Source organism: Ovis canadensis, chromosome 15 (genome assembly GCF_042477335.2).
Source record: "Ovis canadensis isolate MfBH-ARS-UI-01 breed Bighorn chromosome 15, ARS-UI_OviCan_v2, whole genome shotgun sequence".
In the NCBI taxonomy this organism is placed as follows: Eukaryota; Metazoa; Chordata; class Mammalia; order Artiodactyla; family Bovidae; genus Ovis; species Ovis canadensis.
In genome coordinates this window covers 65,034,964-65,323,321 of record NC_091259.1, presented here as the reverse complement: position 1 = coordinate 65,323,321, position 288,358 = coordinate 65,034,964, and the positions used below count along the sequence as shown (strand labels likewise).

At 40.2% G+C, this 288,358-nt stretch overlaps 4 protein-coding genes, 1 long non-coding RNA gene and 1 pseudogene across 5 annotated transcripts; 4 read left to right on the top strand and 2 right to left on the bottom strand.

The window, feature by feature from the left end:
* The first annotated feature begins 74,502 nt into the window (after window positions 1–74,502).
* On the top strand, window positions 74,503–75,403 carry LOC138420551 (ferritin light chain pseudogene; annotated as a pseudogene).
* A 3,125-nt stretch (window positions 75,404–78,528) lies between these two features.
* LIN7C (lin-7 homolog C, crumbs cell polarity complex component) lies at window positions 78,529–89,001 on the top strand. The gene is made up of 5 exons (XM_069553841.1): window positions 78,529–78,603; window positions 81,719–81,837; window positions 82,094–82,165; window positions 84,621–84,830; window positions 85,605–89,001. The coding sequence occupies exons 1-5, from the start codon at window positions 78,567–78,569 to the stop codon at window positions 85,758–85,760; spliced, it is 594 nt and encodes a 197-aa protein (XP_069409942.1). The 5' UTR covers window positions 78,529–78,566; the 3' UTR covers window positions 85,761–89,001.
* An 18,906-nt stretch (window positions 89,002–107,907) lies between these two features.
* LGR4 (leucine rich repeat containing G protein-coupled receptor 4) lies at window positions 107,908–213,277 on the top strand. Its single transcript, XM_069555606.1, has 18 exons — window positions 107,908–108,681; window positions 165,185–165,256; window positions 184,960–185,031; window positions 186,562–186,633; window positions 194,255–194,470; window positions 195,325–195,396; window positions 197,211–197,279; window positions 198,180–198,251; window positions 198,433–198,504; window positions 198,824–198,892; window positions 201,624–201,695; window positions 202,790–202,855; window positions 204,042–204,113; window positions 205,766–205,837; window positions 206,089–206,214; window positions 207,007–207,122; window positions 207,389–207,472; window positions 209,795–213,277. The coding sequence occupies exons 1-18, from the start codon at window positions 108,497–108,499 to the stop codon at window positions 211,069–211,071; spliced, it is 2,856 nt and encodes a 951-aa protein (XP_069411707.1). The 5' UTR covers window positions 107,908–108,496; the 3' UTR covers window positions 211,072–213,277.
* LOC138421364 (uncharacterized) lies at window positions 176,113–179,592 on the bottom strand. The gene is made up of 3 exons (XR_011249472.1): window positions 179,414–179,592; window positions 178,097–178,227; window positions 176,113–176,739 (listed from the first exon to the last, which is right to left on the bottom strand). It is a non-coding gene; the product is annotated as an uncharacterized lncRNA (long non-coding RNA).
* A 1,318-nt stretch (window positions 213,278–214,595) lies between the features above and the next one.
* Window positions 214,596–263,485, top strand: CCDC34 (coiled-coil domain containing 34). The gene is made up of 6 exons (XM_069555607.1): window positions 214,596–217,911; window positions 223,249–223,384; window positions 243,881–243,988; window positions 260,474–260,632; window positions 261,138–261,279; window positions 262,711–263,485. The coding sequence occupies exons 1-6, from the start codon at window positions 217,463–217,465 to the stop codon at window positions 262,923–262,925; spliced, it is 1,209 nt and encodes a 402-aa protein (XP_069411708.1). The 5' UTR covers window positions 214,596–217,462; the 3' UTR covers window positions 262,926–263,485.
* A 6,762-nt stretch (window positions 263,486–270,247) lies between these two features.
* Window positions 270,248–271,127, bottom strand: LOC138421341 (small ribosomal subunit protein eS1-like). Its single transcript, XM_069555501.1, has one exon. It carries the CDS (start codon window positions 271,106–271,108, stop codon window positions 270,314–270,316), a length of 795 nt encoding a protein of 264 aa, XP_069411602.1. The 5' UTR covers window positions 271,109–271,127; the 3' UTR covers window positions 270,248–270,313.
* Window positions 271,128–288,358: the final 17,231 nt, after the last annotated feature.

The window sequence follows — 288,358 nt, the reverse complement described above, 5'->3', positions numbered from 1 at the left end:
AAAGAAAGAAAAAATGGCAAATGAAGATCATTTAGCAAAAAAGTTGCTATCAAGCAGATAAACTTATGATCAAGCATATTGCCATATACCCCAAGAATTTAATGACTTTTAACTATCTTCAAGCAGAATGCAGCAGTCAAAGAAGGAAGGAATAGATAGATATATGTGAATACCGCAAGGTATACTGAGGATGGGGGTAAAAAGTGAGCAAAATAAAATAAATTTGAAAAAAGACAGCACCATAAAAGCCAAAGTTAGATTAAAATGTGTATAATTGGTCTTTTTGGATTACAGATGTTCAGTTCTATATAGAAACAAGATAGCATTAAAAAAATAAGCAAAAAAGAGTCAAATATAATATTCCCAGAAAATAAATCTTAAAAACTGACACCTAGAAGTTATTGGATTTCAAAGAAAAGTATCCTTTGGGCATCCAGACAAAAAGGCCTAATCTTGTAGGTAAAGGAAGGGTGGATGGGAATGAAGTTGACCTCTGACATCCGCACAGCATCATTTAACATTAGAAGATAAGGGAGCAATGCCTACAAACACCTTGTTGATCAAGGAGTTAAAACCAGCTAAAGCAGGGATGAGAAAACATTTTCAGTAAAGGACTAGTAGTAAATACCTTCAGCTTTGTGGTTCATGCAGTCTCTGTCACAACTCTACTCTTAGCCTGAGAGCAGTTGTAGAAAATATATAAATTAATGGGTTTTGTTGTATGCCAATAAAACTTTATTTACAAAAAGCCAACTGGATGTGGCCCATGGGTCATAGTTTGCCAACCCCTGAGCTAGACTATCACTCAAGCATAAAGGTAAGAAAAAATTATGTTTGAAGTTGTGAGATCTTCAGGGATACAATCCACATAGTCTAAAGTGTTAGATGACAAACTTCAGTGGACAAAAAAGATACATGAAGAAACTGAAACAAAAGCTCTGGCAAGAAATAAAAAGCCAAAATATGCTCTACTACCTGGAAAATGAAAAAAAGAGACATACCTTCCGGCTCTTTGGCAGCAAGTGCCTTAGAAGCTCCGTGACGTGAAAGGATAATTCCAGAAACCAAGACATCTGTTGAAAGCCATAAAAATTGTGATCAGTTCTAAATAAAGAAGGTGATGTCACATTCACAGAGCCCTTTTGAAAACCTCTCACAATTCACAGGGATATTTGGATTGTTAACCCACAGTGACAGATGAAGGTGGAAAATGAAAGAGTTGAGTGAAATCAGAGGTCCTTGTTCCCAATCGCTCATTTAAATCCCCCCGGGCATTTTTTTTTCTTTTTAATGTCTGTTCCTGGGACCCGTCTCAGACTGCTTAAATCAGAATTTCTGGAAATAGGAGAGACAGAAATAATTTTTTAGCTCCCCAAATATTCAGCTACGGGTTTTCCCCATGACTCAGCTGGTAAAGAATCTGCCTGCAATGCAGGAGACACAGGTTCGATCGCTGGGTCAGGAAGATCCCCTGGAGGAGGGCATGGAAACCCACTCCAGTATTCTTGCCTGAGAAATTCCATGGACAGAGGAGCCTAACAAGCTATAGCTTATGCGGTTGCAAAGAATTGGACATGACTGAGCAGCTAAGCACACAAATATTCAGCTATGCTGCTGTGTTGGAGATTAAGATGGTTTTGGAGGTACATATCAATTTAGACATTCTATGATTATATATGTGAATGTAAAGAATTCTCCTAAACTCAGAAGTCTGGAAATTGCTACACAAAAGAGGCTAAACTACTTAGTTAATTTTTAATGTATGTTTCTATAAAAGAACTTTAAATTATAGTCCTTGCTGGACCAAGTTATAGAGGCTTTTCAAAAGAAGCGAAAGGCTTCATGTAAAGAAGCTAATAATTACTGGTGAATGAAGAAAGAAGTATTTAACTCCTTCTGACATTATAGTCAATTCTTTATTTTAAAAAGAAAAGTGTCCCTGTTCAGTAACTTATGAAATGTCAAATGTTCCTCATTTTTGAAAGTCTAAGGCCATTGAGATGGTTCTTTGTTTGCTTTGGGCTTCCCTGGTAGCTCAGAGGTTAAAGCATCTGCCTGCAATGTGGGAGACCTGGGTTCCATCCCTGGGTCGGGAAGATCCCCTGGAGAAGGAAATGGCAACCCACTCCAGGATTCTTGCCTGGAGAATCCCATGGGCAGAGGAGTCTGGTGGGCTATAGTCCACGGGGTCGCAAAGAGTCAGACATGACTGAGTGACTTCACTTCACTTAAAAAGTCTGGTCCTTAACCTATTTCTTGAATCACTCATTTCCAAAAATTAGCAAAGTCCAAGAGAGATGTAAACACATCAAGAAAAGTAAATGAATCTCAATGGAAGCTTTTTCCTTAGAGAAACCAGATGATCACTAGTGATTAGAGTAACAAATAGTACCAGTTTACCCAGCAACCTTGATGGGTACCTGTTACTCCTGAGCAATTTTTACTAGTGCTTCCTTTCAGTCTCAGATATTTCCTAGTGGAGGCAATACATTATATGGTAACTCTGCCATTGATGTTAATAGTAATAAATGAGCTGTATTTCTTCATTAGAGCAGATACAAGAACCCAGGCTTGGGAATATGCTAATGATTAATACTGTACCCTCACAAGAGGGGATTGAATCTGTCACAAGAATGTGTGATTAGAAATCAGTCTTCATCTGTAATGTGGGAGGAGGAGCTAACTCTTGTAGTTTGGTCACAATTAGTATTTTTACAGAAGGATGTCAAGAGATATTTAAAGATAAGTTCTAGAGAAAGAAACTGGAGTTGAGAATAGAACTGCAAGAGTTTGGGAATCAGAAAGGACTTGATAAAGATGCTGAGAATAGCAGGTCCCTGAATCAGGGTCCCAGGGACCAAACCTGATCAGGAACGATAGGTGGAGGAAGAAATCTGAGACAAGGAGGATTTGATATGACAGTTTTGCCAAGGAACTGCTTACTATTTCCTCCAGCTTTTATTGACCTTGTCTCACCATCAGGGTGTCTTAAAGCATTAAGTTTTTGGCACTCAAGTAGAGTTGGAATTTGCACCATCTAGCTTTTTAAATGAAGTTTACCCTTACAAAGATTTCCTTAATTCAGATCTTTAATTCAAACTGTTAAATTATTTAAAAAAAATTTTTTTTCAAATTGGGAAGCCTGGCTTTCAAAGAAAAATGATTTTCTAAGATAATTATCCTGAACTAGTATTATTGGATCTTCTAAGACTTTCATGCACTATATGGAAAATTAAGATCTGCAGGAAACACAAAGATTAAGTACCAGATCAGTCAAATAAATCCTGTCAGTCAGTGGAGTGACGAATGTCTCTGTCACATCTTTTTGACATCCAAGAAGGAATATGTGACAGCACTGTAATAGGTACAACATTTATTTATTCAACACATATTTATTCAGGATATATTAGGTAGATGACATTATGCGTGTTATTGTTCAGTTGCCCAGTCGTGTGCGACTCTTTGTGACTGCATAGACAGCAGCACGCCAGGCCTCCCTGGCCCTCACCATCTCCTGAAGTTTGCCCAAGTTCATGTTCATTGCATCAGTGATGCCATCCAGCCATCTTACCCTCTGACACCCTCTTCTCCTTCTGTCCTCAATCTTTCCCAGCATCAGGGACTTTTCCAATGAGTCGTCTGTTTGCATCAGATGACCAAAATACTGTAGCTTCAGCTCCAGCATCAGTCCTTCCAGTGAATATTCAGGCTTGTTCTCCCTTAAGGTTGATTGGTTTGGTCTCTTTTCTGTCCAAGGGACTTTCAGGAGTCTTCTCCAGCACCACAGTTTGAAGGCATTAATTCTTTGGCATTCTGCCTTCTTTATGGTCCAGCTCTCACAACCACACGTGACCACTGGGAAGCCATAGCCTTGACTAATAGGGACCTTTGTCGGCAGAGTAATGTCTCTGCTTTTCAACACACTTTCTAGGTTTTTCATCACTTTCCTGCCAAGAAGCAATCATCTTCTGATTTCATGGCTGCAGTCACCATCCACAGTGATTTGGAGCTCAAACAGAGGAAATCTGTCACTACTTCCACATTTCCCCTTCTATTTGCCATGCAGTAATGGGGCCAGATAATGGCACCCCACTCCAGTACTCTTGCCTGGAAAATCCCATGGACAGAGGAGCCTGGTAGGCTGAAGTCCATGGGGTCGCGAAGAGTCGGACACGACTGAGCGACTTCACCTTGACTTTTCACTTTCATGCATTGGAGAAGGAAATGTCAACCCACTCGAGTATTCTTGCCTAGAGAATCCCAGGGATGGGGGAGCCTGGTGGGCTGCCAGGTCGCACAGAGTTGGACACGACTGAAGCGACTTAGCAGCAGTAGCAGCAATGGGGCCAGATGCCATGAGCTTAGTTTTTCGATATTTAGTCTTAAACCAGCTCTTTCACTTTCCTCCTTTACCCTCATCAAGAGGCTCTTTAGTTTCTCTTCACTTTCTGCCATTGGAGTGGTATCATCTGCATATCTGAGGTTGTTGATGTTTCTTCTGCCTATTTTGATTCCAGCTTGTAACTCATCCAAGAAACACCTGGAGTAACAGGCAAATTTGGCCTTGAAGTACAGAATGAAGCAGGACAAAGGCTAATAAACTTCTGCAAACACCCTCTTCCAACAATACAAGAGAAGACTCTACACATGGACATCACCAGATAGTCAACACCGAAATCAGATTGATTATATTCTTTGCAGCCAAAGATGGAGAAGCTCTATACAGTCAGCAAAAACAAGATCGGGAGCTGACTGTGGCTTGGATCATGAACTCCTTATTGCCAAATTCAGACTTAAAGAAAGTGGAGCAAACCATGAGACCATTCAGGTATGACCTAAATCAAATCCCTTATGATTATACAGTGGAAGTGAGAAATAGATTTAAAGGACTAGATCTGATAAATAGACTGCCTGATGAACTATGGACCGAGGTTCGTGACATTGTACAGGAGACAGGGATCAAGACCATCCCCAAGAAAAAGAAAAGCGAAAAAGCAAAATGGCTGTCTGAGGAGGCCTTAAAAATAGCTGTGAAAAGAAGGGAAGCAAAAAAGCAAAGGAGAAAAGGAAAGATATACCCATTTAAATGCAGAGTTCCAAAGAATAGCAAGGAGAGATAAGAAAGCCTTCCTCAGCGACCAGTGCAAAGAAATAGAGGAAAACAATAGAATGGGAAAGACTAGAGATTTCTTCAAGAAAACTAGAGATACCAAGGGAACATTTCATATAAAGATGGGCTCAATAAAGGACAGAAATGGTAGGGATCTAACAGAAGCAGAAGATATTAAGAGGTGGCAAGAATACACAGAAGAACTGTACAAAAAAGGGCTTCTCGACCAAGATAATCATGATGGTGTGATCACTGCAATGTGAAGTCAAGTGGGCCTTAGAAAGCATCACTACGAACAAAACTAGTGGAGGTGATGGAATTCCAGTTGAGCTGTTTCAAATCCTGAAAGATGATGCTGTGAAAGTGCTGCACTCAATATGCCAGCAAATTTGGAAAACTCAGCAGTGGCCACAGGACTGGAAAAGGTCAGTTCTCATTCCAATCCCAAAGAAAGGCAATGCCAAAGAATGCTCAGACTACCACACAATTGCACTCATATCACACACTAGTAAAGTAATGCTCAAAATTCTCCAAGCCAGGCTTCAGCAATACATGAACCATGAAATTCCAGATGTTCAAGCTGGTTTTAGAAAAGGCAGAGGAACCAGAGATCAAATTGCCAACATCTGTTGGATCATGGAAAAAGCAAGAGAGTTTCAGAAAAACATCTATTTCTGCTTTATTGACTATGCCAAAGCCTTTGACTGTGTGGATCACAATAAACTGTGGACAGTTCTGAAAGAGATGGGCATACCAGACCACCTGACCTGCCTCTTGAGAAACCTGTATGCAGGTCAAGAAGCAACTGTTAGAAAAGGACATGGAACAACAGACTGGTTCCAAATAGGAAAAGGAGTACATCAAGGCTGTATATTGTTTCCGTGCTTATTTAACTTCTATGCAGAGTACATCATGAGGAATGCTGGGCTGGATGAAGAACAAGCTGGAATCGAGATTGCTGGGAGAAATATCAATAACCTCAGATATGCAGATGACACCACTCTTATGCCAGAAAGTGAAGAGGAACTAAAGAGCCTGTTGATGAAAGTGAAAGTGGAGAGTGAAAACGTTAGATTAAAGCTCAACATTCAGAAAACTAAGATCATGGCATCTGGTCCCATCACTTCACGGCTAATAGATAGGGAAACAGTGGCTTTATTTTGGGGGTTCCAAAATCACTGCAGATGGTGATTGCAGCCATGAAATTAAAAGATGCTCACTCCTTGGAAAGAAATTTATGACCAACCTAGACAGCATATTCAAAAGCAGAGACATTACTTTGCCAACAAAGGTCTGTCTAGTCAAGGCTATGGTTTTTCCTGTGGTCATGTATGGATGTGAGAGTTGGACTATAAAGAAAGCTGAGTGCCAAAGAATTGATGCATTTGAACTGTGGTGTTGGAGCAGACCCTTGAGAGTCCCTTGGACTGCAAGAATATCCAACCAGTAATCCTAAATGAGATCAGTCCTGGGTGTTCATTGGAAGGACTGATGCTGAAGCTAAAACTCCAATACTTCTTTGGCCACCTGATGCGAAGAGCTGACTTATTGGAAAAGACCCTGATGCTGCAAAAGATTGAGGGCAGGAGAAGGGGACAACAGAGGATGAGATGGTGGGATGGCATCACCGGCTCAATGGACATGGGTTTGGGCGGACTCTGGAAGTTGGTGATGGACAGGGAGGCCTGGTGTGCTGCAGTTCATGGGGTTGCAAAGAGTGGACACAACTGAGTGACTGAACTGGACTGAACGGTAACTCATCCAGCCCAGCATTCCTCACGATATGCTCAGTGTATAGGTTAAACAAACAGGGTGACAGCAGACAGCCCTATCATGCTTCTTTCTCGATCTTTATCAATCAGTCATTCTACACAGGGTTCAAACTGTTGTTTCTTGACTTGCATACAGGTATCTCAGGAAACAGGTAAGATGATCTGGTATTTCCATCTCTCTAAGGGCTTTCCACAGTTTGTCATGATCCACACAGCCCAAGGCTTTAGCATAGTCAGTGAAACAGAGATAGATGTTTTTCTGAAATTCCCTTGCTTTCTCTATAATCCAGCAAATGTTGGTAATTTGATCTCTAGTTCCTTTTCCTTTTCTAAACCCAGCTCGCACACCTAGAAGTTCTTGGTTTGCATAATAGTGAAGCCTAGCATATAAGATTTTAAGCATGACCTTACTAGCATGGGAGGTGGGTGCAGACAGTGGTTAGCACATTCTTCGGTACTACCCTTCTTGGGGACTGGGATGATGATCGACCTTTTCCAGTCCTGTGGCCACTTCTGGATCTTCCAGATTTGCTGACATAATGAATGCACAACCTTGATGGCATCATCCATTAGGGATTTGAATAACTGTTGGAATTTCATCGCATTCACTAGCTTTATTAACAGCAGTGCTTCTTGAAGCCCACTTGACCTCGCACTCCAGAATGTCTAGCTCTGGGTCACTAACCACATCATCATAGTAATCCGGTTCATTAAGATCTTTTATACAGTTCTTCCATGTATTCTTTCCATCTCTTCTTGATCTCTTCAGCATCTGCCATTCAGGTCTCTGCCATTTTTATCCTTTATTGTGCCCATCTTTGGGCGGATTTCTCCCTTGATGTTTCCAATTTTCCTGATGAGATTTCTAGTCTTTCCCCTTTTGTTTCTTTCTTTTATTATTAAGCACTGTTGATTGAAAAAGCCCTTCTTGTCTCTTGTAGCTATTCTTTGAAGCTCTATGTTTAATTGGAGGCATCTTTCCCCCTCTTCCTTGCTTTTCACTTCTCTTCATGTTTCCACTATTTGTAAAGCCTCCTCAGATAACCACTTTGCCTTCTTGCTTTTCTCTTTCTTTGGGATGGTTTTGTCTGCCACCTCCTAAACAACATTAAGGACCTCTGTCCATAGTTTTTCAGGCACACTGTTAATTGGATCTAGTCCCTTGAATCTATTTGTTTCCCCTACTGCAAAATCATATGGAGATTTGATTTAAGTCATACCTGTCTGGCCTAGTGTTTTTCCTGGTTTTCTTTAGTTTAAGCCTAAATTTTGCTATGAGAAGCTAATGATCTGAGCCACAGTGAGCTCCAGGTCTTGTTTTTGCTGATTGTACACAGCTTCTTCATCTTCAGCTACAAAGAATGCAATCAATTTGATTTTGGTGTTGACCATTTGATGACGTCGCTGTGTAAAGTGGCCTCTGGTGTTGCTGAAAAGGGATGTTTTCTATGACTAGTGCATTCTCTTGGCAGAATTCAGTTAGTCTTTGCCCTGCTTCATTTTGTTCTCCAAGGCTGAACTTGCCTTTCTCTAGGTATATCTTGACTTCCTACTTTCACATTGCAATCCCTGATGATGAATAGAACATCTTTTTGAGGTGATAGTTCTGGGAGGTCTTCTAGGTCTTCTGAGAACTGATCAACTTCAGCTTCTTCAGCATCGGTTGTAGGGGCATAGACTTGGATTACTTGATGTTGAATGGCTTGCCTTGAAATGAACCAAAATCATTCTGTCATTTTTGAGGTTGCACCCAAGTACTGTATTTCAGACTTTCGTTGCTTATGAGGGCTACTCCATTTCTTCTATGAGATTCTTGCCCATAGTAATAGATATAATGGTCATCTGAATTAAATTCACCCATTCCCATCCATTTTAGTTCGCTGATTCCTAGGATGTTGATGTTTATTCTTACCATCTCCTGCTTGACCACATCCAATTTTCCTTGATTCGTGGACCTAACATTCCAGGTTCCTATACAATACTGTTCTTTGCAGCATCGAATTTTACTTGTGTCCCCAGACACATCCACAACTGATTCATTCATTCTGGGGATAAAGATAATTCTCGTCTGCTCTTCCCCAGTAGCATATTGGACATCTTCAGGCCTGGGTGACTCATCTTTTGGTGTCATACCTTTTGACCCTTTATACAGTTCATGAGGTTCTCATAGGAGTGTACTGTGGTGGTTTGCCATTCCCTCCTCCAGTGCATCACATGTTGTCAGAACTCTCTGATATGAGCCATCCATCCCGGGTGGCCCTGCATGACATGGCTCATAGCTTCACTGAGTTACACAAGCCCCTTCACCACGGCAAGACAGTGATACTTGAAGGGGGACGTTATACATACCCAGTAAATTATTGGAGATTGTGAAAATGTGAAAAATTAACAATGATAAAAATATTTATTTACAAGAATAATGGAAAAGCATCCCATGAGATCTTTGAACCATTCTGAGAATGGTTCATTGGTTTTGGCTCCTATGAAACCAAAGGATCTAACCACCAAGTTAGTAGCCTGTAATCCCACAGAGATAAAGAGCAACTCCTTGTCTCTTGGTTTTGCAAGTGCTGGTTTTGGACCCTCAAAAAGTGCAGCTTTACTTCTTATACTAAGTTTTAGTGAGTCATTCCTGTTCCCTTCCAATGAGCTTTTTCTTAAGCAATGTGTTGCTGCTGCTGCTGCTGCTGCTGCATCGCTTCAGTCGTGTCCGACTCTGTGCAACCCCATAGATGGCAGCCCACCAGTCTTCGCCATCCCTGGGAGTTTCCAGGCAAGAACACTGGAGTGGGTTGCCATTTCCTTCTCCAATGCGTGAAAGTGAAGTCACTCAGTCATGTCCAACTTTTCACGATCCCATGGACTGCAGCCTATCAGCCTCCTCCATCCATGGGATTTTCCAGGCATGTGTTAGTTGCAAATAAATAATATTGACTAAAACAGATAACAAAAATGTGATTTTTAAGAAACTAATTATAACTTATAGGCATTCCTGATATTTGGTGAAACTCATGTCAAGAATATGAGAGCCAAAGGAAATATCTTCTTGGAAAGAAGTGGATAAAATATAAAAGAAAGGGAGAAAGTCCCAGGATAAATGAGGTATAAGATTAGTGGGGATTCTTAAATTTGAAAGTGAAAGAGGGAAAATCATTTCAGTGAGGATAAAATAAAAAATGATAGTTATGGAATCATGCTGCTGCTGCTAAGTTGCTTCAGTCGTGCCCGACTCTGTGTGACCCCATAGACAGCAGCCCACCAGGCTACCCCGTCCCTGGGATTCTCCAGGCAAGAACACTAGAGTGGGTTGCCATTTCCTTCTCCAATTTTGCGACCCCATGGACTGCAGCCTACCAGGCTCCTCCGTCTATGGGATTTTCCAGGCAAGAGTACTGGAGTGGGGTGCCATTGCCTTCTCTGGAATCATGCTGCTGCTGCTAAGTCACTTCAGTCGTGTCCAACTCTGTGCGACCCCATAGATGGCAGCCTACCAGGCTCCCCCATCCCTGGGTTCTCCAGGCAAGAACACTGGAGTGGGTTGCCATTTCTTTCTCCAATGCATGAAAGTGAAAAGTGAAAGTGAAGTCGCTCAGTCGTGTCTGACTCAGCAACCCCATGGACTGCAGCCTACCAGGCTCTCCCGTCCATGGGATTTTCCAGACAAGAGTACTGGAATGGGGTGCCATTGCCTTCTCCGCTGGAATCATGCTACTACTCGCTTAATAGAATGGAAATTATGAGTGATTATGCCTTCTTAAAATAAACTAGGAACCCTGGGTTTTCATAATTACAGTTTGAGACTCTTCACCTTACCTTTATATGTTGAACTTGGACAGTTATCCATGAGCTTTACAACAAATGTTTCAAGCTATCACAATGCCTCCTGGTTGGCCAAAACGGCTTAGTTTCAGCTATGTAGCCACCTTTGCCCTTACTAGAGTGTTTGTGCAATTGTCTGAGTATTCTATTACATCTTTCTGGTTGTTCTCTAAAATGTGAGTGGGAAATAGAAAGATTAGTATCAATGCTACGAATAAGTATATTTCTCATAAGCTTAGCACAACTAAAACCAAGATAGAAGCCATAAGTTGTTTCAAAAAAACAGCAATTCTTGGGCTTCCCTGGTGGCTTAGTGGTAAAAAATCCGGCTGCCAATTCAGGAGACATGGGTTTGGTCCCTAATCTAGGAAGATCCCACATGCCACAGAGCAACTAAGCCCATGGGCCGTAACTGTTGCGCCCTGTGCTCTAGAGCCCAGGGGTGCAACTTCTGAGCTCGTGCCCTGGAACCCATGCTCTGTAACATAGCTGCAATGAGAATCCTTTTCCTGCCGCTAGAGGGTCGCCCTGGCTCACTGCAACTAGAAAAAGCATGTGCAATGAAGACTCAGTGCAGCCAAAAAAGAAAGAAAGAAAACATTTATTTTTAAAAGTAGCAGTTCTTTGCATTCACTTGAGAGCATGGGGATTAAGCTTTCCAGTTGATGCTTAGTTGTACAGGAAAAAGAATATTAAAATATGTAAAAAAGCAGAAACACTCAACTTTTTAAATTAAAAACTGTGGCATAATTAAGAATTTTTAATTATTCTGGAAACAGTCCTCCATTATAATGTCCAAGTCTGCTATTTAATATCTGTACATCTGATTTCCTGCACAATCTTAGGGAACTATCGTATACTAAAATGATGGACTGCCTCCATGACAAAACTCACACAGTTAATGCAAGTTAACTGATGAGCAATCTCAACTCTCTTGACATCTACTAGGATTCTTTTACAGCTCAAAGTAAGGTGGTTAAAAATTGTTTTACTTACTGAAATTATCTCCAAAATAACAGAAACTACACCAAAGAAACTAATATTTTGGACCACCTTTTCTCTAACAAGGAAGAACTAAATGGTTACCACATCATCTTGGAATTTGTAATAAGGGAAGGAAATATAGGGCAGAGGCTGATGCGTGCTGAAGATTTTAAGAAGCAGATGTTAAAGCTTCAAAGGAAAAGGAGTTATAGCACAGAATGTAAGAGCTCTGACTACAGATTCAAGAAAAATATAGGTTTGGATGCCAGGTATGCCATTCACTAGTTGTGTGACATTGAGCAAAATGTTTAACCTCTCTAAATCTCGGCTGTCCTTTGCAAAATGAGAATAGTGTGAAAAGCACAAAGTGCCTGGGGAAATCGTTTAACTTCTAAACTTGTATTTAAAAAAAAAAAAAGAAGTAATTATATATGCCACATAGTTTTCTTGGGAGAATTAACTAAGAAAATTCATGTAAATTACCTAGTACTATGTTTGATAAATAGTAAGCATTTTTTTAAATGCACACACACACACACACACTCTCTCTCTCAAATTCTAAGGAAGAAGTAAGTTCATGAAAGAAACTAGATAGCTCAGATTTAAAATGAATAGAATGTGGAATAAAGGAGGCTATGACTAAGCATGAACACAAAAGGCTATCAGCTACATTTTTGGGGGAAGAAGATGTGGAACAGAATACATGTACTCTTTGGGGACTATTATACAGAGTTACTGGGCTTTCCTGGTGGCTCAGACCTTAAAGAACTTGCCTGCAATGCAAGATGCCGGGGTTTGATCCTTGGGTTGGGAAGATCCCCTGGAGAAGGGCATGGCAACCCATTCCAGTATTCTTGCCTGGAGAATTCTGTGGACAGAGGAGCCTGGCGAGCCACAGTCCCTGCTGTTGCAAAGAGTCGGACATGACTGAGAGGCTAACACACACACACACACACACACACACACACACACACACACACACACATTACCAGATGAAAAAGAGAAGACAGAGCTACATGTTTTCTCTTTGAAACCTACATTTCCCTGCAAGAATGGTGTTTAACTGAAAAGAGAAAAGGAAGCCAGGCCATGAGAGTATGTACCAAAAGATGGGTTAGAAGGGAGAGAAGACATAGTTCCTACTTTACATGGACTCACATCTCCAGTTCCATAGACACAGTGCTGTGTCAGATTTTTTCGAAGATCATAAATGCAATTGCTTGACGTAAAAGATATGTTGCAGAAATCAATTGCTGAAGCTATTCTGACAAACACTGATATGAATGTAGAGATATGCTCATTTAAATAAATCGGCAATCCACATCTTTATAGATTTTATTGTGCTTTGTAAATCATACGTAGTTTACCTTGATGCTTTCTTGTGTAGAATATTTAAGCCAAATAAGGTGCTGCTGAAGCCAGTCAACCATTAGTAGACATCATCCATTACAAAAACTTGCTTTATCCCTCTGAAGACAGACAAGTAGGCCAATGAAACTACTTCTTAATCATCCAATAAGGATTTGAGCATTTATTATGTGCCTAGTGAACTGAGACTCTAAAGATGACCCCTTCTTTTTATACAGTGAGGAAGACAATCATGTGAGCAGGTCGAAGTTCAAAATAAAGTTTGAAATACTAAACACAGGTTCAAGAAAATTACTGCAGGAACACAAAGAGAGGAAATAATAATTTTAAGTTAAGAGATCAAAGAAAGGGAAGGACTGTAGGTAGGGTTACTACTAAAACCACACCCACCTATACTACCAATCAGAACAGACCTCTGATAAATCAGAATATCCATAGTCATTGAATATGTAGCATGATGATAGCAGTGGGTGCCCGCTGAAGATTTCCACTGGTCAGAGGGAAGGTCTCATAAAGGCTGAGCCTCAAATAATCTGTGGAATTTGGATAGCTGTAGAATGGCAGGATGGAGAAGGCAATAGCACCCCACTCCAGTACTCTTGCCTGGAGAATCCCAGGGACAGCGGAACCTGGTGGGCTGCCATCTATGGGGTCCCACAGAGTCAGACACGACAGAAGCGACTTAGCAGCAGCAGCAGCAGAACGGCAGGAAGAAAACACTGGGAAAAAATGGATTGCCTAATGTGAAAACAAGAATTTGAAGTACATTGATTAGACTGGTGTGGGTGACAAGTGTAATTTGTGGAAAGATATAGAAGGAAATGTGACTGAGAAAGTTCTTGAAGATCATCAGTGACTCTAAATACCAGAATAAGGAGTTTGAATTTAATTCAATAATAACCACAATGATAGTTATGAACTGAGCAAATATAGCTAACTTTATATGCTTTATCTCACTTAGTTCTTACAATAGCCCTAGAAGAATGATATAATTAGGATTTCCACTTTGCAAACTGAGACTTCAGTTTGAGATTTTTTAACATACCCAAGTTCGCACAGCTAGTTAAGTGTGAGAATTTAGATTCAAATCCGGAGCTGTCTAAATCCAAAACCTATGGCAAAAGTGACTAAACTGTACATCCTTGATTGTGGAGAAAGTGGAAGCAAGGAACACTTTTTGAGAGGGAGACATAATCAAAACTTTCTGGAAGATAAAATATAGGGGCAATAAATTTCCTGGAAAAGTGAGAAACTGATAGCCGGAAGGCTAGTTAGGAAGGCATTAGTTCAGATGATGGGCACGAGGTCAATGACAGTACAGAAAACAGGATTGATAAAGACACTGGAAAGGGGGATTAGAGGAACTTGGGGATCATTTTCTCTGCTGTATAACAAATTAAGGCAAACTTAGTCACTTGGAGCAATATACCTGTGTTATCTCAGCTTCTATGGGTCATGCGTCTGGGCATGAGACCCAGCTTAGCTAGGTCTCTGCTCAGGGTCTCACAGGCTACAGTTGAAGTGTCAGTTGGTCTGTGTTCTTATCTGGAGGCTGGATAAATTCTTATCTGGGAATGACTCTACCTCTAAGGTCACCTGGATTGTTGGCAGAATTCATTTCTTTGTGGTTATACGATTGAGTTCCCCATTTACTTAGCAGCTATCATTGGGGAATACCTCTCAACTGTGAGAGGGCGCTCTCAGACCCTTGCCACAGAACCCCTCCCCTCACAACACTGCAGCTCATTTCTTCAAGGGCAACAGAAGAATCTCTGCTGCTTCCTCTGGGCTCAAGGTCAGGGCTACTCAGAGTACTCCCCTTTTGATTGACTCAGAATTAACTGACTAAGGACTTTAATGACATCTGCAGAATCCCTTTGTGTGCTGTCACTTCAGTCTGTCTGACTCTGCAGCCCCATGGACTCTAGCCCTCCAGGCTCCTCTGTCCATGGGATTCTCCAGGCAAGAATAGTGGAGTGGGTTTCCATGCCCTGCTTTAGGGGATCTTCCCAACCAGGGATCAAAACTGCATTTCCTATGTCTCCTGCATTGACAGGAGACCACTAGTGCCCCCTGGGAAGCCCTGTGCCAATATAATGTAACCTAATCATTGGAGTGACATCTATCTATTCATAGGTCCTCCCTACACTCAAGGGATTATTGTGACTTCCCTGGTGGTCCAGTGGTTAAGATTCCACACTTCCACTGCAGGGGCATGGGTTCAATCCCTGGTCAGGGAACTAAGATCCTACATTCCACATGCCACGTGATGCAGCCACAAAAGTTAAAAAAAAAAAAAAAAGGGTGGAGGGGAAGGGATTATAGAGAATGTGTTACACCATAGGATAAGAATCGGGCCTGCCAAGTTGCCTACCATGTTTAACAGCTGATTTAACCCAGGAGACTGAAATCACTCAACGTTTTTAGCCTGAGCAGTGAAGAGAATAGTGATGTCACTAGCTGATTTCACACACAAGAGAAAAAAGTTTTAATGATAAATATGAATCTTGCTAGGAACTGTCCATCTTGAAGTATCTGCAGTATATCCATTTGTCCTAAACTAATTGCATCAGTTTCAACAGCATCTAATGTTTTATTAAATGGTGTGGAGGAGTTTCTGACATCTGGAAGTGATTCTATCATAAAGTATACATTTTTTAAAAATGTTGCAAATGGCCAAGAACTTGAGAATCAGTTAGCAAGTTGATTATGTTTTAGATTCGTGTCTTCTTTTATCTCAGCAACCAATCACAGAGATTTTTTTTAAACTGTTTTGGTAAATGTTTCTTTTAGACTCTGTTATTTCTGAGAAATAGCCAAACATTTTTTTTCCTCCATGAATGTTTATCTTAAAATATATCCAGTGATAGCCAAATGAGTTGTTAAGCAAGCAGATAAATGAAACACTCCCAAATAACCAAGGAAATAGTAGGGTTAGTGCTAATAAAAAGTAAAATATGTATTCTACACTCTTATTTTAAACTATCTGAATTATTCCATGGCCTTGGGTTTAATGCAGATCACATGTTCCCTGGCACATAGTGAAATGCAAAATATTATTTCTTGGCATAGTGTAGAAAAGAAACAGTTACCAAGTATCTTCCTAATGCCAAGCCCTATGCTAGAACTTTCACGTATGCTGTCTCATTTCATTTTAACAATTCTCAAGTGAGGATAATATCAGCCTCGTTAGATAAGGCAGTTAAGGCTGAGAAGTCAAAACTTCACCCAAACTAGGCAGTAGAGATAGGCAGGTTTCAGACCTAAATTTACCTTATTTTTCAGGTCTTATTCTTTCCACTATCAATCTTTCTTCAGTTCTCAGATTAGCTGTAACTTCGTCTAAGAAGCCTTCCCTGACCACCCACTGCATCTTCCAAGACTGTGTTAGCTGCACATTCCCATCATGGTGTTTTCCCGCACAACTGATTAGCGTCAAAGTTCTCAAATTCTATGACTTCTCAGACAGAATCCAAATTCCACGGGCCAAGATCCAAATTCCAGCTTGGCACTTGCTAAGTGCATGAACTTGCAAAATTGACTAAACCTCAAGCTTTTCACTAGTCAAATAGGAATAGTACTAGACCCTGGCTCAAGGCATAGTTGTGGGGATATGTAATGAATTTAAATCCTTATTATTGTTATCACTATCCTCATAAGATGCTGCTCCACTTATTATACTGGGTTGCAGTTGCTTATTTATTTTTCTATATTTCATTCTAGATAATAAAAATTACCCCTTGTACAGAGCCTGAATCTTGTTAGCTGTGATTTCCCCAGAGCCTAGCACGGTACCGATCCACCACATAGCTGGCACTCACAAAGTTCTGCTGGGGAGGGAGAGAGGAAGGAAGGAAGGAAGGAAGACTGCTCATTATATAGGTGTCCTTCCCTTTTCAAGCACAGCCTTAATAAAGTCAAGAACTGCCATGTTCCTTGCAGCATTATTCGCAATAGGGAAACAAATTAAGTTTCTATCAACAGATTACATACAATGGAAAACTACTCAGCCATGAGAAGGAAGGAAATCCTGCCGTTAGCCACAATATGGATGCAACTTGAGGGCATTATGCTAAAACTTAAAATAGAGCTACCATATGCTCCAGCAATTCCACACCTAGGTAAGTATCTGAAAAAAAAAAAAACTTATTTGAAAAAATATATGCACCCCAATGTTCCTAGCAGAATTATAAACAGTTGCCACCATATGGAAGCCACCTCAGTGTCCATGGATGAACATGGAGTGCATTATGCTAATTGAAATAAGTCAGACAGAGAAAGACAAATCCTAAATACTGTATGGTATCACTGATATATGGACTCTAAAAGAGCCAAAGTCATAAAAACACAGAGCAGAGTGGTGGTTTCCAGGGACTGGGGGAGATGAGGAGATTTTAGTCAAAAGCACACACTTTTGACTAAAGTTTAAGTCAAAGTTATAAGATGAGTGAGTCTTGTGGATCTAACGTACAGCATGGTGATTATACTTAATAATACACTATTATGGGTTTGAAAGTTGCTAAGAGAGTAGATCTTAAATGTTTTCACCACAGAAAAAAAAAAGAAATGGTAATTATGTGTAATGATAAAGGTGTGAGCTAAACCACAGTGATAATCATCTTACAATATATGTTATCAAATCAACACCTTAAACTTACACAATGTTACAGGTCAACTATATCTAAAGAAAACTGAAAAAAAGATAAATGAAGGCATGAGAATATATGCAGATGAAAATAAGCCACTACTGTCCTTGAATTATATTTAAGGATCAGAAGTCTTCGAAAGCAGAGTTCATTACAACATCCTTAATGACAGAAAATTAATATCCTTAACATCTGGAAATCCTAGCACTTTCATTGTGCCTGGAAAAAGCCAAAGCCAAGGCAGTCCCTTCACAAGTGAGCATTGTCCTTCTGCAGGAAAAAAGCTCCTCACCCTAACCCCTACAGCCTGAGAGTAATGTACTCCATGGAATGACCTCCGTATAGCATCAAAACCACTCACAGGACGGTAGGCAGTTCCCAGCCACCACTTGCTCCAGTACTGTTTTGAGAAATGCCCCAGGCTCCCACTATGTATTTTTTCCACTGTTTCTTTTAATGTCAAACAATCAATTATTTTAACTTAGATGTAATTGACATATAACATTGTATAAGTTTAAGCTGTACAATGAGTTTATTGGATATATTTCTATACTGCAATATGACTACAGTTTTACCACTGTAGCATTAGGTGTTGAGAGCATTTAAGGTCTAGTCTCTTAGCAACTCTAACGTATATAATACAATATTGCTGACTATAATTACTATGCTGCGTATTAGATCTCCAGTGTTTATCTTCTAAATACAAATTTGCACCCTTTGACCAACATCTCCCCAAGTCCTGCCCCACCAGCCCCTGGTAACCACCATTCTACTCTCTGTTTCTATATGCTTGGATTCCCACTTTTTATTTGCTTCATCTCGGCTACACTTGTTTCCACTTTGTCACCTTTGGCTCCGAGCAGGCCAGTGCCAGTTTTTATTTTTCGAAGCAAAAGAGCACATTTGAACTTGACTGGATATGACTTATATATTTGAAGCCCTGCATTCAAGTGAGAACAAAATACCCAAACAAGCATTTTAATTAATATAGGATCAACCAGTTTGGGCACTAGTACACCACGGTCATAAGAGAGGATTCTTCATATTTTCACATTTCTTATAATAAAGCCAAAGTCACGGGTGAAAATGCAAATTAGGCAGACGTAACCGCAGGAAAGAGAGATGACAATAAAGCCCTATTCATCTGTGATGCAAAAATCCATTATTAAGAGCAAATCTCCTTGGACAGCCTGTGGATACTGCATAATTCACTGAGCCCAATGGTACTTCGGAGGTGATGGTTAAATATTGAAAATCTGATTGGAAGACAGAGGTGGCTTCCTGCTCTTCTCTGTAATTGCCTTGTCTGATTTTTCTCATGAACAATGTATCACTGGAATTTTTGACTATGATGGAGTGTACCCCCTCCCCTCCCTCAGAGAGTTCTTTGCCCTGAAGGCTAGGGCTCCAACCCCACGGGACTCATCTGATGGAGGACTTCATCTGTCTCCACTGCACCTGTCACCCCCTCTTTCCTTGTCAAGCCCCAGGGTGTCGTGTGGAACTTACAAGCCTCCCCCTTGCCTGTCCACACCCCCACCCCTGCTGCCACCCCCCTGCCTCTCGCGCATTACAGCAGCCTACTGAGTTGAAGAGACAGAGCCGGCCCTGGCTTCTCATTAAAATCACATTCCATTTCCTTCAAATAAGCCCAACTCAGAACAAAAGCGGGGCCTTCTGGGCACAGCCTTTGTTGTGGCTGTTTAATCATAACATTTTGGTGGGACCCAGAAAATTATGATGATTGCTTTCAAGCAATTTGTGATATACATGCTTAGCAGATGATGTAACTGCACGCTACTTTTTGCTATGACACTCTACAAATGCAAACAGATGTATTTCCCATGACCTTAACCCTGACAAATAGAATTGTTTTATGTATTTCCCAGTTAACATTTTTTGAGAGCTTCACAAAGCAGTCTCCTAAGGTCTCTCAATACTGTGCTTTTTACACTTCTAACTATTTTAGGTATCTCAGGAATGTGATAACACTAATGAGGTATTTAGGGTAAGGAAAATAGTGAAAAGCGTGTCGGCTCCAACTTTTACAAAAGCTTGTTTTAAACATGTAGGCTTCCCTTCAGTTTAGCTCTCACTTAACTGACCAAAATGATAGGAAAGAGTTTTTTGAAGCATGATATTTTAACAAAAATAATATTCAAGTGAAGACTGCCTAGAATAAGATGTTGTATGAGTATAGACGTGAAAACCTAGCAAGAAAAATTCATAATACAATATGAGGTCATTCTACAACGAGCAAATGGGATTTATTCTCAGAGAGTTGGTATATAAAAACCATCCCACCTCGACTGCCATAATTGTCTCAAGTAACCATTTCCTCTTTTGTGCTTTATTCTCCTAAGCCCTAAGCAGACAAAAAGAATGTTGAGGAGCTAGACAGGCCTTTATTTTTGCCTATAGGTACTTTCCCAGTAGATATTTTCTAGTGTTAGATAGCAGATAAGAGCAGTGGTTTTCCAGGCTTGAGACTAGAATATTTTCAAAAATCTGTTACAATTGATTTTTTTTTATTACAGCTTCTTATTTTGGAACAGGTTTACAATTACAAGAGATTCTAGAAACACTGCATAGAACTCTCATATATCCTTACCCAGTTTTCCCTAAGGATAGTATCTTACATAACCATAGTGCGTTACCAAAACCAAGAAATTAACCTGGGTACAACACTAGGCTCAGGAAAAGAACTTATTTGGATTTCACCAGTTTTTGCATGGACTTGTGTGTGTGTGTGGAGGGGTGGGAGGTGGGTACAAGTGTGTGATTCTATCAGTGATGTAACCATCACCACGTTAAGGAGACAGAACAGTTCTCTCAATACAAAGAAACTCCCTTGGTTTATGCCTTAGGTTAGTCGTATCCAATCCCCAAAGCTAACATCTAGTAATCACTACCTGCTTCACCATTATGATTTCATTGCTTCAGGAATATTATATAAATGGGAATACAACATATATTGATTGCCCTTTGAGATAAGCTTCTTTCACTCAGCGTAGTTTCTTTAAAATTCACCTAGATTGTTAAATGTATCAGTAATTAATTCCACTTAATTGCTCAGTATTATTCTATAGTATAAGCTGTGCCACAATGTGTTCATCCATTTACTTGCTGTAGGACATTTGGAGTTGTTTTCCGTTTCTGACCATTACAAAGAAAGTTGTAGTAAATGTTCATGTACAGCTTTTTGTGTGAATCTAACTTTTCTTTTGCTGAGTCATATGGTTTGTGTATGTTTAACTTGGTAGGAAGCTGTCAAACTTTTCCTGAAATGACTATACCATTTTACACTTCTCATCAGCACATGGCACTATTGGTATGATTTATTTTTTGTTATTCTTATATGTGTGTAGTAGTGCATAAAGCTTTAATTTGCATTTTCAAAGAGGCTTATGATGTTGTTTCAGTATGTCCTCTTCAGATAAGTATCCATGCAAGTCTTTTACCGATATTCTAACTGGATTATTTGTTTTCTTACTGTTAAAAGAATTATTTTTGTATTCTGAATACAAATTCATTAACAGAAATGTGATGGGAAAATATCTTCTCTCAGTCCGTGGCTTGCTTTTTCATCCTTTTTAGCAGGCGTTTTACAGAAAACAAAAAAAATTTATTTCTGATGAAATGAAACAACAATTTTGTTTCCTCACTAGTGCAAGACAGGGATGGAGGTCAGGTTTCCACAGACAGGTTCCACTAGAGAGGGTCACCTCTTCGTTACCGAAGAACAGTGTTTGTTATGGACTGAACTGTGCTCACCCGCAACCAATATGTTGAACCCCTAACCCTCAGTAGAATTGTCTTTGGAGATAGGGCCTTGACGGGGTAACTAAGGGTAAGTGGCATTGTAAAGGTGGAGCCCTAATCCAGTGGGACTGTGCGTGTCTCTCAGTCAGTCGTGGCCAACTCTTTGTGACTCCATAAACTGTATCCCATCAGGCTCCTCTGTCGATGGAATTCTCCAGGCAAGAATACTGGAGTTGGTTGCCATTCCCTTCTGCAGGAGATCTTCCTGACCCAGGGATCAAACCTGGATCTCTTGCATAGCAGGCAGACTCTTTACTGACTGAGCCACTAGGGAATCCGATACGACTAGTGTCTTTTTAAAAAGGGGAAGAGACTCCCTTTCTCTCTGCACATGCATGGGGAAAAAGTCACATGGAGACACAGTGAGGAAGGCAGCTTTCTGCAAGGCAGGAATAGAGACCTCCCAGAAACCAACCCTGCTGGCATGAATTTGCACTTCTAGCCTCCAGAAGTATGAGAGAATAAATTTCAGTTGCTTAAATCACCCAGTCTGCAGTATTCTGTTATGGCAGCTCAAGCAGACTAATAGAGGGATGAAAGTCCGAATTCTACCCACAGGTTTGCAAGGGAAGACCACTGCCTCCTTGCTGCAAGGTGTCTGGACAACAGGGTCCTGCCCATGGACTCTCCCCTGCAGTGCCCATCAGGGTGGAGGAGGGGCATGGTTTGCTCAAGGTGTGCATCTTGAGAGCAGACAAGTATGAGTGAAGGTTTCTGACTCTCAGGCCTTGGTTTTCATGAAGAACATTTCACAGCTCTGTGGCTGAAAAGTCCCACCTGCATTTGCGGCTCTTTTTTTTCTGTCTGCACCTGTTTCCAGGTTGTAGGCTTTCCTAGTTCCAAGGACAGGACAAATAGGAGGCAAGAAAAAGCCACAGGGGATGCACTTCCAGGAAATTCCCCAAGTCCTGAGGTCCCTAGGCAATCTACCACCCCTTCCTCCATTTGTCAGGCTTATATTTTTTTTTCTATTTTTCGAAGTCTTTGCTCAATTTGTTACAATATTGTTTCTGGGATTTTTTTTTTTTTTTAGGTTTTGGTTTTTTGGCCACAAAGCATGTGGGATCTTAGCTCCCAGACCAGAGATCAAACCCATGCTTCCTGCAAGCACAAAGTCTTAACCAGTGGACGGTCAGGGAAGTCCCAAGCTTATGTATTTTGTCAGGGTTTATTTTTTTGTGATTAGTGGGAGAAGTAAAATGGAATGTGTTTACCATCTTTCTAAATTTTGGACTCTGTGGGAGAGGGAGAGCGTAGGATGATTTGGGAGAATGGCATTGAAACATGTATAATATCATATATGAAACGAATCGCCAGTCCAGGTTCAATGCATGATACTGGATACTTGGGGCTGGTGCACTGAGACGACCCAGAGGGATGGTATGGGGAGGGAGGAGGGAGGGGGATTCTGGATGGGGAACACGTGTATACCTGTGGCAGATTCATGTTGATGTATGGCAAAACCAATACAATATAGTAAAGTAATTAACCTCCAATTGAAATAAATAAATTTATATTTTTAAAAAATGGAATGTGTTTGCCCTATCATATCCAGAATTGAAGACTACAACTGATTTTTTTTTAAAGAGTTAAAAATAAGATTTCAAGAGAGTAATCACAAAATTCTTAGGGTTTCTAGAAATGTCTTTGACTGGAGGACGTCTCCAGGATTTACTGACTCAGTCTGATATAGAAGAGCAAACACTGGACTTGGTAGGCTCAGTTCTCCTCTCAGTTTTTATGTGACCTTGGGTAAGTTGCCTCACTTTTCTCTGTTTCAGCTTCTTCCTCTGTCAGACATAATTGGACTCTATCTGGATTGGTAAATAGGTTTCATCTCTCAAGCCAACAAAATGAAATAGGAAGACACTTTGAGAAGTCCTCTAAGACCATGATTAGTGAGAAGAAACACTATATTTAATTAGTAATGTCAGCCTTAAGCACAAGATAAGATCACAATACCATATCTGCTTTGTTTTTTAATCCCTGGACAAGAATATGCCTAAGAATTTTCCCAGGTCCAAAATTCTATGATTTTAATACAAAAAGAAAATTAACTTGAATATGTAGATATTTTAAATGAAGATTAAAAAGATGAAAATTTATTTTGTAAAAGGAAAGACAAAGCATATTAGGAACACAGGATGAAATAGTTGAGAAAAAAATTTTATCTTGGCTTCCTGACAGCTCTGGAAAAAAGGGAAACACACCGGTTATCTAGCTCTACCCTTTCATTTTGCTTCTAGTTACTCTGATTACCTTTCCTACTTTCTGATGAACTACTAAAATTTTGTTCTCTCTTTTTTTCCTCAATGAATTTGAAAGCTGTCGAGAGGATTCCATCCCTTTAATGGTGGTTCTTAAATTTTAAAAATAGTTTATAAGTGTTTCAAGAACAGTATAAAATCATTCAGCATCAGTATCTTTATCCTCATTTCAAACAGGATAAAAATGTTATTATAAAACACTAAGTATCCAGTGAAGATTCCTTTTTCTATTACTGTTGTTTACAGATTTAGTTTCACTTTTTTGGATTCTGCTTCATTGACCCTTTTCAGTTTCTCTGCTGGCATCACAGTCTTCCTCTCTGAGTTCAATTTTCTTCTTGCTAAATCATATCTTTCCTAGTTCTTTCAGGATGGCTTGTAAGTGAAAATTGTCCTTTATCTTGGTACGTAGGAAAATATTTTTATTCCTTTTTAATGAGTGTATATTAGCAGTGATCACAATTAAGCAATCAAACTCACATAACACACATAACACAGGAAGATTGAATGTATTGTTACATTTATTTAGATTTATAGAACAATTCAGGAAAAATAGCATTCTTCTCACTGAGGAGGCCCTGAGCTATATATGTACATAACTTCTTATTTCTCCTCTTACCTGAACAGGATGTGTGCAACAAATAGGGGTACCTTCAACATGCATGTGGTTTAACTTGGCTCAGAGAGGCTGGTGCCTTGGTTTCCCATCAGTCTTTTATTTTGTACCTGTCACACAGACCCAAGGCTTGTACACTCACTTACAGAAACCTCTGTCCAGATGGACTCCCACCAATCAAAAATTTCACAGTAAATAATGCAGATAATTGTCTCTTAATATGTAACATTCCACATTTATCTTAACTCAGCTTGTGTCCAAGAGAAGGATGCTGTGAGAAGACATTACTGAGAAGGAAATTTTTTCTTTCCAGGAAAGTCTTTTTTTAAGCAATTATTTTTATTAGAATTGACTTACAATGTGTATTAATTTCTACTGTATAGCAAAATGATTCAGCTATACATAAACATATGTTTTTTTCATATTTCCATTATGGTTTATCAGAGGATACGGAATCTAGTTCCCTGTGCTCTACAGTAGGACCCTATTGTTTATCCATTCTCTAGATAATAGTTTGCATCTCAAGAATTGCATTGGCCGTATGTATTATCTCAGTATTTGCATCTCAAACTCCCAGTTTGTCCCTCCTTCACCCCTCACCTTGGCAACCGCAGGTCTGTTCTCTATGTCTATGTGTCTATTTCTGCCTCATAGATGGGCTCATTTGTGTTATAGTTTAGATTCTACATATAAGTGATATCATATGGTATTTGTCTTTCTGAATTACGTCATTTAGTATGATAATTGCTAGGTCCATTCATGTTGCTACAAATGGTATTTTTTATTCTTTTTATGGCTGAGTAGTACTCCATCTGTACCATATTGTCATCGATTGCTCTGTCAATGGACATTTAGGTAGTTTCTATATCTTGGCTATTTGTAGATAGTGCTGCTATAAGAATAGCAGTTTTCTATAAACATAGAAAATTATAGTTTTCTCCAAATATATGCCTAGTGATTGCTACATCATATAGCAACTCTATGTTTAGTTTTTTTGAGGAACCTCCAGAATGTTTTCCATAGTAGCTATATCAATTTACATTCTCACCAACTATGTAGGAGGGTTCTCTTTTCTCTGTATCTTCTCCAGCATTTGTTATTTGTATACTTTTTAATGAAGGCCATTCTGACTGGCCTTCGATGGTGATACCTCATTGTAGTTTTGATTTACATTTCTCTAATAATTAATGAAAGTGAAGTCACTCAGTCCTGTCCGACTCTGCGACCCCATGGACTGTAGCCCAGCAGGCTCCTCCATCCCTGGGATTCTCCAGGCAAGAATACTGGAGTGGGTTGCTATTTCCTTCTCCAGGGGATCTTCCCAACCCAGGGATCGAACCCAGGTCTCCCACGTTGCAGGCAGATGCTTTACCCTCTCAGCCACCAGGGAAGCCCAATAATTAGTTATGTTGAGCATCTTTTCATGTACCCATTGGCCATCTGTGTGTCTTCTTTGGAGAAATGTCTATTTAGATCTTCTTCTCATTGTTTGGTTGGATTGCTCGTTTTTTTTTTTTTGTCATTGGGTTGCATGAGTTCTTTGTATATTTTGGAAATTAGGCCCTTGTCAGTTGCATCACTTGCAAATATTTTCTCCTAGTCTGTAAGCTGTCTTTTGGTTTTGTTTATGGTTTCCTTTGGTGTATAAAAGCTTATACGTTTCAAGAGGTCCCAATTGTTTATTTTTGCTTTTATTTCTATTGCCTTGGGGTACTGTTTATGTTAGAGAATGTTTTACCTATGTTCTCTTCTAGGAGTTTTATGGCGTCATGTCTTATATTTAAGTCTTTGAGCTAATTTGAGTTTATTTTTCTTTATAGTGTGAGGGAGTGTTCTAATTTCATTGATTTACATGCAGCTGTCCAGCTTTCCTAACACCATTTGTTGAAGAGACTGTCTTTTCTGTATTGTGTATTCTTGCCTCCTTTGTCAAAGATTAATTGGCCTAGGTGTGTGCAGGAAAGTTTTATTGTGTTTGGGTCTCAGAACTGATGTTGATATTTTACTCTCAGTTTTTTTAGCCAGGCATGAGATTCTAGATTGACAGTGATTTTTTTTTTTCTCAGCAATTTGTAAATATAGCTCCACTGTTCCCTGATACCTGTAGTTGCCAGTGGGAAGTCAGCTGCCTGTCTAATGGTCATTCCTGCAAGAATCTGATTTTTCACCAATAAATTTTATTATTTTCTATGTATTTTTAATTTCATCATAATACATCTAAGCACACATTTATTTTAACATATCCTTCTTAGAACATGGATTACATTTTTAATCTGAGGATTTTCAGCACTGAAAAAATGCTTACTAGAATCTCTTCATCTATTGCTTCTCCGCTCTTTCCTCTGTTCTAATTTTTTTGGAGCTTCTTCTAGACCTCCTCAGTCTACCCTCCATTTATTCAAACTGCTTTTTTCCACAAATTTCTCAGTTCTACTTTTTTGCTTCACTACTTAATTGCTTTGATTGTGCCTTCTCTAAAGATTATGCAATTTTATTTCCAGAATTTCTAATAGGCTGTATTTAGATATGACTGTTATTGTTTATATCTTACCATAAAAACTTTTTCAGTTGTTGTATTATTTTCACTTCATCTGGAAAAGAATGAATGATTTAGTCATTATAAATTATCAATATTTTGATGGCTATCTTTTCTTAGCATTTTTTTCTTCATGAATAATGAAAGTTAGATTTTCAGGCTTATCTTGAGGAGGAGGAAGTTTTGTCAGTTATTAATGAGTTTCTTCCTCCTTCTATCCTTTCTTCTTTTCCCCTTGGTGGTTTTTCAATTGCTCCCACCCAACCCTGGTAAGCTTCCAAGCTAGAGCTAGATCTTTATCTAGATCAAGATACATCAGGTACTGTGCCCCATAGGGACACGCTAATGGGATAGGGGTAAGATAATGTGGCAGGAATGTGACATTAGAGCACTGGTCACTGAGGCAAAAGTCTTTTTTGGCTAACATCCTGGCTTCAAAACTGTGTCTGCATCTTACTTTTCTGGATACTCAGGTGGTGGTAGGCAAAAGGGGTGATTTTTGTAAGCTTCCTTTCATGGAATGGTACCCTATACCCTAACTTTAAAGAATGATCCCAGGTCTGATCCCCACTTGCTTGACATCTTAATAGCTTTTGACTCCATGGGAGTTACTCTAGTTGCCTCTGCCTTTTTACAGAGCTAGAGTTCAGCAGAACCTCAGGAGTGGCCCCACTTGTTGGTTTGTATTTCTGTTCTCTTTCTGATCCAAAGAAACATTTCTTTGATTCTTTAGAGTGTTATTGTCATTTAAAGTTTCTCTTTTACTATTATTTTTTTTTTATAACTGTTACTCCCAGAAGAAGGGAGTGGATCAAAGATCAAAACTTTGTCTTGAACAGAACCAGTATAGCTGTCATTACATAAAATTAAAAAAATCCCACTTCTTTAGAAACATTTTTTTCTTAATGATACATTTAGTAAAATAATCAAAAAATACTTTAGAGGTGGGTCTTCAAAAGTAGACATGTCTTTCCATCCCTGCCTAAAACCAGATAGCATATTACTTATATGTTATCCAGTGATGACATTTCTAATGGAATTAGAGCTATAGTCCAAACAAAATTTTAACTTGGTTTAAGGCTAAAATGTAGGGGCTAACCAGCTCCAAATATCCCTCAAATATCACTCTTCTCAGCTAAGCTTTTTGACAGGGCTGAGTATCAGTCAGGCCAAGACTGAGCTCTTTAGAGGAAGTGAAGACACTGTGTTGATTGAAAAGAGATCCATATGCTTTAGGCATATGTTTTAGGCTGTCAGGTGGCAAGACTGACATTCTGTTATTAAAATTCAGGAGCCTGACTTGTATTCTCACCCCAGCAGAAGGCCTTCCCACCTCCCAAAGTGAGCCATAGCAGTGCTTGTGGAAAAGCTACAACTTTTTATTTTAAAAGGCTTCTAGTTTTTTCAGAGCCTTAATAGAAACCTCATTTGAGGGTCTTCCATAGCAGAGGGCCCCAACCCCCAGGCCATAAATCGGTATGCCAGTCTACAGCCTGTTGGGAACTGGGCCACACAGCAGGAGATGAGTGGCAGGCAAATGAGTGAGCTTCATCTATCACTCCCCATCTCTAACATTACTGCCTGAATTGTCTCCCCCACCCACCCTGGATTTGTGGAAAAATCGTCTTCCGTGAAACCAGTCGCTGGTGCCAAAAAGATCAGGGACCACTGTTCCATAGCACTGGAGGAATTTTCTAAAACCCAGAAGGAAAATATTGATAAGAGAAAACCTTAATTCAGAAGGAGTGTCAGAAGGAAGAGACACATGCAGCCCTGCCTGTCCTCTTTATTTAGAAGTGAATGTATATTCAACAAGGAATCTCCATACGCCCACCTCACATCAGCTCCTAACAGAGGATAGGAAGATGATGGTCAGTTGGTTCTTTCCTTGAAGGATTAAGTCATAACAAGACTAAAGCAAAGGAAGAAGCCAGGAAATGACTAGTCATTATGAAAACTAAGAGTGAACTAAGGAAGTAAGAATGTAGAAGAGATAAGGAATTTTAAAAATGTATTTAAGAGACAGACTCCTGATAGACTGTAGCGTAAAAATATAGGAAGATTTTATGACTTCAGGATGACTCTCACAATTTTGCTTATTTGAAGAGGTGATTGATGGGGCCATTCATCAGAACAAAGAATATGGGAGGAAGAAAAGGAAAAGGGGCAATAAAGCAAATGGTTCCGTTTTTAAATAGATTGGACTTAAAGTGTTTGGGGGAATATCCAACTGGAGAAACTCAGTGGGCAGTGAATACTATGTGGATTACAGGATGGAAACTGTAAATTTTGGAGTCATCAGCACACAAGCGTATAGGATGAACAGAGAAAGAACTCTAGAGGGGAGAGCAGGAGAGAGTTATCACCTCTCATTCCATGAAAATATCCTCAAACAGTTTAGGTAAGTGAATAAAAAGCACAGAATTGGCATTTTTAAGATCATGAAGTCACCGGACAGCTATCTACCTTTCTTTATGTTTGTTATATCTTGGAATTGGCTCAGCACATGTTAAGTACTGACAAAATAACCATGTGAACTGAAAGGAAGGATTTGGAACTAGATTCATTCCTTGAAATATGGACTGATGCTGAAGCTGAAGCTCCATTGCTTTGACCATCTGATGCAAAGAGCTGATTGTTTGGAAAAGACCCTGATGCTGGGAAACATTGATGACAAAAGGAGAAGGGAACAGCAGAGAATGGGATGGTTAGATAGTATCATCAACTCAATGGACATGAATTTGAGCAAACTCTGGGAGATAGTGAAGGAAAGGAGAGTATGGTGTGTTGCAGTCCATGGGGTCACAAAGAGTAGACACGACTTAGTGACTTAACAACAGAGGACTTATCTTATGTAAAAGTCCTTTCTTTTTCAGTTCATATTGTGTGGGGCTGACTCCAAATTCAAATTTCAGTGTTGGCCTTTGACCCCCGACATGGTCAATTAGAAAATGCTATTCCCTGTACACAGTAACACAACTGAGAAACGGAACAACATCATTCCCTATACATAGTATTTCTCCACTGATGGTCACAAGATCATAGACGGGCCAATGGGAGCCTTCCAAGGGACTCTTGCTAAAGTGAAAATGAAGTCTTTATGGAGAAAATATAAGTTAAAATGGAGAAGTTTAAATTTGTGATCTATCTAAATATACAATAATAGAAGAGTTGTTAAATAAATGATAACATTTAAAACAATAATATCTCTGATTCAGTGCTTAGTCAATAAAGTTAGTCACATTTTTGTATGAAAATATTGTGTTACACAAATGTGTATGTGTATATGTAATTCAAATTATGTTTATGTAGATATGATATATAAATGGATAGATAATAAGATAGATTGGTAACAAAACTATTAACATGATTGTGTTAAATTTATTGCTGATTCATACAAAAAGTACAAGTAACAAGGTTGCCATCGATAAGACAGAAAAGCACAGCTTTTAGAAAAATCATCCATCTATTTTCAGAATGAGATTGTTAAGTGGCATCCATGAGACAAGGACATAGCTTAGCAAGGAGGAATATAATTTTCCACTGAAGGGAATGATGCTTCTACTGGGCTGAAGTAACTCTCCAGGCAGAAAATATGGCAGACCTAATGACTCGATAAAGAGCTGGCAAACTTTTTCCTGTAAAGATTCAGATAGCAAATATGTTTGGCTTTGCAGGCCTTACTGCCTCTGTCACAACCTTTCCATTTTGCCAGTCTAGTGCGAAAGCAGTTATAAACAATATGTAAATAAAGGAACGTAGCTGTACTCCAGGGAAATTTTATTTACAAAAAACAGACAGACAATGGATTTGGCCCCCTGAGTCATAGTTTGCTGACGCCTGGACTACAGCAATAAAAAGCTTCCTCTCTCTGCAGAGCCAGTTGGACTGGAATCCTTTGGATTCACAAGGATTTGTGAAGTCAGAGAAGTTCCATTGCTGAGAGTAAGTTGTCCTGGCACAAGGTAGGAGGCACAAGTCTTTGCTTTCAATGGGCATCTGTGCTGGTACTAGTTACATTGGTTGCAACTGCAGATGCAGAGGGCAGATGATGGTAGCTGGAAGGGAGGTCCACCCCAAGACCACCCTCTAATCTCAGGAGGTAGTGCCAGTCTTCCAGAACAAGCAGGAGGCAAATTATTTGAGCCTTTGCACCCAATAGGAGTGATGCTGACATGACCAGTAGGGATGAGCAAAGATAGCAGAGGAGACATGAATGATGGGAAGACATCAAGGTGGTGGTGGGGTCGTGGAAGGTGCAAATGAACAGAGGTGGGTTAGAGGTGAAGTGAACCAGAGAAGGAGCATAGCAGAAAAAACTGTAGATACAAGAGGAGAAACCCAAGAGACCTATCCTGTTCCAATGCAAACACTCAGGATGTATTTTGAGTAGGCGATTTTCAAGCCGCAATTTGTAGAGCAAAAGGAGTTGCAACTGTATTTGTTGTCACAGGCCAATGGGGCCAAAGACATAGAATTCATACACATACTAGCTCAAAGCTCCTAAAAATTCAGGAGTCCTTTGAAATTAATTTTAGTTTTATTCATTACAGTATCTTTATTTGTTTGAAAAAATAGTACATAAAAGTGCAGAATGTTATTCATTCAGACTGATTGGTGTCCAAAAGAGTTATGTACTTACAATAATCCCATGTCCTCCCCCAGCCTGCCACCAGTGACTCAAAGGTTGGTACCATTTTCTGTAACAAAAGATCCAAGAAGAGAGCTTGCTGATGCTATTTAGGAGGGAATCTGCTGATGGAGATAGGCAGGTCTAGCTGAAGAAGTGGAAACTAACCCTCAGGGACCCTCCCAATCTGTCCCCTGCTACATATTTTAGCCTTAACTCACACCAATGGTCATATTGCTTCTCTTCCTCTAATCTTGTTGCCTTGCTTTTGGATCTTGGAAAACATTAGCTTCCTCCTTCCTCGGGGCTTTGCAAGGGCTGTTTCTTCTACTTAGAACACTCTTCCTTACTCACACTCACACTCCTAGACAGTCTCCAGACCAGGAAGTGCTGTTTTAGGTCCCTAATGGCATTAAGACATAGAGAGATAGCCGTGAGCTGTAAGGTGGACTTGTTTCTGGTCTTGGACCAAATTCTATCAAGCTGTGTACTTTGGGTGACTTTACATTCTCTGAAAATTAATTTTACTTATTAGGAAAACAGAGCTAAAAATGTCAACTGCACCTCACCCACAGAGACGTCAGAGAATTGCATGATATTGCAGTGAGAACATGCATCATATAGTACAAGGCACTGTCTTTGGAAACCTCCATGAGAGCCTTTCTATTACTCAGCTCAAAGCTCCCTCTCAGCCTTTCCTCACACTCTCTTTCCTCTTTATGGTAGGGGCCAGAGATTCAACCTGCTTTCCTCTCCTGTGATAACTGTCACCACCCACTCCATCCTTTGAATCACGTTGCTTCAAGTATAGTTGCTCTCCCTACCCACAATCATATTTGCTGACCTCAAATACAGAAGTTGTTTGACTGCTAATTAGCTCCAGGAAACAAACAGAGTCAACTTGGCATGGTGAGTCATAGAGCTCTGGAGACTTTTTACGGTTCTTCATCCATGTTTCATTTCATAGTAACTGAAACACCCTTGAACCTCTGTCTTCTAGCTTCCTTCTCAAGATGAAGCTCAACAAAACTTCTTTACCCTTTGACCCTGATAAGAGCAAGACACTAAGATTTTTTCCTCCAAGATGCTCTTCTTCCTTGACTGAGAATGTCATCCAAGAAGAAAGATAATCTCCTTGTCCTAGGTATAATTTGCCACTGGAAGCATCCAGCTCAGGTAATTCCATGAAATTTTGACCCACATGGGAATGGCCTGAAAGAAGAGATAAAACACACAGCCTGTGTGCTCCCACTACCCATACCAATACCCACACTCACGTGGCTAAATGAACACAGTGCTCTTTCTAGCTGATCCTGGTCAGGTCCCAGAGTTCTACCCAGGCTAGTCTTTTAGACAGACATCATCAAGCAAGAGCTCAGTTGGTAAAGAATCTGCCTGCAGTGCAGGAGACCTGGGTTCGATCCCTGGGTTGGGAAGATCCCCTGGAGATGGAAATGGCAACCCACTCCAGTATCCTTGCCTGGAAAATCTCTTGGACAGAGGAGCTTGGTGGGCTGCGGTCCATGGGGTCACAAAGAGTCAGGCATGACTGAGCGACTAACACTTACTTTACATCAAGCAAGAGCTGGCAAATGAGATAAAGTCAATTAATTGTAAACACCTCTGAGGCAAAACCTTTCTTCCAAAGTTCATTCTTAAAGGCTTGGAGCAACCTTGTCCATAAAACCTTCTGTAATGCCAGAATTGGAAAGTGCCTCAACTCTGTAATTTGTACTTACTTATTCTAGCCCTCTGGTGTCCAGTTCAGGTTGGTAGATTGCTCTAAGAAAAAATTATTAAATGGAGCAATTCTCTTTGAGTTGACAACTTATAGGCTGGGATGACCCTTATGAGGTGACTTGGTCTTTCCAGGTGGCTCAGTGGTGAGGAGCAAATGCAGGAGACACAAGAGAAATGGGTTCAATCTCTGGGTCAGGAAGATCCCTTGGAGTAGGAAACAGTAACCCACTCCACTATTCTTGCCTGGAAAATCCCACGGACAGAGGAACCTGGCGGGCTACCAGCCATGGGATCACAAAAAGTCAGACAGAACTGAGCACAGCACACACACACCAAAGCAGTTTTGTGCTTTCTTTCCTGTGATTGCTGTTTAGGTGCCAGGAACAGAGGATTTTGCAGCCATCCTTGAGGACCTGCACAAATCTGCTTTCATTTCCTTCCTTGTTGGCTGAATCAGATTCCACCTGGGTATTCATAGGGTTTCATTTGCTCTGATCAGGCGTCTCCATCCCATGGACAGGGGAGTCTCGTAGGCTGCAGTCCATGGGGTCGCTAGAGTTGGGCACGACTGAGTGACTTTACTTTTACTTTTCACTTTCATGCATTAGAGAAGGAAATGGCAACCCACTCCAGTGTTCTTGCCTGGAGAATCCCAGAGATGGGGGAGCCTGGTGGGCTGCCGTCTATGGGGTCGCACAGAGTTGGACACGACTAAAGCGACTTAGCAGCAGTAGCAGCAGGCTATATCTGATGCTGAGTGTTATGAATAGCACTCTTGTTTTTCACACTCCATAGAAGAGGATAAGAGAAGGGACTCCTCCTTACCCCCAAGGAATGAACTACAGTTTGTATAATCCAAGTGACATCATTCCCCTTGTCAGTGACTGGTTTAGGTTTTACCAGGTAGCCCCATTCTAACCAATGAAAGAATAAGTCTAATGGGGAAACTTTCGGAAAATGTCTTCATTCTTAAAAAAAGATGTCTTATAGGATTCACAATACAGTTGGTGGATTGGATACATGTATTCACCACTGGTTCCTTCCAAAGCCCCACTAAAAGGACAATAATGAGGTACTTCCCTGGCTGTGCAGTGATTAAGACTCTGTGCTTCGTAGTCAGGGGGTTCTAGTTGAATCCTTTGTAGGGAATTAAGATCCCACATGCCATGTGGCTTGGTCAAAAGTGTCAGTAAAGAAATTTTCTTTAAAGAATAAATCTGTAAGAACAAGGAAAGTAGGGTAGAAGACCAACAAAATTTTAAATGCTAAACATTTAAAAGTAGGAACCCACAGCAGATCTAAGAATCCTAAGAATCCTAAGCCATCAGTGGAGAAAGTTGAGAAAAAAAAAAAATTAGTTTCACAAGAATTCTCAAAAACATCAGAAAAAGGAAGAAATTCTGGTCACAGAGGTAAAGACCAGGCTGAAAACAAAGGAAGTTTGAAAAGTCTGTTAAAGGGGGGGAAAAGACATCTAAAATCCCCTCTGTATATCTAATTACCTCTTCCAATACTAACAGGCTACTTTCCAGGAGGGGACAGAGAACCTTTCATTTAGGGAACAGCAAGAAAAGTTGAAGATGGAGGTGAAGTGGGGCATACCAAGGAAATAAGTGAAATTCTACATACTCATTATTGAGATCCTCAGACCTCTTCCACAAGTAGCATTCCCAACATGCTGGTAGCCCCAGAATTATATCCTCCAAGCAGGATTCTTCTCTGGGTAATTGATCTTGCCAAGAAAAGGGGAAAAAAAACCCAAACGCTAAAGATCGTATTATCGAGGATTCCTCTAGTAAATCTTCCCTGCCAGATCACACAGCATTGAAGCTCTCAGTTAATAAGATCCAGTTATGTGTAAAGAATTTCAACTAGCTTTTAAGCAGCCCACTCTTAACTAAGCTTAGACTGTAAAGGGTCATAAGAGGAAGTCTCTAACATAAAGAACAGAGTCTAAGGCAAATATGGAAAAACAGTTTGGAAGAGACAGCTATGATACAGGAGAAAAAAAACTTCAAGGAACTATAATTGATGTCCTCAGAGAGGTAAGAGTGTATTTTGCATCTAGATACAAAGAACAAAATGCCATTTTTTACAAAAGAGATGAGGGAGAGATTCAAAGAATAAAAAATACCTCTTGAAAATTAAAAATGAGAGAGTGTTTTCAATAAAAGGATTAGATTTTAAAACTGAGGAAATCTTCCTAAAAATAGATCAAGAAGTGAAGCAAAGGTGGACAGAGGAAGAGCAATAGTAGAGCAAAAAATGTATAGTAGCCAAATAATAGAATTCTAGAAAAGAGAAAGCAAGCCTAGCGGGATAGAAAATGAAAGAATAACTTTTTAAAAATCCCATTATCAGAGGTTATAAGTTTCCAGGGTCCTGTGCTGTGCTGTGCTCAGTCACTCAGTCACGTCCAACTCTTTGTGACCCCGTGGACTATCACCCGCCAGGCTCCTCTTGTCCATGGGGATTCTCCAGGCAAGAATACTAGAGTGGGTTGCCATGCTCTCCTGCAGGGGATCTTCCCAACCCAGGGATCAAAGCCAGGTCTCCCACAATGCAGGCAGATTTTTTACCATCTGAGCCACCAGGGAATCCCAAGAATACTGGAGGCGGTAGCCTATCCCTTCTTTAGAGGATCTTCCTGACCCAGGAACTGAACCAGTATCTCCTGCATTGCAGATAGATTCTTTACCAGCTGAGCTACCAGGGAGGTTCAGTGTCCTACTAAGTGCCAGGTAATAAAAATAGGTCCATACTAAGACATTGACACATCATCATGAAATTTCAAAGCACTGAGGATAAGGAGAGTCTATTTATAAAGGTGGAGGAAATCATATTACATATTAAGGAACAAGAAACAAAATGACATTGGATTTCCCTACAGTGACATAAGAAGCTCAGAGGTTGTAGAGTCTTCAGACCTCTCAGTGAAAATTACAAACTGTATATCCAGCCAAGCTATTAAATATTAGAATACAACAAGATATTTGCAACTATTCAAGGTCTCAAAAAATGTATTTCCCGTGTACACTGTCTCTGAAAGCTACTAGAGGATTTACTCTACCAAGGGAATAATCCAAGAGAATTGAAGACAAGAAATCTGGGAAGCAGGGTATTCAACACAAAAATTAGACCCAGGAGACTCCAGGATGATGGTGGAGACAGACTTCAGGATGGGAACTGGGTGGGGGAGACTAGAGAGAAATTAGTCTATATTGGTGGCATTTAGGAGGTTCTGGAGGATATATCTCTGAGAAAATAAGGTGATAAATGGTGCTGTGAAAGGAATCTGACATCAATGATGGAACAAGCCTTTGCCAAAATCCAAGATGTTGACTATAGCAAACAGCTATACTATATATTCTGTCTTTATAAAATGAAACTCTGTCTCTGATGACATCACAGAACCATCCCTAAAAACATTCTGGTCTCCAGACATTGTATTATGGGAGATAATAAATAGTCCCTAGCTTAAATCGACTTCAATTGGCTTTTCTATTCCTTGTGGCCAAAATCATCCAACTGATATAGAGACTCAAGTTCCTTCAGGAAAAAGGGGGTAGGGTGCTTGACAATAGTCTGGAAAAAGCCTCATGAATTAGGAAGCTCTCTCAGTCACGTGAACACTCTTACTAATTTTCTGTCTTCAGTCTCCTTTCTCTAGCCATCATTTCCTCTGCTTACTCATTGCCTGCTTTTTTTCTTTTTTTAAAGTAAATGGTTGGTCACAACCCTCATCTATTTAACGGCTTCTTTTCAATTTCTGCTGCCATTGTTAAAATGCATGTTTTCTATTGTTTTCTTTTTTGCCATTTGTAGTTGTTTTATTCTTTTCTTTTAAAATTTGATTGGAGTATAGTTGCTTTACAATGTTGTGTTAGTTTCTGCTAGACAGCAAAGTAAATCAGTCACACATATACATATATTCACTCATTTCTAGATTTCCTTCCCATTTAGGTCACCACAGAACAATGAGTAGAGTTCCCTGTGCTAAACAGTTCAGTTCAGGTCAGTCGCTCAGTCGTGGCCTACTCTTTGCGACCCCACGAATCTTAGCACACCAGGCCTCCCTGTCCATCACCAACTCCTGAAGTTCACTGAGACTCGCGTCCATAGAGTCAGTGATGCCATCCAGCCATCTCCTCTGTCATCCCCTTCTCCTCCTGCCCCAAATCCCTCCCAGCATCAGAGTCTTTTCCAATGAGTCAACTCTTTGCATGAGGTGGCCAAAGTACTGGAGGTTCAGCTTCAGCATCATTCCTTCCAAAGGAATTCCACGGCTGATCTCTTTCAGAATGGACTGGTTGGATCTCCTTGCAGTCCAAGGGACTCTCAAGAGTCTTCTCCAACACCACAGTTCAAAAGCATCAATTCTTCGGTGCTCAGCCTTCTTCACAGTCCAACTCTCACATCCATACATGACCACTGGAAAAACCATAGCCTTGACCAGATGGACCTTAGTCGGCAAAGTAATGTCTCTGCTTTTGAATATGCTATCTAGGTTGGTCATAACTTTTCTTCCAAGGAATAAGCCTCTTTTAATTTCATGGCTGCAGTCACCATCTGCAGTGATTTTGGAGACCAAAAAAATAAAGTCTCACACTGTTTCCCCTGTTTTCCCATCTACTTCCCATGAAGTGATGGGACCGGACGCCATGATCTTCGTTTTCTGAATGTTGAGCTTTAAGCCAACCTTTTCACTCTCCTCTTTCACTTTCATCAAGAGGCTTTTTAGTTCCTCTTCACTTTCTGCCATAAGAGTGGTGTAATCTGCATATCTGAGGTTATTGATATTTCTCCTGGCAATCTTGATTCCAGCTTGTGTTTCTTCCAGTCCAGCATTTCTCATGATGTACTCTGCATAGAAGTTAAATAAGCAGGGTGACAATATACAGCCTTGACGTACTCCTTTTCCTATTTGGAACCAGTCTGTTGTTCCATGTCCAGTTCTAACTGTTGCTTCCTGACCTGCATACAGATTTCTCAAGAGGCAGGTCAGGTGGTCTGGTATTCCCATCTCTTTCAGAATTTTCCACAGTTTATTGCGATCCACACAGTCAAAGGCTTTGGCATAGTCAATAAAGCAGAAATAGATGTTTTTCTGGAATTCTCTAGGTTTTTCCATGATCCAGTGGATGTTGGCAATTTGATCTCTGGTTCCTCTGCCTTTTCTAAAACCAGCTTGAACATCTGGAAGTTCACAGTTCACATATTGCTGAAGCCTGGCTTGGAGAATTTTGAGCGTTACTTTACTAGCGTGTGAGATAAGTGCAATTGTGCGGTAGTTTGAGCATTCTTTAGCATTGCCTTTCTGAGGGATTGGAATGAAAACTGACCTTTTCCAGTCCTGTGGCCACTGCTGAGTTTTCCAAATTAGCTGGCATATTGAGTGCAGCACTTACACAGCATCGTCTTTCAGGATTTGAAATAGCTCAACTGGAATTCCATCACCTCCACTAGCTTTGTTCGTAGTGATGCTTTCTAAGGCCCACTTGACTTCACATTCCAGGATGTTTGGCTCTAGATGAGTGATCACACCAATGTGATTATCTGGGTCGTGAAGATCTTTTTTGTACAGTTCTGTGTATTCTTGCCACCTCTTCTTAATATCTTCTGCTTCTGTTAGGTCCAGACCATTTCTGTTCTTTATCGAGCCCATCTTTGCATGAAATGTTCCCTTGGTATCTCTAATTTTCTTGAAGAGATCTCTAGTCTTTCCCATTCTGTTCTTTTCCTCTATTTCTTTGCATTGATTGCTGAAGAAGGCTTTCTCATCTCTTCTTGCTATTCTTTGGAACTCTGCATTCAGATGCTTATATCTTTCCTTATCTCCTTTGCTTTTCGCTTCTCTTCTTTTCACAGCTATTTGTAAGGTTCTCATTATTTATCTACTTTATACGTAGTAGTGTATATATGTCAATCCCAGTCTCCCAATTCACCCCCCTCCTCTTTCCCTCCTTGATAACTGTGAGTTTGTTCTCTACACCTTTGTACTTATTTCTGCTTTGCCAATAAGTTCACACTGTACCAATTTTCTGGATTCCACCTATAAGCAATATTATACGATATTTGTTTTTCTCTTTCTGACTTCCTTCACTCCGTATGACTGTCTCCCAGTCCATCCACATCTCTGCAAACGGACCTATTTCATTCCTTTTTATGAGTACTATTCCATCGTATATGTACACCACGTCTCCTTCATCCATGTGTCTGTCGATGGACATTTAGGTACTTCTATGTCCTGGCTATTGTAGAGTGCTGCAATGAACATTGAGGTACATGCATCTTTTCAAATTATGGTTTCTCTGGATATATGCCTAGGAGTGGGATTGCTGTGTCATATGATAGCTCTATTTTTAGCTTTTTAAGGAACCTCCGTAGGCTGTTTGTTCTCCATAGTGACTGCACCAAATTACATTCCCCAGCAGCAGTGTAGGCGGGTTCCCTTTTCTCCACACCCACTCCTGAATATTTTGTTTATAGACTTTTTGAGGATGACCCTTCTGACTGGTATGAGGTGATAACTCACTGTAGTTTAGATTTGCATTTCTCTAATAATTAGCGACGTTGAGCATCTTTTCATGTGCTTTTTGGCCATCAGTGTATCTTGTTTGGAGAAATGTCTATTTAGAACTTATGCCCATTTTTTGATTGGGTCATTTGTTTTTTTGATATTGAGTTGGTTGAGCTGTTTTCGTATTTTGGAGATTAATCCCTTAATTGCTTCATTTGCAAACATTCTAGCAATTTCTTGAGAAAGTAAATAGGATAGGTCCAGCTCATATTTTAATGCCAGCTCACATGATGTCTCAGACTTTTCTGATTGGTTCCCCTTGGTTACTATTCCCACCTCTGATCCCATCAGCTGGTGTTTCTGGGGAAAAAGAAAATAGTACCAGGGTCATGGTGACATAAAACTTGCCTCCTCCACCCACCCACCATCTCAACAGAGATTATTGAGAGAAGGATGGAGACATTTCTTCTTAGAACAGGGCTGCAGAATAGGTTGACTTAATAAATCTCAGATAACTGATTGCCTTTTTGAGATAGAAAAAAAAAAGAGAGAGAGAGAGAGAATACATAAATTCCTTCTATGCTACCTCACAAGAAAGTCATTTTAAAGCCCAAACCACAACTTCCTGCTACAATCATGTTCTTGTGGCTTCATTGGAAATGAAATACAGCAGCTTCCCACCACTTCTATAATATCCATTCTGGAAATATTATACCCCTTGGGTAGTTTCATCTTCAGGCAAAAGAAATCCCATTTCCTTACACTGTCACTTTGCAGACTGAGGGGAAAAACTCATTTATCACATTTATAAAACTTACTTCCCCAAAATGAATGTATAGATCAGTTTTTATTCAAAAATCATGAAGGCATTATGTAAATGTCAAAGGCTATATTTTAAGTTATATCATTTTTATTCATAGACTATGTACTGATGCAATTTAAATATTTAAAATCTTTTGTACTTGTATTGGTCATAAATACACAGACCATTTCCTGTGGTAGCCAGAAATTCATGATTGGTGATAGAATAATGTATAGATTTACATATAGTCACATAGTACATTGTAGAGAGATATACCTAGATAAAACTCATGTGGCCTTAAGTACACATAAACTTGATGATAGCTTAGAATATGTGTATCTACTTCTAGATAACGCAAACATGCCTTGTGCATGTATGAGAGATTTGAGTGTGTATGTGTATATGTAGATATGTTGACAGAGGGTCATAAAGCAACATTTTTAAGGGCAAGTATTAATATGTTCTAAAAACATGTTATCATTATAATATATTGTTTTGATATGCCTTTAGCTCTGTGTCAGCCCCACAAAAATATAGGATCAGCCTAACAGTAGGACCATGGCAGATTCATTAAGGCTTATTCAAGTGTTGGGACTCTCTCACTTGTAGCTTGTGTTAAGTCCAGTCTGTGATTAGTAAAAGCTCCTGTGTACCAAGGCTCTACCAAATGTTAGGGACGGTGCCAAGGGCTTTATATTTCATTTAATTTAGCAAAGAACAGAGGAACCTGGCCTATATCCAAGCATGGTAAAATCTTCCCTTACATTCTCATAGTTGGTCCTCTCTCCCATCCGAGCTCCCATCACCCCAGACTCACCTGTCACCGCACACCTGAGCTTGGCAACTGTGCTGTTCTGCTCCCCTCCATCCCTCTCCCCTGCCATTTTCCCCCTCCTTTTTTCCCCACAGTGACTACTCTATGAGATCTCACATCAGCCCTTGAGTTTGGGGGGACAGACACTGTCTTCTTCCCTACAGTTCTTCCTGTTTTCTGTATGGGGGAAAGAAATCACTTGAAGAACACGGGCTTAGCAAAATCTGATTTCCACCATTCCTACTCTGGGTGTTCTTGGCTAACCTGGTGCGAGCTTCATCATCTGGGAAATTACACGAGTAGGCAGATGATTTCCGAGATTCATCTTCCAACAGTCCAATTCTGCCCTCTCCAAAGCTCACCCAGTCTCCACTCGTGGGGTGGTAGTGACTGTGGGGAGGTGAGATTGGGGAGGTTATCAGCAACTCCTCAAGGTATCAGCAGAGGCCCACCCCTTTGAGATACACCATTCCCTTTGAGAGAGGGGTCGTGGGGGCTTTCCGGTTCCATCAGTTTGGGAATAGGCTGATCTCAACATACATAACCAAGGACTTCCCTGGTGCTCTGGTGGCTAAGACTCCCTGCTTGCAATGCAGGGGGCCTGAGATTTGATCCTTAGTAAGGGAACTAGATCCCACATGCCACAGGGAAGGCCTGGCTCAGCCAAATAAAATATTTTTTAAAAATGTTTTTTTAAACATATACAACTAAGAAGCATATATCAATACAAAGGAGTGAGACTATGTTCTCATTTTAGCCTTAAAGCTACTAAGGTCAAACACTTCTTATTTGTTCATCTCACACAGGACAGGGATATGTCCTCAGACAATGCAGCCTTGAATGCATCCTTGGCTTCTTGGCTGATCTGAACACCAGTTGGTTTGGGAGAAGGGAGTGTGCTCATTTTTATTAATGTGATTGTTTACATCAATTGCCCAGTCAATTAATATTACTGTGTTTTCTCAATCTAATGTTGAAAAACATTTTACAGGAAGATGTTAATGCTCTACATCCAGTTCTCCCACAGGACACTTCACTTTCGTGTTTCAGAGTTTATTTTATTTATTTATTTGGCTGCACCTGGTCCTTGTTGCCATGTCCAGGATATCTGCGGTGGCCTGTGGGCTCTTAATTGTAGCATGTGAGCTCTAGTTCCCTGACCAGGGATCAAACCTGTACCCCCTACGTTGGGAGTGCAGAGTCTTAACCACTGGACCACCAGGGAAATCTCCACTTTTGTGTTTTAAAGCAGAATACTATTTAAAAAAAATAAAACAAAGTAGACATATATAAATTTACCAGCCCTCCTTATCTTTTCTACCCATTTCTTCACTACAAAGTCAGATGTAACTTCCAAGAGTGGGGCGTTACCAGGAGGAAGAAACCCTGTGAATAGGGCAGCTGTTCCTAATTATAAATCATTAAGGAAGAAAGCAGCCTATTAATTCAGAACAACTGCAGAAACTAATCATGGAGCATAAAATCCCATCTTTCTCTGTCTTTGCCAAATTAAGTCATTGTTCTAGACTCTCCATCCTAAATCAGGGTAATATTATGGACCTGCCCATGGTTACCTTCAGAGAAAATTCTAAGTAGTTCAGTTCAGTTCAGTCACTCAGTCATGTCCGACTCTTTGTAACCTCATGGACTGCAGCACACCAGGCTTCCCTGTCCATCACCAACTCCCGGAGTTTACTCAAACTCATGTTCCTTGAGTCAGTGATGCCATCCAACCACCTCATCCTCTGTCATCCCCTTCTCCTTCCACCTTCAATCTTTCCCAGCATCAGGGACTTTTCAAATGAATCAGTTCTTCGCATCAGGTGGCCAAAGTATTGGAGTTTCAGCTTCAACATCAGTCCTTCCAGTGAATATTCAGGACTGATTTCCTTTGGGATGGACTGGTTGGATCTCCCTAAGCTGTTACTGTAAGGTAATTTTACCTGTGGAATCCATCCACACAGGTAACATATACAAAATTAGAAATGTGAGTCACTTTAAACACAAAATCAGTGACTCCACAGAGCAATGTTTTCATATAAATCTCCTTTAGATTTCTACAACTGTGTTTGACTTAACAACATTTTTCTCAAAATAAAAATAATATTACTTTTTTTTCTCATTATAAAAAACAATCTATGCTTGAAGTAGAAAATGTTAGGCCTAGAAGACTACAAAAATCATCTTATTTTCCATCCTATCATCTTATAAATGTTACTATTTTAGAATATATTCCTCCACCTTTTTTCTATTTATATAATGTCCTTTTTTACAAAGTACTCCTAACTGTACATATAACATCTTTCTTTCTCTTAAAGGAATTGTATACATGTTGTATGTATTAAGGATTTCTCATAACCTTATTTTAATGGCTGCAAAGTAGCCAGTTAAATGGTTGTATCATAACTTAAAAAAAAACCTATTGTTACACATTTAGGTAGTTTCCAATTTTTATAATTAACATTAAAAACATGGCTTCAGTGACTCATGGTTGATAAATTTTTGCATGCATCCAGGACCATTTCCTCCTGCCCCATTCTTCAAGATTGATATGCTAGGTCAAAGTTCGCAAAATTTTAATATTCTAAAAGTTATTCAGGGAAGATACATTATACCAAGAATTTTGTTGTAAGAAACAGAAATGTTGTGCCAATTCTATTTTTTAGAATCTTAGATTCTTTGAGTAAATTAAAGGGAATTACTTCTGGAGAGTCTAATTTAAATGTTGTGGAGTGGAGCTCAGGCCAGACACATATTTTTTTTAAGTTGTAGAGCTGAGTTTACAGTCCAGTTAGGGCTGAGGACCACTGGAGCTTCTTAATGAGCTCCTGATCTACCCAGGAATTTTACTTTCCGGGGAGAAGTAATTGTGCTGACACACAATTTTTTACAAATCCCATAAAAAATTAAAAAAAAAAAAAACATGACTAGGCCAGACATTTTTTTTGAGCAATGCAACTATGAGCCCTCATAAATGAATTTTATAGAACATCTTTTGTCTGGGTACATGCATATGTAAGCACACATACATTAAACATCCAAGTGACAGCAGTGATTGATGAAAATAATATAAATTGCACTCCCCACCCCATCATCTTCCTACTTCGGAGTCCAAGAACAAATCTACAGCAAACACATGAAGTGACCATATTCACCTCTAATCTTGTCATCTTCGTTTTCAAGGAATTTTTTGAAAAGGAATGGGTGAATAAAAAGAATTGGAAAGAGACTTCCCTGGTGGTCCAGTGGTTAAAACTCCATGCTTCCAATGCAGGGGGTGTGGGTTCCATCCCTGGTTGGGGAGCTGAGATCCCACATGTCTCTTAGCTAAAAAACCAAAACATAAAATGGAAACAATATTGCAACAAATTCAATACAGACTTTTAAAAAGAATGGTCCACATAAAAAAAATCTTAAAAAAAAAAAGCACTGGAAAGGTGGCATCCTATGCCATAAATTCTCAGGGACAGGAAGATGAGATCTGGCTACTTTCTCTTTAGAAGCTGGAGTGATCTCTTAGAACATTATAGTCCTCATCATCCTAAAGAAATTAGATCAGCATCACCCTGCTTTCGGCTTCCAGGCCCCTTTGACAGTAAAACTGCCACCCCATCTCCTGTCCTCCCAGTGGTCCAGTCTACTGGGGACATTGATGTCATGTGACAAGTAATGCCTCTGCCCCACCCCCAGCCCCCTAGTAGAGTGTCTGTCCATTTATATCTTTAGTATCCTCTCATCATTTATCCCATTTGAGCTCAGGCTTTTGTATTCAACTCTAAATGCGTCTCCAGTTCCCAGTGAGAAGACTAGCCATGCCAGCTTAAGGCACATAAAGATCCATTTACAAAAAACAGGAACTATTTGAGTCCAAAAATGTTGGCTTATATCATCTTCAACCATTTCCTACAGAAGAGAGCTGTACTCCTGATTAATAATAAAAATAAAACCTAACATTCATTAAGTCGGTCATTTAATAAGCCTGGTCCTATATGAAGGACATCCTATGTATTCTTTTCAGTATTTACACATTATCTATGCTATAGTGGAGGAAACTGAGGCTTAGAGAGGTCAGGACATTTATTCAAGCTTATGCATCTTGTAGGCAACAATGAACTCAAGCAAGAGATCCACCATTTAACTTGAACACCAACACATGTATTCACTACGCTTGTCAATATAGTCTGTCATTGAGGGTTATCCATTCTCCTTCTCCAAGATATCTTTTAGCAAAATTCTTCCAACAATGTTCCCCCCAAATACTATTTGGAATTACATTAAAGGAACAATCTCTCTTATGAGAGTAAACCACAGAAACTTTCAGTGTTTTACCAAAGATGGATAGAAGGATAGTGTCCAGTGAGAGGGAGAATCAAATATCTGTTCATGTGTACATATCAATCACAATATTTTCCTGCCAAAGGTCTTGTTTTGCCTTAAAAAGGCAGTCTGGGGACTTCCCTGAAGATCCAGTGGTTAAGAATCTGCCTCTTGATGCAGGGGACACAGGTCCAATCCCTGGTTGGTGAACTAAGATCCCACATGCCACAGAGCAATGAAGCCCAGGCCACAGCTACTGAGCCCACACGCCACGACTAGAGAGAAGCCCGCACACTGCAGGGAAAGGCTTGCATGCTGCGATCAGGCATGCCCCAGAAAAGATCCTGTGTGCTGCAACTAAGACCTGGCACGGCTGGATAAATCCATCAATAAATGTTTTTTAAATATTATTTTTTATGCTTGTCTATATCCTTGCACAAGCTTACCCCATCTTACTGCACTTTGCTTTTTGCACTTCACAGATATTGCATTTGGTTTTTTTTTTAATACAAATGGAAGGTTCGTGTCAACCTTGGATTTTCAGAAGATGGTTAGCATTTTTTACCATTAAAGTGTTTTTTTAATTAAAGTATGTAAATTTCTTAGCATGCTTAATACACTATAATATAGTGTAAACATAGCTTGTATATGCATCAGGAAACCAAAAAATCATGTACTCACGTTATTGTGATATTCATTTTATTGTAGTGATCTGCAACAGAACCTCCAACACCTCTGAGTGTACCTGGACCTCTTCTTTCTGTTGATACCAAGTCTATGAATCTATCAGGGGCTTCTCAGGTGGCTCAGTGGTAAAGAATCTGCCTGGCAGTGCAAGGAGTTGAGGGTTCGATCCCTGGATCGGGAAGACCCCCTGGAGGAGGAAGTGGCAACCCATTCCAGTATTCTTTCCTGGAGATCCCATGGACATAGAAGCCTGGTGGGCTATAGTCCACGGAGTTGCAAAGAGTTGGACACAGTTGAGCAACTGAGCACACACCTATGAATCCATCAATACTACACTCATGCCCTGTACACACTGAATCTGTTGCCCATTTACTGCCAGAGACAGTAATCCCATCTTCCCATAAATTTCTGGTTCACCCAGCTGTGCAAAATCCACTCAGAAAAGGACCAAAATAGGCTGTGAGTATCTACTGTATGTATATACTATACTTGTGGTGGGGAAGAGCATTATGTAAAGGAAAAAATATAAGAACTAGCAAAATACATAGTGGGAGAGGAGGAAAGCAGATTAAGCACAGTCTTGGCCAAACTGCTTCATTTCTGAGTCTCAGTTTCTTCTTCTTTCAAGTGAAGAGGATAGGTTAAACAAACTGGGTTCTCATTTCTTGTACATCTTTAACCTCTTTCATTGTCTGCAACACTGTCAGTGCCCAATTAGCAGTGCTGAATTGACTGCTAATTCACAAAAGAAAAAAAGAAAAGGATTGTGTCTAAACCCTAAACACACATAATTATTACTTGGCTTCATGTTTTGCCAGAAATGCAAAGCTTCACTGAAATTCTAATTTAGCTTGGCTTGGTGATTTGAGATGAGAGTAATCTTCACACCAAAACCTTATTCAAGAATCCAAATTGAAGTAAGCCAAGTCTTTCTGAAGATGCTCCCTTACTTTTCGTTCACTCCTAAAGCTATGTCCCTCTGGCTCTTATTCTGAAAGTCTTTTTACATTACAGTGATGTTCTAGTTGTCAAACACAATGTTGACTTTGTATCCTGCAATCTAATTAAATTCACTTACTAGTTCAGGAATTCATTTGTGGATTCCCCTTGGAATATTCTGCATGGGAATCTTAGCATCTGAAAATATGCTTGCCTTTATTTCTTACATTATACTGGCTAAGCTATCCAATACAATGTTGAGTGTTGAAAGTGGATATCTTTCCATAGTTCATACTTTTAGGGGGAAAGGCATTCAGTGTTTCACCATTAAGTATGATGTTAGCTAGGTGTTTCTCTAGGTGCATTTTATTAGGTTAAGAAAGTTTCCTTCTATTCCTAGCCTGCCCAGAGTCTTTCTTATGAATGGATGCTGAATTTTGTCAAATACTGATTCTGTATTTGATATGATCATATGATTGTTCTCCTTTATATTCAGTTTCTTAATATGGTATTTTATGGAGCTTTATTGGGCTTCCCTGGTGGCTCAGAGGTTAAAACATCTGCCTGCAAAGCAGGAGACCTGGGTTCGATCCCTGGGTTGGGAAGATCCCCTGGAGAAAGAAATGGCAACCCACTCCAGTATTCTTGCCTGGAGAATCCCATGGATGGAGGAGCCTGGTGGGCTACAGTCCATGGGGTTGCAAAGAGTCGGACACGACTGAGCGACTTCATTTTCTTTCTTTCTATTGCATTTATGGGCATGAGGTATATTTGGCCTGCAGTGGATTTTTGTTTGTTTTGTTGTAGTACTATCTTTGTCTAAGTTTGGTAACTTGGTAGTGCTGGCCTATAAACTGAGCTGAGAGTGTTCTCCTCTAATTTCTGGAAGAGATCGTATAGAATTGGCATTAATTCTTCTTTAAATATTTGGTAGAATGTGCCAGTACAACCATCTGTGCCTGAAGATTGCTTTTTTTGAAACTTTTAACTACAAATTCAATTTTTTTAACTTGTATAGAATTATTTGAGTTATCTGTTTCTTCCTGAGTGAGTTTTGGTGGTGTGTTGTTTTCAAGGAATTATTCTATTCCATTTATGTGTTTAAATTTATGTCAACAGAGTTGTGTGTAGTATCCCCTTAATACCTCTTTAATGTCTATGGGATCTGTAGTGATATCCCCCCTCTTCCTCCTAATATTGATAATTTATGTCTTATCTATTTTTTTTTCCTGTTAGTTTCACTAAAGGCTTGTCAATGTTACTAATCTCAGCAAATCAACCATTGTTTTTTTATTGTTTTCCTCTATTTTCTGTTTTCAATTTTATTGATCTCTGCTCTCACTTTTATTACTTCCTTCTTTCTGCTTTCTTTGGATTTATTTTATTCCTGTTTTTCTAGTTGGTTTGTTTTTCACATATGATAATATACATGTTTCAATGCCATTCCCCCAAATCATCCCACCCTCTCCCTCTCCCACAGAGTCCAAAAGACTGTTCTATATACATCTGTGTCTCTTTTGCTGTCTCACATACAGGGTTATCATTACCATCTTTCTAAATTCCATATATATGCGTTAGTATACTGTATTGGTATTTTTCTTCCTGGCTTACTTCACTCTGTATAATAGGCTCCAGTTTCATCCACCTCATTAGAACTGATTCAAATGTATTCTTTTTAATGGCTGAGTAATACTCCATTATGTGTATGTACCACAGCTTTCTTATCCATTCATCTGCTGATGGACATCTAGGTTGCTTCCATGTCCTGGTGATTGTAAGCAGTGCTGCAATGAACATTGGGGTACACGTGTCTCTTTCAATTCTGATTTCCTAGGTGTGTATGCCCAGCAGTGGGATTGCTGGGTCATAAGGCAGTTCTTTTTCCAGTTTTTTAAAGAATCTCCACACTGTTCTCCATAGTGGCTGTACTAGTTTGCATTCCCACCAACAGTGTAAGAGGGTTCCCTTTTCTCCACACCCTCTCCAGCATTTATTGCTTGTAGACTTTTGGATAGCAGTTATTCTGACCAGCGTGAAATGGTACCTCGTTGCGGTTTTGATTTGCATTTCTCTAATAATGAGTGATGTCGAACATCTTTTCATGTGTTTGTTAGCCATCTGTATGTCTTCTTTGGAGAAATGTCTGTTTAGTTCTTTGGCCCTTTTTTTGATTGGGTCATTTATTTTCTTGGAATTGAGCTGCAGGAGTTGTTTGTATATTTTTGAGATTAATTCTTTGTCAGTTGCATCATTTGTTATTATTTTCTCCCATTCTGAAGGCTGTCTTTTCACCTCTCTTATAGTATCCTTTGTTGTGCAAAAGCTTTTAATTTTCATTAGGTCCCATTTGTTTATTTTTTGCTTTTATTTCCAATATTCTGGGAGGTGGGTCATAGAGGATCCTGCTGTGATTTATGTCGGAGAGTGTTTTGCCTATGTTCGCCTCTAGGAGTTTTATAGTTTCTGGTCTTACATTTAGATCTTTAATCCATTTTGAGCTTATTTTTGTGTGCGGTGCTAGAAAGTGTTCTAGTTTCATTCTTTCACAAGTCGTTGACCAGTTTTCCTGGCACCACTTGTTAAAGAGAATGTCTTTTCTCCATTGTATATTCTTGCCTCCTTTTTTATTTAATGAAAGTCTAGGTTATTGATTTGAGAACTTTCTTCTTAGACAAGAATATAATGATATTTGTTTTTAAAGACTTTTGTGGAATATTTTGTGTGGTAGGAAAACACTCAGACCTGGTATTAGGGTGCATCAGATTTAATTTGAACACAGCCAAGATATTGGTAAACTAATGAACCCATCACCTCATTTGAAAGAGGGGAACAAATTGATTCCAAATGGGAAAACTCTAGATAGTCCAGTGCAAAATTAATTAGAGTTATAATAGATAAGAGTTGTTTGGGAGCAAAGGACAAAGCCTTCTCTGCAGCAGAGTGGTGGCCTCTTCTGCAAGGCTTTCTATCTTTTTTACTAAAAGGCACTCTGGTAACCCCATGTATTATCTGCAGCCCCACACGCTCCTACTTTTACATCTCTCCTACTAGGAAGCTCCCATATTCATTGTGAAGATGCCCATGGTATGTTGTTTGTAACTGTTTCAGTTGCACACTTTGTGATTCATTCAGTAACTATTAATAAATATTTCTGGTGTGTTTGAGGCTACAAAAGAATTACTTTAAACCTTATGTTTTAATAAACTTAAAACAGTTCCTTTTGGGGAAACACAATATGTATACAAATGAAATCTACATCAATCAGCAATAGTCATCATTTATTTAAAACATACAATGTGTCAGACATCCTATAAGATAGTATTCCCCAACCTTTTTGGTCCCAAGGACCAGTTTCGTGAAAGATAATTTTTCCACAGATCAGGGAGAGGAGGAAGTGTTTTTGAATGATTCAAGGACATTACATTTGTTGTGCACTTTTACTTCTATTATTATTACAACAGCTCCACCTCAGATTATCAGGCATTAGATCCTGGAGGTTGAGGACCCCTGCAATAAGTTATAGATAATAGGGAGGATAGTTTCCTAGAAAGAATATAGGCATGAGAATCAGAAACCAAATTTGAATCTCTGCTTTCTCTCTTAAACATGGCTAAAGCCAGTTACTTGAACTCTCTGAACTTCAGTTTTTTAAACTGAAAAATGAGGATAAAGTCATTGTGAGACTCAAAAGTGATAATACATATATGAGAAGGGCCTAGTTGGGTAGGGGGTTTGAAGTCTAAAATACTTTAAATGTCAAATCACTGCATATTAGCTATGAGACTATCAGCAAATTATTTATTCTGTATTTTGATCTCATATATAATATTGGTCTTATTAGATAGATAGATAGGCAGATAGAACAGACACATCCCCTTCACCACAAATCCTCTCTGTTGGATGTTTTCATCTCAATTACTGGCAACTCCATCTGTCCATCCCCTCAGCTGTTTAGATCAAACAACTTGGAGTAATTTTTAATTCTCCTCATGACCCAGTCAATCTGAGAGCAAATCCCATTACTTCTACCTTCAATATTTATCCAGACTTCTTCCTTTCCTACTGCCTCCACCTTCTCCATTGTCATGGTCTGGGCCACCTGTCCTGTTGACGTAACTTCCTAACTGGTTTTCTCACTTCCACCCCTACCCTCCCATCCACTGTTCTTATCACACAGCCAGAAGGATGCTTTTAAGCATCAATCAGATCCAGTTCCCCTGTGGCTTCCCACGTCAGTCAGAGGAAAAGGTATTAGGCATCAGGTACTACTTTACTTAAGAGAAATAAGATGTAATCTGTGTCCTCAGCTCATTGTGTAGTTTGCAAAAGAAGCCAGGAAATATATAAGAAATAAGAGCAAGGTATTCACACACACACAAATATTTTACTTAGTGAGGAGGGAATTGTAAGAGGTTTAAAAATATGTCTGATATGGTCAAGACAAAGCTGGCAATAACAATCAGAGAGAAGACTAATAGCGCAGCATGCATTTGGTGCAAAAGTTTCCCCATCCAATGAATCTAAGGGGTTGACCAAGATGATTCAAGAGTTCCTCTGACAGTGAGTCATCCATAATTTCATGATTGCTTTTGCCTGTGTTTGCCATTATGAAACGATCCTCACGCTACCATTCCTAATATTAGAAGATTCCACTGTAACCAGTACAAATTGTTAGGCCAAGGAGTGGGTGTTTATGGTATGGGTTTATTTGTTCTCCAGTGGGCCTGGGTAACAGTGAACTCAGCATTTACTGGATAATAAACACATACTAGAACCTGCCCTAATTTGCTGAATGGGACTAAACAAGAGGTGTTTGGGGGCACATTCAGGGGAACTCGAGCTAGATGGAGAAGTGGGGAAGGTGAATAGTGATAGAAGTGTTCCTGTATTATGAAAACAAAATTGCCCTTCTGGGTAAACATTTAGCAAACTGGCAGATTCATAACTCCAGTGTGCTGAACATGCCAATGGCAATAGTGAAAAGAAGCCTGGAGGACATCCTGCCAACCTCCAAACCTTCTTTTATGAGTGGAAACTAACAGAAGCAGCTCTGCTCCCTAGAGGTCTAACTCTCTGTAAGGTTGAGGATGGGACCTTCAGACACAAAGGGAACAGCTGGTGAAAAAAACACATCTTCTTTAAAGGAGCTCTTTGGAAAGTGATAGGAATGAATAGCTGATAACTGGTGGTACCTTGTGACTTTGTGTCCATTATCTCATCTACTTCTCCTTGTATCTCTGCAAGGAAAGTACTAGCATTTTCTGAGAAAACTGAGACTCGGAGATTAAGTGACTTTCCCAAAAGGCAGAAACAGAACTTGAATGCTGGTCTTTTCACTCCTAATTCTACACTCGTCTTTCCCTACCTGCTGTGATGAAATTCAGGGAAAAAAGAGTTTGTAAAATTCCCAGGCTTGGTGGCCCATTGAGATTACCTTGGAATATTTACAAAACCTGATGCTGGGTACCAACACTAGAAATTCTGTTTTGATTGGTCTTGGGTACAATCTGGACAAGAGTATTTATTTTTAAAGCCTCCAGGTGATGGTAAAGTTTAGTCAGAATTGAGAACACCTACAGGAAAATTATTTTAAACGACAGATTCCCCGAGCTGCTGTCCTTTTGAGTTAGAGCCCCCCAGGTGAGTTGAGGTAATTGTATTATTTTATGATCTTCCAAACCTGTTCTAGTGAATAGGCAGATCTGAGGACTCCTGGTTTATCATATGACCTTTAACGCTGTTCAAGGTGAGTAATACCTGAAGATCCAGGTATTAGTCCCACCTTGGTTCTTGTCCTTGTGCTCTTGGGAAACTGATTCATCAACAGCATCTCTGTTGTTTCTTCACCCTAAAATGAGGCTATCGATATTTGTTCCATCAATCTCTTTGAAAAGTTCAAAGGAAAAGTATGAATACCCAAGTGTTTTAAAAGTGATAACACATCCTACCCTTGTAAGGCATTATTACTGCTCCCCACTGGTACTCTTGGTTTTCATCTCTAAAATTGACCGCCTTCGGAACAGGCTACCTACATAGAAGAAGGATTATCGTCTTTACTACCTACTCTCTTTTGCCTTCTTACAACTCACAGAGAGGTTGCCTATTGCTGGAGAGAAGGGTCACTGCCAGTTCTCTTCCCCATCGGAGGAAATAATACATAAAGGTCACAGACTTAGAGAATGAACCTGTGGTGACCAGGGGTAAGGATAGAGGGAAGGCGTAGTTAGGGAGTTTGGGATGGACATGTACACATTGCTATATTTAAAAATGGGTTATCAACGAGCACCTGCCATATAGCACGTGGCACTCTGCTCAGTGTTATGTGGCAGCCTGTATGGGGGGGGGGTACAGTGAGGGGGAATTTGAGGTGGAATGGATACATGTATATGTATACTGAGTCCCTTTGCTGTTCACCTGAAACTATCACAACATTGTTAATCGTCTATACCCCAATATAAAATAAAAAGTTAAAAAAATACATAGAGGAAGCTTGTTCTGGTGAGGGGAAATGGAAAGAGATGAGAATTGCGTAGCCCCAAGAGCCAGCATTTGTTGTCAAATATATAGATTCAACCAAAGGATTGAAATGTTAGCCAATATGCTTTCCCAGCACTCAAATTCAATTCAGAAATGAGACTGCCCATTACCAGTAATGTCCCATCCAATCGGAAGCATTCAGCTTCTTCGCTGGGGCTATGCCAGGGCTTCCTGTGTCTAACTCTGTAATAGTGATATAAGGAGCTACTAGGGGTGCAGTGGAGATACTTAAAGAAACAGTACATTTTACAGATGCTTTCTCAGTTCAGACCCAACCCTTCCAATAGGTCACTACTCTTCATATTTTCAGAAGGATGACATAAGAGTTTTTAATCCTTTCAACCCTAAGGAAGACTTTGCAAATCACTAATGCCTGGTGTCCAATCCCAGAGATTCTGGACTAAATGTTTCTAGGCAGCATGAAGTTTTTAAATCTCCAGGGAGATTGCATTGGGTAGTCAGTGCTGAGACCCCAAGGAGAAAGGGTGGTAAAATCTGAGTTCACAAAAGCCATATTTTTGAATAAATATTTTTCTATGATATGTCACTATGAATACCTATGTCATCTAAATTTATAAATTAAATAAGTAGACACTATTTCACTCATCTCCAAATTTTACATATGTGAGCTTCCCTGATAGCTCAGTTGGTAAAAGAATCCGCCTGCAATGCAGGAGACCACAGTTCAATTCCTGGGTCGGGAAGATCCGCTGGAGAAAGGATAGGCTACCCACTCCAATATTCTTGAGCTTCCCTTGTGGCTCAGCTGGTAAAGAATCCACCTACTATGTGGGAGACCTGGATTATAAAGAGAGAGACACACAGGAATATATATGATATATATGTATTCTTTTTAGATTCTTTTCTATCATAGGTTATTACAAAAGACTGAATATAGTTTCCTATGCTACACAGTAGGTCCTTGCTGTTTCATATTATTTTTAAAAGTTATTTGTTCTATTGTATTTGATAACTCTTCTATGAAGAAAATCCTGGTAATTGTTCCCCCTAACGAGGAACTACTGATATACCTGTAACAGAAAACTACTACTGATCTTGGTTTAAATCTGGGCCTCCACATAACTTTTGAGTGAGATATTTAACCACTTCTTGTTGAAAAAATGGAGATAATTGTATCTTCTTTGCAGGATTGTTATGAGATATAAATCAGATAATGTCATTTGGAAAGCCAGGTACAGAGTATTTGTACAACAAATTATAGTTCTCTCTTCCCCTCCCCAGAAAACAATTGAAAAGGAGGTAGTCCATCTGCTTTCCTGCCCTTCAGTTTCTAGGTACAAATGTCATTTGCAAGTTTCCACTAGGGGGTGATGGCTCAGTGCTCAAAGTGGTTAAGTGGCTCAGATTTGACTGAAAAAGAACACTAATGGCTTACCTTGAGCAGAGATAATACAACCTTCTCATCTGTGAAGAGGCAGATAAAAACACTGATGGGACTTCAGAAATGAAAGCTTCAGACCACAGGACTGTCTGTACTTCCTTAGTATACTTTCATCAGTGTGCATTCTGGTAGTTTCCCAGCCACACGGAAATCTTTGTACCCAGAGAATCTTTTAATTCAAGGAATAATGATAAGTACTATTTGCATACTCTCTTAAAACCATAAAATGCAGTCTGAAATATCTGATGTAAATCATAATTAAAATGGCTAAGTCTTCACAAAATGATATATGCAGGACCACTAACATTCTTTGTATTTGATGGAAAACTATTAATAAATTATTTGTATTATAGCATTTTTGCAGATTTATATTTAACTTTTAGAATATAACTAAGTCTCTATTACTTGTTCCTTGGAAGAAAAGTTATGAGCAACCTAGACAGCATATTAAAAAGCAGAGGTATTACTTTGCCAACAAAGCTCTGTCTAGTCAAAGCTATGGTTTTTCCAGTAGTCATGTATGGATGTGAGAGCTGGACTATAAAGAAGGCTGAGCACCAAAGAATTGATGATTTTGAACTGTGATGTTGGAGAAGAATCTTGAGAGTCCCTTGGACTGCAAGGAGATCCAACCAGTCCATCCTAAAGGAAATCAGTCCTGAATATTCATTGGAAGGACTGATGCTGATGCTGAAACTCCAATACTTTGGCCACCTGATGCAAAGAACTGATTCATTTGAAAAGTCCCTGATGCTGGGAAGGATTGAAGGCAGGAAGAGAAGGGGACCACAGAGGTGAGACGGTTGAATGGACATGTGTTTGAGTAGACTCCCAGAGTTGGTGATGGACAGGGAAGCCTGGTGTGCTGCAGTCCATGGGGTTGCAAAGAGTTGGACATAACTGAGCAACTGAACTGAACTACTACTTTGTAGATGGAGGGTATACTTTTTTTTAAATCAAAGACAGTGGGTTCTGTCAAGTGGGGAGAGATGTGACTATAATTTTGAAAAGATTATAAATATTTCAAAAATGTAAATGCCATAGACCAGAACATCTAGAGAATTAAATATTTCATAGGTAGAGAAGTCCTAGAGATGTAACTTCCTAGCCTCAGTGCACTTGTCAATAAAATGAAAATAATTTTACATAATTTGTGGAGTTGATGTGAGGATTAAATAAAATGACCTGTTTAAAGAGCCTAGCATGAGACCCCACGTAGGGTAGACACTGATGAATACTATTTCCTTGTGCTTTTTCCTGTGTCAGAACGTGCTTCACCCAGAAGATCTGACTTGGTAGAAGTGGTTAAATATTCTTTTCGGAACAGAGAATGTAGGTTTTAGCAGGTAACTTTAAGTCCTCAGAAACCTACAGTGAACACTAACCAAAAATAAAGTAAAAGTCAGTGTGAAAATTGTAAACATAGAGTTAATTATATTTTATCAAGCTTGTAGAAAACATTTAAAATGTGTAAATGAAGAAGGAGGTGAGAAGCTGTCATAGCGCAGCCAATAATTCTACGGCTTTGGAGAGTTTACATTCATTTTCATGCCCTCAGTTTATCCATCTTCTGCAAGGGGATCAAATAGAGAAAACAAAGAATATGCTACAAAGGCTCAGAATGCTTCCCCTCAAAACTCATTAATATGACACAAAAGCAGCTATTTGTAAAGCAATGCTTAGAATTCCTGTTGCTATATAATTAGAACAAATCACATTCTGTTGTTCTCCATTTATTGAAAATCAAGGGGAAATCCAATTTTGAGTGGCGGCCATTTGGATGGAAAAGCTTGATCCCCAAAGGACTTATGATGCTGCCTTTTATTTCACAGTCCGGGCAGCCACATTCAACCCATGCCTGGGTGAAAAGAATATAAATAACATGCATAGTAAATGAATCAGCCATGCAACAAGAAGTTTTTCTTATACACTTTCATATCGGGTCGTTTTCTCAGGGCTTTGAAATGGTCCTCAACTTACCAGGACCAATTGAGCTTCCACCTTTGAAACACAAGGTAGGCTACGTCATGTAACTAGGGTAGGTGAGCAAAGTTTGCCTCCTCAAAGCATCTCTTTGGCATGTGGATTATTTTACATGAAAACCCAAAAGGCTCAAGAAGAAACTTTGACCTTTCCCCTAACTGCTGAAAGAATGTGGATAGAGGACCTTTTTCAGGAAGGAAGCTGTCACCATATAATACTACACAGCTGTGATCCCCAACCATTTTGCCATCAGGGACTGGTTTCATGAACAATTTTTCTACAGAGCCATGATGGGGCGGTGGGATGCGGCGTGTGATTCAGGTAGTCATGGGAGCGATGGGGAGCAGCAGATGAACCTTCATTCTCTTGCTTTCTGCTCACCTCCTGCTGTGTGCCCCTCATCCCAGTTTCTAACAGGCCAAGGACTGGTACCCATTTGTGGCCCAGAGGTTGGGACCCCTGCGCTAGAGCATACACTAAATATATAGACAGAAAGGAACCAAGCAAAGTCTGCTTGTTAAAATCCCTCGCTGTGTCCCATCTTCTCTGCATGCCCAGCAAACATGTGTTTACCAAACATTTGCTTTTCCATCTCCAAGTCAGTTGTCTTCTTCCCCTTTGAAGTCCTAAACCACTAACCCCAACACGGTCCTTTGTCTTCAGCTGAATATGTTATTTAAGGTGAGAGTTTCAGCCATTCGGCAAGTTACACAATTCTCTTGGGTCTCTCCCACGTATTTGTTGTTGTTGTTCAGTTGCCAAGTCATGTCTGATTCTTTGCAACTCCATGGGCTGTAGCTTGTTAGGTTTCTCAGTCCTCCACTGGCCCCCAGAGTTTGCTCAAATTCCTGTTCATTGAGTCAGTGATGCTATCCAGCCATCTCAACCTCTGCCACCCCCTTCGCCTGTTGCCTTGAATCTTTCCCAACATCAGGGTCTTTTCCAGTGAGTCAGCTCTTCACATTAGGTGGTTGAAGTATTGGAGCTTCAGCAACAGTCCTTCCCTTGAATATTCAGAGTCAATTTCCTTTAGGATTGACTGGTTTGATGTTAAACTTTTATCTGATTTTCTCCCGTTAACCTGTCCCATGTCAGTTTAATTCTTAGAATAGCCAGAAGAACCCCAGAAGAGTAGAAGAAAATTTCTTCCTCTCTAACACTGGCTAACAAAGGACAGTAAGCAAATAATAGTGACAGTGGTTTACATTTGTAGAAATAAAGCACTTTCATAGCCATGATCTCATTTGATCCTCAACAACTCTGTGGCATGTAGCATGCCAGTTATTTCTCATTGTCCCTGTTATTCTTATGAGGAAACTGAGGCTCAGGTTGTAAAGCAGGAAAGTATGAATGGGAGGGCATGGTAGGAAAGGGGAAATGTTGACTCCCTCTCAAAAGAGGGAGGTGATGGGCAAGAATGATATTAGAATCTCATCAGTTCTCTAGGACAGGGGTCCCCAACCCCTGGGCCATAGACCAGTACTGCTCTGTGGCCTGTTAGGAACAGGCGTACAACAGTGGGTGAGTGGCAAGCAAGTGAAGATCCATCGGTATTTACAGCCACTTCAATCACTCACTTTACTGCCTGAGCTCCACCTCCTGTCAGATAAGCCATGGCAATAGATTCTCATGGGAATGCAAACCCCACTGAGAACTGCATGTGCAAGGAAGCTAGTTGCACACTTAAGAGAATCACCCCCCAAACCACCCCCCTTCCACTCACCATTCCATGGAAAAAATTGCCTTCCAAGAAAGCGGTTCCTGGTGCCAAAAATATTGAGGACCTCTGCTCTGTAGGGATGGGACAGTATATAAGAAATGCAAGTGTTTAGCAAAGTAGGGAGTGGCTAATATGGCAGCAGTGACATCCCCATAAAAGCCATCTTCAGGGGATTTTTGGCTCTCAAACCTGGGATGTTTTGCAGTTCCTTACAAGAATGCAAGCACAAGAACGCAAGCGATATGATCCATTCTGGCACCATTTAAACTCGAAGTTCAGCTCAAATGTAACAACAAAGGAAAATATGCCACCAGCCTGGCTGATTTTGGCAAATATAAAAGCTGATCACCCAAAGCTTAAAAGAAAAAAACTGGACTGCCTTTCTTACCCACCCTTAGGGAGTGTTGGCTAAAAGAACTTACCTATTGTATTAGGGAGCAGCAGACAAGGGGAAAAACAAAGCAAGGCAACTTAAAGTCAAAATCAACAACCTTTGTGAATCTGAGCCATAGACTCTTTGCCTGAAGGGGATGAGGGAGGAACCGAGTTTCCACCCTCTTAATGCAGAAATGAGAGTAATTGTTGAGAGAAAAAGGAAAATCTTTTCTTTTCCTCCCTCCTCAGAAAGGGCATGATTAAATAACAGCATAATGGGGCTACTCCAAACCCCTGATCCTAATTAGAAAGCAAAAATGGCATTCTTTTAAAAAGCATTTTATACACATCTCAAATCCCAAACAATAACAAACTAGGGTGTCTCCATACTTGGATCTACTGTGATTACACACAGTAATTAACAATGAATTTGTAACCAGCTCTCTTGGCTCTTCTCCAAGGCCAAGGATCAGAGTCCAGTGGAGCAGCATTTGTGGGTGTAGATCCCTAATCTAAAGGCACTGAAACTTCTTGGTGATGAGAGATGAATTCCAAAGGGCTGCAGAGACTTAAAGGAAAAGAACAAGCTTTTTGAGACTGAAAACCAGCCAGACACCTGGGTTTCTATCTCAGTGCCAAAATGTCATCCTTCTGGTCTGCAAACATCTATGGGATAGAATCAAACTCAAACCCAGCACATGCAGCAAAGCCGAGAGTCAGCCCAGCTTCCAGCCCTCTGCCAGGCTGCTATTAGGCCTGAGGACATCTGTCCCAGCCAGGAAAGGAAGAGTGCCAGAAAGCTTGAATTCAGCCTGCCGTCCTGAGTTTGCTGGGACTTGCAACATCAGTATCAACAGAGAGAATTTTCATGCTGGATGGCAAATTCTTCTAGGCTTGGTTTTGAACAAGGCTGAACAGCAAGACCTTCTTAATGAAGGATTTGGATGATGGATTCTGGTCCTGTGATAATCACACTGTTTCAGTCATTCCCACACAGAGGGATCACATCACCACCCGTGGATGCAGGCCAACTCTGGGCCAAATTAAAGACCAGGCCAGATCTGTCTCTGATATGCTCAAGGTTGGGGTCTCTACCCGCTTCTCTCCTTTCCACACGTCCCACCATCCCTGACTTCCCCTACCCTCCACCTGTGCAAGGCCAACACTCTCCCTACTACCTCTGGCTCTTCAAGGTCCCTTTCAGTAAATCAGTTATCTGAAGAGAGGCCTTGCCCCACCCTGACAACTGTTACTGAGTTTCAATTAAGAGACAGACAAAATGTAAACATATAAGAAAGACAAATGTGTCCAGAAATTGCTTTTGAGCCTTGATGAGTAGAGCCTTATAATGCACCCAACAACACATACTGAGTCTTGACATCAGTTTGCTGACAAAGGTTTGCTAGTCAAGGCTATGGTTTTTCCAGTAGTCATGTATAGATGTGAGAGTTGGACCATAAAGAAGGCTGACTTCCGAAGAATTGATGCTTAAAACTGTGGTGTTGGAGAAGACTATTGAGAGTCCCTTGGACTGCAAGGAGATCAAACCAGTCAATCCTAAAGGAGATCAGTCCAGAATATTCATTGGAAGGACTGGTGCTGAAGCTGAAACTCCAATACTTTGGCCACCAAATGCAAAGAACTGACTCACTGGAAGAGACCCTGATGCTGGGAAAGATTGAAGGCAGGAGGAGAAGGGGGTGACAGAGGATGAGATGTTTGGATGGCATCACTGACTCAATGGACATGAGTTTGAGCAAGCTCTGGGAGTTGGTGATGGACAGGTAAGCCCGGCATGCTGCAGGCCATGGGCTCACAAAGAGTTGGACACGACTGAGTGACTGAACTGAACTGACTAGCAACTGAACATCAACAACAAATGTGAGCAGGACACAGTGCTGGGCATGGGGAGGACAGAGAGAGGGGGAGTGTTCGTTTTTGACACCAGACATTGCTTGTACTCAGGAAAAGACAGTACAAAACAGGTAGAGCTGTGCTGTGGGAAGAGCCATAACGTCTGAGCCAGTTACTGGAAAAGCTTCTGATTGCTCTCCTTGCTTTTACTTTCATCCCCTATAATAAGAATAATGATAATAATTAATGTAATATAATATAAATCCATTCACCACTTAGGAGCCAGAGTTTTCTTGGTGAGACATAAATCAGATCATGCCACGTCTAGCTTGAAACCTCCCAGAAGCTTCCCGGTGCATGTAAAACAGAACCCCAGCTCCTCCACCTCATCTGCCAAGGTGCTGGATGGCTGCCCCCGGCCCTCCATCTTTCCATTGTACTCACTTCAGCATTGGCTGTTTTTCTCTTCCTCAGATGTTCCTGCCTCAGGATTTTTGTTTTTTCAGTACCCTCTGATGGAAATGCTTTTGGTTCAGATTTTTGCTTCATCATTCCAGACTCAGCTCAACTGCTCCTGACTCAGAGATGCTCCCACTGATAAGCCCAACTTAGGAGCACCTCCTTAGTCATTCTACAGCTGTTCTCTTTTTTTCATGACATATATCACTATTTGAAACTATCTTCTTCTCTTTTCTATCTGTCTCATAGAAACCTCACACTTGACAAATCCAGAATTGAGCTACCAGTCTGCCTTCTCCAAACATGCACATCTTCAGTTTCCCTTCCCCTTGCTTAAAGACAGCTCTGTTCTTGCAATTCTCCCAGTGGCTCAGGTCAAAAACCCAGGAGGGACAGATAGATTGGGAGATGGGGATTGATATCTACAAACTACTATATATAAAGTCCCTGGAGAAGGAAATGACTACCCATGCCAATGTTCTTGCCTGGAGAATTCCATGGATAGAGGAGCCTGGTGGGCTACAGTCCATGAGTTCGCAAAGAATTGGACACATAAGTAATAAAGGACCTACTATACAGCACAAAGAACTCAGTACTCTGTAATGACCTATGTGGGAAAATAATCAAAAAAAAGAGTGCATATATGTATAACTGATTCACTTTGGCTGTACACCTGAAACTAACACAACCTTGTAAATCAACTATAACACAATTTAAAGAAACAAAAATACTCCAGGAGTCACTCTGGTCTCCTTACTTTCTGTAACATCCATCTGAAAATCCTTTTTGTTCTACCTTCAAAATATGACCACTTGTTATATTTCCTAAAGTATAATTTCCCCAGTGTCCTCCTCTTTTTCACACAGTTAGCCTCTTGCCTGATCTATCTGCTTCCTCCTGGCTCCCATCTAGTCTATTTTTAACTCAGCAGCCAGAATGATCTTCTAGAAAAAAATCAAGTTATTTCCCTCCTTGAAACTTTCCCATGACTCTTCATCTCACTCAATAAAAGCCAGTATTCAGCATCTATGGACAACCATTCTGTCCAATACAGCAGCCACCGTGGTTGCTGCTGCTGCTGCTGCTGCTGCTGCTGCTGCTGCTGCTGCTGCTGCTGCTGCTAAGTCGCTTCAGTCGTGTCCAACTCTGTGCCACCGTGGTTACTGAGCCCTTAAAATCTAGCTTGTCCAGGGGATAACAGTGGGGGAAAGGGATAAATTGGAAGCTTAGGATCAACATAAACACAATACTATATATAAGACAGGTAAACAACAAGGACCTACTGTATAACAAGGGGAGCTATATTCAATATCTTGTAGTAACCTTTAATGGGAAAGAATCTGAAAAGGAATATACGTGAATCAGCTTGCAGTACACTTGAAACTTGTAAATTAATCATACTTCAATTAAAAAAACAAGTCCTTAAAAAAATGCGGCTCATCCAAATTGAGATGTGCTCTAAGTATAGAATGCACACTGGATCTCAAAGTGTTAGTATGAAAATAGGAATGGAAAACATCTAATTAATAATTTAAGATTGATTAAATATTGATATGTTAAAATATTGGCTACAATTTAGCTAAATAATATGTCATTAAAATAATCTAACCTGTTTCTTTTCACTTTTTTAAGAGAGGCAGCTAGAAAATTCAAAATTATATCTAAAACTCATTTGTAGCTCACATTCTATTTCTATCAGATGATGCTAATATAGCCTAGAACGTAGTTATAAGCCTGGAGAAGCATCTAGACAGTAAGAGTAGACAAAGAACAGAAGAAGTTTAAGAGTAGAATTCTAGGGGACCTGCAGAATTAAGAGCCCAGGGAGATAAAAAGGAACCATTAGGACTTCCCTGATGGTGTGGTGCATGAGAGTTAGCCTGCTGCACACTGTAACAAAGAGTAGCCCCTACTTGCCACAACTAGAGAAAGACTAGCAAAGCAACAAAATCCAGTACAGCTGAAAATAAATTAAGGTTTTGTGTTTTTTTTTTAATTTACCTGCCAACACAGGGGATATGGGTTCAGTCCCTGCTCCAGGAAGATCCCACATGCTGAGGGGCGACTAAGCCCATGCACCACAATTACTGAGCCCATGACCTATAGCTTGAATGCCACGACTACAGAGCCTGAGCGCTGCACCTGCTGAAGCTCATGTGTCTGGAGCCTGTGCTCCACAATAGGAGGAGCCACCACAGTGAGAAGTCCACGCGCTGCAGCTACAGAGTAGACCTGGCTCTCAGCAACTGGAGAAAGCCTGGATGCAGCGACAAACACCCTTTGCAGTCATAATTAAATAAATCATTTTTTTTTCAAAAGGGGAACCATTAAAGGTGACTGAAAGGTGTCCAATGAGGTCAGAGAAGACTCCAGAGGTGATATCCCAGAAATCAAATGAAGAAAACATTTCAAAAAAGGGAATGGTCAATTGTTTCAAGTGAGACGAGGGCTGAGCATCGACAATTAGCTTTGACAACACGAAAACTGCCGAAGATGTTGACCTGGGCTGTTTTGATAGAATGCTGTAGGGGTGTGTGTGTGCGTGTGCGTGCGTGTGTGCGCGCCTGCCTGTATGCTTAGTTCTAGCCAACTCTTTGCAACACCATGAACTGTAGCCTACCAGGCTCTTCTGTCCATGGGAATGGGAATAAGAGAAATGGGCAGGTGGCTGGAGGGAAACGTTGAGTCATGGGAGAGCATATTAATATGAAATGTATAACATGTTTATATGCTGATGGAAATGCACTGATAAAGAAGAATAGAGAGCATTTCCAAAATTTCTGGAGAAAAATTACCAAAGTAATCTCCTTGAGTAGATATGGGGTTCTGAGACTGGTGGATAAGGGGAGGGGCGTGCTCAGAGTAACCGAACGGCAGATGGAACACGTGCAGAGATGCTAGTTGGTTGGTAGAAGTGGTGGAAGCAGCACGTGGAAAATCACTTCTGATTGCTCCCATTTTGTCAGTGAAAAAAGAATCAAGGTCGTTGGGTAAGAATGATGAAGAAAGAGAAAGTGTTGAGAATTTGAAGGGAGAGAAGGTTTGAAATCTTGTTTGTGAAGTGGAAGTGAATAGACGGGGGAAATGAGATAGAACTGCTGGGCCCACTTGAGTTTACTGACTCATGAATTTAAAGTAAGACCATGCAGCAACACTGGGTGTTTTCCTCCAGCCGAGTTCAGCAGCCAGGAAACAAGTGCAGAGTGGGAAGAGATAACCAGGATTGGAGTTTCGCCAAAGAAGGACAAAGAAGTAAGAGAAGTGCCCAGGAGTGGCTGTGTAATATAAGTGATTATTAGGATAAACTATAAAATCTAGCATGGATGAGGAGGTAAGTTAGGATATGCGGGGTGTGGACAGTGATTAGGACAATGAATTGTCTGGTCAAGGTATTTTCAAGTCAGAGTGGGAGGGACAGAAAACTGAAAGGATATGAGGTAGGAGTCCTAGAGTGGGATGCTTGGGAGTAAAATATGGGAGATAGCAAGGTCTAGGGGAGGGGATGAGTGGTCCATTCTGGGGGTCGGCGGTAGGAATGAGTGATTGAGGTTGAGAGAGAAGGAGGTCACGAGAGGAGAAGAGGTCATGGGAGTCAAAGTCCAGAGTATCAGAATGATCATTTACTTGGATCTAAGAATTATGATAGGTTTATTATTAGAATGAGTGAGTGAGCTCAGAGCTTAAATCTGTAAGGAATGTGGGGAGTGTCCTCAAGTCAGCAGATGACAGCAATAATAAGGGGTACCTAGTAATGATGTCACAAACTTCACACCAAAGTTATTTAAGAGAGAAGAAAACTTGATCTGATAGAAGCAATGACAACCCAAGAGACATCTCCTCGACCTCTAGGTCCAGAATTCCACTCCAAATTCACATTCCAAATATAGGTTGTTGATACCACAAAAGTTATACTCTAATCCAAAAGGAGGAAATATGACTAGAGGCTTCATGCTTTGACTCAGTGGAAATACTTATTATGTGTTGAGACCAGAGACCCTGCATGCCACCAGTGTGGGGAAAGATGTTTTGGGAAAGGGTCTTCAAGAACCATACCTGGGCACTGTCCCACATGTACAGCAGCTGTTCCTATATAGAACCTTCTTCACATCATCAACAACAAAAATACATAAAAATCAGCCCACAGATAAATGTTTACTGATGAGTAGAAAAATAAACTTTTACCCACTACTCTGAATGGGAGATATTCAGCCCAAGCTCATTGAGAACCAGCAAGATGACTCAGTGGCTTAAATTTGTAGAAATGCTCTTAATGATTTTTACAATCGTTTCCTTAATAATGGGATCTTAATAAGCAGGTCGATGTTAAATTAATAACACAAAAGCTTTCTAAAAAGCATATTGAAACATGATTTTAGTCCATTCACTCAGGCTTAACACTATACTATGGGTTTTTTTCCTCCTGATAGAATATCATCCATTGGAAGGAAATATTTAAGCTGGGAGATGAAGTTCAAAACAGAAAATTAATAAGAAGGGAAAGTATCATTTTAACAATAGCCATGTAAAAGCAAGCTAGGTCCAGAGCTACCATCTTTCTACCACTCACCAGCCTTACCCACATTTCATAAAATGAATGATCCCTGAGCTTGGGTAACATGCTAGATACTTTGCGACCTGCTGGAAAGTCAAAGAAGAATGAAATACCATCTCTATTCTTCTAGTGAACCTAAGCGTTCAGTATCTGATTGGAGAAAACAAATATGTTGGTAAACACAATACAATATTGGTAATGTAAAATTGAAGTACAGGGAATAGACCTTGAGAAGTGGGCTTCAAAGGGTGATCAGAGAAGAAAAGCAAGTCATGGAGAAAGAAGGGCAGGTAAACATTGGACTGTTAGGGAAGCATGAGAAGAGGTGAGCAGCAAGACTACATACAGAACATGAAAGGAAGGAGTGGGTGATGAAATTGCTTATTACAGAAGCATCCAAATCCCGTTTCTAGCCACTGGGATACCATTCTCACCATCATGCTCTTTCAACCTCCCAAAAGTCATCTTCCACAGGAAATCCAAAGGTAACAAGCATGTTGTGATTTTTGTAAATATTACGGTAGCTTCAGAGGCTGTGGGGAAGGATTTCAGAGTAAAAAGTTCAGCAGTGTCTTTCTCCCCTACCCTCTTGTCCCTTCTCATCTCACCGTCCATCCTATATCACCTCATACCATCTCACCCTGGTCCAATTATGTGGAATTTCTCCATTCTTCTTGCAGTGTTGGCACTTTCTAAAAATTGGAGCTTAATAGACAATGTTCAAAGGTGACTCTCTCAAAGGAATTGTCTTACTATCTGCTATGAGAATCTAGGTTTCTTCCTCTGTTTATATTTCTAAAATATAGTTTTAATTGTAGTTGTTCAGTTTTTAAGATCTTCTGATGGCTCACTCTAGCTCAAAGTATAAACCTAAGCATTCAGGAGCCCCCACAATCCACCTCAGCCTAAATCTGAGTGAGGAGCGGCCATGTGGCTTGCAAGGTCTTAGCTCCCTGACCAGGGATCAAACCTGTACCTCTTGGAGTGGAAGTGTGGAGTCTTATCCATTGGAGCATCAGGGAGGTCCCCACCTCAGCCTAAACGTTAGCCCTTATTTTCTTCTGCACCCACCTAACCCCAGGTGCGTATCCATACTCCCACTGAAGCCCTCCTCATTTCCTAAACAGGGAGTACGTTTTTTTCCCTGCCTGGCTCTGCTCACATAGCCCTCTTTCATTCCCATTCCCCACTTACCCATTTGTCAACATTCTGATCATTGCTCAACAAATGTTTCCTTCTTGCTAAAGCTCAGTTTCTCGGTCTCACACCATTCACATTTTGTGCTGGATAATTCTTCATTGAGGGGGCTGTCCTGCCAATTGTAAGATGCTAAAGCAGCATCTCCGGCCTCTACCCGCTAGATGCCAGTAGCAATCTTCACCCCCATCCCACCATCTGCAGTCGTGACAATTAAAAATATCTCCAGACGCTGTCAAATGTTCTCTGGGCTCCAAAATAGCCTCTGTTTGAGAACCCCTGCTCTTTGAATTTTTTTTTCTGGTTACCCTTGATGAGAAATCACTTTATCCCACTCTTTACTATACAACATTACTCTATTAAAACCTGTGCAACTAAAGCAGTAAGAACAGAAATGATAATGTTTAGGGAACTTCCCTGGTGGTCTTTTCATACTGTTCATGGGGTTTTCAAGGCAAGAAAGCTGAAGTTTTTGCCATTCCCTTCTCCAGGAATTGATGCCTTTGAGTAGGAGAAGACTCTTGAAAGTCCCTTGGACTGCCAGGAGATCAAACCAGTCAATCCTAAAGGAAATCAGTCCTGAATATTCATTGGAGAGGCTAATGCTAAAGCTGAAGCTCCAATACTTTGAGCACCTGATGCAAAGGGACAACTCATTGGAAAAGACCCTGATGCTGGGAAAGATTGAAGGCAGGAGGAGAAGGGGATGACAGAGGACGTGATGTTTGGATGGCATCACTGACTCAATGGACATGAGTTTGAGCAAGCTTCAGGAGTTGGTGAAGGACAGGGAAGCCTGGAGTGCTGCAGTCCATAGGGTCACAAACAGCTGGACACGACTGAGCGACTGAACAACAGCAACAACCTGGTAGTCTGGTGGCTAAGACCCTGCACTCCTAACGCAAGGGCCTTGGTTTGATCCCTGGTCAGGGAACTGGGGCGCATATATCACAACTAAAGATCCTGAGTGCCACAACTAAAACCTGACACAGCCAAATTAAATTAAGAAGGAAAAAAATGAACTGAGAGGAGGCATTATAAAAAAAATAAAAACATTTAGCACCATCTGTCTTTTGATTCTGGGGTTGATCTGATGTCTATGCCGATATCCCATTTCACTGGGTGTTGTGACCTCTGTGAAAGCAGGATGCATCTTCCTGGCATCTCTAGGACTCAGTGTAATGCTTTACTATAGTGCTAAGTGTATCAGTCACTAAGATGTGCCCAACTCTTTGCAACCACATGGACTGCAGCACGCCAGACTTTTCTGCCCTTCACTATCTCCCAGAGTTTGTTCAGACTCATATCCATTGAGTCAGTGATCCATCCAAATATCTCATCTTCTGTTGCCCTCTTCTCCTCCTGCCCTCAATCTTTCCCAGCATCAGGGTCTTTTCCAATGAGTCAGCTCTTTGCACCAGGGGGCCAAAGCATTAGAGCTTCAGCTTCAGCATCAGTCCTTCCAATGAATATTCAGGGCTGATTTCCTTTAGGATTGACTGGTTTGATCTCCTTGCTAACCAAAGGACACTCAAGAGTCTTCCCCAGCACTCCAATTTGAAAGCATTAATTCTTTGACTCTCAGCCTTCTTTATGGTCCAGCTGTCACATGCGTACATGACTACTGGAAAAACCATAGCTTTGACTATACAGACCTTTGTTGGCAAGGTAATATCTCTGCTTTTTAATGTGCTATCTAGGTTTGTCATAGCTTTTCTTCCAAGGATCAAGTATCTTTTAATCTCTTGACTGCAGTCACCATCTGCAGTGATTTTGGAGCCCAAGAAAATAGAATCTGTCACTGTTTCTACTTTTTCCCTATCTATTTGCCATGAAGTGATGGGACTGGATGCCATGATCTTAATTTTTTTTCAGTGTTGAGTTTTAAGCCAGCGTTCCCACCCTCCTCTTTCACCTTCATCAAGAGGCTGTTTAGTGGTAATCGGGACATATTTGCAGACTTGATGTGATAAAGGCTGTAGTCCCTAACTAGCCATTTGATAGACGCATCAGTTGAAAGATTGAGAAGCTAATTATTCTCATGCTGTTTTGCAAAGTTCTGTCCATACCTAACAAGTTACAAGAAGTTTTACAAACAATGAATTCTGGAGAGTTTGGGGTTTGTTTATTTTGTTTGTTTGTTTTTATGTCTTCACATTTTGGAATGGTTTGTGATTGAACAAATGTTAATTTTCAGACTCAATTTTCGCTAACAGTAATGTGGTTCATTTCAATGAAAATTTTAGTTTAAGTCAGTTTGCTGACTAAATGATTTTTTCAAAGCTTAAATGTAAATATAAAGTAGTGGGCCAAATCGTAAAACATAGTGCTTCAGTAAATGCTGGTAGAAAGCGTTTCTGGATTGTTTCGTTTGTGTAAATTTCATTGTCCAAATTGCTTGAGAGTTCCTTGAGGGTCGGAGCACATCTGGCCTTTTTTCTCATAGCATTTGCTGAGTAAATTCTTTTGAATTAATTAATTAATTGAATTAATTATACATTTTCTAATGGGGAAAAAATAATCTATCAACCTAGAATACTCCAGGAACTAAGTTTAAAGTTAAGTTTTGAAAGTTGTGGTATGGTTTGGCAAATTTTCCAGCCCAGGGGTCCCCAACCTCTGGATCTAATGCCTGATAATTAGAGGTGGAGCTGATGTAACAATAATATAGACTGCACAATAAATGTAATGCCCTTGAATCATCTCAAAACCACTCCCCACCCCTCAGTCTGTGGAAAAATCTTCTTCCACAAAACTTGTTCTGGTGCCAAAATGATTGGAGACCTTTGTTCTAGAGGCTTATCCCAGCATTCTTTTTCCTCTTTTTCCCAGGGGGACAAAGTTGAGATTTTTAACTGGGCCCTTTGTCATTCAAAATAAAATACTTGCCCCCAATTACATATTTCTGGATTTCTTTTACTTACTTTAAATGCACAGCTATTTTGAAGTTTTGTGTTTATATGCAGCTGCACCTATATTAACTAATACATATTCAATTGTAATTCAACAATACTTTTGAATAACTACTATGCATTAGTTCAGTTCTCAGAAAAGAGAACACATTACAAAAACCACCAAATACAAATGTTCCTTTTGTACTTGAGACTTTCTGAATCAAAATTTATGTGATAGGCCTCTGGCATTGAAAAAAATATATATATATACACATATACATATTCATCCACACTGTTATACATATCATAAATTAGCTAAATTAGATGACATGAATAAAGATATTATTTATATATAATATATAGTAAGTAAATATGTATATGAATAGTTGTTCATAGTATTCTCTTTACTCTTGTATAAGGTTGATGGTAATGTTCCCTCTTTTATTCTTGATTTTAATAATTTAAATCTTCTCATTTTCTCCTGATCAGTCTACCTAAAGGTCTGTCAACATTCTTGATCTTTGCAAGGAGCCAAATTTTCATTTCATTTATTTTTTGCATGTATATATGTATATATATATATATACATATATACACACAAATATATATACACACATATACATGAACACATATGTGTATATATGTATATTTTTAATTCTCTAATATTTATTTTTCTTTCCTTCTACTTATTTTGGATTTAGTTTGCTCTTCATTTTTGAACCTAAGAGAAAAGGTTAGGTTTTTTATTTCAGGTCTTGTTCATTTTTAACATAAGCTTTTATAGCTATAAATTTCCCTCTAAGTACTGCTTTAGCTACACAACAGATGTACTTCTTTCAAAGCCCTGCAGATAATTCTGATGTGCTAACTTGGTATTTCTTTGCCAACATAAGTTTTTGTTTTTCCATCTCCCAGTAGGGTTGCTGACTCTTTGTGTCCACAAAGCTTTTCTTATAAAGCAAAACGTCTTGGTTTTGGTTTGGTTTTGAGATTGCTTGCAGCTCAAAGATTTGTTTTCAGAGACTGATCAAAAAAGTAAGGGCCTGTTTGTCTGATCTTGTCTGTGAAGTAAAGATTTAGGTTATATAGGACCTTCTTACAAAGCCCTTTTAGTTGGAATTTTCCTTCCCAGCTTGTATTTCTAGAGTTTATTCTTGGCAGCCCTGACACAATGTTTATGTCATTTGAGCAGAGGTCAGCTAATAGTGAGAGCTTCCTGTGCTACCATAAATCCTCTCCCCTGGCCTCTGTACTTTGTTATTTGCCTTTCTTTGTCCATAATTTGGCAGCATTATCACCCAGTCCACGTGACAAGTGACATCATTGCTATAATGAGAATTCCAAGCAGCACCACTGGATCTAAGCCCATCTGTGTGCTTGCTCCCACACTTGAGAAAACAAATTCCAAATTCATTCAGCATGCCGGTGCCATTTAGTCACTGTGACATATCCCAAATTTTGGACTCTATGCAAAAACCGATCTGTGCCCACAAAATTAATCATGGAACACATTTTATGACGTTTGACAACAATTTAAAAGGTTCTTATCCTTGGCAGGTGGCTCTGCCAATCTGCAAGTATGTGCACGACAAATTCTGAACAATATATTGTGTGCCTGAAAATACATCGTGCAGGATGCATACCCTGGAGAGAGCCAGAGTGAGTCCAAACAATTCTGAAGTCTGTCTCAGTGACACATAAGCCAGACTGCTGTCTTGTGAAGGAAGGATGATGGCCTTAGGTACACATAGAACGCCAAAGAAAAGGCAACACCTCATGTGCCAGTAAATGCTGAGAACATTGGCACAATTGCCTGTGTTGGCAGGACCAAGAGTGAGATGGCTAATTTAAGCAACAAGATCCTGGCAAACAGATTTATTTAGGGCAAGGGTGCGTCAGGAAGATGCCAGAAAAATGCATCAATCTGTGCCTTTACATGTACTGTAGAGTGATGATGAAACAACTGACATTAAAAAAAGTAAACCCTTATACTTTAATATAATCTGCAACTCATTCTAATAACAAGTAGGGTTTACCTTAGATTTCTGGTACTCTGAGATGGGGTTTTTGTGTTCAGAGCTAAGATCTGTGACCAAGAAAAATTCCCTTCTAAAGGTATTCTTGAAGAGATTTCCCTATATTGTGGTGTTTAATTGATTACACCAAGTGTTTTCATATATTGTTTATTTAAAATGCAAGCTATTTCACATATGACACTTCACATTCACTTCAAATAAAGAAAGCCATTTGTCTAAAATTTTACTTTTCTGAAGTGTGTATTATAGAAACTCAGTTAGAAAAATAAACAAAACTGAGACTTTAATTGTATCTATATTGTTTCCATGTCCTGGCTATTATAAACAGTGCTGCGATGAACATTGAGGTACATGTGTCTCTTTCAATTCTGGTTTCCTCGGTGTGTATGCCCAGCAGTGGGATTGCTGGGTCATAAGGCAGTTCTATTTGCAATTTTTTAAGGAATCTCCACACTGTTCTCCATAGCGGCTGTACTAGTTTGCATTCCCACCAACAGTGTAGGAGGGTTCCCTTCTCTCCACACCCTCTCCAGCATTTATTGCTTGCAGATTTTTGGATCGCAGACATTCTGACTGGTGTGAAGTGGTACCTCATTGTGGTTTTGATTTGCATTTCTCTAATAATGAGTGATGTTGAGCATCATGTGTTTGTTAGCCATCTGTATGTCTTCTTTGGAGAAATGTCTATTTAGTTCTTTGGCCCACTTTTTGATTGGGTCGTTTATTTTTCTGGAATCGAGCTGCATAAGTTGCATGGAAACAACCTAGATGTCCATCAGCAGATGAATGGATAAGAAAGCTGTGGTACATATACACAATGGAGTATTACTCAGCCGTTAAAAAGAATACATTTGAATCAGATCTGATGCAATGGATGAAACTGGAGTAGATTATACAGAGTGAAGTAAGCCAGAAAGAAAAACACCAATACAGTATACTAACACATATATATGGAATTTAGAAAGATGGCAATGATGACCCTGTATGCAAGACAGCAAAAAAGACACAGATGTGTATAGCGGACTTTTGGACTCCAAGGGAGAGGGAGAGGGTGGGATGATTTGGGAGAATGGCATTGAAACATGTATACTATCATGTAAGAATCAAATCGCCAGTCTATGTCCAATGCAGGATACAGCATACTTGGGGCTGGTGCATGGGGATGACCCAGAGGGATGTTATGGGGAGGGAGGTGGGAGGCGGGTTCATGTTTGGGAACGCACGTACACCCGTGGTGGATTCATGTCAATGTATGGCAAAACCAATACAGTATTGTAAAGTAAAATAAAGTAAAAATTAAAATTTTTTAAAAAAATAAAAAATAAAACAAAAATAATAATAATTGTACCTATAGAAGCCTAAATAGGTCCTTTTATGTAAGAGTAATGTTTTACTCTGTAAGAAGATGTAACTCTTTTAAATACATATTCTATATGGTAGTGCCTATTTGTATACAATTCAACAGGCAATGAAATAGTAAAACCTTCCACTGGGAGTATCTGATTTCCTCACACTACTTTCTACTTTCCTAGGTTCCCTAGATAGCCTCCCATCCCCAATGTTCTCACCAACTCCAGTTTTCTCTTAATTGATGCTGTCTTAGTACACTGTTCTTGCAGCATCTTAAGAAAGTTCTTATATCTACAACCTACTTAGGACTTTCATTTTTTATACAAACGTGATATTTGCATAATTTAGCTTTCACTGGGATTTGTCTAGACTCAGACTTCCTATTCTAATTTGAGTGTTCCTCTTCATATGAGACAGGAAGTAATGTGAGCAAGCAACAGGTGATGAAGAGTGCTTCCACAGGAAGAGTAATTCTTGATTAGGAAGCTGGCTGATTTAATAATCTAGCAGAACCATAAGAACAAAAGCAGTTGTGCCGCCTTTGAGAGGCAGGACAGTGATCAGTCTTCTCTTCCGTAAAGTGAAGGAGTTGGAACTCTCTAGACCTCTCCTAACGCTAAATCTCAAAGATATATGAATTAGGGAAGGATATTTTAGGAGAACTGGCCTCAGGTATTAACTGATGCTTTCATTTACTTTGCGTGTTGAATATAAATCTGTTAATTAATTTGAATCATAGTTTCTCCACTCAGAAGTAGCTCCTAGGAAGTGCGCTCGGCGGCCCCGCGGATCTGTCTCTTGCTTCAACAGTGCTTGGACGGAACAGACCCAGGGACGCCCCTTGCTCCAGCCTCCGACCACCCTCCAACCTTTTTTCCAGTCGCAACCTCCGGAGTCAGCCACTCAGCTGTCCGCGATCACCGGGACCAGCCACCATTTTTTAACTCATTATTACCGACCAATCATGAGCTCCCAGATTCGTCAGAATTATTCTACCGAGGTGGAGGCCGCCGTCAACCGCCTGGTTAACATGCAACTGCGGGCCTCCTACACCTACCTCTCTCTGGGCTTCTATTTCCACCGCCACGATGTGGCCCTGGAAGGAGTGGGTCACTTTTTTCGCGAATTGGCCAAGGAGAAGCGCGAGGGCGCGGAGCGTCTCTTGAAACTGCAAAACCAGCGTGGCGGCCGCGCCCTCTTCCTGGACGTGCAGAAGCCATCTCAAGATGAGTGGGGTAAAACCCAGGACGCTATGGAAGCCGCCCTTCTCGTAGAGAAGAATCTGAATCAAGCCCTGCTGGATCTGCATGGCCTGGCTTCTGCCCGCGGAGACCCCCACATCTGTGACTTCCTGGAGAACCACTTCCTAGATGAGGAAGTGAAACTCATCAAGAAGATGGGTGACCACCTGACCAACCTCCGTAGGCTGGCTGGTCCCCAGGCTGGGTTGCGCGAGTATCTCTTCGAAAGGCTTACCCTCAAGCACGACTAGGAGCTTCTGGAGACCAGTGGCCATTGAAGAACCCACCTAACATCAGGGCTCTCTGAAGCCCCTCTCTGCAGCCACTAGGCAGCTTTTTAACACCCTGGAGCCCTCTCTCAAGCCTTGGACCAAATGGAAACAATAAAGCTTTTTGCAGCAAAAAAAAAAAAAAAAAAAGAAGAAGAAGAAGTAGCTCCTAATGCTTTTTCTTCCTTACCTATGCTTCAAATAATTAGCCATCTGTAGTGTTCTGAGTCCCAATTCTTTAGAACAGGACTTTTTATTCTTTTCATTCTCTCTGAAAACTTTGAGGATCTTCTACTTATCCCTGGAATTCAGAAATTTTATGATGATTATGTGTATTAAGAAATTACCAAGGGTAGGGAACCATTTGAAAGGAACAAAGCAAACAACCCACAATTCCAGTTCATGAGACTAGTTCCTATTCCTGTTAATCAGTGTGTGTGTATCTGTATGTGTGTATGTGTGTGTGTGCACATGCTGTCATGCCCCACTCTTTGTGACCCCGTGGACTGTAGCCTGCCAGGCTCCTCTGTCCATGAGATTTTCCAGGCAAGAATACTGGAACAGGTTGCCATTTCCTTCTGCAGAGGATCTTCCATACAGAGGGACTGAACCTGCATCTCTTGCATCTCCTGCATTGGCAGGCAGATTCTTTACCACTAATGCCACCTGAAAAACCCCTGCCAATCAGAGTAGAACCTCACAATTCATGTGGCATGAGGTAAAGAACTTAGAAGGGTATTTATTAGATTACCCTTCCCTTATACCTTAGAAGGGTATAAGGGAACACAATTAGCCCTTCACAAAAGACTGAACTGGTTCCATTCAACAAAGCTTAAAATTAAGCCTCAAAAAACAAAATTATTTTTAAGTGTCCCATCTACATTTCAAAACAAATCTCAAAGGATATTTATACAAATATAAAAATATCTAGCTCCCCCAAATGTAAATTTCACAATGTTTAGCCTTACTTATTTAGTGAGTTACCAATCATGCAAGAGGCAAGAAATTATGGGCTTCCTAGGTTTGGCTAGTGGAAAAAGAATCTGCCTGCCAATGCAGGAGATGCAACAGATGAGGGTTCAATCCCTGAGTCAGGAAGATCCCTGGAGGAGGGCATGGCAACCCACTCCAGTAATCTTGTCTGGAGAATCTCATGGACAGAAGGCTATGGTCAACAGGACCATGAAGAGCTGGACACAACTGAAGCAACTTAGTATGTATGCATAAGCCATAATTAAGAGAAAAATCAATAGAAATAGCACAGATGACAGACTTAGTAGATAAAGACATTAAAACTGTCATTATAATTTTACTCTATATGTTCAAGAAGCTAGAGGAAATATTGAACATGTTAAGTGAGTACATGGAAAATGCAAACACACACACACACACACACACCCCTAAATCAAACTGCTGAAGATAAAATAGACAAATATCTGAGAGGAAAAATGAACTAGATGGGATTAAGAGAATATTTTATGTTGAAAAAGGGAAACAGAAATCCTGAAAAGCTGAAATGAACAGAGTATTGGTGAGCTGCAAACAATGTCAGGCATGGGAATATACATGTAAATAGAGTTATCAAAGGAGAGGAGTTGGAGGATGGAAGAAAAGAAAATCTTTGAATGTCTGCACTTGTCTTTCTCCACATAGCATTCTTAGTGCCTAGCAAGGTGTCTGATAGACATTAAGCATTTAATAAACATTTGTTGAACATCTGTGACAAATAATAACAATAAATAAAAAATAAATACATGAATGCTTTTGCAGGCTATAAGGGCCATTAGGGACCAATAAGGAGAAGAGGATGGAAAAGGGAAGCTTAGTAGAAGTGATATGTCTTCACAGCCCTGGAGGATGGGTTCAGTCTGAGGATGTATATAGCCTAGAGAGCCAGAGGAGATGGGGAAGGGTGATCCATTTAAGAAAACACAAATGAAGACTTGGAAACAAGAAGAAACATGGTTTTGAATATTCCTCCTCTACTGGAGTGTCTACTCCATTTGAGGGATAAAGAGAAATTAGGTTAGACAGATGTGTTAGGCTCATAGTACACAAAGCTTTGGGCTTCCCAAGCAGTGCAGTAGTAAAGAATCTGCCTCCAATGCAAGAGACACAAGAGACATGGGTTTGATTACTGGGTCCCAAGGATCCCCTGGAGTAGGAAATGGCAACTTGTCCCAGTATTCTTGCCTGGAAAATTCCAGGGACAGAGAAGCCTGGCAGGCTACAGTCCATGGGCCCGAAAAGAGTTGGACATGAATGAGCACACACACAACTTTAGAAACAGGAAACAAAGGTAGAAGCCACTGAAAATTTTCAAGGGGAAAACAAAAAGTATGATGGTGGCATTCATGATGGACTAGAAGAAAATATGTTGAATGCAAACAGTGGATGGGGGCAACTAGGAAGTTGTTAAAACAATCCTGTCATGAACTGTTGAAAAGTTGTTTGTAAAAGCACCCAACTGATTATCAGCATAGACTAGCACTTGAATAAATGTTACTGGACTCTAAATACTGGGCAAATTAATATTTCACTTAAGGACTAAAGCTTTCTTGGTTTAAGAAAATTTCAAAAGTGGCCCTAAGAATCTGTAATGTATTAAAAATATTACTTGATTCCTAATACATCATTTTAGAGGCTTCCCTGGTGACTCAGTGATAAAGAATCCAACTGCCAATGCAGGAAGCTGCAGGTTCCATCCCTGGGTCGAGGAGATCCCCTGGAGAAAGAAATGGCAACCCACTTCAGTATTCTTGACTGGAATCCCATAGACAGAGGAGCCTGGTGGTCTACCGTCCATGGAATTGCAAACAGTTGAACAGGACTGAGCAACTAACCACCACCCAGTTTCATTGCTTAAGAATGTTAAGAACTCAGACACAACTTCTACGTAGGACAGATGGATAAACTGAGGCAAAAAAAAACGATGTGAGCACTCCAAGTTCACAGAGCCCCAAACAGTCAAGCTGGAACTAGAGTCTAAACTCTACCTTATGAAACGAAGGGCTCCAAGGAAAAAGAATATGGCTCGAATCCCCAGGAATGGGGCAAGAGTCGGGAAACAGACTCTTTTCAACTATACTTGGCCGAGGGATTTCTAAATCTTAAGACTGCTGAAGTGCAGCACAAGACTGGCCTCGGAAGCCCACTACCCACACACTCTCTACCTCAAGAAGACTCGACGAGGCCCAGACCCACCTCTCCCGCTCTCGCGATACCTGCTCCCGGCTCCGCTAGGCCCCGCCCCTCCACCGCAGCCCCTCTGTCGTCACTTCCTGTGGGTCTGCAGGCAGAGGGAGAAGATGGCGGCCCTGGGGGAACCCGTGCGACTGGAGAGGGGTGAGTGGGGCCGACCCTGGGACGGACGTGGGCGGAGGAGGTAGGGGAGTGCCTTGTCGTCCAAGGGGGCGAGTGGGCCAAGCTCCGAGACCCCGAACCAGGCTTTCCCTCGCGCTGGCGCCTGTGGCCACCGATGTCGATGCGCCGGGCCTGGGGAGGGGGCTTGACGCTCTTGACTGCTCCTGAGACCCCTTCTGTCTTCACATGGACTATTCCGGAGCACAGCATAGTTCACCACCACTTGTCTGCATTCGCAGATACACGCTGTACACGCTCTCCCTGGGTGGGCACGGCCTGCTTTGCGTTCAGAGACGTGTCAAGCTGAGCAGTTCGGACAGACTCACGCCCAGTTCGGACAGACTACACGCCTTGCCCGTATTGACGCTTCCATACACAGTGTTTGCGTCTTCACTCACCCAGCCGGGACACGCAGCGCTTTCCCACCAAACCCCCTCTCATTTATGCACAAATGCCACCGCAACCTCGCTTGTATACGTATTGGGGATATTTCCTGCCTGTGGTGTCTCTCCCAGGTACGGAGAAGGTGCTTTATAAAAATCCTGCTGTGGTTCTGGAAAGCAGGTTGCATGACTGGAAGGAATAGTGATTGTAAATTACGTTAAAGTGCAGCAGCGTTCTTCATTACAGATCCTACGATTGCTAACTGGTTGATTGCTTGCTTTTTAGAGCAAAAAGGAAAATAAAACCTGTTCTGCTAAGTAATTAAAAACCGAAAAGCCAGTGAAGTAAAAGACTATGAGCCTAAAAACGTACTGTTGCAGTTTTTTAGCATTCCACTATTCCCCAAATTCTTTATTTCATATAATTTCAAGTATACTTTTGACACACCTGTATTAGAAGTCATCAGTAAGAGTCAGAAAGTAAAACTAGACATTTCGAGTACTAGTAGTAAACAAAGTATAAGATGGAGATTGACAGTCTCTTTAAATATTAACATTTGCATTTACAGTCCGACTATTTAAGTAGCTTCTGCTCTAAAAAGGGATACATTTTTAGAGTTGAATTTTGGAGTCTTTCCTCATATCTTTACACAGACCCATTTAACATTATTTATTCCTTGTGGTATTCACTATTTGTAAGCCTCTTTACAAGTAATGTTTTCCTCCAGCCCACCAGACCATTAATTAAAGTATCATTTTGACAGAGTAGCAGCTTACTCTGGGAAGATTCGCTAAGTTAGGCCTAAGCCTGTGACATGTTCTTCCAAGCACAATGACACTGTGCTTTGTAGATGGGAACAGATTTGTTTGGTGTTAACTGGAGTAGGTGTTTTTCTTTGAAAACTAGTTGTAGAATTCTAACATGTTGGCAGTCTTTTGTATTGTTAAGTGCAGTACAAAATGTGAAGCTTCACCTCTGGCATTTACTTTTGGTAGTCCTGGCTTTTTGTTTTTTCCTGTTTCAGAGTTCATTTCAGTTCTGCAGTAAGAGTGCTCAGAACCTGAGGATAAGCTATTAGTGGATGCCATTTAGCAGGATAAGAAAGATTACATCCACTCTGATTCTTACTTAGCATTCTGTTTAACAGATTCTATTAAGAAACTCTCCCAGCAATCCTATAGTATAAAATTAGTTCATATGATCAAGATCCTGAATGCCTTCAAAGACATTGAAACAAGATTTAGTGGAACACATTTGAGAACATACTGGGTACAGTTTAGGTTCAGTAAACAATATTTATACTTTTTCAATTTTTTGTTAGTTGGAAATTTTCATATAGCTTGTTTATTATAATTTTGTAGGTCAGAATATTTGATGAACCAGCACTCCTGATTCACCAGCTATTCTGATGGTGGGAGATGAGAATAGGGAAAGTTTTTTCCCCCTGCATTGGATTAACATCAGTTTAAGCTTCTATTACCTGAAATTGAAAAATGTACTTCTTTCTTCACTACATTTATTTTCAATTTTCCAGTTGCAAACAAAGACAGCCATACTGATTCTATAAAGAGAAAAGTTCCAATCCTTTAGTATAATAGAAGATTTGGAATTTCTTCCACTTAAGACAAAAGGAGGGAAGGAACTTTAGAATAATAAGTACTCTAGCCCCCTGTGGTACAAAAACTGTTAAAAAAAAAAATGAGGGGAGAAATAGTATGAAACATGACTGAATCTTGTAAAAGTTTCTTAATTTGTAAAACACTTTTTCCTGACGCTTCACAATGAGAACTGCCTAACAGGCTTAATACATTTCTATAAAAGTATAGAACATCTTAATGTTTCTTATTAATTGGTGCTAATGTAACATAACATTTATGCTTGCCACATGCCAGGCCCTTACCATGTTTTTTTGTTTCATTGGTCATGTAATTCTTATAAAGGAGATATACTGTTATTTCTATTTTATAGTGGAAAACAGACACAGGGAGTTTAAGTTACTTGCCCAAGATCACCCAGCTGTTACTGATACCATACTTATAAACTAATTGCTTTGTGTTTTGTAAACATGTATTTGACTGAGCTTGTCCTAATTAAAACACTGTGTGATGATCCTAAGTCGAAAGCAGACCAGTTAATTTTACTCATTTGTATTGTTGTTTTAAATTGTGTTCCTGCCAGTAACTAACTGCACATGTTATTGAAGAGTTTTTGTGTGTACATATATATTAAGTTTTCTTTTGGGAAATAGTGACTTCATTAGCACACAGCATTTTATACTGCTCAGCACTTTGGTTACTACTGATGGTAGGTGAATTTTTATTGACTAAGTAGCTTCTGATAATGCTGTCATCTTTTCTGAAGTACTTCAGTGTTCATGTGTCTGTGACATTTGAGCTCCATTTCTTTCTTGTGACCTTTAGGACTTTATATTTGTTTTCCTATGTCTCTTAAAGATACGGTTTTTCAGATTTTATGCATGTTCAACCTCAGTTTTTCTTCCTAATCTGCTGTAAAATTTAACATTCTTCTCAGTCTTTACATTCCCACCCTCCATACATGAACCCCCCCACACACAAGTTCATACTCTTAGGCTTTTTTTTCCTCTGTGTTCTTATATTTCTAGTTAGCCATTGAGGAATAAATCCTAAATGCTGCACTGTTACAGAGGCATTTAGAGAAAATTATCTATCAGTGTGTGTTTGTTTAACTCTAGATATTTGTAGAGCAATTGAATTGTTGGAAAAACTGCAAAGAAGTGGAGAGGTACCACCACAGAAACTTCAGGCTCTACAAAGAGTCCTTCAGAGTGAATTCTGCAATGCTGTAAGAGAGGTAAGTAAATGTGATTAAAATTGACTATGAACTTGCGTTATTTAGGGTAAGATAACATTCTGAAATTTGGGTTTGTAGTTTCTTAAAGTTAACTTTAGAACCCACTCCTCTCATTTTTGGAATTTCTAACAGAAAAACATGGTACAAAGATGCATAACTTTTTCTGAAATTTTGACACATTTGTTAACTTTAAAAAGAACTCAAGCTTGTTATATTTTGAGATTTAAAATCACAGTGATAACTTTGGGTTTTGCAGGTATATGAACATGTCTACGAGACTGTGGACATCAGTAGCAGTCCTGAAGTGAGAGCTAATGCAACTGCAAAGGTACATTTTTTTCATTTACTGAAAGTGAGAGGATTCATCACAAATTAGAGGTTTAAAATGTGACGTTATTAGTTTCATAATAGACTTATTTTAAAAACTAACAAATAGTACCTTTCAAGTTACACTAAACTCGATTACTGAAAAGTAGGATTTTTTAATTGGCTTTACAAACACATTTTATGCAGTCTGCTGCTACTGCTAAGTCGCTTCAGTCGTGTCTGACTCAGTGCGACCCCATAGACGGCAGCCCACCAGGCTCCCCTGTCCCTGGGGTTCTCCAGGGAAGAACAGTGGAGTGGGTTGCCATTTCCTTCTCCAGTGCATGAAAGTGAAAAGTGAAAGTGAAGTCGCTCAGTCGTGTCTGACTCTTAGGGACTCCATGGACTGCAGCCCACCAGGCTCCTCTGTCCATGGGATTTTCCAGGCAAGAGCACTGGAGTGGGTTGCCATTGCCTTCTCTGTTATGCAATCTAGATGATACATTAAAATATATTTGCACACAAATAATACATATATATAATATGTGGTTGCTGTAGGTAATATATATATCATTATTTAAATATTCATCAAAATTCTGAGGTATGGATTATTAGTCTCATTTTATTGGTGAGGAAGCATCAAATTAGATTACTTGCTTTAGATCACACGAATAGTAAATGGTAGATCTGAGGTACTCCCCTATGTTGCCATTCACTTTCTCCTTAACCTTAACTCTTCAAATAGGAGGTTAACTCCTCAGAGCTACAGGTGGCAGCTTTTATGTGTTTTTCTGTACCAGTGTTTTCCTCAAATAATTCAAGCATTGATCTCTGTCCATCATATGTGGTGGTGGTGGTTCAGTCATTAAGTTGTGTCTGACTCTTTACAACCCCATGGACTACAGCATACCAGGCTTCTCTGTCCTCCTTTATCTCCTGGAGTTTACTCAGATTCATGTCCTTTGACTGGAGTTTACTCAGATTCATGTCCTTTGAAGCGATGATGCTTTCTAGCCATCTCATCATATGTGGGTTGGAATAAGTTTCTGTCAGTAGCAGGTGACTCATACTGAAACTAGTCATTAGCAGGTAACTGTTCATTGATGGTTAACTGGTTCACAAAAGGCAACATTGGATTCTCTGTTGAGTCTTGTGGGTATTGTTTGACAGAGTGGGAAAGAACAATTAAAAATCGCCAGTCTATGTCTGACGCAGGATGCAGCATGCTTGGGGCTGGTGCATGGGGATGACCCAGAGAGATGTTATGGGGAGGGAGGTGGGAGGGGGGGGTTCATGTTTGGGAACGCATGTAAGAATTAAAGATATTAAAATTTAAAAAATGAAAAAAAAAAAAAAAACCTTGGGTTTAATTCCTGACTTTAACAGCCTCCTGAACTTGTGAGCCTTTGTTCCATTATCTCTAAAATGAAGCCTGTTTAAGAGTTTAGAGTATTCAGCAAATCTTGATTTTCTCTCTTTCTTCCCATGTTTCTCATATACCCTGATTTAATACACAAAGAAATAGTACCAGATTACATTTAAAAGCAAAATGAAACCCGAGTTCTCAACTTTGTGTTAGAATTCCTCTGAATTAGTCTAAACTTGAAAGATGTGGCTCTGTATGGGTTAATATACAGAGCAAATAGTACAGCAGCCAGAATGACTGCATAAAAGGACACCTGCCTACGTTTAGGTTACGCACATGGGTTGTGCCGCCCCAAATGCCCCACAGTTGGTGGCATGTGAGGAGAGGGGCTTCTCCTTGTTAGTGTGCACAGCGTTCATCTTCCTGGCAAGGCCTGCTTGCCAAGCACTGCACAGAAGTTCTGGGCACAGGAAGGACCAGGAGTGACCTGAACTACCTCAGCACTTTCTGCATAATCCCAGAGTAAGCTTTCCAGTCATCCTCTTAAAAACACCATCTACTTAGCTTACCTTCACTGTCAGTGAATTTATGGACATTCAGACATCAAAAATACTTCAAAAATGGTTTTTAATTTGATACTGATTTCTAATTATCAGTATCACTGTGATTCCACAGTGATAAGAGAACACACTCTTATGATTTCAGTACCTTTAGACCATGAAATTATTCTATTTTGTTTTATGTCCCTGGATATGTTTCAGTTGTCTACTGGTTTATAGTCTATGGGAACTTGAGTAGAATTTGTATTATGCAATTGTGTGAAAATTGTATAAATCTTATGTTGAATCCATTCATAGTGCTTTTCAGGTCTACTATCTCCTTCTTTTCTATCATTGTATTAATTTTTGAGAGTTTGATATTGAAACTCCAACTGAAAATCTACTTAAAAATGCAATGGGACTGTATGTAACTTGGTTCTGTATTTTTCAAATCTGCTGTAAGTTATGAGGTTACCATACCCTCATAATTTAAAAAAAGAAGAAAAAGTGGTTTTTAAAAAGGGACAAAAGAGTGAAGTATTTTTTTAAATACGTGTAAAATTTTCTTTCAGGCTACCGTTGCTGCATTTGCTGCCAGCGAAGGGCATTCTCATCCTCGAGTTGTTGAGCTACCAAAAACAGAAGAAGGCCTTGGATTCAATATTATGGGAGGCAAAGAACAGAACTCTCCAATCTACATCTCTCGAATAATTCCAGGTGGAATTGCTGATAGACATGGGGGCCTCAAGCGAGGAGATCAGCTCCTTTCTGTTAATGGAGTGGTAGGGATGCATTTTATTTCTGCTTGACCACTTGGGGGTGTATTTGAGTTATAGAAACAGTCGTGCCTGACTCTGACTCCATGGCCTGTAGCCTGCCACACTCCTCTGTCCATGGGGATTCTCCAGGCAAGAATACTGGAGTGGGTGGCCATGCCCTCCTCCAGGGGATCTTCCCAACCCAGAGATTGAACTCAGGTCTCCTGCATTGCAGGCAGAGTCTTTACGGTATGAGCCACCAGGAAAGTCAGAAACAGAAGATGCAGGGAAAGACCAAGAAGCTTTGTAGTTTAGAAATCCCTTGGAAGACTCTTAGGCATTGCTCTTTAGTGGAGTGATACTTTTTGAAGCACTTTGTGTGTGTGTTGCTTCTTTCCAATGTAAATTAGCAGTGCTTAGTGTGATTTTTATGAAGTTATTAAGCTTTTTAATAGTTAAGGCAGTATATTGAATCGAAAGCCTCTCCTCGGTTTAACTTTATCAAACAGCAATTGCTTGATTTACTTCTGACCTAGTGAAATAATAGGGCATGTAGATTGATAATGCTAGGTATTTGGAACTTAAAAACCAATTCCTGGACTGCAGACAGAATATGATTTAGCAGACAATTTTACACTGATTAAAGTGACTAAGCAGGATTATTTCATAGGTTTATAGTTTGAAATGCTATAACATTAGCATTTTTTACTTGCATGGGTTTAAAACATTTTTCATTTTGAGTTATTTACAAAACCTAGGTATTAATTTTGTTTCTGTCTGTGGTTTGTTTCTTCGTAGAGTGTTGAAGGAGAGCATCACGAAAAAGCTGTAGAACTGCTGAAAGCAGCGCAAGGAAAGGTTAAATTAGTAGTGCGGTACACACCCAAGGTCCTGGAAGAAATGGAGTCACGCTTTGAGAAAATGCGATCAGCAAAACGCAGGCAACAGACCTAAAGCGGTTAAAACCTTAATATTCCATTTTGCTTTTAGCTAGAAAGTTTTACTTGTGACCTACTGATGGCCACAATGCCAATGATTGTAAAAACAACAACAAACTTCCCGTGAAATCCTCCTTGCCATTTTATAAATACCTATTTTAACATCATTTATGGTTCCAGAGATGCATACACTTTTTTCTGACAAGAAAAAGTAAAAAGGTAATGAGGGCAGTTCTGTCCTGCTGTTTTTACAGGCCTTTTTCAACAAATGCAGATTTTGTCATAAAGTTGTTATAGATTTTTAAAAATGCTTTTTTAATATTAAAATGTACTTTTACATTCTTAAATCTTTTTTTAGGAAAAAAGGTTTTCTTTATTTGCTTATTTAAAAAGAACAATTCTCCATTCTTTTTTTTTCTTTAACCTGCAACATTTCTTTATGCTTTTCCAAGAAATTACACATAATAGTCTCAGCAGTTCATTACACTATGAATTCATTGTTAATATCACTGCTGCGTTTTGTATTTGAAACACACACATAATATAATCAATGGTAAATTATAACTCAGCACAGTGGAAGTTTTTTACTTTTATTTAAACATAATATATAATGAATACTTGTTTGTACTGATTTATAAAAGTTTTTAAACACTGATACAATCATTGCTAAAATATGTATTCTTTCATAATATTTGAGCAGTGAGGCAAGAGAATGTAATTTGATTGTTTGCATTACTGATTACATCTTTCTGTTTATATTCAACTATATCATAAATTACAAATGCAAAAAAGTTTTAGGTTTCTTTTGCAAATTTTTTTAATGCTATTCATTGTTATTTAAATATATCTTATTTTTCATCCTTCCATTCCTAGAGATGAGCCAGTTAGTTTGTGATGGGATATAGCAAAGGAGAAAAAATAATACTTGTAACCTCACCAGCCTCAAGAGTTATAGCTCAATTTAAAGAATTGATACTAAGTAAGAAAAAGATATGTTTAAGATATATAGAAATTATAATGTGATGCATTTCATAAGAATCTGCATACACTTTGTCAAAATGAGTAAGAACTCATTCACATTAAAGTTGTTGGATTTAGAGTCGTGATTCTTATGATTCAAATATAATGACGAGAATTCTGAGATACTTTGATTTGTCCACTGGATGTCACTGTTTTACTGAAAGGCAGCTATTAGTGGATGACTGTGACTGAGGTCTTTTTAATGGCAGAAATTGAGTTAAGGTTCATATTTAGACATAACTTACAGGAACACTTGTCTGGCTTTTGCAAATTTTAAGTGACAAGTGCTAGAAAGAAAATAATGAATTGAAATATATAAGGACTTTAGAATAATTATCAACGCTGTGTAAAGAGTGGGCATTTTGTGACATTCCTTTAGGAAGAATAGAAATGTGTATCTTTTTCTGCATGTTTGTGAGCACTGTGAGTCTTAAAAAGATTATTCCAGTTTTCAGTGATTTCAGAATAAAAGTCAGTCAGCATTGTTATTTATCTTTTAGGTATTAAACACTGGATTGCATGGTTGAATGTGTTTTTAGTCCACTACAAAACGTGCTTGTTATTGATAAGATCATGTTGTTGAATTGTATATTTCCAAAATTAATTGATGTTTTTAAAATGTTGAGACCAAAGTAGGGTAGAAGAATTATGGACTTAATTTAAATGTAAAATTATTAGAGGTATTTGGTGTAGAGCTTTATATATTAAAGAGAGGTATTGGTGCATATAAAAACAGTAATATTATTGTTGTGCTTGTATTCTTGCATTACAGGGTAAATAAACCCTGAAGAAATCTTATTTTAGTATTGCTGCAGCTGCAGTAGCTTTTAAGGGTGTGTCAACATTTCATTATAAATTACAGCTTCCTGGTTCAGTATCTCAGCCGTTTCAGAACTTTCAGCCAAGTTAAATCTTTTTTGGTGTTGAAACTTAGTAAGTTGAGTAAGCTATTTTTTGTTTCTTCTACAGTAATCCACAATCTGTTCTTTGTGTGGGCTGGCACTTATTTATAATTTTTAAAATATGGATAGCTTAAAAGAGCCAAATACAGTAGTTTTGCTTGCTCCTGTTGAGCATGAGTAGCAGTAGTTTATTTTCTTTAATGCAGTTTTCATAGTATATCCAAGAATTTCAAATCATGACCATAGAAAAATGCAGTCATTCAGTGGCAAAGATGTATGATAGTGATTTAGTATAGTGAGGAAATGAGGGGAGTTTTCATCTTATAAATGTATGGTTTATGAACATAACTAAGACAGAGTAAATAATAGGTATTTGATTTGTAAATTATAAATATAAGTTATCTTCCCTCTCCAGTTTCCACTTGTTGTTTTGGTATTTCAAAATGAGTTGACTCATTGATTCTCAACCTTGGCTGCATATTAGAACACCCTGCAGGCCTTCAAAAAAAATAATGACACTTGAGTCCTACCCCATACCAACTAAATTGCCGTCTCTGAGGTGGGGCCAGATGCTTATTTTTTTGAAGCTTTCCAACTGGTTCTAAAGGACACCTAGGGTTGAGGACCACTTGTTTCCCCCTTTATGACATGCTCTAATTACACTGGACTCTGTTTGGAAACATCAGAATAATTCAGTTTACAGCTACTACTAAATAGCTACAAATGTAAGGGTCAGTTATATTTCTTAGTAATCTCTTTGGGAATAAAGGTACTTGGCATTGGGGAAGTAACTACCACTTAACTTTTTTTTTTTAATAAAATCTACCAGTAGCTTAAATGTAAGTTTTTAATGTCTGTCACCTTTCTGCCCTCTTTGCCTTTAAAACTTTCAAAAATGTCTATTATTTGAGAAAGCATGTTTAAAAATTGCAGATGATATTTAATAATATTTTCATTGATAATTATGAATTGTCTTAATATAGCCATTTTATCCATTAATATAATACTAGGTTGTAGTGGCCTCATTCTTTGGGGTTTGATAATTCAGATTTTTTTTTTTTTAATCGTTGTCTTCCTCTTCTAAATTTTTGAAAGTTACTTTGCTCAAATACTTAAATAGTTTGGCTCAAGTACTTTGTTTACAATATAAGTGGATATTATAGCATTTAATAGAAGAAATGGCTATGGCTTATCTGAAAAGAATGTCAGCATGACTTGGTGTAGACTTACAAGACTATGTGTTGTGAATATTTATGTGGAATGAGCATTGAAATATCAAGGACTCTAGTAATTGTATTTCCTGAATAAATGTATGTTTATGAATTTTCTAACTTACATTTTGTTGTTCCTTTGCTAACAGTCTGGTTTTATACTTTTTATTGTCCAAAATGTCACTAATAGTGTTTCTTCAAAGGTTGTTATAGTTCTATAATGATGAAGTAGTGGAAAAGTGCTTGTTCATTAATTTTCAAGAAGTTCCAGACTAATTTGTATATGGGTATAGTTTTTAAAAGCATCAGTAAACAATATGCTTTAAGTTTGAAGTAAAGGAATATAGTAGCCAAAATAGATTTAACACTTTTTCAGTGGGTGACTTCATTTATCATTCTGATTCTAAGGCTTATTAAAATAAATTTGTATCAGTTATATTTTTGTTCTTTGGATTAAAAAAAATTGAGGTAACTACACAATCATTGTGTTTCTGAAACATATATATACAATAACTTAAATGAGGTAAAAGCATACTCAGGTGGTAACTGGAATGAAACTTCAGATTCCTACATTTTGCTTTGCCTTTCCTAAAATATAACTGGAGAGAATAAAGATTCTGTTGTATTATTTTAAGAGAGGCTGTCTGGCATGTGATTGAGAGCACAGAATCTAGAGCCTGACAACCCTGATTTAAATTGTAGATTCACCACGACTGTGACCTTCTGCAAGTTAGCTGTCTGTGCCCTAGTTCCTTCATCTGTCGTGTGTAGTGAGGATGCCTGTAAGTGCCATATCGTGATCTGTAAAGCCCTTAGAAAACGGCCTGCATAGTAAATGCTGTTTATGTTTGCTGTTACTTTTGTGTGTGCTAGCTTTAGTGCCTTATTAGCTAAAGGGAGACATTGTGGCCAAATAATTAAAATTAGCAAGTTCTTATTTTTTATTTTCGGTTGCTGTAGGTGTTCATTGCCTGCGTGCAGGCTTTGTCTAGTTTCCAAGAGCAGGGACTGCTCCTGGTTGCAGTGGGCAGGCTTCCCATTTCAGTGGCTTCTCTTGTGGAATGTGGGCTCTAGAGCACTGGCTCAGTAGTTGTGGCGCACGGGCTTAGTTCCTCCTCGGCATGTAGGACCAGGGATCAAAGGATCAGGACCAGGACCTGATCAGACCAGGAATCAGGACCCTAGACTGGGGATCAAACCTGTATGCCCTGCATGAGCGTGTGGACCACCAGGGGAGTCCAGTGATGCCTGGAAGACAGATAACTAACCTTTAAATTATGCTTGAAAGTAAACAAGATTTATAGGAATTTCAGATTTCACTCTGATCCAAGAAACTCGTGGAATTCTAAAATAAAGCGGAGTTTGGGGGATGTAGGGTTAAAGTCACATTCAGAATGAAACTTGTAAGAATATAAGTCCCAGTAAGAGATTTGTTCAATCAGAAAAGCAATTTGTAGGGAGGATATGACCTGAAGATAATGGATTGCTGGATGGGCCTCAGACAACACAAGGCATAATTCACTGTAGTGAACTTTCTAAAGGCAGAAAAATACACAGGCAACCAAGGGTACAGTGAAACACATTGTTAGCCCTCAATTTCTTCAAAATTTCAGTAGACCAGAATACCGTTTTCTAGAAAACTTTAAATTCTGGTTTTGTTATGTTCATTGATTATTTTAATATGATGAAGTGGTGGCCCAGGTTTTTTTTACATTTATTTCTTTGTTGGCAAAAAAACCTGATAAAATTTTTCGGACTTACTTTATATACAGAGAAAAAATAAATTCATACAGATTCCATTTGTCAACTTTATTTTGATTTAAATATATTTTAAAAAGCACAAGCACTTCACACCAACAAGTTGTGTATAAGCTCTCCTGATTCTCATCAACTATTGAAAAGTGTGTTTTGGACACAGTCAAGATCTGATTTGGTCCTTTTAAAAGAAGGAAAGCTTGGAAGGATTCTAAGTCTCTCCAGAATTGTTCTAAACAATTGGATTATAAAATTTTGGCCTTTGGTGAAACATGAGATCCCTTTATTTGACAGTTACTGCATTTCATCAGGGAATATGAAAACTCAAAAACTCAAACCTTTGTTTTTATTTGGCAAGGAAGTGCAATCTGAAAGCATGAAATAGCCCTGGGAAAATTTTTATATCTGGTATCTCTTACTTGATGTACATTGAACCCAGAGTTTAGATGCTAACTTTTGACTTTGTGTTATATTACGGATTGAATCGTCTGTTTTCCCTACCCTCAAAAGATATGTTGGCACCTTAACCCCTTAGAATGATTTTATTTGGAGATAGGGTCTTTAGAAATTAAAATGTGATGATTGGGGTGGGCCCAATTCCAGAATGGCTGGTGTCCTTATCAGGAAAGGAGAATTTGGACACACACAGGGAGGACACATGGGAAGATGAAGGCAGAGATTGGGGTGATAGCTCTATTGATACAACTAACCACAGAAATAAGGAGAGGCGTGAGTAGATTCTCCCTGAGCCCTCAGAAGGAACCAAGTCTGTGGATACCTTGATCTGGGACTCCAGCCTCCAAAACTGAAACAGTAAATTTCTTTAAGCCACCCAGTATGTGGTACTTGATTATGGCAGCCCTAGAAAGCAGATACATAAGAACCCAGGTTCTGGTGGCGTTGCTATTGAAAATGGGTGCTGAAGCAAGATGTGGCTCCTGTGTACAGTCCGAGGGTCTCAGTGGAAATGGTTTTGGTGAAGAAAGGGTAAGACTCCTGGCCTCTGGGAGCAAGGGGAGGGGTTCTCTGCTGTGGTTGAAATGCTTTTTTAAAACAAGTATGCATCTGTAATTGACCTGTGCCTCAAGTGGCCTCCTGGGCTTATAAGCCCCTCAGAACTTGGGCTTTTCCCCATTTTAGGCTGCCAGTTATTGCATTGGCTGTATCTTTCTCATTTCAAGGAATTTCCATGAGTTTGCAGTGGCAAAATATTCAGCACTGAGGAGAGGCATTTCTGCATGGCCCTTGTTCTGATGGGAATGTGATGAGCATTTGTCTCTGGCCAGCGGTGTTTCACCCTGTAAAGGTTTATGTTGGCTGCTTATGCACGCCTGATGCAAAGCCTTATTTCAGTCATAATGGATTATGTTTTTTCCTTAAAACATTCTGTTGTGCTTAGGATAGAATCCAGATCCCTTGCCATGATTTAAAAGGTCCTGCATAATCCATTCCCTCCTTCCTCTCAAATCTCATCTCATCCCAGCATTCCAGTTGGCTCTACTCCATACCAGTTCCCTCATTGGAAGGCTCACTCTCTGGTTCTTCCGCTGGCTGGCTGCTCCTCATTCAGGTATAAGTTGGAGTCACCATCTGTTCCATCTAAAGGTAGGTTCCTCATCCTCTGCTAATAGGGCAATACTTTGTTTCCTTGTTTATTATTATTATTGTTAAGTTGCTAAGGCATGACCAACTCTTTGCAACCCCACAAACTGTAGCCCGCCAGGCTCCTTTGTCCATGGAGTTCTCCAGGCAAGAATACTGGAGTGGGTTGCCATTTCCTCCTCCAGGGGATCTTCCTGATCCAGGGATTGAACCCGCCTCTCTGCATTGGCAGGCGGATTTTTTAACCACTCAGCCCACCTGAGAAGCCCTTCTTTGTTTATATTATGTGCTTAATTGTGCTTTCGCATTACAGTTTAACTTCCAGTGACAGCAAGAAGGATCACTACTGTATTCACATTTATTCCCCCATCGCCTAGCACAGTATGGTGACTCGTATACCCTGCTGAATTGGCTTACTTTTCATAATTCTGCACGTAGATAAAGAACTTACCCTGGAACCATATAAAAATGATAACAGTGATGGCACACATCAAGATAGGTGCACATAACTTTCACAGAATCAGCTAAATCAAATAGTTTTTCCAAAATCATACAGTTAGTGATCAACATAGACAAGATTCAATCTCAAATTTGTTTTCAAAGCCCATACTTTTCCCCCAGTGCCACAAGTGCACTTTCTGGTTTTTTCCTCTCCCCTAGAGTGAAAAAGTTGGCTTAAAGCTCAACATTCAGAAAACGAAGATCATGGCATCCGGTCCCATCACTTCATGGAAAATAGATGGGGAAACAGTGGAAACAGTGTCAGACCTTATTTTTTTGAGCTCCAAAATCACTGCAGATGGTGACTGCAGCCATGAAATTAAAAGACGCTTTCTCCTTGGAAGAAAAGTTATGATCAACCTAGATAGCATATTCAAAAGCAGAGGCATTACTTTGCCACCTAAGGTCCATCTAGTCAAGGCTATGGTTTTTCCTGTGGTCATGTATGGATGTGAGAGTTGGACTGTGAAGACGGCTGAGCACCGAAGAATTGATGCTTTTGAACTGTGATGTTGGAGAAGACTCTTGAGAGTCCCTTGGACTGCAAAGAGATCTAACCAGTCCATTCTGAAGGAGATCAACCCTGGGATTTCTTCGGAGGGAATGATGCTGAAGCTGAAACTCCAGTACTTTGGCCACCTCATGCGAAGAGTTGACTCATTGGAAAAGACTCTGATGCTGGGAGGGATTGGGGGCAGTAGGAGAAGGGGACGACCAAGGATAGGATGGCTGGATGGCATCACTGACTTGATGGACATGAGTCTGAGTGAACTCCGGGAGATAGTGATGGACAGGGAGGCCTGGCGTGCTGTGATTCATGGGGTCACAAAGAGTCGGACACGACTGAGCGACTGAACTGAACTGATTCTATTTTGGCATACCACATGGCATGCGGTATCTTGGTTCCCCAACCAGGGGTTGAACTCTTGCCCCCAGCAGTAGAAACACAGAGTCTTAACCACAAGATCACCAGGGAAGTTCCCTCCTTACATTCATTTTTAGAAAAAATTATTGAAGTGTAGTTGACTTACAATTCTGCTGTACACCAAGTGATTCAGTCATACATATATGTAAAAAGTCTTCATATTCCTTTCCATCATATTTTATCACATATTGAATATAGTTCCTGTGCTATATGGTAGGATCTTGTTTACCCACTCTATATACTTTTTTTTTTTTTTTTCCGACTGAGCCATGCAGCTAGCAGGATCTTAGTTTCCTAACCAACCAGGGATTGAATCTGGGGCCATGGCAGTGAAAGTGCAGAGTCCTAACCACTGGGACTGCCAGAGAATTCCCAATAGCTTTGCTTTTCTTAATTGTATAGTAATATGGGCTTCCCTTGTGGCTCAGCTGGTAAATAATCTGCTTGCAATGCGGGAGACCTGGGTTTGATCCCTGGGTTGGGAAGATCCACTGGAGAAGGGAGAGGCTACCCACTCCAGTATTATGGCCTGGAGAACTCCATGGACTATATATAGTCCATGGGGTTGCAAAGAATTGGATACAACTGAGTGGCTTAAAAAAGTTAATGTACAATGTTGTGTTAGTTTCAGGTGTATAGCAAAGTGATTCAGTTATACATACATATATATCTTTTTTTCCTTTTATTTCTTAGGTTTCTTGGTGTTTTTGGTTTAGATGGTTTTTCTTGTTGTTGTTGTTTGTTTTTTTTTTTTTTTTGAGCCAGAGTCCTGTGTCATACACACACACATATACACAGGAACAAGAAAGCAACATACTTTTAGGCGGTAATGAGTGTTAAGAAGTCCAGGAGGGCAAGAAGGATGAAAGCCAAAGAGAAAAGACTCAGCAGGATTAAATCACTCGTCAAGGTTCAAAACCATCCCTTCTCTCTGGGCTGTCTGAGGTGGGCTCAGAGACATGGACCCACCATATCTAAGCAGCTAGTTTTTTAAAATTTTCCTTGGAACCTCTGTGCAGCACCAACCTCCATACAGTATTTCACATAATGCTTGCAATGACTGAGTACTAGTATTAATTTTTAAGCACCTACTCTGTGCTGATGATCCTTTTCTATAAATCACCCTTAATATACCCACTGACTCCCCACCATAGTTAGAATATAAATCTAAGCACCTCACCATAACATCCCCAGTCCATACTATGTGCCTCCCTCTGAAGCCCTCCACTCTTCCCCTCTCCACTTTGACTCTTCCCCTTTCTCCAACATGACAGGCCTTTACACTTGATGTTCCCTTTGTCTGAAATCTGATAATGTATTTGTCTATTTTGTCAGCCCACTATTTCCACAAAATCATAAACTTGAGAGCAAGGCAGGCCTCTGTTTTGTTTCTTGCTTGAGAACCCCATGAACAGTATGAAAAGGGAAAATGATAGGATACTGAAACAGGAACTCCCCAGGTCAGTAGGTGCCCAATATGCTACTAGAGATCAGTGGAGAAATAACTCCAGAAAGAATGAAGGGATGGAGCCAAAGCAAAAACAATACCCAGCTGTGGATGTGACTGGTGATAGAAGCAAGATCCGATGCTGTAAAGAGCAATATTGCATAGGAACCTGGAATGTCAGGTCCATGAATCAAGGCAAATTGGAAGTGGTCAAACGAGATGGTGAGAGTGAACGTCAACATTCTAGGAATCAGCGAACTAAAATGGACTGGAATGGGTGAATTTAACTCAGATGACCATTATATCTACTACTGTGGGCAGGAACCCCTTAGAAGAAATGGAATAGCCATTATGGTCAACAAGAGAGTCCGAAATGCAGTACTTGGATGCAGTCTCAACAACAACAGAATGATCTCTGTTCATTTCCAAAGCAAACCATTCAGTATCACAGTAATCCAAGTCTATGGCCCAACCAGTAACACTGAAGAAGCTGAAGTTGAACAGTTCTATGAAGACCTACAAGACCTTTTAGAACTAACATCCAAAAAACAAGTCCTTTTCATTATAGGGGACTGGAATGCAAAAGTAGGAAGTCAAGAAACACCTGGCGTAACAGGCAAATTTGGCCTTGGAATACAGAATGAAGCAGGGCAAAGGCTAATAAGAGTTTTGCCAAAAGAACGCACTGGTCATAGCAAACACCCTATTCCAACAACACAAGAGAAGACTCTACACATGGACATCACCAGATGGTCAACACCAAAATCAGATTGATTATTCTTTGCAGCCAAAGATGGAAAAGCTCTATACAGTCAGCGAAAATAAGACTGGGAGCTGACTATGGCTCAGATCATGAACTCCTTATTGCCAAATTCAGACTTAAATTGAAGAAAGTAGGGAAAACCACTAGACCATTCAGGTATGACCTAAATCAAATCCCTTATTATACAGTGGAAGTGAGAAATAGATTTAAGAGACTAGATCTGATAGAGTGCCTGATGAACTATGGATAGAGGTTCGTGACATTGTACAGGAGACAGGGATCAAGACCATCCCCATGGGAAACAAATGCAAAAAAGCAAAATGGCTGTCTGAGGAGGGCTTACAAATAGCTGTGAAAGGAAGAGAAGCGAAAAGCAAAGGAGAAAAGGAAAGATAAAAGCATCTGAATGCAGAGTTCCAAAGAATAGCAAGGAGAGATAAGAAAGCCTTCCTCAGCGATCAATGCAAAGAAATAGAGGAAAATGACAGCATGGGAAAGACTAGAGATCTCTTCAAGAAAATTAGGGATACCAAGGAACATTTCATGCAAAGATGGGCTTGATAAAGGACAGAAATGGTCTGGATCTAACAGAAGCAGAAAATATTAAGAAGAGGTGGCAAGAATACACAGAAGAACTGTACAAAAAAGATCTTCACGACCCAGATAATCATGATGGTATGATCACTCACCTAGAGCCAGACATCCTGCAATGTGAAGTCAAGTGGGCCTTAGAAAGCATCACTACGAACAAAGCTAGTGGAGGTGATGGAATTCCAGTTGAGCTATTTCAAACCCTGAAAGATGATGCTGTGAAAGTGCTGCACTCAATATGCCAGCAACTTTGGAAAACTCAGCAGTGGCCACAGGACTGGAAAAGGTCAGTTTTCGTTCCAATCCCAAAGAAAGGCAATGCCAAAGAATGCTCAAACTACCACACAATTGTACTCATCTCACATGCTAGTAAAGTAACACTCAAAATTCTCCAAGCCAGGCTTCAGCAGTAGGTGAACCGTGAAATTCCAGATGTTCAAGCTGGTTTTGGAAAAGGCAGAGGAACCACAGATCAAATTGCCAACATCCGCTGGATCGTGGAAAAAGCAAGAGAGTTCCAGAAAAACATCTATTTCTGCTTTATTGACTATGCCAAACCCTTTGACTGTGTGGATCACAATAAACTGTGGACAATTCTGAAAGAGATGGGCATACCAGACCACCTGACCTGCCTCTTGAGAAACCTATATGGAAGCAACAGTTGGAACTGAACATGGAACAACAGACTGGTTCCAAATAGGAAAAGGAGTACGTCAAGGCTGTATATTGTCACCCTGCTTATTTAACTTATATGCAGAGCACATCATGAGAAATGCTGGGCTGGAGGAAGCACAAGCTGGCATCAAGATTGCTGGCATCAATATTGCATCAAAATATCAATTACCTCAGATATGCAGATGACACCACCCTTATGACAGAAAGTGAAGACGACCTAAAGAGCCTCTTGATGAAACTGAAAGAGGAGAGTGAAAAAGTTGGCTTAAAGCTCAACATTCAGAAAACGAATATCATGGCATCTGGTCCCATCACTTCATGGAAAATAGATAGGGAAACAGTGTCAGACTTTATTTTTTTGGGCTCCAAAATCACTGCAGATGGTGATTGCAGCCATGAAATTAAAAGACATTTACTCCTTGGAAGGAAAGTTATGACCAACCTAGATAGTATATTCCAAAGCAGAGACGTTACTTTGCCAACAAAGGTCCGTCTAGTCAAGGCTATGGTTTTTCCAGTGGTCATGTATGGATGTGAGAGTTGGACTGTGAAGAAGGATGTGAGAGTTGGACTGAGCGCCGGAGAATTGATGCTTTTGAACTGTGGTGTTGGAGAAGACTCTTGAGAGTTTCTTGGACTGCAAGGAGATCCAACCAGTCCATCCTAAAGGAGATCAGTCCTGGGTGTTCTTTGGAAGGAATGATGGTGTAGCTGAAAGTCCAGTACTTTGGCTACCTCATGTGAAGAGTTGACTCGCTGAAGAAGACTCTGATGCTGGGAGGGATTGGGAGCAGGAGGAGAAGGGGACAACAGAGGATGAGATGGCTGGATGGCATCACCAACTCGATGGACATGAGTTTGAGTGAACTCCGGGAGTTGGTGATGGACAGGGAGGCCTGGTGTGCTGCAATTCATGGGGTCGCAAAGAGTCGGACACCACTGAGTGACTGAGCTTATATACTCAGAGCTGAGAACAGTGCCTAGCATGTGGCAGTCAATCCATACTTGCTGAGAGAATGACATGGAAGAACACGGTGTTGCTATTTTACAGAAAGACGACAGGAAACGCCTCTCTGAAGAGATGATGTTTGAAAAGAAACCTGAATGGTGTGAACTGAAGAAGTTACCCATGTGAATATCTGGGAAACTAGTTTTTGATAGGGCCCAGTAAAGAGTTTCTCTTCCCCTCTATGGTTCTGATTGCGGCAGGAAATCAATGAATTGGCTGATGTGGGCCAAGATAGCACTTATATTATTTATTTGTTCTTACTCCACATATTTATTGAATATCTTCTCTGTGCTAGTCATGTTCTAGAGGGTAGGGGTGCAATAGAGAAAAAAGACAAAGCCCTTGCCTCCAGGAGCCTACTTTCTGTTAAAGACGGGGCAGGCATACATACCTTAGGCTTAAGAAAATGTGCTCCTCAAATTCGCCACATCGACCCTCCTCATCTGGACCATGACTGATTTCTCATCATGCCCATTCTTCAGGGGCAGAGCTTGTTCACGCTCTAGATACCATCCCCAGAAGGGCAGATATGAGATAGAAATGCTTCTTCCTTCTTCCCAGATTTACCAAACTCCCATGGTGTGAGTGCCTCCAAGAAAAGCAGTTAAAAGTAACCACTGAGATAGAGGTAAAACCTCGAAAGTGTGGTATCCTTCTAGCCAGATAAACATGTAAACACGTAAGTAATGTTGGAAACAGAATTAAAACACAAAGTTTTAAACCACGTTAAACAATTCTTAAAAATTGAAAACATTGGCAAAATTGGAATTTTTTAAATCCAATGTGACATTTTATAATATGAATACTTAAGGAAGGAGTCAGTAACACACACATTCCCCCTTTTTCCCCACCTCCTTCTGTAACTAGAACCCCACAGATTTATTAAACTCTATATAATTCTATATAACCTTTTTGGAGAAGGCAATGGCACCCCACTCCAGCACTCTTGCCTGGAAAATCCCATGGACGGAGGAGCCTGGTGGAACACAGTCCATGGGGTCGCTAAGAGTCGGACACAACTGAGCGACTTCACTTTCACTTTTCACATTCATGCATTGGAGAAGGAAATGGCAACCCACTCCAGTGTTCTTGCCTGGAGAATCCCAGGGATGGGGGAGCCTCATGGGCTGCCATCTATGGGGTCGCAACGACTGAAGCGACTTAGCAGCATATAACCTTTTCCTCCTACCTTTTTATGTTGTACCACAAGGTGGCACCAAAGTGCTGTTGATACTATGTAAGAATTTTCTAGTATTAATAGTTCTTGCTAACTAAAGATTAGTGAAGTGAAGTGCTCAGTCGTATCGGGCGACTCTTTGCTACCCCATGGACTGTAGCCTGGCCAGGTGCTCTGTCCATGGAATTTTCCAAGCAAGAGAACTGGGACAAGTTGCCATTTCCTACTCCAGGGGATCTTCCCAACCCAAGGATCAAACTCAGGTCTCCCACATTGCTGGTGAATTCTTTACCATTTAAGCCACTAGGGATCAGGCCTAAGTTTTAAAATGTATTCAACCTTTTCTTTAAAGCCCTAGATTAGTATTTTTATGTATTTTATGAAATTCAAAGCTTTGTAAATGTGGGAAGAAAACTTTCTAAACACATTCTAAAAGAAAAACAAACCTAAATAAGTTCAGTTCAGTTCAGTTGCTCAGTCGTGTCCGACTCTGTGACCCCATGAATCGCAGCACGCCAGGCCTCCCTGTCCATCACCAGCTCCCGGAGTTCACTCAAACTCACGTCCATCGAGTCAGTGATGCCATCCAGCCATCTCATCCTCTTTCGTCCCCTTCTCCTCCTGCCCCCAATCCCTCCTAGCATCAGTCTTTTCCAATGAGTCAACTCTTTGCATGAGGTGGCCAAAGTTACATAAATACTATTCCGTATATAGGTTTTCTGGGGTGGGAGAGGAGTACAAGTGATTCAGCATTGTTTTGATCCTTCTACTAAATATGAACAACTTTAGTTGGCTGGAAATTATTTTCAGCTTTACATCTTTCTTTTTATCTTCATCCAAATTCAAACAGGATGTTTAATCAAAAGAAAAGTTGTTTCAGGGACTTCCTGATGGTTCAGTGGTTAAGATTCCACACTTCAAATGCAGAGGGTGTGGGTTCAGTCCTGGGTTGGGGAACTAAGATGTCATATCCCATGAATTGTGGCCAAAAGATTTTTTTTTAAATTCATTTCAGAGGGACCTGGTAAGTTCCTTTAAATAAATTTAAAACTGAGGTATTGCGATTAACCTGCTTTGTATGACAACTAAAGTTTTTAATGTTCTCCTTTCCTTGCAAATTAAAAATACAGTGTCAAGCCAAATACAGAGTGAAATGAGCAGTTGGCCTAGATATTAGCTTCAGTTCTGCCGGTGACTAGGTATGCTGCCTTTAGTAATTCAGTTATCCTCTGTGGGTCTGATTTCTCTCTGGTAAATGAGATTCAACCAGTGATCTCCAAAGTTCCTTCTGTTTCTGAGGATTTCACAAGTATCAAGAAGAAAGTTTGGCACAACGTAAGACAGAACTTTCTAACAGCTAGAACCATCCAAAGATGGAGTCAACCCCTAATGAGGATGTGAATATGCTGACCATGTGTGAGTTGTGTCTAACTTTTTGTGACCCCAAGGACTGTAGCCCGCCAGGCTCCTCTGTCCATGGAGTTCTCCAGGCAAGAATCCTGGAGTGGGCTGCCATGTCTCTGTCTAGGGGAATCTTCTGGACCCAGGGTCTTCTGGATTGTAGGTGGATCCTTTACTGTCTGAGCCAAACAGGGAAGCCCTAATGCTCACTATAGACATATCCAGAAGAAGCAGAGATGCTGTTGAACATTTTTAAGCCTTAGGTGCTTAAACAGATCTTAAGGTCCTTTTTAAGCCTAAATTTCTTAATTCTATAAGTTAAATTGAATTGTAAGCTGCTTGACAGTGGGACTCCAAATCATACCTTCTACTTTGAGGCTGCCAAGAAAATGCACCTTTCCAGTCTCTGAATATAGGGAGACTAACTGACTAGCAGTCCTGCTGGGAAGTTCTTCACCATAGTTCCCGAGGCTGGTCCCGGTCAGTGACTGAGTGCAGCAGAAATACGAAGGCAGGAGGCACGGGACTCCTCTGATGGGGGAGTTTGTCTTAGGGTCTCTCCATTGGACGCACCAAGCTTCGATGAAACTGCACTGCCATCAGAGACTCATCCAACCACTTTTCCTTGCTTTCCTCTCTGACCTGGAGTCAAACTTGCATCATAAGATCTCAGGGCTCTAAGAGTCTCCCGTACTTCCCTCCCCACGTTTCTTCACTAACTTTTCCCCTCATGAGTCTTTTGCATAAGCGATCCTATATGGGTGTCTGCTTCTCAAAGGATTCAAACAATCCTGTAGCAGAGACTCATAAATTTGGGTGGCAAGTTATATCAGAATCGGATCTTTTAAAATATTGAGACTCTCAGGCCCCATCCCAGACCTACATCAGAATCAATGGAGGTGGAATTTGTGTCTCAAGTCTTCTCCAACTGACCTGTGAATTGATCGAAGCTGCTCAGTCCCCAAGAGAACAGAGACTGAGGTGTTAGATGTATGGTAACTATTCCTTGGGGGAAAAAAAAAAAACTCCCACAAAAGTTGAAAAACTTGACAAGTTTGTGTTATTCTGGACTAAAATGAACAAACTGGAAAAGTGAATATGATGTATTTCCCTAACACCTCAAGGTCCTCCCATTTTTTCTTTCATATTGAAAATTTTTAACTTTTCCTCATATGTGTTCTATGAACTGAATTCATATGTTTTAACACTAACCTAAGACCAAAAAAAAAGAGTGTAATAAATAGTACCAGATTTTGTTAACCAGACCCCAAGAAAGCATTTTTGTCATCACCCTAACTTCCAGTCCCCTTGATCCAGTCTCCAGATCCTCTCTTGCTTTGCCTCTTTCCAAGGTAATCCTGAGAATTATAGATGGTTGGTAGTTTGTCTGAATTTTTAGAGCAATAGCCTCAGAATTTTTATTTTTGAAATTATATTAAAGATATTTCAGAAACCTTGGTATTGTTAAAATTTTCATTCTGGTTGCCACTCCTTTTAATTTGAAGAGAGTGATGGTAGCTGTTGTTAGACAGAAAGAGAGGAAATTACCTAAGATGTGTTTACCCAAGAAGTCTTTTTTGAGACAGCATTAGGAGCCAGAACAGGAAAAGAAAGACAATCTACAGAAGGTGAAGTATTCTTTCCACCTCTTCCCACAACTTCTCCTTGAGTCTACAATCCCTTACTGCCTTCTTTCCTAGATTTCTTTGCATGTATGTTCTTGTAGACAAGGAAGAGCTTTTGAGGATACAGTTCAGCAGTAGAACTGTCTTCAAATCCACACCCCTGCCCAAGTGCTGGTTTTCTGTTCATGTCCTTTATGGGGTACAGAGACTTTGCATGTAGTTCTTTGAAATAATTGTCTCATGTTACGGTCTTTCCAAAATGTTTAAAGTTCTATTTGGAATTTTGAGGGAGTGAAAAGGAGCCACATTCTGTGTCTGAACTTTGTGTGTTAAAACTTTGGCCCGAGCAAATGTTCAGCATGACTAGGTGGTAATCTTCACAGTTTTCTACTCTGCTTTTTTTCCCTTTACTTTTCTGTGATAATGCCTGGCTGCTTTAATGCTCATTTAATTTTTTTTTTTTTTGCCTCATTCTTTTTATCATTAGCAGATTATGTAGATTAGTAGATTATTATTACATGGACCTTGGGATCTACGAGCAGTTGTGTAGTTCAGAAATTGTTGCAGACTCTCATTCTCTTCTGGGGTTAGATTTGAAATGGAAATATCAGGAAAAGACAATCAGAATTAGAAAGGGTTAGGAATATATATTAGGTATATTATGTATAGGAAAATGTTTCTGATACTTGTCCTAATATTTTGAAGTCTAGGGTCAATATGGGTCTTTAGAAGTACTTAATAGGACATCTGACTACAAGATATTTGACGAGGTCAAGAAACTAAGAAATTTCGGGGTGATGTTTTGAAAAGGGCTGGTTTCAAGAATGGTCTTCAGTCCCACCACAAGCCTTACTGCCAGTCATCACATGCCAAGGTCCATCAGTTCTACACAGGTGGCAGAGGAAAGAGGCCCCGGAAGCCCAAGTTTGACCACTTGTACAGCTTAAAAAGATATTTTTAATTTTTCAACAATTTGATATTTTTATTTTGTGTATGTGATTCAAGATAATCACTGTAGTTTAAAATTATCCCTAAAAAAATAGATGCTATTTTCTGTGCAAAACAGGATCACTCTAGAGACATTGAGACTCCAAAGAAAAGGACAACTAAGTGAGACACTGAGACTGCAAGCCTCTGGGGCCCCGTGTGGGAGTTCCACTGGCCCAGAGCCCCGGGTGCAGATGTGGAGGCAGCAGAGCAGAGAAACAAGCATTTACCTGGAGGACTCAGTTGTTAAGAGTAGGGATGTATCAGTTGTCTGAGGGGTAGGGATTAGACTTGATAGTCTCTCCTCATTTCCTGAATCTATTATGTTTTGATATAAAAACCCATAAATATGTATGTATGTGTAGATACATACATAATTTTAAAAACATAAACAGCTTCTAGCTTCCCTGGTGGCTCAGTGATAAAGAATCTGCCTGCACTGCAAGAGTTGTGGGTTGGACCCCTGGATGAGAAGATCCCCTGGAGAAGGAAATGGCAACCCACTCCAGTATTCTTGCCTGGAGAACCCCACAGACAGAGGAGCCTGGTGGGCTCAGTCCATGGGGTTGCAAAGAGCTGGACACGACTTAGCAACTAAACAACAACAGCAATAAAACAGCTTCTAACATTGGGTGGTGGGTCTGGCACAGATGCTTTCATAAAGTCAACAGCTGTTATTCCCCCATCATGTGACTGCATCAAGTCAATATTTGGGGTGTCTTTTGGATGGGAGGTATGATAAACCCTAAGCATCCAGGACAACTTGTACACCATTCACTCTAGAAAGAGAGGCATGTTTAAGCTTGCAATGGACTCTTCAGGGCTAATTCTGCAATATAATCTTCACCATGAGCTCACCACGGAGATCAGAAATTTAAAAGTGCTTAATGTCAACAGGTAAGGAAAGACGGTTACATTTGAGGCGTGTCTTTCTGAATTTTACATAATCCTACAAATGATTTTAAAAAATAATTAGATTTCAATAAAGGATTAACATCTATAAAACAGGGTTGGGAAACTGTATGGCCCACGGGCCAGAACTAGTCCAACATGTGTTTTTGCCAAAAAAAAAAAAAAAAAGTTTTATTGGAACACAGCCACATCTATTTGCTTATGTATCATTTATGATGCTTTTGTGCTACAGTGGCAGAGTTGAATAGTTATGGCAGAGACCATGTGGTCCACAAGGCTCCAAATATTTACTATCTGGCCCTAAACTAGAAAAACAAATATAAGCAACTCAACAGAAAACAAACAGGCAGAGGAAACGAATAGGCAGTGTATGGCAGAGCACACCAAATGCCCAATAAATACATGAGAAGATGCAGTTGTAATCAGGGAAATTCAATTTAAACTACACTTCAATTTTACTCGGTATGCATCAGATTCACAAATATTTAAGTCTTAAAACATTAGTATTAGTAGGAAGTAGACTAATGAGGTTTCTTATTCTCTGCTGAAGGAAGGACAAGTAAGTCCAGTCACTTTGGAAAACCATTTGACATCCAATATGGTGAGTGTGTGAGTGTACCTAAGCTATGACCCAGCAATTCCACTCCTGGACACACACACATATATAAAGGAAAATACATTTTAGAGAATCTCTTGCATATATGAAAAAGGAGACTTGAACAAGAATATTCATGGTAGTATTTTTAGAAAAAAAATAAGTTTAAATAGAATGGACAAATAAATACTGAGTATATTTTTAATGGAATACTATGTAGTAATGAAAATGAATTAACAATAGCACATAGTTCATGAACATGGACAAAGCTCACAGGTTGAAGAAAACAAGTTGCTGAAGAATACAGAATGATATTCTTTTTAGGGATGCACGCATACGAAAAATATGAAAATATGCCTGGGCATTAATGATGAAGTTTAGGCAAGGGCTTACTTCCAGGGAAAGAAAGAAGGAAATGAATATGATTGGGGAGGAGTACAAAGGGAACTTCAACTACATTTGTAACACTGTATTTCTTAAGCTGACTGCTGTGAACTTAGATATTTTTCTTTTGTCATTTGGAAGTATTTTATAAAAAGTGAAATTCTGTACATTTGAGGACTTTTAATTCAGTCATTATAGCACTCCCGGAGAACCCTCACAATCTCTGTTTTTGTTTCCTTAATAGAGCAGCCTGCAGAAGCATACATTTGTATAGGTATGTATTTGTAAGAATGGGTGAAGTCCACCTTGTCCACGAGTCAACAGACCTTGTACCCCCTGCCCCAAAGCCCCAAGATGAGCATTACCAGGAAGGGATGCCTCCTTCGTTGCTCCACTTCCTCTTATCGAGCCTGTGGATGCTACCTATTTACTCATCCATGGCATGAAAAGCTAGAAAGAAGAACCAGTCTGCAGGCAGAGTCTCTATTAAGTTTATATCTTGTCTGTCATCAAATTTTGGTTCATCTAGATATCTTTCCAGGTCCTTAAGGGTTATGGAAATGCTGATCATTTTTCTCTAGTTATCTGGGATAGGATCTTAAAAATCAGGGTGTGTTTTTTTTCTCTCTTCGGGCATCTTATCCAAGAAATGAAGACTAATCGGCCAGTTTAAAGCAAAGCACACATAATGTAGCAACTATTTGAAACACTAAGACTGTAACATATCTTACCTCTTTTCTTCTTCGACATGTCCTTTGTTCCTGATATTTTCTCTTCTTGGACAAGCTGCAAATTTGAATCCTCCTTTCTTACCTTTTTCATCTCCTAGATAATAGAAATGTATTCTTCAATAAAATCTATATCTCTCCCTTTTCCAAAATCCAAATCTCTCCTTTCACTTAAGTCCCCAGCCCTAAGATCTTATTCCTTGAAAGCAAAGAATAAAGTTCCTGACTTGACATGCATCAAAATGTTTACAGTTTTAATCAAGTTTTGCATGTGATTCTTATGCTTACTAAAGTTTAAAGAAAGGAAACGAGTTATCTGGCCAAAACAAGATCAATCAGTATAACATATTATTGTTATATAAAAAGAAGATAATGATATCTGGGCAAGAAAATTCTGTTGTAATGAAAGAGAAGTGTTAAAGGAACCAAAGAAACAAAATGAACAGTTTTCACTTGCTCCTGAGAGTTGCCAGCAGATAATGGAAGTGATTTAGACAATGGAATCCAGTTTAGAGAAGGCTCCAAGGGTACCATACAAGGAACCAGGAGCCCAGGAGCTGTTCTGTGATGATATTGGACAGAGCACAGTATCTGCAAGCTTCTGATTTCTTATCCATAAAACCAGAGGGTTGTCCAGCTACCTTTAAATTCTCATTCAAACCTACAACTATAGGAAACAGGTCATTCCTAAAACTTAAATTCAAGGCATATCTGTATTTATTTGACTGTCAATCATGTCAAACAAGAATTTCTTGTTACTCATATGCCCAACTGGCATTATTTTAAAAGATAAACTCCTGAATGTAAGGATGATGGAAATTTTTCATTTAAATTTCTCGAGTCTGTGTCAACTTATTTCCAGTTTCTTTAATTTTACTTATATGACATGAGTAATCACCTTGATGACAGTGAAATTTTTAACTCTGCCTACCTTAAAATATTTGTGGGAAATGTCTTCAAAATCGAGAAAAATAACTCAGAATCATAGTGGACAGCAAGAAAGGAAGTGCCTACAAAGCAGTAGCTGGTACAAACAACAATAATAATAACGTGAGGTCTATTATGCCACAAAAGTCCAGAAGAGGAAGGAATGCTGATAATCATTTAACAGCAAAGTTGCTGCTGCCTTCTCAAGGGTAGTTACTAGCACGCAAATGTTTCTGTTGTCTGGAAAAATTGTCCAGTGTTCAGAAACATCACTTCTGTTGACCCTAACAAGATTCCTGTGTTCCAGGATTTTGAAGTAGGTGAGAAAGTAGTCTGCGTTGGGGGTCACCAGAACTCTATATCGTGGATGGCTAATTGCTATGATTTAGCTACCCTGTGCATATCGCTGCTGCTGCTGCTGCTGCTGCTAAGTCGCTTCAGTCGTGTCCGACTCTGCGACCCCAGAGACGGCAGCCCACCAGGCTCCCCCGTCCCTGGGATTCTCCAGGCAAGAACACTGGAGTGGGCTGCCATTTAGATAGGTATAAAGATGTTAGGTGAAGGGAGAGGTTCTTGGGGGATACACTGTTTTAACTTTAGTATATAGATGAAACTTAAATATTTATGCCAGATTAAGAGAAGCCTTTTCCCTCCTCTTTAAAATTCTTTGCCCATTTGCACAGCTCCCAGAGTCCTCACCATTTGGAGCAGCACAGAGTCATTTGAAACTTAACTGAATGCTGGAGGCAAGTTCTACTTTTCAGGTCGTCCAATTTAGGAGATCCAATTTCTGCAGAGGGAAGACAACGAGCATGTGTGTGGGGGGTAGAAAACCAGATTCTACGTCTTCAGATCCTTCTACCTTCGATCCACAACCTGCCACGCAAATCAAACCAAGTCAGGGATTTCTGCCTAGAACTACCACCACCACCACCACCTTGTCACTCACGCCCGATACACACGCCCTTCTGGTCCACTCTCGGCCAATGGCGGCTCCCCTCCTCGCATAGTAATAAGCTAGAGACCTCCCCCGGCCAATGGTGCTCCGAGAGAGGGGTTAGTTTTGCATGTACCTAGGTGATTTGCATAACCCAGCGGCTGGGGGCTTGGGAACCCGAGCGTGCAACCCTAGAAGGGAAAAAGGACGGGAGGAGATCGAGCCGCGGCTGCGAGAAGAGCGAGAAAGAGCCCGGGTGTTTGTGCGAGAGCCGGGCGGGGGCTGGGGCGAGGGGCCGGCATGGCTGAAGTCTGCGCTCCGCAACCTTGAAGAACGGCTGCGGCGGGAGGCCGGGGACCGAGAGGCGGGTGCGATGGCAGAGCGCGGCCCCCGCAGCTGCGCCCGGCCGGGCCGGCTGGCCTGAGCCGCGGGAGGACCTGGGGCTGCCTCTGCGCTTCCATGGAGCAGCGGGAAGGGCGAAACTCCGGAGCGCCGCGTTCCTTCGCTGCTGCCGCGGACTGTTGAAGGAGCCGAGCCCGCGTGACTGCCAAGAGAAGAGAGCCCCCGGCCCAACCCGCAGGCCTGCCGCCCGGGGCGGCGGGGGGCGTCGGAGGGCGGCGGAGGCGCGCCGAGCGAGCGGCGCCGCGGGAGAGGCCGGCGCGGGTGGCGGCCGCAGCAATGCCGGGCCCGCTGGGGTTGCTCTGCTTCCTCGCCCTGGGGCTGCGCTGCTCGGCCGAGCCCAGCGGCGCGGCGCCGCCTCTCTGCGCGGCGCCCTGTAGCTGCGACGGAGACCGTCGGGTGGACTGCTCCGGGAAGGGGCTGACGGCCGTGCCCGAGGGGCTCAGCGCTTTCACCCAATTGCTGTGAGTGCGGGCTGCGGGGGCGCCGGGGGTCGGGGCGCCGGGGGGCGGAGCCAGTGGCAGATCTCATCCCACCCCCCACCCCCCGCCCCGCAATGTGCCGAGGAGGGGGGCGGGGCGGTGGGCCGCCGGCACCTCCTTGGCACTCACTCCAGTGCCACGGGCTTCCCAAGCTTTGCCAACCCGGGTCCGAGACCCGTGTAGCTCTTTTTCCCAGGCTTTAAGGGCACGATCACCAGCTCCCCCACACCTCCTAACTCTCAAGTGCATCTGGGGCCGAGGAGGAAAGAGGAATCTGGAAACGCTTGCCCTTGGCAACCTTTTCATGCGACTTTTGTCTTCTCACCCGGGCCCCCTGCTCAGCTGGCAAGAGCTTTGCAGGCGTTAGGGGTGAGGGCGCCTCGAACTTGGCCCGAGTCTGAGACCGAGGCGGTTTTCGTGGGGAAGCATGTGGGGAGAACACCTGTGCGGTAGTCAGGGCCAGTGGCCTTCCTGTTTGGCCCTGTCCGGGGAGAGCAACCTGGCACCTGGGTCCGCTTGCACTCCGGACTCATCAGCCAGCGCCTGGGGTTCTGGAGCGCGCGGGGAAGCCAGGCCAAAACAAGGGAGAAGGAGGGGAAATTGCAGGTTTCTCTGGATATATTAGTCTTCTTACCCAACAAGGCCTTTTAAAGAAGGAATGCTGACCTGAAGTACAGGATATTGGAGGAAAATGAAAGTGCCAGAGCATAAGCTCTCGAAAGGTAGCCGTTTTCTGTTGTTGCTTCACCAGGAGAACTTTTCTTTTGAGCTCCCCGAGGTTGGGGAAGTCGCTCAAATGGTTCTGACTTCCACAGACCCTCTCCGCAAATGGGGACCGTCTCAGCTTTTAGACATTCGCTTCAGAAAAGAAGAATCTGAAATAGGTGCTGGAGGTGGCATTGGCAGATGGCCCCCGTAGAGAAAGAATAGGATAATTGAGTGCCGGGCTTGGGGTTAGGCTCCTGTTCTTCCTTGTTGTGCTGTGTGGCCAGATTAAACCAAGGGCAGTGAAAGAACTGTTTGAGAGAGAAAGGGGTTCTGAGGGCCTTGGGTAAAGGGAATTTCCTTTTACCTTATACCTCCTGAGGGGGATCTCTTAGACCTAGACAGTTGGAAAGAAAGAGCAGACCCCCGTGGAGAATCCTCTCTATTCAGGCCAGAGTATGCTGCCTCCAGGTGGGTGGTGGGAACTGTTCTGCTTGCTGTCTGCCAATGGGTGGTTTGTTTTTTTTTAGTATGGTGGCCAGTTGCCTTGGAACCAGTGTCATTCTTTGGCCACCCCCCCCTTCTTTTTTTTTATCCCCCGCCTTTCAGGTTGAAGTTACATATTTGAAGTCATTTTCCTTCAATAAGGTGAAATTTAACTTTTCAGTGCAAAATATTAACTTTGCTGTGAGGAGCATTTTGCCTACAAAAGATACATTATGTGGAAAAGTTGGGGCGGGAGTGGGGAACCAGAAGGGAAGAAGACTAGGTAGAGGGGATGGGACTATTTTTTCCCCCCAAGACCTCTTTAAACTTTTAGGGAATTCATTGCAGAAGAGGTGCCTTTTCCTGACACTTCTTTCAAGCCCCAGAGAGAAAAGCAGTTGAAAAGACCTTGTTGAGCAGATTCCTTGAGTTTTAGTGACTAGTCTTGCCTGCTCTGTAAGGAAAAGGGCTGTTTTACATTATTACCTAAAAAGCACAAAGAAATATCACATTTTTATGAGAGTGCACTCCTTGCTATAGAGCATCAGACATCTTTCTTTAGAATTCAACAATGTTCTGTTTTTGACTTTGAGCCTTACACAAGTGACTGTGGATGGCTTGGGAAACATGAAGATAATTGGCACCAGTCCAGATCAGATTGCCTAAACTAGCATCATCCTAGCACTTTCTGAGCTGTGGTTAGAGGGCACTTGTGTTACATTTTCTTCTTCATGACCTGTAGAGTATTATACACCTGACAACTCCTTATTTCACTCTCCATTTCACCTTAAAAGTATGTTATGTGACCAGTGCATGTAAAGGGAGTCGCAAGGGCAATATATTTGCATTTTGGAAAATCAGTGACTTAAAAAGCCGCATTGGGGAGGGGTGGGTGCCCACACACAGTTGATCTTACAAGACATCTTGGAATCACCCAAGCACTTTTTGCAAGTACTTCTGATTTACTATCCCATCACAGCTTTGGTGAGCCTAAGCTACACACCAAGGGACTAGATCAAGAGTCCCCAAACTTTGATTGACCAATTTTCTAATTTCTGGAGCATGGGCACCGAGGCCTATTTAGTTATCTGTAAAATGGTAATCACCAAAATAGAAATCAAAATGATGAGACTATGATTTTAAATCAATTCTTGTATTTTTTTTTTTTGTCATTCCTCAGTGGTATCTTGCCTTCACCTCACTCAGGGGTGTACACATCCCACATTGGAAACTCTTGGTCAACAGAGCAGGGATTTCGTTTTATTCAACGTGGAGGGCACAGAGCCCAGTACCCAGGAAGCACTTTAAAAATGTTGCAGTGAATAAATAAGGACTTCAGGGCACACCAAGGGGCAGAATTGGGGATTGGAATTCAGCCCTCATTCCCACATGGGATTGCCAAACTCTGCATTCTCAGCATTTAGCCTTTTGTCCAGATCTGAGAAGGCCCCAGAGTGAGGAGGCTACCTGCTTCTTCTCCTTTAGGCTCGTTTAAACTTGTTCAGTCTAACAGTGTCTATTTCCTGCCGAAAGCTGCTTTATCCAAGTCTAGGGGCAAAATCAGATCTAATCCTCAGTATTGTTGATGAGATTCTTGTGTTCACAGCATCGGCTGCACCTGTAGTGATTATTTATATTTCGCAGCAGCAGTTCCCCATCCTGTGTCACAGTGCAATGGCTCGTCACACGTCACCCTGAGATGTTTGAAAGGAAGTGCTCTGACTAGTATTAAAATTCCAATGTGTATTTTTATTTTATTTTATTTATTTTTTTTTTTTTTAATTTTTAGTTTTTTATTTTTTAAATTTTAAAATCTTTAATTCTTACATGCATTCCCAAACATGAACCCCCCTCCCACCTCCCTCCCCAGAACATCTTTCTGGGTCATCCCCATGCACCAGCCCCAAGCATGCTGCATCCTGCGTCAGACATAGACTGGCGATTCAATTCCCAATGTGTATTTTTAATCAAAAAGATTCAAGGTTATTCCTCTATTAGATCTAATAAGGTCTGTCTTAATCACCTGTGTTCCAAGATTCTTGATGGGGAGATAAAGAGATGAAGTCACCGTGGAGGTGGGGAAGGGACTGTGAATGTATGTTCTCTGGTTTGTGTGGCCAAACCACAAAATTTGAGACCTGTAGGGACACAAATTTCCACATCCTAGGTTATATCTGGTGCATAGTTTTAGGATTATAAAGGCTGTTTCTGTGGCTTTGTGGAGAGGGTACTAGGTTTGAGCCCTTGACCGTAGTAGTTCTTACCATACTACTCAGTAATTGGGTGGCCTTGGGCAAGTCACTCTTTTATTTTGGGAGGCGGGTGACAGTTTTTCATTTGAAAAATGAAGTCATTGGATTCACTATGTCCTGTTTAGGCTGCTTGTAGCTTCCAGATAGATGTTCTATGATTTTATAATCCTTTCACGGTTTTGGGATGGCAAGGTGACTATAGCATTCTGCTGCTTTCGTGAAAAGATCCCAGAAGGATCTGAATATCCTTCTAGTTGAAGTTGCACAAGCCTATTTATTGCCACTCACTCTGAGGAAGAGTTCTTTGTGTTTAGAAGTGTGTGTTAGGAAATTTGCCATGGAGACTTGTTACAGAATGCCTGACTAGCTAAGGCGCTTTGCTGGGGTAGAATAGCCCCGCTTGTTTCCTGTCGGTATGGCTTCACACTTGGAAAATAAAATCACTCTGTTTCAGTAATTTGGATACTGTACAAAAAGTTACTCAACGTCCTCACTTCCATGTAATTAGTCATAATCTCTCCAGCCTTCACAGTGTGCGTACCCTGTACAGAGGCAGGTTAGCAAGCTTTCTATATAAAATTGATGGTTACCTGAGGGGCTTTGAAGGGTTTTAAACAATAATCTGTTGTTTCTTCTTCTTTGGGAAGCATCATCTCAAATTCTTCCCTAAGGTGTACTTTTTTCATGATCCCAAGCACCTTTCTTTTAATAGTATTATTTGAAAATATTTTCTTATGTTTCCTCTAATGTTAGTTGTATTCCCAGGCAGGTCAGTAATCAGTGGCTAAATGTTTATGCCTTTTTTGATGGTCAAGTCTTGATATCTTGCTGTCTGAATTACTGTCTGTAAATTTCATTGTTAGCTTTTCTGTGGTCTGTCTCTCTAGCGAAGTATTTGTGTTATATACCAGGGAACTTTGTTCTAAACAAGGGCAATATATGAACATCTTTAAGTACAGGTCCTTCATTTCACAAACTAGTGAACTGCTGGATTTTCTTTCAATTCAAGAGGAAAGAGCATTCTGCTGGGAATACGGAGAGCTGGTTTCCAGATCTGTCAGTAAATCACACAAGTGACCTTGAGTGGTGACATACTTAACCCTTCAGGGCCTTGGTTTCTTCACCTGAGAATAAGGAAGTAAACAACTCTTACTGCCAAGAGTTTTCTTTCTATTTGATTTGATTTTTTCCCAATATGTTTGTCTGATTCTCTCTCTTGTGTTAAGAGTAGTGTAAGTGTCTCAATCCTGAAATCTCTCCGCCACCCAGAACACTTCTCCAATTGTCCAACTCTACTGGAACGTATCCATTGACTGGGAAACGCACTGCCTCACAAGGCAACAATGTGCTGGGTGTGGTCTGAGTTGTACCCAGGATTTAAACCACCGACTCTCCTTCTGGGGCTCCTGAAGGCTTGTGGTAACCACTAATACTTTATGATTCTCAGTCCAGCTCAATGCTAATGACAGTTATGGTATCACAAGCATTTAATGTCCAGGCACTTGGCTCTTACCATTAGAGTCGTAAGGTAACATTTGACAACTTAATCTCTTAGGGAAGATCAAAGTTCTGTGCTAGGAGGTGGATCCAGGCAAGTTTGGGCGTTTTCTTGGCCTCTGTCAGGTTACCTCTCAAATTCTTATTTTAGCCATCTTTATAGTAAGGAGGCACTGACAGAGAGCCTGCGAGTTTGTGTTTTGGTCTTTGGTCTCCTTGATTGTGCTTATTTATCCTTTTATTCCCATTTTTCTTATTAAGAAATAATGGATATTGGTGACTGATGGCTCTCACTGCTTTCAGTCTCTCTGAATCTGTGTAGATTGTCTAGCAAGTTGTAAGGCTCTTTTAGTGACTCTTTGACATTTTTCCAAGACTGTTTCTCACCTTTTCTCTTTAAAAAAAAAGAGATATATTTCCATAAAAGCTCAGTATTTATCAGTATACCTGGGTTAAAAGTTAAACCCTCCCCAATGTGCCCTTAACTCTGAAAAATGTAACTAATGTAATTTGATAAGACAGCTTTTCTTTTCATTTTTTTTAAACTAGAGATCAAGGTTTTGACTTTAGAAATGTATTATCTAGCTTGCTCTTTAATTGCCTCCTGCAGCCTTGAAGTTTTCGGCAATGGCAAAAGCTTGTTTTCCTATATAGACAAGGGTATGGCTAATTTTTGCCTCTGTTCCCCCCAGTTTTGTTCAGTGAAGTGTAGTTTTTCGAAAGATTCATTGAGGATAATAAAATACTTTAGCTTTAAAGTCTGTCAGTGAAGAAAAAACAGTTAAGGCATTTAACAAGTCAGTACTCTTACACAATAACTAATTTGTTTGCCTTCCCAGATATTTCTTTTGTGTTTCAACACTTGATGGGCAGACAGCAGGCCAGGTATCCGTTCTATTGTCTGAAACTGAATGAATTCAAAACTGAGTTTAGAAATGATTTTCTAGTTCATATACATTTAGTAACATGTCAACTTTCTAAAGACTTGAGCCAGTTACTACTCAAATACCCTCTTTAAAAGGCAAGATGTGGTTATTTTGTAGTGTACTCTGAAATCACCCACCCATAGACAAATATTTGTTATTAAACTTTGTATATGGCTGGGACTGTTTTTAGCAAATGTATAGAAATATTGTGTGTCCTGTACAGGCAGTTAAAACTCTGGGTGGTTGTTTTTAGTCTCTAAAGTATGTTTTGATAGTTACATATTTTACTAGTTAAAAGAACATGCTAGCCTAGTCCCTCCATCCCTGCAGTAAGGTTTGACTTTCGGCATCTCTTATTTTAAATGCAAATGATTGGGGCTCAGGAATGCCCATCTAAGAGTATAAGTTTCAAAAATGAACATTAAAAAAATATATTTTAATAGCACTCTTAGCTTTACTGTACTGAAAGATCTTGTGAGAAAAACATTGAACCACCCCTCTTGGCAGCATGTTGGCCCATTAAGAATATAAGAATATCCTTGTAAGGAAATGTAAACCATAGATATTTTGGGAGGCAGCTAGACCAAGACGGTATACGTTTAGATCCCAGTCTGGTCTGCTGTCTGTGCTAGTGAGAAAACATGTAGTGGGAAAGCATATTTAATCTATTATGGAATATTTAATGATACTTTATCCTTTATATTTCATTTGTATTTAAGTATTCTGAATCAAGATAAGTAAAAAGTTAAGTAATCTCCTTGAGTTAGCTAACCCCCCCTTTATTTTTACCATAGGAGAATATAGCTTTTTTTAAACAAAGTTTTAAATATAAAATTGACCCTTAAAACAATAGAAATGCACACTGACAGCAGAATATTTTTATTCTTTGAATCAGATTTCAGAGCCTGGGATCCAGAAAAATCCTAAGTTGGATTCTCCCTGTTCCTGTATATCTTTAAAGTTTTCTGTGGGGAAATTTTCCTTCCCAGGTAGGGCAACATAACTTTGGCAAGGAGATGGCGCCTTTCCCTTGGTGCTGTGGGAAGCGTGACTGAGGAATGGGCCCAGGATTGCTGGGGACCCCATTTGTCCTTTCCCTCCAGGGTCTGAGCACCCACATGGAGCTCTCAGTATAAGTCACAGAGTCACCGAGTACAAGTGGGAACATCTGACTGCCCTGAAGAGCTTGACTGGAGCTGTTTTCCTAGTGAGATAGACAGTTGGCCATTAGAAGTTTCACTCTTATTCACACTTCTTGTTTGGAAGTGCAAGGTAGGAAGTGTGCTTCCAAGTTGGCAGTCTTCTCTCTGAAACAGTGGGGATAGGGCTCTGATGGTGATTAACTTCTGGCTTTACCTATTTACCTACCAGGTAAGCTTCATGCTAAAAGGCCCTCAGAGAAAGTACATAAATGATATGGATACTGTGAGAAGGGTTTGGCAGATTAGATTTTTCTCGGGAGAGAGGAGACCTCCTCTTTGGTCTCTCCTTATCTCATATCAAGCATGTACAGAATTCTACAATTTGATCAGAGTTAAGAAAGGAATATTCAATGCATTTTAACATTTAGTATTATGTTTTAAAGCTTGATTTCCCTGGTGGCTCAGATGGTAAAGAATCTGCCTGCAAGGCAGGAGACCAAGGTTTGAACTCTGGGTTGGGAAGATCCCCCGGAGAAGGAAATGGCAACCCACTCCAGTATTCTTGCCTGGAGAATCCCATGGACGGAGGAGCCTGGTGAGCTACAGCCCATGGAGTCTCCAAGAGTGACTAGCTCTTTCACTTATTATAAAAACATTACATGTGGATTTACTAACTGGTACTTAGCAGTTTATTATAATCCCACTTCTCATCTGTTCGGTGTCACTGCTAGTTCATCTCGTTTGCTTAGTGGGGTGTGTTTTAAAATCTTGATGTTTTCTTATCTTTGTAACAAAGAAAAACTTTGCAGGTTGGTCTTCTGCCCTCCCTAAGATCATTTTGAATCCGTGGTCTCATAATCCAGCTTTTTATGTCACTGTCTATGCTTCAGTGTTCTTTTTATGCACCTGTTTTTATGAACAAGACTTCAGAAATGGTTTTATTTTTGAGAGTGTGGTTTCCAGGAATCAAGACCTCTGAGATCCTCAATCTGCGCACTTGGGGAGATCACTTTTTTTTTAAGAATTAAAAAAAAATTAATTTATTTATTTTTGGCTGCACTGAATCTTAGTTGCTGTGTGGGCTGTCTCCATTTGCAGCAAGTGGGGGCAGCTCCTGGCTTCTCTTGTTGCAGGAGCACAGGCTCTAGGCATGCATGCTCAGTAGTTGTAGCATACAGGCTTAGCTGCTCTGCAGCATGTGGAATCTTCCTGGACTAGGGATCAATGTCCCCTGCATTGGCAGGCAGATTCTGTACTGCTGGAAGCTTCCCTCCTTCCCCAGGGAAGTCCTGGGGATATCACTTAACCCTTGGGACATTGGCTTTTCCATCTGCAAAAGGAGTTCACTTGACTTCAGGAGTCATATGTAAGAAATTTCAGCATGACCTGTTTCAGTGACCGCAAGAGAGTCCCTTGAACTGCAAGGAGATCAAACCAGTCCATCCTAAAGGAAATAAGTCCTGAATATTCATTGGAAGTAGTGATGCTGAAGCTGAAACTCCAATATTTTGGCCAATATTTTGATGTGAAGAACTAACTCATTTGAAAAGACCCTGATGCTGGGAAAGATTGAAGGCAGGAGGAGAAGGGGGTGACAGAGGATGAGATGGTTGGATGACATCACCAACTCGATGGACGTGATTTTGAGTGAACCCCGGGAGTTGGTGATGGACAGGGAGGCCTGGCGTGCTGCAGTCCATGGGGTTGCAAAGAGTCGGACACAACTGAGCAACTGAACTGAACTGAAGGACCCATTACATTATGTTGTCATTTCTTTGAGGAGTGACTAAGCAATTGTCTATGTGTGCTATCCCTTTAAGTCATTTAGATTTAGAATTCTAAACTCTGTTTCTCTGGTTCTTTGAATGTGTATCCGTTTCATAGCCTGTTGGAAACTTCACAGTGAGTCTCATACTAATGGGAAAATGTCTTCTTGGCTGGCAGACTTTTCATTCAGAAAACTGTAAAGATCCTGGTGGAGAAAGGACAGCGCGTATGTTTTTTATCAAGATCCCTTCTTGTAGGTGGTGCTGCTCCCTTTGCAACAAGAAAGCCTAATGGTTGGGGGTTACAGTTTCTCTAGAGGAGAGAGCTCGGGGGAAATCATGCTTCCTTGCCTTAGTCTCTGGCTGGCCTGAGATTTATCTTCCCTGAGATGGCTGATCGAGTCAAAGGATGCTCTCCTAATAGGGGGACACTTTGTTTCTCCTCCTAGCAAATGGGCAGGTAACTTGAGACAGTGTCCATGTAATCTTTACTTTTTAAATTTAATTAGTTCTTTGTTTGGCTGTGCAGAGTCTTCAGTTGCTGCAGGAGGGTTTTCTCTAGTGGGGGCTGCTCTTTGTTGCGGCGCGTGGGTTTCTCATTGCAGTGGCTTCTTGTGTTGCAGAGCACGGAGTCAGTAGTTGTGGCGCACTGTGGGCTTAGTTGCTCCACAGTGTGTGGAATCTTCCCAGACCAGGGATCCAACCCGTGTCCCCTGTACTGGTAGGTGGATTCTTAACCATTTGACCACCAGGGGAGAAGATGTAATCTCTAGACACTCATTTTCTACTTCCAGACTTTTGAACACTAAGGATTTTCATGCAGTAATGTTTAACTTTTTAAGCAACCTCATGCCAGTGAGTGCCCAGCAGTTTCTCATCACTTTCCATATTGGGGATGGATAAGGTTTGTTCAGGTTTGACAGTTTAGCTGGATTCTTGTCTCTTCATATCACTTTGTAACAATATGCAGATTATAAGATTACTTTCTCTTTTAAGTACTTTGATATTTTACTTGTTATTGGATACCTGTGTTTTTTTTTTTTTTTTTTTTAATGTTTGAGACCAATGCTTGTGTTCCATGGATAAAGAAAAGCTTATTATCCTTGGAGTAATTTTAGAACTAAAATCCCTTTCACACATTGCTCAAAAGTTATATGACATTCTTGGTAAGCACACTTAAATCTTTCTCAGAAACCTTAAAAACTTTTCTGGGTTTCAGTTTAGCTCTGCTTTGAAAGTGAATTGTGAAGCCAGAGCAGCAGCTAACACATGCAAAAGTGCTAACAACCTATTTAGATTGGCTGAGTGTTCCAAATACAGTTGTGCATTTTCTACCCCAGTCTCTTTCTCTAAAAAAAAAAAAAAAAAAAATGTTTGAGATGTTTTTCCCATTACCATCTTGACATCTGCCTGGTTACACATGAATAGCTTGACCCAGTCCCTCAGCAGGGAGACTACCATGGCCTTGCTTTCAATAGCCATGTCACTGACAAAGAAAACATATGGAATATTTCATCCCTGCCCTTTGCAAACAGTCTGGGGCTGTGAGGGCATGCAGCAGAAGGCTTCATCCTTCATGGTAAGTTGGCAAGTTTGTGTGCTAACCACAGGCTCTGCTGTTAGCAATCAGACTGTGTTTTCCAAAGCCCCATTACATTCTGTGGAAAGGCAATCTCGAGTTTTGGATAAATCAGTGTCTAATATTAGTTTGAATTAAGTTTATACGACCAGCTTCCATAGTGGGGTTTTCTACTAGATCAGTTATTTCACCAAAGGGAATTTGTGTGTGTATTCAGAATGTTTCAAGGCTGTTCTCCCAGGTTTGATATGTGGCGTCCATTTGATGGATAGAATGATAGAACATGCCTTGAGGACTGTCTGCCTTGATGTTTATCTTCTTGTCAACCTGCAGAAAGAGGTCCATTGATCATTCTCCTGCTAGCCAAGGCCCACCACATTGACCTTTAAGGTTTCTGTTGCATAGCACCAGCTTCTACTGGGGACTTGGTTTCAGTTCAGCGAGCATTAACGGCTTTGCTTTGTGGCATCTAAATCCACAGTGTGGAGGCTTGTCAGCAGGTGTAGCAGGAGAGGGCCAAGAATGTGGAAAAGAGGGGTAAATCAACTGCTGTCTTTTTCAGGTCTTCTTCTGCATTAAAAGAATTTGCCCTTGGCACTACCCTGGCTGATGTGGCATTGCAGAAGGGGGAGTGGAAAAAAGCAACACCCTGTGACACCAAAGATGAGAAGATTCATGACTTTGGCGGAGGAAATAACGACATACATTTCGTCAGGGTCCTTTCCAGCCCTTAAGTTACCCGAGCTTGAATTTCTAGTTCTATTGTTTCTTAGATGTGCTGGCTGGTTTTGTCAAGAGTGGATGACAGCTTGAAAAGGAAGTGAGTTTTATCCCTGTTTTATCCCTGATAGAGGCAAATATTTAAATGTATACATCTCATCTAGAAGGTATTTCCTTTTTAAAAACTTTTTTTATTTTATATTAAAGTATAGCCAATTAACAATGTTGTGATAGTTTCATGTGGACAGCAAAGGGACTCAGCTATGTAGAAGATATTTCTGATGGTTCTTGCTCTCATTACTGAACATTTGCTGTAAATCAACATGCTAATAGACATTGCTGCCTCTCACATTTTCTTATATTAATTCATTTTGTAGTTCTTAATTATAATACATTTCCTTTAAATTTGGAAAGTTACATTTCTGGTGCTATGCAACAGAAACCTTAAAGGTCAATGTGGTGGGCCTTGGCTAGTAGGAGAATGATCAATGGACCTCTTTCTGCAGTTGACAAGAAGATAAACAGCAAGGCAGACAGTCCTCAAGGCATGTTCTATCATTCTATCCATCAAATGGATGCCACATATCAACAAAAGTTCTTGGGAGTTTATATTTTAAAAACTTTTGGTTTTCCAGTTATTCGTGAATGAGTCTATTTGAGGTTCCCCTCACTTTCTGTTAGTGACTCTGTATGTTTATTCTAAAATAACTGTTATAATCTCCAATGTTCTGTCTTCCTTCTTTGCCTGCTTAACTGATCTTCATAACTATGAATTCATAGGGAAAACTCCCCTAAACCTCTCACTCTTAAAAGCTCACCCTTTCTAGTGTACAGGAATATAGCCACCAACACTGTTCAGATCCAGAACATCCCTATCACCCATCCTGTGCCCTTGGTAGTCAACCTCTCTCCCCACTTTTGGTCCCTGGCAACTGATGATCTCTCTTCTGCCTTCGGTCACGTATTTTGAATTTACCAGAATGTCATATAAATGGAAAGTAACAGATTATATTCTTGGGCCTGGCTTCTTTGACTTATTGTAATGCGTTTGAGATTCTACCATGTTGTTACCATCTTGTTGAGTTTCTATATGTAATATTCCTTTTTATTGTCAAGGAGTATTCATTATATTTAGTAGAGTAGTGTGTTAGTCACTCCGTCATGTCTGACTGTTTGCAACTCCATGGGCTATAGCCCACCAGGCTCCTCTGTCCATGGAATTCTTCAAGCAAGAATACTGGAGTGAGTTGCCATTTTCTTCTCAAGGGGATGTTCCTGACCCAGGGACTGAACCTGTGTCTCTTGCACTGCAGGCAGATTCTTTATCATCTGAGCCACCACAGCTTCCCTGGTATTCCATCATATGGATGTAATGGAATTACAATTCTTTTATCAATTCCACAGTTGAGGGACATCTGCTGTTTGTCCAGTTCTTAGAGTAACGAGAATAAAGCCATTATGAATATTCATAGAGAGGTTTTGTATGAACATGTAGAGGTTTTCATTTCACTTGTATAGGTACCTAGAAGTGAGCTCCTGGGGCATATGGTAAGTATATGTTAATAAGAAAATGGTCTAGATTTTAATGCCTTAGAGGTTTGATATCCCTCATTACTTGTAGCCTCAATATATTGTTAACATGGTATGTATGTGGCATTTGCAGAAGTCTCTAAAGATTGGTTATGTTTAAATGTCTGTGCTTTTACCAGAGTAGAATTCTTAGCCTTCTTTTTGATACCCGGCAGTTAACTATGATACCCCAAGGATTCGTGTGGAAATGAGACCAAAGTGGAGCATTTTGCTGACAGTGAAAAAACTTTGCATTATTACTGCATTTGTATTTGGAAAGTCTGATTCAAAAAAATGGAAATTTGGTAAGGAATTGCTAGGCCTTCTTGTGTATTTGGCATGTTATACGTGGCATGGTTCCCATTTTATGGCTGAGCAAACGAAGTTGGAAAGGGTTGGGTAACTTGTGCTGACATCCCAGTTAGTGGGTGGTAGTTGGTGTTTGGTATTTACTTGTCCATCCTGTAGTTAACTTGGAGAGTTCACAGTTTCAGAAAAGGGAAAGGATATAATTTAAAAGAAATGGTGAGAAGCTACAGATTATTACGCGGGGAAAAAAACAGAATTGAAAATTAAGCATCCTCAAAAAGCGTACACATGTACATGTGTACATGCAGTGGGGGACTATCTCTTGATTAAGGAGTAACTTATGTTCAGAAATCAATTCAGGACTGCCCTGGCAGTCCAGTGGTTAAGATTCCACACTTCCGCTGCAGTGGGCATGGGTTTGATCCCTGGTCAGGAAACTAAGATCCTACATGTCATTGAGCTTGGCCAAAAAAGAAGAAAAATCAATTTACCAGGTAAAATTATGTTTTATTCATAGCAGAATTTAAAAAAACAAGTCTTACTCACTTGGTCTCCTTGCTTTCTGTACATCTTTGTTTAAAAGCTTTCACATCGTTTTCTATGTTAATAGTGTTTTTCCACGTCAGGAAAATAAATATTAGTTGTGTGTCTTTTGGCTTGGTCTTTTTTTGTGTGGAATTCCCTCGAATGGTATATGACGATCAGATCCGTTAGCATACTCCCTTTTTGGTTTCTTAAGGAGAAACAAATTTCTGAATTTGCTTCTTTAAACCAAAACCCTGAAGTAAATTAGAAAGCAAAGTGTGCAGTATGATGGTTTCCATATAGCTGCCCCCTTTCACTCACTGGAATTTCCTGCCTCTCCTGTTGAAGATGTTTTTATAGGGAAGTCAGCATAAAAGTGAATCACCCATGAGCCTTTTTTTCCCCCCTCAAGGCATTTCATGTAGTCAACTTGGTATTAATTTAGCTGGTACTCTTCAGTTGACTTGAACACCGTGTTTTTGGATTGTGAGCTGATGTTTATTAAGCTGTTAATATTTTACAGACTGAATGGGTTCCTGTTTGAATCTGTGTGCTCTTTCCTTTAACAGCAGGGCTGTTCACGACCGAATCTGTGACCACAGTTTTGATTTTGACTGTACCAGCCCCCAGCTCGGAGGGTCATTTACCTGGTAACACTGCAGGTGGTCTTCTTCTGGAAGCATTTTGCAATTTTATTTTGCTGAAGTTGCATTCTTGGTCATGAAGAGCTGCTTCATGGTCTGTCTTGCCATACAAATAAACCATTATCATCATTTTGTTATGAACATAGATGCTAAAAATAACAAATGTCATTGAATACCAGGCATTGGGTGAAATGTCTTTGCATGTATTATCCATTTAATACTCCTATCAGCCCTCTAAAGCACATGCTTTTATTTTCCATTTGATAGATGGAGAAACCTCCAGGGGCGGTGGGGGGAGGGTGAGGGTGCACAGGTAATAAATAAGGTTTTGTGGATGAGATGTTGGATCTTGCTTTTTCAGACCAGGATTATTTGGTTCAGTGGGTTATATGGGACAGTGTCCTTTAGTCCTCTTCTTAGAGGTAGGCATTTATCTTTGTATGGTGGATATCATGAACTACTTGTTTTATAGATGAGGAGTTAGTTCTGGAGAGATTAAATCTGTTTGTTCTCGGCTTGAAGTGTTCTCAGCTCCTTAGAATGTAGATTCAGACCCTTCTAAATCTTAAAAGTCTCTGGTGTGATGGTCCTGAAAATCTTGTGTGTGTTAGGAGCCACTCAGCAAAGAGGCTGTATTTACATGTATTTATATGGCTCAGACAGTAAAGAACCCACCTACAGTGCAGGAGATGCAGGTTTGATCACTAGGTTGGTAAGATCCCCTGGAGAAGGAAAGGGGGACCTACTCCAGTATTCTTGCCTGGGAAATCTCATGGACAGGAAGCCTGGCAGGCTACAGTTCATGTGGTGGCAAAGAGTCAGACAGGACGAAGCCACTAACACTTTCACTTTCACACATGGATATGTATATTTACATACACATACATATATTTACATCTTCCCTGGTGGCTCAGAGGTTAAGGCATCTGCCTCCAATGTGGGAGACCCAGGTTCAATCCCTGGGTCAGGAAGATCCCCTGGAGAAGGAAATGGTAACCCACTCCAGTATTTTTGCCTGGAGAATCCCATGGACGGAGAAGCCTGGTAGGCTACAGTCCATGGGGTTGTGAAGAGTTGGACACGACTGAGCGACTTCACTTACTTACTCACATATATTTACATGTTTAAAGATCTTGTATCTATTTAGCATGTTTTCAGCATTTCAACTACATGAATCATAACCAAATTTTTGCTAATATTTTTCTGCCCTTCCCTCCTTTCTTGAAAGTTCACTTCTTTTAAGAACTGGTAAAAGACTGTTGGTCTGATTTACATTCTCCATTTAACCTGGAAGAAATCCAGTTGCATTTAGTTGTATGATTTGCCCAGAACCATTGGTAGCCTTCCAGGGTATGTTGACAAAACAAAGGAGAAGGAAGCATGTTATCAGAGTAGATGGTCTTTTCTTTGATTATATAAATCTTTAATATTTAATGAGACTTTGACTTGTGTTCAGTTCAGTTCAGCCGCTCAGTCGTGTCTGACTCTTTGCGATCCCATGAATCATAGCACTCCAGACCTCTCTGTCCGTCACCAACTCAGTGTCCATGAGTTCACTCAGATTCACGTCCATTGAGTCAGTGATGCCATCCAGCCATCTCATCCTCTGTCATCCCCTTCTCCTCCTGCCCTGAGTCCCTCCCAGCATCAAAGTCTTTTCCAATTAGTCAACTCTTTGCATGAGGTGGCCAAAGTACTGGAGTTTCAGGTTTAGCATCATTCCTTCCAAAGAAATCCCAGGGCTGATCTCCTTCAGAATGGACTGGTTGGATCTCCTTGCAGTCCAAGGGACTCTCGAGAGTCTTCTCCAACACCACAGTTCAAAAGCATCAATTCTTCAGCGCTCAGCCTTCACACTCCAACTCTCACATCCATACATGACCACAGGAAAAACCATAGCCTTGACTAGACGGACCTTAGTCGGCAAAGTAATGTCTCTGCTTTTGAATATGCTATCTATGGCTTATGCTTGTCGGATGGTAAGATTTTCTGTGCTTCTCCCCTGTTTATTGTCCAGTCTTTCAGGGTCCAGTGCTTGATTGACATTGTAGGTGAGGTGAGTAAAACAGCTTTTGTGTGAATAATTTTATCAGTTCAAACTATTTTCTGAGAGCTGTTAATATTGATATAATGGTTCATGAAATAAGCTCTAAAGTAATGATTACTTACTGGGTTAATAAGTTATTGCTTTAAAAATTAATTTCTTCAGCACATATTTTGTAAGTATTAAGAATTGTTCTTGGAGATGGAGAAACAGATAGTGTCAGATATCTGACAATATCTGACAGTGTCCCTCTCTTCATGTAACTTAGCTGGCTTGGGCTGGGGTGGGGTAGTGGTAGACATTAAAAAAATAAACATAATAAACATATAAGATCAGCTAATATTAAGTACTATCAAGAAAAATAAAACAGAATGAAGGGGACTCACTATTTAAGAGTTGCCAGGGAAGCCTTGAATCCCAGAGTGATTAAGGTAATTACTGATTAAGAGAGTCAGTCAGTATCTGTTGGAATATGAGCCCATCTTAAGCAATGGCAAAACTAGATTTTAAAAGTTCCTCCCCACCCCATAATTATAATTTAGTTAAAACATAAAAAGATTATATGCATTGGGGGCATTTTCACATGCCATAATAAACTGGTATATCAATACAGTGGACTACTACACAGCAGTAAGATAGCCAACTGTTGATACATGCATAAGCATGGATAGGTCCCATGGGTATTATGCTGGGCAAAAAAACCAGTCTCAAAGTTACATCTGCTGCATGATCCCATTTAAAATAGCCTAGAAATGACAACATTTTAGAGTGATGGAGCATTGGTCAGTGGTGGCTCGGGTTAGAGGTGGGAGAACAGTGAGACTAAAGAGGTACAGGAGGGAGTGAGGGGGCAGTGATGGCAAAGAGAGGTCTTTATTTTATTTCATTTAGTTTTTAGCATAGGTATAGTTGCATCTGCGTTTCCCCAATGGCTCAAGTGGTAAAGAATCTGCCTGCAATGCAGGAGACACAGGTTTGATCCTTGGGTTAGGAAGATCCCCTGGAGGAGGAAATGGCAACCCCTCAAGTATTCTTGCCTGGAAAATCCCATGGACAGAGGAGTCTGGCGGGGTACAGTCCATGGGGTCACAAGAGTCAGACATGACTGAGCACGTAGTTGTGTGTAGTGCCCTAAAGTGAGGATTAGAGGTGAGAGCAGAGTTTTCCTTGAGAATATTTTTTATTGAACAGCCGTAACATTATGGAAGGTTTTAATATTCATTTTCCAAGTTTGTGGAATTGAAAGTATCTATTTTCTGCAAGGAATTGAAAATATTTTACCAGGAGGAATTGAAAGTATTCATTCCATCCAGGGCTTTGTTTCAAGTAGAGTAATATGCCCATATTTTTGTTTTTACGTGGTGAGAGAGCAGTTCCTTATGGTAACTGTAGTGGTGATTATATGAATTCATACTTGTGGTTTAAAAAAATGAGTGCATATAAAAAGTTGTGGAATCTAAGTAGGGTCTGTCTTTAAGATGATAGTGTTGTGAAAAGTGAAAGTTGCTCAGTCGTGTCCAACTCTTTGCGACCCAGTAGACTGTAGCTTGCCAGGCTCCTCTGATGTCCATGGAATTCTCCAGGCCAGAACATGGAGTAGGTAGCCATTCTCTTCTCCAGGGGATCTTCCCAACCCAGGGATTGAACCCAGGTCTCCCAAATTGCAGGCGGTTTCTTTGCCATCTGAACCATCAGGGATGCCCAAATGGGACTTCTTGAGTTCTGAGATGTAGGACTTTCTGTGCTATAAATCAAGATATTCTTCAGGCAAGAATACTAGGTTGCCATGCCCTTCTCTAGGGGATCTTACCAACCAAGGGATGGAACCGAGGTCTCCTGCATTACAGGTGGATTCTTTTCCATCTGATCCAAGGGAAGCCCAAGAATACTGGAGTGAGTAGCCTATCCCTTACTCCAGGGTATCTTCCCAACTCAGGAATCGAACCAGGGTCTCCTGCATTGCAGGTGGACTCTTTACCAGCTGAGCTACCAGGGATGCCCACTATAGTGTTGTACCCAAATAGACTTCCTGGTTTAGCTAATGTATTCTGGTCACATAAGATGTTGCCATTGGGAAATCTGGGTGAAGGATGCATAGGAACCTCTGTACTATTTTTGCAACTTCTGGTGAGTCTTAAGATTATTTTCAACAATCTTAACAATTATAACAACAACTGTACCAGATCAGTTTAGAATCTTGCAAAACCTTAGTAGAAATCTTGGTCTCCTCCCTCCTGAAATAAGATAAGGAAACTGTCTCTGAGGTGACATAATAACCTGAGGTTGCAGAGCTGAAGTCTGAATCTGGACTTTGTAACTGTCAGGTCCACAGTATTTTGCCCCCTTTAGAGCTTGCTGCTGCTGCTAAGTTGCTTCAGTCGTTTCCAACTCTTTGTGACCCCATAGACAGCAGCCCACCAGGCTCCCCCGTCCCTGGGATTCTCCCAGCAAGAACACTGGAGTGGGTTGCCCTTTCCTTCTCCAATGCATGAAAGTGAAAGTGAACTTGCTCAATTGTGTCCGACTGTTCGCGACCGCATGAACTGCAGCCTACCAGGCTCCTCCGTCCATGGGATTTTCCAGGCAAGAGTATTGGAGTAGGGTGCCATTGCCTTCTCCGCCCTTTAGAGCTTAGCCAGTTTTCATTGCTGTCGAGCCGATTTTGGATATGATGTGCCTGTCCTCCGTGTTTCTCCCTAAATTTGTCTCCCCACTTTCCACCTCGCTCTGTGCGTGTGTTTGTGTGTGTGTGTGAATGCTCTTCTATGCCCTGCAGCATAGGAAGTGTAATATATAAAGTATGCATTAGATTTATCACTTAGATGGTTTTAGCCATCTATTTGAATAAATCCCATATGCGTCTCCTATCATGAAGGTCCTTCATTACTGAGCATTTGGTCCAGTCTAAGCATTGTGGGGAATCATGTTGGATTTCTGCCTGTGAATTAGTAGCTGAGTGGTGTTTTACTTCAGATGATTCAGTATATTTGCCTTAATTGCTGGATTAACCAATTTCTTGCCTCCCACAAAAAGCACACACATTTGTATAAAGAGAGGATAAATGAATGAAGTTTTCGGGACTAATTTTTGTGGTATTTAAGCAATAATAGTTTAGATTACCCACAACCTTAATTTCCTTTCATGAGTCCTATAGATGGGCTTTGTCACCATTTACACTTGATTACTTCATTGTTAACCCCAGTGATGTGATTTAGCATGCAAAGGCTTAATTATTCCTTTCTGGCCTAGTGGAGAAATTTCCTTTCAATAACTGCCTCCACTGCCCTTTAGCCTCTTAAGCACTGAGTTTGTTTGAAACGACATGGTTGCTCAGCAAGCAATTCCAAGCTCAGCAGTGCCTGGAGCTGTCTTTGGACCATAATTTATACCTCTGACATAGTGACTTAGGCCTCAGTTCTTGTGTGATGTGCCTGGTGGATGCTCTTCATTAGAGCAGTGGTGCGATGCATTTTTCTGAAGTTGCAGTCAGAGAAGTTGATGATTACATGGCACTAAATAATTCTCTTGCAGCCTCTCTTTTTCAGGTTGACATTCTCTTGTTTTAAGTGAGTGGTTATGCCAACTTTGAAAATAAGATTAGACTCTTAAAAACAAACTTGAGTACCTTTAAGAAGTGTTTTGTGAGGCAGTCATGTGTTGTTGTAGTCACAGTATAGAGATCATTATGTAACAGGTCGCTGTCAAGGTGAGGCTCAGACCTTCAGGATGAAACTGAGAGGCTTGTGCAGGGTTGGCAAAGAGATGTCCTTGTTTAGTTTTTAATATAAGTTTAGCTACATCTAGGACCCTCAAGCATGGAATGGAGATGCATGAAAAATTTTCCATGGGAGTATTGTTATTATTTTTAATTTCATAGCAACAACAGATAGGAAGTTCTGTTTCATTTCCCACGTGGAGGTTTGTGGAGTTGAAAGTGTCTATTGGTTGCAAGGAATTGAAAATATTCTGCCAGGAGAAATAGTATTAATTCTACCTAGGACCTTGTTTCATGTAGAGTAATATGCCCATGTCTCTATAGACACTTAACAAGGCTTGGATGGTTTAATGTCACTTTGGTGTGGGGGGAGAGGGCAGCGTGACGCTTAACAGTGCAGTGGTAAAGAATCCTCCTGCAATGCAGGAGACACAGGAGGTGCGAATTTAATCCCTGGGTTGGGAAGATCCCCTCTTCAGTGTTCTTGCTTGGAGAATTCCATGAACAGAGGAGCCTGGCGGGCTATAATCCATGGGGACGCAAAGAATTGGATGTGACTGAGCGACGGAGCATGCACACAGGGGGCAGCGTAATTTTAGAACTGTCCTCTCCAGGTCCCTGTCACCCAGCTTCAAAATTCTATCCCTTCCCATTTATGTAAACAATGTTAACTGCTCAGTTTTTCTCAGAGAAGTTCTCAAATACAATGGTATCATGGGCCTTTGGATATTTTACAGTAAATTTGCTTGTATGCCAGTCTGTTTTAGGTAGGGCTGCTTACTCCTTGGAAGGAAAGTTATGACCAACCTAGATAACATATTCAAAAGCAGAGACATTACTTTGCCAACTAAGGTCCGTCTAGTCAAGGCTGTGGTTTTTCCAGTGGTCATGTATGGATGTGAGAGTTGGACTGTGAAGAAGGCTGAGCGCCGAAGAATTGATGCTTCTGGACTGTGGTGTTGGAGAAGACTCTCGAGAGTCCCTTGGACTGCAAGGAGATCCAACCAGTCCATTCTGAAGGAGATCAACCCTGGGATTTCTTTGGAAGGAATGATGCTAAAGCTGAAACTCCAGTACTTTGGCCACCTCACGCGAAGAGTTGACTCATTGGAAAAGACTCTGATGCTGGGAGGGATTGGAGGCAGGAGGAGAAGGGGATGACAGAGGATGAGATGGCTGGATGGCATCACTGACTCGATGGATGTGAATCTGAGTGAACTCTGGGAGTTGGTGATGGACAGAGAGGCCTGGCGTGCTGTGATTCATGGGGTCGCAAAGAGTCAGACACGACTGAGCGACTGAACTGAACTGAACACTGTTAGAACAGAAAATATCACATGTATCTCACTAGTTAAAAATGTTTTTAAGGGAGGTTTATGTATCAGTAAACAATTTCAGTTTCCATGCTTACAGGACATTTGTGCCTTAAATGATCAGTTGTTAGGAGAACCAACTCGTTTTGCTAACATAAGGAGTCAGTAGACGGGATACTTGTTGTTCAGTCATGAAGTCGTGTCTGACTCTTTGCACCCTGGTGGGCTGCAAGTCTTCCCTGTCCTTCACTTTCTCCTGGAGTTTGCTGAAAATCATGCCCATTGAGTTGGTGATGCCATCCATCCATCTCGTTCTCTGTTGTCCCCTTCTCTTGCCCTCAAGCTTTCCTGCATCAGGGTCTTTTCCAATGAATCAGTTCTTCACATCAGATGGCCAAAATATTGGAGCTTCAGCTTCAGCATCAGTCCTTCCAATGAATATTTAGAGTTGATTTCCTTTAGGATTGACTGATTTGATGTCCTTGCTATCCAAGGGACTTTCAGGAGTCTTCTCCAGCACCGCAATTCAAAAGCATCAATTCTTCAGAAGGAATACTTACTCAATAGCTAATAAAGCCATTCCAATTGTTTAAAAATCAGGAAGCATGGCAGAAAATTGAAGCCCTCCTGAAGTATATTTTCTAGAGTTTTTTGAGAGTTTAAAATAGTTTAGACATTTGCCATTTGATTTCTCTTAAGTAGCATCTCAAGTAACAAAATTTTGCTCGTAAATGACGTTTTCAAAATTTCACAGGATAATTCAGATAGATTTCTACCAAACTTTAGTTATCCTGATACTATAATAAATTCAACAATATCATTTTAAACTCTCAGGAATTATTAAGGATTCATTATATTTAAGCAGGCATTGATTATTGTACAGACAGCCAGTGAATATCTGGACAGTGTTAAGATGCTGGACACAACTTTCTCTTGGATGATGAAACTAAGACTTGACACAGTTTGATTTCTAAGTAGAGATTCGTAAACCTGTGATCAGATATTGTCAACTAGGTTGAGTTTTTCCCCATAATTTGCAGACTTCCATGGAAAAATAAGAGAAGCACCAAAATTAATTACGGTGGGTTGTTTTGACTTTGCAGTATCCATGAGAGAGTGAAAAAAGATTAGCCTGGTGACCGAGGAAGAACTAGCGCCCTTGCATGCTTGCAGGAAGCTTGCTCCAGTGTTTGCTTTAAGGAGTTAATGTCTGTTTCTCAGTTATTACTCTCCTCTAGAGAGAATGCGTTACAGGAAATCTGCCTGACATTGTCACATGCAGGTATTTATTGGTAGCTTTCATGCATTTATTCAGACTCTTATGAAGTTAGTGTTTTACGACAAAAGAAACTGGCAAATGTGTAGCAAAATCGTTTCCATAAACTTCTTTTCTCCTAAATGACAACTAAAACACTGTTTTATTTTAACAGTGGTTTTTAATTAGCAATGATTTCACTAAAGTAGGTCTTCCTAGAATTGCAACATTTAAACAAGTGATTTTGTATTTAACAGTGAAGTCTTTGAAAAGAGCCTGACGGAAACAAGAATTTTGCTGTGCATTTGTTCCTGACCCGAATTTTTAAACTTCATGCCTAAGTAGTTTTGACTCTTCCAGGGCTCCAGAGAGCAGTGTCTATTGTCTTAGGACGGGCTGTGGACCCGGAACCAGTGCACGTGCTGTTTTAGCATGAAGATTAGTAAGAATTACAGGCTTCATTGAAATATGTGAAATACAACATCCTTCCTTCCTCCTCCCTTTGCAAAATGAGACACGTTGTTATACATAAGTCTCTTAAATACTGGATGATGTAATACGTGCTGCACTGTTGAGAAAATTCAGGTCAGGCAAATATATTGTGAAAGCATAACCTTGGCCATTAGTATCAAAGAGATGTATCTCCAGATGCCTCCCGCTCAGAATTGCTTATAAGCTCCATGAAGGTAAAGTCTCACTCATCATCTCTTGAGCTCTTCCCTTACCTATGTTTGTGCCTTGTGTTTAGCATACTCTTCAATGTGGAATATGCTGAAAGACTGGGAAAGATTGCCTTTGGAAATTTGACATTTTGTTAGTAAATTAATAATATGCTTAGCAAAAGTTGATTCCATGAACATTGAGTGTGTGCGTATGCTTCCAACCATGCTACAGTCTTCAAGGGGGAGGGGAGAAAATAAGGATGATGTTTCCTGTTTTGACATTGACCAAGCTCCTGTGTGTGCCAGGCATTTAGCAAACTTCACATCTGCAAGTTCACTTGATGATCGTCACAACAGCTGTATGGAATGGTATTCTTTATCCCCGTTTTAAGCTCAGAACACTGAAGCGCAAAATGGTTAAGTCACATGTTCAAGGTCATATGTTTTCTCATCTCTCAGATTTGAACCCAGTAGTCTTACATGCTTACTGCAGAGCATGCACCCTCCTCCACTCAGCCACGCTGGCTTGAGGATCAACCACGGGTGATCCGGTTTAGTGGTGAAGACAGACATAAACACAAATAAAATACAGCGTGGGAGTGCCATGGCCGGGGGGCGGGGGGGGGGCGGGGTGGTGGCGATGAACAAACGGGTGTGGAGGAGAAAAGGAGGGGAACTTGCTCTGCCTTGGGGAGCTGGAAGGCTTCGCAGGAGAGGTGACATTTGAGTTGGGTCATTTAGTCTTCTGTGGGGCAGCTGCGAGTTCTCCCCTGTTTGAAATAAGCACATTTACAAGAGAATAGTGGAGCACATTCGACTTGATGGATTGGATTGACAGTTTGGAAGTAACTCCCCAGAATGATGGCTTTGTTAGGTATTTGTTCTCTGAGAACCCTACCTGCCACTCCCCTTCAGTGAATTGTGGCAAGAAAGCTGTCACATTAAGCTGTCACTCAGGATATTTGTGAGAGGGGGAGGGAAGGGGAACAAATTATGGGCAGGACTAGGTACTTTGAGAACAGCCTCCAACCCGGAAAGATTATATTTCAGAGCATTTAAAAATGAACACAACGACCTTTTTTTAAGTTGTGCAAGAAGAAAATTGAATAATGAAAAGTTAATTAGGCTATGGAGATTTTTAAAAAGGTAGACATTCTGATGCTTATCCACCATGATATGTGAAGCTTTGTTAAAGCCAGGATAGGGGGGAAAAATGAGAGCGAGAGAAAGGCAGACATCAATTATAGAACTGCACAAAGTTCTTACCAAGATTGCTTAACTGTAAAAAGGTTTTATCTTTTTCTCTATGATGTTTAAGGAGTTTGTAAGAAGCAGTTTCAATTCCAAGTTTTTGTCTCTGTTGTCTGGCTGTTCGCTTTAAGAATACCTCTTGAGTTTTGCTATTTCTTTCAGTGTGTATATGTGAAGCTAATGAAAGGTTTAGGAGCCCAGTCTAGATCTTTCTAAATGAGATCTGCTAACTGTTTTATTTCTGGAGAAATTGTTGCACAGCACTTCTCCTGCTTCAGCCCCTGCTTTCCTCACATCCACCCCCCATCCCCTCTAAACAGCCCCTCCTTCAGCCTCCATTCCCCAAGCCTGCAATGCAAAGAACTTGCTTTGTTACTGATGATAATATTTAAGCTCTAAAATTTTAACAGTATTTCAGTTGCAAATAAATGGAAATTGTGTATTCTGTTTAATGTGTCTCAGAAAATCCCTGCTATTTTTTTTCTTTAAATACAAGAAAACAGGCGTGTAATGCCTCATTGAAAAAGGACTGCAGGGGCGCTTTGTGCAGGTCTTAATTAAGGGCTTTGAAAGACCAAACAAAAGGAAAAAGGAAAATGCTACAGGGTTATTGTTATTCCACCCCATTGGCTCAGCTAGCTGACCATCCATTGGAGCATTTTGTCCATTTTAAAACTGAATGACACTTTTGTTCGTGATTAACAGAGGTGAAAGAAGCCAATTATTGGGCCGTCTTTTTCCATAGAGCAGCTGCTGTTGGATTTAACTGCAGGCAAATATGGCCTTTTACTACCACAAGGATGTTGTGATGACAGTTTATTTTTATAGAACTATGTGGTGGAAAACAAAATCTGTCTGACTCCTGTTATGAATATGGCCTGGAATTTATCATGAAAGGGTGATTTTCACGTCCTAGCTGTTCCTCAGTTCTCTTTTAAAAAATAGTATCTATGTGTATTTGTGTGTAGGTGTAATACATGTACATGTGTGTGCAGTTGCTCAGTCATGTCTGACTTTTTGTGACCTCATGGACTATAGCCCACCAGGCTCATCTGTCCATGGGATTTTCCAGGCAGGAATACTGGAGTGTGTTGCCCAGCTATGTTTTAGGTATGAGATTCCAACATTAAAGTTATGTAAGCTATTTGTTAACATGTACATATGTAAGCTGCTTCAACTCTTCCCTATTTTTGTTTTAATAACTCCTCCCCCTCCCTTATTTGTTAAAGTTGCAGAGTAATGAGTGGAAGATGGAGTGGTGTTGCCTGGGTCTCAAGCTGTTTTGATACATGAGCTACTTAAGTGGGGCAGATGAGTCTTAGAGATCACCTACTCATTGGTTTAAACTTCCAGGCTCTCTTACTTTCTGTAATAGGAATGTAACCTGGGAGGAATCTCCCATGAGCCTTGGTATGAAATAGCATGTAGTAATGGGGTAGAGCTAGGGGAGGGGCACAGGTGTCAGCCCTCAGGATCCACTTTCCTCTGATACACTCTTAGATAACGGGGCAGATGTGGCTTGGGGCACCAGAGTCAGCTCTGATTTCCTTCATTAAGACTCTAGGTCTTCATTTTTATCTTTTCAAGATCCTGGTACACTGGACAAGTCACCATGTCCAGTCTCCCTAGGCATGTTTCTTAAACTTTAACTGTGAACCTCAGTTTATTCCTCTAGTTGGAATTAACAATATCTGTCTCTCAGGGGAGTTATGAGAATGACATGAGTTGAGCCTGTTACGTGTCTAGTACAGTGCCTGGTCCATAGGACATGTGAAACTGAGTCCCCCTAAAACCCAGTCTCCCTGCCAAGTTTATAATTAACTTCTCTCTCCAAAACTTTATGCCCTTTCTTGTGCTGTCCTTCAATTGAGGAGTATCAAAGAAAAGGGGCTCCAAAATCACTGCAGATGGTGACTGCAGCCATGAAATTAAAAGACGCTTACTCCTTGGAACAAAAGCTATGCCCAACCTAGACAGCATATTAAAAAGCAAAGACATCACTTTGCCAACAGAGATCCATCTAGTCAAGGCTATGGTTTTTCCAGTGGTCATGTACAGATGTGAGAGTTGGACTACGAAGAAAGCTCAGTGCCGAAGAATTGATGCTTTTGAACCGTTGTGTTGGAGAAGACTCTTGAGAGTCCCATGGACTGCAAGGAGATCCAACCAGTCCATTCTGAAGGAAATCAGTCCTGAATATTCATTGGAAGGACTGATGCTAAAGCTGAAACTCCAATACTTTGGCCACCTGATTGGAAGAACTGACTCATTGGAAAAGACCCTGATGCTGGGAAAGTGAAGGCAGAAGGAGAAGGGGATGATAGAGGATGAGATGGTTGGATGGCATCACTGACTCAATAGACATGAGTTTGAGCAAGCTCCAGGAGTTGGTGATGGACAGGGAAACCTGGCGTGCTGCAGTCCTTGGGGTCGCAAAGAGTCAGTCACTACTGAGCAATTGAACTGAACTGAAAAAAAAGTGGGGACTGAAACTAAGCAGGACTCTGCCTGGCCTTCCTGGATACAAAAGCCCCTCCTTGTCCCCTGTTTTGTAAGAAAAAGGCTTTAGTCTCCTAGGCCTTGCCTGAATTCCAAAGAACAGACTCAAGTAGTCACTATCAGGGAAGTGAGGGAGTGCAAAAGCAAAGGAAAAGAGATTAAATTAGAAAAGTAATGATAGCTTGAACAATTGTTCAGCAATAAAATAGAGTCCTAGTTCCTCCTCAAGGGATATACATAACAATCTGACATCTATCTTTGAGTTGTTCTATAGAAACTAGACTGTCACTCAGGCAGAGCATGTTGACTCTGTGCTGACCACAATCACTTAGCAGACTGGTTGGAACCAGAAGGTTGATGGTGAAGATTCTAGAAACATCACCACCCTGTTACCTTTTCACCACCAACCAGTCAGAAGAAAGCTCAGAAGTTGCAGCCTTCACTCCAAATATTGCTTTAAAAACCCTCCTGAAAGCCAGTGGGGAGTTTACCTCTTTTGAGCACTATCTGTCATTCTCCTTGCATGGCGACCTGCAATAAACTCTGTACTTTCCTTCACCACAACGTGGAGTCAGTAGATTGGCTTTGCTGCAAGGCGGACCAGCAGACCCAGGTTTGGCTCAGTAATAAATGTTTGATCTGTGCTAATTCTCTTTTCCTTTTTAGTTATGAGGAGTCACCTCATACCTAAATCTGAAGCCAAGGGGCTGGAGTTTCAGTAACTTTGCTTTTTACCCAATTTGTTTTTTTCTTAGCAGATTTTTTAGTAGCAGAGGGTTGAGTTTTCAAGGATAATTTGATGAGAATAAATGGCTTCCTTCTGCAACGCTGTCTTAATCCTTGGTCTAGGACAGAATCAGTGTGACTCCTCCCTGCTTTATAAACCATCCGGGAACATCCCGGAATATTGACTCATTCTTTGAGAACCATTGTCGTAATTCATTTAGAAGTCCTTTCAGGCCTGGCTCTGTCTTGCTCAGTAACCCTGGGAAAGTCACTTAACTTCTGTGCTTCTTTATTGGCAACATAGTGGTAATAACACTTAACTCACTTTCCACTTTGCAGGTTTGTTTGGAAGATGATTACCTCATAGGTGGTTCTGAAGAACTATGTAGAAATCACTATATTAAAATGGAAGGGTGAGGTCCCCTACATTGTACCACAGAATAAAATACAATTTTATGGCAATGTAGATAATCTAGTTGTGTAGCCACATGAGATTAAATTTCATTTGGACAAGCTTTTTAATATTGAAGTTTGGTTTGAGGTCCGCTGGGGTGTTGGCATAGATTTTCATCCCCATGGGAGAGTAATTTTGCTGTGATTAGAGACTTCTCCAAAGAGGTGGTGTTGGGGCTGAGTCGTGTGTCTCTTCTCCCTTGACTTGGTTCCCCATTCCTCTGTTCCATTCTGAACCTTTGCCTCATGTTCTTTCTAGCTCTTCTTCTCAGATTGATACACTTTCCTACATCCTCAGCCTCTTCACTGGTTCTCTCCTGAGGACCCTGCTTGCCTGCAGCCTTTTGGTTAGATGCTGCTCATCTTCCCACACCGTTAAGAGAGTAACATTGACCTCTGGACTGGAGGTCATCAGGTTTCCCTCTTCATTTACAATTTCTGTTCCTACTGTGGTACATGACCTTCAGTTCTGAACCCTCCCTCCCTTAGGACTGTCATCAGCTGACTTCTCTCTTGGCTCCCTCTAAAGAATTAGGTGCTAAGCTCAGGGTCTTCTCATTTCTGCTACCCCTACACTCTCAGAAGTCATCATTTATCCTACGTAGGGCTTCCAACACCCTTGCCTCTGATTTCATTTCTCCCCATCAACATGGTGAGCCCTGATCAGCTCCACTCTAGCCATTCCCTCCCGTGGCCACAGCCTGGACCTTGCTAACACCCCAAGCTGCTAAATACCTCTTGACCATACCTATTGTTATTACAGTATTTAGCTGAGTGTCTCCATGACTGTCACCACTCAGATTTTTCAACCTCATTAAGTTCTCAAGTTCCTGGATCCTTTTACTTTTTTCTTCATCATTTATTCATTTCTGGTTAAAGTCCCCCACCCATTCCTTCAGTCTCTCTCTCTATCCTTAAGCTTATCCTGTTGTCTTATCAAAGGCGACTTTTTGTTTAATGATGAGAACAGTTTATTTAGTCGTCAGTGCTGGTTTTGTGTGTGTGTATGTGTGTGAGAAATACCTAATAGGTCTCAAACTAAATACTTATCGCACGAACCTCAGGGCGATAAAAAACGACTCATCATTTGAGGAGCTGGTTAATTATTAGAGGCTCACTGCTCGGATGGAATGGTTTGATGGAGAAGGAGCTCTCCATTGTGATACTGTGTGGTCTTACTCAGATGTCAGAACTGCTCTGAGTTCTTCTTGCCTCATCTGTATAATAAGGCTACTTGGCTATGTGATCCCCAACTTTTTTTCCAGCCCCTCACATGTATGATACTAAATACATTACCTGTAATGTAATTCACATGACTTAATTTTAAAAAAACAACCCTAATTTATTCTAACCATTTCCTGAGCTGTAGCACTTGAGGTAAATCAGGTGACTGCTCTGGGCCTCAGTTTCACCATTTTAAAAAAGGGTTACCATCCCAGCTTTGTCTTCCTCACAAGGTTGTTGTGAAATTTAAATGATATAAAAGTTAATATCTAGGCATTGATTCTTAGTGGTGCTACTTAAATGCACATGTGAATCACCAGGAGAGTTAGTAAAACTCAGATAGCTGGGCTGCACTCCCAAAGTTTCCGATTCAGCAGACGTTGGGTGTAGCCCAATAATTTGCATTTCTAATTCATCCCTGGGTGATGCTGATCCTGAGAGCGCACTGGGAGAACCGCTGCTTTCAGATAGTCTAGATACAGGAGAGATTGCCTTCTTACTCTTCCAAACTGGGCTTCCCAGGTGGCACCTGGGTAAAGAACCCACCTGACAATGTAGGAGATGTAAGAAATGTGGTTTCGATCCCTGGGTCGGGAAGATCCCCTAGAGGAGGGCATGGCAACCCACTCCAGTATTCTTGCCTGGAGAATCCCATGAACAGAGGAATCTGCAGGGTTGCAGTCCATGGGGTCACAAAGAGTTGGGCACAACTGAAGTGACTTAGCAGGCACACACACACACCCTTCCAAACTGTTCGTGTAGGTGTGTTTGACCATACACTTTAGCTAGAAATCAGGACAAGGCTGAGGGTCTTTGTGGGAACAAAGTTACAAAATAATTGGAATTCAGCCTCTTCCTAAGCATCTTGGACCAACTGCTGTTGTCTACTGTGCAAGTATGTAAAACTCCATTTATCCAGGAATTAACTCAGGGCAATGACTGTAAAAAGCATCCATTATGGAGATACATTGGTTTGAATGGGTGCTCTGAGGCACCACTTTGAAACTTTTTTCAACACTAGAAAATAGCAATGTGTCCTGGATCTATCTACCACACATGGCTAATTATGATTTCTTTTCAAAATGGCTATTTAAAAAAAATTGGCCAAGTCCTTATGGTGTCTTGGTTATTTTTAAGGAAGAAATTACTAAGATGCAAAATCAGTTTTAAAGTAAAGAGGAGCATGTATATATTTGGGCTGACTTACATGTTTACATTGGTTGTCCTGGTGCAGCCACATAAGTGGCAGTTTGCACTCTAGGCCAAGCGTTTCATTTTTTGCCATCCCCCAGATTTTAGATCCACCCCGACTTTTTAATGGCTTGTGTTGCTGTCTAAATATTGGGTAGAAATAGCAGAAGAACCAAAATAAAGCACGGGGGGATTATTTGAAATTAAAACTAGTTAGTAATCAGACCAAACAGATGTGTGCTAAGTTTTTGAGTGTCACCCGACTTTCACCCCGTCAGCCTTCTTTCAACACCCCACCCCAGCCACCCCTTCTTCTGCTTGCAATGCACAGCCAAGCAGGAAGTCCATCATACAGATACAGGATTTGCAGACACATGGTATGTAGGCCTGGAGTTACTTACAGGAATGTGATTTGCATGATAAAATTATGAGCAAACTATATTCAGTTAACACCTGTGACAAAGGCAAGTGCTTCTCTAGCGATTTTCACTACAGTGTTGTAAACTGTAATTACGAAAATTGCAGGGCTCTTAGAAAACATATTTACTGCTCTCATGATTTATTTTCCTGAGATTTTTCTGTTTGTTTGTTTTCCCCACATATATGATGACAACCTATGGTGGAAAAACAATGCAGTAAATGTTTTCATTATAAAGTGCCTTCACCTTCTACCAAAAGAAGGACGTTCCCATTCTTACAGGATAGATTTCCTGGATAAGTAAATGATTTTAGAACATTTCTTAAAGTAATTTGTTAGGGCCTGATAGTTGTGTGTGTGTCCTTTATTTTTTTTAAATTTTTATTAAAGTTTAGTTGATTTACAGTATTGTGTTAGTTTCAGGGTATGTGTGTGTTTTAAGCCTTAGATGGTGTAGTGATTATGGAGACCGGGTTTTGGAGACAAGCTGTCTGGGTGTTCACATCCTGGCTGGATACCTGGACAGTTGCATTGCCAATTCTGGAAAGTGAGAATAGTCATGGTACCTGCTTCTTAGGATCGCTGTGAGAATAAGGTGTCCAAATCATTTGTTACAGCTCCTGGCACTAAATGCCAGCTGTTTTTATCATTGAAAGTAGTGTTGATTAGTAGAAGTGGTATTTGGTCAAAGCATGTTATCTAAAAAGGGAGATACTGTTATTAGAATTTGACCCTTGAAAAATTGATCGCTTAAAAGCTACTTAAAAGTTGTAAGTAGTCAGAAAGTTCATCTGAGGTAATGGTGTTGGTCCCCACTGGCCTCTGTGACAAATTGCATGGTGAAATATGAATGCTAGGGGTAATGCTCTGATTTTTAAGTAAGTCTTTTAGTCTTCTTAAAGCAGTGGCCCCCAACTGAGGACCAGGGACTGGTTTCGTGAATGGCATTTTTTCTACAGATGGGGTGAGGGGGCTGGTTTGAGCATGATTCAAAACTATTAAATATATTGTGCACTTTAAAATGGCAACCCACTCCAGTCTTCTTGCCTGGAGAATTCCATGAACAGAGGAGCCTGGCGGGCCATAGTCTATGGGGTCGCAAAGAGTCGGACACGACTGAATGACTTCACTTCACTTCACTTATTTCTATTATTGTTACCTCAACACCTCAGGTCATCAGGCATTAGATCTTGGAGGTTGGGAATCCCTGTCTTAAAGGGCCATCTTTTATTCTATGATTACGTCCTTTTGGCTTATTTTGTTATTAGATGCTCCCCATATCCTTATAATAGATGTTTTATAGATAGTTGCATGGGTTTTAAGGGGTAGGGTTGGAAGTTCTGCTGATTTCAGGTACCAGAATTCTGAGAGTTGAATTCATGGTAGACATCCTCTCTTGGGTCTTGACGGATGGTCTTCTAGCCACTGCCCAAGATCGCCAGCAACAATGCAGTGGCTTCTCTTACTGAGCAGCTCTAAAGCATTAGCAGTGTCCTTTTATGGTGTATGTTGTGATATTCTCTGCCTCACAGATGTAGTATAATGGAAAGACTGAAGGCTTCTACTCCAAATGTTATTTAACCTTGGGTATGTAAGGCCAGAGTTGTTATGAATATTACAAGGGGGCACAACACTAAGCCTATATAAGACAATTGGAAATTTTCTTTCCTCCTTCCTTTCCCGTCTATTGCATCTGTTCATTGTACCTACTTCGCCCATCTACATCTTCTCTGATCTCCATGAGAGCTCTTCAGTTCCTCACTTCCTGCTCATTTTCTCCAGACCCAGATAGCCTGTATTTTCTGTGGCTCCCCTAGTCAGAGTTTTGAGGCCCCTCACCATCCCAGCCTTCAGTTTTGGAGGCAGGCTACAAGAAGTCTCTGTATTTAGCTCACGCTTTCCGCCTGGGCATCTTAGTATATGCAGAGTAATAGTAGTAATCCTCAAGTTCACTCAGCCTCTATAGTTTTCAAAATGCTTTTGTGCCTCCCCAGCCTTGTGGAGGCAGACGCCTTCCCATTTGCCCATGAGGAACCTGGGAGCCTTTCTAAGAACAAATGGACATCATTTAATTTTAGAGTTGGGAAGGCTTTGCATACCATGTCAGCCTCACATCCCAGAAGAGAAACTGGAAAGGCAGAAGAGTTGAGGGACTTGTCTTGGGCCACATGGCCGGTGTTTGGTGATGGCCCTTGGGAAATGGGTTCCATTTTTAATCTGGTTTTGGTCCAGATGTTGAACTGTGATGCTGTGCTGCCTCTGTGCTCTGCAGTGGTGCAGAGAAGTGTTAAACAAATAAAACAGGGCTTCTTAGCGCAAGGAATTTACAAGTGATCAGTTTTGTCTTTCTGCTTAGTTTCTTACACAGTTTCCAGCAGCTGAGACAATGATGGGTACAAACTTTGGGAAGGAGGTCTACACTGAGTGGGATTGTTCAGGGAGGGTATTTTATAGGCGACCTTGCTGAAAATTAGAGTAGGCTGTAGAATAGAGTAGAAGTGTATCCCGTGATGCACATTACTACAGCATTTCTTAAAAGATCTGTGGTGGTAGGCCAGTTTTGTTCTTTAAATTTCCACCAATCCAGTGTGGCTCAATACTTCTGTAAAATATAATAATGATTAACTTTTAGAAAAATAGTGAATCCCTCAGCAGTCCAGTGGTTAGGACTGCAGTCTGACTGCCAAGGATGTGCGTTCAGTCCCTGGTTGGGGACCTGAAATTCCACAAGCTGCGCGCACAAGCTGCATGGAGCAGAAAAAAGAAAAAAACCGTAAAATGGAAAAATACAAACCTAAAGTTGTTATTGTTTGATTGAAGGCATGAAATTACTTTGTCAGGCTGCTCCAAGGTGAACTTGAGTATCTGTGGTCTCACTGTGTCTCGCTGACAGGTTACACGCTGGCCCCATGTTTTGAGAAGCACTGTCTCCTGTGGACAGAAGTGGGAAGGTTTAGTCCCCAGTGGTGGGGAGGGGATGGGGCTCAGGGGTCTAAGCAGGGAGGACATAATCAGAACATGTATGTATAGGTGAAACGTTGGAAGAAAAAGAAGGTGAAGGTGGTGTTAGCTGATAGAGAGTCTCAACTTCCAGTGGGTAGAGGAGAGTTTAAACTTGGCACCATGAGGAACAGGGAGCTCCTGCAAGTTCTTGAGCAAGGATGCTGGCTTGTCAGTGGTCCGCTGAATGATGCTCTTGGATATTCTCAGTGACTAAGATACTTGCTGCTCTGTAAGTAAGCTGTGAGTGTCTGTAAAACTCCTTTGATGCCTGCCAGTTAATCTTTCATGTTTTCTGGTTTTCTTTGTCTTCCTCTCTTTATATCATCTGAAGAGCAAACATGGGCTGCTTTTGCAGGATCTTCCTTCTTGAATTTTGCCTTCCGACCTTCTCCAGGGGACACTTTTATCTAGAGCAGATCAACCACTTTTCTGCTCTCCAAATCTTGTTGCTTTACCGCCTCTGTGCAGCTGCATTCAATTGTTATAAAATTCAAATTTTCTACCATAAAAATTTTTAATTTTTTAGGCAAATACTGTTGGCCCTCCCAGTCCATGGATCCCACATCCACGGATTCAACCAAACACTAATCTTGTACCATGTTTATGGTCGAAGTTGGTTGAATCTGCAGATGCAGAGGGGTCAGACTCAGGGATGTGAGCTTCTGTGGATTTTGGTGTCCACCATGGGTCCAGGAACCAACCCCTTGGATACCAAGGTACCACTGTATTTATTTTGTTTCTGAGCAACTTGAACAGTCAGAAATGGGGGCTGGGGAGAGAGTGTGGAGGTGGAAAAATCTATGTGGGAGAGATATTTAGGGAACAGTAGAGATAGCCCATCTTAAGTAGGATCGGAGCTCCTGATATGTGGAATGTCTTTTTATCTTTTGTCTACGAGAGTGTGGCAGTGCTCTACTATATAGACCCCTAAACTTCCATGGCCAAGAGCTTGCTAAAGTCCAAGGCCTGGTAACTGGCAGAGTGTGATGTATATGTGAGTATGGAGTGCTTTTTGTACAACAGGCACGATCTCAGCACTTCATATGTATTACCTTATGTGCTTCTCCCAGCAGCCTTCTGAGGTAGGTGCCTTATTCATTGTTTCTTAGATGAGGAAGCTGAAGCACAGAAGTTCATGAAGTTTGTTGAAGTTCATACAGCTAATACATGGTGGAGCCTGGATTTGAACCCTAGCAGCCTTGTTGCAAAGCTGTTAATAGCTTTTTACTCATTATGTTTGACTGCCTGAGACTGGTATGCTCCTACAATATGGCAAGAATGCTCTGAGGATTGGTCACCTTGCCTGGTTTAGTCAGATCTGCAAAGAGATAATTGTTGTATCCTGAGTGCTAAGAAACATGGGGGAAAATACAGAAGGAAGCAGAAGGAAGAGGTATCAGAGCTCAGCCAGTGTCTTTGGAGGATTGAATAACAATAGGCTTCCTACCTTGAAGTCCCCACAATGCTTTAGGTCCTGGACTAGGAATTAAAAGATCGGTGGTAACCAAGACGGACTAGATCTTTGCCCTCATAAATGTTCACTCCTGGTGAGGAAGACCATGACTACCTAAGCAGGCCCCATAGTGTAATGTACTGCAGGGGCTCTCAGGTTTGAATGTGCATCACGGTCACCAGAGAGCTTGTTAACATCTCTGGAGGATCTGATTCTTAGGTCTGGAGTGGAACCCAAGAATGTGTCTGTCGTCAGATTCCTAAGTGATACTGGACCATACTTTGAGTACTCTGGGTTGAGTGCTGGGGCTGGCATATAGTAAGCGCTATGTGAGAGTTTTAAAAAATAATTGAAAGGATTTCTCCAGGTAGTCCAGTGGTTAAAACTGCCTTCCAAAACAGGGGGCGAAGATTCCATCCTTGGTTGGGGAATTAAGATCCCACATGCCACGCATTGTGGTCAAAATAGAATAAATGAAAAGATTAAAAATGAGATTATTTAATGGTGGCTCAGAGGTTAAAGTGTCTGCCTCCAATGCGGGAGATCCGGGTTCGATCCCTGGGTCGGGAAGATCCCCTGGAGAAGGAAATGGTAACCCACTCCAGTATTCTTGCCTGGAAACTCCCATGGACGGAGAAGCCTGGTAGGCTACAGTCCATGGGGTCACAAAGAGTCGGACACCACTGAGCAACTTCACTTTCAAAGAGAAAATAAACTGGGTGGTAAGAGAGTGAACTGGGAGCCACTGTCACAGGGCTAAAGGTTGACCTTTGAGATGAACCCAGAAGATGAGATTAAGCCTGCCCTGAGGGGAGCTGGGAAAGCGCCTTGGAGTGGTAAACAGAAAGGAGCTTGGGGGAGCTGGAGGCAGAAGATTGAATCTTTTGGGATCGAGCTTGGGGAGGATCCAGGGGATAAGTCATGTAGGGCTCTGTAAGGAGACAAGTGGCATAAACTGTTTCCTTGCTTAGGCTGCTAAGTTTCAGGTTGAATTGGAAAAAGAGAAGCGTGGAGGCAGGGAGACCAGATTGGAGGCTGCTGCAGTGGTCCATGAGGGATGAGAGTGGCTTCAGTGAGGGTGGGAAAGAAACAGCTAGGAGCTAGAGGAATGTGTTTCGTTTTTTTTTGTCTGGTTGTTTATCACAGCAATGGATGCTCATTGCAGAGTCCCATGAAACAGTTAAATTATATCTTATTGTGCTGTTTGAGAAAGCAGAGAAGGACAAGTTATATTTTAAAAAGTCATCATCAAAAGTTATTTGAATGCTGGCATCCCCTCCCCCAAATGCCCTGTCCTCCCCCAAATGCCCTGTCCTCCCCCAAATGCCCTGTCCTCCCCAAGGGCAGACCCTCAGCTATCTGGAAAACTGGGCTATCTAGGACAACTCATCCTCTGAGGTCTCTGGTGCAGCTATATTCATGTGGAGTATAATCTGTGTGTGTGTGTCATTGCTTAATTGTTGGCATGTAGTGACTCAACTGGTAATTTAAATTAATAGACTGTGCATATAAGCAGACTATTGTTCTTCTTAGATCTCGATGGAGCTTTGATTGGCACTTAAGTGATGGTGTATTTGGATTAATTACTGTAGCTGAGAAAGAGCTGGGAAAACACATGAGGGAAGAGAAGTGTAGTTGTGAGGTGCTATAGGAGTGAAAAGAGTACACTCAGTTTGAGAGTGAGCCTGGAATCAACACTTCTGGACTTAGAGAATGAGGAAATAGATGCCAGGATGTCATGGACTCTGGGGCTCTGTCTACGCTGCTGCGCCCCAAAGAATGGTCAGCCGGGAGCCCCACCTGCTCTCTGCTGGGGGACCCCACCCTTCTCCCTCTCTCCTCCTTCATCCCAGCAGGAGGAATAGTCACATTGTAGGTCCCCTGTCCTCATCTCCAGGCATCCTAGCCCAGTCAGTTCCACCTCAGGCGGTCTCTTTCTCACATGTTTACACACATCCTCTCTAAACCTTGTGTTTCTTTTCCTTTTCTCTTTTAAATCTTGCCCAGTTACCTTAGGAAATTCTTTCCCTTTCTTTGTTCTATTCCTGGAGCCAAAGTTAGGGGGAAAAAAAAAGAAAACAACTTCTAGTCATGGTTAGTATTTATGAGATTTATGCTATGATAAGTCTATTGACAAATGATCTAATTACCAAATCCTGTGGCTAATCTATTTCCTGATAGCAGCATCGGACAGTGTATTTACTTGATCTCTTAGAAGCTTTTCCTTCAGATTCTTTTTCCTTCTCTTCTTGATCATTCCCTTCCTTCTTCTGTTCCTCTAGTTGAGTTCTTTTTTTTTTTTTTAACTATTTATTTTATATTGGAGTATAGCTGATTAACAGTCATGGTAGTTTCAGGTGAACAGCGAAAGGACTCAGCCATATGCCGTATACATGTCTCCACTGAGTTGTTTCTAAACCCTTGTTTCGCAGCCATTTCTTATTTCTGTTCATCCTCTCTGGGCAGTGCCACCCACTCTGGGGTTTCCATTCTCCCTTGTCTTTGCCCCTCCCTGACATTGTGCCTCAGTTCTAGGCTGGCATTTGTTACCATCCAATACAGAACACCATACGACCTGATAGAGTCAACACACTACCCTCCTGTTAGGTCCCCAACTGATGGCAGGACCCTTCTCCCAGATCCATGAGTGAACAGAAAAAATGTCAGTGTCCTCTTCAAGGTTTGACTTTTCCTTTCCCCCAGCCTCTAATCACTGCGTTCTGTTGGTTCTGCCTCGGAGGGGGCTCTTTTCTTGCTTTTCCTCACTGGCCCTTGAGCTGTTGTGTCTCTGCCCTTCAACCTTCTCACTTCTATGATCACCCTTTCATAAAATCACCCAAATGGGCTTGTGCCTTTGTTGACTTCTGAGTGCCAGACACATAGAGAGTGCTCACAAAATACTAGTGTTAGCCTCCTTATTCCAAAAGGAATCCAAAATAGCTTTTGCAAAATGCTTAAGATAAAATATAAAGTAAGTGGCTAGAAGACGTGTCCCCCACCCCTTAGTTAGGAATGGAAAATACCAACTGAAGACAGGAATTCCTGAAGCTACCCATCTACTCTATATACATCTGCAAAAGGGAAGGTTACAGTTTTGGCTCAGAGAATCTTAATAGCTGATGGGAAGAGGAAGAGAGAATCCATTTCTGTGGTTGCACATTGTCTATATGATAGAAAGGACGCGCTGTGCAGGAGAAACGCAGCTGTTCTCGGAATGGAGGTCAGAGAGAACTTTTTCCCAAGGGCTCTGATGAGGAGAATACTGTGTGGCTTCATGAATCATAACCTCATCGAATTCCTAGAATATCCATAGCAATCCGTTTCATGGCGATGCTGCTCCTGACCCCATTAAGCACGGGCCAGCAACAGTGTGTCAGTGTGCGATTTCAATCAAGGTCCTTGTAAAGGTGTAGAGATAGTAAACACTGTGCCCATCCACTAGAATTTCTTTGCAAAGCGGCCTTCTTATGTTCCTTAAACAGTTTTCCATAACTCTTTGTGTCTGTCCTCAAATTCTTTATTATATGGACATTCAGTGTGTTCTGTAATGTGAGCCTGTGTTATCCTTCCGGGTTTGCCCCGACCTGTGAACTCTGCATCCCAGCCTGGCCAGCGTACTTGCTGTTTCCTGAACAGCTCTGTCCTTCATGCAGGCTGTTTCTTTAGCATCCAGGAAGTCCTGCCCTCCCTACCTTCTGACCCGATTTACATCCAGCTTCTTCCTCTCTCCCCAAGTTAAGAGGGAAGGTTTTAACCAGCAAGCCAATAAAGTTACGCTGAACAACAAACTGTTCTTTGTTTAAAGAACGGTTCTTTACATAAAACTGAACATATCAACCCATCCATAAAGGTGTCCAGAATTTCATTTTACTGTTTGGCTTCATTTTATTTATTTATTTACATACTTCTTTGCTTGCCTGCTTACCATGCAGCAAGGCATGTAGGATCTTAGGACCCTGACCAGGAATCTAACTCATGCATTGGAAGCATGGACTCCTGACGACTGGGATCGCCAGGGAATTCCCAGCCTCAGTTTCAAACTTAAGACTTCTTCAAGGACTAGCATCCTTAATATATAAGAAGAGACTTTTCATGCGTTGGTTTGTCTCTTTCAGTGTTTTGGTTGTCCCACTTGCTCATTAGTTGAGCTACAGTTGAGGGGTTCAACCAGCTCTTACCTATTAACTTTAAGAGTCTAAGTGCCATTGAATATGTTTCTGGGGAAGTTATTTTCCCCAGTCCCAGAGCACACTGTTAAAATATTACAGCAATGTTTTCCAGTTTAGAGTAGTAAAAGGAACCCTGAACTGGGATTTATCTTCTTAGTTCTGATCTTGGTTTCTTTGATTAATTAAATTTAACCCCTCTGGGCCTCAGTTGCCTCATTATTAAAATGAGATGGTTAGACCAGATGGTGATGAGGAATGATGATAATAGTAAAAATAATAATGGCTGACTTTCTTTGTTTGCTGTGGGCTAGGAAACTGTACCGGGCCCTGGCTAGAGGTTCCTTCCTTTAATCTTCCCAGCGACATTCTAAAGTCAGAAGTGTTATCCCCATTGACGCTTGAAGAAACCAAGGCACAGAGAAATTAAGGGATTTTGCTGAGGGTTATACAGCCGGTGAGCCAGCAGAGCTGTGTTCAAACACAGGGCTCTTGGTCAGGCTTCTGGGAGAAACTTTTAACCACTCTGCTTTCTAGTTCAGTGGTTCTGTGAGATGCTATTTATAGCACAAAGCCTGTATTTTGAATTTTTGAGGAAGAAAAATTAGTTACTGAAATCCAATTTTAATCATTCCTCCCAAGCTATTTTTAAACCCAGGAACTTGTATTGAAATGAACGCCTTGCTCGCTTTCCCCCAAACATGTTTGCATGTAAGGTTATTACTTGGTTAGAGCAGTAGCCTTTGGGAGGAAGCCTGTCATTAGTGCTCTTTGCTGTCCATAAGCAATGTGCTCTTGGTGTCTGTCCCGGGAGCAGATCAAATGTCAGCTGTCAGGATGAAGATATTTTACGTGCCTCCTCCTTTCTTTTCTCCTGCAGCCAGGTCTTTGACTGTCTTTAGATAGGTGGGAAATTAAGCTTTCTTAAGCATTTCTCTTTTTTGGGAAGGACTTGTTACACGACTGATAAAGCATTTAGCGTGGTGTCTGCCGTGTCCCTCATTAAACTGTGACCACACTGAGCTGAAGATGTGGGATACCATTGTGAGCAAAACACAGGGCCTGCCCTCGTGGAGCATAAGGTCTAAGTGGAAGAGCAGAAAATTGATCAAAGTGATAATTTACAAATGCTACAGATGTTCAGTGAGATGTTTTTCCATGTTATTATTTTTCTCATAATATTATACAAATGAGGAATTAGCCTTTTATTTAAGCCCTCCCCAAGGCAATCCAAACCAAGATTTCCATTTCTTCCCATCGCAACTCATTCAGCACTGTTCACTCATACCTATGGCTGTTAATGGATGATGATTCAAGTTATCATCCAGATGACCTTACCTTTGAAAGTGAAAAGGAGCACTATTAATCCTTATGCTGAAACGGTAGATGTAAACTAGGATTGTCCAAGGCAGACTGGAATGTGTTGTCAACCTCCTTATTGGTATCTGAATTGACCTACTAATCTTAAACATTCCTCAATTATGGTTAAACTCTTTATGCAGAGAGAGTATGTTTGTGCGTGTGCACGCCTGCACTGCTGAACAAATGAATCAGAAGTATGTGCCTGATTTCCCTGGAGGTCAAGGGCATTAAATATCCTCTTCATTATAGGAATTTATTTTCTAAGATATTTTTCTTCTCAACTTTCAACAAAACTGCTTCAATAACGCATCAAGTCAACTATAGAATTGAGAGATTTTATTAGATAGACATTCTAAAGTAATAACTTTTTTTTAACTATTCATCATGGCTTTTTTGTTTTGTTTTTAAATTTTTATTTGAGTATAGTTGATTTAGAATGTTGTGTTAGTTTCAGGTATACAACAAAGTGAATCAGTTATACATATACATATATCCAATCTTCTTTAGATTCTTTTCCCATATAGGTCATTACAGAGTATTGTGCTTTGGGGTTCCTAGTGTATATGTCTCTCTCTTTTTATTTAATAAATAGATTTCAGGGTAGCCCATTGTTTTCTGTCCAAGTTAAAAACAGAGGACCATATTACCCATAGTGATTGCAAAATTCAAAAGGACAGTGAAGTGTTTTGTGTCCCAGACTTTTTAGAATGTGAAGTCTTGTAAAAAACGAAGCTCTCCAGAAGTATTACAAAGCCTCGGAGTTGAGAGTATTTGCTCTCAAAGATCCAGGATCATCTCAGGTTTGATTGCCTGGCTTCTTCTGTAGTGACTTTAATGAGCTGTAAGTCATTCCCAAGGGGATATCTTGAATGACTTTTTGTAAACCGTCATCATCAATGTCTGTTGTCTAGTAGTCAACAGAAATGATTGAGTCATCCCAGTTACAATTTTGAGTCATTCCTCTAAGGATAGAATACATTTTACAGGCCCTTTAAAAAAGTGGCCATCAGAAAGGAGAAGAAAGAGTATGTAGTGTGTGTTTGGGGAGGGGGGGTATTGCGTGCCTCCTGGCTTGAAGGGAAGTGATTGCCCCACAGAACCAGCATTGTAGGGATGGTGAAACCCCAGCGTCTGCCCCTGGGTTCAGGCCTTGACCGTTGGCAGCTGGCCTTGGGGTGTAAGCTGCCTCATGGTTTGAAATTTTCCTCTTGCCTCAATATAATGAGGTCAGTGCCTCTGTCTTGGAAATAGAAGCCCCTATTGCCGAGGCTGATTATTGGATGTGCATATAGTGCTTGTTGGGAAGCGCCTCTTGGATTTGGGGCCTTGGAAGGGATTTACTGGAGTGTAGTTTTTTGTTACTGTTGTTTTAAACCTTTAAGTCACTATATTAGTAAAGCATGGTTTTGTCAGATTATTTATAAACATCTCATACCTAGTAAGTGAAAATTTATCATGCTGTTATCTACTTCTGGAAATCTGGATAGAGCTCAGGGTGTGGTTTGCTGGTGTTGTTTAGTTGTTAAGTCATATCTGACTCTTTGCAACCCCATAGATTGTAGCCCACCTGGCTCCTCTGTCCATGGAATTCTCCAGGCAAGAATACTAGAATGTGTAGCTATTCCCTTCTCCAGGGAGTCTTCCTGACCCAGGGATTGAACCGGCAGATTGAACCTGTCTTCTGCACTGGCAGGCAGATTCTTTACTGCTGAGCCACCAGGGAAGCCCCAGAGCCCAGGGTGACCAAATAGAAATTTAGTGAACTCAGCTGATTTATTGACAGTTATGTTGAAACAGTTGAAAAGTAATAGTGTAATATAGTGTTTTAAATGTGTGCCTGTATGTCTCTCCTTTTTAATTTTTAAAATTAATTTATTTATTTTTATTATCTCTGGTTTATTATAAAGGATTTAAAATGAAAAGCCAGATGAAGAGGTACAGAGGATGAAGTTCCAAAAGGTCTGGAGCACAGAAGCTTCTGTCCCCATGGAGTTGGGGGGCGTGACCCTCCCCGCACATGGATATGTTAAAAGCTGAGAAGCTTTCCAAACCTCCTCATTTAGGGGTTTTTTGGTAGCTCCATTACATAGGTGTGATTGATTAACCCACTGGCCACACATAGTTGAACTCAAATCAGCAGCCCCTCTCACCTCCCCAGATATCAGAAAAGTGAAAGAAAGTGAAAGTGAAGTTGCTCAGTCGTGTGGACTCTTTGCGACCCCATGGGCTGTAGCCTATCAGGTGCCTCTGTCCATGGGATTTTCCAGGCAGTAATACTGGAGTGGGTTGCCATTTCCTTCTCCAGGAGATCTTCCTGACCCAGGGATTGAACCCAGGTCTCCTGCATTGTAGGCTTTACCATCTGAGCCACCAGATATCAGGGGGTGGGGCTAAAGGTACTTTTTTTTTTTTTTTCCTGATTTTGGTATTAGAATTATTATTTTTTAAAAATCTTTGCCACTTACCTATACTAACAGCCTCTCCTCGCCATCACCCCCCTACCCCCACTTTTTTTTAAATGAAGAAGTTTCAGGGTAGCCTATTGTGACCTTCCCTCAAACTGCTACTGTTTTAGAAAACTCCTGTCACTAAAGTATGACGGTACTGGGGCGTACTTAAAGTACTGCTTTAAAGGTTACTTATATCCATTCTACCTGGTGGTGCTGGGGAAGCAGCTGTAGTTTTGAATCCATTTGGCAGGAGGAATAAAAAGATTTGGCTTGAATAGCCCGGTTCTTGAACTGATGGTTCTCACTATATCACACGGACAGTATACGTGAACTTGAAACTAAACTATGTGTATGAATTTGGAAGACCGAAGCCCACATCTGCTGAAACCAAATTTCCTGAGACAGTACTTACCTTTATTACATTTGATGCATTCTGATGTTTTTCTGTTTTATTCGCTATTCTTTCATATTTCAGTTGAAAAAACAAGTTGGCCTCGACCCATTAAAGTGATTTCACCATCCATTAATTGGTTGTGAGCTGAAGTTTTAGAAAATATGCATCTAAACAGTTTTCGTGGGTGGGTGTGCGTGTTTAAAGGCAAGGACCATAAAGTAATGTTTTCCTATCAGTGGTGTTAATAAGTGTAGCCATAATAAAACAGCAACCGTTTAGTTAATTAGAATATTTACCATAATAAGTGCTGTGGGATTGATTTCTTTATGAATAGTGCATTTTGTCTGCTAGGATGAAGTAATTGAGTGTTTCCAATCAGCCCAGACGACAGTCCTTACAATGCTTCTTGTTGATGTTAAATGGACTATTGAAATAGCATTTTGTTTGTGTGTCTTGGCTGGTAATGAGCACTGTTTTGTCATCGTTAGAGTTACCAGAACAGCTGTTGACACCCAGAGAATGTCTGAGAATGGCCGTTAAGTAGCAAGAAAACAAGGAATATTACAGTTTAACCCTTGTCTATTCCATGTGATGCCAGATGCTAGGGGTCCTCATTCAAACTATACAAAAGAAAATAATGTTCTTTTTGTCTTTGGTATTCAACTCTTCTTTGCCATTTAGTAAACACTGCTCTAGATTTAGAACATTTTATATTTTCCTCTTTAGGACACATCTCACGCTTGAAAACAGGCTGTGTTTAAAATGACAAAAAGCAAAACAGCCTCAAAAACAATCAGAATTTCTTTCACTATTAGAAAAGATATTGAATGAGCCTGACTGGCTTTATTGTTTAAAGTTACTCTTTTGAGGACGTGTAATGTTAAATGACACATGACTTTTGTTGCAGTGTGATATCTACACACTGCTGTTTTGCTCTCTCTGTCTTCCACCTTGTTGGGTTAGCATCTCCTTGAAGAACACACCCTTCAGTGTCTCCTAGACTGTATTGCTTCACCGAGACCATAAACAATTACAGCATAAAATATTACCTTTGGAAATGAAGTCATGCGTCTTTCTTAATTGCTGAACCCTTGTAATTCTGAAGGGGGTATGTTTAAGTCTGTCCTGATACATACACTTGCTAACATAAGCAAATGTAGCCTGCACATATAGGAAGAACGTGAATCACAGGGTTTCTCATTTTCTACTAATTATGCATGGAATGTGCAGGAGCAGGAATGTCGAAGTAGAAGTCATAATGATAGATTTTAAAAAGACCTTCGAAATTAGCAAGTACAGGATATTTTACAGTAGAGGAAGCTGAGTTCCAGAGGAGCTGGAATTTCTTCTTCCTAACTTCCCTTCCTTCCGTCCCATGGCAGTAGATGGCTGCTAGAATGATCTTTCTACAGCAAACGTGACATGCTTAGTCTTCCTCTGGTAGCTTCCCATGCTTTTGGAATAAAGTTGTGATTTCTTGAAGTCATTCACAGAGGCCTTTGGGGATGTATTTTCTGCTTGTCTTGGTAGCTTCTTTTGCCAGTTATATCCATTCTGCTTTAGTACTTCAATTCCTGTATAGTTTTGTCTTGTTGACCCCTCTAGTGTTATCTCATTTAACATATTCCCACTGTCTCCGAACAAAGCTAGTGGAGGTGATGGAATTCCAGTTGAGCTATTTCAAATCCTAAAAATGATGCTGTGAAAGTGCTGCACTCAATATGCCAGCAGATTTGGAAAACTCAACAGTGGCCACAGGACTAGGAAAGGTCAGTTTTCATTCCAATCCCTCAGAAAGGCAATGCCAAAGAATGCTCAAACTACTGCACAATTGCACTTATCTCACATACTAGTAAAGTAATGCTCAAAATTCTCCAAGCCAGGCTTCAGCAGAACGTGAACCGTGAACTTCCAGATGTTCAAGCTGGTTTTAGAAAAGGCAGAGGAACCACAGATCAAATTGCCAACATCCGCTGGATCGTGGAAAAAGCAAGAGAGTTCCAGAAAAACATCGATTTCTGCTTTATTGACTATGCCAAAGCCTTTGACTGTGTGGATCACAACAAACTGTGGAAAATTCTGAAGGAGATGGGAATGCCAGACCACCTGACCTGCCTCTTGAGAAATCTATATGCAGGTCAGGAAGCAACAGTTAGAACTGGACATGGAACAACAGACTGGTTCCAAATAGGAAAAGGAGTACATCAAGGCTGTATATTGTCACCCTGCTTATTTAACTTATATGCAGAGTACATCATGAGAAATGCTGGGCTGGAGGAAGCACAGGCTGGAATCAAGATTGCTGGGAGAAATATCAGTAACCTCAGATATGAAGATGACACCACCCTTATGGCAGGAAGTGAAGAAGAACTAAAGAACCTCTTGAATGAAAGTGAAAGAGGAGAGTAAAAAAGTTGGCTTAAAGCTCAACATTCAGAAAACAAAGATCATGGCATCCGGTCCCATCACTTCATGGTAAATAGATGGAGAAACAATGGCAGACTTTTTTGGGGGGCTCCAAAATCACTGCAGATCGTGACTGCTGCCATGAAATTAAAAGATACTTACACCTTGGAAGGAAAGTTATGACCAACCTAGACAGCATATTCAAAAGCAGAGACATTATTTTGCCAACAAAGATCCGTCTAGTTAAGGCTATGGTTTTTCCAGTAGTCATGTACAGATGTGAGAGTTGGACTGTGAAGAAGGCTGAGCGCTGAAGAATTGATGCTTTTGAACTGTGGTGTTGAAGAAGACTCTTGAGAGTCCCTTTGTGTGCAAGGAGATCCAACCAGATGTCTAGGAAATCAGTCCTGAATATTCATTGGAAGGACTGCTGTTGATGCTGAAACTCCAATACTTTGGCCACCTGATGCGAAGAGCTGACTCCTTGGAAAAGACCCTGATGCTGGGAAAGATTGAAGACGGGAGGAGAAGGGGATAGCAGAGGATGAGATGGTTGGATGACATCACCGACTCAATGGGCATGAGTTTGAGTAAACTCTGGGAGTTGTTGATGGACAAGGAGGTCTGGCGTGCTGCAGTCCATGGGGTTGCAAAGAGTCAGACTGAGCTACTGAACTGAACTGTGTAGAAGGCACCCTCTTCCCAAACAAACAAGTTATCGATTCAGAGGCTTTCAAATTTTTTTTTTCCTATGAATCCAGTGACAACTACGTTTTACACCATAGCCCAAAATATATATGAAATCTAAATAATTGTCATGAAATAGTATTTATTCTTTGTCTATGTGACATGCTTAACTTTGAGATTACCTGTTCCATGAGAAATTGAAAGTCTTAGTTGCTCAGTCATGTCTTGACTCTTTGAGACCCCATGGACCCCCACTTGGCTCCTCTGTCCATGCAATTCTCCAGGCAAGAATACTGTAGTGGGTTGCCATTCTCTTCTCCAGGGAATCTTCCTGACCCAGGGATGGAACCCAGGTCTCTTGCATTGCAGGCAGATTCTTTACTGTCTGAGCCACCAGGAAAGCCCAACTATTCCTTATATTTCTTTTTTTTAATGCCATTTGTCACCGACTGAATGGATTTCAGATCCCTCTCTGTGCTGCCAGGTTCCTACGGGGAAGTTTGGAAGCATTTGGGGAATGTTTTTAGTTGCACTAATTAGTGCATTGGAGGACCAGGGGTGCCAAGCACTGTATAGTGAGCAAGACTGTCTTGAATAATGAAGAATCATCTTGCTCAAAAGCCAGTTGCATCTCTGCTGAAAAACAGTGCTGACTTTATGTGTGAGACCACAGATTGAGATAGCAGCTCTCTATAAAGGAATATCTGCCCTTTCTACCTCAATACCACAGCCCTGTGTCTGGAAGCCTCTCTCTGGCTCCAGTTAGGCTGACCATCTTCCCTTGCTGTACCATGCAGATCATGGTATTTATTTATTGCTTTGTTATTGCAGAGTACCCTTAGGGTAATCTTACCTGTCTTTATCTATCTGGGACCCAGCACATAGTCCGTCACAATCCTAACAGGTTCTCAATAAAGAAAGAATGAAGAGGCTTGGTCCAGTGCCCTCCAGGTAGATAGCAGAGGCTGTAAAAACAACCAAAACAACACCCAAAAAGGCAAATCAAAAACAAAAATCCTGTAGGTTTCCTGATTCTCAAGCCAAACCAGTGCTGTGCATCATGTTGTTTGGTTTGGGGGCAGGGTTGGAAAAGAGGACTTCTAGCCTCAGGATGAATTATTTTTCCTGTGGGAGAAATGTGAAGAGATAATATCATATACATATACTTATTTGTGAAGGCCAACACAGGCCTTGAGGTTTAATTTACATATAGTAAAATATGTGAGTGAGTGAGTGAAGTCGCTCAGTCGTGTCCGACTCTTGGCGACCCCAGACTGAAGCCTACCAGGCTCCTCCGTCCATGGGATTTTCCAGGCAAGAATACTGGAGTGGGTATGTACTTTTACTTTTTAGTATACAGTTCTGAGAGTTTTGATAAATGTATACAACCATGTAACCACACCATGCAAATCAAGATATAGACCATTTCCACTGGGCCAGAAAAGTTCTTTCATTTCCCTTTGTAGTCAACCTTTCTCCTGTCCCATCCATTTATACCTTGTTCATGGTCATAAGTGTGTGTTTAATTTTATAAGAAACTGCCATACTGTTTCCAGAGTGGTTGTGCCACTAACAGTGTGTGAGGGTTCCAGTTTGTCTATATCCTTGCGAGCACTTATTACTGTCAATTTATTTTTTTTGCATTTTCAGTTTCAGTTCAGTTCAGTTGCTCAGTCATGTCCAACTCTTTGTGACCCCATGGACTGCAGCATGCCAGGCTTCCCTGTCCATCATTTTGCATTTTAGCCATTCATATAGCTGAGTGCTATCTCATTGTGATTTAATTTGCATTTCACTAATGACTAATGTTGAACATCTTTTTACGTGCTTTTTGCCATTTGTGTAATCTTTTGTCATTGTGTAATAAGTGAAGTGCCTATTCAAACCTTTTGCCCATTGAAAAATCAGATTTTTTATTGACTTTTGAGAGTTCTTTCCAGGTTATAAATACAATCCTTTATCCCAGATGTGTTTTGCAAATGTTGTCTTCCAGTTTGTTTTGTCTTTTTAAATTTTCTTAACAGTGGAAATAGAGCTTTGAAAGTCTTTAAGAATGCTAAAAGGGGTTTTCATCCATGAAAGTAGATGATTATAAGATGAATTCAGCATTCTCTGCATCTTCTATAGCCAAAACTTGTTTACTGTATTTTTATTATTATTTTTTAAGATTTGAAGACTGTATACTAGGATATTCAAGTACCTTATTAGACAATGACTTTACAAGATGGTAACTCTTCTTGGCAATAATTAACATCTATTTTTGTGTCAGTTATGGTTGTTCTGGGCTGCCCTGGCAGCCCAGACGCTAAAGAATCTGCCTGTAATGGAGAAGACCGGGTTCAATCCCTGGGTTGGGAAGATCCCCTGGAGAAGAGAATGGCAACCCACTCCAGTTTCTTGCCTGGAGAATTTCATGGACAGAGCAGCTGTGGGCCACAGTCCATTGGGGTCACAAAGAGTCGAACACATCTGAGCAACTAATGCTTTCACATGGTTATTGTAACAGCTCACCTCTTAAGGATTGCAAGGCTCAAGAAATCACGTTGTGGATTCTTTCTGCTGGGAAGCACTGAGCCTTTGTGTTTGAAACACCAGGGAAGATGCCAGATAGTATGGAGCCAATTTATCCTGCTGCCTAAAATTGGAGTGGAAACATTTCATACGGCATCAGAAGGGTGTCCATCATGCCATCTAGCAGTGAGAAAACATGTTAGGTCAAAAAATATCTCAGAGCAAACTCTGACTAAAATGGCTCCCATTCTATTTTGGCCCCATTTCTGCAGTGTAATTAGAGAGCAGTATCTTTACACCTATGTAGCTGTTCTTATTGCTTCCAAAATGCAAGAATGCATTTTAGAAAGGTTAAATTTAATTGCATATTGCAACAATGTCTTCAGCAGTAATAGCCAGGTAAGAATAGAGCAGACTGATGAATTTTAATTAAAAGAAAGTAAGAGAACTGTGAACCTATCTTTTGATATAAAAACTTCACCACCCTAGCGCAGTGCCTTGCACTTATACGGGTGCTTTGTACCTAGTTGTTAAATAGGTGACAGTGTATCTCCTTGTCTCCGGAAAAGAGACTTATCTCTTTTCTTTTTGGCACAGTGATTTCCAGGTGCAAAGGCGATCCCTCTCATGATGTATGGCCTGCCAAAAAATAGCATCGAGATATGTATATTAAATACTCTTTCCTTAAAAGATACTTTCAGAGAATTTTTTTTTCCATTTTGCAAGTGAAGAATACAAGTCAAGAGATACACATGTTTAGAATGATAGCATTTCATATTGGTGAAAATATATACCATCCATAGAAAAAGAACCTGTAATGTCTCCCATAAAATAGAACAGTGGTTATTCCTGAGTATTGATATTGTTGATGGTTTTCTCTGTATTTCAGTGCTTTAAAAACAGCGAATATAGATTGCTTTGTTGTTATAAAAGTGGTGAGCGAAAGAGATCACTTGCCCAAAGGTTCAGAATCCTGTCAGAAAAGAAATTAAACTTGGGACTGCTCTGGTAGCCCAGTGGCAGTCCAGTGGACTGAGCTCCCAATGTGTGGGACCTGGGTTCAATCCCTGCTCAGGGAACTAGATCCCACATGCTGCAACTAAGACCTGGCACAGCCGAATAGATAAACAAATATTGAGGGGAAAAAAAGGGAATTAAACTCTTCACGCACCTTGTCTGGAACCTTGGTGGTGTGTGTGCCTACATCACTTCTCTGTGAGAGAGACCTTCCCTTCCAGTGTGTCCCACCAGGGATATTTTTCAAGTGTAGTTTTAGTTTTTTGTTTTTGTTCAAACAGTAGACATCTGTGGGCCTGAAAATTTTTGGTGGATGACAAGACCCTCGAAAAGTCATTGGAATAGTATTAGTTCTTTATTATTGTCAGCGTGTGTCTGCTGAGTTTCAGGACATCACCACCATTTTCTGGGGAACGGTTTAGAGAATGATGTGTTTTGTAGAAGCTGTTTGTAATTTATTAAATATAATTTATCAACTTCTCATATGGCCGGGTAATATTTGCGTTACTACTACAGCAAAAGTACAGTTTTATCTCACACAAATAGGAGGGTTTATTCAAAGTTAGATAATATTGGATCAATCACAGTATATTTAAAATTAAATAACCCCATGGCAAAAGGCCCAGACAAGCAAGCATGCGGTGGCGAAGTCCGTGGTGGTACACTCTGGGCCATCAGCAAACAGGTTGGGCTCGCTTCGGGAGCATTTTACAGGGATTTTAAAAGGTACCTTGTTGAAACATGATGTTTCTCTCTACTCAGGAGGTACTTTAGCATTAGTGAATTTTATGAGTGGAAAAAAGATAGTTTAACCACTGGGGAGATTTAGCAGTTTCAATTAAACAATTGCACCCTTTCAGTGTTAATTTTGAAGTCGGTGACTGCTGGTATTGGAGGGTTCACCTTTATTTTCCTAGTGGAGTGGTGTACTTTTGCACTTTTGATCTCTATTGTAAAAATTGGGGAATATTACACTGGGTCTGATATGCGTGTGCCCTGTTCCAATTGGTATACCTTGACAGGCCTAAATTATAAAGAAATCTGTTATGGAACCAGTATGTATAGAAAGCATACATTCAGGCATTTCCCCACATTAACTAAAAGTTCTGGGTTCTGACTCCTGGTTCATCACTTATGGTGCAAAGTCCTCCTGGCGCAAAGCCATTTGAAAATGGCTCTTATCTTTCCTGTATTTCTAACAATTTTCCTATGAGGATGTAATTTCCTACCTCCTTCTCTCCCTGTCTCCCTTCCTTCTCTGTCATCAACCAGGCCTCAACGTTTTACTTTTTTTTAAACAAAATTCTTTCATCTCAAAGAGCTCTTCTATGTCAACATCTTTGACTCCTGGAATTCTGGAGTTTAGAATCCAGTTTTGTAGTTAGGAACAACTCCAGGTTCCAGACCTTCTGCACCGTTTAGTATTTCCCTTGTGTAAAAGTGGTTTCTTTTCTGGGAAAGAAGGCCACCAAAGGCAGTGAGGTGCTTGGCCTGCTGGCTCTCAGTCCAGTGGATTCACACAGCTTCTAGGAGCAGTCAAACATGGACAATGATGACATAACACCTGTTACTTATTTAGCTTTTTATACGTGACTTGACATGGGGCTTCCCTGGTGGCTCAGTGGTAAAGAATTTGCCTGCCAATGCAGGAGATGCAGGTTTGATCCCTGGGTCAGGAAGATACCCTGGAGTAGGATATGGCTACCCACTGCAGTTTTCTTGCCTGGGAAATCCCATAGACAGAGGAGCCTTGTGGGCTACAGTCCATGGGGTTGGACATGACTACTGACTGAGCAACAGCAACGTGACTTGACATTTTCTGGTCTTCACAGGATGCTATGGGACTTAATTACTACTGCCTTCTTTATCTAAATGAAGAAGCCAGGGCTCAGAAAAGATGACCGGTTTGCCCAAGATCACACAGCTAATGCTGGTGAATCCATATGAAAGCCTTAATCTTCGAGGCCTGCGTCCTTCCATTTATGCCAGGTTGGCTCCAAATAAGGCCATGCATTCTCTTGAAATCACTCTTTGGAGGCTTTTGAGTTGGTGGTCTCTGACCTCATAAGATTATTTTGTTTTCTACCGTATACTTATTTTCTTCATAGGAACCCAGGATTGCAAATCTCTGGGTTTAACTACAGATGTTCCTGGCTAGATTGTGTTGCTCATCATGAATGTGAAAGCACTGACCTAGGGGTGTTATCTTCTAGCTAAAAATTTTCTGTACCATTTTCTTTTACTTATGTACTTTAGTAATTTATAGGCCCATGAGCCCAATATATTTGTAATTATTGGCTTAGGGCTTCCATTTGTAAATTGTTACAGTTAAGTCATCACCCCCAGCATCCGAAGCCTGGAGCTCTCTTGCTGGTGTTGGTGATGTCAGGTCTGGAATCTACTTTTGGGGCTGTCTGTGGGTTGTTTATCACCATTAGCCCTCATTATTTTAAATGAGTACCCACCCACCTTATACTCTGTAACCACATGTTTCCAGCGCTTCTCTGGAGATTACATCTTGCAGGTCCCTCCTCCCTTTCTTTTCTTTTTCTTCTCCTTACTTGCAAATGCTTTGTAAATGAGGCCCAGAAAAATATGAAGGAAAACACCTAAAAAGATAGTATGTGAAATTCAGACCAGTTTGGAAACAAGTGTTGCTTCTGACTCTGAAGCTTTGGGAGGAAAAAAAAAAAAAAAACCTCACCAAGTGTGTTTAACACATATTAGTTTGTAAATATGGAGTCCCACTAATTGCATTTATAGCTCACAGCAAAACTACCTGTTATGTCTTGTTACTCTGAGGGGGGAAAAATGAGAGAGTTATATAGGTGTATGCATTTTACAAAATTGGAATTCAGGGAAGAGTGTGGTGTAAATTCTTTTATAATTATGTGTCTTTTTCTGCTGAGGTAATTAGTCAGTTTTTCTGTTGCTGTGATGCTCACCTGAATTCAGGTGTCCCAAACTTAGAGGAAGGGCTTCCCAGGTGGGTAAGAGAATCCACCTGCCAATGCAGGAGATATGGGTTTGATCCCTTGTTCGGGAAGATCCTCTGGAGGAGGAAATGGCAACCTGCTCCAGTATTCTTGCCTAGGAAGTCCCATGGTCAGAGGAGCCTGGTGGACTGCAATCCATGTGTCACAAAGAGCCAGACATGACTGAGCACACGCACATGCGAATTTAGAGGAAACGGTATGGAGTGCCTCCTTTCATAAGGAAGTCAATTACGGTTGTCCTCCTTTCCCCTGTTATTGGAATGACTAAAGAACACCAAAATTGTGTGATATTTTGCAGAATCACTGCTTACGCATTATTTTGCTTTTCCGCGTGATTAAAAGTTTTGTTGTATTCTTAACAATGATTTTATTGGTTAAAGGTAAATGTGTTTTGGTTAAAGGTAAATGTGACAGGATGAGATGGTTGGATGGCATCACCGACTCAATGCACATGAGTTTGAGTAAACTCCGAGAGGCCTGGCGTGCTGCGGTCCATGGGGTAGCAGAGCCGGACACAACTGAGCGACTGAACTGACTGAACCGAAATGTGTTTCCAGTGGAAGTGGTTCAGTTGTTTTCTAATGACAAACCAGGAGTCTTTAAATGTTGTTTTCTGATGATAAACCAGGAGTCTTTAAATGTTGCTTTATGGTCAGTTTTCAGAAAGCTGCCTTTTCCATCAGGTGAAAGTGAAAGTGAAGTCGTGTCTGACTCTTTGCCACCCCGAGTGCTGTAGCCCACCAGGCTCCTCCATGCATGGGATTCTCCAGGCAAGAGTACTGGAGTGGGTTGCCATTTCCTTCTCCAGCAGATCTTCCCACCCAGGGATCGAACCCAGGTCTCCTGCCTTGCAGGCAGACGCTTTACCCTCTGAGCCACCAGGGTCTGTGAACCTCATGTATTTTCATCAGGAAGGGTGAGCACCTCCATGAAAACTACCAAAAAAAGTGAATCACGGAAGTATATGTCAGGCCAGGAAGCACTCCAGTACATCAGTGAAGCTCCCCACCCCCACCATTTTACAGATAAGCAAACCAAGGCCCAGGATTAAATAGCATTCCTTCTGACCCCTATTGGGGTGCTGTTTCTCTAGTATGTTGCTCCAGTGTTTGTGAGAAATGAAAGGCTCCCCCCTCCCCTTCCCCAGGGATAATAATAGTTAACTAAATTAGTATCAGGGCCTGTATTTAAAAATAATTCCTAGAAGAGTGTATTAATTTTATTTTCTTATAAATTATCTTTAGTAGAATTTGAGTTGTTTTTAATGATAGGCAACTTTGGAATGCATGTGAATCCCTTTGGTCAGAGGATTCATCTCCAGAGAATTTTCAGAATTTTGTTTCTTCAATAGCTAAAGCTATTTATAGTTTTATTATTATTATTAATATTATTATTATTTTCAAGCAGAAGTGCTCTTCCTGAGATCCTCTGATTATCTTGCCAAGGTCTTGGGGGCAGCGTCCCCGCCTCTTTTTAACCTTGGGTGGTCTCAGGATTTGCTTTATGTCCTGACTACCGCTGGAGCGAAGTAGCAGGATCCAAATGATGTTTTAAAAGACTCGAAGTTTGGAGTTAAGATCTTGGGCTCTGGAGCTCACATGTCCTGTTACACCACTTGCTAGTCGCCTCAGGGAGGTTGTTTTGCCCCAGGAAGCCTCAGTTTCCCTCTTCATAGAATGAGATCAACGTGCAGTCTTATCCCCTGATCGGTATTTGCGACATGTCAGCTGCTACTGCTGTTTTTGCTATTGCATTGTTGTTATTATTCCCAAGCCAAGAAGTTTCCCAAACATGCCTTGAAAAGGCTAGTAAGAAGGAAAGCAAATTCCACTTTTAACTGTTGGTGAGAGGGAAGGTGGGGAGAAGGGACTGACCTACGTTGATACTCAGTGTCCTTTAAAGGAAAATGTTACCTGATCAGAGTAAGGAAAAGAAAGTGGTATTATTGTCAGCTGGTTTCTGTGTGTTTGATTTCTCTTCCACTTTCTTAGACCCATTTGTCTGATCCAGTCATGGGAAAGTCACATGTGTGAATTTTTACGGTGCTTGATAGAAAGGAGAGACCTGTGGGTTGAACCACAGAATTTAACAGCAGATAAAAAGGCAGGGGCGGGCTTCCTTGGTGGCCCAGTGGTGAAGAATCCACCTGCCAATGCAGGAGATGCAATATGGACCCCTGGGTCAGGAAGATCCCCTGGAAGAGGAAATGGCAACCCACTCCAGTATTTTTGCCTGGAGAATCCCATGGACGGAGGAGCCTGGCGGACTGCCTGCAGTCTATGGGGTTGCAAAAGAGTCAGACACGACTTAGCGACAAAGCAGCAGCAGCAGCAACAAAAGAAGCAGGGGCACCTGGGTGAGGCGGGCAACCCAGAACCTGCAGGGACTACCCCTGGTGAGGCTGCCTTCACCTGAGTATCACACTGTCCAGATCAAACAGAGTGTGGAAGGAGAAAGCCAGTCCAAAAGACAGCTGTCAGAGAAGAAGAAAATGGTTAATAAAGTGGGTTTTTTTCAGCTGCTTGAACTAGTTAATTGCTGAGTTATATTGTCGAGCGGGTACCCTCCTTGCTGCTGTCTCTTTAAGGGAAAACTGGAAGTGGACCACATACCTGTCATGTACGCACTTGTTTGCAGCCTGAATCTATTCATAGGCTAAAAATGAAATCTACTTACAGCTATTACCTGGAGGACTTTTATAGGTTTTGCAGAAAATATGACTGGGGTACAGTTAGGACCTGTTTTATTATCCCTGACAGTGGCTTAAGAAGCCACCGTACCTGTAGATCTCTTTTATCAAGTTCTGGGTATTTGTTTATTTTTGTCAGGTACACAGTACTTTGAATACCAGAGCCCTGAAAGGCCATACCAGCTCACTCATTGTAGGTAGTTGGAGACATTTTTTTTCCAAGAATACTTAAAGGGCAAAACCCCAGAATCTGGATATAGCATAAATGATGGGATATAATTTTTAATAAAACATTGAGCTTTTCTGTTTTCTTAACATTGCATTCCGACGCTAAATTATGACTATTCCTGTGTCTGTCTTCTATGCTCATTTTTCTTGCTTCTTTACAAAATTTTATCACCCAATTATTTTTCTGTTGAATTAAGTGCTTTAAATATAATATGACATAATTAACAATCTTCTTAACTTCATGTTTTCCAGGGATATCAGCATGAATAACATTACTCAGTTACCAGAAGATGCATTTAAGAACTTCCCTTTTCTAGAGGAGTTGTAAGTATTCTTTTGAGAACTGTTTTTTTGTTTGTTTGAGTATTTCTCCTTTTCTCTTTGGAAATTCTCACAACAGAGATTGTCTACTGTTTCTCAGGGGACACTCAGAGAACTGGGTTCACTGGCCTCCGTATAGTGGAAACCATGTGTTTTGGGGGAAACAGACTTGAGTTTTTAAGGAGTGTGATCACTGAAGTTATTTTTGAAAGTCAGGATGAAAAATGCTACTTCCGTGGGACTTTTTGCTGCAATTGTTATGACCACGAATGAGGCAGTGACACAGGTTAATTACAGCGCTATCCCAAGATAACAAGGCTGCTGTGTAATTACTATGATTGCCACAGGAGTTGCTGTGTGGGCAACAGGCCCGTAAAGAATAATCCACAGCATTTCAGGGTCACGACGCAGCAGATGACCTCAATGTAACCCAGCAGAAAACTTTCCTCGGCTATGGGCAGGTGGTCTTTGGAAGTGGGGCGAAAACATGGAACATCCTTCGCGTCTCTGAGAACACCTTTAACGTTAAGCTTGTTTCTGAACTTGGCAGTGTCATCTCTCATTTCCAATTTAACAGCTTACATGGGGGAGAAGTTCTTTCCACCTGTAACCTCCATTTTGTTTTTCTCTCCACACTATTTAAAGTTCATCATCAAAATAAGCACTTTTAGATTTTATAGGAATTGGCAACGATCAATAGCTGTTAAGAATTCAGATGAAAAATAAAATAAAGTCATAGTTGACTTGAGTTAAATGGAGGGCTTTAAAGACAGCTAAGCTAATGGATTATGTAATATGTAGAGGCAAGAAGGTGACAGTTTGATGGTAAGAACATCAAAGAGCTATAGCCCTGAAGGAATCTAAATTCATATTACAGATTGTGCCCTACAGCCAGCTGTTGAGTTTTAGATCCAAGTCAGTGGCTGTCTCTCCTATCTTAGGTCAGCCCCTCCCTGCACATGGGGAATCGGAATCGAAAATAAGACAAGCAGGTTGTGCTCCCAGTTTCTGATACTCTTGAAACAGCAGTTAAGGATTTAGTAAAGTTAAGGAGAAGTTTTTCTTCCCACACTACTTAATTGAATGTAATGTTCCCACAGCAAAAGTTGGACAGAGATTGTTTGCCACTTCCAAGCTTGTGAACTGGGTCAAGTTATTTAACCTCCCTCGATTCAGTTTCTTTGTCTATAAGGTGCAGATAAGACAGAATGAATTAAAATAGATGTTAAATACTTAGGACAGTGCATGAAGCAGGGTAAGTGTAATGTAAATGCTGGCTGTTATTTATTTCATCGGTTTAAAAGTGCTTAAGGTGGGGGTGGTGCGGGGAGCAGCAGCTTGTATACCAATTGTCATGGATTACAAGGTTTCAATGTATGTTTTACTTTATTTTTGCCTGTTTGTTTTTTTTTCCCCTTGAGTGAAATTAATTCTTTTGTAAGAAATAGCTCTTTGTTTTTAATTAGACATTTACATTGAATGAAAAAGCAGTGAGCTGTGTATTTGAAGCCCCCCAGTTCCCACCCTCCCAATCAAGCTCAAAGATGTCTCACCTATTTCTTTTCATTTCACATAAAGTTTCAGCCTTTAGGATTAGTCTCCCTTTACAGAAGTAATCACACAGTGAAAGGCCATTCATGAGCCTGGGTTCAGCTGTTGGGTCACCCCCAGAGATATGAGACGCACTGGGCAGGAAATGGAGACGCCCTCCTTGTTCTGGTGAACCATGTGTGCACACCACATTGTCAATGCCTTTGACTGTCAGCCAGCCCCCTTGGAGGGATTGGCGGTGAGCGCCTGGATATGGAGTCCTCCCTGGCTAATCTCTGCTTTGTAAAGTTCGCATCTTGGATTTCGTAAAACTCTCAAATGACCAAGCATACATCAAGCTCACAAATTCTGTCAACTGAGAGTTTTAATTGGAACCAAATTGGATTTGATTGCTAGTCGTCTGCAGCAAGATTTTGTTCACTTCACATTCTGCTTATGGCAGCAAGAAAGCCCGTCCTGTGAAGTCCGTACAGCTCCTGTAAATACTGTATGGGATTTCAGAAATGAATTTGGTCAGGAGCACTGATGGTTAATTTTAAAGAGTCCCTCAGAATAGTCTTTCATATGCTGGGTATACTTACAGGCATTTGAGGGAATTTCTTTTCCATGTTAATAGAATCAGGGTAAAAAAGCCCGTTTTTTTTTTTTTTTTTTCTTTACAAAACACCGTAGCAGAGTTTGACATTCCAAAATGATGCTGCCAGGAGTATTGTAATATTTCAGAAACAGCATCACCCTTTGTCCAAAAGTCATCTGGAAGTCATTTAAGAGTGATTGTGAAGCTGAAGTGCCCGGAACAGAAATGAGTGATTTACTGAGGGCTTTTTTTTTTTCCACAATAGTTAATGAGGTGTGCTTTACATGATGTGACTGGTTTGGCTGAATTTTATATGATAATCCGGAATGCTGGGAGTATTGGGTGGAATCAGTTCCCAACTTAAGAAGTGTTTATAGATGTTTATGCATTCACTTGTTCTTTTGACAAACACTAAATCGTGCTCTGTGCTGGGTCCCTATGATGGGTGTCAAAGACACTAAGACAAGTTAAGTGTGGTCTTTGTCCTTGGAGTTGACAGTCTGTCCAGTACCATAGCCACTAGCCACAGATGGTTGTTTAAATCTGGACTTACAATAATTAAAACTAAAATAAATGCTCAGTTTTTAGTGGAGCTAGCCATCTTTCAAGTGCTCAGTAACCACCTGTGGCTAGTGACTCTTGTGATGGACAGTGCAGATGTAGACAGTTTCCATCATTGCAGAAAGTTCATTTGGACAACAAGGGTCCAGAGGAAGAGGTGGAGCTAACACTTGGTGTGGCATGGTGAAGATTGTCCCAGTATGTGCAGGGTCAGCGGAAGCCTGAAGTAACCTGTTTATTGAGACTGGAGGATTTGGGAAAGGCTTTCCAGAATAGCTTCAGCTGAGTCTTGAAGGACACATGAGAATTAGCTAGGTGAGGATGGGTAGGAAGGGTGCTCCAGGAAGAACCTTATAGCATGTGCAAAGGCATGGAGGTAGACATTTCAGAAGTGTTAGGACACAAGATGATGGTTATTGCAACGGAAATAGAAAAATGTGAAATAGTGAAAGGTAGAGAAATGTGAGGAGATGAGGCCAGATCACCAAGGGACTTTTTAAGCTAAGGAGTTTAGACTTTATCCTGAAGGAGCTGAATTGGGTATGAGGGTAAGCGATAGGGAGGAGACTAGGATTTTTTTTCCCTGAATGATTAGATGCCATTCACTGATTTGTTTTCCCCCCTCTGTTTCTCTGGGAATCCAAAAACATAGGATCTAACCCTAAATTCAATACATAAAATGTGTCGTCTTGAGACAGTCTATTGATTTCCACATCTCAATTTCCTACTCTTTAAAATGGGACTCTTCACAGTCGTATTGTAGAGGGAAGAGGGAATTATTTATGTAAAAGTGCTTTGTGACCATGAAGTGCTACATTGCATGAGTAATGTAAATTTCACTAATCCTCTTAAACATTGCTGTCTTTCTTGAAGTATTTGGGGGAGAGGTTGTTTAGCTTGGAGATGGGAGTTGGAATGGGCCCATATAGATTTCTGTTAGTGATATGAAAGGAAAGGCAGAATTTGGGGAAAATATTAAGTTAGCATCCACAAAGTTGGTGTCTGATGTGATGCTGCGTGCTCAGTCACTCCATCGTATCTGACTCTTTGTGACCCCATGAACTATACCCACCAGGCTCCTCTGTCCATGTAATTTTTCAGGCAAGAATACTGAAGCCGGTTGCCATTTCCTACTCCAGGGGATCTTCCCAACCCAAGGATCGAACCTGGGTCTCTTGGGTCTCCTGCATTAGCAGATGGATTCTTTACTTCTGAGCCACCAGGGAAGTCCCCATACTACACGTTGCTGCCATAGTATTTTGGCTGTCCTTGAGACCTGTCAGGGCATTGGTAGCCATTTAGGGAATGGCTGAAATGTGGAGTTGTGAAATTGATTTAATTAGAAACAGGAGAAGGAATATCCAACTGCTTTTCCATAGGCTCCCACTGAGAAATCCGTGAATGTTACTATGAGCTTAGATGTTGCAACAGCAGTGGAAACTATTGCCAGCTTTGGCACTTGTACAGTTATTGTTTAATACATACTATAAGACTAGGCTAGTTCTATCTGTTTCAAAATGTACTTTGACTTTGGAACTCTTTACAATGCTAAAGTGAAAATTAGGTCTCTGAGTACTTGTTTTTTTGGGCAGGTGGGTCTGTAGGACAATTAGTTCCTAGTAGAGACATTACAGAAGAAAACTAGTATGTAATTTGAACAGGAAAATAAAGAGTGGGTTAACATTAAAAGTTATAAATATTTTAATTTAGCCAATAGTTGAACACACACACACAAACGTACATGCAGACAATATAAAATGTGTGTACATTTTTTTCAGAACCATTTGAAAATAAGTTGCAAACCAATACAGTATTGTAAAGTAAAATAAAGTAAAAATAAAAATTAAAAAAAAAAGTTGAGAAAAAAATAAAATAAATAAATGTCACAATAAAAGTTAAAAAAAAAAGAAAGTAATTTGCAATCATTGAATTCTCCTCTACTTCTAAATAGTGCATTGTTTATTCCAAAAACACAAGGGTATTTGTTTAAATAATTGCAGTGCAGTTGTCAAACAGAAAACTAGATTCCTATGTATTATTTGGTCAGTAATATTATTTAGCAAAAAAAAAAAAAAGAAAGAAAGTAGAATTCTGGTTCAGGATACATTTAGAACCACAAGTTGCACCTGGTTGCTGTGTCTTGGTAATCCATTTTGATTTTCTAAAGCTAAGTTTTATGGTCTCTAATTGAGTTACTGTATATAATTAAAATTGGTCAAGCCTGGCATCCAAAGGATGCAAAGGAAGTTATTTTAGGGTTCAATAGCAATAATAGTGGCAGCCAAAATTTATTGAGAGTTTATTACGTACTAAGAAACTTAGAGCATATAATCTGGTTTACTGCTCACGTGATTCTTATATATCATCATGCTAATTTATAGATGTGGACAAGGAGGCTTTAGAGAGGTGAAAAACTCACTAGGTCATTAGTCAATATCAGAGCCAGGATCTGAATTCATGTCGATCTGATTCAAGTATTTCATCTTAATTTCTAAGCTGTGATACTGTCTCAAGAGGCATAGGATTGGAAAGAAGCTTAAGAGGACACCTATTTACTCTGATCTATAATGCTAAGTATGTCCCAAGCTAACTGTCAAAGATGGTTGGCTGCCTAACATATTCCTTAATAAGGTCATTGAACAGAAAACTTTTTAACAAAGAGATCTTCCTAGAATGAGGTTTTCTGGTCTAGCCATACCATTTTATAGATGAGATTATCAAGGCTCAACAGTAGATGAGTGACATGTTCCAAGTGCTACAGTTAGTATGCATCTGAGCCAGAATTAGACCTACCTCGTTCAACGCCATGTCCACTATGTCCTATCACCTTTTGTATCTGAGATGCAGAAGTAGTCTCAAATAGTCTTACTGGGTTGTCTAGAGCTCTAGAAAGTAGCAGACTCTGTTCTCTTCCAGTATTTACAAGGAATTTCCTTTGCTTCCAAACTAACATTTGACTCACTTAACGTTTACTCCCTTGATGAAGGCTTCTCAGATAAGCTTTTTCAACTGCAATAATTTCCCCCTGTGATTTTTGATAAATTTGACTGTGATATTTGACAGTTCAAAAATATTTTCTTGGAATTCTCTTGTTCCACTTTATAGTGCCTTGGTAGGATGAGTTGGTAGTGAAGACCCCTACATTTGCTGTTAGAAACTACGTAGTCATCTCACAGAGGCGTATGGGTGCTCTCCGACTCATACCCTTCCCTGTGTGTAATGTGGGGACCTCTCAGATTCGGTTATAATGGTGAGAAGAGAAATGAGAGGGATCCTGTACTTATTGGACCTTCTGTGTACCAGACAGGTCCTCCTAGAGCAAGGATTGTTTTGTTTGAATTCATAAAACTCTGTGGGCTATATGTATTCCCATTTTGTTTATGAGGAAGCTGAATTTTTCTTGAGGTTGATTTCCCAAGGTCACATAGCCTGTTAGTAATGGGTCTGATTTCAATCCCACATCTGACAGTGTAGATGTGAAAAAAAGGACAAGGAAAGACTTCATTAGACAATTCATTGAGTCATCAGACTTGTGTTAGGTAAAGCGCTCTGTGCATTGTTGAAGTCAACTGAGGTTCTTGCCTTCAAGAGAGATGAATGGTGTAGTAAAGTTACCGGAGTTCAAAGGAGAAAGGAAGGGAAATAACTTCTAGCAAAAAAGATTAAGGAAGGCCTCATCAAAGACTTGGCATTTCTAGAGAGAGCCTCAGGGGATGGCAGAGTTATTCATGAGGAGATGTGGAAAAAGGAGGATGAGCAAAGATATGGAAATAAACTGGGACAGAAAGAAGGAGTGCTGGGTTTGGTTTGATTTTAGAAGGGATTTCTGTTGGTTTGATTTTAGAAAGGATTTCTGAAAGGATATTCTGGGAAGGAAACCTTGAAAGGAGTCGAAGGCCAAGCTGAGGACATTTCTTGGCAGACTCGTGGAGGAGGGTCAGGTGTTGTGTGGCTATGGAATTTTGAGCTAGGAAATGACTTGGTCAGACGTGACCTTCCATCATATCAATGTAATCTCATAGCACAGAGTAGGGTGCTTGAGACTGAGTGAGTGCAGGGAAACAGATGAAGATGATAATGGCAGTAGTCCAGGTGAGAACTATGAGACTCTGAACTCAGGTAGATGAAAGATAGTAAGAGGGAAGAGGGAACTTGGCCTAGGTGTTATGCAAATAGACTCAAGAGGATGTCTCAACTGGGATGGCAGGGGTTGTTGTCAATAACACTTCACTTTTATTTTATTTATTTATGTTTGTAGTTGCAGCATGCGGGATCTTTAGTTGCAGCAGTTGAACTCTTAGTTGAGGCTTGTGGGATCTAGTTCCCCGACTAGGAATCGAACCCTGCCCCCTGCATTGGGGAGCATGGAGTCTTAACCACTGGACCACCAGGGAAGTCCATTCCAGCACTTCACTTGTAGATTACCAGGAGTTTGGTGGTATTTTGACAAAACTAAAGACCATGCAGTAAGAGAGATTGGTCCAGAAGAGAAGATAGTACGTGCAATTCTGAATATACAGCTTGATTTTAGGTGAGAGAGGCATAGGGACACCTGGAAATACAGATGTGGAGTCAAGACTTGAGATGGATGGGTGGGGGATTCTAGAATGGAGTTTCATGGGTATAGATTTTAAAGTCTTTTATTTTGAGGGGATTACTGGAAACATTAGGTGGAAAGAGCTTGCCAAAGGAGAGAGGGCAGAAGGAAAGGGAAGCGGGCCAAAGACAACTCATTGGGAAACACTTGAATCAGGGTGTGGGAAGAAGACCAAGCGCCAGAGGAGCAGGATAACTAGGGCAGAACCATGCTCTGGGAGCTGTGGGAGGGGAGGCTTTTCACAAGAATGAAGGATCAACATTGACATGCTGGAGAAAGGTGCCTACAGCCAGATCATAACAAAAGGCCTTGCAGTTCATTTTTTTTTTTTAAGAGCCCTCTCTACTGAGGGTTGTGAGAGTGCCTTTGGGGTAAAGAAGTTCATCTTAAAGCAGGCATTTGGGGACTGCTAGTAGGTAGTTTCTGATTTGGAGAGAGAAGATGGTGTTTGAAATACATCTATTACCTGACAGGAGTCCACAGGGTGTAAGAGACAGAACCCCAGCTGAGGTATCATAGAGGATTTATTGTTTCAGGTGGATCTAGGAAGTCTAGCGATGGAGTTGGCTTCAGATGGTCCTGGATCTTGGGGTTTCACAGTCGTGAGAGTTTTCTCATGCTTTCCATATCTCAGCTTCAGTTGTGTCTATGTTAGTGTTTTTAGATTTTGTTCTTTCCTGTGGTATTTAGCCTGTCTCCATATAATGGGTAAAATAACCTTCAACAGCCCCACATAAGTCTTTGCATCTTGATATCCAAGATGAGCATGTAAAATCTTCCTTTTTGCTTTTAGCAGCAAAATCCCCAGAGGACTTTAGTTGGCCAGACCTGTCCCATGGGCGAGTCCTCGAACCAATCACTCTCCTCTTTGGGTTGGTAGGGTCCATCCTGGGTCCTCGACTTATCCCCACTAGGACCACCTGGAGTGAAGAAGAAGCCTCCCAAAGAACTTATAGTGGAACCAACAGGCTCGGAAACTTTGTCCTACAGTGCTTAGCAGCTTAGAAGTAGAGGCAGTAGAACATGTGATATACTCAGAATTGGGGTTTAAATTAGTATTTCATAAGCAACTAGGGGAAATCAAGTAGGAGAATCAACAGTTCATTGTTACAGTGTTTGACATGGAATTCAGAAAGTGTAGAGAGGATAATGAAACCACAATTTGCTGGTGCATTGACCTATTTTAATCAAAGCTAATTATTTGTTCTTTGACTAAAAGTAGTACTGTCTACAAGTAAGTGAAAATGTCTTTAATATTCTACAAGCATGATTGAATTTTCCAGTAAGGAAATAAGCAAAGTCATTTCTTTCATGTATTGTTCACTCTTTGTCAAGCCATGATTTATTCTGTAGTAGAATTTTAATTCAGAATTTGTTCATCATTTGCCCCTGTTGGCTTTTATGTATACATCAAAGATTATGTTGCTGCTAAGTCACTTCAGTCGTGTCCGACTCTGTGTGACCCCATAGACGGGAGCCCACCAGGCTCCCCTGTCCCTGGGATTCTCCAGGCAAGAACACTGGAGTGGGTTGCCATTTCCTTCTCCAATGCATGAAAGTGAAAAGTGAAAGTGAAGTCGCTCAATTGTGTCCGACCCTCAGCAACCGCATGGACTGCAGCCCTCCAGGCTCCTCCATCCATGGGATTTTCCAGGCAAGAGTACTGGAGTGGGGTGCCATTGCCTTCTCCGAAGATTATGTTAGACATGCTAAAAATACTTGTATCATTGATGTACTTGGCTTTGTAAGGAAATAATCCTAAAATTAATGGGTACTCAATTTTTAAAATCTGGATGCATAGGCAGAGAAGGAGAAGGAAGGAAAAATAATGACCTGTATCTTACCATAGGAAATACCTATGGTTAACAGTTTGTTGTTTATTCTTCTCAACTCTTCTCTTAGTATTTGTATGTAATTTCTTTTCTCAGCATGATTGGTTAAGACCAATCAGAATTTGCTCATGGAGATGAGTCACATTTGAACAAACCTAAGCTCTGCCAGGAAGGCACGGCTGGGTATTTGGTAGGCAACCAACAGTATGTGCCGTGGTTCCTCTCTCTCCTATTCACATTTTACTTGTTTTATCTAGTCTGTTTTGAGCCCCTTCTGCTACTAAAAAGCCTTCCCTGGTCTTCCTTTTCCAGATTCCTCTTGCACCTTCTCTGCTCCTCCCCACTTAGCACTGGATTGAATGCCTTGTTATTTCGCGTTCTAGGTGTGTCAGTCCACACCTATCTGTTCAGTTCCACAGACTCTCCTCTGAGGGCAGCGCCTTTTCACTGCTCTGCTGTGTGTGGCCTTTGGTGACAGTGACCGCATTTGAGAATTTGGAATTGAGGGAGGGGTTAAGACAAAGGATCTCTTCTTATTTTGAGTTTATTGAAGTAATAAACCTTATCAGCCTATGTAAAAACTGCATTCCATTGAAGGTTTATATTGAATGAATCATCCTTATTTAAAAGAAATGAGAAATGTCTTGGGAAAATTCAGTACTTACTTTGCCCTACCTGGTACTTGGCTTATAGTAGAAGGTCAGTATTTGTTGGTTATGTTAGCGGTAAATTTTTTTCTTATGCTGTAACATGTTTCCTCATATGGATGGATATTTTGTGTGTTTAGTGCCAGAAGATAAATGACTGGGTTGTCAGGATAAACTTTGCTCAGGAAATTGTAACTGTTGCCAGGGTTTTTATTGATTTGCCTATAAAATGAAGCCTTCTATGGGTTACTGACTATACAAGGAAGTGGCATATATAAAAGGGTCTTGGGTGCTGGGATAACTTAAGTTTCTTTGAATTGAATAAAACTGTTTCAGTATATGGTGGAGTTCTAAATGGGCTATAGCCTGAGTTTTAGCAAGGACAAGCTTATTTTTGATTAAGCATTGCTGCTTTTCTTTTTGTATGTTTAAACACAGATACGTAATATTTTGCATATATATATGTATGTATATGAAATAGTTTTCCCCTTCTCTGTGAAGGAAGACTGCATTAAAAACCTTGGGAATTTCCATAATGAGAGTTTTTAGTACAGGCATGTTTATAAAACATTTAATTTTTAGATATACTTCTATGAAAGTTATATGAAAGTATAAAATTCTTCCCTGGTAAGAGAAGAAATAGGGTAAAACATTATTAGTGGGTTCAGGACTCTCTGCTCTACTGTATCAGATAAAGTTTATTTAACCTTGGTAGGAAGCATGTCCAAGGAGACCTATCAAGGATGCTAGTCGATTGCTGGCCTTCTGTATTCGCTAGGAAAAGAGCCATGTGCTTTGGTCCTTTGAAAGTCATTTGTAGAAAATAACACAAAACAACATGGTTCTATTTCTAGAGTTTCCATTATTTTATTTTGATAACCTTATACAATTTCTAAGGTTTACATTCTTTAGCTATGCTGTAGGAATTTAGACAAAGCACAGAGGAAACAGAGGCTCACTTTTCTCATCTGTTAAAAAAAATAAGAGCAGACCCACTATGACATAGTAGGGTAATGACAATATAAACTGTTATACAAATGTTAGTTTTTGTTAAGATGTACTGATACCAAATATCCCTAACAGGGAACAGTCCGTTTCTTTCTTTTTTTTTTTTTTTTGTAGTATTTGGCCACCTTGCTCAGCATGAGATCTTAGTTCCCCAACCAGGAATTGAGCCTGAGCTCCCACCACTGGAGTCGTAATCACTAGATTGCCAGTGTTTTGTCTTTTTTTTTTTTAAATAAAAGGAAGTCTCTCCCCTACCCACCCCCCCACTTGAGTTCTTAATTTTTCACAGGAGCCAGCAGAGTTCTGAGCCCATAGTAGGGCCTTAAGATACAAATAAATAGATGATTAAGAACTTATTGGAGGTATGCATTATAAGTTTTTTTTTTCTTTCAAAACTGTTGCATGCATTTTGGGTCTTGCTGATGTCCAATTATATTTAATAGGAGACGGTTGCTCACCTCCTGTTGGATGCTCTCCCGTGGCCTTCCTTGCCCAGTTCAGTGTTGAACTGGAAATGCCATCTCCGAGGGCAGAGTCATGGGCTGGTGGTTGCGTCTGTTGTACTTGGCACGGAGCGTGACGCCACGCAGATCCACCCACTTGAGAGAATTTAATGGCATCGCAGGAGGGGCAGCCTGGAGGTGTTCGGGTCCCATCTGCAAGAGGTCATGTGCGTGGCTTTGAATGCAGCTCTGTCGGGTGGAGACGTGTAGCTGTGGAAAGAAATGGTGAGGGAGACAAGGAGCCGTGGCTGCGGGGGGTTAGATCAGTGGGGGCCCCCTGAAGGGAAGGGTGGTGCTCACAGTTGTTTTCTCTCAGGACTTGCCACAAGGTCAGACCATCTGGTGGCCACCTCTGCAGAGGAGCAGGAGGCACATGAGTGGCTGGGAGACTGTGGCTCTGTAACCTCCGGCCAGGACCTGTCCACCAGGTGACAGAGAAATTGCCACAAGCCAGGCTGGCTGTTGTCTGCGTGCAGAGTGTGCTCAGGCCTGGGCCTTCCTGCTGCAGTTGCCTCCCTCTTCTCATTCCTCCCCATGGCTCCTCACAACAGCTGCTGGAAGCTTCTGACCCCTTCTCCGCCCTCCCCCAGCTCGATCCATGTGTCTAGTGAGTGTGGATAGTGCAGTCCTTACCCTACTGTTTTCCTGGCTGGAATTCCAGCCAAATGGCCACAATGACATTTCTGTCCCAGACAAGAAGAAACCTAAATCCAGGCACTTCTCAGAGACATAACACCAATTGGCGTACCCTCTAGTTCACACCCGCCTCTCGTGTTTCTTTTAAACCGCTTCCCAAGTGAAGAAATCCCAGTCTAATTCAGCACATCTCATGAAGGTATGAACCCCCTGGCATGGATAACTGTGGATCAGTGTCCATTAACCAGGGCCAGTCCAGCTTTCCTATTTCTGGGAGGGTTGGCAGATAGAAAATATCATGTAGCATGTGCATTAAGAATCAAGAATATAATTGCAAACTCTAGCCTCCCCTAGAAGGAGCCCCGGATGTGAATCCTTGGTCCTTATGAATAATAAATGCACCCAAAACAGACTCAGAAAGACATTATTCACTGAGCCACTTGTATCCTGTTTCCTGGAACAGTTCCAAGTCCGATGGGAGTGCGGAAGGCTAATGGATTGCTGTTTCCCTCTCCTCCACCCTCTCTCTGTCTGTCTCCTCTCCGTCTCTGCTTCTGGGACTGTTGTAACAAGCAGAATAAATAGGAGTTGCCTTGAGGTAGACCGTGTCCCCGTTGGAAGTCCTGCTAGACTCGTTTTAATTCTGTGTGATCGGGTGCACAACCCCAGCCTGTGTTGAGATAACACTGTTGATCAGGAGACTGGTGTTCTCATATTCAAGGTCCACCCCTCTTGCTTAAGAAAATATACTACCAGAACATGTTAAGAAAGAACACTGTTACTGTAGCACTTTCAGATCAAGCCAAGTAGTTCTGTCCTGTTAGGAGAGTGGAGGGGAGTAGGGGAGTAGCAATGAAACAAGAGGAGAAAACGTGCAGAAAAGTCAAGATCATGAGTCAGCTTTTCCCCACACCTAAAGTAGCAGTGTTACCTTTTTCTTGAATCTGGTCTTATACTGGGGCTTAGTTGAGGCATTAGAGCAAACACCAAGGGTCTGTTTCATCGAAGGTCCCACACAAGAGGATCCAAAATGAATATGATCTAGTCCTGTCCATACGGCCCCTAAATACAGTTGAAGGAGATGCACCAACTTAATAACCAGAGGCAAAGTAAAACGTACCCAAGGAGAGAGCTTCGTCTAGGGTAATCTGTGGAATCCAGGGAAGGGGATATCATAGAAGTTCCACATTGATGGTAACATCCAGCTTGTAGTGATGAATAAGGTTTTCAGCTGGCAGAGAGTGGAGTAGGGTATTTCAGATGAAGGCAGTGCCATGAACAGAGGATCTGGGGTGTGAAAGCAGGGTGTTGCTAAAACATAGGATACAAGGAACATTCAGGAAGAAGGTGAGAAAGGAAAGGATCATGCTGAAGGTCTAGCTGATTCAGTTGTAGTGGGGGGAAGCATTTGGGGAAATGCTCAGTTGTGCTTTTTAAGATTTAGATCTCCCAGTATTACAGTGAAGTGGTTTGAGGCAAGACTCTCGTGGAGGTTCATGGCAGTAATCCAGGAGGAAGAAAAGGAGGGTCTAGACTTGGATGGCAAACCAGGGAAAGTAAGAATGGATGGATTGAGACCTTCCACGGGGTTCTCTATGGCTTTTGGAGACGAATGAGCTGCGGTGGGGGGAGGAGGGGTGGTGATGTCTGGGACTGCCCACCGTTAGTGGCAGAAAATGGTACCACTTTTCATTTCACTCTTCTGTTCTCACTGTAATGAGGTTTTTTTTTTTTTTCCCTCTAGTGCTTCATAATCATCACAATAATAGTAAAAGATACAAATATCATCATTTATCTAGTTAAAAATTTTATGGAGCCAGCCAGTAGGTCCTCATGAAGTGAGTTACAGGGAAAACTGTTGGGTGTGCAGACCAAGAAAGAGAAGGAGCTGGCCTTTGCTAGTAGAGGGCCGTGGGTGACAAATACTTCCTTGAGATCAGCCATCTCTTGGTCCTCAGCTTCTGGTGTGCTTAGTCCCTCAGCTGTGTCTCTTTGCAACCCTTTGGACTGTAGCCTGCTGGGCTCCTCTGTCCATGAGATTTCCCAGGCAAGGTTACTGAAATGAGTTGCCATTTCCTCCTCCAGGGAATCTTCCTGACCCAGGGGTCTTTTGTTTCTCCTGCATTGCAGGCTGATTCTTTACTGTCTGAGGAAAAGCACAGTGGAGAGTGCTTTTTATCCTAAAGAGTCGGAGTGAGTTTAGGGCTTGCTGCCTACCACTCTTAGCCACCCAGGGATTCCATCTTACCCTACTTTGCCGCTGCTCATCTCTGACTGTGGGGAAGATGCCCCGTTGGTCTGTTGGAAATTCCTCCAAAATTGCAGTTCTGAGCTCCTGATGCCTCAGTCCCTGCTGTGAGCTCTGCTCTGCTGAGAGCTGTTGCTCCTCAACCAAGGCTATTAACTCGCCCAGGTCCACTGTGTTTCACCTTTTGGGAATTATTTCCCAACCTTTGGTGACACACCAGAGGCATCGAATTGCTGAAGGACACAGATAAGCCTTGGAGCCAGCCGTGTGAGAACTGGAATGCTGGCCCCTCTGCTTACCCGCTGTGTGACTTCTGCCAAGTCACCTAACCTCTTAGGGACCCAGAGAAGTAGGGCCTCTGTCCGGAGAAGATTGAAAGACAAGAATGTAAACTACCTAACTCAGTGCCTGCAACTACTGTGGGGACATGACATAGTAGGCTTTTCCTTCCAGAGTTTGGGACTTTGTCCCTAACCCCATTCTTTATTCACTTTGGTCTCTCCTGGGTGTGAGTTTTTGGACATGAAGCATCCATAGTGTCTACTATAAGAAATACTAGGGGGAAAATAGAAGTACTGGCTCGTAAAATAAGCAAAATGTAAAGAGACTTGGGAGGGAACAGTTGCTGAAGCTGCAGAGGCTTTATTAAGCTGCTGTGTTTATTATTCATTAACCCAGCTGCTTGGTAAACATGGGTAGATGCATTCCCGAAGGCTCCACTTGATCTGTTTACTCTTGTAAGGAATCAAGTAATCAGAGTGGTGTGAGTAGCCTGCTCTTGGAGGTTAGGCTCCTTTAGTTTTCCCAGGGTTTATAAAGAGGCAGATCCTTGGGAAAGGGAAGCAAATATTTTGGCTAATGTGGTTCAGCACTCTTTTCTGTTGACAAGTAAAGGTAATCATACTTTGTAAAAACCCTTTTTTCAATACAATAGACTGAACTCCTCAAGGAAAGCCCATAGATAGGGGAACATTCAAAACCAATATTAGAGATAAAATTCTTTGACAGCCTTGGTCTGTCTACAGTGTTTGTTTTTTGGTGGACTCAGCTTTTTAAAGCTGATCTTTCAGATAATAGTCACTTGCCCTCCTGGGGATAATGGAATCTGTTCTCCCTTCTAGTCCTTATGGTCCAGTTTCATCTTATAAACTGTGACCTTTTGAACACTGCCTTCCAGCCCTGAGGATTATCGGTTGAATGCAGTCCGTGAGTCTGGGGTATAGAAAGTCCCTCGAGAGGGCTTGTCCTAAGCCTGCACTAAGGTAGGCTCTGGGGTGCCATCTGTTTTCTGGGAGGAAATGCTGAGAATGCAGTTTCTGACTATTGGGTTGACACACTTGTGGGTGGCGACAGAATTGTGAAACACAAGACCTGTTCTTGGAAGCTTTTGTATTTGGCCTGTAAGACTAATGTGCTAGAAACAATGAGTAGAAGACAGCCTGTTTAATGACCACACAAGGCATGTTTATGGTAAGAACTGAAGTTTTTGAGGGAAGTTACACAGATGGTGAAAATATACAGCCTTGACGTACTCCTTTTCCTATTTGGAACAAGTCTATTGTTCCATGTCCAGTTCTAACTGTTGCTTCCTGACCTGCATACAGGTTTCTCAAGAGGCAGGTCAGGTGGTCTGGTATTCCCATCTCCTTCAGAATTTTCCACAGTTTATTGTGATCCACACAGTCAAAAGCTTTGGCATAGTCAATAAAGCAGAAATAGATGTTTTTCTGGAACTCTCTTGCTTTTTCCATGATCCAGCGGATGTTGGCAATCTGATCTGTGGTTCCTCTGCCTTTTCTAAAACCAGCTTGAACATCTGAAAGTTCATGCTTCACGTTCTGCTGAAGCCTGGCTTGGAAAATTTTAAGCATTACTTTACTAGCATGTGAGATGAGTGCAATTGTGCGGTAGTCTGAGCATTCTTTGGCACTGCCTTTCTTAGGGATTGGAATGAAACTGACCTTTTCGAGTCCCGTGGCCACTGCTGAGTTTTCCAAATTTGCTAGCATATTGAGTGCAGCACTTTCACAGCATCATCTTCCAGGATTTGAAATAGCTCAACTGGAATTCTATCACCTCCACTAGCTTTGTTCGTAGTGATGCTTTCTAAGGCCCACTAGACTTCACATTCCAGGATGTCTGGCTCTAGGTGAATGATCACACCATCGTGATTATCTGGGTTGCGAAGCCCTTTTTTGTACAGTTCTTCTGTGTATTCTTGCCACTTCTTCTTAATATCTTCTGCTTCTGTTAGGTCCATATCATTTCTATCCTTTATCGAGCCCATCTTTGCATGAAATGTTCCCTTGGTACCTCTAATTTTCTTGAGAGGAAGAAGCACAAGCTGGAATCAAGATTGCCAGGAGAAATATCAATAACCTCACATATGCAAATGATACCACCCTTATGGCAGAAAGTGAAGAGAAACTAAAAAGCCTCTTGATGAAAGTGAAAGAGGAGAGTGAAAAAGTTGCCTTAAAACTCAACATTCAGAAAACAAGATCATGGCATCTGGTCCCATCTCTTCATGGCAAATAGATGGGGAAACAGTGTCAGACTTTATTTTTTGGGGGGCTCCAAAATCACTTCAGATGGTGATTGCAGCCATGAAATTAAAAGATGCTTACTCGTTGGAAGGAAAGTTAAGACCAACCTAGATAGCATATTCAAAAGCCAAGATATTACTTTGCCAACAAAGGTCCATCTAGTCAAGGCTATGGTTTTTCCAGTGGTCATGTATGGATGTGAGAGTTGGACTATAAAGAAAGCTGAGTGCCGAAGAATTGATGCTTTTGAACTGTGGTGTTGGAGAAGGCTCTTGAGAGTCCCTTGGACTGCAAGGAGATCCAGCCGGTCCATTCTGAAGGAGATCAGCCCTGGGATTTCTTTGGAGGGAATGATGCTAAAGCTGAAACTCCAGTACTTTGGCCACCTCATGCGAAGAGTTGACTCATTGGAAAAGACTGATGCTTGGAGGGACTGGAGGCAGGAGAAGAAGGGGACGACAGAGGATGAGATGGCTGGGTGGCATCACTGACTCAATGGACGCGAGTCTGAGTGAACTCTGGGAGTTGGTGCTGGACAGGGAGGCCTGGCGTGCTGCGATTCATGGGGTCACAAAGAGTCGGACACGACTGAGCGACTGAACTGAACTGACTGACACTGGTGGTGCTAATGGTAAAGAACCCACCTGCCAATGCAAGAGACACAAGACGCAGGAATTGGTCTCTGGGTCAGGAAGATATCCTGAAGAAGGGAATGGCTATCACTCCAATATTCTTGCCTGGAGAATTCCGTGGACAAAAGAGCCCAAAGGGCTACAGTCCATGGGGTCGCAAAGAGACGGACTCAACTGAACAACTCAGCACCACTCACACTGGAGTCAGGAATTTAAGAAGTGAAGGTTAGGTCATGAGGTGAGGCATTTAAAGATACAGTGGTGAAGCTGGCTAGTTCAGACCACATGCTGGGGAGGGATAGTTTTATTTTTTTTTAATATTGATTTGGCTGCTTCAGGTCTTAGCTGTGGCATGTGGGATCTTAGTTTTCCAACCAGGGATCGAACCTATGTCCCCTGCATTGGAAGGCAGATTCTCAACCACTGGACCACAAGGGAAGTCTCCAGGAATAGTTTTAAATACAAGCATTGAAAAATCTTAACACCATCTTCGCCAGTCCCTTCTTTTCTTTTCCATATGGTGAAACCTGAGAGGTGAAAGGCCATGAGGCTGATGATCTGCAGTGAACTGTTGTGAGCCTGGATTGAGGAATACCCTTGACTGACATGCAGTTTAGAGCCTAGGTGCTAGGGTGTCTTGTGAGAAACTGTGCAGGAGGATACAGCTTTCTGGGGAGGATTTAGTTTAGGAGCATGAACCTTGTGTTAAAACTGTAGCACTGCCTGGGAACCTGGCATGATTGTCCTTGCAATTGAAGAAATAATTCTACACACTCACTCTTTGGGTTTCTGAGTCCTCTTTCACTTTCCCACTGCCCCCAGCACCCACACATCTTCCATGCCAATTACTGTGTTAACACTAAGAAATGATCAAGTGTTATCCTTTCCAGGGCTATTTGTATTTTAACTGGGATGAAAACTTCCAAGAAAGAATATTGCATCTAAAAAATAGTTTCACATCTCTGTGACTTCAAGTTTACGAAGGGTAAAGGAGCCATCTTTATGTCCTAGAATCAGGGTGTCTAAGAACAGATTAAAAAGAGGGGAACCTGAAGTCTAAGAAGAGGATGTCTTCTCCCTGGGGCTGAGTAGGCACTCATTTGTTAATCAGTGAATGAATTGCTGACCAAGGCTTGGGGGTTGGGGATGGGGAGGGGAGGGCACTGTGTTTACAGAAGGAAGAGAAAAGATAATAGAAATAGACCCCGTCAAGGAGGAAATAATATGACTTGATGACTGTGATCCCAAGATGTGAAGGGGAGAGAGCATTAAAAAAAAAAAATCATACATGTAAATCTCATTGCTTGGGAAAGTCCCCCTGAGGGAACCAGGAAATTGGAAAAGTCCTATGTTTAATCAACTGGGTACATAACTATCATTTTTAAGTCAATACAGCTGACCCTTGAACAGCATGAGTAAATCCACTGATAATTTATAGTCACTCCCATCCTTTATCCAAGGTTCCTCAACATCCAAGGATTCTACCAACCATGGGCTGTGTGGTACAGTAGTATGTACTATTGGAAAAGAAATGCATGGGACCCATGCAGTTCAAACCTGCTGTTTTTCAAGGGTCAACTGTACTTAAATCTGCCTCCAGTTCATCTGTTTATAAGTTACTCATATGAGTTGCTGTCCTGCTTTTTGCTTTTCCCTGAGGTTTTCTATCCAACTTTTCCTCCCATGTCTGAGTGTCTGGGAATATGGTGGAAAAAGTGGGGCTCAGTCTGAATTGTGGGGCTCATTCTGAATTGTGTGTGCCTTTCTTACCAAAGGACCCAAGGAATTCTTAGCCTTTTGTTACTTCACTCTTAACTCACAGTTAAATTTGTCACTTTGAAATTTCCTTAGGAAAAAATTTATTTGTTTTTTTAGATATGCTTTTAGTTTGGGAAGTTACGCTTAGAGTGACTTTCACTTTTTGCTTCTCTTTTGCATGGAATATACTGCCCTAGGTTATGGAGAAGTAACAGGATGCCTCCCGAAGGCATTCTTTCCTCCTTGCTCTGATCGGTATAAAGCTCCTGTCTGCTGTATACCAGGGCTCTGTGTTTGTGAGGCACTGCAAGCTGCAGAGAGTGACCATGAATAGCAAACTTAATTTGGTCTAATGTGTTTTGGCTTGCTTGACCTCACCAGAATAAAAATGTGCCTGTTTAAATTATTGTATTGGAGTTAAAAAAAAAAAAATTCTAGAGTGGAAGAACCTTGGGATCGCTTTAGCAAAGGTTTAAGTCCATGTTTAATGTCAGTTAGGTTTGAAAGATGTTTAATGTAGAGCTTCAGTAGCAGACTGGGTTATTGTGAGTTCTGAATTTTAAGAATCTGAGTTACTATTTTTCTCTTGCTACTTTTTTTTTTTCACTAGACGATTGGCTGGCAACGACCTTTCTTTTATCCACCCAAAGGCCTTGTCGGGGTTGAAAGAACTCAAAGTTCTGTAAGTAATGCAATTTTAGAGTTTCACAGCTGGCTGTGTATTTTCTTTCTGCGTAGTCAACATGCTTGGAGCTAGGTTAAGCACAGTTTCTTTAGGTTCAGGATTAAAAGATTTAAGGAGAAGCCAATGGGTAGTGTGGGAGGCTAGAGGGTGATTTAGGCAAACTTGGGTCTAGATAACAAAAGTTAACGTCTAAATAATAGGTATTCTGACCTCCAGCGCATTACAGTTGAATGTTAGGCTTTATGTGTAGCGAAAGCACTGAATCAAAATCATATTTAAGCTTCACTGGCAAGCTTTGTTTCAGCTTCTCTCCACCCACCCCCGTTGTTTCTACTCTTATTATGTTAATAGCTATAAGAATTTTGAATTTGCTGACCCTAAAGGCAAAAAGGCTTACAAGAGCTCCAAATGGTAAAAATCATTTTAAAGCTAAAGAGAATTGAGGTGCCTATGATTTACATAGCCTCTGAGGGATCAGGAAATAAATTCCTGGCAGGGAGCAGGAGCTTGGAGGTTGGCAGATTGGAGAGCAGGTGAACCGACCACCAGCCCCACTTTGCCGCTACCCCTCTGGGTAAGCATCTGTAAGTCACTCAGCCTCTCTGGTTCAGTGAGTTAGGTGGGCCTTTTTCCATTCCTTTCTGTGGTGGTGATTCTAATCAGGTAGTCATTTGATAAATGTGACCAGGAAGGGCATTAGGCAAAAATAGTAAAGACTTCATTTTCACTACTGATCTATACCTCCATTCTCCAGGTTGGCGATAATTAGATAATCAAAGCTTTATTTCTACCTCAGCCCTGTATTCACTGAGGACATGGCCACTGTTCATGAGAGTTCAGAATCTGCTGTCCTCTTGGCAGGATTGTCGTTACCTAGTGTTGGGTGTTTCTGGACTTTGCTTTATTCCAGATGCTTTTTTCTAGAATAATGCTTTACTCTAGGCGTTAGGGATTCCAGTGGATTTGCTTGCCCTGTTGTTGTTTAGTCACTCAGTCCTGTCCAGCTCTTTTGCAGCCCTGTGAACTGTAGCCCACCAGGCTCCTCTGTCCATGGTTTCCCAAGCAAGAATACTAGAGTGGGTTGCTATTTCCTTCTCCAGGGGATCTCCCTGACCCAAACCCACTTCTCCTGCATTGCAGCTGGATTCTTTACCACTGAGCCTCCAGGAAAGTCCTTACCTCCCAGTTTTAATCTGTTATGTGTCTCAGTTAACACTCATGGTACCTCAGTGATGAATATTAATTAGGGTGTCTTAATTTCTGAGAAAGAGTGACAAAACAATCCCAGATGATCCAGCAGGTCTGTGTTAGGAGATGGCTTGGGAAATCAGCCTACTGTATTTCTGGCTTTAATGACAAACGCCTCTTACTCTTTGGTAATTTTCTTATCTTGGATGCGTTTTACCTTGACTCCTCCCCCTTTCTTTCTATTAGAAAGTTTTTGTTTTTAAAGAAATGGTTTTAAATTCTTCTGAGAAAAAATGGTCACAATTGTTTCTTATTCACTAACCCAAGTTTTCCTTCCAGAACCCTCCAGAACAACCAGTTGAAAACAGTACCCAGTGAAGCCATTCGAGGACTGAGCTCTTTGCAGTCTTTGTAAGTAAACTGTTAGGTTTTCTGCATCCTTGCATCGTTAGGAGACCACTCAGGCTTCTAAATATGTACAGAACTGGAATCCTAGAGAAAGGAAAGATGAACCCTCTTATTTGGGATAAAAATGGGAATGACTGGTTGCTGTTACTGAAGTGTCCTTTGAAATATCCTATCATCTCCAAGGCTGGGAGAAAGCTACAAGGTTGCATGTGGCAGGGGATTATACTCTCTTTGGAGTCAGAGTTGCGTGTGCACCAAAGTCCTAGAGTCTTGTGCCACGACACTCAAGAAACAGCCACAGAGGTTTCTGTTCCGGGTGCTAATGAGCATCAGAGCACAGTGATTATAGATCTTTATCTGTGGATATTGAACATGTGTAAGGGATGGCAGTTTAATTGCCTGTGCTGTCTTCTTGTTTGTTTTTTTTTTTTTTCCGAGGCAAAGTTGGCTTGATGTGGAATATTCAAGATTTCAGCTTTCACCAACAAGGTCCTGCTGTATAGCATAGGGAATTATATTCAATGTGCTATAATAAGCTGTGCATACTGAAGTTGCTTCAGTAGTGTCCAGCTCTTTGCAACCCTATGGACCATAGTCCACCAGGCTCCTCTATCCAGGGAATTTTCCAGGCAAGAAAATACTGGAGTGGGTTGCCATTTCCTCCTCCAGGGGATCTTCCTGACCCAGGGACTAGATTTTAGAAAAGATTGAGAAGCACTGAACTGAACTAACCCGCACCTCTTACACTTCCTGCACTGGCTGATGGGTTCTTTACCACTAGCACCACCTGTGAAGCCCAGTGGAAAAATATATGAAACGTATATGAATATGAAATATACGTATATATAACTGAATCACCTTTTTGTATACCAGAAAGTAGCACAACATTGTAAATCAGTCATACTTCAATTAAAAAAAAGATTTCAGCTCTTGGTTTTAACCATGTAAATCCCATGGACAGAGGAGCCTGGTGGGCTGCAGTCTAGGGGTCGCGAAAAGTCCGACACAACTGAGTGACTTCACTTTCACTTTTCATTTTCATGTACTGGAGAAGGAAATGGCAACCCACCCCAGTGTTCTTGCCTGGAGAATCCCAGGGACAGGGGAGCCTGGTGGGCTGCCGTCTATGGGGTCGCGCACAGTCGGACACGACTGAAGCAACTTAGCAGCAGCAGCAGCAGCAGCCACTATTTTCAAAAGCTTTTTCATGTAGCACTTAACTTTATTCTAGTTTGCATTCTTCCACATATAAATGTATGTGTGTGTGTATGAACCTGGAGAACGGGTGTCATTGCCTCTGTGGTTTGGGTATGCACACACCCCACTTCTCCCTAGAGTGGGGGATCAGGTAAGCAGCAGTAGTATCGCTGGAGCTGTGCAAACCCACAGAAGAGTCTAAAGAAACAACCATCTTTATGTTAAATAGACAAATATTTATTTATAACCAGAATGCATGTCGTGGACTAGCATCCAGTCTCCCCATCCCTGACTTAAAAGATCTAGTTTCTCTGTCTTCAGGGACTAGATTTTTAGAAGAGATTAAGGAGCATTGAACTGAAGCATGTGGTTATTGTAATCTTTTCCCAAGATTAAGAGAAGCCTTTCACGTATTTATCTGTCAGAATATTTATATTGCTCTCAAAAGGAATTCAGATAAGTTCAGATTAATTAGAATTCTGGAACAGGCCTGTCTTGCCGCTTGTTAGCTGTGTGATGTTGGGCAGGTTATTTAAAATTCTCTGTGAGTCGTTGGCTTATTACCTATCATGTACTTTCATTCGTGAAAAGCACTTCAACAATATATGACCTGTAGTAAGTTGCTCAATAAACATTTGTAGAATCTATTAATAGTAATAATGGTGATGACTATTTCATCTGTTCTTTTGATTGCTAGATTACCCAACTTGCCTACCTAGGTGAAGGAATTGTCTGAAAGTAATGAAAAAGTATTCTTTATAATAGGCAATTTCATTGTTTCTTATGCTACTACAGTAATGAACACAAATTTACATGGCTTCTGTTCATGTCCTAATACTAAATACAGCGGGACTAAGGCCTAGTTTCTTGAAGTGTGGCCCTTGGACCACCCACAGCAAAATCACTAGAGGGGATATAGCTGGAATACAGATTCTTAGGCCCTATCCCAGGAGTCACGATATTGTGTCTCTAAAGGTAGAGTCCCAGAAGCTGTATTTAAAAAAATTTACTCTTATCATCCTTGTGTTTACAGAAGTTCTGAGAATCACTAAAGGAAAAACTGAAGTAGAGACCATACTTAGGTGTTCTGGGCTATATAATTAGGTTGTCACCACATCACGTATCTGTATACTAATCTATCCCATCGGTTTTTAAATTGCCCTTTGAAAGAACTGTGAATTTAACCATTGTAGAAATGCAAGTGAGCTAGGGAAGACTTAGGTAAAAATGATTGACCGGCTCGTCCCCTCCACTGGCTAATATAAAATAATTTTTAACTGAACCAAAAGCATATCACTGGAAATTGTAAATTATAGATTACCTTTGACTTTAGATATTTTGATAATTAATGGGCAGTGAATGTGAAAATGAAAAAATATACTAATAAAGCATAGAATATGCTATAAAGGCCAAACTTTAAAATATATCTAATATCATAAAAAGGTATCTGGGGTACTGACCATTTAAGTTCTGGTTTCAATATAAATTTATTTAAGGTAGAAATTTGTTAAGTACCTCATTTCACCCAAATGCCAAGTTATGGAATATAAGAATTTGTCATAACTAATTGAATAGGATTCTGAACAGATTCTTTTGGTGAACAGATTGGAGTGAGTTCCTTTAAAGAACGTGGTTTCACTGCCTCCACACCATTTCTAACCTCAGACAGAAGTACACAGAGAGAGCCATCTCACCTCCCTTGGATCTGAATTCATTAGACATTTTAAATAGTTCTCATTTTCTTTTGCTTCTTCAGAATTTGTTTTCCTTCAGAACCTTCATACAGAATTGTTCTTATTTCCCAAGACTTAATGATCGAAATATTCAATCCTTTTGTCTAGCTGGAAGGCTGAGAAAGGAAAGGCTAAAATCTTTGAACGTTAGAAAAATTACCAAGAAAATACACAAGTAGATTTTTTTTTTTTTTTTCGGATTTATCATCCTTTAGTGCATTAAAATACACATGGCATTTATGGCAATTTAGATGGTTTAAAGTATTTTTCACAGAAATTGTAGGTTTTTCCCTCTAAAGTAGTGTTTTAAATCAAGGATACTGTGCTCATCACCACTAAGTGTGTTGCATAAATTATGTCCAAAATTGGGATGGGAGGTTGGGGTATAGAGAGGAGTTAAACTATTTTTTTTTTTAATAAAGGCACTGGGGCTTTTTTTTTTTTTAATGCATATCAGAAATACAAGGAGCTATATGTCAGGGCTGTTTTATTTAAGAAGGAAACGTTCATAAGTTTGTTAGCATAGTGGGTGTAGTGGTCAAGTTAGATACAATTGAAATTCTGTCCTGGTGTAAAACAGTCTTATCAGTACTTGAGTCAGTTTGAAAATCTGATCTTCAGACCTGAATTACATGAAAGATTTCCTTACGGTTTTGAAATAGTGCTTAGAAGGAGCAAAGTTCATTAGGGCTTGAAATTGACCAGAAGTGGTTTGATTCAAGTGGGTGATGATGGCCGTAAAAGCTAAAAGCGAACTGTAGATATTAATGAAAAGCTAACCTAACAACCCTCCATGAAGCCATGAAAATGTCTAAAGCATTGCCTGAGTCGGATATTAAAATGACAAGTCAGAATTTGTTCCACTAGAATTTTAAAAAATTTCTCACGTATATTGACTATTAGAGGATTTCAATGACTAAATTTCCTAGGTTTTCTACCATAACAAAATTTCTTAAATATTTTAAACTGGTAACAATATAATACTTTAATGTTTATATTATGGGTAAATGAGGAGTAGAGAGAAAAGGGGGGAGCTTTTGATTATACTGAACAAGTGTTTATGGTAGCATAGACATTCATCAGAAAATACACATAGAATTGTTACTGTCATTTCATTTAAGGCAAGAGGAAAAAAAACTATGTGAGTCTCAGTAAAATATAAAACAGGCTTTTGAGAATAGGGAATAGAAGCACATTTTAAAGAGAAAAATAGTAAGGGAATTCAGTCAATACATTTTGAACTGTTTAACAATTGAAGTGCACTTAAATAAAGTAATAGTTATCTCTTGCCAAATGGAGTTGAAATGGTAAAATAACTTAAGCCACATAATCTCTTTGTGAGATATCTAGTGCTCTTTACTGCCATTGTTGAAAGAATTAGTTTTTGTTTCTTTTTTTTGGTCTATTAATTATGATGAATTTTAATAGCATAGATCATTTGTACAAATGCACACTTTTCTAAGACCATTTCTCTGAGAAACGTTGATCTTGGTGTAAGTGCAAACTCATTATATTTATGGGTGTGCCACCAACACCCATATGAATTGAGGCATAAGGATTAACCATTTGAGTCACCCCAAATCCTTTTTCTCATTAACTTTTTATGTAAGATTTCCATTTTCCCAAAGTTCTTCCTTTTGACTTCTTATGGCTGACTTTATAATTTGGGGAAATTTTTAACAGAGGAAATTGTGTCTGTGCATTTATTGTTTATAGTTATTTTGCATAGGAGGTAGTTTCATTGCTGTTCTTAGCTCAAAACTCACCTAGTTCTCCTGCTCAGTGAAGACCACCCCTTTTCTTTGGTGAGGTGGGGCACAGAATTCGGCAGGAGCCCAAGTGGTGTGTATAACACTGGACTTTTGTTTAAAAGGCCTGGACAACTTTCCTTATAGTGTTTTGCCACATCTTTTTTCCTTTCAGTTTTATTGAGGTATAATTGACATATGGCAATTTTGTATTGCTGTATAATTTTAAGGTGTACAGCCTATTGATTTGACTTAACATACATCCTATGGAAAACTCTGAGTCAACTTTTTGGTCAACCCAATAATACCACAGTAAGTTTAGTGAAAATCCATCATCTCATATAGATACTTGAAATAGAAAAAAATGTTTTTTCTTTGTGATGAGAACTCTTAGGAAATACAGGGTTAATTTTCTTAACACAGAGAGGACTTAATGCCAATGGAGTGTTGTATGTGTGGGGAGCATTGCTCATTATTTTCGTGAATGTTAATGAATATTATCTCATTATTACAAAATAAACAGTTTACACTTTTAAACTATTATGATGCTGAGAAACTGGGGAGGGATCTCAATCTGTGCTTAAAATATAATCCAAACTCCTCACCTGGCCTCCAGGGGTCTGCGTCATCTGGTCCCCATTTGCATCCCATCTGGGTCTCCCTGGTCCCTCCACTCTCTTCCTGCTGTGTTCTAGTCACTAGAACCTTCTGGGAGTTGCTGGGACCACACCAGCTGGTTTCTGCTACTGAGTCTCTGCCCTCACTGTTTGCATTGCCTCGAACACTCCTTGCCCACCTTCCTTGGCCCCTTGCTCTGGATCTGTTTATGGTACCTTCTTAGAGATGCTTTTCCTATTCAACACGCTTTCAGAAGCTAGCCTCCCCTGCAGCCCCTGCTAATCCTTATCTCAGTACCCTGTTTATTTACTTCATAACACTTTGTAAGCACTTTGCAATCATGTTTCAGTGTGTTAATTATAGTGTGGGTCCCTCTTCCTCATGCATGTGGTGTGCACCATTTTTAGTTTTTTGTGCCTAACAAGATGCTCAGTTTACATGTGTTGAATGAATTGCAGACAAATTAGCTACAAGGAGAATTTAATTGCATGATTTAGTGACATTATATGATTAATTGTATGGTTGTATTTCAGTTCCACCTTATTTATAGAAAATGTACAGATGTCTGAATGTGAAATAAATGTCCTTAACTCCCCTCCACCCAAAATATATCTCTCTCTCCCTAAATAGAAGTACCTTGAGTCTATGAAGTGTGTGTGTGTGTGTGTGTGTGTTACTGTGTGTGTTTGAACACACTGCTCTCTACTCAGTAAAGAGGATCTGCTAAGCAACTCTGTAGCCAGTACATTACCAGTCTGTTACATAAAGGATGCCTGTCTTTTCTCAAGGGTAGGTTCTAGAAACTCCAAGGAATAAACAAGCCTAAAACTCGGTTTCTAAGTGGATTCTTAAGGCAGCTGCTCAGTTTCTGGAGCTCTCCCCAGTTATCCTGACTACCAAAAAGGAGGCTTCCATCAGATCCTCACCAGGACCAGGGGTCTTTGACCTCGACTAGTCTGCCCCTTTGGGAAGGAGACTGCATTTGGATCTGGGGCACTTAGTTGGGAGCAGGGGCTCAGCACTTGCATGGAGAGGAAGGGACAATTATGGCAGGATCCGAAGCTAGAGCAGCTTAGAGAAACTGGAGGCATGAAAACCACTCTAAAGTCAGAACTTCCTGAACTTGAAAGCTGCCAAAGCTGATTTCTTCAGAAACAGGCTGCCATTTTGACCTTGTACCCATTTCGTGTCTGTGTATGTGTGTGTGTGTGTGTATGTGTGTGTGTGTTCACTAATTTTCACCAAGAGGGCTAAGTCTCTAAGACATGGATTTAAGTAGTGAAGATATATCAACAAGGGATTTGTGAAGAAAATTGAGATTTGCCCAGGGCATGCAGTTCCTCAACATATTAATTACTAGCTTATCTTTGTGTTTAAAAGCAATTATTCCAACAATTATGCCTGATTGTGTCAACACTAACATTTAGGACTAGTTTTCTCGGATTTTCAGATGGGGATTTAACTTTTAAAAATGAGTAATCCTATTAGTAAAGTGTCCTTAGTTCCAAAACTTTGGGAAAAATCGAAGTAACTCAAAAGCCACAAACACGTTGATCAGAGGAACTGTTTAATTTTTTCTATGGATAGTAGGCCCTTTTCTTAATATCTGTTTTGACAAACTAATTTTTCAAATGTACTTATACCTAAGAGAAGAGGAGAGGGTTGCTTTGGTGGTATGTGACACATATTTTTAACTTGCCTGGTGGTAATAAGGATTGTTGAGAATCTAATGAAATGGTTTGTTGATGTAGAAAAAAAAAATTTTTAATTATGTTCTTACTTTTTCCCCTTTGGTACCAAGTCAGAATAGCAATTAAATTTAATATCAAATATTATATTTGTAAGTTAAGTAGTTTATTTGCTCAGCTTAGTTTCTTCATGTTGTTTTTCTGTATTTTTGATAAGTGCATTCTGTGACATAAAATTCAAGCTTGAGATTTATGGTCCCTTTCTTTTTCTTTTTTGAGAATTGCAATTTAAGTTTTATTTGGGGCAAAATGAGGACTGCAGCCCAGAAGACAGCACATAAAATGTATGTTTTATATATATACATAAAAACATGTCATTCTTCCATACAATTATGCTTAGCCAAAAATTCAGATTTTTACACATCTCTTTGTTAGGAAGGAGGGGAAACAACTGACTTTCACATGCTGGTCTTAGAAACATTAGATTTGGGAAGAACTTCTAGTAAAATGAAAGAAATCAAAGACGTTGTGGCTATGGTCATTTTTATAACTTATTTTTTTGGAACTCTGAGCAGCTGTGTGACTTGGCTTGACTCATTCCACTAGAATTGTTGCTGAAGGCGATTGTTGTTTCTGTCAGGCGTTTAGATGCCAACCATATCACCTCGGTGCCTGAGGACAGCTTTGAGGGACTCACTCAGTTACGGCATCTGTGGCTGGATGACAACAGCTTGACAGAGGTGCCAGTGCATCCGCTCAGCAATCTGCCCACCCTGCAGGCGCTGACCTTGGCACTCAACAAGATCTCCCGCATCCCTGACTTTGCCTTTACCAACCTGTCCAGCCTGGTGGTTCTGTAAGTATCCATCCCTTTTAACACCATATATTTGTGTTAATTTGGGGGCAGGAGCAAAGTTCTGGTGGAATATTGTTTTGAAAGAGCCTCACTGAATTGTGTTCTTGGAGAGCTGGTGTTTGGAGGAGCTGCCTATTTTTTACAAAATTACATGTGCTGACTTTGAAAAATACAGATCAGGATAATTTAAAAATGAATGGCTGATGATAACAGTTGAATCTCTCAAAGTTAAATGGCCATTTGTAATCAGGAGAAGAAAGTGGGTCATGCAGCAAACCCTTGTGTGGCTTTTTGTGTCCCAGCAGTGCATTCAGTGATAAAAGAAGCAGAATTCTTTTGGAGACGTGCATAGAAAACAAGTTTCAGTGATATTTCATGTTTCTTTACCAACTTGTCTATTCAAGGAATATGTGATTCTCTGTTGTTTTTAATCTTCGAAAGCTTGAACATAATTAAGTGGCATTTTTTGTAAAATCTGTTGCCAGTTCTCCCTTATGAAGCTGACATTCCCCCCACGTCCTCATGGGAGAATTCATCAAAGTTTTGCTTCATATAATTAAAAGTGCATCAAAACTTTAATTTGGATATGGGTAACTTCTCAAGAATCTTCCATGTGTGTAACCCTTCTCCACTAGAGTGATGTTTCTTTTCCATTGGCCTCCTGTGTTCAGTGAATCTGAGTTTGTACCGTGTTTATCAAGAGATACCTACTCAATGTTATTTGTTTTCTATTAGTCAAGTGTTGCAGTGTTTAGCTGCACCATTCCTTTAAGCACTACCAATTTAGACATCTAAACGTGATTAATAGTTGCTACTAGGTCACACGAAAGTCATTTTGATGCTTTTTTCCATAGGCATCTTCATAACAATAAAATTAAAAGCCTGGGTCAACACTGTTTTGATGGACTTGATAACCTGGAGACCTTGTAAGTTTACTTCTATTTTGGATAATCACAGTTGGGATGTTGATAGTGCAATTGGGCATTTCACTGCAGAAAACAGTAATGGTCTTGACTTCAGCTCATTATTAATTTGCTATAATAATTAATTTGTTTTAATGTATGACTAAAGTCTTGCCTTCAGCCAACACAGTCATGAAAGCTAATCTAGGTTTCTCGTTAAAAACTTGCACAAGAATGAGCTTGATATTTCTTTCAAAAGGACATGGTAAAAATAGCTGAGTCTGCCAAGCTATATACCTTTTCAGAAATTTTGGTTCTATTATAATATATGATAGACACTTTCGGAACTTGGAACCTTATAAAATTGATTCTGGAAAAGCTGGTTTGTTTCTTTGTTTTCTCCATGATCTCAGCTGTCTTGCTAATTGTTAACAGTGGGCTTAAATACTGTCTTGACTTTTATCTGGTAAATGCAATGACGGTTTCCATTTTGCTTAGGATACTTTTGTTGTTGTTTCTGTTGTCAGAGCGTTTGGGAATTCTGGCTGTTTCAACTGCAAAAGACATGATGCAGCTGTGTGTAAACAAGACTAGGACCTTTATATTTGTTGTTTTGATTTTATTAGTGGCCTTTGTTAGGAGATTTTTAGTATTTCCCATTGTGGTATAGTGAATGATTCAGAGAATGTTCCAGTTAGATGGGTAAGTAAATAACACCTGATTGAAATGTTTAGGGTTTGTAATATCAGTATTTTGTTTAATTGACTTTTTGGTTAACTATCCAGTCAATGAGAAGACTTAAAATCTTTTAGTATTTATTTATTCACTTTCCTGTTTAAACCACTAAAGGATAAAAACATCAATGGATATTTGAAAGTGGAAGCTCTTGAAGAACTGACCAACCCAGTTCTTCTTTCCTAAGTATGTAAATGCCAGTGGAAAAGAAGACTGGGCCAGCCTTTTGATCCTAAACTGTGTATATTATTCCAAATTCTATTAAAATTAAATGTTTTCTTTCCAGTTGATTTTTTAACTTACCACTCTTTTCTGTGTAGTAAAGGAGAATAAAATAGGTCTCCAAGGAGCTGGGTGTTTGTTTACTCTCATTCTGAAATCAGTCGCTGATCATATGTGAACATTCTCTCTAGGTTAAACGAAATGAAAGTTTAAATACACTCAGAATTAAGATTTTTTAAAAGTACAGATCACTATGGCTTTTCTCTCTCCTAATTAATGCAACTTTTCAACAATTTTTAACTTACTTGAGGACTATAGTTGTATGAACCCATCTTAGTCCTTATCCTTATCCTTATCCTGCTGATAGTAGGGCTGAGGTCAGCTACCCTGATACCAGAATTTCACTCTAAACCTCAAATAGAAACCTCAGTTTCAGGCTATTGTCATGTATAAATGGATAGTCAATACATTCTATTTTATGGAAAACTGCCATTCAGGTGATTTGTTTATTTAATGCACCAGTAATATGTGATTCTGAGAATTCTTTGAACTTTTAAAGTTGTTGACTTAAAGTATCATTATCCTTCAATTAAAAATAAGTTTAAAAAATAAAAAAGACACTAAAATCCTAATATTTTTATGGTCAATTAAGTGAAATAAAGTTGTAAAAAATGTTTAAGAATGGAGAATTGATTCTTTTTTGTATTCAATATTTTAAGAAAAAGTGTTAATTTAATTAAATGGAATGACAGTTGTTGGCAAAGAAAGATTATCATCCAGAGGATGTGATTACATATATATTTTTTTATATTTATACCAAATTGCCTTATAAATTGTGACCCCTCTTGAGTGTTCTTACATATTTTACTAATTTTTTCTAGGGACTTGAACTATAATAATTTGGGGGAATTTCCTCAGGCTATTAAAGCTCTCCCCAGCCTAAAAGAGCTGTAAGTATTGCTTTCTTCTCTCTATGCCTTAATATCCCCAGAACTCACAATTTAATGTTACACCAGTGACATTTTAGAACATCGTTGTTCCATTGCATGTTCCATAACACACACACACACACACACACACACATGCACGATGATACAGACTGGATTATGTCAGCTAACCTGGACAGTTTTGAGCATAGATTACTGTGTAAGTATGGATTCTAGTGAAACAAGCCATAATGTATAGTGTCTGCTTTGTAGGAGCTGTGGTCTTAGTCCTACTGGGGAGGCTGACTATGTAAGACAGACAAAGAATAGTCTCTGGGTGGAAATAAGTGCTGAATGAATAGGATCAATAAATCACTCCAGAAAAAGACCTCACTGAGGCTTGGGGGCATTGGAAGAGACATCACCAAAGAGAAGGAATTTGACTGGACTTGAAAGAATGGAAATGTTTAGATAAATGAGAGATGAGGGGGCATTTTAGATGTTGGATTTGTCAAGGTCAGAGATAAGAATGCTCATGGTATAATTGAGATTGTGTGTCATGAGTTGATGGCTAATATTCTGAGGTGTGTTGCTTAAAAACTCAATGGAGGCAATAATGAGAGGGATTTTGAGGTTAGAGTACCTATGATTCTTGCAGTCTAAAGTCCTTTGAGGATAAAGCAAGCTAAAAGTATATAAGGGACCTGCCAACTAATAGGTTAAGCAGTGGGTTTAGAGAGAACTAGGTATGGTCCTGAAAAAGATAAGCTGGAATTAAAAATTTGGTTTCATCACATCATTGAAATTTTTATTTAGTTGTTATCAGTTATATTTTATATACTACTGAATAGTAGTAGATATTTGGGTTTTACTTATTTTACAAGAGGATAAGCATTTCAAAATATTTTTCTTCTATCTTTGTAGGTTATTTCATAGTAATTCTATTTCTGTTATCCCTGATGGAGCGTTTGATGGTAATCCACTCTTAAAAACTATGTAAGTAGTTTGAAATTTTCTTTTAGTATGTAATCATGTAAAGCAGTGTCTGTACGAGGCCAAACATCTGGATGAAGAATGAAAATTCAGGCTGTTAGATATATTAACTTTGTGAACATAGATTTAGTGTTGGAGTGCTTGTGAACACATGGAAACTTTGTTTTTTTGGCTATTTTTACAGACATTTGTATGATAATCCTCTATCTTTTGTGGGGAACTCAGCATTTCACAATTTATCTGAACTGCATTCCTTGTAAGTATTACAGAAATTTAAAAACAACCTGAATATTTACACCATTGCTTTAATGGAAAACTAGAATTTATATTGTAACTCCAGAAAACAGTATCTTTTATTTTCTTTTCCTTTGGTGGAAGTCCAAAAGACAATTTTGAAAATTTACAATGGTTCTTATTTATTCATGAACACCTGGTCAAAATGATCACATTTTCAGAAACTAATCTTTTTAGGTATAGTGGTATTATAATTTTAAGCTGGTTCAAAAATAAGTTTAAAATATTATCTATGAAAATTCATTATTTTAAATTACTTTTTCTCTCACAATTTCTTAAAGAGTCATTCGTGGTGCAAGCATGGTGCAGCGGTTCCCCAATCTGACTGGAACTGTCCGTCTGGAGAGTTTGTAAGTGTGGCTCTTTGAAGTGAGGGTGTGTAAAGATAACACCACACTGGCCTGCTAGTAGGTTGCCAGTGCTTTTTGGTGATGATAATGAGTTAATGTTGATTCCTACATCCTTGCTTTGTGAATATCATGCATAGAAATGGATGGTATTGGGTTTGGAATCAGTCAGCTCAGGTAGAGTGTAGCAAAGTCTCTGAAAATATAAGGCAGTAAGTAAGCACCAGATTAGAAGCAGTGCTTTAGGAGTTCAGAATTGGAGTAGTCCATGTAAGCTATCAGAAAAGGCTTTATGGAAGTGTTTCAAAATTAGATTTCACCGAGCTGGGTCTTTTATTTAGAAAAGCAAGCCTTAGTGAAATGGAGAATACTGAAAATTACTTGGCATCCATGCCGTCACTCGGTAAATATATGGGGAAACAATGGAAACAGTGAGAGATTTTATTTGGGGGGGGGGCTCCAAAATCACTGCAGATGAAATTAAAAGATGCTTGCTCCTTGGAAGAAAAGCTATGACCAACCTGGACAGCATATTAAAAAGCAGAGACATTACTTTGCCAACAAAGGTCCATCTAGTCAAAGCTATGGTTTTTCCAGTGGTCATGTATAGATGTGAGAGTTGGACTGTGAAGAAAGCTGAGTGCTGAAGAACTGATGCTTTTGAACTGTGATGTTGGAGAAGACTCTTGAGAGTCCCTTGGACTGCAAGGAGATCAAACCAGTCAATCCTAAAGAAGTCCTGAATATTCATTAGAAGGACTGATGCTAAAGCTGAAACTCCAATACTTTGGCTACCTGATGCAAAGAACTGACTCATTGGGAAAGACCCTGATGCTGGGAAAGAATGAAGGTGGGAGGAGGAGGGGATGACAGGGGATGAGATGGTTGGATGGCATCACTGACTCGAGTTTGAGCAAGCTCTGGGAGTTAGTGATGGACAGGAAAGCCTGGCGTCCTGCAGTCCATAGGGTTGCAAAGAGTTGGACATGCCTGAGCGGCTGAACTGAACTGATAGCCTGTGTGTGTTCTCAGTCACTAAGTCATGTCCAGCTCTTTTGTAACTCCATGGACTATAGTCCACCAGGCTCCTCTGTATGGGATTTCTTGGGCAAGAATACTAGAGTGGGTTGCCATTTCCTTTTCCAGGGGATCTTCCCCACTCAGGGATTGAACCCGCATCTCCTTCATCTCCTGCATTGGCAGGCAGATTCTCTACTATTGAGCCATCTAGGAAGCCCAAGTATGACATTACAGATGATCAAATATAGCTAGACTTGTTTATAATAGTATGGGGAATGATATGGAGAAATTTGGAAAGTTGTTGGGCTTGTAATTTTAAAATGACAAACCTTGAACATTGAACATTTGGTTATGGCAGAGCTTCTCATTGAGTTGCCTGTGAATAGGTTGCAGGTGCATGTAAGATCTTGATGACCTCAGCCCTCCAGAAGCCACGTGGCGTCTGACGTGGCTAGGGTCTCTGCCACAAGGACCACAAGTGTGCTGCATAGCTTACAATTATCATGTATGCCAAGATGTAAGAAAAGAAGTTGGGAAGCATTGAGCTAAGGAGTTTAAATTCAACTCTCATGGCAGTTTGGAGATGTTAAAAATGTTGGATGAGGTGGTGTGAAGAGGGTAAGAAGAGGATACTAGAGCTAGAATGGTGAGGAGGCCATGAGAATACCCCACTTCGCTAAGTGAGTGCATTTAACTATGAGAGTTCTGTGTCTTCAATCCATCCCTGGAATTCCTCCGTGTGGCCTGAGATTCCTCCATCCCTGTGTGCGTCATTTCACCCTTGATCTGCATAGTAGCAGTAAAAATGAAGAGGGTCAGATGCTGAGATCTACAGAAGAAAGAACAGAAATTGATGGTTGAGTGCAGATAGGGACATAGAAAGGGAGGATGGATTACTGGGCTGCACCCCACAGGTCTTTAGGGCCTGCACTTGCCCAGCTTCAAAACTGAAGAAAGAGCCCAGAGTCAGCAGTGGTTTAATGAATGGGGGAGCTTACATGTCTGAAGCAAGATCCTGGGGCAACACCCCACTAGCACCCAGCTGACAGGACAAGGTGCAGTTTTTGCTCCCCAGGGTGGTGGAGGGGAAGGGGAAATCACCAGTTATATTGATAGGAATAGACATCAGTTTGGCTCAACAGGAACCGGGGAAACCAGCAGAGGGGTTACGCCCTTCAGTGTCCCAGGCCTGGGGCAAGTATGTTGGAAGGCCAGTTATGTGAGTAGCATGTAGGTGAAGCAGGTACTGGTTGGGCTGGGGTTGTACAGAGAGCCAAGAGAGCAGCCATTTTGAGGGACCTGATCATACAGGGATTAAAGGAAAATTTCAGAATATTGAGTCAGGTTGATTGAAATAGTAGACAGAATCAAGATTTGAGGGGCAGGAAAATAACTTGGTTTCAAATATTTTGGGTGTGAGGGGTGACAAACTTGCAGGTGACCATGGTCAGCTGTAACTATGGATTCATTTTTTTCTGTTGGTCCACATGAGAACTCAAGCTTATCCCCTGGACACTGTGAACATCTTATCACAAAACTTTTCTACATTAGAGGATTCGTTCCTCTTCCCACTTTAGGGAGTGGTTAGGCAGTGGGATACATAGCCTCTAGTCCATATGCAAATGCACGAACGTGTACTTTTCTCTGTGAGAACAGCATTTTGTTTACCATCTCAACTCGAATCATTTCTTAGACAAACAATGTTTCTCCACAGGACCTTGACAGGTACGAAGATAAGCAGCATACCCAGTAATTTGTGCCAGGAACAGAAGAGGCTTAGGACTTTGTAAGCTGGATTCCTCTTCCCCTGTCCTGCTTTTCTTTGATGTATCTCACATAGGTTGAGTTTTATTTTTAATAAACTGTGTTCATTTGGTGACACTACGGTATAATTAGTCCTTATTCGTTCCCTTCATGGAAATGAGCAGGTGTTCTGGTTTCTCCCTGGGTAGGTAAAGTTTATTTGAGTTTTGTTTTACAGTCATGTGTATGTCTCCCATCTTGTGACTCTACTTTGAATAAAGTGAAACCATACTGGGCTCTTTCTTGATTTCTTTTCCTTTATCCTGACCCCTCCTCCTGATTCTAGTTGCCCCAGGGTAGTTACCTCTCTGTATGCTGCTCTTTCACCATAACCTAAGTTAAGAGCCCAAATCTTTCTTGGATCAGAAACCAACTAAGCATTGAAGCTTTCCAAAATCTCGAAGCTGCCCTGAAAATGAAAAGTAAATAAAACATGAAAAAAAGGTCACAAAAACAGTTGAGTTACTAAGTTGTTAATAAGTGTTCAGTGGCGAGAGATACTAACAAAATAAGTGACTGATCAAGCAAGCAAGTAATTAAATGGTGTCATGGAGTATCAAACACAACGATATCATTGAGGGAAAACTGCAGTGGGATTAACAGAGCTAACTAGTCCCCATTTTTTATTTAATATAAGTATTTTTTAAAATATGAGTGCACACACCACTCCTCTTCTAGCTTTTTAGTTAAATAACATGGGCAGTATTTATGGTATAGCAATATTATAAAATTATAGATTTAAAAATCCATATCTCTACCAAGTGAACATAATTAACTTTTGTGTATTTCCTGTACTATATTTTTCATATTTATTTTATGTTCTTAATGTTTTAAAATATTTTATATTGTCTGTACTCAATATTATGTTCTCCATGTTTGCCCGTTTTAAGTTTGTTCTATCTCTAAGGTACTCTGGAAAGCTTACAAGTGTAAGGAAAACAAAGTTTCTTTTCTTGTTCAGCCATATCTCTTTATAACAGATCTTAGCATTGTTTTTGATGCTTCTGAGTACAGCTGTTTTAATATCGTGTTCTGATAACATAAAATTAATTGATCATTTTCCATTTGCATTTTAAGGGACTTGTCTTACAACAGTATAAAAGACCTTCCAAGCTTTAATGGTTGCCATGCTCTGGAAGAAATGTAAGTTGGTCTTTGACTTACTTTTTTTGCTGTGGTCTACTGTTAACTCATTGAGCATTTCTTATTGTAAATAAATGACTTTCATATTAAGGTCTTAGAAATTCACTTAATCAGGTGTTCCTGTGAATAAATGTTCAGGGGCACCAGGTGTGTTCATGTGACTAGCACTTACTGGGCACCTATCTGTCAGGCAATCTGTGAGACTGTATGGGAGGAGGGCAGTAGGAAAAACCAGCCAAACAAAAACTGGTCCAGGTGTGGATGTCTACCATGTAGCTATATAATACAGCTCTGGTGGGAGTTGACTGGGAGGTCAAGAAAGGGAGGAACTAATACTCCCATGTTTTATAATATCTCCTCCTTCCTCTGATCTTCTTTCTGCAGTACTTGACATGGTTATATTGTCTTGGGTCCTTTTTTCTTTTTCTTTTTCTAATAGACTTTTTTTTTTTTTGAGCAGCTTTAAATTCACAACAGTATTGAACAAAAGGTTCAGAGATTTCCTATATTCCCCACCTTCATATGTACGTAGCCTACCCCAAGTCAACATTCCCCACCAGAATAGGATTCTATTATAATTTATGAACCTACACTGACACATCCTTATCAGCCTGAATACATAGTTTAATTAGGGTTAATTGGTATTGAACATTCTATGGATTTGGACAAATGTATAATGACGTGTTAATTATTATAGTATTATACAGAGTCATTTCACCACCCTAAGATTAGGAAACTACTGTTTTCTTCCTTGTCTCCATCATTTTTGCTTTTCCAAAAGGTCATTTAGCTGGAATCATAGTATGTAGCTTTTCCATACTGTCTTCTTTCACTTAGTCATATGCAACTAGTGCTGTTCTATATCTTTTGAAAGCTTGATAGTGTCCTGGGTCCTTTATCCTGTGTTGTTTTCCTGCTCTCACTCCTGAGTAGGGTTGGTGAGGAATTTAGATAGTGTGCCTTAACTGTTAGGTTCGTTTTGGGTGTAATACCAATTAGTCTAGTCCTTTCATCCTTCAGATGAGGCAACAACAGTTCTCTTTACTTTCAACAAGATCAGTTACTGTTACTTGTGAATGAATATTTAAACTTCAAAAAAGTTAATTAAAAAATGTTATTTTCCAAAATAGAAAATATTTTCTCTTGTTTTTCTCTCTTTTTTTTTTTACCTTATTCTTTTTTTTAGTTCTTTGCAGCGAAATCAGATCCACAAAATAAAGGAAGATACTTTTCAAGGCCTGACATCCCTAAAAATTCTGTAAGTTCCTCTATGATTATCAGAGGCAAATAAAATTGTTGTCAAGCTGTAAATTAATATATCGTTACAATTCCCATGTTAGTAAATATACTTAAATATGATTTATTATGCATAAATACTATTTTTCAAACTTTACCATGTGGTACTTTAATTTCTTTTCAGTGTTTTTTTTTTTTTTAACCTTAGCTAATTCATGAAATTTGTGAGTCAAAAGAATATAACGTGTATAGCTTGAGGAATGCACCTTGTGTATTTTCAGGTCATAGTAGTGAAGTTTGCCACCTCTTTAGGTGATGGGTGGGCACACTATAGGCTGTGTGTTACAGCCAACCTGCTTATTGTTTCTGTCAATAAAGTTTTATTAGAACACAGCCATGCCCTTTGGTCAAGTATTGTCTAAAGCTGTTTTCACCATGCTATGGTGTAGTCAAATAGTTGCAGTAGAGACCATGTGACCCCCAGAGGTGAAGAATATTTACTATCTGGTGCTCTACAGAAGAGGTTTGCTGACCCCTGTACTGGTGTCTATCATGACAAACACAGCTAATGTGCAGCAGACACACTCATTTAAAAAGTGATTTGTATTGGAGGACATATTTGTGTCTCGTACTCTATTAAGCACTTGGGAATATAGAGATGACTAAGACAAACCGTGTCGCTGCCTTCATGCAATGCAGAAGACACAGTACACTTAATTAGGAAACTTTTTTTTAATATAGAAAAAAATTGGAAACATTGACAATGAATTGAAATTACAGATACTAATATATCATGTTTTCCGGTAGATCCCCATTAAGAAATCACACGTGTTCTACTAGAAAAATACTTTATTGGTAGTTGGATTTCTGGATCTTGCCTTGTGGCAGGCTTCCTGTGGGTCTGGGCAGTAGTAGGGAAAGGGACCGACTCCCAGATGCAGTCACTTCCAGAGCACCGATAAGTGACAACAATGCAAAGCTACCCTGCTTTGTCATGATTTGGAACCAAGTCTGTCGAATTTTCCTATTATCCAGGAGATGTGTCATGGAATGAATTTATCCTATCTTTAAATTTCCATTAAGGCTCCCTGTAAGTGTGACTGCAGATTTTAATTCTGTAATATCAGAATTCCACAGGGTGTGTTCCTGAATGTAATATGTGGCTCTGGTGTTGATATGGACTTTTTTTTTTCCTGCTTGGGGGAAAAATGATATCTGAAGCCCTTCTGGAATGCTCTTGTTTGCGTATTGATTCTTTGTCTTCCCGAAGGGCCTTATCACTAACCTTTGAGAATGCAAACAACACTAAGCCTGTTTTTATTTTCAGCTTTGTCAGGAGCTGTGCTTTTCCTCACCTAGTTAATCGTACCAGAAGCTATATCATATCATTTGTATTTTTGAACTGGTACCAGAGTGATAAGGAGGAGAAAATTCACAACTGTTTTGAAACAGATGCCAACTGAAATTACTCCTCCCTGGAACACATTCCAAGAAATAGATTGTTATGAAGGGGAGGCCTTCAACATAAATATTAAAAATGTTGTTGAACAGGATTAAAGATCTTTGTTATTTTATCAGGGTTATTATGACTGCAACAGATCCTAAAGTGTAGTCAAAGTAATTGCATTTAGAGTTTATTTGAAAGGAGTTAACAATTTATTTTTATATTTGCAGAGATCTTAGTAGAAACCTGATCCATGAAATTGATGACAGAGCTTTTGCCAAACTTGGGTCAATAACAAACTTGTAAGTTTCATGCAACGATTTCATGAAAGTAGTGAATAGTCTACAGAAACTGTGTTTTAGCATTACCTACCCAAATCATCTTTCTGTTGAGTGTTCCTTTGTATAAATGCTAATCTGCTATCATGTAATGACAGCTTCTGAAATGGTTTTTCCTCACCTAAACTTCTTCTTAAAGCTCTAGTATTTATGATGTTAATACATGTACAGACTTGTGTTTTAGGAGTTAATTTGAAGTCTTATTCACATTTTAGAGATGTAAGTTTCAATGAATTAACTTCATTTCCAACGGAAGGCCTAAATGGGCTAAATCAACTGAAACTTGTGGGCAACTTCAAGCTGAAAGAAGCCTTAGCAGCAAAAGACTTTGTTAATCTCAGGTGTGTTTTTCTTTTTTGTGAAAGTTTTGGTAGGCCTTCAGATTATAGAGTATCCTGTTTTTTTTTGTTTTTTTTTTTTTTGCTGTGGTTCCCAGATTTTCAACCTCAATCCTCGCAAATTTGGAAAAAAATAGAGCACTATTCCATTGTTGTTGAGAACATGAACTGTAGCCTGTGATGCTGTCAAAGAGATAATATAGCCCTTCATCAGAATGGTTTTTTGTATAATGGGGTTTATCATTTACAACAAGATAGCAGAAGCCACTTGTGAGCCTATAGAAAACTGATACAATGTGAAATACTTCACAGAGACAGAGTTAGAGCAGGGGCCTCATTAGATATAGTAGAGAGAGGGCTTGGGAATATTATCATGGGAGAAGAGAATAAATCTTTTCATTATACTTATATGAGAATGTGAATTCATTCAATGGTGTAAAGTCACAAATGAACTAGAATGTTAATTTTAAATGAAACTACCAGTTTCATATGATACATGGGGTGTGGTTAATTCATTTCTAAAAGGAGTCTGATAAGATTTTTCTTTAAATTGCAGTATTACTATTAAGCTTTAAAGATGGCTTGATTCAAATTCAGTTTTTCAAAGCATACCTTATCTAATTGGAGAAACTCACGGTGTCCCCTGATACTAGAGCCTTTTGTTTTCAACAAATGAGGAAACCAAGTCCAGAGAGGATAAGGACCAGTTTAAAGTATTTACCTTTCACAAAACAAAAGCATGTCTGTGAAGTTGGTATTTCAGTATTGCCATTTTTTTTGCCATTTTTTTTCCAGGTCTTTATCTGTACCATATGCTTATCAGTGCTGTGCATTTTGGGGTTGTGACTCTTACGCACATTCAAACATAGAAGATAACAACCTGCAAGACCACAGTGGGTCAAAGGATAAAGGCAAGTGCATGAACTTTTAAAAACAGAACACTCTTTACAGCATTAATCAAAGTCTGTGTTATTGTAATCAGTTTGTGAAGGATCAATATGAAATCTGTGGAGAAAAAATGGCTTTTCTGTACTGTGTTCCTGACATCTTTAATATGTTATTAAGTGTGGTGCACACTGAACTTATATCATGTACAAGAGAAAACACTGCTGGAAAAGTGTTGTAATCTTTTAATCTGCCTGCAGCTTGAATTGAACAGTTTGTATTATATGTTCAGGTCTCAGTGATGTGGCAGGTGTCACCAGCAGTGCTGAAAATGAGGAACACAGTCAAATCATTATCCACTGCACACCCTCGACAGGTAAGCACAGTACATTTGGCTGCAGTTTCTTGCTTTAAACTTCCAGGGAGAAATGTGATTTCTGTAACAGAGGTAGGACTAGATGATTTCATAAGACCTGATTCACCTGTGGTCTGTATACCAGGAGCTTAGGCATCTCTTGCAGAATCTCAGGCCAGACCCATGACTCAGAATCTTCGTGTTAACAAGCTCCCCAGATGGGGGTTGCACACATTTAAGGATGGAGAGGTACTTTCTTCATGCAACTCTAACCCTGGGATAGTTCTAGAAGTTACTAGTCTATAAGGACTTTTAGTGTTATCCTTTTATTTTTTAAATGCAACCTTGTCTACGTCTCTATTTTACTTCACTGAACTTTAGACTTGGGAGAGTTACTAAACTGAAACCACAATTTAGTATTAGGTCGTGACTGTGATATCCTGCCTAATCAGAGAAGATGGATTTATAATTTTACTGTTAAAAAAAATTTAAATGGCTAAGTTGTGTGCTATGAAGTAGATTTCTATTTAATCACACTGGATGTTCTGAATATTAATTTTTAACTCAGAATCATAAGTATTATGGATTCTTTAATGATTACTACTGAATTGGTGAGCTTCTTCAGAGGCTGTGTATGTGTTCTTTTAATACTTAACACAGTTCCTGGTGTAGAGAATAAGTTTATAGCAATCAGATGAGTGAATGGGGTTGACCAGAATCTTTTATAAAATCTATAAAAGGTATTGATTGTTAGAAGTCAAGGGCGTAGTTCACTCACTTGTTTGCTGGGGTTTTTGTATTGGACTTAAGGAAGGGAAAGGCTTTATTAAAGGGGAGTCTAGACATGAATATGCAGAGATTCCATTTCTTTCTTTCTGATTTTAAATTTTGGGGGTCAGCCAGGAGGAAAGTTGGTCTGAGCTCATCTCCCCAGGTGGCAATAGGAGTGAATGGCAAACCTATTTCCCCAACTCCACTCCGTCGTAGTAACACAGAGACAGCCATGCGGTGATGCAAGCAGGAAGTGAAGAGAGCAGGAACCTTCTTTTAAAACTGGAGGAGGCAGCAGGTTTCCAAGACAGAGGAGTGGAGCCCAGGCCCTTGAGGGAAAGTAATTCCACCCACTAGTCAAACACTTTCCGAAGGGTGTCCTATTCTCCCGGGTCATGTGAGCTACTCCTTGTTCCTTGTAGAAGGATGAGTTCAGATTCAGAGATAAAGGCAAAAGCTTCCTCTTCATACTTCCCTGAGAGGGGAGGATAAAAAAATTAACTAGAAAAAAATTTTTTTTTTACAAGTTTCTTCACTCAAATTGATATAAATAGTGCAGCTCAGGCTTGTTAGGTCTGTGAATATCTCAGTGATAAAGACGCTTTACAGGAGGTATCAAACACATTTTCTTGTGCTCTGCAGACAACATTTTGTTTTTCTTTACTAACATTTAAATAAAACAGTTGTCATTTGGGACATAACTAGCATGCCAAAGTCAGTTGCTAGAACATGCGACTCAGCTACTAAATTAGTTCTTGCAGGTCTAGTTTAAGTGATGCAGGGTGTTATTGGACATAGTTTTACATGATTTGTTAACATCAATGTAATTTAGCTCTCACTGTACTATTTTGTTCAATGACCTCTGTCAGGTCTACCAAACACTTTGAAATCTCTGCGTGAAAAATAGGGCTAATTGTATTTATCTTAGCCTGCTTCATCAGATTGCTTTTGAAGGCTGTAAGAAGTGTGTATAAAATATATGTTACATATATATATCACATATAATTATTATAAAGTATATTAGGAACTGGAAGAAAGACAATAAGGACCTAACATTTTTTGAAGTCCAACTATGTACCCAGTAGCCTGTTGAAGTACCTTGTATGTGTAATTTTACTTAAGCTACACAATGCTATGAAATAGGTATTATTATCCACAAGTGGGAAAGTGAAATTTATAGAGGTTTAAGCTGCCTTCTTAAAAGTAGCAAGTTATAAACCTTAAATTCAAACCCTAGTTTATCCGATTCTAAGCCCCATATGAAGTTACTTTCACATACTAGTCACTGTCCTATGTATATTAACTTCAGTAAGAGAAAAAGTGAGAATTTTCCTTTAAATATCACTGTATGACTTTGCCAAGTAGTTAATAAAATAAGTAAATATATATTAAGATGACGTATTAAATTTTTAAATAGCCTAGTCCAGGGATTAGATGCCTAAGAAATGATAATCTTTTCAGTTTGGGTCAATTCACTTTGGTAGTAGATCAATTATTCTATTAATAGTTTCTCAAGCCATATCTTACAGAAGATAGTCTTTTATAAACTGTCTTTTCTCTCTTTCATTTTAGGTGCTTTTAAGCCCTGCGAATACTTGCTGGGAAGTTGGATGATCCGTCTTACTGTGTGGTTCATTTTCTTGGTGGCATTGTTTTTCAACCTGCTTGTCATTTTAACAACATTTGCATCTTGTACATCAGTGCCTTCCTCCAAATTGTTTATAGGCCTGATTTCTGTGTCTAACTTATTCATGGGCGCTTATACCGGAATCTTAACTTTTCTGGATGCTGTGTCCTGGGGCCGATTTGCTGAATTTGGCATTTGGTGGGAGATAGGCAGTGGCTGCAAAATAGCTGGGTTTCTTGCTGTTTTCTCCTCAGAAAGCGCCATATTTTTATTAATGTTAGCAGCCGTCGAAAGAAGCTTATCTGCAAAAGATATGATGAAAAATGGGAAAAGCAGTCACCTCAAGCAGTTCCGGATTGCTGCCGTTTTGGCTTTTCTGGGGGCCGCAGTGGCAGGCTGTTTCCCCCTTTTCCATAGAGGGGAGTATTCCGCATCCCCTCTGTGCTTGCCATTTCCCACCGGAGAAACCCCATCATTAGGGTTTACCGTAACTTTAGTGCTGTTAAACTCACTAGCATTTTTATTAATGGCCATTATCTACACTAAACTCTACTGCAACTTGGAAAAAGAAGACCTTTCCGAGAACTCACACTCTAGCATGATTAAGCATGTCGCTTGGCTCATCTTCACCAACTGCATCTTTTTCTGCCCCGTGGCGTTTTTCTCTTTCGCGCCATTGATCACCGCCATCTCGATCAGTCCCGAAATAATGAAGTCTGTTACTCTGATATTTTTCCCATTGCCTGCTTGCCTGAATCCAGTCCTCTATGTCTTCTTCAACCCAAAGTTTAAAGAAGACTGGAAGTTACTGAAGCGCCACGTTACCAAGAAAAGCGGATCGGCCTCAGTGTCCATCAGCAGCCAAGCTGGTTGTGTGGAGCAGGATTTCTACTACGACTGCGGCATGTACTCACATCTGCAGGGCAACCTGACTGTGTGTGACTGCTGCGAAGCCTTCCTGTTGACAAAGCCAGTGTCATGCAAACACTTAATAAAATCACACAGCTGTCCTGCCTTGACAGTGGGTTCTTGCCAAAGGCCAGACGGCTATTGGTCCGACTGTGGCACGCAGTCCGCCCACTCTGATTATGCCGATGAAGAAGATTCCTTTGTCTCAGACAGTTCTGACCAGGTTCAGGCTTGCGGAAGAGCCTGCTTCTATCAGAGTCGAGGATTCCCTTTGGTGCGCTATGCTTACAATCTCCCAAGAGTTAAAGACTGAATCCATGTGTTTGTAACTGTTTCTCCCATCAACCAAAATCACAGTGTTTATAAGAATGAACCCTAGTTTGATCTCTTATCTGGGAAGCACTTAAGTGATCACTGCCTGGTGTCACTTAGAAGGAGAAAGGTGGCAGTTATTTCTTCAACCAGACCTTTGCAAAGGACAAGTGCCTGAACTATGGATTGATGACAAAATGCAGTGTCCAAGCAATGTGTAGTCTATTTGAAACAAATAGTTAACTTGAAAAAGATTTTATGTATATCATAGCAATATAACGTTGGGTTTTTCTGATCCATAAGGAGCAAATTTATACCTGTTTCTGAATTAAGCACAAGATAGAAAACAGCTGTTAATATTTTTAAAGAATATTTTAAATGGTGATTTTATATAATTGAAGAAAAAGGCTTGCTAATTTTACCTAATGTTTCATCATTAATCTCAGGACAACTTACTGCAGGGCCAAAAAAAAAAGGTGGAGGGGAATCATTTCCCAGACAGGACTATGAGAGTGGATGTAGGCACTAAATTCTTGCATTTTTCTAATCCATCTCTGACATAATAGAATCATCGATTTTGTGTAAGAGATTTAAATCTAAAACCTGATGTTTTTAAAACAATATTAACAACTGTTAGATTTTAAAAGAATAACTGAACACATTTGTCTTCAGTCATTATGCATTGCTTTGTGTTGGTCACAGTAATTTTTTCTTCAGTGCTTTGTGATCATACTATTAGGAAAAAGTAAAAGGCTCATTGCTGTGTGATTTTAGTAGATTTGGCTAAACTACTAACAGGGGATTTTAAAAGTATCTGAGGGACTTGATGGCTCCGTATAACGTTCTCCCTGGAGAAGGCAATGGCCCCCCACTCCAGTACGCTTCCCTGGAAAAACCCATGGATGGAGGAGCCTGGTAGGCTGCAGTCCATGGGGCCGCATGGAGTCGGACACGACTGAGCGACTTCACTTTCACGTTTCACTTTCATGCATTGGAGAAGGAAATGGCAACCCACTCCAGTGTTCTTGCCTGGAGAATCCCAGGGACGGGGGAGCCTGGTGGGCTGCCGTCCACTAGGTCGCACAGAGTCAGACACGACTGAAGTGACTTAGCAGCAGTAGCAGCAGCAGTATAATGTTCTCATGGATAAAACTCTTCCTAATATCATTGACTCTATCAGTATTTTTCAGTTCTGTTGGTATGTGATCTACCTGTAGCTTGGATTGTACAGAAAGTAAATGGTGGCAAATGGTTTCAACTAAGGTGGAAGAAATCGGGAGTAATTATGACACAAAGCACTTACATTTATTTCTTAGTGAGCTAGATTCTCCTGAACATATGCTCTTACGTGGACGCTACCGTATATTTTCCCTTCCTTTGATTTACAAGAGCCTGTGCAACAGCTCTGAAACTGTTCTTGTGAGACAAGACAAATATGTCACTAAGGGAAAAAAAAGGCATAAAGCTTAGGCCTATGTCTTTAAAAATTAAAAATTCTACTTGATAGTCATCTATGGACTTTTGACATGTCATTATGTGGAGTCTTAAAGTTATAAGTGTTCAATATATTTTTTGAACAATATGCTAAATCAATAGCAAATCCACTGCCATATTAGTTCATGAGATACTAAAAAACATTAAGCTAGATTGCAGTTTAATAATTAAACTGTATATAATGTGCATATAATGAATTTTTATCTTATGTAAATTATTTTTAGAACACAAGTTGGGAAATGTGGCTTCTGTTCATTTTGTTTAATTAAAGCTACCTCCTAAACTATAGTGGCTGCCAGTAGCAGAATGTTAAATTGTGGTTTATATACTTTTTGCATTGTAAATACTCTTGGTTGTACATTGTCAGTGTAATAAAAACAGAATCTTTGTATATCAAAATCACGTAGTTTGTATAAAATGTGGGAGGGATTTATTTACAGTGTGTTGTAATTTTGTAAGGCCAACTATCCACAAGTTTTTAAAATTGCCATCATGTTTGTATATTTACACATCTGATAAATATTAAATCATAACTTGGTAAAAATATCTAGCTAAAAGTTTTTTTCTTCAAAAGTCATGTTACTGAATACTTTCATTGGATTCATTTAAACAATAGAATAGCAGATATTTAAAATATGTGGTAAACTGTGTTATACATATGATAGGAAATATTGTATGCAGTGTGTTGAATCATTAAACTTTCTGGAAAGCAATCTATTTTGCCTTAATTTATAACTAGGTATATGAATGAATTTGTTTTAGTGTTAAACTAAGCAAACTGAAGTAAAATATTTTAAGAGTTCTAGAAGAAATGTTGGGAGAACACTTTGCTGAAATTTAGAAGTAAGGCTTTATTGTATCTTAAGTCTGAACAATACTCATGGAAAACAAAGTATGAAATTTAAGAGGATACCCTCAATTAGATCTTATTTAAAAGCAAATGATTTTTTTTTTTTTAAAGAAATTGCACATTCCAGATACAGGCAATTGCCAAAATGCGGTAGTCCTCCCTTTCTTGTCTTATCTGAGGTTTCACTTTCCATCATTTTAGTTGCCCAGTCAACCATGGTCCAAAAATGGAAAATTAAAATGGAAAATTCTAGAAATAAAGTCATAAGTTTTAAATTGTGTGCCCTTCTGAGTAGTGTGATGAAATCTTGCACTTCTATTCTGAAACGAATCATCCCTTATCCAGTATTTGCTGTCCGTTAGTCACTTAGTAGCCATCTCTGACTCAGCGCTTGTGTTCAAGTAATGGCCCCAAAGCATGAGAATAGTGATGCTGGTAATTTGGATATTCTCTTACTGTGCCTAATTCATAAATAAAACTGCTATATTTAAAATGGATAACCAATAAGGACCTACTCTATAGCACAGGGAACTCTGCTCGATCTTATGTGGCAGCCTGGATAGGAGGGGAGTTTGAGGAAGAATGGATACATGTATATGAATGGCTGAGTCCCTTCACTATACACCTGAAACTATCACAACATTGCTAACTGGCTATACCCCAATACAAAATAAAAAGTTAAAAAAAAAAAACCAACTGTGTAGGGAAAAATATGGTATTTGTAGGGTTTGGTACTATCTGCAGTTTCAGGCATCCACTGGGAGTGTGGGACCCTCATGGATAAGGAGGGACTGTTGTGCTTAGAACTAACTCAGTATTCATAATCATCAAGTCCTCATTTTACAGATGGGAAAATAGAGGAAATTTTAAGTGAATATCTGACCCATACAGCAAATTAGAGCCCAAACCAGCACCCAGTTCCCCTTAATTTTTTTTTTTTGTTTGTTTTGTTTTTGTTTTAAACTTCAGTATATGTTTGGAATTTCCATAACCAAAAGTAGAATACTGTAATTACCCCTCTTCCTACGCTCTCGGCCCTCACTGCCCATACCCATCATCCAACTTTGGCAGTTGTCAAGAGCACGTGGTAAATGTCATTTCTTCTTCATCCCATTCACTCACCTTCTGGAATCCCTCTGCCCCTTGGATTACACTGAAGCTAATCCTAGACAATTTGTTTCATCTGCAAATGTTTTAATATATCCAGGGCTACATTTTTTTAAGAGGTATAATATATTGCCTTAGGACTCACTGGTAATAATGTTACTTTTGTAACAAATTTTCAAGCAAAGGTCTCTCTTTTCACTTATACAAGATTACAATGCCAACAACAACAACAACAAAAAAAACCAAACACAAATTATCCTCAATATTCCATGAAAGTGAAAATAAATATATAAATACATTAGTAGTAAGGAGAGAAGCAACTAAGTCAACATCCTGAAACGAGGGAGAGGCCTTCTTTTGACCTTATTTATACATCTTATATAATTCTACCAAACTTGATTATGGTTTCTCAGTCCCAGTAATGAAAAGGTGCTGTAAGAAACGAGATCATAGGATTTGATTATGTTCAAGCACCAACACTAGTGGCTCTTTGCCTCATAGTTCCAGAGTTGTCACAACATAATGCAATACGGTCATGTATTGGATGATTCCAGGAAAGGGCATAATTTGTTTAAAACATTTTAGATTCCCATAGTAAGAGGTTACAGTGAGAGAGTTTTGGAGCTTATATGACACAAGTTACCATTTACCATTTTCTCTTATCTGATCCTGTGCTAGAAGTTTTGAGAATAAGATGATATAACTGGGAAACCGATTACAGAATTTCCCTGTTTTACAGAGAAGTGAGTAAGGCCTTGGAAAGGCCAAGCAGCTTATTTAGGTGATGTTGTGTGTGAGTTGCTCAGTCATGGCTGACTCTCTGTGACCCCACAGACTAGCCCACCAGGCTTCTCTGTCCTGGGATTTCCTAGGCAAGAATATGGGAGTGGGTGGCCATTTCCTTCCCCAGGGAAACTTACTGAGGGAAACCTAGCAAATAAGAGAAAAACCATGGATTCAAATCCAGGTCCTTTCATACTGAAACTTGCTTTCCTACTATGCTTCAGTAATATGGGGTGATGTTTGTTGGGAATAGCTTCTCAAGCTCCCTTATGAAGCTCTAAAGTGACTCAGGGTGATACTGTTTTGCATCAATTATTAATTCTAAAGATCCTCACCTAAAAGCTTTTAACCAGACATGACACTATTGAATAATTAGGTAAGAGAATGAAAACTCAAGCCATTTTTATTCCTCCATCAATTTCATCACATTTAAATTGCTCCAGTTTTCTTCCATTTTCGTTATTTTTACTGAAAATTTTAACAAAGTTTACAATCCATTTAAAGAGTTTTAACCATGTCAGACTTTATTTTTCTGGGCTCCAAAATCACTGCAGATGGTGATTGCAGCCATGAAATTAAAAGACGCTTACTCCTTGGAAGAAAAGTTATGACCAACCTAGGTAGCATATTCAAAAGCAGAGACATTACTTTGCCGACTAAGGTCCGTCTGGTCAAGGCTATGGTTTTTCCTATGGTCATGTATGGATGTGAGAGTCGGACTGTGAAGAAGGCTGAGCGCCAAAGAATTGATGCTTTTGAACTGTGGTGTTAGAGAACTCTTGAGAGTCCCTTGGACTGCAAGGAGATCCAACCAATCCATTCTGAAGATCAGCCCTGGGATTTCTTTGGAAGGAATGATGCTAAACCTGAAACTCCAGTACTTTGGCCACCTCATGCGAAGAGTTGACTTATTGGAAAAGACTCTGATGCTGGGAGGGATTGTGGGCAGGAGGAGAAGGGGACGACAGAGGATGAGATGGCTGGATGGTATCACCGACTCGATCTACGTGAGTCTGACTGAACTCTGGGAGTTGGTGATGGACAGGGAGGCCTGGCATGCTGCGATTCATGGGGTCGCAAAGAGTCGGACACGACTGAGCGACTGAACTGAACTGAACCATGTCGTATTTTATTAACTATAAATCGCCCTTTGTTACTATTATTTCTACTGTATATAACTCTTTGGTGTCAAGTTTTGCAGATCTAAATGTCATTGAAGATTTTGTATCACTCCTTGGTCAATGACAAATCTTGTGTGCTGCTTTAGCCACTGTCTGTTTTCATTGTGTGATATTTCTACTAACAATATGCATTATGAGCTGGACAAAGCCCGTTTATTAGCATGAATAAAGCAACTAGCTTTAGTGTCTATCACCTCTCCCTTACTACCTTCATCCCCACCCTCAATCCCTGAGAGGAGAGTGCTCCTTTCTAAGTCCCACAAATTTTTTTCATTCCTCATAGTATACATATCACATGATATTTTAATGGTATGACTCTTCACTAGGAAAGGGTGAGGACTACAGGGCTTTTATTTTTTATATCTCCAGTGATTAGTACAGACCCCAGTACACTAGATGCTTCAGAGAGGCCCTGTTTAAGTAAGGGCTTATACAAATATATGTTTTTATATATTCACCTGAATAAGCAAGTTCCTGTAAGATGCCAGGAAGACGAGGTGATGCTAGGCAGACGAGGTACTACCAAAAACAATGAAAAATTGTACCAGAAGTGTATTTTTAGATACACTTGTAAACTTGGATACCAAGTTCGCCCCCCGCCCCCGACCTTTTCCTAAAATACAGCCGTGTGTGGCCACGTGGTGAGAGAAATCGTGACTGATCCTTGTAACCCTGACCTTGTAATGATATGGGGGTAGTTTTGGCTTCTGCCTCTTTCCGCTTTAAAGAATCTGCCTTATTCAGTCACAGCACATTTTCTGTACCAAACGAACCACAGCAAACAACGGACGGGCCCTCCTGGCTGCGAGCCGGGAGCGGGGACCTTGTCTGCGAGCGAGAGCCGAGCGCGAGGTTAATTCACAAGCACCAGCGCAGATCCAGGCTGGGAAAGAGGGAGGACACCCAAAAGACTGCCGGGAGCAGGAAGCCACGCTCCGCAGGCCGGGACAAAGCCCTGGAGGCCTCCACGCGTCGCCATGGCAACGCGAAGTCCGCGCCCGCCGGGATTGGCCGCGCCGGCGCGCGCAAGGCCTGCTGGGAAAGCACGTCCCCGCCGCGGTTCCGCCGGTTTGAACTTGGCGGGCCAGATGTGGGCCGCAGGGCGGTGGGGGACTGCTTCTCCCCTTCTCGAACCCCGTTTCATGGCCGACTGCAGGTCCGGGTCGCGGCCCTCCTCGGGCTTCTCTGTTCTCACGGCAGGCCCCCGGGGGCCGGGCCTGAAGGCGGTGGAGGTATGCTCGCTGTCGACACCGCTGAGCTGCAGCAATTCCACCCTGTCGCTGTTGTCTCCCCTCCGCCACCAGAGCTTCCCGTTTGACAACGACGATGGTGACGGGGAGGAGGAGGAGGATGTGGACGAAGATGCTTATGACTCAGAGGCCAAGGCGGAGAGCCTGACAGGAGTGGAGTTACAGGGGTGTACCAGGTAAATCCGAAATACAGCCCCCTTAAGATTCCTTAGACCCCACTAAGTACCTTCGTCTGGCGACCAGATACCTTCCTGTCTTCCCTCTCAAAAGGTAGCGCGGGCACTTGCAGCCGCAGGTGCTGCTCCTTTTGGCCCAGAGTCTTGGGCCGGTTCTTCCTCATGACTACAGATTTTTCCATCGTTCTTAACCCCTTTTCCTGAGTATGTGATGGTTGCTACAGTCTTCCTCCCCAGAGAAATGCACCTAAACACACAAGAAGCGAGCACTAAACACACAAAATTGGTACAGTTTCAGGCATTTTATGAACACTCGAAAGTCAGAGTGGGGACACTGGAACTTTTGTTCAAATCTTTAACACCCAAATGTGGTTTACTGCATCTTAGTAATACCTGTAGCGATTATGAAAAAAATATGGTTGTCAGTGAAGTAGGTTGTAGTAAGTAGTATACCTTTTATGTCATAGATTAAAAGCTGAAGCTTTGAGGTTAGCAGTGACTTTAGCATTCAGAGACAATGTCAGGTCTGCTCTTCGCAGTTACTAAAAGTAGAAGCCATTGAATGCTAGAATCAAAAGGGTTATTAAAGTCATCTTAATTTATTTTTACAATTGTTCTTTCAGCAAACATTTAGTTTGTGCCATATGTGCTGAGTCGCTCAGTCGTCTCCCACTCTTTGTGACCCCATGGACTGTAGCCCACCAGGCTCCTCTACCCATGGGAATCTCAAGGCAAGAATCCTGGAGTGGGTTGCCATGCCTCATCCAGGAGATCTTCCCAACCCAGGAAACGAACCCAGGTCTTCCTCATTGGGGGCAGATTCTTTAGTGTGTGAGACACCAGATAAGCGCCTATAAATAAGACAGGCATGGTCTCTACTCTCTTGGAATTAAAGCCTACGTCAAGCCATTCATTTTACAGATAACAAAACTGTGGCTCAGAAGACAGATAAAAAGTCTAATTCAAAGGCTTCCACCTAGTCATTAGAGGAGCTGGGCCTAGTACCAAGGTATACTGATCATGTTTTCCCTTGCCTATGCTACATGCATATTGTTGGGTATATAGAAATATGAGCAAAGGGCCTATCCCTGCAGGAATATCTTTTTCTTAGAGAGGCTTGATGATACAGGTGCATTCGGAGTTAGACTCATTATGTCAACTTCAGAAAGCATTTACAAGGTTCTGATTGTCAGGCTGCACAAGGCAGTATCAGTTCAGTTCAGTCGCTCAGTCGTGTCTGACTCTTTGTGACCCCATGAATCGCAGCACTCCAGGCCTCCCTGTCCATCACCAACTCCCGGAGTTTACCGAAACTCATGTCCATCGAGTCAGTGATGCCATCCAGCCATCTCATCCTCTGGCGTCCCCTTCTCCTCCTGCCTCCAATCCCTCCCAGCATCAGGGTCTTTTCCAGTGAGTCAGTTCTTCCCGTCAGGTGGCCAAAGTATTGGAGTTTCGGCTTCAGCATCAGTCCTACCAGTGAACACCCAGGACTGATCTCCTTTAGGATGAACTGGTTGGATCTCCTTGCAGACCAAAGGACTCTTAAGAGTCTTCTCCAACACCGCAGTTCAAAAGCATCAATTCTTCGACACTCAGCCTTCACAGTCCAACTCTCACATCCATACATGACCACTGGAAAAACCATAGCTTTGACTGGTTGGACCTTTGTTGGCAAAGTAATGTCTCTGCTTTTCAATATGCTATCTAGGTTGGTCATAACTTTCCTCCCAAGGAGTAAGTGTCTTTTAATTTCATGGCTGCAGTCACCATCTGCAGTGATTTTGGACCCCCCCAAAATAAAGACTGACACTGTTTACACCGTTTCCCTATCTCTTTCCCATGAAGCGATGCGACCAGATGCCATGATCTTAGTTTTGTGAATGTTGAGCTTTAAGCCAACTTTTTCCACTCTCCTCTTCCACTTTCCTCAAGAGGCTTTTTAGTTCTTCTTCACTTTCTATACAGGAGATCTAAGAAATACAGACCAGAGAACCCATGCTTTATGTGTAGGCAACCATTTAGCCCCTGTAGCTATAGGGCATGCATACCTGGGGTGAGTAAATTGAATATGAAGCCATATGAAGTGACTCACATACACAGTTATAACAGTGAGTCTCTTAAGAAGGAGAAGTAATAGTAAGTACATTGGTAGGAATGGATATCAGTAATAGTAAGCAAGCAAGCCACTTGTCCACACAGTTTGTAGCAACAAGAAACTGTTTCAAAGGAGTCCATTTTCATGTGGGCCTTTGTACAGATTCTTTAGGACTGAGTTGGTCCCAGTGGTGTTTAGGAGGATATTTATTATTTATTTGGCTGCCCTGGGTCTTTGTTGTGGCCCAAAGGATCTTTGATTTTAGTTGCAGCATGTGGGATCTAGTTCCCTGATCAGGGATTGAACCTGGGTCCCCTACATTGGGAGTACAGTTTTAGCCCCTGGACCATCAGGGAAGTCCTGGTCCCAGTGATTTTTAAAATAAATTTTAAGGTTTTGGAAAATCCTGAGCTTAATCATCAGGACTGCACTATGTAGACAGTTGAGCAGCCCCGGGAATGATGGCTATCCAGAGGCCATCCACAGCTCTGCTGCTAAGACCCTGCTTTAGCTTCCAAGAGCCAAAGTCCTGACCAAATGGAGCTTACCATGGGAGGAGCTAGTTGTATTTATGTCAAGCCTAGCCAAAGCCCAAATGAGCTGGTAACACCTCGAGGCTCTGGCTGCCTTCCTTATCGCAGTTCATCCCCTCTGATTCAAAGCAATTGGTAGGACCTGGTCTGGAAAAAATGCAAGAGTTGTCAGGCCTGTGGGTGGCAGGTGTCAGATGCCTGTGATGTGTTCAATAAATGTCTGCTGAAGGTGTGCTTATTTCCCACTTCCTAGAGAACAGATAGATGCAGTGATTATTCTCAAATGCTTCAGAAAATCAGTACCTCTTTTCAGGAAAGAAAAGTGTTTAGAACTTTTCCTTATTCCACCACTCTACCTCTTACCTTTGGTTGGGGCCCTGATAATTTGGGCCTCCTGAGAAATCTGTATGCAGGTCAAGAAGCAACAGTTAGAACTGGACATGGAACAACATACTGGTTCCAAATAGGGAAAGGAATATGGCAAGGCTGTATATTGTCACCCTGCTTATTTAACTTATATGCAGAGTACATCATGAGAAACGCTGGGCTGGAAGAAGCACAAGCTGGAATCAAGATTGCCCGGAGAAATAGCAAGAACCTCAGATATACAGATGACACCACCCTTATGGCAGAAAGTGAAGAAGAACTAAAGAGCCTCTTGAAAGTGAAAGAGGAGAGTGAAAAAGCTGGCTTAAAACTCAACATTCAGAAAACTAAGATCATGGCATCCGATCCCATCACTTCATGGGAAATAGATGGGGAAACAGTGTCAGACTTTATTTTTTTGGGCTCCAAAATCACTGCAGATGGTGACTGCAGCCATGAAATCAAAAGACGTTTGCTCCTTGGAAGAAAAGCTATGACCAACCTAAACAGTATATTAAAAAGCGGAGATAGTACCAACAAAGGTCTGTCTAGTCAATGCTATGGTTTTTCCAGTAGTCATGTATGGATGTGAGAGTTGGACTATAAAGAAAGCTGAGTGCTGAAGATTTGATGCTTTTGAACTGTGGTGTTGGAAAAGACTCTTAAAGGAGTCCCTTGGACTGCAAGGAGATCCAGCCAGTCCATCCTAAAGGAAATCAGTCCTGAATATTCATTGGTAGGACTGATGCTGAAGCTGAAACTCCAATACTTTGGCCACCTGATGGGAAGAACTGACTCATTGGAAAAGACCCTGATGCTGGGAAAGATTGAAGGCAGGAGAAGGGGACGCCAGAGGATGAGATGGTTTGATGGCGTCACTGACTCGATGGACATGAGTTTGAGCAAGCTCCGGGTGTTGGTGACAGACAGGGAAGCCTGGCGTACTGCAGTACATGGGGTCGTAAAGAGTAGGACAAAACTGAGCAACTGAACTGAACTGAACTGTGTAGGTGTGGGAGTGAGTGGCACCAAATGTGGTTGGGGAGCAGGAGTCAAAGATCTTTTGTTTCTGGCTTGGCTAACTGGGTGAGTGTGGGTACTCTCCTCTGAGGTGGGATTATGGGAGGAGGGTAATGAGTGAGTGGTAGGTGACTAGATTTGTTTTGGATTGATTGAGTTTGATATTTAAGTGAAGCCATCTATCTGATGGTAGAAAATAAAAGTTTGGAGCTCAGGAGTAATATCTAGCCTGAAATGCCTGGAGTGGGCCTCATCCACACGTTCATGACCAGTGAAGCTATGGGAGGATGAGGTAGTGTTTTGCAAGACTTAGAAGGAAAGATATATAGAAAGTAAACAACATAGCAACAGTGTTCCTTTCCCACTAGAACACAAATTACATAATTGGATGAACGAATGCAAAAATAGGGGAAAAAACCACCACCCCACCAAGTAAATGGAAATTACAAGGCAGAAAAAACTGAGCATGGCCTAGGGGAGGCAGTTGGTTGCCTGAAGCAGGAATGTTAAAGAGACAAAGAGGGGCTGAATCTATAATAACCTAGTCTTTCTCTAGCTGCCTCCTGTCCTGAACAACCTTTCTTTCCATGGGCACTAATGGTTCACCTTTTACTATGGGGGTCTTGTACCTGGCCAAGGCCTGTGTTCTTTATGTATATATGCACTCACGAGTACTTCCCTTTCCCTTTTCTGTTGAGCTTGACTGAATGGTTACTTTTCCATGTACCCAGAAGAGACAGACTGACAACTCTGGGAAAATCGTGGCCACTTTGTCTGAGAACTGGCAAAATGGAGTCCACCAAACCATTAAAGAACACAAGACCATATACTTTGTGTACCTTTTTATTTCAAAACAGCTTCAAACTTACAGAAAAATCGAGGGTATAAAGAACTCTGTCCACCCTTCACATCAAAACCATAATTGTTACGACATTGGCATTACCATCCTCACTGTGTAGATATGTATTCTTTCCTTTGTGAACCACTTAAAGGAAGAAAAGGGAAAAGTCTGCACCAGGATTTGGTTAGGATCATGTGTTGTAATTAGTTGTCCAAGCAAGAATGAAAAAAGTTATTGTAATTGAGGTAAATGGACGGGGTGTGGTTTTAGATTAGAGAATTCAGAGGCTGTCTAAAGGATAAACTAATTTAAACAATGGACTCTTGTTCTTAGTTTCTTAAGTGTATATTTACATATAAAAATCACAGTATTGTCAGTGTATCATGGAATTCTACTTCTATTGTGCAGCTAAATCATTTTGACTGCTAAGTCAAAGAGTTTTGAGTGCAAGGTCTGTAGTATCCTCTCTTTTGTAATAGCACGGTTGGATCCGAAGATAACCAAGAAGAACAGAAGCAGGTGCACTTACCAGAAAGCAGCCTGACACCGTGGGAAGTGTGGTTTGTTGGCAAAGAAAAAGTAGAACGTGACCGTCTGCAACAGAAGGCTCTAGAGGTAAAACTAGACAGTCTTTTTTCTACTTAATCCACAAGCTCGCAAAGTTGAGCTGCTGTCAAAATCAGAATGTTATTATCAGGATGTTATTATCCCTTACAACAAAGTTTTAGCATATTTTGGTATCAGTTTGCTATATCTGTATTTATAGCTTACTAGAGAAATGATATGTGTTTCAGATTATAAGAACATTTGGAAAATACAGCTAAGCATAATTAGGAAAATTAAAATCTCCAAACTGGCCCCCTGAAAACTATTGTTATAATATGGTGTGTAGCCTTCCAGATTTTCTTCTCTGTAAATTTTTTAGAAACATATGTGCAAATGTATATTCATACAGAGTGTCACCATATGTATGTTTAACTAAGGTACAGTCAACCTCATATATTTGGTAAAATTTTTAAGAGAGGAGAGAAATAAAAACTGAAGTAGAGGCAGAAAGTCTAGCCTATACAATTCAGAGCTTGTGCCGCAGAGTGAGTTTATGCTGGGAGAAGGGAGTCTGAGGGGCTTTCAGGTTTTCCTGGTTTCTCTTTACCTCCCTACCTCACTTCTGGGCATTTTTATATTTTTAATTCTCTCTGAATTCTCCCTCTCCAAACTCAAAAAAATACATTTTCACATGAATCCATCATTCTTTCAACTCTTACTGCTTGCTGTTTAGAATCTAGCAGCCAAATAGATTTGGGTAGTTTTAAATCCTTCAGTATCTAGGTTATCTGAATTCTCTCCATCCAAACACAGAAACCAGGTAGATGTGTGTGGTGAGGGATATATCTTGTTTTTAATAAATATGATCACTCTTTTGTAACCTGTTTTTTTTTGCCTATTACATTATTAATATGTTTCTATATCATTAAATATTTTATATCATTTAAAAATGGCTGATTATTAAAATATATTTAAAATGTATCATATATATAATAGAAGATAATTAACCAGTTCACTGTTGTTGTGTGTTTAAGTTTATTCTCATCTCTTAGGGTCTCCCTGGTGGCTCATCCACCTGCCAATGCGGGAGACATGGGTTCAATTCCTAGGTTGGGAAGATCCCCTAGAGAAGGAAATGGCAATACCCACTCCAGTATTATTGCCTGGGAAATCCCATGGACAAAAGAACCTGGTGGGCTACAGCCCATGGGATTGGAAAATAAAAGCACAGTGATAAAAACAACAACTAATCTATTAGTATCCCTATTGCTGTAAAAATCCTGGGAATTAAAGCTTTGCCCTCCATGATTTTTTTGGAGTAAATTTTCCATTTCAGTTTTGAAACTAGTTGTTTTTTCTGTGATGGCTTTCTAGCCAGGTTCTTGACATGATTTAGATAATTGTAGAAACCAATACATTCAGCTTTTTCCCTGTTGAAGTATACTTTGTATTCTAAAAACAAATTTATTCCTGGAAAAGTACACTGTAGTACTTGTTTCTACTTAGAAGGGCTAGGACTTGAGAAAAACCTTATGGTTTCATGTCAGATAGACTTATTTAAACTTTTACACTTCCATTTCCTCATCTCAACAGTAAGGATAAAATAATACTACCCGGTCACAGTGTTTTAGAGGATTAAATGAGACAAAGTGTAAGGATAGCTAGTGATTTTATTGATATTGTTATTGATGTCATTGCTAGTCACAGTCTTTTTTCCATCTTTTAAATTGAAATATAGTTCATTTACAATGTTGTGTTAGTTTCAGATATATAGCAAGCTGATTCAGTTTATATATATATGCCTGCTTGTGTGCTCGGTTGCTCAGTGGTATTTGACTCTCTGTGACCCCCTGAGTTGTAACATGCCAGGCTCCTCTGTCCACAGGATTTTTCAGGCAAGAATACTGGAGTGACACACACACACATTTTTAAGTTTTTTTCTGTTTTCACTTCAGTTCAGTTGCTCAGGCGTGTCCGACTGTGTGTGACCCCATGTACTGCAGCTCACTGGGCTTCCCTGTCCATCACCAACTCACACACACACACATATGTACATATACATTTTTAGATTGTTTTCTGTTTTCACTTCCGTTCAGTTGCTCAGTCAGGTCCAACTCTGTGTGACCCCATGGACTGCAGCACACCAGGCCTCCCTGTCTATCACCAACTCCTGGAGATTACTCAAACTCATGTCCATTGAGTCAGTGATGCCATCCAACCATCTCATCCTCTGGCATCCTCTTCTCCCCACACCTTCATTCTTTCCCAGCATCAGGGTCTTTTCCAGTGAGTTAGTTCTTTGCATCAGATAGCCAAAGTATTGGAGTTTCAGCTTCAACATCAGCCCTTCCAATGAATCTTCAGGATTGATTTCCTTTATTTTTTTAAATTTAATTTTATTTTTATTTTTTTTAGTTTTTTATTTTTTAAATTTTAAAATCTTTAATTCTTACATGTGTTCCCAAACATGAACCCCCCTCCCATCTCCCTCCCCATAACATCTCTCTCGGTCATCCCCATGCACCAGCCCCAAGCATGCTGCATCCTGCGTCAGACATAGACTGGCGATTCAATTCTTACATGATAGTATACATGTTAGACTGTCATTCTCCCAAATCATCCCACCCTCTCCCTCTCCCTCTGAGTCCAAAAGTCTGTTATACACATCTGTGTCTCTTTCCCTGTCTTATATACAGGGTCGTCATTGCCATCTTCCTAAATTCCATATATATGTGTTAGTATACTGTATTGGTGTTTTTCTTTCTGGCTTACTTCACTCTGTATAATCAGCTCCAGTTTCATCCATCTCATCAGAACTGATTCAAATGAATTCTTTTTAACGGCTGAGTAATACTCCATTGTGTATATGTACCACAGCTTTCTTATCCATTCATCTGCTGATGGACATCTAGGTTGTTTCCATGTCCTGGCTATTATAAACAGTGCTGCGATGAACATTGGGGTACATGTGTCTCTTTCAGTTCTGGTTTCCTCGGTGTGTATGCCCAGCAGTGGGATTGCTGGGTCATAAGGTAGTTCTATTTGCAATTTTTTAAGGAATCTCCACACTGTTCTCCATAGTGGCTGTACTAGTTTGCATTCCCACCAACAGTGTAGGAGGGTTCCCTTTTCTCCACACCCTCTCCAGCATTTATTGCTTGCAGATTTTTGGATCGCAGCCATTCTGACTGGTGTGAAGTGGTACCTCATTGTGGTTTTGATTTGCATTTCTCTAATAATGAGTGATGTTGAGCATCTTTTCATGTGTTTGTTAGCCATCCGTATGTCTTCTTTGGAGAAATGTGCCACATTTTTCACAGAACTAGAACAAATAATTTCAAGATTTGTATGGAAATACAAAAAACCTCGAATGGCCAAAGCAATCTTGAGAAAGAAGAATGGAACTGGAGGAATCAACTTGCCTGACTTCAGGCTCTACTACAAAGCCACAGTCATCAAGACAGTATGGTACTGGCACAAAGACAGACATATAGATCAATGATTTCCTTTAGTATGGACTGGTTTGATCTCCTACAGTCCGAGGGACTCTCAAGAGTCTTCTCCAGCATCACAGTTCAAAAGCATCAATTCTTCAGCTCTCAGCTTTCTTTACAGTCCAACTCTCACATCCATACATGACTACTGGAAAAACCATAGCTTTGACTAGATGGATCTTTGTTGGCAAAATAATGTCTCTGCTTTTTAATATGCTGTCTAGGTTGGTCATAGCTTTTCTTCCAGGGAGCAAGCATCTTTTAATTTCATGGCTGCAGTCACCATCTGCAGTAATTTTGGAGTCCAAGAAAATAAACTTTGTTACTGTTTCCATTGCTTCCACATCTATTTGCCATGAAGTGATGGGACCAGATGCCATGATCTTTGTTTTCTGAATGTTGAGCTTTAAGCCAACTTTTTCACTCTCCTCTTTCACTTTCATCAAGAGGCTTTTTAGTTCCTCTTCACTTTCTGCCATAAGTGTGGTGTCATCTGCATATCTGAGGTTATTGACATTTCTCCTGGCAGTCTTGATTCCAGCTTGTGCTTCATCCAGCCCAGCATTTCTCATGGTGTTTTCTGCATATAAGTTAAATAAGCAGGGTGACAATATACAGCCTTGATGTGCTCCTTTCCCGACTTGGAACCAGTCTGTTGGTGCACGTTCTACCTGTGCTTTTTGACCTGCATACAGGTTTCTCAAGAGGCAGCTCAGGTGGTCTGGTATTCCCATCTCTTTCAGAATTTTCCACAGTTTGTTGTATTCCACACAATCAAAGACTGGTGTAGTCAGTAAAGCAGAAATAGATGTTTTTCTGCAACTCTCTTGCTTTTTCAATGATCCAACACATGTTGGCAATTTGATCTCTGGTTCCTCTGCCTTTTCTAAATCCAGTTTGAACATCTGGAAGTTCACTGTTCACAAACAGTTGAAGCCTGTCTTGGAGAATTTTAAGCATTACTTTACTAGCGTGTGAGATGAGTGCAATTGTGCGGTAGTTTGAGCATTCTTTGGCACTGCCTTTCTTTGGGATTGAAATGGAAACTGACCTTTTCCAGTCCTGTGGCCACTGCTGAGTTTTCCAAATTTGCTGGCATATTGAGTGCAGCACTTTCACAACATCATCTGTTAGGATTTGAAATAGCTCAACTGGAATTCCATCATCTACACAAGCTTTGTTCATAGTGATGCTTTCTTAAGGCCCACTTGACTTTGCATTCCAGGATGTCTGGCTCTAGGTGAGTGATACCGTTGTGGTTATGAAGGTCTTTTATGCATAGTTCTCCTGTGTATTCTTGCCACCTCTTCTTAATATCTTCTGCTTCTGTTAGGTCCATACCATTTCTGTCCTTCATTGTGCCCATCCTTGCATGAAATGTTCCCTTGGTGTCTCTAGTTTTCTTGAAGAGTTCTCCAGTCTTTCCCATTCTGTTGTTTTCCTATTTCTTTGCAGTGATCACTGAGGTAGGCTTTCTTATTTATCTCTCCTTGCTTTTCTTTGGAACTCTGCATTCAAATGTGTGTATCTTTCCCTTTCTCCTTTGCATTTAGCTTCTCTTCTTTTCTCAGCTATTTGTAAGGCTTCCTCAGACAACCATTTTGCCTTTAGGTTATTATAAGATATTGCCTATAATTGCCTCTGTTATATAGTAAATCCTTGCTGTTTATGTATTTTATATATAGTAGTATGTACCTATTAATATTAAACTTCACATCTTTCCCTCCCCCTGCTTTTCCCTTTGGTATCTATAGATTTGTTTTCTGTGTATTTCTGTTTTGTAAATATTGTGCTGGCCAAAAAATTTCATTTGGATTTTTCCATAACATTTTATGGAAAACCTGAATAAACCTTTTAACCAAACCGATACATTCATTTGTATCATTTTTCAAGATTCTGCATATAAGTGGTATCATATGATATTTGTCTTTCTCAGTCTGTCTGTATTCAGTTAGTGTGATAATCTCTAGGTCCATTCATGTTGCTACAAATGGCATTATTTTATTTATTTTTATGGCTGAGTGATATCCCTTTGGTGTGTGTATACGCACAGACACACCACATCTTCTTTTCCCACTCATCTGGGTTGCGTTATCTTTTCAAATTTGAGTTTTCATGTTTTCTGGATATATACTCAGGAGCAGAATTGCTGGCAACTCGATTTTTAGTTAAGGAACTCCATATTGTTCTCCATAGTGGGAACACCAATTCTATTCTCCCCAACAGTGTAGAAGGGTTCCTTTCTCTCCACATCTTCTCTAGCGTTTATTTGTAGACTTTTTAATGATGGCCATTCTGATCAGTGTGAGGTTATACCTTATTGTAGTTTTGATTTTCATTTTTCTATAATTAATGATGTTGAACATCTTTTCATGTACCTGCTGGCCATCTTTATATCTTTGGAGAATGTCTGTTTAGATTTTCTGCCCATTTTTTGATTTGGCTGTTTCTTTTTATTTATATTAAGCTGTATGAGCTTTTTATATTTTTTGAAATGAATCCTTCATTGGTTGTATCAGGTGCAAATATTTTCTCTCATTCTGTGGGTTGTCTTTTCATTTTGTTTATGATTTCCTTTGATGTACAAAAGGTTTTAAGTTTAAACAATTGCTTTTGCTTATTACTACATTTTGGTTAGTATTTCCACTACTGTAAAAGATGGATCTAAAAATATATTGCTGCAATTTATATCAAAGAGTATTCTACCTACGTTTTCCTTTAAGAGTTTTTATAGTATCTTGCTTTACATTTAGGTCTTTAATCCATTTTGAGTTAATTTTTGTATATAGTGTCAGAGAATGGTCTAGTTTTATTTATCTACAGATAGTATCCAGTTTTCCCAGGACCACTTCTTGAAGAAATGTCTTCTTCATTGTATAGTCTTCCCTCTTCTGTCATTAATTAATTGACCCTAGGTATCTTGGTTTATTCCTCAGCTCTATTCTCTTCTCCTGATCTCAGTCTGTTTTTGTCCCAGTGCAGTACTGTTTCTGATTTCTGTGGCTTTGTAGGATAGTCAGAAATCAGGGAGCATATTCCTTGAGCTCTGTTCTTTTTTCTCAAGGTTGTTTTGGCTATTCAGGGCCTTTTGTGTTTTCATGTAAATTTAATTTTGTTGTTGTTCTTTGAAAAATGCCATTGGTAATTTGATAGGGATTGCATTGAATCTCTAGATTCCCTAAGGTAATATGGTGATTTTAACAATATTGATTCTTGCAATCAAAGAACACAGTATATCTTTCAGTATTTGTGTCACTTTAGTATCTTTCATCAGTGTCTTATGCTTTTCAGAATACAGGTCTTTTGCCTCGTTAGGTAGGCTTATTCCTAGGTATTTTATTCTTTCTGATGAGATGGAAAGTGAGATTGTTTCCTTAATTCCACTTTCTCTGTTAATTCCTTGTTTGTGGATAGACATGCGACAGATTTTTGTATAATAATTTTGTGTCCACAAGTTTACTGAATTCATTGAGCTCTAGTAGTTTTCTGGTATAATAGCATCTTGAGGGTTTTCTCTGTATGGTATCTTGTCATTTGCAGTGACAGTTTATGTCTTCCTTTCCAATTCAAATCTTTCCTTTCCCCTTTTTTCTCTTTCATTTTCTTGTCTGATTACTGTGTCGAGGACTTCCAAACTGTGTTGAATGAAAGTGGTGGGAATGGACATCCTTGTTTTCTTCCTGATCTTCACCATTTTATATGATGTTAACTGTGGGTTTGTCATTCAGTTCAGTTCCGTCGCTCAGTTGTGTCTGACTCTGTGTGACCCCATGGACTGCAGCACACCAGGCTTCCCTGTCCATCACCAACTCCCAGAGCTTGCTCAAACTCATGTCCATTGAGTCGGTGATGCCATCCAACCATCTCATCTTCTGGCATCCCCTTCTCTCGCCTTCATTCTTTCCCAGCATCAGGGTCTTTTCCAATGAGTTGGTTCTTTGCATCAGGTGGCCAAAGTATTGGAGTTTCAGCTTTAGCATCAGTCCTTCCAGTGAATATTCAGGACTGATTTTCCTTTAGGATGGACTGGTTGGATCTCCTTGCAGTCCAAGGACTCTCAAGAGTCTTCGCCAACACCACGATTCAAAAGCATCAGTTCTTTGGCATTCAGCTTTCTTTATGGTCCAACTCTCACATCTGTACATGACTACTGGAAAAACCGTAGCTTTGACTAGATGGACCTTTGTTGGCAAAGTAATGTCTCTGCTTTTTAATATGCTGTCTAGGTTGGTCATAGCTTTTCTTCCAGGGAGCAAGCGTCTTTTAATTTCATAGGTGCAGTCACCATCTGCAGTGATTTTGAAGCCCCCCCAAATAAAGTCTGTCACTGTTTCTATTGTTTGCCCATCTATTTGCCATGAAGTGATGGGCCCAGATGCCGCCATCTTCGTTTTTTTGAACGTTGAGTTTTAAGCCAACTTTTCCACTCTCCCCTTTCACTTTCATCAGGAGGCTCTTGATGAAAGGGTTTATCATACATGGCCTTTATTATGTTGAAGGTATGTTCCCTCCATACCCAGTTTCTAGAGAGTTTTTTTTGTTTTATAAGAGGATGTTTTATTTAATTGGAAGCTTTTTCTTCTTCTACTGAGATGATCATAAAGCTTTTATCATTTAATTTGTTAGTGGGATGTATCAAATTGATTTGTGGATGTTAAAAAGTCCTTGGATAGCTGGGAAAAGTATTACTTGATTATGATGTATGATCCTTAATTTTTCAGTTAATCTTTATTTTTTATGGGGTATAGTTGATTTACAATGTTGTGTAAATTTCAAGTGTACAGCAAAGTAGTTTAGTTATACTATATATACATTCTCTTTCTGATTCTTTCCCATATAAATTATTACACAGTTTTGGGTAAATTTCCCTGTGCTATACAGTAGGTGCTTGTTGATAGGTATTTTTAATATTCTAGTGTATATATAAATTAGGAGACTGTTAACCCCAGTCTCCTAATTTATCCCTCCCCCTATTCTTTCCCTTTTGGTAACCATAAGTTTGTTTTCAAAAGATTGTGAATCTGTTTCTGTTTTGTAAATAAGTTCACTTGTATCATCTTTTTTATTAGATTCCACATATAAGTGATATCATATATTTGTCTTTCTCAGTCTAACTTGCTTCACTGGGAATTATAATCTCTAGGTTCATCCATGTTGCTTCAAATGGCATTATTTCATTCTTTTATGTAGCTGAGTAATATCCCATTGTGTATATGTACTACTTCTTTTTTTATCCATTCATTTATCAGTGGTGGAGAAGGCAGTGGCACCCTGCTCCAGTACTCTTGCCTGGAAAATCCCATGGACGGAGGAGCCTGGGAGGCTGCAGTCCATGGGGTCGCTAAGAGTCGGACATGACTGAGTGACTTCACTTTCACATTTCACTTTCATGCATTGGAGAAGGAAATGACAACCCATTCCAGTGTTCTTGCCTGGAGAATCCCAGGGATGGGGGATCCTGGTGGGATGCTATCTATGGGGTTGCACAGAGTGAGACACAACTGAAGCGACTTAGCAGCAGCAGCAGCATTTGTCAGTGGGCATTTAGGTTGCTTCCGTGTCTTGCCTATTGTAAATAGTGCTGCAGTGAACACTGGGGTGCAAGTATCTTTGTAAATTATGGTTTTCCCTGATTATATGCCTGACAATGGGATTGGTAGGTCACATGCTTATATTTTTATTTTTTAAGAAACCTCCATACTGCTTGTGATTTTTAAAGAAACCTCCATACAATTTACATTTCCACCAACAGGGTAGGAGGGTTTCCTTTTCTCCACACCCTCTCCAGCATTTATTGATAATGCGTCAGCCTGTTGATGATGGCCATTCCGACTGGTATTAGGTGATACCTCATTGTAGCTCTGATTTTGCATTTCTCTAATAATTAGTAATGCTGAATATCTTTTTGTGTTCTTTTTTGACCTTCTGTATGTCTTTTTTGGAGAAATGTCTATTGAGATCTTCCACTCATTTTTTTGATTGGTTTATTTATTTAGTTTTTGTTATTGAGCTAGATGAGCTGTTTATATATTTTGGCAATTAATCCCTTGTTGGTCAATTTGCTTGCAAATATTTTCTCTCATTCTGTGTGGTTTTTTTGTTGTTCATGATTACCTTTGCTGTGCAAAAGCTTTTAAGTTTAATTACATGCTTTTTCTTTCTTTTTATTTTCATTATTTTAGGAGGTGGATTGAAAAAAATCTTGCTGCAGTTTATGTCAGTGAGTGTTCTGCCTTTCTTTTCCTCTAAGAGTTTTATAGTATCCAGTCTTATATTTAGGTCTTTAATCCATTTTGAGTTTATTTTTGTATATGGTGTTAGAGACTGTTGTAATTTCATTCTTTTACATATAGCTGTCAACTTTTCCTGCCACCACTTACTGAATAGACTTTTTCTCCATTATATATTGAAGACTTTCTTTGTCATAGATTAATTGACCATAGGTGAGTAGGTTTATTTCTTGGATTTCTGTCCTGTTCCATTGATCTGTAGTTCTGTTTTTGTTCCAATAATATACTGCTTTTATTACTGTGACTTTGTGGTATAGTCTGAAGTGAAGGAGCCTGATTGCTCTAGCTGCATTTTTCTTTATCAAGATTTCATTGACTCTTTGGGGTCTTTTGTATTTCCATGCAAATTTTAAAGTTATTTGATGTGATTCTGTAAACAGCATCATTGATGATTTGATAGGGATTGAATTGAATCTGTGGATTGCTTTGGATAGTATAACATTTGGTCAATTCTTCCAATCCAGCAACATTTGGATTCTTGGATTCTTCCAATCCAACAACATACTTTTGCTGTATCTTCCCCCCTCTGTGTCATCTTCAGTTTCTTTCACCAGGTTCTTGCAGTTTTCAGAGCAAAGGTCTTTTGGCTCCTTAGGAAAATTTACTCCTAGGTATTTTATTTCTTTTTGATGGTACAGTAAATGGGACTGCTTCCTGAATTTTTCTTTCTGATAGTTCATCGTTAGTGCATAGAAATTCAAGTGATTTCTGTGTATTAATTTTGTATCCTGCAACTTTGCTGAATTTCTTGCTGAGCTCTAAGTAGTTTTCAGGTAGCACCTTTAGAGTTTTCTCTGTGTAGTCTTGTGTCGTCTGCAGTGACAGCTTTACTACTTCTTTTCCAGTTGGGATTCATTTCTTTTTCTTCTCTGATTACTATGGCTAGGACTTCCAAAACTTTGTTGAATAACAGTGATGAGAGTGGTCATTCTTATCTTCTTCCTAATCTTGGAGGAAATGCTTTCAGCTTTTCACTGTTGGGTATGATGTTAGTTGTGGATTTATCATATATGACCTTTAGTATGTTGAGGTAGGTTCCCTCTAAGCACATTTTCTAGAGTTTTTTTTTTTTATCATAAATGAATGTTGAATTTTATCAAATTATTTTTCTGCATCTATTAAGAAGCACCTACTCCAGTACTCTTGCCTGGAAAATCCCACGGACAGAGGAGCCTGGTGGGCTGCCGTCTGTGGGGTCGCACAGAGTCGGACAGGACTGAGTGACTTCACTTTCACTTTTTACTTTCATGCATTGGAGAAGGAAATGGCAACCCACTCCAGGGTTCTTGCCTGGAGAATCCCAGGGACGGGAGAACCTGGTGGCTGCCATCTATGGGGTTGCACAGAGTCGGACACGACTGAAGTGACTTAGCAGCAGCAGCATTAAGATGATAATATGGTTGTTAGTTTTCAATTTGTTAATGTAGTGTATCACTCTATTTGCAGTTATTGAAAAATTCTTGCATCTCTGGGATAATCTCACTTGATCATGGTGCATGATCCTTTCAATGTATTGCTGGATTTGGTTTGCTTATATTTTGATGAGGATTTTGCACCTATGTTCATCAATGATATTGGCCTGTAATTTATTTTTTGGTGATATCTTTGTCTAGGTTTGTTATTCAGTGGCCTCATAGAATGAGTTTGGGAGAGTTTCTTCTTCTTCAGTTTTTTTGGAATAGTTTGAGAAGGATCAGTTTAACTCTTTTTTCACATGTTTGCTCAGTGGTAAAGAATCTGCCTGCCAATGCAGGAGACTTGGATTTGACCCCTGTGTTGGGAAGATCCTCTGGAGAAGGAAATGGCAACCCACTCCAGTATTTTCTTGCCTGAGAAATCCCATGGATAGAGGAGCCTGGTGGACTACAGTCCATGTGGTCACAAAAGAGGTGGACATGACTTAGTGACTAAACAACCACAGATGTTTAATACTAAAGAATTCACCTGTGAATTCATCTTGTCTAGACTTTTGTTTGTTGGGAGTTTTTAAATCATGGTTTCAATTTCAGTACTTGTGATTGATCTGTTCATGTTTTTTATTTCTTCTGGTTTAGTCTTGCAAGATTGTATCTAAGAATTTGTCCGTTTCTTCTAGGTTGTCCATTTTATTGACATACAGTTGCTTATAGTAGCCTCTTGTGATCCTTTGTATTTCTGTATTGTCAGTTGTGAGTTCTTTTTCTTTTCTAATTTTATTGACTTCAGCCCTCTTTTTTTCCTTTTTTCTTCTTAAAAAATGTTTATCTATTTCAGCATCAGTTCAGTTCAGCATGCCAGGTCTTTATTTCAGTATACAGGATCTTTAGTTGTGGTCTGCAAACTCTTTAGTTGTGGCATACAAACTCAGCGTGTGGAATCTAGTTCCCCCAGCAAGTCTGCCTGTTTTGGGAGTGCGGAGTCTTTGCTGCTGGACCACCGGGGAAATCCCTCTCATTTTTCTTGATGAGTCTGGCTAAATCAATTTTATCTTTTCAAAGAACCAACTTTTAGTTTCATTGATCTTTTTTTAAATTGATTTCTTCATGTTTATTTCATTTATTTCTATTCTGATCTATTTAATTTCTTTCCTTTGTGTTTTGTTTGTTGTTCTTTCTCCAGTTGCTTTAGGTGTAAGGTTAGGTTGTCTGAGATTTTTCTTGTTTCCTAAGGTACAGTTGTATTGCTATGAACTTTCTTCTTACAACTGCTTTTGTTACAGCACAAAGCGTCAGAGGTTTTGGATCATCATGTGTTTGTTTTTGTCTCTAGGTTTTTTTTTTCCCCCCCTAAATTCCTCTTTTATTTATTCAGTGATTCATTAGTTGTTTAGTAACATGTTGTTAGGCTTCACATATTTGTGTTTTTTTACAGTTTCTTTCTTATAGTTGATTTCTAATCTCTTAGTGTTGTGGCTAGAAAAAATGCTTGATATGATTTCAGTTTTCTTAAACTTACTGAGGTTTGCTTTTTGGACTAGCATGTAAGCTACCCTGGAGAATATGCCATGTGCTCTTGAGAAGAATGTGTAGCCTGATGCTCTCATAGGAACGTTTTATAAATATCAATTAAGGCTGTCTGGTCTAATATATCTTTAATGGTCTGTGTATCCTTATTGATTTTCTGTCTGGATGATCTGTCCAGTGATAGAGGTGGAGTTTCAAAGTCCCCACTATTATTGTGTTACTGTTGACTTCTCTTTTTGTAGCTATTAACAGTTGCCTTATATGTTAAGGTGCACCTATTTTGGGTGCATATGTATTTTCCATTGTTATATCTTACTTCTGGGATTGATCCCTTGATTATAATGTAGTATCCTTCTTTGAGTCTTTAATTTTAAAGCCTGTTTTGTCTGGTTTGAGTATTGCTACTCTGGCTCTCTTTTGATGTCCATTTACATGGAATATGTTTTTCCATTCCCTCACTTTCAGTCTGTGTGCGTCTCTGATTCTGAAGTGAGTATTTTGTAGGCATCATACATATGTTTCTTGTTTTTGTATCCATTGAGCTACTGTGTGTCTTTTGGTTGAAGCATTTTATCCACTTACATTTAAGGTAACTATTGATATATATGTTTTTATTGCCATTTTGTTAATTGTTTTTGTAGGTCTTTTTCCCCCTTTTCTTGTGATTTGATGACTGTTTTTAGTGTTTTGTTTGAATTCCATCTTATTTCTTGGGTGTATATCTATTATGCATTTTTGGTTTGCAGTTACCATGAAGTTTTTATATAGCAGTCTTTTTTAAGTTACTGAATTCTTAATTTCAAATGCATTAAAAAAAAAACCTGCATTTATACTCTTCCCTCATGATTATGGCTGTTGATGTAATATTTTACATCTAATTGTTTTTTGTATCCCTTAACTGCTTATTGTGCATACAGATGACTTTATTACTCCTGTCTTGTAACCTCACTACTAACTTTGTGAATGGATTCTTATCTTTACTGTATGTTTGTCTTTACCAATGAGGCTTTTCATTTTGTAATTTTCTTGATTCTAGTAGTGGCCTTTTCTTTTTTGCCTGGAGAAGTTTCTTTAACATTTGTTGTAATGCTGGTTTGGTAGTGCTGAATTCTCTTAACTTTAGCTGGACTGAAAAGCTTTTGATTTTGCCATCTAATCTGAATGAGAGCTTTGCTGGGTATAGCATTCTTGGTTGTAGGTTTTCCCCTTTCATTACTTTAAATATATCATGACACTCCCTTCTGGCCTGCAAAATTTCTGCTGAAAACACAGCTGATAGCCTTATAGGAGTTCCTTTGTATGTTATTTGCTACTTTTAATATTCTGTCTTTAATATTTGGTGTTTTGGTTACAATGTGTTTTGGTGTGTTCCTCTATGTTTATCCTGTATGGGACCACTCTGCACTTCCTGGGCTTGCGTGACATTTTTCTTTCTGAGGTTAGGGAAGTTTTCAGCTATTACATCTTCAAATATTTTCTCTGGCCCTTTCTATCTTATCCTTCAGTGACCCCAATAATATGAGTAATTGTACGCTTGATGTCCCAGATGTCTGTTTAGTCGCAGTGATTTTCACTACTCAGTCTTCCAGCTCACCAATTCATTTTTCCATACCATTTAGAGTACTGTTGATTCCTTCTAGTGTATTTTTTATTTCAATTATTGTATTCTTCATCTCTGTTCAGCTGTTCTTTATATTTTCTCTTTGTTAAAAAAATTCTGACTTCTCTCTCCCTCTGTGCATCCATTTTCTTCCCAATTCTTTCCCTCATCTTTACGATCCTACTGTGAACTTTTTCTCAGGTAGATCGCCGGTCTCCTCTTCACTTAGTTTTTCTTTTGGGGTTTTATCTTTTTCCTTCATCTGGAACATATTCCTGTGGTGTCTCATTTTGTCTATGTTGGTATTTGTGTTTTTGTGTATGTGGCAGCTTTGTTACCTTTCTGGACTTTGGAGTAGTAGCCTTCTGTAGGGGATGTCTTTCATGTTCCAGCAGTGCCCTCTCGTTACCTAAGCCATATACCTGCATAGGCCCTTCTGTTGTGGCAGGCTGACTGTGAGTGGTCTGGTAGGCCTGGTTGGCTGCCAGTCTAGTTGGTGGCCAGGCACTGCCTTGTGTGAATGCTGCTGGCTACTCGTTAGTGTCAGCTGGTCATGAGGCAGCTGTTGCAGAACCCTAGGGAGTGCTGGGGGTGGTACTGGCTCACTGTTGGCTAGAGATAGTATCCTGCAGACTCTGGGGCTCTTGTCCACCTATTGGCAGGAGAGGCCAGATCCTAGGGTTAGTGCAGGACCACTAGCAGGCAGAGCTGTGTCCTAGAGCCCGGTCCAGGGCCCAGGGATCCCAGAGCTCATTTTAGATGATTGGTGTTGGAGGCTGGATATGGGGCGTGGGTGTCCCAAAGGTTGTTGGCCTGCTGGTGGGCAGGGCCAGTGCCCAGCTGGTCCCAGGGTAGGGTCTGACCTGCTGTTGCTGGGACTCAGTGTGCAAGCTGTGGTATTATAGTTTTTTGCTTCTGGTGTCTGCCCTCCTGGTGGTCGAGAGGCTTGTGTGAGCTTCCCAGTGCAAAGGGCCCAGACCCAGCTCTTGGCACCCTGGTGAGGAAATCTGTGTTTAGGGCCTTGTCTAGTGGTGACTGTGAGCTCAGGAAGTCTTTAAGCAGCCTGTTTGTGGTTGAGGCTGTGTCTCTGTTCAGTTAGTTGTTTGGCCTAAGGCATCCTACAAACTGTTGGGTGGGTCCAGGTCTTGGCGATAGTGAGCGCCAAGATGGCAGCCACCATCAGCTCATGCAGCTGAATGCCCCAGCTATGCCTGTCACCAGTGTCCATGTCCCTAGGGTGAGTCACAGCTACCTCATGCCTGCCTAGAGGACTCTCCAAGACCGGTAGGTAGGTCTGGCCCAAGCTAATTTCAGATTACTGCTTTTGCCCTGGGTTCCATTGTACATGATATTTTGTATGTGCCCTTTAAAAATGAAATCTCTTTTCCCCCAGTTCTGTGGGGCTTCTGCAAGTAAGCCCACTGACCTTGAAAGCCAAATGCTCTCGGCACTTGTCTTCCTAGTGCTGGACTGCAAGGCTTACATGGGGCTCAGATCTCTCATTCCTGTGAGAGAGCCTCTGCAGTATACTTATTCTCTACTTTGTGGGTTGCCCATCCTCAGGGGCAATATGAGTCTGTCCCTCCTACCTGTCTGATTATGGTTCCTTCTTTGTGTCTTTAGGTTCCAGCCTTTTTCATCTGCAGTTGTTCTGTAAAGAGTTGTGGTTTTGGGTATACTCATGAGAAAAGGTGAGCCCAGGGCCTTTCTACTCCATCATCTTGCCCACTCTCTTCAGTCATAGCCTTCTTAATGCTTTTTCATTTATTTTCAGAATTCATTTGTTGTTAAGGCCCCAGACGCTTAATTTTCTTCCTTCAATCTTAAGTTTTAACATTACTGATTCCATTGTTTAGTTTGTTGTTGTTCAGTTGCTAAGTCCGACTCTTTGTGTCCCCATGAACTGCAGCACGCCGGGCTTCTTCTGTCCTCACTCTCCCTGAGTTTGCTCAAACTCATGTCCATTGAGTCAGTGGTGCCATCCAACCATCTCATCCTCTGTTGCTGCCTTCTCTCTTGCCCTCAGTTTCTCCCAGCATCACGATTTTTTCCAATGAATTGGCTCTTCGCATCAGGTGGCCAAAGTATTGGAGTTTCAGCTTCAGCATCAGTCCTTCCAGTGAATATTTAGGACTTGATTTCCTTTGGAATTGACTAGTTTGATCTCCTTGCTGTCCGAGGGACTCTCAAAAGCCTTCTCCAGCACCACAGTTCAAAAGCATCAGTTCTTCGGCACTCAGCCTTCTTTATGGTCCAACTCTCACATCTATACATGACTACTGGAATTATTTAATTTCATACCTTTCTTAATAATTGTTCACACTGAGAAATCTGCTTTTCTTCATTTCACACAAATGCATACATATATACACACTTATGTATATATCTGAAATATCTTAACTTTGTGGAGAACTTGGAAATATTCTAATTTTTTTTAAAGCTAGTCATAACCCATGCATTAATTGTAGAATCACAGTTTTGTAAAACACTGATCTAGTGAATCAGTGGTATTGTGGAGCCCAGTTTATGTTATTTAGCTTTATCTCCAGCCTCACTAGAAGTCACTTGTTATCCTAAGAAAAGGAGGGTCACTTCAAGCGATTTTTAGAGTCAGCATACCATAAATGAATGTAATTAAATTACAGAAATTATAAGAAACTCTGAGCTTTGGAGTAACATGGAACTAGGCTGAAATTCTAGTCTTGCTGTTCTAAATCTGTGATCTTGGAAAAATTACTTCTCTGAGCCCCAATCTCTTCATCTATAAACCAGATGTTAGACAATATTAGAGTGGTTAAAAGCATAAATTCTTGAGTCGTACATCCTGGATTCAAAACTAAGATCTTGGATCTTTAGCCTCTCTCTGCTGGATTATCAGTAAAGGGGAGAGTGACATTTACCTCATAGTGTTTTGGGAACTAAGTGAACTGCAGGATGTGGCCTAATATATAGAAATCACTTTGTAAAAGTTAGTTGTAATTCTGAAGCAGTTAAAGTATGTTAGCATGAATCTTAACTGTATCAGTCGTCCCAGAGACATCATAACATACAGATAAATTACTTACTTTGGTATAAACTTATTTTGATCTATTGTGGTATTCACTTTTTTTTTTCATGCCTTTCCTTTTGTTTTAATTTTCTAAGTCATGCTTTCCTTACTTTTCTGTTCTTATTTACTGTATTCTCTGATTTATTTATAAATCATATCATTAAAATCTCAGATTTTTAACCACAAGGAACAGTTCATCTCAGATCCCTAATAAAAGATGAAGGCCAGAGAGCAGCTTTGCCAGTGCTTCAGTTAGTGACAAAGCTGGGACTGGATCCTGGTTCTTTTGACTTCCAACTTAATAAATATTTTTTCCACAGTACCAAGGTACATTTTAGAAATAAATAGGTCAGACTCAGTATTTTAAGTGTACACTGGCTTTCATATATTCTTCCTTGAAATCTTAAAATTTAAAGGTAGTTAAATCATTAAAAAGTTCATCACCTTTCATAAATTTGATTTTAGCAGCATTTTTTTTTGTTTTTCATGTCCCTGTAAGATTAACGCATCAAAATTATGTTTATAGTTTTTATATTTGTAGCTGTTGAAGTGATAAAAATAGTAAATATTTCACATTAGTATTGTGAAAAACTAGTATATTTTTGTAGGGTATATAAATTTTATTTAAATTTTTATTATTAAAAAAAAATATTTAGCAGACTGACCGAAATTCTTTATGGCCTTTGGATAATTTTTGTTTTTAACATTTGCTTTAACATTTTGGTACAGTCTATTCTAAACTATAAAAGTTATCTAATTTGTGAATAATCCAGGTTTGTTTGTTTTTTTCCCGTCATCTTGCTTTTGCCCTTTATATTCATCAGTGCTTAATGAAGGAAAAGAGCAGGATATAGAGTTGGTGAGACTCAGAAACTCAGTTTTTCTGATTGTTACCTTAGTCGGCAAAAGTTATTAAAATAAAAAGTCCATGTTTAGGATCCTCTTTGGATTTTGGTTTCCTGTAATCAAGTGTTTACTCTGTGGGAAGATGTATAATTCTGTTGAAATTCAGTGGTGTACCAGAAGACGACATAGGGCCTTATGAGAGAAGGCTCCAGCAGTGTCTGGTAGAAACTTGCTTTGGTGGTAAACAGATGGAGGCCTTTAGGGTGGGAAATTCTGAGAGGGGCCAGCCTTGGAAGGAGGGTTGTTTCTCAGAATGTGATGTGTATTCTGAGGTGGCAAATTGCTTGTACAGACACTCTGAGATTAGAGCACTGTTTGGGTCAATGGCAGCATTTTCTAGATACTTTTGACCCTTCCTTCATCTTAATTCTTACATCAACATTAGAATTTGTGAACCATAAAATCAGAATACAAAGTCTGATTTTTTTCCCTTACTTTTGAGCTTAATTATATGAAGAATCTGAAAAGGTTCATAAAAGTAATCAACCCTGTTTTTAGTCATATATTTAAATCACTACTTTTCTTGATGATAAAATTTAAGACTTTTTTTTAAAATGTGGTTGTCACATCTATATCTGGCTTGTCATACACATAGAAGTATATCCCTCCCTTATTTCCTGACCCAAGTCCAGACTCATATATATCTCCTTCTGACTCATATACTGTGGCAACCTCCTAGTCTGTCTCCCTCAGAATAGTTCTGATCCCTTCAAATGCAGTTTTCAGCCTTTATCATTGAGAGTTCTGAATCATTCCGTTTGCAAAGTATTCCTACTCCCCAGTGTTTTCTTTACTCTGCCTGTCTCAGAAGACCTTTTCCTGTCTAGTTAGGATTAATACCACACTCTGATTTTCTAGTCTTCACTCCTCCCCCTTGTAGTCAAGCCATTTCCTCATTGTTCCTCTCATGGTGCTTTTTTTTTTTTTTCTTTTACTACTTTGGACCATACTCTCTCCTCTCATCTTCCTTTTCCTTTTCTGAGCTCTTATTCTACACAGTACCTCACAACACAGCACTTAATTCTTTGGTGTATACAGAATCAGATTAGGTCAGAGACTTCTGGAATTTCATCCCTGCTATCTTTAGAGTAGGTGCTCCATTAAAAAAATAAATAAGTGAATAATCAAGGGATAGCAGCCACAGAGGTAATGAAGAATCCTTTAAAAACCAAGGTGGATATTTTACTTGGGGGGTAGGGGAGTACAGAGTTGAAAAGTTGGAAGACTGAATGAGTGAGGACAGTTGTTACCTATGCTGAAGGATTTGGGGATGAGAGATCATGGAAGACAGGTATCCTGAGACCAGTTGTTCTAAAATGCGTGAGATATATTCTTGGTGTCAGGTTTTATCTTCATTTCATTTAACACACTGGAATTATCTTGAGAGTTGAAAAATTGTCCTTCCCACTGCCACCCATTGCTGAGGTAGGTAGGTCCTTGGGAAAGGGAGGCATGGGGATGGGGAGCGAGGTCCAGTGAAAGACATGTAAAAGTATCCAATTGCCGGTATCTATGGAGAGAGAAGGAAAATAACTGGTAATTATGGTAGTAGAGTCCTAGGAGTCTAGTTTGAACAGCATTCTCAACTAATGCAGTAATTTAACTGCTGAGTGACGGAGTGGTGGCATTCAGCTTGTAGTTTTATTTGGCCATGCTTCCCACATTCTTTCTCCTGAGGAAATGCCTAAACGTGTAGATTCGAGTGACAGCAAGGCAGTTAAATAATCTAGGATATGAATGTGGTTTTGTTTTACACTCCAACAGCTATAAAATCAATGAACGAAAATCTGGATCCTTTTTTTTCACTCCCTTTAAAAAATTGAATGGCTTCTTTACATTTCTTCTTTGGCATAACTCTGAATTAAAAGTTTAATTTAGGGATTATTTAATTCCTATCCTTTATCTTCATCAAGAATCTAGAAGCTTTTTATAACTGTAAAAAAGTTGCAATTCTCTTGAGCTTCTGCCAGTAGCATAAAGTGATGCCAAAATTTATGTGTGGGAAAGTTGATTTCAATGAGGGTAATTTAGCTGAAGTTTAGTCTAAGAAACTAGTGTTTTGCTGCCAAGCAATTATTTGCATTTCTAAAAAATGACTTATACTTTTTACCAGTGCTTTCATCATAAACTAGTTACTTAAGTAAGTTATTGTCACTAATGGCGTATTTCTATAAAGGAAACTATATTCTTGTTTAAAATTTGGTTAATCTCAGACTTTTATTTTTAATATGCAAGGTTGAATACTTCTATTAAATGTTGCCTTTTGTTTGAATAAAATCTATAGGAATTAAATCAACAGCTAGAAAAAAAGAAAGAAGTGGAAGACCGTGAAAAGAGAAAGATAATTGCTGAAGAAAAGCACAAGGAATGGGTTCAGAAAAAGAATGAACAGGTAAGGAGAAAAAAGGGCACACACGTACTGTATCTCGCTTATAGTCTTCATCCTGTTACTCCTAGTCATTACCTATGTGTTTCTCACTTTCTCTTAGATTTTTTCTTTTCTGACCTAGTTTCTGCCCCCTTTCCACCCCACCCCAGCCCTCTCCCCCCAAGGGACATCTATCAGATCTTTTGTCCTTTGCTCTCTGCTCTCTCTCCCTTTTCCATCATGTGGCTTCCATTTGGATGTGGTTGCAGGTAGTCATGAAGTCTGTTATCTCCAGACCTGACCTCCAAGAGCCTTGGATTTTCGTTTCTTCAGTAGGTAGGCACCTCTGGGCCTGCAAATCTAAAACAACCCATTTTTATCCATTCTTCTCTGACAGAACCATCATCCTGACTCCTTGATTTCTGATCTTAGTGTAATTTCTGTCACCAAGACGTAATTGGAATTCTCTTGTTTCTAATTGTCCATGCCTTTCCTTTACGATCACCTCTCTCCTGTTTGTGCTTTCTTCTTGTCTAGACTCATTATATTTTTCAGTTTATTTATTGTTCATTTGCTTCCCTAGTAGCTCAGATGGTAATGAATCTGCCTGCAATGCAAGAGACTTGGGTTGGATCCCTGAGTCAGGAAGATCCCCTGGAGAAGGGAACGGCTACCCACTCCAGTATTCTTGCCTGAAGATTCCATGGACAGAGGAGCCTGTGGGCTACAGTCCATGGTGTCTCAGCTTCAGATATGACTGAGACTTCACTTCATTGTTTATTTCCCATACTGGAATGTAAGCCCCATAAGGGCAGGGGTTTGTGCCTCTTTGTTCAGTTATCCAGCAGATAAATCAGTATCTTGATGCTTAAAAGCCACCCAAGATTTGACTTCATCCTTTGTATCCTTTGCAGAGAAATCTTGCCAAAAAGCCAAATGTCATTCCTCAGTTCACAAATACATCTTTTGTCATTCCCTACTCTCCTCTGAATAACGTTTGAACTGTTGTGGCCCGGCTGGTTAAATACCTTCTGCTCTCTGAACCATGTCTCCTTCACCTGTGCTGTTCTTCCTTCCACGCTATCTGCCTGTGACTGGCATCTTTGGGGTGCACATTCAGGATAAGCATGGCCCATCTTCTTGGTGTATTAGTTTTGCTGGAAAATATTGAGAAGAAAAATGTTATTTTTATGCTAAAGCAAGCACAGATATTTAATAGTATAGAACATAAATTTTATGGTATTTTTAAAATACACAATAGAATTCAAAGAAATATTGGGCTTTGGATTGTGCTCCCAGGCCCTAGGAATATGTGTTCACAAGAACTTTTGAGAACATTTCTGTTCTATTTCTCACCTTTTTAAATAATTATTTCCTTAATGTGGGATCTCATCACATTTTCCCCCCTACCTTTGGTGGCTCAGATGATAAAGAATCTGCCTGCAGTGCAGGAGACCCGTGTTCAGTCCCTGGGTTGGGAAGTTCCCCTGTAGAAGGAAGTGGCAACCCACTCCAGTATTCTTGCCTGGAGAATTCCGTGGACAGAGGCACCTGGTCCATGGGGTCACAAACAGTTGGAAATGACTGAGCGATTTTCACTCAACCTCCTTTTGTTATCCAACTCAAAGTATTTCCTACATGAAGTATTCTCTGATCACATACTGGAAATTCTTTTCTTCTCTGAATCCTTGTTTAATTGACATCACTTTATCATATACTGCCATGTGTTATGTATATATTTTGTGGCTGCTTTTATTATGCATATGTCTTAACTTCTCATGTAATTTTAAGACTTTTCAGGATAGGAGTTATTTTTTAGCTGGTTCCCCCTCTTTTTAACTTTCTATTTTTTATTGGGGTGTAGCTGATTAACAATGTTGTGGTAGCTTTTGGTGAACAGCAAAGGGACTCAACCATATATATTTACGTATCCATTCTCCCCCAGACTCCCCTCGCATCCAGTCTGCCACATAACATTGAGCGGAGTTCCCTGTTCCCTATATAGTAGGTCCTTGTTGGCTGTCCCTTTAAAATATAGCAGTGTGTACATGTCCATCCCAAACTTCCTAACATCCCTTCCCCACATTCTTCCCCTCCGGGGACCATAAGTTCCTTCTTTGTCTGTGAGTCTCTGTTTTGTAACTAAGGAGCTATTTTTGTATTACTTTTTTTCTATTGTAAGCTCTGACATAATGCTTTTTTTTGCCATACATCAACATGAATCAGCCACAGGTATACGTATGTCACCTCCCTCGTGAACCTCCCTACCGTTTCCTCCCCAACCCCACCCCTCTGGGTTGAGCTCCCCGTGTCACACAGCAAATTCCCACTGGCTGCCTAATACAGAGAGAACAGACTTGTGCACACAGGTGTGGAAGGGCAGGGTGGGTCGAATGGAGAGAGGCCCCCACAAACATATGCATAGCATTTTGGAGATGATAAGTTATAGAATGAATAAATGTATCATCTTCCTTTGAATTTTAATGCATTCTTGATTTGGATCACAAGTTAGAAATTTAAAAAATATTGATCTTGTCACTTTGTTTCCTGTTGTGAGTTTTTGCATATTTGGAATGGTGCTGCTTTTATTATTAAGGTCCAGCTTCATGAATGCAGTGAGATATTGAAATTGTAAGCCAAAACTTTTAAATTATTTCTATTTTTTGGTTCCTAGCTATTGTTGAATGTAATGCCTACTGGTATTAATAAGAGTACCTAGTAAATACTTCCCCAGTAAATCGAAGATTGCATAGCTTTCTTCATCCAAATATTGTGAGAAGGAATTGGCTAGAGATGTGTGTGTTATAACCATAAATATATTTGTTCTTTACTAATTATTTTTTTAAATTTTTATTTATTTATTTATTTTTTTAAATTTTAAAATCTTTAATTCTTACATGTGTAAAAAAAAAAATTATTTCTTAAAGTTTGCTACATCCCATAATACAATAAGAAAGAGTTCTTTGTGAATAAATGCCAAAATCAAAATAAGCCTGTGTGACCACTACTAGGCCTTGAGTGATACTTTTTTGAAGTATGTAATTATAAAACAATTTTGTGTGTATTGTATAAGTATATTCTCTCCTCTAAAAGCTTCTCTTATCTTCTGACTCCATTAAGCTCATTTTACCACGCCAGTCAAACATAGTTGTTGTTTGTCTAAGAATGTAGAGATGATACATTCCCTGTTTTAATTAGTGGTGGTAGATCTAATCCAATTATTTGAGGAAAAAATTTCTTTTTTTTGGAGGGAAGTGGCTTGCCCTGACATAAATCACTAATTCCTAAAAGCAAGATCCCATAAGGTTGAGAAGAGTTTAAAAATGAACCTTGAGAAATAAAAATTAAATTTACTTATTCTGTAGAGTTCGTATGCATGCTAAGGAATAATTAGGATACTCTTGTTTTTTTTCTTTAAGAACTCTCAGATTTCTTATTTCAGTCTTGGTTACATTTACCTCTATTTGTAAAGACTGCTCTTCTGGTTCTTCTCTTCCTGTCTGGCATCTAGCTTTTTTCTCCTCTGTTTACATTTCATGGTGTGTGGTCCTCTGCTGCCTCCAGCCTCATTCACATTTTAGCTATATCTGTGGCATTATTTTCTCTAAGTCATTCTCACTGTGTTCTATCAAAAAATCAGACAAAAAGAATTTATGTATCCATTAGCAAAGCTGGTTTCTTTTATTGTGACTGGTTTCTTTTATTGTAAATCTTTTTTCAAATAAAGGGCTTATCTCATCTGGTACTCTGATATTTGTGTTGCCATACTAATTTATTTTTTAGATTTTTGTTTATTGTGTGTTACCACATATTTTGTAAAAGGGTATTTGCCTTCACTGAGAATTAAAAGTAAATTTATTTTTAAAGTTTTTTTTAATGCAAGAAACCGCTTTTTAATGTAAAAAATTAATTCAAGCCAACAAGCATATGATTGATGACTGTCATCAGTTCTCATTCATGCCTTCAACACTTTTATTATGTGCCAGGTACTATTGAAGGAATGAAAATAGAAATTCAGGTTTGTTAGTTTCCTTTAGTTGGAAGAAACAAAGGTTCTCTCAAGGCACCATCTTAAAAAAAAAAGATTTATTGTTGTACTCTGTGTGGTATAGAACTGGAGCGCCAGAAAATCTGAAGCCACTTAGTGGCTGGCTATTCCCTCTTGGTACTCTGTCTGAGTGCCTGTTCTGGTATCCTTTTGCTAACTAAAGACATTCCAGTCCTTCTTCTGTAGTTTAAATGCTGCAGAGAGCCTGTCTGATGTTGTAAAATCAATTTCATTGAGCTATATTTTACATACAATAAAATACACCTATTTTAAGTTTGCTGAGGTGTGACAAGATAGAAAGAACTCTTTCTTCACTCCAGAAAGCTCCCTTGTGCTCCTTTGCATTTAACCCCTGCTTCCTACCCCCAACCTAACCCCAGCTCCAAGGAAGCCATCAGTCTGCTTTCTGTTCCTATAGATAAGATTTGCCTTTTCTAGAATTTCAGATAGAATCACTAAATGTATATTCCTTAGCATCAGGCTACTTTTTTAAAAAATATATTTTTATTTTTGGCTGTGTTCTGTCTTTGTTGCTGTGCACGAGCTGGCTCTAGTTGTGGCAAGCAGGGGCTGCTGTCTGCTGCAGGGCGTGGGCTTCTCGTTGCGGTGGCTTCTCTTAGTGCAGGGCATGGGCCCTAGAGCTCATGGGCATAGTTACTTCTCTGCAAGTGGAATCCTCCTGGACTAGGGATCAAACCTGTGTCCCCTGCATTGGCAGGCAGATTCTTATCCACTGTACCACCAGGGTAGTCCCAAGCTACTTTGTTTTTAAAAATTGCTAATATTTCTTGTATTAAGATTCTTCATTTTTATTGTTCAGTATCACAAATTATGTATCCATTCACTAGTTGATGGATAATTAGGTTGTTTCCAGTTTGGAGATATGAGTAAAATTCTGTGACCACTTATATACAAGTCTTTTTGTTTATACTTGCTTTCATTTCTCCTGGGTAGATGCCTAGGAACTGAATTGCTGGGTTGTATGGTAGGTTTTTAGGTTTAAAAAAAAAAATTGGCAATTTCTTATAAAGTGCTTCTGCCATTTTATATTCCTGCCACTAATATCTGACAGTTCCAAGTGTACCATATCCTTGCCAGATTCTCAGTCTTTCTCATTTTAAATCATTCTGTTACATGTAGTATGTCATTGGGCTTCCCAGGAGGCACTAGTGGTAAAGAATCTGTCTATAAGTGCAGGAAATGCAGGTTCAATCCCTGGTCGGGAAGATCCCCTGGAGTAAGAAATGGCACTTCACTTGTGTTCTTACCTGGAAAATTCCATGGGCAGAGGAGCCTGGCGGCCTTCATAGGATCACAGAGAGTCAGACATGACTGGCTAAGTAGCAGCAGTATGTCATTGTTTTAATTTCCATTTTCCTGAGATCTAACGATATTTAGCAACTTTTCGTAAGTTTATTCTATTAGTCTACTGGGGTTACCACAGATTGAGTGACTTAAAAGTCCTATCTCAAAATACAGCATCAGGCCAGGGGATCAAGATTGTGGAGGAGTAGTAGGGGAGCTCACCTACTCTCACAATAACATTAACATATCAGTAAGTGGAATGATTTACACAGAACATCTAGTGAATGCCAGCAGAAGACCTCAGACATCCAAAAGGACAAGAAAACCTCCACATGACCAGGTAGGACAAAGGAAAAAGGAAAGGAAAGGAATTAGGACAGGCTTGCACCCCAGGGAGGGAGCTATGAATAAGGAAAGAGTCCCATACCCTGGGGAGACCCTTCACTGGTGGGGGATCAGCCTGGATGGAGAGGGACATTCAAAGCCTAGGAGGAGAGCACAGCAACTGGTTTGTAGAAGGCAAAATGGAGAATAACCTGCACAGAAGGTCAGCATCACTGCCCTGTGTTCCACAGCCTAATATGCTCCTCTGTTGATACAGGAGAGGGCTGGGGGCTGAAGCTCAGGCTTCAGAGATCAGATCCAAGGAAAAGATCAGGGTTGGCTGTGCGGAGACAGCCTGAAGAGGGTGGACTGTGGTAACTGAGGGTGTGCTCAGTAGCAGCCAGCACCTGCCAGAGAGGCAAGGTGCCATTACTAGGGGCACACAAGGAGTGGGGTGGGGGTGGGGGGGTCGGGGGGGGACACCATGAGAGCTCTTTCCCCTGTAAGTGCTCCCAGGCAGCAGGACACCACCTTACAGAAGCTCTGGGAGTGGGCGCAGTTATCGCTGCCATGGTAGGCTCCAGAGGCAGGCTTGGGCAACCACTAAGATCCGCAGGCTGGTACCAGGCACTGCCCCTGCTATCCTGGGAGTATGCAAAGACTGCTACACCTGCACCCCCCATATCAAGGGGATAACAGCCAGCTCACCTTGAGGAGGGAGACAGCAGATATCCAAACTAAAAGCAGCCCCTTGATTCCAGAAAGGATGGCCGAGCAGACGAACTTGAGCTCACCTACTCTCACGAAAACACCAAAAGCACAACAAACTACTGAACAACCATTGACAAAGGAGACTGGAAACTACCAAAAAAGATATTTTACATTCAAAGACATAGAAGAAGCCTAAAGCGACAATAAGAGAGATGCATTAGTGACATCACGAGTGGGAGTCCCACAAACTGCAAAATAATTGCAGAGATGCTCTTGCCAGAGTGAAAGTTCTAAGCCCCATCTTAGGCTCCTGAGGCTGAGGATCTGGCATCAGGAGGTGGAACCCTCCAGAGGACTTGGCTTTGAAGACCAGCAGGCTTGAGTGCAAGAGCTCCACAGGACTGGGTGAAACAGAGACTCTACTCTTGGAGGGCTCACATACACTGGATCCAACACAAAGTGGAAGAGGTTGACCTGTGAGTCTTGGAGAGTCTCCTGGGGAGGTGAGGGTTGGCCGTGGATCACTGAGCTGGGGGCAAGCCCACTGGAGGCAGTGGCCCAAGAGAGTATTGATTGGCATGAGCTCTCACAGAGGTCACCATTTTGACATCAAGGCTTGGCCCTGTCCAACAACCTACAGGCTCCAGTGCTGGAATGCGTCAGGCCAGACAGCCAGCAGGATAGGAACACATTGCCACCCATCAGCAGACAGGTTGTCTAAAGCTGTACTGAGCTCACAGCTCCCTCTAACACACTGTTTGACATGGCTTTGCTCACCAGAGAGACACACCCAACCCTTCCCACCAGTGGGCAGGTACCAGAAGTAAGAGGAGCTAAAATCCTGCAGCCAGTAGAAAGGAGACCACAAACACAGAAAGTTAGACAAAAATGAGACAGCAGAGAACTATGTTCCAGATGAAGGACCAAGATAAAAAGCCATAAGACATCTAGATGGAGATAGGCAACCTACCTGAAAAATAACTTAGTGTAATGATAGTAAAGATGATCCCAGAATTCGGTAAAAGAATGGAGGCACAGATTAAGAAGATACAAAAAGATACTTAACAAAATTTAAAGAACAAAGATGAAAAATAGAATAACTAGAATGAAAAATACAAGAGAAGGAATCAATAGCACAATAATTGAGGCGGAAAAGTGAAGTTAGTGAGCTGGAAGATGGAGTGTTGGAAATCACTCCTGTGGAACAGAGCAAAGGGAAAAAGAATGAAAGGAAGGACAGTCTCAGAGGCCACTGGGCCAACATTAAAAGCATGAATATTTGCATCATAAGGGTCCTAGAAGGAGAAGAGAGAAAGGGATTGAGAAAATACTTGAAGGGATAATAGCTGAAAGCTTCCCTAACATGGGAAGGAAACAGCCACTCAAATCCAGGAAGGACAGAGAGTCCCAGGTAGATTATACCAAGGAGGTATTATGCCAAAACACCGATTAATCAAACTGACATAAACTAAAGCCAAAGTGAAAATGTTAGAAGAAGCAAGGGAAAAGCAACAAGGGAATCCTCATAAGGTTGTCAGCTGATTTTTCAGCAGAAACTGCAGGCCAGAGGGAAATGCCATGGTGTATTTAAATGATGAAAGGGAAAAATCTACAACCAAGAATACTCTACCCAGCAAGGCTGTCATTCAGATTTGATGGAGAGATCAAAAGTTTTACAGACAAGCAAAATTTAAGAGAAGTCAGTACCACCAAACCAGCTTTACAACAAATGCTAAAGGAACTTCTCTAGGTGAAAAATAAAAGGCAACAACTAGAAACAAAATTATGAATGGGAAAGCTCACCAGTAAAGGCAAACTACAGTAAAGATAGGAAATCATCCACACACAAATATGATATAACCAGCAATTGTGAGGACAGTACAAATGGAGGATATTGGAAATGCATATTGAAATTAAAAGACCAACAACATAAAACAATCTTGTATATGTATAGACTGCTATATCAAAATCTGATGGGAATCAAAAACTGAAAATTTACAAGAGGTATACAAAAAAGAAAAAGGAATCCAAGCAAGTTAGTCATCAGATCACAAGAGAACAAAAGAGAAGGGAAAAAGACCTACAAAAACTAATCTAAAACAATTAACAAAATGGCAATAAGAACATATTAGTACATATTGATAATTATCTTAAATGTAAATGGATTAAATGCTCCAACCAAAAGACAGGCTGAATTGATACAAAAATAAGACCCTTATATATGCTATCTCTAAGAGATCTGCTTCAGATCTAGGGACACATACAGAGTGAAGGAAAATATATAGATGGCCCCAAGTGGTGGGACACAGACCTGAGAATCTCCTGTGCCAGCCACATTTCTCCCAAGAAGATACACAGATTGTGGGAAAAGCACAGGAAAAGAGGCTTAACATCACTAATTATCAGAAAAATGCAAATCCGAACTACAAATGAGATATCACCTCACACCAGTCACAGTGGCCATCATCAAAAGGTCTACAAATAATAAATACTGAAGAGGGTGTGGAGAAAAGAGAATCCTCCTACACTGTTGGTAGGGCTGTACATTGGTACAACCACTATGGAGAAAAGTATGGGAGGTTCTTTAAGAAAACTACTAGTAATAGAGCTACTATATGATACAACAATCCCACTCCTGGGCATATATCTTGAATAAAATCATAATTTGAAATGATACATGTACCCCAGTGTTCATTGCAGCACTGTTTACAATAGCCAAGATGTGGAAACAACCTAAATGTCGATTGACAGATAAATGGATAAAGAAGATATGGTATATGTTTACAATGGAATATTAGTCATAAAAAAGAATAAAATAATGCCATTTGAAACAACATGCTTGGGCCTAGAGATTTACATATTTTCATATGTTGAATCAAAAATTTTTTTAAAGATACAAATGAACTTATTACTAAACAGAAACAGACTTACAGGTTTTGAAAACAAAGTTATGGTTACCAAAGGTAAAACCTGAGGGAAGTGGTCAGTAAATCAGCAGCTTAGAATTAACATACACATGTTACTATATATAACAAGGGCCTACTGTATCACACAGAGAACTATACTCAAATTCTGTGATAACCTGTATGAGAAAAGAATCTTAAAAACAATGTAGGTACATGTATAGCTGAATCACTCAGCTGTACACCTGAAACTGAACAACATTGTAAATCATTTATACTCCAATTAAAACAAAAACCAGTACACTGAGGATTAGAGTTTTAATACATGAATTTTGGCAGGGCAGATTTCAGTCCGTAACACTGTTGACCATTTCTATGTCTCTTGTGGAGTTTGTTTTGTGGTTAAACTTTTGCCCATTTTGCATGTGTTAATAGTAAGTTGTAAGAGTTCTTTTTATATTCCTTTAAGTCCTGTAGCATGTATTATAAATACATCCTCCATTTAATTTTTAATGGTATCTTTTTAAAGAGCAAACATTTAAAATTTGGGGTAGGTTCTGTATTTCTGTTTTTTTTCTTTTATAGTTTGTGGGTTTTGCTTTCTGTTGAAGAAATGTTTGCCTATGCCAAGGTTGTAAAAATACTCTCCATTGTTTTCTTCTAGAGGTTTTATAACTTCAGCATTTGCCTGTGTTTGTATTTTGAGTTAATTTTAATGATAGCATGCATTAAGGGTTCAAGGTTCATTTTTTTGGAGTATGGATATCCAGTTATTCTAACACTGTTGAAAGATAATCTTTTTCCCTATTCAGTTATCTTGGCACTTTCATTTAAAATTAATTGAGCAAATATGTTTGGGTCTATTTCTAGACTCTGTTCTGTTCCTTTGATCTGTGACAGTACTACACTGTCTGGTTACTGTAGTTTTATAGAGTAATTTTTAATTTAAAATTCTTCTAATCAAATACTGTAAGTCTTCCATCTTTTTTCTTTATTTCAGAATTGTTTTATTTGCTCTGTACCCTTTCCATATACAATTTAGAATTAGCTTATTAATTTCCCTAATCATGCTTGCTTGAAGAGTGCCTGATACTTATTGGGACTGCATTGAACTTATTGGGACTGCATTGATCATTCTGGAGAAAATTACTGTCTTAATAATATAAACTTATAAGTGTGATTTTTCTTTTCTATTTATTTAGGTCATATTTATCTCAGTTAGCTTTTTTTTTAAGTTCAGTGTGCAGGTGTATTTAAATGTCTTTTGTTAAATGTATCCCTAAGTATTTCATGTTTTGATGAAAGGAGTTATTTTGCCTTATTCCTAATATTTGCTTATTTCATATTTGGTTTTGATATTAGAGAAATACTGCACTCCTAAAATGAGCTTGGTTGTGTTCTTTTTTTCTGTTTTTTAAAATAGTTTGTATGGTAATTGGTACTGTTTCTTCCTTAAACGTGTAATAAAATCTACCAGTGACGCTATTGGAAGCTGGAGTTCTCTTTATATGAAAGTTTTTAATTCTGAATTATTTTTAGTAAGTAGAATTACTTATAACAGTTACTTCAGTTACTCTGTTTCTTTTTGAATCAGTTTTGAAAAGTGATGTATTTTTAAGGAATTTTAATGTCTCATTTAAATTGGATTTATTGGCCAAAAAAAAAATTTGTTTTCAGTGTTATCTCATATGTATATGAGAGATCTATAGTGATCTTTCATTTACCATTTGTGTGACCTTGGGCATAATACTTAACTTCTTTGTGCCTTAGTTTCCTCATTTATAAAATGAGATCTTAATAGTAACTTTCTCATATTGTGCTTTTAAGAATTAACTGACATAGTGTATGTGTATACAGCGTACAGAACAGTAACAGGCAGAATTAGCACTGAATAAATGTTAGCTGTCAAAAATTGAAAATAGTGTAGAGACTGGTTGACTCTTTTTTTTTTTTTTTTCTGATGGATGACTCCTTGTTGATGAGCTTGTGGAGGAGTCTTATGAGTCAGATAGAGCTGCAAGATCCTTTTTAATCTTGTGGATTTTCTGACTGTAGGAAGTAGTTAAATTCCAGTGTTATTTTAATGGATATTGAGTTCTCAGCAAGAAAGGATTTCCTTTTACAGGTATTGGCTGCCCAACAATAAGGAAATATAACAACTTGGGGAATGATGGGCTTTGATTTTCTTTTCTTTTTTTGGCCTTGCCATGAGGTTTGGGGGATCCTTAGTGCCCCAACCAAGGAGTAAACCTGCACCCTCAGCAGTGAAAGCTCAAAGCCCTAACCACTGAACTGCCAGGGGATTCCTGGGCTTTGATTTTTAACCCCTGCCTTTCTTGCACAGGGGCTTCCCTGATAGCTCAGTTGGTAAAGAATCCACCTGCGATGCAGGAGACCCTGGCTTGATTCCTGAGTCAGGAAGATCCACTGGAGAAGGGATAGGCTACCCACTCCAGTATGCTTGGGCTTCCCTTGTGGCTCCGCTGGTAAAGAATCTGCCTGCAATGCGGGAGACCTAGGTTCAATTCCTGGGTTGGGAAGATCCCCTGGAAAAGGGAAAGGCTACCCACTCCAGTATTCTGGCCTGGAGAATTCCGTGGACTGTATAGTTCATGGAGTCACAAAGAGTGAGACATGACTGAGTGACTTTCACTTTCACTTTTTCTTGCACAGCACTGTACATCTGTTGAATATAACTTGATGTTTGTTACTTGAATCTTATTTGAATTGCTTGTATTGAGGTATTCTACAAGGTGCTTTCAAGAGAAGAATTTCTTGGTTCATATTTCTTTGCTCCATGAAGGGTGATATATATGACATTTATATTACATATACTTTATGCCTTGCAGATTATTTTCTAAACCTTTGATAAAGAGAGCTAGCCATGTTATTGGTTATTTAGAATTTCACTGTGTTGATAGATTATCCTTTGGGTGAGAAAAGGAAATACTCAGTTAGAATCTATGTCAGGTTTTTTTCTGCAAAGGGGCAAATAAAATTTTAGTTTTTGTGGATCATACAGTCTCTGTTGTAACTATTTAACTCTGCTGTTGTGGTGCAGTAGCAGCCATAGACAATAAATATGTAAATAAATATGTGTGGCCACATTTCAATAAAACTTTATAAATACAGGTGGTAATGGACCATATTTGGCCTGCAGGACATAATTTGCCAACCCTTGATCTATGTAAGACTTACAAGAATTGCCCAGCCAAAGATTTGTCTGTATGTGCCCTTATAACAGTATTTAATGGGCTAAAATTGGTCCTCTGTAACTCTTTTATAGTGAAGACTTACCCAAGTATTCATATTGGTAAATTGTCTGGGAAATATATACCTATGTGGCTTCTATTTTAGAGTGAGGGTAAACATCCATTAAGAAACATTAAGATTCAGACTTCTGGTTGAAGATGGCAGAGTAGAAGAATGTGCACCATCTCCTCCAAGAGCCCCAGAATTACAACTAGCTGTTGAACAACCATTGATAGGAGGATGCTGGAACCACCAAAAACAGATAGCCCACGTCAAAAGATAAAGAAGAAGCCACAGTGAGTGATGCTGCTGCTAAGTTGCTTCAGTCGTGTCCGACTCTGTGCGACTCCAGAGATGGCAGCCCACCAGGCTCCGCCATCCCTGGGATTCTCCAGGCAAGAACACTGAAGTGGGTTGCCATTTCCTTCTCCAGTGCATGAAAGTGAAAAGTAAAAGTGAAGTTGCTCAGTCATGTCTGACTCGTCGCGACCCCATGGACTGCAGCCTACCAGGCTCCTCTGTCCATGGGATTTTCCAGGCAAGAGTACTGGAGTGGGTTGCCAAAGGGCACAATCAAAATAAAATCAAATCCCATACCTGCCGGGTAGGTGATCCACAAACTGGAGAACAATAATACCAGAGAAGTTCTCCTACTGTTGGGAAGGTTCTGAATCCCACGTCAGGCTTCCCAGCCTGGGGATCTGACAAAGGGACTGGAATCCCTAGGGAATATGGCCTTGAAGGTCAGTGGAATTTAATTATGGGATTTCCACAGGACTGGGAGAAACAGACTCCAGTCTTGGAAGGCATGAACAAAACCTTGCATGCACCAAGAGCCAGAGGAAAGGAGCAGTGACCCCACAGGAGACAAACCAAAACTACCTGCTCAGTGCTGGAGGGCCTCCTGTAGAGGCCTGGTTCAGGAGGGTCTCACCCCAGGGACAGGGGCACTGGCGGCAGCAGGCCAGGAAGATCCCTCTTGGTGTAAACCCTCTTGGGCTTCTCCATCAACCCTACCCTAGAGCCAGTAGATCCCAGGGCTGAGTCGCCTCAGGCCAGACAGCTAACAGGGAGGGAATGCAACCCGACCCATCTGCAGATAATTGGGTGAAAGCTTTACTGAGGGAGGTCCTGCTCAGCAGAGCAAGACCCAGTTTTTCCCACTGCCAGTCCCTCCCATCCAGGAAGCTTACACACGTCTCTTAGCCTCATTCATCAGAGGGCAGACAGAAGAAGCAAGAAGAAACACAGTCCCACAGTACCTAAAACAAAAACCATACTACAGAAAGTTAATCACTATGAAAAAGCAGGAAGTTATGTCCCAGGTGAAAGGACAGGATAAAACCCCAGAAAAGCAACTAAATGAAGTGGAGATAGGCAACCTTCTAGAAAAAGAATTCAGAATAATGATAATGAAAATGATCCAGGATCTCGGGAAAACAGTGAAGAAGATGCAAGAAATGTTTACCAAAGACCTATAACAACTAAAAAACAAATAGAGGTAAGTAATACACTAGAAGGAATCAGCAGCAGAGTAGCTGAGGCAGAAGAATGGATGAATGACCTGGAGGACAGAATGATGGAAATCACTGCCACAGAACAGAATTAAAGAAAAAAAAAGAATGAAAAGAAATGAAGACAACCTAAGGGATGGTCATGTATGGATGTGAGAGTTGGACTGTGAAGAAGGCTGAGCACCGAAGACTTGATGCTTTTAAACTGTGGTGTTGGAGAAGACTCTTGAGAGTCCCTTGGACTGCAAGGAGATCCAACCAGTCCATTCTGAAGATCAGCCCTGGGATTTCTTTGGAAGGAATGATGCTAAAGCTGAAACTCCAGTCCTTTGGCCACCTCATGCGAAGAGTTGACTCATTGGAAAAGACTCTGATGCTGGGAGGGATTGGGGGCAGGAGGAGAAGGGGACGACAGAGGATGAGATGGCTGGATGGCATCACTGACTTGATGGACATGAGTCTGGATGAACTCCGGGAGTTCGTGATGAACAGGGAGGCCTGGCGTGCTACGATTCATGGGGTTGCAAAGAGTTGGACACTACTGAGCGACTGAACTGAACTGAAGAGACCTCTGGGACAACCTTAAACACACCAACAATCACATTTTACGGGTCCCAGAAGTAGAAGACAGAAAAAGTTCCTGAGAAAATATTTGAAGAGATAATAGCTGAAAAGTTCTGTAATGTGGGAAAGGAAATAGTCAACCAAGTCCAGGAAGCACAGAGAGGCCCAGGCGGGATAAACCGAAGGAGGAACACACCAAGACACATAATAATCAAACTGACAAAAATAAAAGACAAAGATAAAATGTTAAAAGCAACAAGGGAAAAAGGACAAATAATATACACGGGAACTCTCATCAGGCTATCAGCTGATTTCTCAACAGAAATGCTATAAGCCAGAAAGGAATAGCATGATATATTTAACTGATGAAAGGGAAGAACCTGCAACCAAGAATACTCTACCTACGAACACTCTGATTCAGTTTTGATGGAGAACTCAAAAGCTTTCCAGACAAGCAAAAATTAAGAGAATTTATCCCCAACAAACCAGCTTTACAACAGATGCTAAAGGAACTTCTCTAGGCAGGAAACAAGAGAAGGAAAAGACCTACAGCAAATAAACCCAAAACAAGAAAATTGTAACAGGATCATATATATTGATAATTACCTTAAACGTAAGTGGATTGAATGCACCAACCGAAAGACATAGACTGGCTGGGTGGATGAAAACGTGCATGTATGCATTTCCACTTATCACATTGTTCTGCTTGACTCCCCAAAGGTATGTAATTATTTTACATTGTTAAGCTAATCATGTTCCTCTTATGGCTTGCAGTTGTAATTACCTTTTATTTTTTTGTCTGGCTATTGATTGTGAAAACTGATAAATATCTTTTACTGTTGTGACTATGCAGCTTTTATTCGCTTAATACCATTGTATCATGATTGGTCAACAGAAAAATAATAGGACTCTATATTACCAAAAGTAGGATTTAATAGAAAAACCTGTAGTCACTTTTTAAAATCAGAATTATCCATTTTTTGAAAAATACAAATGCTCAGGTATTGCTTTTTTTTTCCTCCAGAGCTCCAGATATGTTTCTAATAAGCAGTCATGTTTAAAAGCAACTGGCTATGTGATGATCTTTTACTTTTATCTAGTTTGTTCACTTTTTCTATTTCATATTCAGTGCTCCCATTTCATTTAGTTTATGTTTTCCAATCTCTCCATCTCGTCCCTTTTTTTTTAATGTTCTTTCTCAAGCATAGTAGGAAGGCTTTTGTATACATATATATATATAATATGTACACTATATATATTTTAGAAAATTTATAAATTTTTGCTGAACTGAAACATTTATGACATTTTGATTCTACTTGTTTGACTTAGTATGACTAGAATTCTAGATTTCTAATTAAAAAAAAATAGGTATGTAACAAGCAACAAAGGGAACTATAGTCACAGGGAACTATAGTCAATATCTTGTAATAACCTACAGTGGAAAATAATTTCAGAACTAATATATGTGTCTATGTATAGCTGAATTGCCTTGCTGTGCACTTGAAACATGTAAGTCAACTATATTTCAATAAAATACGTATATTAAGGAAAAAAAGCACTAAGATTCAAGACAATCTAACAGGTTGTCATTTCTGTTCACTCATTTATTCAGCAAATCTTTATAGAACACCTACTATTTACTTAACACTGTTCCAGGCTCTGAATATACTTTGTTGAACAAGATCTTTGTTAGGCCATCATGAAATACATACTCAAGCTGGTACACTAAAATTGATCAGGTAAGTTCATGCATGTTATATATTTTCATAAGCCACATTGTGTCAACCACTATGTTACCACCTGTTTTTAGAAAATTACTGTCTATAACACTTTCCTTGTATGAGAATGATTACAGATTCCAATGAAAATTCCTTCATTTTTATTTAAGAAAAGAAAAGAAAGGGAACAAAAAATTAATAAGGAAATGAAAGAAAAAGCAGCAAAGGAACTGGAAAAAGAACATTTACAAGAAAAAGCAAAGGAAAAATATCAAGAATGGTTAAAGAAAAAAAATGCTGAAGAATGCGAAAAGAAGAAGAAAGAAAAGGTATTTTCACTAGGGTGATCAGTTAGACTACATGACTTGGTGTTTATATTGTGCCAACTATATTGTGTAAAGAATTTCTAATGGAAAATTGGCATTATCTTAGCATAATATAAATACATGTAGCTATCCCTACTTGTTATATTATGATTAAGCTTCATAAATGAATATGCATTTGTGATTTTTAGACTGAAAAATATTAATAAGCCTATTGATACTCCTGCAGTCAGGTGCAAGCTTTTTACTGTTGTTTAGGCTTTTAAATATTATTCAGTGTACTTTTATGAAAAGTTTTACTACATTATTGTAAATTACTGATCTATTTTAAAAGAACAAATTGCTTTTTTCTTCTTGGATTTAATATCATTGTTTAGAAGCAATATGATTCAGTGTTTCTGATCAGTAAGCCGTTGGGATGGGGAGCTACTGGGGAGCAAGTCAGTAGACTCTGAATAGAACTTTTAGTTACAGAATATCCCTGGAGATTCTTTGGTCTTGTCATTTTAAGGAAAAAGAAAAACAACGGCAGGCTGAATTACAGGAAAAAAAGGAAATAGCAGAAAAAAAGTTTAAGGAATGGTTGGAAAATGCAAAAAATAAACCTCGTCCAGCTGCGAAGAGCTATGGTTATGCCAATGGAAAACTCACAGGTTGGTTTTTATGTTATGTGGCTTACATAAATATGGCTTGCAGGAGTGAATATTATACATTATGTTTCCTTTTGACAGAAATAGAAGTGTGTAAAAATCATTTTTCTTTCAAATTACTATTTTCTGGAAGATTATAACATACTGTGTTCCTGTGCAGATACTACAAATTTGCTGTCATTCTCTAAAATCAGATACGTTTTAAAGGCAACAGTGGCAAAACTGCAAAGTAATGATTCCTAACATTAAGAAATAAGTAAAATTTTTACATTCCTTGGACCTTAAAGCCTTAATCAGGATATATTTAAGGGTCATTTTCTTTCCCTTTTCTAACCTCTCTGAGGCAGAGTTCCCAGTGCCTTTGGCTCATTATTTTTGCAGGGTGGAATACTAGATGCCACACGAACCAGACACAGACCTGGTTGGCTTTTTTGGCTTGGTCTGATTATAAATGGCAATGTGTCTTTTCCTTTGTACTTCCATGTTGGAAGCTCATACCTTGCTGACAGCTGCCTTCACTTGTTTAAGTGATTTATTATTAAAAATACTCCCATTCTGTTTTGTTCACACAATAGAACATATTCCAGACTTTGTTTTGACCATCGTGGTGAAGTGTGTGTTGACATATGTATGCGGTCAAAGTGGGTTGCCAGTGTCTGAATGACACATTCCTTCTGTCAGGATTTAGGCCTCTCCTGCATGTCACAAAGGTCATCCATTACAGCTACCGAGCAGAGTCTGCTCCTTTATTTTGCTCTCTTGTTTGAAAAAAGTAGTGGTTTCAACAAAACGATTGGATAGTAAAGTTAAAACTTAGATGGAATATATGTATTGACTAGAACTTAATTGCCAAATAATGGATTATTTTACCAAATTTGTGTTTAAATAAGTGTTACAATAAACATTGTAGTCTGCAAATGCCCTATTGCTCTTAATTACAAAACTAGAGTGTATGAAATCTGCTTAATTTGAGTGACAATGATTTAGAATTTCAGTGGTTCTGAACCACAATCTTGATTCACTTTAGCTACATATCCAACATACGTTTTTTTCCGGCAAGCTTTAGTGTCCAAGTAGGGGAAACTAGTACATAATCAGAAGTTTCCCAGGCTGAAATAAGAAAGTGAAGATTTTGTTCACCTTAAGGGTTCTAAAATTAACTTCTTAGAAGAAATTTTGTATGAGTTTTTAGTTTTGAACATTAATGTTCTTTGAATATTCAGAATTATCATTTATATTTTAACTTTTACTACAATATTACTGTATTTGAAAAGTATTGTTTGAAAATATTTGGGTTCAAGTTTTAAATAAGTCAGGTTTGTCAGTGATATTTTTGCCTTTTTAACATTTTAACATTTTTCTATGAATTTTAAAACAGTTTCTTTGATCTCAAAAAGTTGTTCTTGTTTTATTCTGATTTTTAAATAATTTTAGGTTTTTACAGTGGGAATTCTTATCCAGAACCAGCCTTTTATAACCCAATTCCATGGAAACCAATTCCTATGCCTCCTTCCAAAGAAGTGAAGGATCTATCAGGAAAGAAGACCAAAAGGCCTGTGATAAGCCAGCCACACAGGGCGTCCTCTCTGGTAATGCATAAAGCTAGAAGCAATCTTTGCCTTGGAACTCTATGCAAAATACAGAGATAGTAGATGTGGGAAATTGCGTGCTTTTACCTGGAGCTATTTAATTTTAACATCAGAAATTGTTGTTTTGTTGCTCAACTATTAGTAGCTCAACATTTGATGTATTATTGTTAAGTTCACATTTTTGCATTTGTATATGGAGTCCTTAGAGTTAATTGAGGAAGATATTTTATTCATTTTCATTTTTATAAATGCTTCAAGGTTGATCTTGGAATATTGTTTTCCAAGATAAGTGACAATATCTAACAATTGTGTTTATATTTAGCTTATATTAAAACTACCCTCTAAATACCAATAAAATAATTTTTCATGTATTCTTTCATACACACATGTTATGTGTTTGTGTTTATGAACATAGTAAGAATAAGTCATTGAAACAAGCATTTCTAAACTGTATGCTCAAAATAAGAGAAGAATCTAAAATGAGTTAGAATCCCAGAGTAATCAAAAACAGCCTTTGTTGATGACTTTTAGTATGTTTTTCCCTTCATAAATATTTGTAAACCACTAACTGGAATCATGTTTGGTAATGGAGAAATAAAGGTTGGGTTTTGAAAGGACAATTTATAAACATTGTTTTGGCTCTCAATCTTAATTGATTGTAGTAATCTTTGGACACTAATATATTTTGCTATACTTTGTACATATACTTACACATTATAATTAGATTGTTAATTTTGTAATTAGAAATGTCTGCTTTAGTTTTTAATGTAAAATGTTGTCATGTTTTAACTAAAGTTGAAATAAAAAAATCTTTATTAATAAATACTTGTTAAGGAAAGTAGATCAAAAGATTACTAAAATAGCACTCAGCCCTTCTTATTAAATTTTAAAAATCTGTGTATCTTTTTTTAGGGGGCCATCAAGAAATGAAAATTTGTGGTGGCAATATAAAAGTTCAGTAAGTTCATTTAAAAGTGATTCCTATTTAGAATACATTCCATGTTTCTTTGAGGTTAGTCATCTACCAAGTTTTTGGTGATTAACCTGCAGTGGTATTGGTCAATGCCAGGAAACAGCAATGGGATTTTTGAAGGGTATTCATATCATCAGAAATCTAGAAAAATGCACTTTTTAAAAAATTTCTTGCTCATGGAGGTCTGTGAGCCCCATAAGGAATGAGCACCCAGCCTGAAAGCTCATTCAGTTCAGCCATCTTCATTTGGTTTTGTTTTATTTTTTTCACTTCTAAGTGGAGAACAGTTTAGGAGGAATCAGTCAAGTTGATTGTGTCAAAATGTTGCTGAAATTTAGAGACCTGACCATCCTTCTCATAACCTCTTAGATATAGTACAACTTCCAGGTGATCATTCTACTCAACCAAATTCACAGGCCTCCCTGTCCATCACCAACTCCCGGAGTTCACTCAGACTCGCATCCATCAAGTCAGTGATGCCATCCAGCCATCTCATCCTCTGTCATCCCCTTCTCCTCCTGCCTCCAATCCCTCCCAGCATCAGAGTCTTTTCCAATGAGTCAACTCTTCGCATGAGGTGGCCAAAGTACTGGAGTTTCAGCTTTAGCATCAGTCCTTCCAAAGAAATCCCAGGGCTGATCTCCTTCAGAATGGACTGGTTGGATCTCCTTGCAGTCCAAGGGACTCTCAAGAGTCTTCTCCAACACCACAGTTCAAAAGCATCAATTCTTTGGCACTCAGCCTTCACAGTCTCCAACTCTCATATCCGTACATGACCTCTGTAAAAACCATAGCCTTGACTAGATGGACCTTAGTTGGCAAAGTAATGTCTCTGCTTTTGAATATGCTATCTAGGTTGGTCATAACTTTTCTTCCAAGGAGTAAGCGTCTTTTAATTTCATGGCTGCAATCACCATCTACAGTAATTTTGGAGCCCAAAAAAGTAAAGTCTGACACTGTTTCCCCATCTATTTCCCATGAAGTGATGGGACCGGATGCCATGATCTTCATTTTCTGAATGTTGAGCTTTAAGCCAACTTTTTCACTCTCCACTTTCACTTTCATCAATAGGCTTTTTAGTTCCTCTTCACTTTCTGCCATAAGGGTGGTGTCATCTGCATATCTGAGGTGATTGATATTTCTCCTGGCAATCTTGATCGGCTTGTGTTTCTTCCAGTCCAGCATTTCTCATGATGTACTCTGCATATAAGTTAAATAAGCAGGGTGACAATATACAGCCTTGACGTACTCCTTTTCCTATTTGAAACCAATCTGTTGTTCTATGTCCAGTTCTAACTGTTGCTTCCTGACCTGCATACAGATTTCTCAAGAGGCAGGTCAGGTGGTCTGGTATTCCCGTCTCTTTCAGAATTTTCCACAGTTTATTGTGATCCACACAGTCAAAGGCTTTGGCATAGTCAATAAAGCAGAAATAGATGTTTTTCTGGAACTTTCTTGCTACGGTAATGCTCAAAATCCTTCAAGCTAGGCTTCAACAGTACTTGAACCAAAGAACTTCTAGATGTACAAGCTGGATTTAGAGGAACCAGAGATCAAATTGCCAAAATCGTTAGATCATAGAAAAAGCTTGCAAGAGAATTCCAGAAAAACATCTGCTTCATTGACTATGCTTAAGCCTTTGACTGTGTGAATCACAAGAAATGGGAAGATTCTTAAAGAGATGGGAATATCAGACCACTTTACTTGCCTCCTGAGAAATCTGATCAAGAAGCAACAGTTAGAACTGGACGTGGAACAACAGACTGGTTCCAAGTTGGGAAAGGAGTACATCAAGGCTGTATATTGTCACCCTGTTTATTTAACTTCTGTACAGAGTGCATCTTGAGGAATGTTGGGTTGGATGACTCACAAGCTGGAATCAAGAATACCGGGAGAAATATCAATAACCTCTTCTCCAACACCACAGTTCAAAAAATCTATTCTTCGACACTCTACCTTCTTTATGGTCCAACTCTCACATCCATACACGATTAGGAAAATATCATAGCTTTGACAATATGGACCTTTGTTGGCAAAGTAGTGTCTCTGCTTTTTAATATGCTGTCTAGGTTGGTAAAAGCTTTTCTTCCAAGGAGCAAGCGTCTTTTAATTTCATGGCTTCAGTCACTGTCTGCAGTGATTTTGGAGCTCAAGAAAATAAAATGTGTCACTGTTTCCATGTTTTCCTATCTATTTGCCATGAAGTGATGGGACCAGATGCCATGATCTTTGTTTTCTGAATGTTGAGTTTTAAGCTAGCTTTTTCACTCTCCTCTTTTACCTTCATCAAGAAGCTCTTTAGTTCTTCTTTGCTTTTTGTTGTAAGGGTGGTATCATCTGCATATCTGAGGTTATTGATATTTCTCCCAGCAATTTTGGTTTCAGCTTGTGCTTCATCCAGCCTGACATTTCACATGATGTACTCTGCATGTAAGTTAAATAAGCAGGGAGACAATATACATCCTTGATGTATTCCTTTCCCAATTTTGAGCCAATCCGTTGTTCCATGACTGGTTCAAAAATATTCATGCACATGAATAGGGTCAACATTGCAGGAAAGTGTAGATCAAAACCACAGGAAAATATCATGTCACATCAGAATGGCTTTTATCAAAAAGGACACAAATAACAAATACTGGTGAGGATATGGACAAAAGGGAACCCTAGGACACTGTTTTGGGGAATGTAAATTGATGCAGCCACTATGGAAAACTGTGGAGGGCCCTCCAAATACAATTAATTTCTAAATATACCCAGCAATTCCACTCCTTTGTGTATATTTTTGAAAAAACACTAATTAAAAAATAAACATGCACCCCAGTGTTCATGGCAGAATTATTTTCAGTTGCCAAGATATGGAAGCAACCTAAGTGTCCATCAAGCAATGATTGGATAAAAATACTGTATATACACACACATAAAAATGTGTTTTTTATTAACCATAAAAAATGAATGAAATTTTTTCACCTGTAGCAACATGAATCAAATTGGGGGGCAGTATGCTGTAAAATTAGAGAAAGGCAAACATTGTATGATATCACTTATGTGTAGAAGCTAAAATATACAGCAAACTAGGAACTATAACAAAAAAAGGAGGAGATTCAGAGAACAAATTAGTGTCCAGTTACCCATCACGAGAGGGAAGCGAGGAGAAGAGAAAGAATAATCTATTAGGTGTAAAATAAGCTGCATGGATATATTGTACAGTATGCAGGATATACTATACATTTCATAACAACTATAGATGGAATATAAACTTTAAAAATTGTGAATCACCATATTGTACACCTATAACATTATGCAGCAACCAAACTTCAACTTTGAAAATACAGGGATTTGGATATAAAGAGGAAGAGAAGCCACTGGGAAATCCATGGGGAAGGTGGGAAGAGGGTACAAGGAGGTGTTCTCACTGTGAGACAGGGAAGTTTTAAGGCAGAGTTCATGGTCCTATAATGCCAAATGCGGTGGGGCTCCCTGGTGGCTCAGCGGCAAAGAATCCACCTGCCAATGCAGGAGACAGGTTCAAACCCTGATCCAGGAGGATCCCACGTGCCCTGGAACAGCTAAGCACCATAACTATTGGGCCTGTGCTCTAGAGCCCAGGAACCGCAACTATTGAACCCATGTGCAAAACTACTGCAGCCCAAACACCATGGCGCCCACGATCCACGACCAGAGACACCACTGCAATGAGAAACCGCAAACTGCAAAGAGTGGCCCCCACTTGCCACAACTAAAGAAAGGCCCACATGGCAACGGAGACCCAGCACGGCAAAAAATAAATATAAAATTATTTTGAAATGCTGCCTAAGGGTTTGGACGGAATGTGGGAAGCCTTCTGTTTGCTTATTTCATTAGTGTTTATTGCATTTCTAGCACTGCTGGATTCTGGGATACAGCAGTCAACACCTAATTCGAGGCCTAAACTTGAATCCATCAGAGCTTACAGTCTAGCAAAGATGACCAGTAAACCAGTCCTTATCCTACAGCACAAGGTATGAGGCTACCTCAGGAGGAAGCTAACCTTTATTGGGGTCAGGAAAAACTACCAGGAGGAAGTGACTAAGCTGAGACTCAGTTTTGACTGCAGTCTCAAATAAATAACCCAAATAAACAAGGCTCAGCATTTAATCATGTTGGTACTGGAGAGTAAGAAATGGGCTTAGAACAATGTGATTCTATGTGTAACCTATCTTTCCAAAACCAAGGACAGGTGATATGAGAGCTTTTAAACATAAAAGGGACTTTCAGATGGCTCATATACATGAACACACAGCTACAAGGTTACAAGGGAAATTTCTAAAATCTTAGTCATTTCTAAAGAAAATTTTTATACTTCCATGGGAAAGTAAACCTTAAAGTTTGATGATAAAAATGCACCCTCTGTGGCCTCAGCATCTGAATACAGATGGGGCTGTTTATTTAAAAAATAAATCGCTGGTGATCTCATTAGCAATTCAAAGACTGGACTTTAAGACTTTCTTCTCCTGCTACCCATGGCCCAGGTGCATAACAAAGCTTCGAGTAGTATATGCTCATAAATTGTATTTTATGTTTTAAACTAAATTTTTTTTGATGCAAAAAAGAAAATATATATTCAAGTGTTTACCATGCCCATTAATATTCTAAATTAAATTCATATGTTGGCTTGAGAAAAAAAAAAGCAAGCATACAAAGTAGCTTTAGAGTGAATATTTACCTACTACTGTTGATAATGGCAGCCTGCCTGAGAAAGAAAAATTTTCAGAAAGGGCGGTGGTATCTTGAATTTCCTCTTATAATTGGAGGGGGAGGTAGGAGCACTGGAGAAGGGAAAATACTCAATTATCTGTCAGCAGGGAGAAAGCTCATGGGCAGGAGAAAAAAGTCAGCAAGGAACACTGCCCTTTTCTTCCCCTGAAACCACAGAGCCACCTCCCTTCCTCTTCTCACTCCTATGCTCTAAGCTGATAGAAGTAGCACAGGAACCTGGAAAAAAGGAGGAGCTTGTCCCCTGCCACCAACTCCAGAGTCCTGAGAACCACCCAAGGGCCAGAAGGAGATTGGAGCCATCTTTGTTTCTCCTTGGTGGCCACCATGCAGGGCAGCATGGGAGCAGAATGTTTCCTTAGTTTGAATAAATTTACCAAAACAGCCATCCAGCGCCTGCAGGCTTGTACCTCCCATTCCATCAGCCAAGGGCTTTCCCCTCTGGGTGCAGGCTGAGATGCAAAGTGCTCACAGGTAAATCTAAAAGATGTCTGTCTCATAACCTAGAGGAGATTCTCAGATTCTTTCCCTGCCTAACATTAGATGATCTTGAAGGCTCTTTTCTGGTTCAGGCTTCTATTCTGTGTGGTTCATTTTTGTATTTTTAGAGTGTGGACATAGGTCACTGCTTATTCCCCGGTAACGATGATGAGGGCAACGTCCCTTCCCTCTTGGAATGTGACCTGGAAACAACTGCTTTCAGGAAGCCTTCCTATGGCTTCCTGAAGTTGGCTGTGTCCAGCTTCTGCCAGAAGGCAGCCTGACTGCAGGGAGCAATAGAGATTCACCTGAGTTTGAATATATGCTCTGCTACCTAGGCCATGGGAGCTAGATGGATCTCCACCTCTCTAAGCTTCAGTTTTTTCTTCTTAAAAAAAAAAAAAAAAAGAGACAATAATCTTTTCTCCATAAGTTTGTTGCTAAGATTAGTATACTATGTAAAGTACCTTGTACAATATATGACACATGGAAGATGCTTCATATATCATTTACTTATATGTACTTATGGGTAGAAGTAACATTATAGTTCCTGGCAGTAAATGAGGCTACACATTTTCCAACAAGTTGCATAACTGAGACTTCTTCATGGAATTCTCCCTGTGATGTTTTCTGCATTGTGGTGCCATTTTTTGCAAATGCTTTATGAAACATTTGGTCTTTAAAAGTTGCAGAAGTACTTTCAGATACGTGTATGTTTTATGGGATGTCAGTCATATCAAGACTTTAATGTAATTGGTTTCTTCGTTACGACTTTGCAGAACTCTTCCATGTGACTCTGATGAGGGAAAGTCTTGGTATGTCTTGGCTTTTTTCTGGCTAGGTTGGTTTGCCTAATTAAATTTGAAGTGCCGCCAATGGTGCTCCTTGGAAACTTGTTTAGGTTGTCTTTGACTGAAATGAGGGAGAGTTTGTTTCCCGTATTTCATAAGATTCAAAGAGAAAAATTAAAATTTAATAAAGTTATAATCTTATGTTAGTTTGGATTCTGAGAAATAGACAGCAAGACATAGTTAGGCAAAGGATTATTTGAGTAATAGCCTATGATAGAAAACAGGGAAGGATTCAGAGTCGGCCAGGACAGCTATCACACCACGATGTAGGTCTGACTACTGTGGCGGAGAGAGGGAAGGAAGCATCTTAGGTTGCACTGCAGTTCTTTTCTTTTTTTTTTTTTTTAACCACAAATAAGATCTTTTATTTGTCACCATTAAGAGTCTGCATTTTAAACCGATTCTTGGACTGGTGGCTCGTATCCATCAGCTCGTTCAACTTTAGCACCTGTCTCATCCCCAGTAGCTTTTCCAGAACTACTACCTTCACCATGTAGCTCCATGAGTTTTCCCAATTCAAATTTGGGCTTCTTCAGCATTTTTACTTTTCTAACGAAGACATCATGGAGTGGATAAATAGATTGGCAAGCCTTTTCTATGTCTTTTCCAATGCTATCTGGAATCAGTTTGTTGACCACCTCTTTCAGGTCGTTGGTCTGCACCTCTCGGGTCATGATCTCCATCATCTTCTTGCGGATCTGGCGCACCTGCTGGTGCTGGGCGTAAGAGGTCTTCCGAATCTGATTGTTGCGCTTTTTAGTAAAACCCACACAGAACAGACGAAGCAAGTAACCATCGGTAGTCTTGACGTCAACGTGAGCTTCAATCATGGTCTGCCATTTTTTGACCATGGAGCATATTTTGTCATGGGTAAGATCCATACCATGAAAGTTAGTCAGGCAGTTTTTGCCCTGAACATCCTCAGTAATTAGCTTGAATTTTCTAAATGCTACTTCATCGTTCTGCAGATCAGCAAGACTCACTTCAAAAACATGACCTTTGAGGCCATCAGATGCGATTTTGGTTCCTTGAGTTCTCGTGACCAACGTTTTCCCAATATTCCTTATATTGAACATAGCTGGTGCTTTCACATCATACCAATCGTTTTTAGAAAATGGGTCAACCACTTTCTTCTTGGCTCCCTTTTTGCCTCCTTTCGTAAGGCGCTTGTTCTTGCCGACCCCCATGGTGCCGCTCAGAGAGCCAAAAGGGTGCACTGCAGTTCTAAGAAAAGTTTAGTGAGGACAATGAATCCCCCACTCCAAACTGCCCTGCAGAGAAGTCCACAACTGTGGTTACTGATCTGCCTTAGAACCCCTGCCATGCTCGGTCAGGAGGGACCAGCATGTGGGAAGAGTGGCCTTGGCAGTTAATGTTTTCCCCAAGTGTTAGAGTCACAACACAATCGAAAAGGAACATACATTGCTGTATTGTGACATGCTTGACAATATTCTAAAAGCACTTTCAATTGCGAACTGAGGCTCAGGTAGGGATCAGGCCTTGGTCCTATTCTCCCAGCTCTGCCAGGTGTCCAGTGCTAGAATCCCAGGCGTTAGCCATCCTTCACATGCCTCTCCCACATTCTCAACTCTGTCTAATCAGTCACTGATTTCTGCTGATTTTACTCCTTGAATCAACGATTCCCATCTTGTGCCTGTACATTAGAATCATCCAGGGAGCTCTTAAAAATTCCAAAGTCCAGGCCACATCCCAGACCAATGAAATCATAAGCTTTTTCTGAAGCTCCCCCAAAGACTCCAATATAAAGAAAAGTTTGGAAACCACTATCTTCAATATTTTTCCAATCTGACTCTCTCATCGCTTTTCCCAGTCATTTCTCAAATGGATGATTGCACCCACCAGTTTCCTATCTGGTCACAGTGCTTGTAATCTTATCCCCTCCTGTTTATCTTATCCTCAGTGACTGTTGACCTCTCAGAAATGCAAATCTGACCTTGTCATAGGTCTGCTTCTAGCTCTCCCATGGCCCCCATACCTCCAGCATTGCCTTTAACTCCCCCCGACTCCCACCATCACCACTGCCTCTATAGTGTTATTGCATGAGACATGTCCTTCAGTAAGCAGTGTATGTGGTGATTTGCAACCTATTTGGACATGTTCCCCCTGGAAGAAGAGTGTCAGAGTATTAGAAAAGCATTCCATGTGGGCAATTTGGGGAATACTTTCACCCCGCCACTGCTTTTTCTCCCTGTCCACTTCCCACTTGACTTCTAAAGTCAAGTGGGCCTTAGGAAGCATTACTGTCAATAAAACTAGTGGAGGTGATGGAATGCCAGCTGAGCTATTTAAAATCCTAAAAGATGATGCTGTTAAAGTGTTGCACTCAATACATCAGCAAATTTGGGAAACACAACAGTGGCCACAAGACTGAAAAAAGTCAGTTTTCATTCCCATCCTAAAGAAGGGCAGTGCTCAAGAATGTTCAGACTACCAGACAATTGTGCTCATTTCCCATGCTAGTAAGGTAATGGTCAAAACCCTTCAAACATCTTCAGCAGTACTTGAATTAAAAATCTCCAAATGGCTTCAAATTGTGGTACTGGAGAAGTCTCTTGAGAGTGCCTTGGACAGCAAGGAAATCAAACCAGTCAATCCTAAAGGAAATCAACCCTGAATACCCTTTGGAAAGACTAATACTAAAAGCTGAAGCTCCAATACTTTGGCCACCTGATGCAAAGAGCCAACCCATTGGAAAACCTTTCCCCCATGCTGGGAAAGATTGAGGACAGGAGGAGAAGAGGACAACAGGGGAAGATATGGTCGGATAGCATCACCAACTGAATGGACATGAACTCGGGCAAACTCCAGGAGACAGTGAGGGGCAGGGAAGCCTGACATGCTGCAGTTCATGGAGTTGCAAAGAGTCGGACATGACTTAGCAACTGAACAACAAGAACAGCCCCTTCCACCATCCTAATGTGTGTTTTCCATCCAAGAGGTTTAACCTTAATACAGACTACAGGACTACCTTTTCATCTCACCCTGTCTCCCTAATCTCATCTTTCACCTTTGTACTTTTACTCCTTATACTCCCAACTTCTGAAAGTTCCCAGTATAAACCATGTTATCCCACCTTTTATGCCTTTGCTTATTTCATCACCCCCACCTTTTTTTTTTTTAAAGAATGATTCACCTTTTTCTTTCCCCTGCAATGCTGTCCCTTAAACTGACTTCAAGTTTTGAAAGCAGCCCCGTTAAATCTCAACTGTGGGGTTAGAGCAGCAAAGCCTCCCTTGACCCCCAATTTGGCTGAGTTGGGATTCTTCCTTCATCATCCAGGACACTGTGTACTTATCTCAATCTTGCGATGTTTTGCTGTCATTAGATGTTTGAAGGGATCTCAATTCACCTTTCTGTATGTTCTCTAGATTTAAAATTCTTAAAATACTTTGGTGTCATTTACTCAGATTGAATCCAAGTCATTCAGAATAGGGCATTATAATTAATAGAAACTAGAATCATAAAATATCAATATTGGGAGACTTTTACAGAATATTAAAAAGCAGAGACATTACTTTGCCAACAAAGGTCTGTCTAGTCAAGGCTATGGTTTTTCCAGTGGTCATGTAGGGAGGTGAGAGTTGGACTATAAAGAAAGCTGAGCTTTTGAACTGTGGTGCTGGAGAAGACTCTTGAGAGAAACTTGGACTGCAAGGAATTCCAACCAGTCCATCCTAAAGGGGATCAGTCCTGAGTGTTCATTGGAAGGACTGATGTTGAAGCTGAAACTCCAATACTTTGGCCACCTCATGCAAAGAGCTGACTCATTTGAAAAGACCCTGATGCTGGGAAAGATTGAAGGCAGGAGGAGAAGGGGATGACAGAGGATGAGATGGTTAGATGGCATCAGCGACTCAATGGACATGAGTTTGGGTAAACTCCAGGAGCTGGTGATGGACAGGGAGGTCTGGTGTGCTGCAGTCCATGGGGTCACAAAGAGTTGGACACAACTGAGTGAACTGAACTGACTGAAAGGTAATTTTATTCAATCACAGTTTTATTGTTGTATAACAAGTGAACTTGAGGAAGGTACAGTGTATCCAGATGGAAATATCCCAGCATGGAAATACAAAATTACAGCACATGCTGGAGAAAGATGGATGAGAGAAGGATGGATAAATGCTCCACGGGAAAAAGTGTAGAAAGAAAAAGATAGATAACCCATTACTAGACAACATTGGGCTTCCCAGGTAGCTGGTGCTAGTGGTAAAGAACCCATCTGCAAATGCAGGAGACATGAGAGATGTGGGTTTGATCCCTTAGTTGGGAAGTTCCCTGGAGAAGGAAATGGCAACCCACCTCAATATTCTTATCTGGAGAATCCCACGGACAGAGGAGCTAGAGGGATACAGTTCACAGGGTTGCAAACAATCTGACGCTACCGAAGCGACTTAACAGACAACTTCAGCCTTCAGGAAACATGAAGTGGTTAAGAGATGCCAGTTCAGGAGACAGAAGGTTTGCAGAAGGAGTGTTATAAAAATCAGAGTCAGAAGTGTTTTAAGAAGCAGGGAGTGACTGTGGGGCCAGTTCTCCAGGAAGGCTCAGACTATAGTGGTCCAGGGATGTTCCTGTGAATTCAGGTGGCACACCTGCTCCTGGGAAGCAGCATCCCAGGAAGAATCAGATTGGACACATTTATGGAGATCCCAACCCCTCCAGCCAGAACTTAAACCCATGTATTTCTTAACATTTTTTACATGACTCAGAAACTTTTGATAATCTGATGAATCCATCAGATCTGATGAGTCCTCAGAAAAATGCCCACAGGCACACACAATTTTACATACAACCTCTCCTAATCCACTCTACCACCCCCTACATGCATCCCCACTCAAGTATATACATGAATTCCCAGATAAGCACGCATAGTTCCACTGTCAGTTACCACAGCTTGCTCAGGCAGTGAGGACAGGTGATATACTTGAGGACTAAGAGTTATTCCTCCCCCTACTCATATCTTAGCTGGTCTAAGATTTCTAGTAGAAATATTCTACTTTACCCATCTTGGGAGCAATAGGTTGAATAGTATTCCTTGGTGCTTTTAATTTGCCCATTCTAAACAATTGAATATTTTCTGGATTCCTGTCTGTTGACTAACCAAGTCACTAATTCAGGCCAGCTAGCCACTGTACTTCTCTGTGCCTTGGCTTCTGAAAAGTCCTCTTGTAGAGTTTTAACCAGCAAGCATGACTTAACCTCATTTCTACCTGTCTGGCTTCTGACTTTTACCTCTTTTAAATGATTTACCCTCAGTTATTCCTTTTTCAAATTAAAGAATTTAGGAAAGCAATGAAAACATTTCAGCTTTCAGAAATAGAAACATGGTTGTTAAAATTTTATGAGAAAAGGGAGCAGTATTAAAAGTCAACTTTTGTCAATCTCAGCCCAAAAAAAGAGCAGCAATATGAAAACTTCAAAAAAATACTGGAGAATTAAAAAAAAATACTGTATTTGTAATTTATAAAGTTATTTTTATACCTATTTTTCTGATTTTCTTTGGCTCACCATGGAAAGGTTTTTGCAATGACTGTATGGAAAATGGATGAGGCACGTTGGGAAATGGACTTGGGTTATAGAATGTACTTTGGTTAATCCATATATGTCATTAGCAATTGAGGTTTAATATCTCTTCAAGAGAGAATTTTAGAGTTTGATAAATAATGGAGATTTCTTAAAGTATAACATCAACTTTGGGTAGAAAAAAACTAAAGATAGTGTGAAAAAATATTAGTCTAAAAACAATTTTAATCACTTGCATATTTGATTTTTAAAGAGGTATGAGTCCAGATAAATAATTTAAAATGCTGCCCCCACAGCACAACAGAATTTTTAGGATGATGGGCCTGGTCTGTATAGTACTATGGTATTAGATAATATCACTATATACATTTTTCAAAACTCATAGAATTATATACCACAAGAAAAAATTTTACTGCATGCAATAAAAACACAAAAACTCAGAATACCAGGGGAATCCAGGATGGAATGCAGACTGTGACAAATGAATCTAACTATGTTACAAATACAGGACAGAGTCTCTCTGAAGGAGAGTTGGCCTAAATAACTGGAAAACAGTGTTTTGCATAGATCTTGTAAGGATGAAGACAAAAAGAACTGTACAAAAACACTAGTAAAATTTTCTTCTCTTGGGGATAGAGTTTGGCAATTCTGATACTTTATATATTTGTCAGGGTTAGACCAGTAATTGTAGATAATGGGAGCCAGGTGCCAGGTTTTGTTTTATTTTTTAAAGAGAAAGAAATAGAGAAGGAAATGATAAATAAGTGGGAGAAGGTGAGAATGAGTTTACCATACAAACAAATAGGTGTAGATATAAATGTAGATAGGTGTGTTTGCATTGGTTAGTACAATAGATATAATTCCCAACCCTGTTCCTTGAGAGAGCTAAGAAGCACTGACACCCAGTAGCAATGAACACACCCATCGTGGTTTCTAAATACCATTCAACCATTTTAAAAAGCCAGAATTCCTTGGAGAAATGCCTGTTTGATTCTAGGGCTAGGGCGAGAAACATACTAGAGAAGCCTGGAACACCATATAGTATCAGAAAGTAAAAGGGTGAGGAAGAGATGAGAGCATATCAAAAGGACACAGGGGCCAACCTTAAAGAGCTGCTGATGGCCAAAACTGGAACAATGTGAATGACAAAGTAAATGAAAATAACATTGAATTATAATCTAGAGAATAAAGTGAATATCCATGGATCCATATACATAACAGATTACTAAGTAAATAAATAAATGTGCAGGGTGGAGAAATCTTCCTATGAAAGAATTCCAGTTACAAATAAATATTAATGGACATAAAGGGGAAATCAACAGTAACACAATAATAGTAGGGGACTTTAACACTCCACTTATACCAATGGACGGATGATCATCCAGACAGAAAATCAGTGAGACTCTGGCCTTGAATGATGCACTAGATCAGGTAAGCTTAATTGATATGTAATAGAACATTCTATCCCAGAGCAGCAGAATACATATTCTTATCAAGTGCATATGAAACATTCTCCAGGTGAGGACACAAGCTAGGTCACAAAACAGACCTCCATAAATTTACAAAAACTGAAGACATATCAAGCATCATTTCTAACCCACAATGCTATGAGACAAGAAATAAACTACAAGAAAATAACTGCAAAAAACACCAACACATGAAGTCTAAACAATATGCTACTAAACAACTAATGGATCACTGAAGAAATCAAAGAGGAAATTAAAAAAATGCCTAGAGACAAATGAAAACAAAAACACAATGATCCAAAACATATGGGATGCAACAAAAGCAGTCCTAAGAGGGAAGATTAGCTCAGGAAACAAGAAAATCTCAAACAACCTGATCTTACACCTAAAGAAGCTGAAGAAAGATGACCAAACAAAATCCAAAGTTAGTAGATGGGAAGAAATCATGTGATAAGAGCAGAAATAAATGAAATAGAGGCTAAAAATACACAGAAAAGATCAACTAAACTAAAAGCCAATTCTTTGAAATGATAAAGAAAATTGATAAATATTTAGCCAGAATCAAGAAAAGGGGGAGGGCCCAAATCAATGAAATCAGAAATGAAAAAGAAGTTACAACAAATACCACAGAAATACAAAGGATCAGAAGACAATATTATGAACAACTATAAGCCAATAGAATGGACAACCTAGAAGAGATGGGCAAGTTCTTCAAAAGGTGCAATATCCCAAGACTGTACCAGAAAGAAATAGAAAATATGAATAAACCAATTACCAGTAATGAAATCGAATCAGTACTTTAAAAACTCCCAACAAATAAAAGTCCAGAACCAGATTCATAGGTGAATTCTACCAAACATTTAGAAAAGAGTTAAAACCTCTCCTCCTCACACTATTCCAAAAAACTACAGAGGAAGAAACACTTCTGAACTCATTCTATGACATCTGTATCCCGCTGATACAAAAAAAAAGAGAAAATTACAGGCCAATATAACTGATGAATGTATATGCTGAGATCCTGAACAAAATATTAGCAAACCAAATCAAACAATACATTAGGAGCTCATACACTGTGACTGAGTAGGATTTATCCCAGGGATCCAAGGATTTTTCAGTGTCTGCAAATAAATTAATATGATACACCACATTAACAAGTTGAAGAATACAACCCATATGATCATTTCAATAGATGCAAAAATCTGAAAAAAAAAATCAACATCTGTTTGTGATAAAAATTCCAGAAAGTGGGCATAGAGGGAATACACCTCAACATAATAAAAGCCATATATGAGAAACATCATACTTGATATTGAAAAGCTGAAAATGTTCCCCCTAAGATCAGCAACAAGACAAAGATGCCACTCACCACTTTTTCAACATATTTTTGGAAGTCCTAGTTACAGCAGTCAGATAAATGAAAGAAATAAAAGGAATCCAAATTGGAAAGAGAGTAAAACTGCCCTTTTTTGTAGATGGCAGATACTATACTTAGAAATTCCTAAGAGGTCAGCAGGAAACTGTTAGGACTCAATTAATTCAGTAGCAGAAAACTGTTAGGACTCAATTAATTCAGTAAAATTCATAGGATATAAAATTAATATACAGAAATGTGTTTCATTTCTACACATTAACAAAAATCTCTCAGAGAAATTAAGGAGACAGTCCCATTTACCATCACATCAAAATAAATAAAATACCTAGGAACAAGCCTACATAAGAAGGTAAAAGTCCTATCCTCAGAAAACTGTAACATACTGATGAAGGAAATTGAAGATGACACAAACACATGAAAAGTTATACCATGTTCTTAGATTACAAGAATTGATATTGTTAAAGTAACCATACTACCCAAGGAAATCTACAGATTCAGTGTAATCCTTATCAAAATACTAATGGCATTTTTCACAGAACCAGAACAAATAATTTTAAAATTTGTATGGTAACGTATAAAGCCCTAAATAGCTGAGTCAATCTTGAGAAAGAAGAGCAGAGCTGTAGGAATCAAGTTCCCTGATTTCAAACTATACTACAAAGCTATAGTAATCAAAACAGTATTGTACTGGCACAAAAACAGACACATATTAATAGATCAACAGAAGAGAACAGAGAGCCTGGAAATAAACCCACATACTTATAGTTAAATTAATCTATGACAAAGGAGTTAACAATATACAATGGAGAAAACACAGTCTCTTCAAAGAGAGGTGCTAGAAAAACTGGACAGTTACATGTAAAAGAATGAAATTAAAACATTCTCTAACACTATATACAAAAATAAACTCAAAATGGATTAAAGACCTAAGTGTAAGACTAGAAATATAAAATTCCTAGGGAAAGACATAGGCAGGACACTCTTTCACATAAGCTGTAGCAATATTTTTTGGATCCATATCCTGAAACAAAGGAAATAAAAGCAAAAATAAACAAATGCAACCTAATTAAACTTACAAACTTTTGCACAGTAACAATCACCAAATGAAAACACAACCAATGAAAATATTTGCAAATGATATGACAAATAAGGGGTTAATATCCAAAATATGTAATTAGTCCATACAACTTAAAAAAAAAAAACAAAACTGATCAAAACATGGGCAAAAGAAATGAATAAACATTTTCCAAAGAGGACATACAGATAGCCAACAGGAACATGAAAAGATGCTCAACACTAGTCCTCATCAGGGAAACGCAAATTAAAATCACAATGGTATGTCACCTCACACCTGTCCAAATAGCTATCTTCAAAAGAACACAAATAACAAATGTCAGTGATGATGCTGAGAAAGGAGAACCCTCATACACTGTTGGTGGGAATGTAAATTGATGTAGCAACTGTGGAAAGCAGTACAGAAGTCTCTCAAAAAACTTAAAATAGGACTTCCATAATACCCAACAATTCCATTCTTGGGTATATATCTGAAGCAAGCAAAAATACAAATCAAAGAGATATATGCATCCCAGTATTCACAACAGCATTATTTGTAATTGCCAAGATATGGAAGCAACCTAAGTGTCCATGGATGGATTTGGAGAGCATTATGCCTAGTGAAATAAGTCAGACAGAGAAAGACAAATACTGTATGGTATCATTTACCTGTGGAATCTAAAAATTACAACAAACTAGTGAATATAACAAAAGAGAGAACATATAGAGAACAAATTACTGGTTACCAGTGAGGAGAGGGAAGTGGAAGGGGCACTATAAGGGGGAGGGGAGTAAGAGGTACAAACTATTATGTATAAAATAAGCTGTGTGCTGTGCTTAGTTACTCAGTCATGTCTGACTCTTTGCAACCGCATGGACTGTAGCCTCATGGACAGGCTCCATGTCCATGAGGAATTCTCCAGGCAAGAATATTAGAGTAGGTTGCCATGCCCTCCTCCAGAGTATCTTTCCAACCCAGGAATCAAACCCAGGTCCTTTGTATTGCAGGAGGATTTTTTACCATCTGAGCCACCAGTGAAAGTGAAAGTTGCTCAGTCATGTCCAACTCTTTGTGACCCCATGGACTATAGAGTCCATGGAATTCTCCAGACCAGAATACTGGAGTGGGTAGCTGTTCGCTTTTCCATGAGCCACCAGGGAAGCCCATAAAATAAGCTACAAGGATACAACATGGGACAACAACGGAAATATATTATTAGCTGTATCTGGGTTTTACAAAGATATAACATGGGACAACAAGGGAAATATATCATATTAGCTGCATCTGGGTTTTACTATAATCGCTTGTTTATAAAATGGTACCCCACTCCAGTATTCTTGCCTGGAGAATCCCATGGACGGAGGAGCTTGGTGGGCTGCAGTCCATGGGGTCGCTAAGAGTCGGATATGACTGAGCGACTTCACTTTCACTTTTCACTTTCATGCATTGGAGAAGGAAATGGCAACCCACGCCAGTGTTCTTGCCTGGAGAATCCCAGGGACAGGGGAGCCTGGTGGGCTGCTGTCTATGGGGTCGCACAGAGTCAGACACGACTGAAGCGACTTAGCAGCATAATAACTAGAAATGGAATATAACCTTTAAAGATTATGAATCACTATACTGCACACCGATAACTTATTTATCAAATATACTTCAGTTTTAAAAAGTGGCTCAGCAAGTAAAGAATCTGCATGCCATGCAGGAGATGCAGGAGGCAGGGATTCAACCCCTGGATCAGAAAGATTCCCTGAGCGAAGGAAAAATGGCAACCCACTCTAGCGTTCTCAACTGAAACATCCCATGGACAGAGGAACCTGGTGGGCTACAGTCCAAAGGGTTGCAAAGTGGTGGACACAACTGATCACACATGCACAGAAAAAGAATGCCCGTTAATAAATGTGGAAGGAATGAGGGAAACAGAAAATCCCCATTAGAACACCGCAGCAGCAATTGCTACAGGCAAGATCCACTACTTAGTGCTAATGTCAGCAGAAGAACTTTTAGGAGAAACAGGATATTTGCATAGTTTTACACTGCTGCTGCTGCTAAGTCGCTTCAGTTGTGTCCGACTCTGTGCCCCAGAGTACATGACCCATAAACGGCAGCCCACCGGGTTCCACCGACCCTGGGGTTCTCCAGGCAAGAACACTGGAGTGGGTTGCCATTTCCTTCTCCAATGCATGAAAGTGAAAAGCGAAAGTGAAGTTGCTCAGTTGTATCTGACTCTTAGCAGCCCCATGGACTGTAGCCTACTAGGCTCCTCCATCCATGGGATTTTTCAGGCAAGAGTAGTAGAGTGGGGTACCATCACCTTCTATCTCCCCACAAAGCATCATTCATTACTGTAGTAGTTATAAATATTTTAATACTCTTCCCTCCAGAAGGTAGAGTTTAATTCCTCTCCCACTGAGTGTGGGCAGGACTTGGCATCTCACTTTTGAGGAAGAGAATATAAAGACATCTGACCGCACCTTAATCAAGTGATCAAGGTTAATATCACCAGTAATGACATAAATTGATATCATAGACTCCTCGATAATGATATAACTAGACAACTGGAAGGGCACTTCATCTCTATGGCATTTTCCCCTCACATCAGTAACTACAGTCTACTCATGAGAAAACACTGGACAGACCTTCATAGAGGGACATGGTACAAAAACCTGACCACTTCTCAAAACAGTCGAAGTTATAAAACACAAGGAAAGACAGAGGAGCCTAAACACAATTGCAGTATCCTGGACTAGATCTTAGAACAAAAGTCTGAATAAAATCTGTAGCTGAGTTCCTGAGTTCATGGTATTGTACCATGGTATTGTACTGAGCATGGCCCCATCAGAACATCAGAACAAGACCCAGTTTCCCCCTCAGCCAGCCTCTCCCATCAGGAAGTTTCCATAAGCCTGTTATCCTTCTCCATCAGAGGGCAGACAGACTGAAAACCACAATCACAGAAAACTATCCAAACTAATCCCATGGACCACAGCCTTGTCTAACTCAATGAAACTATGAGCCATGCCGTGTAGGGCCACCCAAGATGGATGGGTCATGGTGGAGAGTTCTGACGAAATGTGGTCCACTGGAGGAGGGAATGGCAATCCATTTCAGTATTTTTGCCTTGAGAAGCCCATGAACAGTATGAAAAGGCAAAAAGGAAGGACACTGAAAGATGAACTCCCCAGGGCAGTAGGTGCCCAATAAGCTGCTGGAGATCAGTGGAGAAATAACCCCCAAAAGAATGAAGAAACGGAGCCAAAGCAAATACAACACCCAGTTGTGGATGAGACTGGTGATGGAAGCAAGGTCTGATGCTGTAAAGAGGAATATTGCATAGGAACCTGGAATGTTAGATCCATGAATCAAGGCAAATTGGAAGTGGTCAAACAGGAGATGGCAAGAGTGTACATCAACATTTTAGGAATCAGTGAACTAAAATGGACTGGAATGGGTGAATTTAACTCAGATGACCATTATATCTACTACTGTGGGCAAGAACCCCTTAGAAGAAATGGAGTAGCCCTCATAGTCAACAAGGGGCTTCCCTTGTGGTTCAGTTGGTAAAGAATCCACCTGCAATGTGGGATATCTGGGTTCAATCCCTGGGTTAGGAAAATCACCTGGAGAAAGGAAGGCTACACTCTACAGTATTCTGGCCTGGAGAATTCCATGGACTGTATAGTCCATGGGGTCTCAAAGAGTCGGACACAACTGAGCGACTTTCACTTTCACTTTCACAGTCAACAAGAGTCTGAAATGCAGTACTTGGATGCAATCTCAAAAACGACAATGATCTCTGTTCATTTCCAATGCAAACCATTCAATATCATGGTAATCCAAGGCTGTGTATGCTCTGACAAGTAATGCTGAAGAAGCTGGCATGGAATGGTTCTATGAAGACCTACAAGACCTTCTAGAACTGACACCCCAAAAAAGATATCCTTTCATTATAGAGGACTTGAATGCAAAAGTAGGAAGTGAAGAAACAGATTTGGCCTTGGAATACAGAACGAAGCAGGGCACAGGCTAATAGAGTTTTGCTAAGAGAACACACTGGTCTTAGCAAACATCCTCATCCAACAACACGAGAGAAGACTGTACACATGGACATCACCAGATGGTCAACACCAAAATCAGACTGCTTATATTCTTTGCTGCCAAAGATTAAGAAGCTCTATACAGGCAGCAAAAACAAGACCAGGAGCTGACTGTGGCTCAGATCATGAACTCCTTATTGCCAAATTCAGACTGAAATTGGAAAAAGTAGGGAAATCACTAGACCATTCAGGTATGACCTAAATCAAATCCCTTATGATTATACAGTGGAAGTGAGAGATAGATTTAAGGGACTAGATTGAATAGACAGAGTGCCTGATTGTACAGGAGACAGGGATCAAGACCATCCCCAAGAAAAAGAAATGCAAAAAACCAAAATGGCTGTCTGAAGAGGCCTTACAAATGGCTGTGAAAAGAAGAGAAGCAAAAAGCAAAGGAGAAAAGGAAAGATATACCCATTTGAACTTGAATAAGAATATAGCCATTTGGATTTGGATAAGAAAGCCTTCCTCAGTGATCAATGCAAAGAAATAGAGGAAACCAATAGAATGGGAAAGACTAGAGATCTCTTCAAGAAAATTAGAGATACCAAGGGAACATTTCATGCAAAGATGGGCTCAATAAAGGACAGAAATGGTATGAACCTAATAGAAGCAGAAGATATTAAGAAGAGGTGGCAAGAATACACAGAAGAACTGTACAAAAATGATCTTCATGACCCAAATAATCACAATGGTATGATTACTCACCTAGAGCCAGACATCCTGGAATGTGAAGTCAAGTGGGCCTTAAAGAAGCATCACTACGAACAAAGCTAGTGTAGGTGATGGAATCCAGTTGAGCTATTTCAAATCCTAAAAGATGCTGCTGTGAAAGTGCTACACTCAATATGCCAGCAAGTTTGGAAAACTCAGCAGTGGCCACAGGACTGGAAAAGGTCAGTTTTCATTCCAATCCCAAAGAAAAGCAATGCCAAAGTATGCTCAAACTATCACACAATTGCACTCATCTCACACGCTAGTAAAGTAATGCTCAAAATTCTCCAAGCCAGGCCTCAGCAGTACGCGAACCATGAACTTCCAGATGTTCAAGCTGGTTTTAGAAAAGGCAGAGGAACCGCAGATCAAATTGCCAACATCCGCTGGATCATTGAAAAAGCAAGAAAGTTCCAGAAAAACATCTATTTCTGCTTTATTGACTATGGCAAAGCCTTTGACTCTGTGGATCACAATAAACTGTGGAAAATTCTGAAAGAGATGGGAATACCAGACCACCTGACCTGCCTCTTGACAGATCTGTATGCAGGTCAGGAAGCAACAGTTAGAATTGGACATGGAACAACAGACTGGTTTCAGATAGGGAAAGGAGTATGTCAAGGCTGTATATTGTCACCCTGCTTATTTAACTTATATGCAGAGTACATCATGAGAAACGCTGGGCTGGAAGAAGCACAAGCTGGAATTAAGATTGCCGGGAGAAATATCAATAACTTCAGATATGCAGATGACACCACCCTTATGGCAGAAAGTGAAGAACTAAACAGCCTCTTAATGAAAGTGAAAGAGGAAAGTGAAAAGGTTGGCTTAAAGCTCAACATTCAGAAAACTAAGATCATGGCATCTGGTCCCATCACTTCATGACAAATAGATGGGGAAACAATGGAAACGGTGTCAGACTTTATTTTTTGGGCTCCAAATTTACTGCAGACGGTGACTGCAGTCATGAAATTAAAAGATGCTTGCCCCTTGGAAGGAAAGTTATGACCAACCTAGACAGCATATTAAAAAGCAGACATTACTCTGCCAGCAAAGGTCCATCTAGTCAAGGCTATGGTTTTTCCAGTAGTCATGTATGGATATGAGAATTGGACTATAAAGAAAGCTGAGCACCGAAGGATTAATGCTTTTGAACCGTGGTGTTGGAGATGACTCTTGAGAGTTCCTTGGACTGCAAGGAGACCCAAACAGTCCATCCCAAAGGAGATCAGTCCTGAGTGTTCATTGGAAGGACTGATGCTGAATCTGAAATTCCAATACTTTGGTCACCTGATGCGAAGAGCTGACTCATTGGAAAAGACCCTGATGCTGGGAACAATTGAGGGAGGGAGGAGAAGGGGACAACAGAGGATGAGATTGTTGGATGGCATCACCTACTCAATGGACATGAGTTTGAGTAAAGTCCAGGAGTTGATGACGGACAGGGAGGCCTGGCGTGTTGCAGTCCGTGGAGTTGCAAAGAGCTGGGCATGACTGAGCGACTGAACTGAACTGAACTGAACTGGATTAGATCTTGGAACAAAATTTGAATAAAATCTATAGCTGATTTCCTGAGTTCATGGTATTGTACCAAGGTTAATATTTTAGTTTTGGTAAATGTAACATGGTTACATAAATGTTTAAAATAGTTGGATAAATATACTGTGGTTATATCTAAGGAAAAGATGGGTGAAGCGTACATAGAAAAGCTCACCTGAAATTGTTTTAACGTAAAAAGTTAAAATATATGTGGCCTCTGAAATTCATAGTTATAAATTCAGAGCTTTTGAAATTTTTGTTTTTTTCTTGTAAATATTATATTGTTATTCTTAAATTATAACATAATAGCTTGTCATTTGGTAGGAGAACATTTAAACATAGTTATAAATACCTGGGCCAGAGGAACTTGGTGGGCTACAGTCCATGGGGTTGCAAAGAGTCAGACACAACGGAGCACACACACATATATACCTGTAATTCATTTAAAATAAGGGCTTTACTCTATTCTTATGTCAACAGAACTAAGATCAAATTGAATAATGTTCAAGGTTAAGAAGTCAGGTTTTAAGTGCACATGGATGGTTGCATTTCATTCAACATAATGCTTTTGCTGAGCCAGGAAGAACTTGTTTTTGAAATATTTCCAACAGAATATCATCCACAGAGAAAAAAAATGCATAATTTCAGATTAAAGACATGAAAGGGCACTGTAATTTCATGGTGTCATTGGGAGAAAAAAAGTCCATTTTTTATATTATAGCATCTTCTATTAAAAAGTCCACATGTATTTTTATATATATTCAGGAAACCCAATTGTTTTTTTTAAATTAACCCATCTCTAGTAATTAAATATACAATATTTAATTGTATATTGAAACAATATAGTGAGTTTATAGACTATTAAAAATATCCAGATTTAAATTGGAGGGGGCAATGCCAGAATTTACAAATTGGTGGCCCATGGACTGTATTTAGCCCTGGGGTATGTTTTCACTGGCTGGCACAGTCCAAATTTTTTGAATTGGTTGCCAGTATTTAAAATAGTGAGTTTTTATATGAAAGTCTGAGTTTCTGTTATTTTTCAAATAGTAAGATTTGACAGCACCATGAAGACTTTGCGACATGGCAGCATTTGGCAAGGACTGAGTATTGTCACCCTGCTTATTTAACTTATATGCAGAGTACATCATGAGAAATGCTGGACTGGAAGAAACACAAGCTGGAATCAAGATTGCCAGGAGAAATATCAATCACCTCAGAGATGCAGATGACACCACCCTTATGGCAGAAAGTGAAGAGGAACTAAAAAGCCTCTTAATGAAAGTGAAAGAGGAGAGTGAAAAGCTTGGCTTAAAGCTCAACATTCAGAAAACAAAGATCATGGCATCTGGTCCCATCACTTCATGGGAAATCGATGGGGAAACAGTGGAAACAGTGTCAGACTTTATTTTGGGGGGCTCCAAAATCACTGCAGATGGTGATTGCAGCCATGAAATTAAAAGACGCTTACTCCTTGGAAGAAAAGTTATGACCAGCCTAGACAACATATTCAAAAGCAGAGACATTACTTTGCCGACTAAGGTCCGTCTAGTCAAGGCTATGGTTTTTCCTGTGGTCATGTATGGATGTGAGAGTTGGACTGTGAAGAAGGCTGAGTGCCAAAGAATTGATACTTTTGAACTGTGGTGTTGGAGAAGACTCTTGAGAGTCCCTTGGACTGCAAGGAGATCCAACCAGTCCATTCTGAAGATCAGCCCTGGGATTTCTTTGGAAGAAATGATGCTAAAGCTGAAGATCCAGTACTTTCGCTATCTCATATGAAGAGTTGAATCATTGGAAAAGACTCTGATGCTGGGAGGGATTGGGGGCAGGAGGAGAAGGGGACGACAGAGGATGAGATGGCTGGATGGCATCACTGACTCGATGGACGTGAGTCTGAGTGAACTCCGGGAGTTGGTGATGGACAGGGAGGCCTGGTGTGCTGCAATTGATGGGGTCTCAAAGAGTCGGAGATGACTGAGTGACTGAACTGAGTTAGATGCCAATTATGAGACATGCCACTGTTCCTGGGTTGTTGTTGTGTTTGTATATTGTGCTGTGCTTAGTCATTGAGTCATGTCCGTCTCCTTGCGACCCCATGGACTGTAGCCCACCAGGCTCCTCTGTTCATGGGGATTCTCCAGGCAAGAATACTGGAGTGGGTTGCCATGCCCTCCTCCAGGAGATCTTTCCAACCCAAGGATCGAACCCAGGTCTCCTGCATTGCCGGTGGATTTTTTACCATCTGGGCCACCAAGGAAGCCTGTGGCTGTATACAAGTCTTTCAAAATTGAGATGAAACTCACATGACAAAAGTAACCATTTCAAAGCGTACAGTTCAGTTGCTTTTAGTATATTTACAGTCTGCCAAATTCATAATGGTGCAACCACCACCTCTATTTCCAAAATAACTTTGTATCCCCCCCATAATATAATTTTTCCAGTTAAGCAGCCACTCTGCATCACTTGCTTCCCCCAGCATCTGCAAATCTGCTTTTTGTCCCCTTGGATTTACCTGTTCTGGACATTTCATATAAATGGAATCATATCGTATATGGCCTTTTATGTCTGGCTTTTTTCACACCGTATACTTTTTCAAGGTTCCTCAATGTTAAAGCATACAGCAGCACTTCTTTCCTTTTTCTGGCTGAATA

What these genes read in the sequence shown, in the direction of transcription:
- LIN7C (XM_069553841.1), top strand. Translation starts at nt 78,567, where the DNA reads ATGGCGGCCCTGGGGGAACCCGTGCGACTGGAGAGGG. An exon ending in ACCCGTGCGACTGGAGAGGG is followed by an intron (nt 78,604 to 81,718) that starts GTGAGTGGGGCC and finishes GTTTAACTCTAG; the next exon opens with ATATTTGTAGAGCAATTGAA. An exon ending in TCCTTTCTGTTAATGGAGTG is followed by an intron (nt 84,831 to 85,604) that starts GTAGGGATGCAT and finishes GTTTCTTCGTAG; the next exon opens with AGTGTTGAAGGAGAGCATCA.
- LGR4 (XM_069555606.1), top strand. Translation starts at nt 108,497, where the DNA reads ATGCCGGGCCCGCTGGGGTTGCTCTGCTTCCTCGCCCTGGGGCTGCGC. An exon ending in CAGAAGAGGCTTAGGACTTT is followed by an intron (nt 201,696 to 202,789) that starts GTAAGCTGGATT and finishes TTGCATTTTAAG; the next exon opens with GGACTTGTCTTACAACAGTA. An exon ending in CCACTGCACACCCTCGACAG is followed by an intron (nt 207,473 to 209,794) that starts GTAAGCACAGTA and finishes CTTTCATTTTAG; the next exon opens with GTGCTTTTAAGCCCTGCGAA.
- CCDC34 (XM_069555607.1), top strand. Translation starts at nt 217,463, where the DNA reads ATGGCAACGCGAAGTCCGCGCCCGCCGGGATTGGCCGCGCCGGCGCGC. An exon ending in TGCAACAGAAGGCTCTAGAG is followed by an intron (nt 223,385 to 243,880) that starts GTAAAACTAGAC and finishes TAAAATCTATAG; the next exon opens with GAATTAAATCAACAGCTAGA. An exon ending in AAAAGAAGAAGAAAGAAAAG is followed by an intron (nt 260,633 to 261,137) that starts GTATTTTCACTA and finishes TGTCATTTTAAG; the next exon opens with GAAAAAGAAAAACAACGGCA.
- LOC138421341 (XM_069555501.1), bottom strand. Translation starts at nt 271,108, where the DNA reads ATGGGGGTCGGCAAGAACAAGCGCCTTACGAAAGGAGGCAAAAAGGGA.